At 35.8% G+C, this 272500-nt stretch overlaps 4 protein-coding genes across 4 annotated transcripts in view; 3 read left to right on the top strand and 1 right to left on the bottom strand.

The window, feature by feature from the left end:
* Window positions 1–32961, top strand: part of LOC148951196 (uncharacterized) — a 34194-nt gene extending 1233 nt beyond the window's left edge. Inside the window, exons 2-5 of the mRNA XM_089090178.1 lie at window positions 17745–17847; window positions 26790–26913; window positions 31119–31179; window positions 32782–32961. Coding sequence (XP_088946304.1) covers window positions 17745–17847; window positions 26790–26913; window positions 31119–31179; window positions 32782–32844 — 351 coding nt within the window. The 3' untranslated portion in view covers window positions 32845–32961. The remainder of the gene's footprint in view (window positions 1–17744; window positions 17848–26789; window positions 26914–31118; window positions 31180–32781) is intronic.
* Window positions 32962–55608: 22647 nt separating this feature from the next.
* On the bottom strand, window positions 55609–244587 carry LOC148951193 (uncharacterized). Its single transcript, XM_089090706.1, has 19 exons — window positions 244543–244587; window positions 164510–164743; window positions 142495–142698; window positions 140947–141099; window positions 139278–139481; window positions 133112–133277; window positions 124931–125059; window positions 119420–119552; window positions 112593–112802; window positions 110404–110587; window positions 102345–102453; window positions 98681–98843; window positions 94333–94450; window positions 87108–87327; window positions 85228–85312; window positions 71080–71312; window positions 64575–64746; window positions 62615–62850; window positions 55609–59829 (listed from the first exon to the last, which is right to left on the bottom strand). Exons 1-19 carry the CDS (start codon window positions 244567–244569, stop codon window positions 59738–59740), a joined length of 3072 nt encoding a protein of 1023 aa, XP_088946832.1. The 5' UTR covers window positions 244570–244587; the 3' UTR covers window positions 55609–59737.
* Window positions 176946–178998, top strand: LOC148951195 (von Willebrand factor A domain-containing protein 5A-like). The gene is made up of 2 exons (XM_089090347.1): window positions 176946–178913; window positions 178969–178998. The coding sequence occupies exons 1-2, from the start codon at window positions 177039–177041 to the stop codon at window positions 178996–178998; spliced, it is 1905 nt and encodes a 634-aa protein (XP_088946473.1). The 5' UTR covers window positions 176946–177038.
* On the top strand, window positions 179033–179528 carry LOC148951194 (uncharacterized). The gene has a single exon (XM_089090177.1). The coding sequence runs from the start codon at window positions 179046–179048 to the stop codon at window positions 179526–179528; it is 483 nt and encodes a 160-aa protein (XP_088946303.1). The 5' UTR covers window positions 179033–179045.
* Window positions 244588–272500: the final 27913 nt, after the last annotated feature.

Here is a 272500-nt window from a genome sequence, read left to right as displayed (position 1 = left end):
AAAAGAGGAAAGACTTGATGATAAAGGTTCTCCCCTTGGATGATATGTTACCTAGGATTGTTATATATAATTTAAAGTAAGAATTGTTTTCTTAACTTGTCTCCTTACCAGGGGCCACAATTCTAAATTTTTACCCCATTGACAAAATAACACTGAGTTTTGCAATTCAAAACTTTGCTGTCAACAATTCAGGGTACATTCCAATTTGGGGTATATATTTCCACATCACAGGGGTGGTGGTGTTAAATTTCATGGTAAATTTGCAGTGGGCCATATAGTTTAGCTAGGATGAAACTGAAAACATCATTTGATGTTTTTTATGCTCTTTTATAATTCATATAAAATACCTTTGGGGCCCCTTTAAGGACTCAAGATGCAATTTGAAACAGAAGCAATTATTGAATTATGAAATACCATAACAAAGGCATCCAATAATGTTTTCACTTTCATCCTAGCTAAATTATAGTGCCACCTTGAAATTTACCAGTATGTCATTGCAAGGTATTTGGAAGTATCTACATCCACTCCTTCTCCCTCTAGAGGGCACTGACATTTGATAATCTTTAAAACTCTTGTGTTTTATAAAAGTGAAACCTTGTAAAATAGATTTTCTGCTTAAATAAAGTACAAGAAAAGTATTTTCAGCTTCACAACATTTGTTTCCAATTATTTGTAATCCAAATTTATGAGGTTTCAAAGATTTGCCAATATATTTTCTAAATTTAGAAGAAACACAAAAATATGGCTTAAAATTCTGCTCAAATAACAGGAATTACATTTTTCAATCCAAAACTAGAAGAATATTAAGGTAAATCTTGTTTTGTCAGAATTCCAATAGGTAGGCTAGGTCTTTCAAATAGGCAAATTGGTACTTGTGCATTATAACTAAACCAGCATTATACACAAAAGAAGTCAAGTTTGGTTAATGCTAATGAAATAAAATAGTATGAATATATAATAGTTTAGAAAACAAATTGGGCTATATATTTGCACATTAGGGGGTGGGGATAAGCAAAGCATTTATTTGAAGAAGAATCCCTTATGGAAAATTCATGAATAATATATAATTTGGGCTAAGTATTTGATCTTTTTGTAGAGTAGATTGAAGCACTCTTAGTACTGATAAAATTACTATTTTAGATTTTAAAATATTTTTTTTTCAAGAAATCTATAGTGTTTCTTCCTGAGAGGGCAAACTATTCAAATAGAATCAAATTCTCAAAATTTCTTCCAAAATTCCAAAGTGCTTACTTACATTATTCCTGAAAGTAAGGTAAAGGCTCCAAGGATTTGATATTGTAATTTTGGAACCCATGTCAAAATTTTCCTTCAAAACAGGATAACTGCTTAGTTTTGACTTTGAACGCCATCTCTTGAAGCCATTGTTATATTTTGACAATGCAAAACATGGACACTATATCCAATACACCCAGATAAGAAAAGAATACTCAATTCTATCAGTTTCCTGTTTTTGACACAAAATGAGCTCCCAACAATTTTTTGTTGCCATGTTGGATTTTTCTTGATAAAATTCAATTAAAATGGCAGCAAGTATTATATTGACAAAACTATGTTCCAAGTGTCAAAAATTCTTGTCTGATGTAGTGGAATACCAGACCAACTAAAAATGTTCCTTCAGCCAAATTCAATTGTAGATGTTTGATTCTATCATGAGATTCATTTCTTGTTGATTCATGAGATTCATTTCATTTCATGTTGGATTTTTCTTGATGAAATTCAATTAAAATGGCAGCAAGTATTATATTGACAAAACTATGTTCCAAGTGTCAAAAATTCTTGTCTGATGTAGTGGAATACCAGACCAACTAATAATATTCCTTCAGCCAAATTCAAATTTAGATATTGGCTTCTATCATGAGATTCATTTCTTGTAGTAACCTTGTTGAAATTTTTGACAGACAGAAACAGGCTCTGTCAAAATATAAGTGACTCTGTCAAAACTTCATTCAACATGTAAAACCAATGAGAAATAATTGGTGTAAAAAATTCAAGGGTCTTCTGACAAAAAATAGCTGTTAGATTTATTAGTACTTCCTCAACAACAAGAGATGTTGATGATTATTGTTTCTTATACTATGTCACATGAAAAAACATTAAAAAAGTGTTTTTTTTAATTGCAGTTTTACTGATTTGATGCTAGATTTTTCCATCATCTGAGGAACTGCCACTTGGCCTCATACCATGTTCATATTTTTAAGTATTTGCCTTGGTTGATCAAAACGCCCTAATTCATGTATCACTGAATAACTTTGAAGTAGACCTTCTCTTAATGAATGAAGTATATGTTTTCTTTCAAATAGATCCCAAGTTGTAAAATACAAAAATATTCTCCCTGAAACCCTCCCTGCTTAGCATGGGATTCCTCAAGGAACCTTTTTAGGACCACTCTCTTATCTAGTATTGATTAATGAAATTAATAACAGATTCCCTAGAAAAGTTTTTAATATGTAGATGACCTGCTGATCCTTGAAGTATGTCATAGAAGCATCAAAAGTGAACCCCTCAAAATTCTATCAATGTTTTGGATGAAGCTAAGAATTTGCATATGAAAGTACATGTATCACATAATAACTTTAAAGTCAACCTTCTCTCAATAAATTTTGTCTATGTTTTCTTTCAAATAGATCCCAAATTGTAGGATACAAAGGTATTCTCCCTGAGCCCCTCCATACTTAACATAGAATTCTTCAAGGAACCTTTTTAGGACCACTCTTATATCTAGTATTGATTAGTGAAATTAGTAAGAGATTCCCTCAAAATTTTTAATATGTAGATGACTTGCTGATCCTTGAAGTATGGCATAGAAACATTAAAAGTAACCCCCCACAAAATTCTACCCATGTTTTGGATGAAGCTAAGAATTTACATATGAAAGTAAATTCTACAAAGTCAAATATAATGACAACAAACTTCTAAAAAATTTTGGAATCCACCCTGTTTTCATAGACCCTATCCCACCCAAAATGCTAGTGAAACATGTTAAACTCCTTGTTTTCAAAAATCTCTAATAATCTTAAATAGGACATACATATATCAGGGATTCTGGACTTTCCAGACAAAGGATAGTCAAAACTAAAATTTTTAAAGAGGATTAAAATGGCAGATTCACTTTGAAATGGCCAAATGTTGACAACATTTTCACTGTGAACAACAAAAAAATCTTTCTGAACCATTAAAGCTGAGACAAAGCAGGCTATTCCAGATAGCATATAGAGATGCTGTTCTTGTGGCATATATGCAACACTGTGAGAAAAAAAAATCATATGACCTAGGTCACATGATTACACTCCAAATGATTATCCAACTTTATTCCTATACTTGAGACAACTTTTTTGCTTGTGCTATCTGAATAGTGTTTTATATGTTTATACATTAAACAAAGTTGAAGAGAAATAAAGTAAAAACAATAGGCATGTTGAATGCATCACAATCTGCCCTCAAGAACTCCCCATGTATTTTGACACCTGTTGCATTGGGTTCTGACTTGTGTTGAAAACAGGTATTTTTTTTTCATTCTGTCAAATTTGTAGGTGAAAACACTCCAATTTCTGAAAATTGGAGTTTTGCACCCTTTTCTTATAAAATTCAAACTTCTAATCAAACAGTTAGATTCCAAGATGTTTTTCCTACATACTGAAATCCTTTTTAAACCAAAAGTCTTAGTTTTTTTTTTTTTTTTTTTTTTTTTTTTTTTTTTTACAAAAACTGTTGAATCATTAGTGCCTTGACCCTACACTACCTTACTTTACCACCATCCCATCCCCTAATATACTCTTTTTTCTGATGTTTGTTTAGTATTGATTTAATATATGAAAAAAAGTGTTGGAGTATAGAATTATTTTTGAATAGTTTATATATATAATTCATGCTGTATATTTGTTCATTTAGGGGTGGGGGTAAATTAAAGTGATGCCCTTTTAGGAATTATATAAGAAGAACCATTCAAGGGGGGGGGGAGTCAGCATAGCTGTCCTGGGCACCATGGTTTGGGGGGCACTGAGGCTGGGGGTTTGCCCACTTCAGTCAAATTTTTCGCTTTGATTTGGCTCTGTTTATTTGAGTCAGGTCGGGCACAGTAATTCATTTTTCCTAGGGTGCCACTAACCCAAGGAACAGGTCTGGGTATAAGTAAGTATTCTAGAATTTTGAAATAATTTCAGAATTTTACAGCTTTTCCTTCTAGAACAGCCCACCATTAAATCTATATCTTCCTTGGTACCATACAAGTTTAGTGGCTCCACAGAAGAAAAATCTGAATAAAATCAAAGTATTGCAACTATATTCCTTATTTTTTGTTCTCTCTAAAAAGTTGTATTAGAATTTCTGAGAATACACACCTCCCCACACCTTGTATCTTACAGTCTCTTATCTACTTCTAATGATACATTTTTTTGCTGTTTTTCATCTGATGACATTAATGGTAGTGTAGTGAACAGCTCCACAACCATCAGCTGTATTTGAATCATGTATGGACTAAATTATATAGTCTATATATAATTCATGCTGTATATTTGTCCATTTAGGGGTGGGGGTAAATTAAAGTGATGCCCTTTCTGGAATGATATAAGAAGAGCAATTCAAAGGGGAGGCAGCAGTCAGGATAGTCGCCCTGGGCACTGTAGCTGGGGGGCTGCCCACTTCAATTAAATTTTCACTTTGATTTGGCTCTGTTTATTTGAGTAAGGAGGTTGGGCACAGTAATTAATTTTTCCCTGGGTGCCACTAACCCTAGGAATAGCTCTGGGTATAAGTAAGCACCAGTATTTTACAATTTTTGAAATGATTTCAGAATTTTATAGCTTTTCCTTCTAGAATTCAAGATTAGTGGCTCCACTGAAGAAAACATCTGAATAAAATTATAGTATTACTACTAGATTCCTATTTTTTGTTCTCTCTAAAAGTTGTATTTGAATTTTTGACAATACACCAACCCCAAAAATTTCCTACCCCATCAGTGCAATTACAATAGACCTAGGCTGACCTAGGGCTAAATTCAAGACCTCTAGTTTTTGCTGCTTCTTTTGGCCCTTATAGTGACTTAAAAAAATACCCATCTTTGATTAGTTGTCATTTTAGACAATAAAGATCAGACATCTTGTTTTTAGAGTATTTCCTCACCAAAATAGAAACATTGGCAACAAAAGTCTTAATTATTTAGTTAATCTAACTCCTTTTAATGTTGCTATACAAGGGTACTGGCAGAAATTTTTTCGGGGGGGGGGGGGGGCTAGACACCAAAACGGCAGTGGTGGTTGGGTGACAGGGAATATATTGCAGGGTATTTTTTTTGTAGGAACAATTTTATTTTAAAATACTTTTAGGAAATGACTCAAATAAAAAGAACAATTCAATTGCATGCAAAATGAAACAAAATACAGTATATTTTAAAAAACAAGGATTCCTGGCAAACGGATCACTTTATTTAATCAATAATATTTTTAATTATTATGCATTAAATCTTAAAAGAAAATCAAACCGAAAATACAGAATTATTTATTGCTTATGTAGATTATACGAAAATTTAGACTTGACTATGCAATTTCCTACTCCGTAGAATAGTTTACAGAAAGGGTAGAGATACTTGAAATCATCCTACCTGCATAGATACCATGTCTTGATTTTACACCAGCCATGTAAAATGTACCTCTTTCATAGCAGGACAATTCTCCACCTCAAACTTAAGTTTGAGGTGGAGAATTGCTTTTTGGTCTGCTTTTCATCTGCTTTTTGGAGTGCCCATGCTTCAGAGCCATATTTGAGCACTGTCACCACTGTTGCTTCTAGTATTCTGATCTTGGTTTGCAGACTTATCTTTCTGTTCTTCCAAGCTTTTTATAACTGTGAAAAAAACACACTGAGCCTTGGCTATTCTATTTGTAACATCTTCACTGATCCCACTGTCTTTACTAATAATTCTACCAAGGTAAGTTAAGCAGCTGATCGATCTTTTTCTTACCCAAGGTCACTTTTTCATCTTCACTTATTTCTAGCCTTAGTGACTTAGTCTTCTTAGCATTAATTTTCATACCTATTCTAGCACCCTGAACTTGCAAAACCTCAAAAAGTTCATTCAATTTGCTCACACTTTCATCTAGGATGTTTAATTCATCAGCATAATTGAAGTCCAGGAGAATTTTTCCTTCCCATTTGATTCTGTGGTCTCCCATTGCCTTTCCTGCGCTCCTTAAGACAAAGTCCATGAAAATGATCCATATAAATTGGGATAGAACACAACCCTGCTTAAATCCTGATTTAATATGAAACCAGCTGCTAACCTCATTCCTACCTTTACCATAGCAGTGTTATTCTTGTACATATCACTAATCACTTTAATGTATTTGTCTGGTATAGCATACAAGGATAAGACTTGCTAAAGCTCTTCTATTAACATAATCAAATACTTGCTCATAATCTATAAAACTGAGACTAAAGGTATTTGACAACTCAGGCACTTCTCAATTATTGACCTAAGAGTGAAAGTTTTGTTGACACACCTTCTACCTTTTCTAAAACCAGACTGTTCTCTTAAAGCTTTGGTCTACAGCATCTCTCGGCCTAAAAAGTAGTATATTACTTAGTAATTTACTACATACAGAGACCAGACTAATGCCTCAATAATTACCACACTCACTCTTATCACCTTTTTTATACATTGGTTTAATTAAGGTTTTCCTAAAATCACTAGGTACTTCCTCTTTTTCAAAAATCAAATTTGTAATCTTCAGTAACCTATCTCTAACCTCAGAGCCCTCATATTTAAGAAACTCATTTACTGCATTATCAGCACCTGGAGCCTTATTATTTTTTAATCCTTTTAGTACTGTTGCTAAATTATCCTCACAAAACAATTCTTCCTTAACATCCAATGTATTACAAACTTTTTCATTTTCCTCTATATTATTTTCTGTAACTCTATCTCAGTTTAGCACATTCTCAAAATGTTCTGCCCATCTCTCTTTAACTCCTTCTTTATCACTAATTGTGGCCCCATTAGTATCTTTATTTGGGACAAGTCTGGATTGACTACTCCCTCTCAATTTATTAACATGCCAGTACAATATTTTACTACTATGCTGCAGCTTCCATATCCTTGGCAATTTTATCCATGGTCTCCATTTCACACCTCCATAGCTCATATTTTAATGCTTTCTTGACATTCTTTTTGTTTTCATATGATCTATCACTCAGATAATTCTTGTACAAGCCCCTTCTTCTCTCTATTAAACATAAGTTGTTTTCACTAATATTCCTAGCTGCAGTTCCTAACTTGCTTTCCTTAGACACCATCAACAACTTCACTAATTCTTTTTTTGAATATTATTCCATCCATCTTCCACATTGTCAAATTTCAAACTCTCCAGTTTAGCATTCAACTGTTCCTGAAATTTTTCTCTCAAATTCTCATCATGAAGTCTACCAACATCATAACTTCCTGGGAGAGTGACCCTTTCAAAATTTCCGCTTTAAATTAACCCCAGACACTACTAAATGGTGATCTGTACTTTTAACTTCAATAAAAGCACTCCTATGTATCTTAGTATCTTGTATTGATCCTGCCAGTCTTCAATTTACAATAACATAATCAATAAGGTTTACTGTCATACCATCACATGAATATTATGTTAACTTATGGGCCATTTTATGACCAAACACTGTATTGGTTATAACTAGATTTTTATACCTACAAAATTGCAAAAGTCTGTAGCCATTACTGTTTTCTTTTCCTACGCCAAGTTTACCTAGGCTGGGATATCATCTAACCCTATTTCTGCTGACCTGAGCATTAAAATCTCCTAGTAAAAATGCCATATTTCTACATGGGATCCTGTCTATTTGCTCCTGTAACTGTAAGTAAAATTCATCTGAGTCACTATTATCTCTGTCAGTTGGTTTTACAGAGGCATATACTACTTTAACTGATACCCTGAACCTTTTCAGTCATAAAATCAGCAATTAGTATCCTATTATTAATACAATCCCAGCCTAAATAAGACTTAGCAGCTTCCTTATTCATCGTGAGCCCTACTGCCTGTCTATGCACTTCATCCTTCCTGCCTGAGTAAACAAATATTATATCACGTAATTTTATGTCTCCTACCTCTGGCCCTGGGATATGAGTTTCTGAAACTGCTAATAAGTTTATTGCAAATCATCTGAATTTGTCAGTCAAAATGTTGATAAGATAGTTATTTTTTAACATCAAAACATTCCAAGTTCCAATTTTCATATTCTTTAAATTATTGAAATTATTTTCACCTCAGGAAAAGCAATGATCCCGGATACCAGTGTAGGACGGGGACCTACATATCTTCTCAAGTCTACACCAAAGTGCTTAAGACGACTTAGAACTGGACAGCAATAAGTCCCTGGGACCTCCAGTATGAATGGAGGCTTTGTGCAATACTGGGGCCATCTTATTCACAATATAGTTTTCAGCACTTGCCAATGCTATTCTATCAACAAGACTCAAAATCCTGCACAGACAGTCTCAAGCCTATTACCCCCAACTCATTATATATTCATGCCTACAAACATTATACTACTATGGGAGGCAACCGATAGTAGATAAATTAGCTAGGATGAAGTTTTTCAGCCCGAAAATGCCTGTGAAAAACAGAACAAGCCCAGAAGAATTATCCATTAATCAGAATCACATGTGCATGCTGTGTTGTTTGCTATGCTATAAATGCCTTGAGGGGTGCCACTCCTCAAGTTGGAATAGAGTTGACTGTAAGGTCCCCAGTCTTGCAGGTACCCCAAAAGGGTCAAGGCTTTGTAGAGGCCATTGTCCATAGATCTGGATCTTACGCCCTGCCGCAGTTGTCCTCCTGTAGAGGATCCTCCCATGATGATGTTTTGCTTCACCATGCAATTTAACCCATTACTGACAAAAATGAAGTAAGATTTTGTATTTTTACTGTAGTTGGTTCTAAACTGAATGCTTCAAAAAGATTTCTGCATCAACTTCCATTTTTACTGAAGTTTCATAATATGCATCTGTCTAATTTCCTTGAAGTTACATTGACTTTTACCATTTTAAGTCTGCTCTAGAAGTGAGGATGCTACTGATGTTCTAATCCTCTTGAACCCACTTTGACATCCAATGTCATCACTGGCTGGTCATATGTTAGATGGAGCCCGACATAGCTCAAGCATACAGGTGTAGCACTTGTAGACAAGTGCTCAACTCAAATATTGTTGTGGAAATTTAAACAATCTCCATTTAAGCAGTAGACTGCACATAGAACTTAATTGCTACTCAGAGGGTGATTCAGAAATAGGTATCTTCTCACAAGAGGTTTCCTTTATAGGCATTTTCTCAATAATATAGCTACTTCTATGATAACTGTAATGGGCAAGCTTTCAATTACTGCTTTTATATCCAAACTCAACATATTTAAACCTGTGATATGGCTGAACAACATGAAAGAAGAAATAATCGAATTTGAAAATAAAAATCCCTTGGTTTGGATTGTCTTGTTATAGTCAGTGATGATTTCAAATGAGTACTCATCAAACATGAAAAAGTAGTTTATGAAATGTTTCCAGAACAGATCATCTACATGTCTTGGGCCATCAGCAGCTTAACTTCTAAAATTTTACCCAAATGGGTTTTACTGTTCAATAATCTATTTATGCATGACTGAACAGACAACCACATCACATGGCCTGGTCCTAACAGTTTATGAATCTTTACATTATTGATTTCCAGGAACTCCTTAAAACCTTAGCTTTTCTTTGCAATTTTGGCACTATCTCTTTGGATTATAAATGGGTCTGCAAACAGATTAAGTGTCACTGTTTTTATCCTTAATCTCTTTGTGTCAATGACCAGTCACAATGCAGAGCAGCTACAAGTGTATGAAGACTAAACTGAATTTAACCATAGCATATGCTTTCCCACTCCCTCATAAAGGGATGCAATATTTGTTTTATAGATTGTACTAGACAAATATCTAAGGCTAAGGTAGGCTACTGTTCTAACTGTTGGCCAGCTAGAACCACAAAGTGAAAATTACAGGTTCTGTTAATTTTTCAAATGAAGGTTGAAACAAATTCTTGGAAAAACATCAGTGATTCCAAAAAATATGAGTCAAGTTTTTTCCTTAAGCAATTTGAAAAAAAGCATGTGATCTCATGGGAAAATATGATAAGTTGAAACCCTGGCTGGATTCCCATTTTATAAACAGTAAAGAAAATGAGCATTCCTTTAAAATAAGAAAACAATTCCTAAGGAATAAGAAAACTCAAACCAGAAAAGTACAATTACAGTTATTCACAAGATAAGTAAGTCAAAATAAAAAAGGTTCAATTTGAAATGAATTATAAATTTCGAAAAGGGACCTTTTTTAGACTATAAAGTACCCTGATATCACCAATGTGAAGATATGTTAACAAAAACACTAATAGGTACCTTTTGGCAACCACGCTCCTTCCCAACTATTATAGTTTAAAAGCACAAAATAGGTTCTAACTTTGAAATGAATCTTTGATTTCTGTAGAATCCCATCTCAAATCTGGAGAACTGCCATGCCAATACCAACAGTACAGGTATAGCAGACCAAGCCTGCCCAAATTAAAAAAAATCCAATAATTAAATAATTAGGGTATTGTCAGTACAATCTGCAATGGCCATCTTATTTTCATATTCTCTTTGGTGAATTTTGATCACCATATGATAGAAAAAGCCCTGGTTAGGTCCACGGAAGCCCATTTAGCTGGATGATTACTTTCATTGGACACTTTAGTAAAAATACAGAAATAGCCTGTTTTGAGTAATCACATGAGTGAGCCTAGTAAGGCTCACTTACTAGGCTTACTAGGCTCACTAACACATGAGCCTAGTAAGTATCAGAAGCCTAGATTTACACAAAGAAAATGGTACAATTTTCTCGGCAGTTCCTCTCCACACATTCTGAGACCACACTGGCTACAAATGACATAAGACCAAAAATGAAGAGTTAAACAAAATATAATTACCAAAAAGACAAAACCAACCAAGGATAATTTTAAGCCAGTGACTAAGCAAAAAAGCAAAGCAGATATTTCAGCAAAAACTTCTGCTAAGTTGGCCACAGTGCAAAATGAAAGTGACATTTTGAAGTGACCTGTATAGAAAGAAAATAAGTATTGAGGAAAACAAACCACAAATGAAAGGAAGTTCGAAAATTTGATTGGGCATAAATTCTTTCCCTAGCAATTACTAAAGCCTGATTACTGAATAGAAATATCCCTAGTATCTTTGTTCAAAGCAAGGTCTTCTTGCATGTACTGTTTTTTTTTTCAGTTCAATGGCTCCCCTAAAAAATCCTTCATCTTGACCAAAACCTACATAAGCCACAAATAATTTAGGACTGGAAAAATAGAGGAACAAATGCTATCTAGCATATTGGATAAGGAATAAGTGATTTTGGTACTTTATAACCAATGAACAAATTCATTAGAATGTAAACATTTTAAGTTAACATCTTGAGAAGCAATTGGGCTTGAAAGTGTCCTCTTCGAATCCCATCTTTGATGCAGATCATTATCTGAAAAAGTTATTTATTTGGTGTATCTTGAACTAACCACCAAATCTCTCCCATATCTCATATAGTGGAAACATGGTGAAATTTATTTTAGTCAAGTTTCTTTTCTGAAATGCAATAGCTAGGATACGGTAAGTATGGCATTTTGAAAATTGAAATCTTCATGTTAGAATACCTGTAACCTGAATGTTAGTCATTTATGGCAAATTTAATCTATGTTGGTATTGTATTGGATTAATGATGCTTCTTGACTACTAAGGTGCTTGTGTTGGCCCTGCACTGTGTTGTTACAGCTGGTTTTGGTCTCTGGGTCCAATATTACCAAGCTGAGGTCAAACCCAGTGCACCACCAGAGGACCTTAATCTTTGTTTTAAGTCTATTCTCCTCTTTTTGAAATTGTATGTCTTTGTGAGTTTTGCTTGCCTTGTTTGTGCATAAATCCGGTCAATTCTTGGAATGTACCTTTCCAACCAGACTGTAAACAATTTCCCCCAAAAAACAGGGTGCTAGTGTTATAAGATTATGTAATGTATTTTTAAGGTTTTGACCACTCAGTAGTGGATTGATACTCGTGTTATAACTGGTAAAATTGGTCACGGTGAAATTTGGTATTTTACCGTAATTTTACGGACCCCCGTAAAATTGGTATTTTACCTATTTTACCGGTATATTACATATTCTACTGGCATATTTTACGACGCCTTGCAATTTTCAGAGCACAAAAGCGCAAAGAGGCTGGTATGAAAAATTATTGAATATTATTTTGTTTTGTGTTCCCTGGTTTAAAAGGCCGTCTGTCTGACCTGGGTCATTTGTTATCAGAACGATAAACTGTATTATAGTAGAGGTAATTATAATTTTATAATAGTGAAATATTAGATGAAGTAAAATTATAATAGTTCTGTGAAATGTTGAAGACAGAAAGGGCTACAAGCAGGATTGAAAGATGACAAACTAGAAAAAATAATAAAATTAAATAGCCAAAAAAAATGAGGGTAATGTCAGTCAGCGGACAAAAAAAGAAGCAAAAACTATTGAGGCAGATATTTCGTCAGGGACTTCCGCGCAGCCATCTTAAGTGCTCCAAAAAAAGAAGCAAAAATAACCTTTTGAATTAACTCTAACTGAGGAGAAGAAAGACTGAATCAAACAAACCAAAAGAACAGGCCAGAATAAATTTTAAAGATATTCACCAATTAGATTAGACAAGGATTCTCTGCTTAGTGATTGACTTTGCTTGTCTAGTGACCTAATTTTTATTAAAAGTGTGGTCAGATGATCTTAATTTAGACTGAAGAAAAACATTATTTGAATCCTTTTATTGTAAGTTATTGCAGATTGGGTTTAGAGGAACATCTCCAGTATCTCTATTTAAAGGAAGGTCTCTATTTATGGATTTTTTTTTAAATTTCAATTGCCTTCCTAAAAGAATGTGGAAAGCCATTTGCTTCAAATATTAAAGTTGCCTCATTAAAACTACATGGTCTAGATTTTCAACAATATGGAGGGCCAAAGCAGAATCAATATTCTCATTTTTATTTTAAATTTCACTTCCAGAGAAATCTTGTATTCGTGCTGTCTTTTCCCCGGGAGTTGGAACCCCCCCCCTCCCTCCGCCAGGAAAATACCCACGGAATATTCCCCCGTGGAAAGTTTCCCACTATTTTCCCCTTGGATAATTCCAGATTTTCATAAGAAGGGAAATTTAAATTTCTACTCTCCTGTTTTAGTCACTAAAGACCCATTAGGGTTCAATGTATTAATATTTGTTCATATATTTTTTCCTGGGGGCACTTCATGTGGAAGGGGTGGTCGAATAAGCTTTGGAGGGGGCTCAGTCAATTGGAAATTTAAAGTTCCAGTGCCTTTTTCTAAGATTTAGCCTGCTTTTCAGCCAATTGCTTCCAAATGAGTTGTTACTGACTACCACAGTTTATATAATTATCCAGCAAGCTTATCGCAGATCATTTCTGGTCTTCGTTCTCGGTGCGAACAAAAAGCTCCTCCCACTTCTTCGTGCAGTTATGGATCAGTGTTTCCGATTGTTTGCGTCTATCAATGAGAAATGGTTACAAAGTGCATTATTCGTAATAGCGAGTTTCCGATTGTTTCGCGTCTGACTTGTCTACCCGTGAAAAGATCTGATGCCGCTTATGTTTCTACGTTCTCTGGAGCACTCGCACCCCGGTCCGGGTTTTTATAATGGGTGAGATAGGGATTGATCATACTGGATAATTATATAAACTGTGCTGACTACAGTCTATAAAAGAAATTCTTATTCTAGCTTAAAAAACCTTTTTTGTTTACTTGTTTTGGGTACTTTTATAAATAAATGAAAAATAACATGTATATGATATGAGAAATGTGGCTGAATACGGCTATTTAAATATAAAAAGCTATTAGGGTAGCATTTCTTAGGTTTAATTGTAGAAAAAAAAATTACTTATAATAATATGATTTTGCTCCCAAATAATGGTGAATTTGATATATTTATTTTTCTTTTTTTTTTAAACTAGATATCCGAAATCAGGCACTGTCCGATTGCTGAGGTATTACCCTAGGCACACGATTACCAAAGGGTTAAACTAGACAGTTAATTAAATTGATGAAGCTCTAGATAAAGGGGCATTACCTTTTTTAAGCCCAGGAATTTCAGAATAGTTAAGAAAAATGCATTAAAACTTGTAAGTGATGCTTTAAAATGTTATAACTTTTAATGTTGTAACTTGGAGTGAAATCGGGGAATTCTTAGTGAAAGTACTAAAAGATGTAGGCTTTAGAATATAGGCCTACCCTAACAACGAAGTACTATTTATGTTACTGTTGCACAAGGGTTGACCCTGAAAAGACCTGCCAAACTGGTGACGAATTTCCTAAACAAATTGCCACTATTGAATATGTACTAAAGTAGGGGCTAAAAGAATGAAGAAAAGCGCAGCGAAAAAAGTGGCAGATTACCAAAGCGGTGCAACAAAAAGTAAGAAGGTCCAAAATATTCTGACAGTTATAAGAGGCTTTTGCCTTTGGTAAGACAAAGAAAAATGATGGAAAAAGTGTTAGGTTGGAACCTATTAGCCCTAGTTGGCGCTGACATAGTGAAGACGTATGATTCCGTAATACGAGAGATTTTGTGGTTATTAATGTGACTAAAGATGAATTTCAGAAAGGAAGTCATAGATAAATTGGAAAGAACATATTCTGCACCGAAAGTGGTTATAAAAGGGAATGGAAGACTGACGACAATAATGAGCCTAGAAAGAGGTCTGCTGCAAGGGGACCCTTGTTCTGGAACGCTATTTGAAATATATCTCGACCCACTCTTTCGGTATGTAGAAGAAAGAATGTGCGGTGTTCAAGTTTCTGAAAAGTTTTTCTGAAAAGTGCAGCTTTCTTAGATGACGGAAATTTTATCACTGGAAGTGAAAATGATGTGAAAACTGTGTGTAAGGGTTTGCATTGGTACGAGCCAAGATTTCACGTGAAAATACACAGACAAAAGAGCAGTGTTCTACCCTTGGACAAATCGGCAAATTACGACGACATAGAAAGAAACTGTTGGCTCCCGTTTGCGGAAAAAGCGCGAGTATTGGGCCTGACTTTTGAGAATGTGCTGAACACAAAAAATTTGGGAGGAAACAGTAAATAAAATAGTCGGGATATTGAGTCAACGGAGAAAAAGCCTTTTCAAAACGATGTTCGAAAGAGATCTGTATGTCAATACATATTGCCTCGTGCTATTATTTTACACTGCTCCTGTTTTGGCATTACCTGAAAACCTTGCCAAACAAATTGAAAGAGCCATCTGGAGATTTGTTTGGACGGGGAAACTTGAAAAGCTACAAATAAAAATGCTATACTTTCCTGTGGAATCGGGTGGAACTGGGGTAGCAGATTTCAGGGTTATATGTAAGACGCTCTTCTCCAGAAATATTTGTGAACTTGTGGTTAAAGAGGAGCCATCAACTGCAATTTTGAGGCAGTGGTTTCTCCCTATAGTGAATGAGGATGCAGAGGAAAAGGTGAAAAAATTGAGCAAAAAAATTCCAACCCATCTGTGATGGATTGTCAGCCCACTGAAGAAAGCAAAGGAATTGGGAGCACTGAGATGCGACTTCGGAAAGGAGGAACTAAAGAAGATATCGCGGGATGTTCTTGGAATTGAGAAAAAATTAAATTGTAGAGCTAGGGAAAAGGAGTTATTCATTGATTATCAGTTATCTTTTTAAAATATAAGTTATTTGCCGTTTAATTATAAACAGAAAGAATTTTTGTACTGAATGAATAACAGAATATTAACCCTTTGTAATAGAGTTAGTCGCATATTGAAAACTCAAAGACCTACTTGTTTGATGTGTGGAGACTTAAAGGGTTAAAAAAAATATGCTAAACCAATGCGAGACTAAGGTAAACAAGGAAAGGAAATTTTAGATTTTTCAAGTTCATTTTGTTGCCAAGGCAGCCATCTGAGGATTATATCTGTCAAAACGGTTTGTTAAATATATTCAATTTAGTCTTAAATAAATACAGGTTCACCATTTGTTAAGGTTCAGTTTTGAACAGAATATATGTACTTCAAGTTACAGAAATATGCATATGGAATTTAAACTTTGAGCCTGGACTCAAGTAAATGCAGTTTTAGTCCGTTATTTGATACTGATAGCAATGATTCAGAAATGGGTTGTCTGAACTAACCGAATGCTTGACTTTGATGCAAGAGCAACAGGAATAGGTTTCTGCTATCAGATTGTTTCCAGCATTTGACCTCGCACTTTGCATCAAAATCTAGTCAAGCGTGGTGGCTGGTCCAGTTAAATCAACAATGAATCATTGCTATACAACCTTATTTCAATGTTGGTCACAATTATTTTTGTATGAAATTAGATTAAGCATTTCTATTTTGCATTTTTTGGGTTGGAGGTTTTGGGGTAAGGTTGGAAGTATGGTATGATGAAGAATATCAATGCCCTGAACTTGATAATAATTACACATGTAGTTATTGCAAACGCTAGGCTACTTAAACACTTTTTTTCATTTCAGTGGTTTGTTATCTTACAAATTTTATGTTCATAATATAGCTGTTGTTATTTGAATGAAAATTGATGCTATGAATCAGCTATAAAAATGTGCTGAAGTCAGAATAGCACCATAACAAGACATGTTAAAAGAAATGCCATCACTTGATGGCATTTGTATTAGGCAGCTGGAAAAGGTTAGGTACTTGAAACTGAAGTGCACCCTAACTAGACATAAAAAAGAAACAAAGACTTCATTTTTGGGTTCAATGCAGTGGGTTTATTTCAGCTTTTGGTGATAAGATGAAATTCAACCATGGGATGATGAGTTCTACAAATTAAGAAGAAAAAATATGATCAACCCACTCATTGGTGGCTGTTTCGGTGATTTTACACCGAAAACAGTGTATGTTCTTAGGCAGACGCATACATCGGCATTTATGTAAAGAGGTTCCTGAAGTTGCTGAACCTCAAGTTCAGTAAAAAAACAAAATACAGGTGATAATAATCCTAAATGAAAAATCATGACGTGTTGAAGGAAGCCAGACCCTAGTCCCGAACACCCTGCAAAAGCGTCAGTATGTTAGATATTCCTATAATCTGGAACTTTTTCTGTTGAGCATGGGTCTATGCAACAAGACTGTAAAAGGTGCGCTCAGAAGATATGCTTTTCTGATTTCATCAAGTAGCCTATATTTTCAGGTCAAAATTTCTTTGGGAGGGGTTTCCATTGGGAAAATTCAGGCTGAAGAAAGGCTATTGGCTAATGACCCAATCTTTAATGTACAGAATGCGTATTGAAATTTAGAAACAAAATGTAAGGTCTTGTTTGAAAAAAATCCCTGGTGCACAAGATGTGGATTGTTTTTCAATAATTGTTTGATGAAGTTTGATATAAATTCAATGGTGGAGTGCAAGTTTGATATAAATTCATCAAAAATCAGCTAATTATATAGAAAGCTTGGAAAATGTAGGATAAGTTATTACATTATTGAAATCTAGGGGATGGTGGTAGGTTCTAAAGCCTGCCTATGTTGGTACCTTGTAATTATAACAAACAATTGTCAATTTTGTTCTGTAAAGAATGTGAATCCAGGTTTTTATAAACACATTTTAAAAAATAGATACCAATTTTTGGAATAATTTTTGTAGGTCTTTAGGTTTATTTGTTTTATATTTTAGGATGTGATTGATATCTGGGATACTAACGAAAATCTTGAAGATCTTTCTCGAAAAAAGGAAGCTCAACTTGATGACCTGAAGAGAAACTTGCATGAGAATAAAGGTAATGAAAGCTTCAGTTAGAATGAATTTTTTTTTTTCAACTGAAATCATCAATAAATGAGCTGCATCAATAATAAATGAGCTGATACCGTCCCCTCATTTATTGATGCAGCTCAGATATGTAATATACAAAGACTCATTTCAGTAATAGTTTTTAATTTAAAATTTATCTTATTTATCAATAGAGATATTCAAACACCTTCATTCTTTTTTATTTTTTTATTTAACTCAATACAAAGAATAGACATTATAAGAGTCAGACGAAATTTTTTTTTATCACATCCTTAAGCGAACTAAAACATGTGGGCGATTACTTATATGCATTACCTGTAAGGAGAATTTAAATCTACCTAGATATGCTCAAGTGCATGATTTGTCTTAGCCAAATTCTTTCAAGACTAACCTGAGTAGATCAAATGAAAACCAAAGTTCTTTCATTATTACCCTTCTTTTATTTTGGCAAATGTAAGAGCAGTTTTTTTTCAAGGTCCCATTAATAAATCTTTTGGAACTCGAATAACATTTTTTTTTCGTCTAAGAGGAGCTTCCAAAACCAAAACAATTGCAGTTAACTTGAATAGGGGAGACCGGCCCACGATCGGCAGGTTTTGACTTTTTCAATTCTCCAGGCATTATGTTAACCGATATGAAGTTGCTGAGTATGCCAAAGCAAAGGTAACTCAGTGGGTATCATCCCAGAAAAAAACAATTAGGAACACTCCCCCACTTTTTTAGCTAGAAGCTACTCTTTTCTAGTGGTCAAAAGTGCCGAACCTAGGCCATCCCGGTACCGGTTCGGCCGTCTTAGGGCTCCGTTTGGCCACCTGACAAGACAAACAGAAAATTGTCCAGGAAAACGCTAAAACTTGTTTTACGGCTACAAAAGTATAAGAGGGTATGATCAGTATAAAAATCTAGAGAATGAGCTTGAGTAAGTTTAAAAAAAACTGACATAATATTCGTTTCAAATTGTAAATTGATAGATCAACATCAAAAGTGAGCCACTCCACTAATCTTGACGTTCCACCTGCTATTGTCGGCGGTGCCAGTTTCATTTCAACTTCCGTCTTTAAGACACTAGCTGTCTCGTCAGTTAGCAGAAAGTCACTTACTCCTGTCTTCTTTAGAAACTGGACCTCAAGTTCTTCAGTTGCTATGTCTTTGATAATGGCAATATAGTGAATGGATTCCCTTTCTTGCTTTTCAGCCCAACCAGAATGTAATCGTCAACCTTGACGTTCTCAGTGTCAAATTGGAAGCTGCTGGCAGGGGGCTCGTCTTCAATGTTCATATTGGAGTCTGAAGAGTCGTTGTATACAGGTTCACCTACTTCAGAATCGTCACTCTCATTGCGATTAATTTTGAGAGAAACAAGTTTTCGGTCTTTAAACTTTTGGCTTTTCTGACTTTTTCCCTTTTCAGTACTAAGGCTTTCTTTGCAGTTGCACCGTTCATTCCGGCAGTAGTACGTTCTTTCACAGGGATTTTGGTGATTACTCTTGACTTATTTTTCATATTTTTTTCCTGTTATAATTTTGCGATGAGTCTTTAGGGAAGGGGTTTGTATCTCCAATCTCTTTAAACGAACCATCTGCTGACATTTGATCCTCATTCGGAGCACGCGCCTGTGCTGCTTCAGAATCGGTATTTATGATAAAAAAAAAGTCTAAATGTCCCACAGAACTTGCGATGGGCATAGCCACTTTATTGATGGGTGCTTCACTAGATAATGTTGGTGGTTTATCTGAGGCATAGGAAGAAAGGAACCCTAAATTCTTGAAGAAACATCTGATTATTGGGTATATCCCACTTGCTCTGAATCCACTGAGGATTTTATCAAGAATTAAAACCTTCGAATATGCTTTCCCTAGCAGTTCAGCAATGTTATACATTGATATAGTTTTACATTTATGGGGAGTCATTAAACTTGCAGCTTCCCGGTTGTAGTAGGTCTTGAGTGGCCCCATAACTGTCCTGTTTAGAGGCTGTAGTTTGTGAGTAGCATGGGAAGGGACAGTTAAAAGTACAACGCCATTATTTTTAGCCAGATCAAGCGATTCTGGGGTGTATCGGCTGATGTGGTTATCTAGCACCAGAAGTACGGGGGACTGTTTGGAGGATTTGACATGATTGATAAAATGCTGCAAGTAATGCAGAAAAAGGGAGGCAGTCACCCAGCCAGAAGCATTTTTTTGTCGGTCATGATGGTACCCTTTGGAGCCCCCTTGAGTAAAATTTCCAGACACTGTTTCCTTGGGAAAATAAGCAGAGGAGGGATTCTGTTCCCAATGGCATTAACACCAGCACAGACCGTGGTCAACTTGCCTCTTTCCGCTGACGTGACATTCCCTACTTGCTTCTGCCCTCGCCGTGCAATGATTTTACCAGGCTTGTGGCCGGTTGTCAAACCCGACTCATCTACATTCCAGATGTCTTGTGGTCTGAACTTGTGTTTGTCTAGGACCCGCTCCAGGTTGTCCCCCAGTGTGACGGTTGAAAGCAGTCGCCCGTCCTAGGCTTGTACCTTCTGGCGTTTTTACTTATAGTCTTATGGCGAGCCATAAAACCACATCACACAATCCTCGCCTGCAATTCCTCCACCTCCGCTAGCTTCGCATTTCCAGTTGTTTGGAAGTTTTATACCCTTAGTAATGGCTTAGTTTTGTGCAAGTTCACGCGCTTCCAGCAGAGTAGAGCCAAAACGCGTATCAGCTATCGTTTTCAGGTAAGTTTCTAGTGCTTCTTCTTACTCCTCAGTAAATATTTGTTTTGTGTTATAACCGGGTGTAAAGAAACCTATGTCCAATCTTTTCGGATGAGTATTCAGCTGCTTAACTTTATTCAAGTAGTCTTGCATTGTTTCTCTAGGGACACCCATAGCACTTGCAGAGGATCTGACTGACTTCTTGTCGACTAAGACAGAAAAAACTGATATGATATTCTCAAAATATACTGTTTACTCAGCTTTTATAAGCATGGCCCACATTCGGACGCCTTGGTTCGGCATGCCGAGCCTGCCTCAGACATTGTGGCCGAACGTGGGAATTCGCCATTTTGCGAGATGAAAAAATGTTAGCAGCAGACCAGTGAAGATGGCGTGCGTACGAAGATGCCAAAAGACAGGGAGTTCAGAGAATACAGCGTGAGTTTATGTCCTATCAAGTATTTGTAGTTAGGCGTAGAGCTTCAGACAAAAATTGAACAGAATTCAGGATTTACTTACCGTAAAACACGACCCAATCTGATATTTTTGGTAAAATTGTTAATCAAGGGCAGCCATTTAAAAACATCCATTCTCATCTAGCGGAGCTTTTGCATTCTACCAGAAGTCTTCATCTGTTTTTAAATTGAGATTATTTGCTTTGGCCGAACGTGGGCCGTGCCGATCGTGGGCCGGTCTCCCCTACCTGCAAAGGCCATACTCCCTTTCCACTATACATACAAAAGATACGTTTTCTGGTTTAAATTTTAGATGAAAATCTGTTTGAGTATCAAGTTGAAGAATATGTGATTTTATATATTAAATTTTTTTTAAAGTAATCAAATTGAAAAAAAACGTCTTTGACAAAAGTTTTTAAAGAAAGGTAAAGAGTGATGTTAAAACCTAAAATAGGCAGAAATCTAGTTGTATAATAAGTTAAAATGTTCGGAAATTCCTGTTACCGAGTAAATAAAACCTAAAAGGACCAGAAATCAAAATGATAATCAACTTAAACTTTAAACCAAGAGAAACAGGAAGCTAATGCTGTATTAATTTGCCTCAAAACAAAACTTGACATAATCTATGTTATTTTTTTCTGAAACTGCAGCATATAGCTAAAAATATATTATTTTTCCTCAAAATATGACACCTATTTTGTTTCCTATTCCTAAATGTTTGATGGTACAACCTATTTGATTCTATGTCTGTTACTAAACGATTATCACATAAACAATAATAATATTTCTAAACTACGTCATTGCATTGCACTATTATTCATAACCGTTACATATCTAATGAAGCTCATCCCTGGGGATGACCAAGCTTTACAATTCTGGTTTACAAGTCTCTCTTTGTGATAGAGGAGAAATTCCCAAGCAATGATGGAACCGTCATAAAACCTGGGCTGTAAAAGTCAGCAGGTTAGATTAACTTTCTCTTGCCTGTAGTCAACCTCCTACCAAATTACTACTGAATGTTGTCACTTTTGTGTAGAAGGTTGGCTGGGCCCAGAAAGGGTAGATGGTGAAAATCTATCTTCTCTGTCCCCTTGGCCCAATATTACTTCCCTTTGGAGGTTAAAGAAAGAGACTATGTCTCTGAAACCTACCAATCTGTTGTTCCAGGGCACTTACTCAATTTACAGAAACAATTTATTCAATTATTTGTATCACTATTGAAAAATATACATATAATACTTGCAAATACATTGCTTATAAAATGCAGAAAGATAGAAAAACGCTTAAAAGATTGACAGAGATACCTCTTTTGCGCTCTTCAACAATTCTGGCAATGCAGAATAAAAAATTTATAAAGTAAATATTAGTCATTGCCAGGGTTATTAAAATAGGAAGAAGTTGTTTCGTGTTAGAAGTTTTCAAAAGAGACTTGCATAGGGTTTGGATAGGATAATTCATCTGTGAATATGGGAGAGAAATACGGGGTTGAAGGCTCTGGTGAAAGTCAACAATCCACACATTGTTGATTTTGGTTGTGTATTCCATAGTCTTGCCCTGCGCGTGTCTAGTAACTCTAGAGAGAGATCTCCAGATTTTGACGTGTTTGTCCGTGATGTGTAGCCAACAGCATTCATAAAAACACATCACAGCTTACACAAAGTTCCAGGGGGGGGGATAAACAAACTTGAAAAAGACTGCTTAAATTTGAGTTGAAAGGCTGGTGGTGGATATTTGTGGGGTTTATGGCCTACTTTAGGTCCCTAATCATATAACTTGAAAATCCTTGTGTGATGTTGGTTCAAACAAGCTACAACATGTCTATTCTTCTGCCAGACAATTTGCAGGGGGGAACAAATTGTTCTTCCAGTTTGTGCTTTTAGCGAATCAGTTTTTTTTTAATTTAGTCTTTCTCCATTTTTTATTTTCCTTAGTGTGTACCACAATAAAGCAGTTGTCAGCCCCTTGAAATTTTCGAACTGCTGTATCTCGTGAACGAACCGAGCTGTTTTTTCCGAGGTAGCACAGTGGATTGATCTCTGCTTGACAATGCAGTGCCCAAGGTTCGGTCTCTGCTGCCGTAGAACCGACACAAGGATTTTCGTAGTAAGGAAGAGTCGTAAATCCATAGACAAGAAACCAGCAGTTCAAGGAGCATTTCAGCGTCGTTAATCCATAGACTAAATATCTGCTGTTCAAGGAGCATTTCAGCGTCGTTAATCCTTAGACTAGATATCAACTATTCAAGGAGCATTTCAGCATCAGCGTTAAAGAGAACATTTTATCCATCTTAATTCAAAAGTAGATTTTCTTGTCATGGGACAACTTTCTAATACCGGTAAGAGAGTAGCAAAGGGAACCTCCAATTTCTTTAGCAATGAGAGAACTACATTAAAGCTTAGAATGCACATATGGTACCATTTCTCTACCTCAGTCTCAACCAGAGAAAATGATCTCACAAAACCTAACTGAAACCTTCAACAGAAATGCCTAGTTAAAGTAGCTTTCGGACCCGTAAGAAAATGATATTTTTTTGTATCTGTAAAATCTTTTGTTTCTTATTTTTAGAAGATATTTTGGCAATGATGCCGGGAAATCTTTGCACATCTTAAGCACTTTTAGATTTTAGCCTAACTTTAATTTTAAAATCCTGCTTCCTGCTTGTGTCCTTAGACAGAGTTTCCCACTCGAAACCAGTAACATGGTTTGAAAATTGAAAGTTATGGGAACTAGGTTCAGATAGTGAAAACCATCCTTTTTTGGCCCCAGATAAAAATTAAACATAGGTTTCAAAAATGTAATACCATTATCATTGATCTGGCTAGAGGTCCACACTTCCCTTTAAACTGCAGAGGTTATATCCTTATCCCTCTCCTAAACAAAACAACAAAAAGTTTTGCTGCTGCATCACAATATTTCAGAGAAATTAAGTTTTTCTTGTGGAGCTAAAGAGCGAAGTTGAAACCCAAAACGAACGGAACTGAGTCACAGATCACGCAAGATATATCTACAAAAGTAGCTCAAATAAACTGATTCCTGGTATTTTCCAATATATGTTGAACTCTAAAAACTAGTGCTTTACTGAAAACATCAAACCTGCCCCTAAAAGACAAGATTCTCTCAACAGAATAATTCTATATTCAACTAATATTCTTCAGACAATAGAAGACTAGTTTATGAAGCTCTTAGTGGTCTTTTACCGGCTGTGATATCCATAACTTTTTGCAGCTCAATTACAATCCTCTAAAAATAAGACTCATCCAAGCTCAGTTTTCTGTAAAACGCTAGTTTTTAGAAGCTAACTAATATTGGAAAATATCATTGTCAGTTTTTTTGTGCTAGTTTTGTAGATATATCTTGCATGATCTGCAAAGGAACAATTTCTGTTCATTTTAAGTTTCAACTTCGCTCTTTACTTCTGAAAAAAAATTAACTAATGTTTGCTCGTTTTTAATTTTGTTTTTTGAATATTCACAATAAACCTTACAAAAAGATCTTTGTTTAACTTAAATGAAGAAGATAAAGAATTCAACAATAATTTTTGTTAAAATAGGGCATTAAATATAGGTTTTGTTTCTCACATCCCTTAAACTTTCCCACAAGAGTTTGTAACTTTGTCAGGTAAATAAAAACTCCGAGGGGTATGTTGTCATTGGCATTCTTTAGAGTTTTAACATAGAAATATCAATTATTTTCTCGAAAATGAAAACAAATTAAAAGCTTTTTTCATTAGTTTTTCAAGTTTTTTTCATTTTTTGCCCCAAGAGTGTTTTAACTTACCGCTTTCTAAGAGGTGATGGGAGAGGAAATATACAATTGAGGAGTTTTGAACCTCCAGTCAAGTGTTTTCGACCGTTAAGTTTACAATGATACCCTCTTTATACCCCCTCAGTCTTTCCACAAAAGTGGCATTTTTGGGGTCGAGTGGCAATTAATAGAATTATTAGGACGAATTTATAAGATGCAGCATCTTTCAATAGAGCCTTTAAATATCTTTGTGCGATCTTGCAGTAGCCTGCTTGCCCTAGCTGAAAAAGTTAGAAATAAATAAGAAGATGTATGCTAACCTGTCTATACTTCTAACTATGGATACATGCTGTTCTTTACTTACAGTTCATTGCCACAAGCTGTTTCATACTTATCTAAATCAAGCTCAAAGCTTTCGCTCTTTAGTGATCTGTAATCTCAATTGATGGTAACAGGCGAGAGTAAACAAAAATAACCTCGTATATCAAGAGGAAGGGGCCTCCAAACCTCCAGTTGAGGGTTTTAGACAATGGCAAATTGAATGGCAATCTTAGAATTCTAATTCCCAGCACTTTAACCCTCTTTGGGCAAAATTGATGTTTTTCGGCATAAGATGGAGGAAAGCGCTACATTTTTGGAGCGAAAAAGAGAGGGAGAGATGAGGAAGCTGCAAAAAATTATAGAATGATAGAAAACATTCCTGGGTACTCTCTGCTATTGTTTCATGTATAGTTGAGACTTTGCATATAATGTAAAAATAAATCGCTATTACTTTTTGTTTACTTAAATGTATCTGTTTGTTTTTTGTGAAAGTCAGAGGGTTTTGTTTTCTATTTTCTTCTTTTTTTTTCTTGTATAAAGTATATACTTTATAATGGGTTTTGCAATGAATAATAAAAAGAGAGATTTAGCGAAAGAGTAAGCGAGGAGTTGATAGTATTCTAGCAGGAGAGTTAATGGTGTTCTATTTTGGAGGTTTTTTTTTTCAACTAGTTTTAGTGGGGGGAACGGACTAGGATCCTTATTTTGTAAATTGCTTAACTTTGCTAAAAATCAATTATACATTGAAAGTAATTGTTTTATTTGTTTTAAACTTGATTTTTTCTTGAGCATCGAAGAAACATTCTCGTCTAGAGAAGATTTATAAGTATAGTTTAAATAACTTTTTTTCAAGCGTTCATTAAAGCGTATTAAAATCTTAAAATGTAAGTTTGATATATACACGGAAACATTTATATTTGTTAAATACAAAAAAAGAAAAACACACAACATAAAGCATAATACAAAACATAATACAAAAACATAAACAAAATACAACATAATACAAAAACATAAAGCATAGACATAGTCACGAGGCACATTGTAATAATTGGAAGTCAAAACTTTTTAGAAACCCAACATGAAATTAGTTTTGGAGTTTATCGCCAATTTCAGAGAATTTATGTGTTGGCTTTAGTTTTTGTTCCGACCAAAATATTCGTTTCTTTCTCGTCTAGAGAAGATTTATAAGTACAGTTAAAAGAACGTTTTTTTTTTGAAATCTTAAAATGCAAGTTTCCTTTATAGACGATTAAAAGTCAATAGAAATCTATGAGTGTTTTGGGGAAATGACAAAATATGGCGGCTGTCAATGTGATTCGTTCTGCAGTGAATAGTTGTGATGGTAATAACTTAAAGTACATTAAATTTGCTAATAGGTTATATTATCTTTATTAAAATGTAAATGACTTGGTTATATATATTTTTTAGAATAAAGCAGGGCTAATAAACACCGGCCCAAGTCTTAAAGCAATTTTTTTATAATTATTCGTTTTCCCAGGGTGGTCATTCATCCCCATGGCCCACTTCTGGAGTTTATGCGCTTTTCCCTAGGTTTTAGACCCAGTTTTAGATGGGCCTTCCTAAAGGATCATCTTTGAAGTACAGACCAGGTTGTGCTACTGCAGAAGGGTACCGTATTTGATATTCAGTTGTTTCTTTAGAGATAAAGCTGTTGACTAGACTTATAGTAGACTGATGATTTGGATTTTTTTACTTTAGGTCGATTGAGTGAACTGAAAAATCAGAGACAGAAACTGGACGATGAAGTAGCTAAACTTAGAAAAGAAATGGAACGACTTGACCAGGAGCTGAATACGGGAAACAGTTTTCAGTTGCGAAAGATGTAAGTTTGTCTTTAGTATACATGGCTTTAAGGGTGGAGGCATTTAGTTGAACGACTGTATACTTATTGCATTTCGCTCAGCCACAGTTTTTTGAAAAATGTTCTCAATATTGGACTTGAACGTATTTTTAATTCAAGATTTTAGATCAGTTGTTTCTTTGAGCCATTGATTAACATTGATGACGGGAAGGAGGAAATTTACCTCTTCTTCTATCAGTTGATATCATACACCTGTGCACCATACCCTATAATTGTCGACTTCTTTTGGAATAATTGATTCAATTACTGGGATTTGTACCTAGAAATTGAATAAAGCGAATAATTCGTTGAATATACGGTAAATAATATTTTCTTCTATGAATAATAAGCTACGTCGAACATTATAATTTTCCTTCAGTTTTGACTCATTTAACGCCAAAAATGTTCTCTCCGTAACGTTCACACTGTAATCAAAGATATATGCTGCTATATAAGCAGCTATGTGTGATCGGGACATGTATGATGACACAGGGTAAAATTTATTTAATGCCATAATGAATGAATAAAGATAGATACGTCTCCCGTGAATTTCGGTTACTTAATATAAAAGGAATGACCATAGAAACTAGGAAAGAGGGTTCATTTGATAGAAAATTGAAAGTTACTGTACTTTTATTGAAAATTGATAATTGATGATAATTGAAAATTGAAAATTACTGTTACCTTTACAAGAGCTGAGAATGATTGGAGGGGACTGATCCTCCTTGCGCAACCACATATACCCTAGGTTACCCCGTAACTCGCCATGACATTGGATCAAGCGTCACGGATCAAAGGTCCAAAAAGTATGGCTCCAGTAGGGACATAATCGACGCAACCTCAAGAGCTAGGGCCCCACGTTGTGCAATTGTCCAGTTCTTCAAAGACACATTTCATGAGAAAATGTGGACGCTTCAAAACTGGCTAAAAATGGAATCTTGTGAGGAATTGGAATTGGGACTACAAGTCTCTAGTCTGAATCTACCTCCGGAACTCCACGTATGATATAATTGCATAATATGGAGGTGGCTCCTCCAACACCGCATTCTTTGCAAGTTTCTAGCAGTACGGTAAACAAAAGACTCCTTTTGAACTGGAATCTTGTAAATATTTTATTCTGTAGGGTCTGAGAACCAATGAATGCCAGAGACATGTCAAAAAAGGGCAAAAAAGTACCATAAGAAAAGGCTACGAATGAACTCGAATTTCAGACTCAATAAAATGAGTCTTAAAAAATGACAAAAAAAAAAATCATAAAAAAACGGTATTAAAAAAAAAAGCTGGCAAAGCATGCTCAAATTTAAAATTTCAGAATGAAAAATTACTCGTTGATCAAAAATGAACCTTTAACTGGGAATTGTCATAACAAGCTAAAAAGATAAAAACCGGTAAGACTAAAAAAAATATATATATCAAAAGAGAGAGGGGGAGACAAAACAAGCAGTCAAATACAAAACACTGGCAGCACCAGTGCCAAATTGTAAAAAAAAGGCAACTCGCGGGATGTTTAGCTTATTTTCTTTGCAAAGAAGATGAGAAAGATTTTTCAATATCTGGCTTTGTGAGAGGGTTTGTCATTGCATTCTTAAAGAAACGGAGGCAAAACATACCTCTTCTGAACTCAAGTATTTCTAACCTAGCTTTTTTTTTAGAACGAGTGAGTATATGACCTTATCTTCTTTGCAAACGATACACAGGGCTCTTTTTCGTACAAATTCAATTTTATCTTACTTCCATGGAGATGCTAGGGTGCTAAATTGGGCAAGCATATTTGAGATAGGGGTGGGGGGAGAAAGGAAGTATGAGCCCTTAAAGAATGAGGAGGAGGGGTGCCAATTTTTTTGGAAGTTTAAGAAGAGAAATATATGCATTAGCTTTATGGACAATATTTTATCCTGCTTGAAATTGGATGAAATTGTAGCGCCGAGCGATTTAAAGGAGAATGTGGAAATTTCAGAAGGAGCAGGATTAAGGAAATAGGGCGTCCATTTAAGAAAACAAATTGGCAGAATAATGGATTTAGAGAGGTTTAATCTAAAATTCGTAAAAGTCTCTAAATCTAGCTAAGGTCCCTAAAAGTCCCTAAATCAATCTCAAGTCCCTTTTTGCACAATTAAGCTATATCAATACTTAAGCCAAGAAGTCGTTAGTGGTTAGTGACCTTTAGTGTCCTGAAGACTGCGAGGTAATTTCAAGGTTACAACGTCCAAGTCTTCTTGATAATGATGAACGGAAAAATTTAATGTCATTTGCCGGGCATTTTTTGTTTTTGTTGTTTTAGATTTGTATTACGGGGGGGCGGGGGGGCTCAAAATTTTTCCTCGGCTTGCTCTTAATGCACTAATAGGTTTCCAGGCTATATAATTACAAATAAGTATAACAGCTAGAGACACTGGTTTAGTCCATCTTGGGTACATATCCAAGCGACCAAAGCCCCGCTCTTCTGTGATATACGTACTGAGAATCGAATCATTTCGTTGGCAAAGACTAGGCAAGGGCAGCTCATCATTAAGTTTCATGCGTAAAATTCATGAAAGCTATGAACAAACGTATAATAATACAACTGACGTAACTTCACAATAAGCTGTAAAAGTTTTATGTTGGACCTAAAGCAAATATTATGGAAAGCTGTTTGGTTATTACCAAAGAACTTATGTTACTAGAATCCAACTGTAGGCAAACGTGAGCTGAAAAATCCGAGATGATTTAGATTCCCTGAGGGCAGAATGTTTTCCAAAGTTTCAAGCATATTCTCCGTTGTCTATATTGGGTATTCTATTGTTCTCCCCCCTTTAAGTTCTACTTCTACAGAGTGTATTCTGCTGTCAACGGAAAGTCCGGCGGAGATACCTTAAAATAGCTTATTTGGGCTTTAAGATATTCTAAGGTCCTTGGCTATTACATAAAGTCTGGAACTCACAACAGTGTTTGGGGGTGGAATGAATTGAGCTGGTATTTCCTCGGGAAACTTATAGCTGTATATGTTATTTATTTTTATTTTTTACTTTACTCTCAACTACCATAATATTGATTGTGGCTCTAATCCTAAAGTAGTATTTTTTACTTCTCATTTTAATTCTACTGGTTAATGCTATGCTATCTTTGTTGCAAGCACTTGTAGCTCTGGACAGGAACTGCTTAAAGTTTCCAAGTTTGACTGTTCAGTTTCATGTTTCTTTGCTCTTATCCCTGGATAATTCTGCGAAAAATAAGTCTAGCAAAATTCTGAATAATTACGCTCTTTTATGTGTATAAGAAACTGTTGTTTTTTTTAAACACCACAAAACAGGTTACGAGAATGCGCTAAAAAAAGCATACAGTAACATAATAGTGGCTATGCAAGATTTTTTGGTCTTTTATTTAATGTAATTTCTATTTTAATTGTATGTTATTATTATTTATCGTAACACGGCTTCTTATAAACAAATTAAAACCCGAAAGAAAATTATATTTAAAACAATGGCGTCAATTCAAAATATTTTCTTCTTTTTATTTAGGGGGGGGGGGTGTTTTTCAAAATATAAGTGAGGGGGGGAAAAGTTCTGTTCAAAATCTAGGGGGAGGGGGGGCAAAAAGCTCTTTTTCCAAATATAGGGTAAATTTGTCAGTTTTTCAATTTTTTTAATGAGATAACAAACAAAGGAATTTTCGATGAAAACAGCCCCCCCCCCCAAAAAAAAGAGAAGAAAAAACGTATTTTTCAAAATCTATCATTATCAATGTTTAAGCTTTAATTAATGAGGTCGAGGCCGAAGGTCGAGACCGAGTCCGTTGATTTTGAATTCAAGTCAAGTTGCCATCAAGCCATGGCTAATTGGAGAAAAGGCTAAGACATGTAGTCTGAGTTAGAGGCAAAGCTGGCATAAGCCTTTTTCAGGATTGTATAAAAAGTTTTTCCCTAATCCATGCTCAGTGCCCAATGAGATTTTACTAATACCGAGGTTTCGCTGGCGTAAGTTTGGGCCAATCAGAATTTTCGTTGAAGCCTAGAAGACATGGAACACTGTTAAAATTCATCCAGTTCTGGACGCTAGCTAAATCTGTAATGTGAACGGGTTTGATTTCAACTGATTCCTGATATTGGTGCTAGCTAAATCTCGGTATTGGTAAAATCTCAATGTTAATGGGCCTTAATTTCTGCATCTATGTAAAAGTGTTCATTGTATTCGTTTTTGTATCTGTTTTAGTGTTCCTGCAAGTGTCTATAATACCAATTTCAAGCTTCGGAACAATGGTACTGATTTCGAGGTAAGCAGAATCTTTGCCTTCAAATTTGTCTTAATCCGAAAAGTAATCAAAATTCATAGTAGATTTAATGTTACTTATTATTACGGATATTTCAAATAAAACGCATTGATTATGCTGATTAGTGATAGGCCAAAAATGAAGATAGCAGTTCACCAGCTAAAAATTTAAATACCAAAGTCAAGCAAGATAGTTGATGCAGTGACTCCAGTGACGAGTACTCCTCATTTTTTCCAATTAATATGAGACATTGTTAGTGGATCAAATTCAGATTGCGCAAGTCAGGTTTAAAAGTCGACTGCAAGGTCTTTGAACAATACTGTAAATGGGGTTTTATAAGAGTATTGGGGTGGAGGACTAGTGTTAAAAGCCTTAGAACCATCAAGATACGTTTACTGCCTTATGCGTTAAGATAAGTTTACTGCGTTAAGATTCTGTATTCTTACATACGTAAAACTCTTAAATATTACCAAGTATAACTCGCTAGTATCGTTTTTGTGATTAAACCTACAAGCTAGCAGGGTGTCATTTCAAGTAAAAAAGATACGAACTATCAAATCCAAAAACTTCTGTTTTGGAAATTTACTAAATTCTTGTTTTCACCTGGCTTTTTTTGTTACAAAACATGAAAGTTTTTGAAAGAATTTCTCATAAAAGATTTAAATTTTTCTCTTAGACTAGGCTGGATTTGATTGTTAACTAGTGATTTCTCAACTAAAAGTCGTTTTAAAAAAAATGCAAGGCTGAGAAATGTTTGACTAAACAGTAACGAAAAAAATTGCGTGACTGAATGTCGAATCATTGTGCAAATTTTGGTATTAGCAGCTCTCATTGAGAAAATAAATATACCATTTCATGTGTGAATACTCCAAATGACTCTTGCAGTAAAGAAACTTTTTTTATTATCTTAAAGATATATTGATCTAAATTTAGTTTAAACGTAAATAAGCACATATAAGTGCTTAAAATAAGTGCAACCGTAAATAAGTGCTTGTTCGTAAGTTGCCAAGACTAAATGAAACGAAAAAATGTCTCTACTTTCTAGAAGTTTAGGATATTGCGTAACACCTAGCTACGGTGTTTTAATTGGAGTTGACATTAAAAAAAAATTCTGGTTGGGGGAAAGGGTGTCAAGAGAGGAAAAATGTCCTTCTTAGGCTACAAGTTGCTAATTTTTCAGGGCTATTCACTCCCGCTGTTTTACACAAGTATGCTTGTCACTGTTCACACCAGTCAAGTTTATGTCTTGATTTCACTCAGTATGATTATAAAACATAAAAGCTGCGCAAGAAAAAACACGAAATACAGTGTTTTGTTATCCTTCAGTCTTTTAATGAAATTAATTATATCTAGCTTTATCAATTAACTTTGTGAATAGAATTAGCTTGCCCTGTTGCTCCGTTTGAGCTGCGTAAATAAGCTAGGTTATTTCAACAGAAATATTCTTATGTTGCCGGCGTGTCAAAGACATGGGTCGTTTCCGACTGAAATAATTTCTTCTGTCTGACGCTGGAGTGGTACGTTGACCTGCTTATCCAGGTCTCTTTAGTACTAATAATGTTTGCCGTTGTTATTTTTTAATCTTATTTCGCGATTTATTTACAGGTGCTTATGGAGATCGAGAGAAAAATGAAGAATGTGCCTATTTTAAGGATTCCTCAAGTTTGATCCTGTTCTTTTCATCATCTCAAGAGTTACGAAGGGTTTTTTTAACAACTGATTTGTAGATCTTTATTAAATATGTGACAATTCATATTGTTTCAGTATTAAATTTTTCAAAATATGTCTCCGGAGTTATGAATACTGCCTGGTAAGTATCATATTTTTCCAGAGGTTTTAAAATATTCCACCTATGGTCCATTTTTCCTTTCTGAAGAGGAGAGGTAAATGCTTGTTTAGCCACAATTGAAATTCATTTTGAATAAAATTCGCCTATAGTTTATGTATTCTTCCAATGTGGCAGTATCCCCCTCCCTCTTATTTAGAATTATTTCCTGCTTAATAACCTGACTGTCTTGCTGTAACTAAACATTATAAACCTTTTTAGGATCAAGTTGATCCATCAAACTTCATGATTTATGAAGCTGGAGGGGATATGGGCGTTTTCAACCAACGTAAACACATATTATGCATAGTTAGGATTAGAATGAATTGAACCCAACATTGGCCACCTTTTTGTGGAAAGGATTGGGGCTCCGTTAAGAAAAACCATCACATGTGGAGAAATGAGATTTGGCGCGGGAGATTCGTTTCAACGAAATAATTTCGGCTCTTGCATCTTTCATTGTTGGTTTATCAAGGGTAGGATCCCCCGGAAAAGCTATAACCTCTTCATTTGTCTGCTGAACCAATCCTGAAAATCCTACAACTAGAGCCCGTTATCAATTGTAATGTCTGTAATTCTTTTCTTCAGTGAGAGGAGATTGGCTCTCATAAAAAATAAATACAAAGCACATGAGATTCTGAATAGTGAAATGGGTTTCGAAGTGAGGGGGCATGGATCGGGACTACATCAATTGGAGCAACGAAAGAAGGGGTATAAGGAGTGAGTAAAGTTTTTATTTGAAGAATAAGGTATTAGAAAAGCATCGATCACTAGAACACCTTGTGATCATACCAAAACTGCGAACACCTGCACAGAGATCAAAATGAAGAGGTTTTTTTTTTTAAGGTGAGTCTTAAATTTTTATTTAAATTCAGTTCTAAAGGAACCACCATGGACTTTGTAATTATTTGATCTGTTGGATTAACCGATATTTGTAGTTTTAGTTTGATTTGTTTTTTAAATGTACAATTTTACGTAATGTACGTTTGCCGTTTCGAACCCTTCATTGATAATGAATGGCAAGTCAAGAGCAACCTGTGTCAAATGTGATTCAAACGACCCCCTCCTCCACCAAAAAAGGGTTCAAAATCAGCTATGAAATGAATTTTTCTGCTGGCTCCAGTCATATAAAACATATTAATTTAAAGTTACTCTTAAAAAAGTTATTAGTATAAGGAATTTCGTGTAACTTTTCAAGTAGGAGACAACCCAGAAAAGAGGTGCAGTCTTCAAGGATATTAAACGCTCAAATTTAAAATATCTGAGAATCTCAGATTGGAGTTTTTAAGACCTGATCTAAAAACAAAAAAAAGGTTTAGTTTTTTTCAAACCGTTCGTGAATCATGACAAAAGCATGACCTTTGTCAGTATAAACCTAAACTCTAAGAAATAAAAGTTCTATAATGATGCAAAAGAAAATTGGATATGCTGATTCCCATCATTAAATTCATTAAGTACTAAGGGCATCAAAATGAAGACATTTTTGCCCGGTGGCTCAATCCCAGGTCCATCCATACCTGAAAACCAGGATTTCCTATGATTTTTCTTTTGACTTACTTGACTTGAGGCTCCTGCTGAGGGTTCGGTGTAGAGAACGATGAGACCAGGCGTCTCCAGGTTGACCTATCGCTTGCCAGGTTCGCAGCTCCTTCCACCGGGATGTGGGCTTGAGCGAGAAATTCCTCGGCTTTGTCTTTCCAACTAGTGGGGGGGGGGGGGCGTCCTCTGGGTCACTTTCTTCCGTGTAGGGTGGGGTCGAAGTCGAATGCGACTCGTGCTGGGGTGTTGCGTGACATGCAAAGGAGGTGGCCCTCCCACCGGACAGTACGCTGGGCGAGCTGCGTCGAGAAAGGAGTTTGTGCCGTACGTGACAGGAGGGTCTGGCTGCTAACGAAGTGTTTCCTAACCGAACCGTAAAATCAATATGCGGAAACTTGTTCGGCAAATATGATAATGCCTTTTCGCACTGAAAAATTCACAGATGTTGCAAAAATCTGCAAATAAATTATTTAAAGACATGTCTTGAGTTTTCCATTAAGCAATATTTCTTGTTTTCCTGCATGGGGTAGTCTAATTTCTTATCCATGTATATAGGCGCTAGCTAAACTATCTGAAGGGCGACTTCAATCTGTTTGTTACTCATGACTGAGTCTTTATTTCTTTCATTGGTTTCTGAAGTGAAACAATAAATATAATATTTGTACTTTATGTGACATAAGTCAAGCAATAAAAGTGAAACTTTTTTAATAAATGTTTGGAAGGGATAAATATGGCAAAATAGGATAATTAGTTTTTCCAAAAATATGGTCTTACAGAAAAGTCAACAACTAATAACTTCAAGCATTCAAATTCAATAATTTTAATAATAAAATAATTAATGCCTTTCTTAGGGTCTTAGCTGTTTAATGTTGCATACGCTTCTTTTCATTTCCTGTTTGATAATTAAATACAACGAAAACAAGTTTTTTCCACTGAAAGTAAGGAGCAACATTAAAACGAACAGAAATTATTACGTATATGAGGGGTGTGCGCCCTATTTAATACCTCGCTCTTTACGCTAAAGTTCGAATAATGTTCCTATTCTGTAAGAATGACCCTTGAATCACAAAGGCCGTTTAATTAGAATCAGAGCTTCCACTTTTCGATTTCAATTTTCCCTATTTTCATACCAATTTTCCCTAAAATTCCTCGTGTTTAGATCTAATTTCTCCCCATTTTTCTCCCTAGAAAAAAAAAGGATATTTTGCACTAGATTTCCAACGAATTTACACGAAACAGTGCAGCATCAAATTGCTATTTTATACTTCAGATAATGATAACATATAAAATCTTTTACACTTCAAATAGGTGTCATCTCCAGCACTTCATCGCACGTAGCGAACACTTTTCTGTTAGAATAGGAAATCTCACAAATAGTGGCCCTAGAGATTTTGGCTTCAAATTTCTTGCATTCCTTGGTTCAACTAAAGCCAAAATGTCATAAATTTCGTCTTCAAACTTGAACTGGTCTTTGATCTGCTTGATTAGGACGATATAGTATTTTCGACACGACTGGTAAAAGAGATCAATGTTATCACTTGGCTCTTGAGCATCTTCGAGTTCTTGCATGGAATCGGTTGCAGCTATTCCCACATATGTCTGGTTTAAAGGCAAGTACTCACTTGAAAGGTAAGGATTCAGTTCGGTAAACGAACCAACACTGCGAATATAGTCCATTTTCATGAAGTTAGACGCAACATCATTCACAAGTTTGCTGACACTTGCCTTTAGGGAGTGGAGAAGTGGGAGCTCGGATTGAAAAACGGTATTGAATTCGTTGGAGAGGCCAAGAGAGTTGTCCATGAATTCAAGGTATGGCTTAGTCAACTTGCTTTGTAAAGTCGACATGATAAGGTCATTTGTTGCAGTTGGGTCGTCAAACGTGGTTTCCTCGAAATACTGAATAAGAGCAACCCGTTGCTCAATAAGCCTCTTTACGCAGGCCTGAAGGGATAACCAAAGGGTCTGTCCCAGAGCAAGAATTTGATGTGCTTCGTATCAAAAAAATTCCTGAAATTCGGCATACTTATCTCGCCTGGAAGCGCTTCTGGAAAAGTGGGCAGGATTCTTTCAATCTGCTGGTGACCTCTTTTTCCCATGGTCATGTGCAAATCCGCAGGGGACCATCCAAATAGAGCAGCAGCTGCCTTTGTAAAAAAACCGCTCATCATGGAACATATTTACTGGTGACCCCACTCTGGTCCAGCTCAGGTCAATGCAAGACCCCACTCAGGGTTACCTACATATGACAGTATAGAAATTTTTTTCTTTATATCTGAGCAATAGAAAATTGTCATTTACTCTTATATAGAATGCAGTATAAAGTCATTCAGAAGACAATATCTTGCTTTCTCCTATTATGTAGAATGATAAAAAGTCATACAGATGACTTTATGCCTCATTCTTTTATAGAGCAACATAAATAAAGTCATACAAATGACTTTTTATACCTCATGCTATTATAGAGCCAGCAAAAATAAAGCCATACAAATGACTTTTTATATATCTCACTATTATTGAGAAAACATGAATAAAGCCATACAGATGACTTTTTATATATTACACTATTATAGATAGAGCAAACATGAATAAACGAATGCAGATGACATTTTATACCTTGTACTATTATATAGCAAACATGAACAAGTCCTACAGATAACTTGGTATTTTTATGTTAAATGCACTCTTTTATACATGTCAAACTGGAGATACAACAGAAAATCCATTTTGTATGGGTTAATTAAAGACACTGTTATGCAGTAATTAATGCTTAGTGTGGTTTCCAATGTGTTGACAATATTTAAACTGTTGTTTTGGGGGTTTAGGGGGAGAAAAAGGTACCGAGGTGAGGTAACATACGTAATATATGCTATGCTTTGCGAAGGATTTTTCATGCCTTGTTTGTTTGTAATTATACGTTTCAATTTCTAGAGAAATGATGGAGAATGATATAAAATCTTCTGTATGACTTTTTAAACATCAAATTATTGTTAAGAAGTACAAATAAAGTTATACAAAAGACATTTTGGTTTTCATATTTAATATATGATCCACTAAAGTTTCATACAGAAGAAATTATATTACCCCACTGATACATAAAGAAAACAACAAAAAGTCATTTGTAAGACTTTATTTCTGTTTGCTCTATAATAGCAGGAGGTGTAAAAAGTCATCTGTATGACTTTATTCATAATGCTTTATAGTAGAATGATATATTAAAAAGTCCACTCACTCAGGATTCTTTCAATTTGCTGGTGACCTCTTTTTCCCGTGGTCTAACTTTCCCTGAACATCCCTAACAACCCTTAATTTACCCCAGATTCCCCTGAATCCCTAGATTCAAAATAAGTGTCCCTAAAAGAAGTGATTTTCCCCTAAAATAGGGATTTTCCCCTAGAAGTGGAAGCCCTGATTAGAATAGATAGCTCTTTTGAAAGTACTAAAAAATATTTAGCGTAAAGAGTGAGGTATTGACTACAGGGGTGCCATTGGGGGGGGGGGTAGGGGTGGGCCATTGCCCACCCTAATTTTTCTGGGGGGCCCAAGCTTCCTCCCAGAAAGGCCTTTTTTCTTTTACAAAATATACAGGAACAAAATTACAATTAGCAATTGGTCAAAATTTTGAAACTGCTACATTTATATGTAGATTAACTTAGATAATAGTGAGATTAACAGTGCAACTGGGTAGTGCAAGGGTTGAAGTGACAGATCAGTTTCTGATTTTATGGATTCAACATCTTTCTTATGTGCTATCATGAGCAGTGTTTCCACTTCTACTTTTTTTGGTAGTAGAATACTTATTTTTGGACTATTCTATTTCCAAATATTAAATCTAGTTATCTACTTACTTTCTACTTATTTTTGGAGGCTTAAGTGTTAGTGCCGGCCAAGTATTTTGGTTTTGATTCCGTTGAATTGTAATCCTATAATGTCTTATAGAATGGAAGGGTGCAATTGTTTTTAGAAGCGGCGTCTTTGTCGGGAGCGGAATCTTTGTCGGGAGCGGCAAAAAGGAATTCGGGAAATTATAAAGATCAGTTTAAATGAATGAATTTGTTTAAAACCTTAAGACCATCCATATATAACAGTAGAACCCCCTTATTGAATACGGGGCGAACGCACATGCTACCATCTACAATTTAGTCTAACGCCAAGCTAACATAATTTATTCAAGGATTATCGATCCACGAAGGGGAGAGAATTTCCGAGAACTTGATTGCGTAATCGAGGGGAGAGAATTTCTGAGAAATTCATTTGCATAATCGAGGGGAATTATTGATTTACGAAAGGGGAATAAACAAACAAATATGGCTTTCTTTGATCTTTAGTCTGAGGGATAAACGGTCTTTAGGTCAGAGAGAATTTCCGAGAAATTAATTTGCATAATCGAGGGGAATTATTGATTTACGAAAGGGGAATAAAGAAACAACTATGGCTTCTTTGGTCTTTAGGTCTGAGGGATAAATGGTCTTTAGGTCACAGAGATAAATTAATATTCTATTTTTAAATATGACTTCATTTATCTATAGTGTCAGGAATTAGAAATAACAACACTTGTTATCATGGAATTATGCGGGAGTCGGAAATTCTATTCACAGACACTTTAGACATTCAAACTAATAAAGACAAATTCTTGGACTTGCAAACACCAACCCAGACATGCAAACAAATAGAGTCAGACACACAAGCAGAGAAAGACAGACACTTTAGACATTCAAACCACCAAAGACAAAATCTTGGACTTGCAAAAACCAACCCAGACATGCAAACAAATAGAATCAGACACCCAAACATAGAAAGACAGACACTTTAGACATTCAAACCAACAAAGACAAATTCTTGGACTTGCAAACACCAACCCAGACATGCAAACAAATAGAATCAGACACATAAACAGAGAAGGACAGACACTTTAGGCATTCAAACCAACAAAGAAAAATTCTTGGAATTGCAAACACCAACCCAGACATGCAAACAAATAGAATCAGACACACAAACAGAGAAAGACAGACACTTTAGAGATTCAAGCCAACAATGACAAATTCTTGGACTTGCAAACACCAACCCAGACATGCAAACAAATTGAATCAGACACAGAAACAGAGAAAGACAGTCACTTTAGGGATTCAAACCAACAAAGACAAATTCTTGGACTTGCAAACATCAACCCAGACATGCAAACAAATAGAATCAAACACCCAAACAGAGAAAGAGAGACACTTTTGACATTCAAACCAACAAAGAAAAATTCTTGGGATTGCAAACACCAACCCAGACATGCAAACAAATAGAATCAGACACAAAAACAGAGAAAGACAGACACTTTAGACATTCAAACCAACAGAGACAAATTTTTGGACTTGCAAACACCAACTCAGACATGCAAACAAATAGAATCAGACACACAAACAGAGAAAGACAGACACTTTAGACATTCAAACCGACAAAGACAAATTCTTGGACTTGCAAACATCAACCCAGACATGTAAACTAATAGAATCAGACACATAAACAGAGAAAGACAGACACTTTACGCATTCAAACCAACAAAGACAGATTCTTGGACTTGCAAACACCAACCCAGACATGCAAACAAATAGAATCAGACACACAAACAGAGAATCACAGACACTTTAGACATTCAAACCAACAAAGACAAATTCTTGGACTTGTAAACACCAACTCAGACATGCAAACAAATAGAATCAGACACACAAACAGAGAAAGACAGACACTTTAGACATTCAAACCAACAATGACAAATAGTTGGACTTGGAAACACCAACCCGGACATACAAACAAATAGAATCAGACACACAAACAGAGAAAGACAGACACTTTAGAAATTCAAACAAACAAAGACAAATACTTGGACTTGCAAACACCAACCCGGACATGCAAACATATAGAATCAGACACACAAACAGAGAAAGACAGACAGACACTTTAGACATTCAAATCAATAAAGACAAATACTTGAACTTGCAAACACCGCCCCAGACATACAAACAAATAGAATCAGATACACAAACAGAGAAAGACAGACACTTTAGACATTGAAACCAACAAAGACAAATAGTTGGACTTGCAAACATCAACCCAGACATGCGAACAAGTAGAATCAGACACACAAACAGAGAAAGACATGCACTTTAGGCATTCAAACCAACAAAGACAAATTCTTGGACTTGCAAACACCAACCCAGACATGCAAACAAATAGAATCAGACACACAAACAGAGAAAGACAGACACTTTAGACATTCAAACCAGCAAAGACAAATTCTTGGTCTTGCAAACACCAACCCAAACATGCAAACAAATAGAGTCAAACACCCAAACAGAGAAAGACAGACACATAAACATTAAAACCAACAAAGACAAATGCTTTGACTTACAAAAACCAACCCAGACATGCAAACAAATAGAATCAGACACACAAACAGAGAAAGACAGACACTTTAGAAATTCAAACCATCAAAGACAGATTCTTGGTCTTGCAAACACCAACCCAGACATGCAAACAAATAGAATCAAACACAAACAAAGAAAGACAGACTCTTTAGACTTTCAAACCAACAAAGACAAATTCTTGGACTTGCAAACATCAACCCAGACATGCAAACAAATAGAATAAAACACATAAACAGAGATAGACAGACACTTTAGACATTCAAACCAACAAAGACAAATAGTTTGACTTGCAAACACCAACCCAGACATTTAAAAAAATATAATCACAAAAACAAACAGAGAAATACAGACACTTTAGACATTCAAACCAACAAAGACAAGTTCTTGGATTTTCAAACACAAACCCAGACATGCAAACAAATAGAATCAGACACACAAACAGAGAAAGACAGACACCTTAGACATTCAAACCAACAATGACAAATTTTTGGACATGGAAACACCAACCCAGACATGCAAACAAATAGAATCAAACACACAAACAGCGAAAGACAGACACTTAGACAAGTAGAATCAGACACACAAACAGAGAAAGACATGCACTTTAGGCATTCAAACCAACAATGACAAATTCTTGGACTTGCAAACACCAACACAGACATGCAAACAACTAGAATCAGACACACAAACAGAGAAAGACAGACACATAAACATTAAAACCAACAAAGACAAATAGTTGGACTTGCAAACACCAACCCAGACATGCAAACAAATAGAATCAGACACACAAACAGAGAAAGACAGACACTTTAGGCATTCAAACCAACAAAGACAAATTCTTGGACTTGCAAACACCAACCCAGACATGCAAACAAATAGAATCAGACACACAAACAGAGAAAGACAGACACTTTAGACATTCAAACCAACAAAGACAAATTCATGGGCTTGCAAACACCAACTCAGACATGCAAACAAACAGAATCAGGCACACAAACAGAGAAGGACATACACTTTAGTCATTGAAACCAACAATAACAAATACTTGGACTTGCAAACACCAACCCAGACGTGCAAACAAATAGAATCAGACTCACAAACAGAGAAAGACAGACACTTTCGACATTCAAACTAACAAAGACAAACTCTTGGACTTGCAAACACCAACCCAGACATGCAAACAAATAGAATCAGACACACAAACAGAGAAAGACAGAAACTTTAGACATTCAAACCAACAAAGACAAATTCTTTTACTTGCAAACACCAACCCAGACATGCAAACAAATATAATCAAACACCCAAACAGAGAAAGACAGACACCTTAGACATTCAAACCAACAATGACAAATTCTTGGACATGGAAACACCAACCCAGAAATGCAAACAAATAGAATCAGAAACACAAACAGTGAAAGACAGACACTTTCGACATTCAAAACAACAATGACAAATTCTTGGACGTGGAAACACCAACCCAGACATGCAAACAAATAGAATCAGACACACAAACAGAGAAAGACAGACACTTTAGACATTCAAACCAACAATGACAAATTCTTGGACATGGAAACACCAACCCAGACGTGCAAACAAATAGAATCAGACACACAAACAGAGAAAGACAGACACTTTAGACATTCCAACCAACAAAGACAAATTCTGGGACTTGCAAACACCAACCCGGACATGCAAACAAATAGAATCATACACACAATCAGAGAAAGACAGACACTTTAGACATTCAAACCAACAAAGACAAATTCTTTGACTTGCAAACATCAACCCAGACATGCAAACAAATAGAATGAAACACCCAAACAGAGAAAGACAGACACTATAGACATTCAATCCAACAAAGACAAATTCTTGGACTTGCAAACACCAACCCAGACATGCAAACAAATGGAATCAAACACCCAAACAGAGAAAGACAGACACTTTAGACATTCAAACCAACAAAGACAAATTCTTGGACTGGCAAACACCAACCCAGACATGCCAACAAATATAATCAGACACACAAACAGAGAAAGACAGACACTTTAGACCTTCAAACCAACAAAGACAAATTCTTGAACTTGCAAACATCAACCCAGACATGCAAACAAATAGAATCAAAAGAATGGGGCTCGGGGGGCCTTTGGGGCCCGGGGGCCCTTTGGGGGTCGGGGGCCCTTTGGGGTTGGGGTCGGGGGGCCCTTTGGGGTAGGGGTAGGGGGTTGTTGGGGTAGGGGACCTCACAACACTGTTCAAATAGAACTTGTGTATTATAACGACCACAGAGTTTCACCCTCAAATCATCTTCTAAATCATCTTCTAAAATGCCTCAATCGGTTTCGCTTAAATAATTCCCTAAAATGTCTAAAACGGTTTCACCTAAATAATCCCCTAAACATAATTTCTGTGTGTTCCTTTTGTTTTGGCATCCCTGTGCTGTCACATTTGAAATTCCTAGGAAACCTTTTCCTGCGTTAATCTATTCATCTCATAAATGTTCCTAGCTACACTATTATGGTTTCGATAGAATATTAATTTATCTCTGTGACCTAAAGATCGAAGAAGCCGTATTTAAAAATAGAATTTCTATCTCTTTAGAATTTCCGGCGAGTATGGTTAGGTTTGGTTAGGCTAGATTAAGTTAGGTTAGATTAGGTTAGGTTAGCCTACGTACGCGCGCGTACATAGGCTAACCTAACTTAACCTAACCTAATCTAACCTAACTTAGTCTAGCCTAACCTAACCATACTCGCCGAAAAATCCCCTCAGGTCGAATTTGTATTTCTCTCTCACTATGCATGCTTTCGGCTGTAGCAAAACGTACGCGCGAGTATGTAGGCTTACCTAACCTAACAACAAAGACAAATACTTGGACTTGCAAACATCAACCCAGACATGCAAACAACTAAAATCTGACACATAAACAGAGAAAGACAGACACTTTAGACATTTAATCCAACAGAGACAAATTCTTGGACTTGCAAAAACCAACTCAGCCATGCAAACAAATAAAATCAGACAGACAAACAGAGAAAGACAGACACTTTAGACATTCAAACCAACAACGACGAATACTTGGACTTGCAAACATCAACCCAGACATGCAAACAAATAGAATCAGACGCACAAACAGAGAAAGACAGACACTTTAGACATTCAAACCAACAACGACAAATACTTGGACTTGCAAACACCAACCCAGACATGCAAACAAATAGAATCAGACACACAAACAGAGAAAGACAGACACTTTAAACATTCAAACCAACAAAGACAAACACTTGGACTTGCAAACTCCAACCCAGACATGCAAACAAATAGAAACAGACACACAAACAGAGAAAGGCAGACACTTTAGACATTCAAACCAACAAAGCCAAATACTTGAACTTGCAAACACCACCCCAGACATGCAAACAAATAGAATCAGACACAGAAACAGAGAAAGACAGACACTTCAGACATTCAAACCAACAAAGACAAATTCTTGGGCTTGCTAACATCAACCCAGACATGTAACCAAATAGAATCAGACACATAAACAGAGAAAGACAGACACTTTAGACATTCAAAACAACAAAGATAAATTATTGGACTTGCAAACATCAACCCAGACATGAAAACAAATAGAATCAGACACACAAACAGAGAATGACAGACACTTTAGACATGCAAACAAATAGAATCAGACACACAAACAGAGAAAGACAGACACTTTAAACATTAAAACCAACAATGACAAATAGTTGGACTTTCAAACACCAACCCGGACATGCATATAAATAGAATCAGACACACAAACAGAGAAAGACAGACACTTTAGACATTCAAACCAACAAAGACAAATACTTGGAGTTGTAAACACCAACCCGGACATGCAAACAAATAGTATCAGGACACAAAAACAGAGAAAGACAGACACTTTAGACATTCAAACCAACAAAGACAAATACTTGAACTTGCAAACACCACCCCAGACATGCAAAAACAAATAGAATCAGACACACAAACAGAGAAAGACAGACACTTTAGACATTCAAACCAACAAAGACAAATTCTTGGGCTTGCAAACATCAACCCAGACATGTAACAAAATAGAATCAGACACATAAACAGAGAAAGACAGACACTTTAGACATTCAAACCAACAAAGACAAATACTTGGACTCGCAAAAACCAACCCAGACATGCAAACAAATAGAATCAGACATACAAACAGAGAAAGACAGACACTTTAGACATTCAAACCAACAAAGACAAATTCTTGGACTTACAAACACCAACCCAGACATGCAAACAGATAGAATCAAACACATAAACAGAGAAAGACAGACACTTTAGACATTCAACCCAACAAAGACAAATTCTTGGACTTTCAAACACCAACCCAGACATGCAAACAGATAGAATCAGACACACAAACAGAGAAAGACATACACTTTAGACATTCAAACCAACAATGACAAATTCTTGGACGTGGAAACACCTACCCAGACGCATGTCAAACCAACGTGTAGACATTCAAACCAACAATGACAAATTCTTGGACGTGGAAACACCAACCCAGACGTGCAAACAAATAGAATCAGACACACAAACAGAGAAAGACAGACACTATAGACATTCAAACCAACAAAGACAAATTCTTTGACTTGCAAACATCAACCCAGACATGCAATCAAATAGAATCAAACACCCAAACAGAGAAAGACAGACACTATAGACATTTAAACCAACAAAGACAAATTCTTGGACTTGCAAACACCAACCCAGACATGCAAACAAATAAAATCAAATACAGACACAAAGAAAGACAGACACTTTAGAAATTCAAACCAACAAAAACAAATTCTTGGAATTGTAAGCACCAACCCAGACATGCCAGCAAATAGAATCAGACACACAAACAGAGAATGACAGACACTTTAGACATTCAAACCAACAAAAACAAATTCTTGAACTTGCAAACATCAACCCAGACATGCAAACAAATAGAATCAAAAGTATGGGGCTCGTTGGGCATTTGGGGGCTCGGGGGTTTTTGGGGGGCGGGGGTCCTTTGGGGTTGGGGTTGGGGGGACCTTTGGGGTTGGGGTAGGGGTTGTTGGGGTAGGGGACCTCACAACACTGTTCAACTAGAACTTTTGTATTATAACGACCATAGAGTTTGACCCTCAAATCATCTTCTAAATCATCTTCTAAAGTCATCTTCTAAAATGCCTCAATCGGTTTCACTTAAATAATTCCCTAAAATGTCCAAAACGGTTTCGCCCAAATAATCTCCTAAACGTAATTTCTGTGTGTTCCTTTTGTTTTGGCATCCCTGCGCTGTCACATTTGAAATTCCTAGGAAACCCTTTCCCGCGTTAATCTCGTCATCTCATGAATGTTCCTAGCTACACTATTATGGTTTCGATAGAATATTAATTTATCTCTGTGACCTAAAGGTCGAAGAAGCCGTATTTAAAAGTAGAATTTCTATCTCTTTAGACTCCCATATAATTCCGTGATAACAAGTGATGTTATTTCTAATTCCTGACACTAAAGATCAATGAAGCCATATTTAAAAATAGAATATTAATTTATCTCTGTGACCTAAAGACCATTTATCCCTCAGACCTAAAGACCAAAGAAGCCATAATTGTTTCTTTATTCCCCTTTCGTAAATCAATAATTCCCCTCGATTATGCACATTAATTTCTCGGAAATTCTCTCTGACCTAAAGACCGTTTATCCCTCAGACCTAAGATCAAAGAAGCCATATTTGTTTCTTTATTCCCCTTTCGTAAATCAATAATTCCCCTCGATTATGCAAATGAATGGAAATTCTCTCCCCTCGATTACGCAATCAATTTCTCGGAAATTCTCTCCCCTTCGTGGATCGATAATCCTTGAATAAATTATGTTAGCTTGGCGTTAGACTAAATTGTAGATGGCAGCATGTGTGTTCGCCCCGTATTCAATAAGGGGGTTCTACTTATAACCCATGTATTATTCGCCCAGTTCGCCAGTTTACTATCTAATATCAGCACCTGAAGAGCCATTGAGAATTCATGAGTTTGTCAGGAGCTCAAAAGCGTAAATTGGCAGCATTGAAGAAGGAGAAAGAAGCGGAAAAGCAAGTTTCTCTGAACAGGTGGATTAAGAAGCAAAAGCCAAGTGGACCGGCTCGGCAAGTAAGTAACCTACAGTATTTGTGTTTTTTTAAGTCTTTCTTTTTTTCGCGATCTGGTGGACCAAAGTTACTATTCTAAACCGCACTGGGTAGTTTATACGGTATTAAGGGGATGCGGTACCTTAAATGTTCACCCTATCTCGCCAATTATAGACTTTTTTTTAGGTTGTCTGGCCAAACTATTTAGAATTGATTGGGAAGTCTTGCCCTGGATTGTTGAGCTGGTATAAGAGATTCGAATACTAGACACAAAACTAACAGCCGACTCCTACTTTCCCGGAAATCTTAGAAAAACCATATAACTTCTCGCGGTTTGTCCCGGAGATGTTCAGATTTAATGAAACATATATTATCGGAAAGCCTATTTTTAATTTTTTTCTATTAATTGGAGTAAATTTTCTTCCTAAAGTTCAGGAAAGGACAGTCCCTCAAAATGTTCCAGCATACCTGCTAGGAAAACGCCGAAAATCACCTCAAAAGAATTATCAGTTGATCAGCTTGGTCCCTTAGGGAACTCCCTATGGCGTTAAAAAAAGCTAATTCTTTTTTACTGTTGTAAAAAAGCTAATTCAGAAGTTAAGGTAGCCTCTTTTACTTTCTAGTTTTCTTCTTAGATCTTTCCTTTTTTTCTGTCATTTAATTCTTCTTTATTAAAAGAAAAATTATAGCCCCTCAACCAATGCAGTATAGTTATCTTTAAAATTAACTAGCCTTTTACTGAAAAAAAATAAATACAAAATAATACTGGATATGCAGTAGACCTGGTTTCCAATAAATTAAATAAAAAACAAGTTTTTTAAACTAAAAGTAAGGAGCGACATTAAAACTTAAAAGGAACAGAAATTATTCTGTATATGAAAGGAGCTGTCCCATCCTCAACGCTTCGCTCTTTACGCTAAAGTTTTTTATTGTTTTAAAAAATAGAGTTGTGAGACAGAGTCAAACTTTCGTGTAAACCGCGAGGCGTTGAGGAGGGGACAGCCCCTTTCATATATGGAATAATTTCTGTTCGTTTTAAGTTTTAATGTCGCTCCTTACTTTCAGTTTAAAAAACTTATTTTTTTTATTTAATTTCTGATCATTTTTTAGTTAATGCAGCTTTTATTTTGGCTCACCGTCATTGAATAAGTAAACAAAATTTGCATAAAAATTTTACTTTTATTTTGCTAAATGGATGTCTCTAAATTTGGTTATGACGTAATTTACAAATTAACTTACGTAACTAACTTCTGTATTCGTATATTTTTCTTCTGGCAAAAAATACAAAGTTGCAGATTTTTGCAGATATGAGCTTGAAACCTATGTAATAGGTTTTTCTGATACGCTGAATCTGACGGTGTGATTTTCATTAAAATTCTTTAACTTGTAGGGGATATTTCCCCCTCTTTAAAAAATCAGGTAAATTTTCTCAGGCTCGTAGCTTTTGATGAGTAATACTAAACTTAATAAAATTTATATATTTAGAATCAGCATTATAAATCCATCTTTTGATACATTTATTGACATCAAAATTCCGTTTTTAAAAGTTTCGATTACTATTGAGCCGTATCGCTTGTTTTTTTATTGTTTTTTTTTATTACGAATATGTTATTATGCATATGAGGGGGTTCTCCCCTTAGTCTATACCACGCACTTTACGTTAAAAGTTAAAAAAAAATTAATTCACAAACCCCTGAATCACAAAGGTCGTTTAATTAGAATAGATAGCTCTTTTGAAAGCACTAAAAAACTGTAGCGTAAAGAACGAGGTATTGAATTGGGGGAGAACCCCCTCATATACGTTATAATTCCTGTTAGTTTTAAGTTCTAACGTTTCTTCTTACTTTCAGTTGAAAAAACTTGTTTTTTTTTATTTAATTTCTGATCGTTTTTTTAAATAATGCTTGGAAATCCGGCGCCCCCTTCAAATGTCCCTTACCCCAAAGAAACATCCTCCACGGAAAGATTCTCCTGAGTAACCCCCGCCTCCAGCCCCCCCCCCTCCAGAAAAACATCCTTCCTGAAAATGTATGTATACTTCCCAATAACCAATAAATAATGCTAGCAAGTCCGGCGCCCCCTTCATGGAAATTTTCTTTCCCCCATGAAAACTTCCTTCATGGACAGATCCTCCAACATAACCCCCGATCCACCCACCCACCTCCACTACCAGAAAAAAAACCCTCCTGAAAACTTCTGTATACTTCCCAATAACCAATACTATATGTTAAAATTGGGTAAAGTTCATAACTTTTAGCCATCCCCCCGGGGACTTCGGGGGATTAAGTCATCCTAAAAGATATAGCTATCATATTTTCGAACATCCCGAAAGAAATGGCTGTTTCAAAATTTTCATCGGGTGACTTTGGGAAAAATGAGCGTGGGAGGGGACCTAGTTGCCCTCCATTTTTGGTCACTTAAAAGGGGCACTGGAAATTTTAATTTCCGTTCGAGTAAGCCCTCCCACGATATTCTAGGACCACTGGGTCAATACGATCACCCTTGGGAAAAAAAACAAATTAACACGCATCCGTGATCTTTCTTCTGGCAAAAAATGGAAAATTCCACATTTTTGCAGATAGGAGCTTGAAACCTCTTCAGCAGGGTTCTCTGATACGCTGAATCTGTTGGAGTGATTTTCATCAAGATTCTTTTGCTTTTAGGGGGTCTTTCCCCCTTTTTTTTTTTAAATCAGCCAAATTTTCTCAGGCGCGTAACTTTTGACGAGTAGCACTAAACTTAATGAAAGTTATATATTTGAAATCAACATTGAAATCTGATTCTTTTGATGTATCTATTAGTATCAAAAACCGTTTTCTAGAGTTTCGATTACCATTGAGCCGGGTCGCTCCTTACTTACAATTCGCTACCACGAACTGTTTGATTAAGATTACCTCTATGTTGTTTTGTTTTGTTCTTTTTTCTTCTGCAAAGCACTATTAATTTTATAGATAAAAATGCTACATGGGTTGAGGGGCATAAGCCAAAGATCGTCGTTTTTTCTCTTTTCTTTCTTTTTTTTTATTGGTGGAAACAAACAGTTTTGCACTTCTGTTAATTTTATGGATAACAATGCTAAAAGGGTTTAGGGGCATAAGCCAAAGATTGTCGTTTTTTTTTTCTTTTCTTTCTTTTTTTTTATTGATGGAACCACACAGTTTGGCAGTGCTTAAAGCATTCGATTTGCTACAATGTCGACTGGTGATATGAAGTCGCATTCGATTTGCTGTAGTCACGCTTCACGTTTCGCCATTTGGTCCAAAATTATGAACCTGTTTGGCGGTCACATTATCAGTAGTTCTTCAGACTAAATTGGAGAACGCTGCAGAAAAATTGCAAATAAGCCCACAACGGAGAAGGACGTAACTGAAACTACAGCAAATCGAATGCGCCTTTAGCTTATTTGCGATCTGTCATGACACCCGAATCATTCATTTAAGGACTACTGCAAAGGCTTTTTGCGATTTGGGTTGCTATTGCATTAAGCCCAAACTTTCTATTATTGTCTGTACGGGTAGATAAGGATCAACGCATGTATAATCATCCGAAAACGCCCTCTTTGGCTTTGTTGAAATTTCCTGGGTTTTTTTACGAAGTTCGATATACTTTAGTAAACTGCCACACCATGGAGGAGTTATAGCACTATTTTTCCGAACTGCTGTGCCGAAAGCGGAAACTGCTACGCAGTTTGGACTTAACATACTAAAAAAATCAACTGTTTAAATGTTGAAAATGAGTTCAATAGTGCTTCAAAGTACAAGAGTGGCTTTTAACCTTTGGGTATATCTTTCAGGTGCCTGACTCAGCACCCGAACAATACATTGCCGTCGCTTTGGGTCCTTCGAAGGACGTGGTGGTCGGTCAGACCGAGCTAGTAGAAAACGAGACGACTCAAAGAGACACTGCGCCGTTCACTGTTCAGAGGCACAATCTGGACGAGATACGACTCGAGATGAAGAGCACCATCGTTCAAGTGGTCTTACTGATATTTCTTCATCCTCCCACGACCATTGTTGCTAACCACAGTTGCTACGGTACCCTGCACAGGTTTCAGCAAACGGCAAGCTAAGACGGTCACTTAATATTTCGTATTATGGAAAGCATCCTTGGCTTGAGTACTCAGTTAAGGAAAATTCGGTTTTCTGTTTCTGCTACAGACACTTTGGTGGCACGTCAACCCTTTGCGGACAGAGATACGGGGCGAGGCCTTTCATCGAGACCAGCGTTAGAAGATGGAAGGACATCTCAAACGGTCTAGAAGAGCATGCGAAAAGTGACCGCCACAGGGATAGTGCAGTTTCGTGGACGAAGTTCAAAGCTATAAAAGCCAAGGAGATGCAACCCATCGCATCTGTTTTGTCAACGGACAGGAATAAGGAGATGAATGAAAACAGGGAACACGTAAAGGCTTTACTGAAAGTAACGGCCCTACTGAGGTGACTGGGTACAGCCTTTCGTGGCCACGATGAGACTGAATCTCCGGCAAACAAAGGACATTTTGTCGAAACTTGCAATCTTCTCGCCGAGTATTCTCACACACTTTTCAACAAGCTACAAAGACGATACAGCCACTATACGTCCCACGAATACCAGAACGATCTAATTTCAGTTATCGGATCTAGGCTTCGGTCTACAATAGTGCAAGAAGTTAAGCGTGTCAAATACTTTTCTGTTCTTGTTGACGAGACAAAAGATAATTCGAAGAAAAAACAGCTCGCCATTCTTCTGAGGTACTTCGACGAGGGAAAAGTACGAGAAAAACCAATAGGATGCTACCATATGAAAAGCCTGGATGCTGAAAGTTTAGCCAGCTTCATTCACGACACAGTGGTGAAACTTGGTCTCAACTGGAACTATTGTGTTGCTCAGTGCTACGACGGAGCAAGCTTGATGAGCTGGCCCTTCTCTGGTGTTCAAGAGCGACAGAGAGTAAAAGTGTCAGAAGCAATATAAATTCATTGCCGTGCGCATAGACTAAATTTGGTCATTGCAAACTGTGTTCAAGGTGTTGGGACTGTTGGTTCATTTTTTTAGTTAGTCCAAAATTTCTAAAAGTTCATTTTCCGCAACAACACCAGACATCAGCTTTTTGTCGAGTCCCAAAAGGCTACTCAACTGCCAGTCCTGGAATTAGAAAGGAGTGCTGCGACAAGATGGTCATACTGGTATCGATCAATATCGAAGATAAGACTCCGATATGAATGTGTTCTGACTGTACTGTCTGCAGTCAGCGAGGTAGCTGATATTGAAGCTCGAGGAGAAGCAGCTGGGCTCCAGAGAAAAATGGAATCTTTCACAGTTATATTCCAATTTTTCTATGTGGAAGCAATTCTGAGGACGACAAACTCCCTTTCTGAGCAGCTTCAGGCAGTTGATCTGGTTATATCTAGGTCCCGCACCTTGATTCAAGCAACAAGGAAGGAAATAGCTGAACTGCGCTCTGACACTTCATTTGCATCGCTTTTGGAGAAGGCAAAAGAGTTTGCTGAAGGTCTTGAAATTGAAGTACCTGACGTGAATGGACCCGCGACCGGATTCTCTTCTGTGGGTCAGAAGAGAAGACGTAGAAGAACCCAAAAAATTATGAAATGATTGAAAGAATTCATGACCAAATCGACGTTAGGAAAAAACTTTGTTGAATCCAACAATAGAGCTCCAACTCTAGCGGAAGAACTGAAAAGAGAATACTGGGAGACTGTAGATCTTCTGATTGCGGAATTCGACTGACGGTTTACAGATAACCTTCCAGTGCTCAGTACACTCGAAGCTCTGGACCCCAGCTCTACCAAGTTCATGGATGCAAAGCTCTTCAAGCAATTCTCTGAACTTTATTCTAAAATGGGTACTGACAAGGTTCTTCTCGAGACCAAAGCTTGTAGTGCAAAGTAGCTTGTGATCTAGGAGGAGGTAAAACTAAAGAAGTCAATGGGTGTTTTTGACAATTTTGAGGTACTTCCAGCAGTCACTATAGACATTATCAAAGTTCATCATATTGCTGCCACACTTCCTGTCACGACAGCCAGCAATGAACGCTTGTTTTCTTGGCTGGAAATAGTGAAAAACTATCTGCGTTCGACCACAGGAAACGATCGTCTTAGTCACCTGCTTTTGATCTTTGCAGAGAAGGATTTAGTTAAAAACTTGGAATTCGACCAGCTTGTTGACGTCTTTGCGAAGATGAAACCACGACGGTTCCCATTGTTGCCTTTAGTGTCCACTGATCGGTTTCAAATTTTTTTTATATTTTTTGATTTTTTAAATATACTTCAGAAAGCAAAGTTTTGCATTGTCATAGCCGGAGCGTGACTCCAACTTGGACTAAAGTATTTACTGTATGCAGCGAGCTGAAGAATTCGACTACAGAATATACTTTAGTCAAAGCATGAGTTTCTACAGAGGTTCGGCTTTCGTCAAGTTTTAGGTTCGGAAAAGTGGAAGATTCCCAAACGGCTGTTTTTTAACATCGCACATACCGTTTCCGCTTTCTTCAGATATCTGGCCTTTTCCGAACCTATGGTATAAGAGCGAAAGAAGGAAAGGCAAAGCAATTAAGACCATTTCCTTAATTTTTACGGTAACTCCCACGGAAGGCATTTTTTTTTTTTCGGATAAAGCTAGAGACAATTTTTTTTTTATACAAGCCTGCTTCGGGGCCCATGTCGATTGCTTGCCCACCCTAAGGTTTGGATGAAATGGTGCCTCTGATAGACTAGGGGGCAAACCCCCTTATATGCGTAATAATGTATGTTCGTTTTAAGTTTTAATGTTGCTCCTTACTTTCAGTGGAAAAAACTGTTGTTTTTTTAAATTTAATTTCTGATCGTTTCTGAAATAATACTTTGAAATCCGGTGCCCCCTTCATGGAAATATCCCTTCCCCCATGAAAACATCCTCCCATGCAATCCCATCCCCCCCACTAGAAAAAATCAATCCTGAAAATGTCTATACTTCCCAATAACCAATACGAGATGCAAACGATAGGCAAAAGTTCATAACTTGCAACCCTTCCCCTGGGGGCTGTGGGGGAGTCATCTTCAAAGACATACTTAGTACATTTTCGACTATGCTGAACAAAATTGCTATCTCAAAATTTTGATCAGGTGACTTTGAGAAAAAAAGGAGCGTGGGAGGGGGCCTAGTTGTCTTTTATTTTTTTGGTCACTTAAAAAGGGCACTAAAACTTTTCATTTTTATTCGAATGAGCCCTCTCGTGATATTCTAGGACCACTGGATCGATACGATCACCTCTGAAAAAAAAAAATAAACATGCATCTGTGATCTTTCTTCTGGCAAAAAGTTATAAAATTCCGCATTTTTTCAGTTAGGAGCTTGAAACCTCTACAGTTGGGTTTTCTGGTACGCTGAATCTGATGGTATAATTTTCATTAAGAGTCTATCCCTTTTAGGTGGTGTTTTCCCCTCTTTTCTAAAATAAGGCAAGTGTTTTCAGGCTCCTAACTTTTGTTTGGTAGGACTAATCTTGACGAAACTTAGATATTTGAAATCAGCATAAAAACTCAATTCTTTTGATGTAACTATTGGTATCAAAATTCCATTTTTAGAGTTTCGGTTACTATTGAGCCGGGTCGCTCCTTACTTACAGTTCGTTACCACGAACTATTTGACAAGGTGTTAGGGTTAGCCTATATTCTACTCATCCAATTACCATGTGTTTTCTTTCAGCTACAAAAATCGGGAAAGACACGTGTTCTAGAGCTCCATTATGATACATATTTTTCGCTTATTTTCTCCTGTTTTCTATTTTAAAATTGGCGGGCGCTGGTGTAAAAACCTAAATTAAACATTGACGAACTTCTTTATTAAAAATTGAATTCCCCGTTTTTCCTAACTTTTCAAGACGTATATGGTGGTTTAAGTTTTTTTTTCCCCCCCCCCCCCCTCACGCCCTTTTCACCCAAATTCATCCGATCAAAATTTTGAAGTAGCCATTTTATTCAAAATAGTCCAAAGTTCAAATAACTAAACCTCTGGGGTTGACAATCCCCCTCCCTCTCCCGCAGTCATCGGTGCTAGGGCTATAAATTATACAAGTTGCTGATTGTTCGCATAAAGACTTTTTTTTATTAAGCAAAGAGGGCTGTATTTTGCAGCGGAATAAAAAGCCTCATACAACTGAGTTTATTGGTTTCGCAGCAATTCAGTTATTGATCAAGAAACATTTTCTCCGAAAAAGAACTAAACTTGTTCAAAAAATGGAAAAACCTCCTTATTATTGCATGTTTTTCATGCCTTTTTTTTACCATACTTTTGAATCTAAAAACAATTCAAAGCAAAGTTCAAACGTCTAATTCTGTAGATGGATAAAGCTTAATTTTAGCTATCCAATGATGACAATATTGTTACCTTACGTTGAAATATTAGAACCATAGGACTGAATTAATATGTCCGTAAGTTCCACAGAGAACATAAACCTTAAGACATTTCCTAAAAAAAAACAAAAAAAACGCGAGGTTGTTCATAAGCCATAATTTATTTGCATTTAAGCATGAATCAAGTAAAAAAGGCTCTAAATTAGGTAAGACAGGATTAATGCGAGAGAAAAAGAGGGAGAGAAACATAAAACTGGACGAAATAGAGGCCCTTTGTAGTAATTACACTCGAAGTATCAGACCAAGTCATCGATAGTTACAAATAAACATGTGTGCAGCAATTAGGAAATTGAAAAAAAAAATAACGAGAGACACGCACTTTGTACATGGTTAAGGGGATTCGTCTTTTCAGATATATTTAAAAAAAAAAAAAAAAAAGTTAAAAAAAAAAAAAAATTATCATTATCAAACTTTACTGGTATGTGCAAAAAAAAAAAAAAAAAAAACTTGCTACTATGAGAACTGGCCCTTAATAGTGCATATTGGGGATTCGGAGGTTGTAAATGTGTATTTGTAAGATTTTGTTTGATCGATATCTGAAAAAGATTCCAAACTTAACCATCTAGCACTAATCAACGAAATATCCCCTATGACCTTTCATATTTCGGCTTTTGTTTATAGAGGTGACAGCCGAACATATGACACCAGAAAATATTGGCCAGTGTGTTGGCATCTACAGGTTAATAACGGTTTTAATTGGAAGGCTGCAGTACTGGGCACTTAATGTGAAAGTTCAAACTGCTTTACTTTACGCTATATGGATGAACGCCATGACTTTAGCAATTAAATAAAAAAAACTTGTTGTTATAGCCATGCAGCATTTGTTGTTTATTGTCGAACTGCATAAAAAAACTCACAAAAACATGACAAGGAAGCTATTTCTGCGTTTCAGGAGTGTGTATTTCACGCCAAATCGCTATCATCTACAAAGGATTATATTTAATTTTTTGATCATCCGACTAACACTTTCGTTCTTAAGTAGTATCTATTTGTCATGATCTTAGCTAAGGCCTCTCCTTTTCCGGACCCTGAATCTACCTTCAGAAAAAATAATTGCAAAAAATGAAATGACAATGAAAGAAATAAGATTTCCCTATAAGTTCCCGTGTGCGACAATGTTGACAATTATTGTGTTACCGCCACAATTACTATATTATCTTCTTTTTATTAATGATGTTCATTTTCTTCCTTCTAATTGGCAAAACATTTTGCAGACTCTTTCATGATAATTTCTTCAAGGCTTAAACAATAAAGCTGATATTTCCATCAAATTCTTTTACATTGTTTTTTTGTGTCCTTAATAATTTATGTTGCATTTTCTTGCATTCATACATAACTTAAGTCGAAATACAGCGCCATACAATTACACACAATTGGGAATTAGTGAAGACGAATTGTAAATTGGAAACCGACGCATAAATTGTAAAATCTGCAGCAAAGAATAACCAAGCTACAGGGAATCTGGTAAACTTCAAAGAGAGGAAATTCAAGTTCATCACAAAGAAGTTAAACGAGAAGGAAACTAGATAAAAACATTTGCTACATTTTCCTAAATCTTTTATTTGCTTTTGTAGAAATTAAGATAGAACAAACAACAGAAAACATACTTTTGTCAACAGGTTTAATCCAAATAAACTTTCACCATTAATTGAAATCCTAAATGTGATAGCCCAAAATTAAATATGAATTTCTTAGCTCAGCGAGATAGCGCAACTTTTTTCAAATTTTCTAATTCCTGTTAAACATTTTGAAGATCTTGAGTCAACTGCCGTATCAGTTTCTCATTTTCTTTTGTATTGAGATCAACATTCACTAGAATAAGGCTGAATAGCCAAATTTTCTCAAATGATATCTGTCTTTGTTCATATCTATCCTCAAAAAGTGCTTCTAAAAAAAAGATATCACCCAAATAAAGAAAAAAGGGTCATGAGGAAATGTTATCATTTCACTTAAACTTTCCTTATCCAAAACGCGGTATAAGTTAAAGGAGTCTAAAATAAAGTAATAAAGTAATTAATTAGAGGTATGTAGCATAATTCCATTTTAGCATCAATGTGAGGAGAGGTTTGACTACTAGAATTCTTGCAGGTTTTTAAAGCTGTTATTTTAAGGTTCCAAGCATTTATTGAATTCGATAATGCTACTTAGTAGTGACGTATTATGAATGTAGCTTAGGCAACGAATGAAGAGAACTCTAGAGTTGTTACAGGTTTTAAGACCCCTTTTACGCGAGTATTTTGAGGGGAAGAAGCCGAGGCTAAGTGAAAAAATACTCTTTATTAATATGAAGTGAACAGGTAAAATGGAAAGAAGCAATAGCGATGAATATAATTTTGAAGACAGTCTTGAAGATTATGGGAAAACTCAGGTTGTAAAGAAAAAACAAAAAAGAAACATCACTATCTAGCGCTGCCTATAAAAATCATAAAGCTGTCAATACTTCCTAGTTTCAATTATATCCAAACCTCATTTCTACCAGCAGCAAAGCTGCTACTCAAGGGGCTTTGTTCATTGGAAGTGTGAATTTGCGATTGTGCTCTATATCAGTAGCAACCACCGAGTTCCCGTTCATTGCTCATGACATTCTTAATTTCCCTGTGCAAGGTTACTCAGTCTATGACATCAATTATTTTTTAATTGCTACTTGACCCACGCTAACACCCCAATGGCTACTTCTCCTTCGCTTTCAATTTTCTTTAGTATACACGGATCATACAGGAAAAAATAGCACTGAAGCAATATGCAAAAAGTTTCATATTAGAAATTAAATTCTTAGTATACCTAAAGTAAGAGGGGTATGGAATAGAGTGGCTAAACTATGCCTAAAGATAGTGACTTGTGGGAGTGTAATCATATTCACGTTGAAACCTACTAATTACGGGACATTTATTGTCTACATCAGCTTATTTCAAAATCTTCAAAATAAAAAACGATCAGCAGAGGTTTACTGGATTTAAGTAAAAATAAAAATCTTAAATTTTTCTTAATAAAAAGCTCTTAAACTTTAAAAATACTAAGAATTCTATTTTTCAGTCACTGTTCTAGTGGCCACTATTTTCAGATCCCAATTTATTCTTTCACAGTCTTGAAGCCACTTACTCATCAATCAAATATTATTTGGAGCTCAATAAAAAATGACATTAAGTTACAGGTGAAATTGTCAGAAAGTCTCGACAAAATGTTTTGCAAAGACTTTTTCATGAGAACTTCTCAAAGGCTCAAACTATAAAGCTCTTTTTCCTCTCTACTTCTCCCTTATTTCTCTCTACTTCTTTTGCATTTTTTTCCTGTTTTACCTTTTTTTGTAAGCATTTTTTCAATGAGCTTGAAAAAATGAGCTTTAATGCCAAACTTTCAATTAAATTTTTGCCTTTAAGCGCAATCGTTTCCTGGTCAGGTGGAAACCAAAACAAATTAGATAAATTATTAATAAATAAGAATAAAACAGATTTATTAAAACTGTAAGCCGGTTTACAGCCAACACTGATTATGATATAACAGATACGTTTCTGGACACGCATCAAAATTCATTGAAACCGCTTCAATAAGTAAAATATTTCTTTTCGCGTAAAATAATAATAAGGTTTAAATCCACTTGTTTTTGGAGATGAGTAGTTGGCAAAATTCTAGTACAAAGGTTCCCCTCAGGTCCACGGAAGATAGAAGTACAATGAAGTAAATTCAGTAACAACATACGCCAGTTTATAACTAAAATTAATTATGGTATAATGATCATTTGCATGCCAGTTTTCAATTAAAGAAAACGATTTCAATAAGAAAATTTTTCATTTCAAGTTAAATATTAAAGTCAAATTCCTGGTTATTGATGATGACCTGCAAAGAAGGGGTACTAATACTCAACACTGAGCGTGAAAGTAACACGCAGCTTCATTGTCAGAAAGGTGTACCAACAAGCTTTGTATATTGGAAAAGCCACAGACAAGGCCAAGCCTCCCATCAAACAATTTTTTGTCAATATTTAACTGAAATTCGGGAAAAGGAACATTTTCAAATAAAGTGAATATTTTCAAATAAAAGGGGCTACTGAAATTAAGTTGAAGTTGAACAGGGGAAGGAGGCAATTAGTTAGAAACCAGGAAATACCCATAAACTGAATTCATCACATCCCTTTTTTTCCTTCCATTAAACATACATACAAACTTAAAATGAAGGAAAATAGAAGCGTAAACAAAAGAGAAGGAATGATAATTCGGACTATCACAAGACAAACAATTTAAAGCTATTCAGCCTCCTCGCTGTGAACTTCCCCTCGTAATGATTCACGTATAGACTTCACAGTGAGAATTGAACTACGACTTATTGCTGATGAACCTACAACAAGAATACAAAAGTTAAATCATAACCAATATATTTTTTTTTAAATAAGTTTTTTTTTGTAGATTGAAATTAATTCTTAAAAATAACATTGGAAACTTGCCAGCCAAAAATACGTTTTATGTTTCTCGGTAGTACTTAATTACTCCACCCTCTTTACCTTGTTTTCACGTAACACTTTTTCAATCATAAGTTTCAGTTTCTTTTGATTCATCCCATCAAAGACAATAGGTTTCCATTTTCACACGGTCATTCATTTTATGATCATAAATAGAATAGCCTATGAGACATAGCTCAGAACTCAATCTATGTCATCGTTAAACGAGTTTGAAGACATATATGCATATAAATACCTTATGGTTTTCGTTATCATTCATTATCTCTTTCCCTTCCTCCCCCATTCTCAGTTCCTCCTTCCCTCCTCATCTGTACTGTGGTCTTACGTTGTGTTAAATACAATAATCATTTTTAGTATACTTTCGGGTAATTTACTCCCTATATTTAAAATTGTAGTGTTTTTATAGGACTTTTTTATGCAGGCACCATATTTCTGTTGTTATAGAGCAATCATAGAAGTGGAGACACTACTTTTATTGCAGGTATTACAACGCCATCAGTTACAATGTCGGAAACTCAATGCGATCAGCTGGGGATGAAACATGAATGTCATTACCATTTGTAAATACGACAGCACCATCTATTGCAATGATGAACATGAAGTTAATTACACTAAAAAAGGACATCGCCCTTTGTGTATTTTCTACCAAAATTTGACATCCACACTGAAATTTGATTTTTAGCTAAGGACAGGACTCTCCCAACCCTCAACATGCAAATTATAATGCTGCATTCAGAAATTTTCTACCTACTAGAGTTTTTAGTTTTGTAGTTTTCACATCCCATTTTTGAAAATATGCAATTTTGTATTTTTTCCAGAATAAAGATCACGTATGCGTGTTTACTTGTTTGTTGTTTTTTCTTTGTATTCCCAGGGGTGATCGTATAGGACCATTTGTCCTAGAAGATTGGGCTCATAAAACCTGAAATTTAAAGTTCTATTGCCCCTTTTAAGTGACAAGACGCTGGAGGGCAACTAGCCCGCCTCTCACGCCCTTTTTCCCCAAGGTCGTCCGATCCAATAACTATGTGTTCGGGGATGAAATGACCACCCACAGCCCCTGGAGGAAGGGCCACAACCTATGAAATTTGGCCATTGTTTACATATAGTATTTGCTATTATACACACTTTCCAGGAGAAAATTTCTACGGGGGAAATTACACAGGGGAAATTTTCTATGAGAAAATTTTCCATGGGAGAAAATTCCATTAGACGGTTTCCAGAAATAATTTTCCACACAGGGGGGGGGGGGGAGGATTCTACCATGAACTGAAAAATGACCAGAAATTAGATAAAAACACGTCTTTTCTCAAATGAAAATAGGCTACACTCAGGAGTATTTTTAGGCAGAATCGTCGGCAAAAAATTTTCTTGGGGAATTTTAAGCGATGAAGGAATTGTACGGGGGCATTTCCCAGGGGGGGGGGGGCTTTACGTCACTGCTCCTCCTGAATACACCCCTCTTTACATTGAAGTTCGACCATTTCTCTCAATTCTTTAAGACAATTCCTGAAACACAAGGGCCATTTAATTAGATCCAGAACCTTTTTAAAAGGTGCTAAAAAGCTTTTTTTGACATGCATTTTTGTTAAGAACAAAAATTTCGTGTGGAGGGCATTCAAAACCTGTAACTCCCTTCCCCGTCGAACTTAGGTACGGCCTTGAATATATTCTTTTAACGTCATTTCCTAACTTGAGTCAAGTCATCAGTTTTCTTGTCCGAAGCTGTTCTTACTGTGGAAAAAAAAATCGCGAATGATAACGGTCATGATTAAGAAATTTTTAGGTATTTTTTTCAATAAGTCTCTGAATAAAACAGAAAAAAATGTCGATTACACTTTTTTTTGTATTTCTGAAAATACGAATCAAGTTATTGAATTTGTTATACATGATAGATGTATAACGTATAAAATATACGTTAGAGGAAACGTATATTTTGTTTGTTTGTTCGAGCAGTAAAACACTGGAAGTCTTATACTTTTGTTTTTTAAGGAGTAAAATTTTCTTTTCAATTCCCAATATTTTCTTTTATGTTAGTTCTAAAATTTGCTGCAAAGGCTTAAATTTTGAAATAACTATTACTTTGTAATCTACAACTATTCAAGCAAGTTTCGTTGTCAGATATAAACTGATTGAAGCAAAAGAAAGATCAATCTAAAAGCAATTCAGAAAACTATGTGTTTATCAATTTATTTCTCCAATGTTTCTTCTTTAGTAGCATTATTTTGTTTACCAGCATGGGGCAAGAATTATTTGCGACCTTTTACTGATGCTCGTGAGAGTTGACAGTTCACATTTTTTTCTAGAGTTCTTTCTTTCCAAAATATTCCACGAATCCCAAAAATTAGATACCATTACTTTGCAATCAATATTAAGATTAAAATAATGTTTAGACCGAATTGGATAAATTTTGAATTATTTTTTGTGATTTGCCTTTCTCCTGATGGTAACGATAAGTGGCCTTATTCTAAAAAAAAGGCCTTCATATACCGGGGTGTTTAAGCTAGTTGATCAGACACGACCATTAGGACGTATCTTCAGTAGGCTTGTGCTATACCTACTCTTACACTAACGTTACTCGACTTACGTCAAATTTAGGTTAGACGACGGATGTGGAATAACAAGATTAGAACTATTTCCACAGAGACAAAATAAATTACTCACTGTATCTACTCTTTCTATCACAAATGGAGGAAGCTCTATTATTATTATTGATTCCCCTGACAGTGTCAATAAGAACATTCACTGTCATCAATAGGCACTCGGCAACTTCTGGCGTTGGGGCACAATATAAATAAGGCGTTAGTCCTTCAACATCAATTGCAAAAACATCAGCACCATGACACAACATCTCCTGACAGGTAAGTCCTAGTCCGTTCTTACACGCTATATGAAGGGGCCTGAAATAAACAACAACAACAACATAGAATAGTAGTACAAATACAGATTTTTTCCTGAAGGTCCCTTCACACAGGGTGTCTCAAGGTTCAATACGTCTAGGAGACAGACTATGAGTTGATTACGAATTGGATCATGTATTGCTTTATTTAACGTAAAAGACGTACGTCAATAAAAGTATTTTTCGTTAATCTGCTTTTTGATGAAGCCACCAGTCAAATCTAAAGAGATACACAATGTTTGCCTCTTTATATCGTTTTAAAGAGAAGCATGGCCCTTGTATTGAGCCGATCCCGTCGTCAACAACTTTCCTAGGTCTAAAGAGCGTAAACCAAAAAACAATAGTCCTGGATATTCTTGTTATTGTAATGAAACCATCATCCTCACCCACCAAATTTGGCTGATATGCAACTTGAATTATTTTTGAGTGAGCTATTATTTGGTTGTTTCATGATAAGTACTGATTCGTTAATATAAGAGATTAAGTTACAATTGCATCTGCACAGATCAATGCTATAGGCGAAACTTTGCTGTGAATATAACAACGTACTGACTGTAGCCTACTCCACGCTCAATAGAGCTTATTGCAATTGATTGCAATGAAGTGTAATAGCTTATCGAATAAGTGTAATCATGATGCTCTAATGAACGTGGTTTGGATATCAAAATGAATTTCATACAGAAAAATCTTACAAACCCACTGAACTTTTAAAATTAAACAAAAATGTAGTTAGCTTATACTTATAGATACAAATATCAAGAATTGTCTATCTCTAAGAGGACGAATCGCAGCTTATAGAGCTCTTAAGCAAAATCAGCAAATAATTAATTGTAATAGGTTTCAATAAGTGCTGTTAAATGCAACTCAATGACTGCAATTGGCTATTGAACGCCGAAATTTACAAAAATCAATTGCAAATAGCTTTTGAACGCGAGGCTGGGCGCTGTAGAGAAAAAATGTTTCATCCTTTAGAATACACTGTACAATTTCAATTGTATTTCCTACATTTTAAGCACCATCTACTTATGCTATGTGGGAAAAAAAAAGGAATCTTAAAAAGTACAAGAGCGTACACCCTAAGATAAAACTTAAGAACGTAAAGAAATTATAAGGAGTTACAAGAAACTACAACAAACTACTAAGAAACTTCCCTTTTTGAAGAATGTTTTGTTGAAGATTTTGTTTAAAGTTTAATCTTGGGTTGAAACCTTTTTTGCTCTCTAAGAGAACATTTTTTCATATTATTCCTATGATTTTTTTTTAACTTGATTCATCTCTTCTTTTTTTTTTCTCGAAAGCTTACTTTTCAACTTATTAGTATTGACTAGCAGTACAGTTTTTAATATAATTATAGAAAACTAGGGAGAAAAAGTGAATTGTGTGAAATGTGCAGTTAACGACTAGCCAAATCAATCAAACAAATTCGCAGAAAAAAGGGTTCTTTTTATGACCCCGGAAAATGACAGAATTATTTACCAGAGAGAGAAAGAGAAAAATGAAAGAGAGTGAGAGATAGAAAAAAAGACAGGGAGAGAGAGAGAAAGAGAGAGAGAGCAAGAGAGAGAGAGAGAGAGAGAGAGAGAGAGAGAGAGAGAGAGAGAGAGAGAGAGAGAGAGATAGATAGAGAGAGAGAGAGAGAGAGAGAGAGAGAGAGAGAGAGAGAGAGAGAGAGAGAGAGAGAAGGAGAGAGAGAGAGATGAATCCGGCTTAAAATATTTGACTTACGTTTGAAGAAGGCGATTCGTAGCATTGACAACACCGTCAGCGTCAGTTTCTGTCATAGAGCACAATAGTTTTAGAGCAGCATTTTCGTGTTTTTTAAGACAAGCATGGTGCAAAGCACTGTTGCCTGAGTTATCAGCTTCAAGGACGGATGCCCCATTTTTTAACAACAAATCTGAAAAAAGTACAAAATAAGCAGAAAAGTCAAGTCAGACATTCGATTTAATTCTTTGCATTCTTTAAATCAAAACAGAATCAAGGAGAATCAAAACAGGGATATTTCCTTTGAAGATAATGTAGAATTGTGCTTAAAATCTATAAACTGTAAGAATTTAAACAAAAATCATCGTTCTCATTCCTTACAATTTTCTTTTCCATTCCTTTCATACCAAGGAACCGTTCCTAAAAACTGAAAAAAAATCTAGCAATTAAAGGTCGACAAGTGAACAAAAGATTAAGTGCTATAGCAATAATTGCACAGAAAAAAAAGGTGCACTTGTGCAGAACACTGAATTTTCATTAATCTTGAAAGTAGAAGTGCAACGTTAAAGGAAATTTCAGAGATGGATTTGTAGCACAAATTAATGCATAGAATGGAGTTTTAAACTTTATATTCCCTCAACCCATTTTATCTAGAAAATAGGATTTACATGAGCTGGGAAAATATTAAAACATTAACTCATACTTCTCAACATATTTAGTTACGATTCAAAAACCCCTTCTTGTAAATATTATGACGATAAGAGTTCAGGGACTCTCTTTCCCCACATATATCAGGTTAGAACTCTCGCAGGCAGAATTAGGTTGTTTACTTTTACTTCCCACCAAAACTGGTTAAAATCAGACACCTGGTTCTCAGGTAAAACCTGCAATGGCAAGAATTTAAGAGCCCCCACCGCCCAAACAAAGCCCTAAATGGCTATATACTCCCAAAGGCAAAACTACGGCAGCTAACCTTACTAAAACCAAGCTTAGTTGAGATCTAATAACCCTTTCATCCAGATGCCCTAATGACAAGAGCTTAATTAGGGTTCCCTCCCTTTTCCCTCTTCTAGAGAAGTCAGAGTGGATCCTAATAACTTAGAAACATAACTAAGACTTCAGCTCTTGGTTTCCATTATGTTTCGTTGGGATCCAACAAACCCTTCTAGTAAATACCATGAAGGCAAAGAGTTAACACCCCCCCCCCTCCTCACATGTGTAAGATCGGGCACAATCTTCCAAAACACACAAATATCACAGTTACTCTGACTTCCCACCAAATTTCCTGACATCCCTCAACCCGTTCTGGTAGATTTTGTGATGATTAGAATTAAGACCCCCCCCCCCCCTACACATAGGTTAGAATTGGCATGGACCCCAAAAAGGCACAAACAAGTGAGGAAAAACAGGAGAGAAAGAGAGATCATAAAAGTGAGCTAAATTTTGATCCAGTGCAAAATCGAGCCAAGTTCTGTTTCGGAACAAAAATTCGAACAGTTTCTATTCATTTCAAAAACGATCTAATTTCATTCATTTGAGTCTTGAATTGATGTAAAAACGATCAAAGTCCAAGCTGAAGAATTTTATTAATGCTCTGTTCAAACAAGTTGAGCCCAGACTCATTGAGGAAGAGAGCGAAGTTCAAGGTAGAGACTGAAAACATACAGAGACAAACTGAGTCTCGACTACTTACAAAAACGATCGAAGTCCTAACTCTGTACAAAAATCAGACAAGTCCTGATTGGGGCAAAAATAAGTTAAGACCCAATTCAGTGGAACAACGAGCTAAGTGCACTTGGTACAAAATGAGCTAAGTCCTGGCTCGATGTAAAAACAATTCACGAGTGAAATCCTGACATGGTACAAAAACTTGCCAAGTCCGACCCTGGTGTAAAAACCAAGCAAGTTCAAGGAATACTGAGGCCTCCTCCATTGCCGGCTTTTTTACCATAAAGGTGCGCGAGCTGTAGCTTGACTAATAGGAAACATGAATTAATTTTCAATCTTCGTGATATCAAGGCAGAAATTTGTCTAGTAGTCACTTTTACCCCGCCCCCCTCATTTCCTCGTCATCTTTTTAAAGAGAAGGTAGTGATGTTACACCTTGCTTGAAACGAAACTACCCAACATTTTCAATCTGTATGATTTGAGAACCACAGTTTGCTAATGCCTGAATAAAGCGGGTGAAAAGGGGTTTTATTCCACTGCTTCTTTTCTACCGAGTCACTAGCAGACTTCAAAGTTTCAAAAGTCGGGGACTACCCGAAGTATATAGTATACTATTAGTATATAGTATACCAAAGAACGCACTATAGCATTCTAGTGCGTGGAGCGCAAAGGTATGTGGTCTAGTATTACTAGGGGATAGTCTCCTTGGCTGTAGGAGCCTATCATATCTCATCAATTTCCATTTTTTTTGTCACTTTCACAGAAGTTACCAATCTTAATAATATACTTTCGAGTCACAGATTTTGCCTGCAACACAAAAATTAACCATCCCTTTAAACCTACCAAAGGCTGAAGTGTTATTTTTGTTTATTAACACTAAAAACAAAGCACATTTTAACCCGTTCTTCTTTCTTTGGCCTTAACATTAAAGAATTAAAACCCAACAAAACTTACTTCCAGGAACTCTTTTTTAAATCAGTCTTTTTGAAACAGTAAATTTGGTTCAATTAATATTATACAAGCACGTATCAAATTTTCATTAATATTTTCTCGCTTTTAAACCCATTTCTTTCAAATGCATAGAAACATTCAATTAGTGAATCATTTATTAATACACAAATTTAAAAGAATAGTGCAGGAAACAAAATATTTGCTCCAAAAATTACCAACTGTCGCATTCAAATTTTTATTTAGGCATTAATTTTTTATGCTTTTTAATAAAGGGGAACTAAAAGCGGAATTAGCGACAAATTGAAAGCCAAAAATGTATCATTCATCGTATGGCATGGCCTCCCAGTCTTCTGCTAGATGAAAAGGTTCAAGAGGCAGGGAGGTGCCAAAGTTATCCTTCCACCTTTTTCAGGGACAACCATGAGGGTGAGAACCGTGAATTTAGCCTTTGAAGATGATTTGGGAAACGGCACTGACTCATCCGTTGAATGTGACCGAGTCATCGAAGTTGCTGCAGCTGGATCCTGGTGGGAATTGTTCGTTACATTTGAGACTCGACTGATTCCACACTTGAGATTCTATCAAGGTAGGTGAATCCAGCGATTCGGCTCAGACATTTAGCTTCAAACGCTGCAAATCAACACCGGTTATCCACCTTTGGCGTCTTTTTTCGCATGAGTAGATTACGATGAGGGTACTTAAGGTATCGAAAAGTAGTGTCTTCATCCACAGATATAAATCTTGCTGCGCCATATGGACTTTCGAGTTTCACATGAGTAGATTACGATGGGGTTAATCGAGGTATCAGAAAGTAGTGTCTTAATCCGTGGGGGTAGGTCCTTGTTGCATCATACGGGCATACGAGGTTTCAACCTAGAACTCGCAAGGGCGAGCTGCATTTGTATATCTTTTAAGTGATTGTTGTCACTGGTGATCAGACTACCAAGGTAGGGGAATTCGCCGACCTACTGAATACTCTCTCTCTTAAGTTTATGGTCGGGCTTAATTGCATCCTGCAGCTTTCATGATCAGCATATAACCTTTTTTATGTTATGTCGAATAAAAAACGCACGGTTCAAAGTATACTCGTATCTTGCTTTCGGTAAAGCTTGAATGACGCTTTGGCCTTTAGGGAGTTGAAGATGACGGTAGCCCCACATTTACTTATGGTAATTTCTGTTAGGCTTAATTTGTTTGTTTTAAGCTTGATTTATTATATCAATCTATTTCAGACTTTTATAGATTTTAATATCGTTCTTTCATTTTTCTTTGGAAAATTTTTGAGAAAGTCTTTTAATTAATTATGCAAAAAAACTAATTCTTTTAAAATTAGGTGATGGTTTGTTTTTTATTTTTAAATAACTAAATAACTAATAGATAATAAGCGCACGAGCTCAGTGAAGGGTTCTCACAAAATCTCTTAAAGTGAACTTTTAATAGGGCGTCTTGATGCTTCAAACAGAATGGATATGTTATAGTTTGCCAGATTAGCAGCAAAATGGCACAAAACAGCAGCTTATTAGATATTCTTTAGGGTCATTTCTTTAGATATTCAAAAGTGGCACAAGGACTAAGAATTTCCGTTTGAATGAGCCCTATTTCAATTTCGTGCAACGATTGCATTAATATAATCATCCCAAAAAAATAAATTAGGGGGGTAGTACAGTGGGAGAGAATAAAACAGAAATATCAAAAAGTGAAGTTTAAAGTGAAACTTTACTATTGCCTGAGGGTAGGAGTGGACTGGCACCACAAGGAAAAAACCAAGCTTGACTTTTAGAGGGTGCCTAAGAGAAGGGTTCAAACCCCATAAAAAAGTGGAATAAGGGGGTGCTCCCCCCAGAACTGAAAATTTACCACCCTTAAGTCGTTTTTCAGGATACTTCTACACTCACAAAGCTTAAATAAATATGTGCATTTTTACAACAGTTTTTGATAAAACATTGTTATGAATGAAGTTAGTTCTCACTTACAAGTCCACATTTGTATAGGTCTACTGTCTAGTGGTACAGTATTATGCTTTTTAAAATTCTCTATTACTATTTGGTATGAGTTTAATGACAAAAATATTTGAAAATCAGGACCAATGACCAGCCTAATCTGTATAAATACAATTTTAGATGCCAGCATATACTAAGAACTTGATACAGTACCCATTGAAATCACATTTTAACGTTTCAAAAAAGGAACAATTTGATTGAAGTAGCTTAAAAATTGGAAACTTTGAATTTTTTTCATCTTAAACAATAAGCAAATTACCTAGACTATATTTTTTTACTTTTATGGTAGTTCCGTTATAGCCTGCGAATCAGTTTGGACTGAAAATATAACAGCGAAATAATTTTTTGCTGAGACTACATCTTTTAGTACACACGCTATACGATACAGGGTGTTCTAAAAACCCTTTTAAAATCTTAGATATGATCCATTAGCTAAGGAATAAACGTACTTGCAACATGTTGAGTGCTCAAAAATTTTCGAAAAAACAAAACTCATTTGACTGTAAAGAAGACAAACACAAGGTGGTATATATCATAACCATTTACAAATCGGAACTAGCCATCAATGACATCTCAACTCATTCCAGAAAAATGAAATCACAATTTTTATCTAAACACATCTGAAGAAAGAAAGAGAGCGGGAGGATCGAGGGCAACATTTACTGAACTTCACCGAACATCACCCACTTTGCTGGACTCTGCGACGAAGCTTGCTTGTATTAATCATACAGAGCATGCGTCCTGGAAAAATTCCGTTATATGCAAGAGGCACCGTATTACCGCGTCTAGTCTGTAGTGTGCTGCATATTACAATTGCCCCATTTCAGAAAAATAATGAAGATCATTAAAGCGGGCTTACTGCAAGGATTCCGAGTAGGAAAACTTGTTGCTGACATTAAGAAAACGAGTTGAAACCTATTTTAATTGCAGACGAAGCAAGAAAAATTGCAAACAAGACGAAACAAGAAAATAAAATGGGCACCCTCAGGGCACCAAGTGGAAAATTTTAATTTTTTGGTTTTTATCCTGAGGGCATTAATTATCATTTTTCCCGAGGGCGCACCTTTCAGGTGGCAGGTAGATCGGCGACCCGGTCCGCCTCTGTACTTTTTGTTAGAACTCACAGTTCCTCCGAAGTTATTTCTTTATCGATTGAACTTCAGACGTTAAAACAGAAAAAGAAAAAGATAGACACTTGAAAAAACTCTGTCAAGTTTTAGAGTCTAGCCTAAGAAGTAAGTTTTTAGAGTCTAACATAAAAATTCACACCAGAAACTATTCCTATTAAAACTAAACTCTGGTCCTTCTTAGTAGTTCAAACTTTGAAATTTGTGAAATACAGAGATTTAAAGCAAAAACTATATATTTTGAAAAAATAGATACTTGTTTTTAGATTGAAGAGATAAAATTACTCAAAGATAAGCGGTTTTCCTACATTCCTCTAAATCATTATTGACCAATCAGTTGATGAATGTTTTTATATCACACTTTACTAATTAAAGCCGTTTCTTCCCAATGTCTAGAAATACCTAACAAACATCCACTGTGTTAAACTTTGTATGGAATTATTGGTTTTCGTCAAACGTCCCTAAGTTTTTGTTTTTAATTATAATTTAGATAATGGGAAACAAAATCTTGAAACATGTAAACGATCTGTTAAAAAGGAGGGTAATTGTGACTAGTCTTCCCTCAGGTGGCTTGTTCTTCCTTGACTGTGCTACTCCGACGATTTAAAAAAGAAGCAGAATTCTTTGTAGAAAAAAACCTACAGAAGGCAGCATTTAGCGTCTTTTTGAGGGGTGGCAGTATTTTCACTTCATAAACTCAAGATTTTCTATATATTCTCATAATAAATTTTTAAATTTCAGAGATGAAATGTGACTTTAGAGAAGTACTTTAGAACTTACCAATACTTCTGCTATTTCCCCTTGCACAGGCAACAACCAAAGGGGTCATCCCATTGTTATCCTTCACATTTAAAGATACTCCTTGCTCTAGTAGTAACTTCAAACAATCGTCCCTATCATAGCCAGCTGCAATGTGTAGGGGAGTTCGGCCTAGTCCATCCTTAATACTACTGACCTTTCTATTTAACTGACCTTCAAGAAGAATTCTGGTGCAACTTAAGCTACCATTTTTCCTGAAATACAAAAAAAAAATCATGTCAATCATTATTTGAATGTGTGCTAATACGTAAGAGTGGTCTTTAAGTTTTGGCACAACTGAAGAGGGGGAGGAGTACCAAGTCAGCTCAGGTACCTTTCATTCCGAGGGTCAAAATCATCTAGAACATTCAGGTTTAATATGACAAGTATGTAAGTTTGGAGAAACTAGACCTTCAGAGGGGATAAATCTTTCTTTAAGGTATTCTTCCAACTACATCAACATTTTAATTAACTATTTTCTCTTCTATTTTTAATAATTTAAGATATTGAATGAGAACAATATTTAGCATATATGAATGGAAGCTATATAGAATTGGTATTTTAAGGAGTATAATAAGAAATGTCTGTAAATAAGTATGTTTATATATTCGACCAAATTAAAACTCCTTTCTGCATAGACCTCGTAAATTAATTTCTAATCATAGGCAGCTCGATAGCGCTGCCTACGTAAAGAACGATGTGGGCACAATGTATTATTTATTTTTATTTATTATTATTACTTCTCCATACCCGGACAATTCGTAGCGAAGGAGTTGTCGAAGAAATTTCAAAAAGGGGTCATTCGATTGGAAATTGAAGTGGCTAGTGCCCTTTTTAATAGTCGAAAAGTGATTGGAGGGCAACTACTCCCCCACGCCCATCATTCCCCCAAACACGTCCAATCACAAGTTTGAGATAGCCATTATGTTCAATGTAGTTGATTTCCAGATAGAAAATATCTTTTTAAGGGGTAACTCCCCCACAACCCTCGGGGCAAGGGTTTTAAGTTATGCCCTGAGGTGATATACGGTTTTTATTGAAGACGTTGTGGTAGACACTTCAGAAAAAGCTATTTTTAACGTGAAGCCAAAGGGCTAGTACCCTTATTTTTGGTTTAAAGTTTTTGGAGGCCAACTAGCCCCCCCCCACACCCATCATTCTCCCACATACATCCAATATAAATATTGAGATAGCCATTTTGTTCAGCGTAGTTTATTTCCAGATAGACAATTTATTTTCGAGGGGGACACTTCCCCAAAACCCTCGGGGCAAGGGTTTTGAGTTATGTCCTGGGGGCATGTTAGGTTTTTATAGAAGGCGTTGCCGTAGAAATTTCAAAAAAGGCTCATTCGATTGGAAATTCAAAGGGCTAGTGCGCTTTTTAATAGTCGAAAGTGATTGGAGAGCAACTAACGCCCCTCTCACGCCCAACCTTTCCCCAAACACATCCAATCAATATTTTGAGATAGCCATTTTATTCAACGTAGTTTTAAGTTCTGTAAATTAGGTCTTTGAGGATGACAACCCCCTCACAGCCCTCAGGACAAGGGTTGTAAGTTATGTCCTGGGTGCATAGAAAGTTTTTATAGAACGCTTTGTCATAGAAACTTCAAAAAGGGCTCATTCGATTAGAAATTAAAATGGCTAAGGCCCCTTTTAATAGTCGAAAGTCATTGGAAGGCAACTAACCCCCCTCTCACGCCCACATTTCCCTAAACACATCCAATCAAAATTTTGAGATAGCCATTTTATTCAACGTAGTTTTAAGTTCTGTAAATTACGTCTTTGAGGATGACAACCCCCTCACAGCCCTCAGGACAAGGGTTGTAAGTTATGCCCTGGGTGCATAGAAAGTTTTTATAGAACGCGTTGTCGTAGAAACTTCAAAAAGGGCTCATTCGATTAGAAATTGAAATGGCTAGTGCCCTTTTTAATAGTCGGAAGTAATTGAAAGGGAACAAACACCCCTTCCACGCCCACCATTTCCCCAAACGCATCCAATCAAAATTTTTAGATAGCCATTTTGTTCCACGCAGTTAAAGTTTAGGAAATCATACCTTTGAGCAGGACACTCCCCCCACAGTCTTCAGGGCAAGGGTTGTAAGTTATGCCCTGGGGGCACATAAGTTTTTATTGAAATCCTTGCCGTAGAAACTTGAAAAAGGGCTCATTCGATAAAGATCTAGTGCCCTTTTTTAATAGTCGAATTTGAGGGCTAATAACACCCCTCTCTTCAGGGCACTTCGTATCGAAGAAGTTGTCGTAGAAACTTCGAAAACGGCTCATTCAATTGGAAATTGCAGTGGCTAGTGCCCATTTTAATAGTCGAAAGTGATTGGAAGATAACTAACACCCCTTCCACGCCCATCATTTCCCAAAACACATCCAATCAAAATTTTTGAGATAGCAATTTTGTTCAGCGTAGTTGATTTCCAGATAGAAATTATGTTTTTGAGGAGGACACTCCCCCACATCCTTTAGGGCAAGGGTTGTAAGTTATGCCCAGGGGCATATAAGGTTTTTATAGAAGGCGTTATCGTAGAAACTTAAAAAAAGACTCATTCAATTGGAAATTCAAAGGGCTAATGCCCTTTTTAATGGTCAAAAGTGATTGGAGGGCAACTAGCCTCCCCCCCCCACGCCCATCATTCCCACAACCACATCCAATCGAAAGAGATGCCCATTTTGTTCAGCGTAGTTAATTTCCAGATAGAAAATATATTTTTGAGGACACTCCCCCACAACCCTCGAGGCAAGCATTTTAAGTTATGCCCTGAGGTCATATAAGAACGACGTTGGCACAATGTATTATTTATTATTTTTTTCCTTCAGAGCAGGGCACTTCGTATCGAAGAAGTTGGGGGAAGAAGGGGGCATATAAGGTTTTTAAAGAAGGCGTTGTCGTAGAAACTTCAAAAAAGGCTCATTCGATTGGAAATTCAAAGGGCTAGTGCCCTTTTTAATCATCGAAAGTGATAGGAGGACAACTAGCCCCCCCCCACGCCCATTATTCCCCCAAACACATCCAATTAAAATTTTGAGACAGACATTTTGTTCAGCGTAGTTGATTTCCACATAGAAAATATTTTTTTGAGGAGGAAACTCCCCCACAGCCCTCGGGATATGGGTTTTAAGTTATGCCTTGAGGGCAGATAAGAACAATGTTGGCACAATGTATCATTTATTATTTTTTTCTTTAGACGACGACACTTCGTATCAAAGAAGTTGTTGTAATAACTTCAAAAAGAGCTGATTCAATTGGAAATTGTAGTGGCTTTTGCCCTTTTTGATAGTAGCTAGTGATTGAAAGATAACTAAGACCCCATCCAAGCCCACCATTTCCCACAACACATCCAATCAAAATTTTGAGATAGCCATTTTGTTCAGCGTAGTTGATTTCAAGACAGAAATTATCAATTTATAGGGACATTACCCCACAGCCTTCAGGGCAACGGTTGTAAGTTATGCCCTGGGGGCATATAAGGTTTTTATAGAAGGCGTTGTCGTAGAAACTTCAAATAAGGCTCATTCGATTGGAAATTCAAAGGACTAGTGCCCTTTTTAATCATCGAAAGTGATTGGAAGGCATTTAGCCCCCCCCCCCCACGCCCGTCATTCCCCCAAACACATCCAATCAAATTCTGAGATAACCATTTTGTTCAGCGTAGTTGATTTCCAGATAGAAAATATGTTTTTGAGGAGGACACTCCCCCACATTCCTCAGGGCAAGGATTTTAAGTTATGCCCCGAGGGCATATAAGAACGATGTTGGCACAATGTATTTTTTATTACTTTTTTCCTTTAGAGCAGGGCACGTCGTATCGAAGAAGTTGTCGTAGAAACTTCGAAAACGGCTCATTCAATTGGAAGTTAGAGTGGCTTGTGCCCTTTTTAATCGTCGAAAGTGATTGGAAGGCAACTAACAAACCTTCCATATATGGTTTTTATAGAATGCGTATTCGTAGAAACTTCAAAAAAGGATCAGTCGAATGGAAATTCTAAGGCCTAGTACCCTTTTCAATAGTCAAAAATGATTGGAGGGCAACTAGCCCCCCCCCCCTCCCACGCCCATCATTCCCCCAAACACATCCAATCAAAATTTTGAGATGGCCATTTTGTTCAACGTAGTCGAAAGTTCTGGAAATTAGGTCTTTTATGATGATAATCCCATCAGAGCCCTCAGTGCAAGGGCTGTAGTTGATTTCCAGACAGAAAATATATTTTTGAGGAGGACACTCTCCCACATTCCTCGGGGCAAGGATTTTAAGGTATGCCCTGCGGGCATATAAAAACGATGTTGGCACAATGTATTATTTATAATTTTTTTCCTTTACAGCAGAGCACTTCGTATCGAAGAAGTTGTCGTAAAAACTTCGAATACGGCTCATTCAATTGGAAATTGCAGCGGCTTGTGCCCTTTTTAATAGTCGAAAGTGATTGGAAGGCTACAAACACCCCTTCCACGCCCACCATTTCCCAAAACACATCCAATCAAAATTTTGAGATAACCATTTTGTTCAGCGTAGTTGATTTCCAAATAGAAATTATGTTTTTGAGGAGCACACTCCCCCTAAGCCTTAAGGGCAAGGGTTGTAAGTTATGCCCTGGGGGCAAATAAGGTTTTTATAGAAGCCGTTGTCGTAGAAACTTCAAAAAAGGCTCATTCGCTTGGAAGTTCAAAGGGCTAATGCCTTTTTTAATAGTCGAAAGTGATTGGAAGGCATTTAGCCCCCCCCCATCATTCCCCCAAACACATCAAATCAAAATTTTGAGATAGTCATTTTTTTCAGCATAGCTGATTTCCAGATAGAAAATATGTTTTTGAGGAGGACACTCCCCCTAAGCCTTCAGGGCAAGGGTTGTAAGTTATGCCCTGGGGGTATATAAGGCTTTTATAGAAGGCGTTGTCGTAGAAACTTTAAAAAGGGCTCATTCGCTTGGAAATTCAAAGGGCTAATGCCCCTTTTAATAGTTGAAAGTGATAGGAGGGCAACGAGCCCCACACCCCGCCTATCATTCCCTATCATATCGAAAAAGTTGTCGTAGAAACCACGAAAAGGGCTCATTCGATCGGGAATTGGAATTGCTAGTGCCCATTTGAATCGTCGAAAGTCATTGGAATATAACAAACACAATTTCTAAACCCACCATATACCAAAAATCATCCCAATAAGATTTTTAGACACCCATTTTGTTCAGCCGATTTGATTTCCAGATAAAAAACATGTTTTTGAGGAGGACACTCCCCAAAACCAACGGGGCAAGCGTTTTAAGTTATGCCCTAAGGGCATATAACAACGATGTTGGCACAATGTATTATTTATTATTTTTTTCCTTTAGAGCAGGGCACTTCGTATCGAAGAAGTTGTCGTAGAAACTTCAAAAAGGACTTATTTAATTGGAAATTGGAGTGATTTGCGGTGTTTTTGATATTTGAAAGTGATTGGGCGGTGAGTAGCACCCCTTCCACGCCCACCATTTCCCAAAACAGATCCAATCGAAATTTTGAGATAGCCATTTTGTTCAGCGTAGTTGATTTTAAGACATAAATTATGTTTTTAGGAGGACACTCCCCCACAGCCTTCAGGGCAACGGTTGTAAGTTATTCCCAGGGGGCATATAAGGTTTTTATAGAAGGCGTTGTCGTAGAAACTTAAATTAAGGTTCATTCGATTGGAAATTCAAAGGGCTAGTGCCCTTTTTAATCATCGAAAGTAATTGGAGGGCACCTAGCCCCCCCCCACGCCCATCCTTCCCCCAAACACATCTAATCAAACTTTTGAAATATCCATTTTTTTTAGAGTAGTTGATTTACAGATAGAAAATATCTTTTTGAGGAGGACACTCCCCCACATTCCTCGGGGCAAGGGGTGTAGGTTATGCCCTGCGGGCATATAAGAACAATGTTGGCACAATGTATTATTTATTATTTTTGTTCCTTTAGAGCAGGGCACTTCGTATCGAAGAAGTTGTCGTAGAAACTTCGAAAACGGCTCTTTCAATTGGAAATTAGAGTGGCTTGTGCCCTTTTTAATCGTCGAAAGTTATTGGAGGGCAACTAACACCCCTTCCATGCCCACTATTTCCTAAAACACATCCCATAAAAATTTTGAGGTAGCCATGTTGTTCAGCGTAGTTGATTTCCAGATAAAAATTATGTTTTTGAGGAGAACACTCCCCCAAAGCCTTCAGGGCAAGGGTTGTAATTTATGCCCTGGGGAAATATAAGGTTTTTATAGAAAGCGTTGTCGTAGAAACTTCAAAAAAGGCTCATTCGATTGGAAATTTAAAGGGCTAGTGCCCTTTTTAATAGTCAAAAGTGATTGGAGGGCAACTAGCCCCCCCCCCTCCCACGCCCATCATTCCCCAAAACACATCCAATCAAAATTTTGAGATAGACATTTCGTTCAACGTAGTCGAAAGTTCTGTAAATTAGGTCTTTTATGGTGATAACCCCATCAGAGCCCTCAGTGGAAGGGCTGTAGTTGATTTCCAGACAGAAAATATATTTTTGAGCCGGACACTCCCCCACATTCCTCGGGGCAAGGATTTTAAGTTATGCCCCGAGGGCATATAAGAACGATGTTGGCACAATGTATTATTTATTTTTTTTTTTTTCCTTTAGAGCAGAGCACTTCGTATCGACGAAGTTGTCGTAGAAACTTCTAAAACGACGCATTCAATTGGAAATTGGAGTGGCTTGTGTCCTTTTTAATATTCAAAAGTGATTGGAAGGCAAATAACACCCCTTCCACGCCCACCATTTCCCAAAACACACCCAATCAAAATTTTGAGATAGCCATTTTTTTCAGCGTAGTCGATTTCCAGATAGAAATTATGTTTTTTTTAGGAAGACACTCCCCCACAGCCTTCAGGGCAACGGTTGTAAGTTATGCCCTGGGGGCATATAAGGTTTTTATAGAAGGCGTTGTCGTAGAAACTTCAAATAAGGCTCATTCGATTGGAAATTCAAAGGGCTAGTGCCCTTTTTAATCATCGAAAGTGATTGGAAGGCATTTAGCCCCCCCCCCCCCCACGCCCATCATTCCCCCAAACACATCCAATCAAATTTTGAGATAACCATTTTGTTCAGCGTAGTTGATTTCCAGATAGAAAATATGTTTTTGAGGAGGACACTCCCCCACATTCCTCAGGGCAAGGATTTTAAGTTATGCCCCGAGGGCATATAAGAACGATGTTGGCACAATGTATTTTTTATTACTTTTTTCCTTTAGAGCAGGGCACGTCGTATCGAAGAAGTTGTCGTAGAAACTTCGAAAACGGCTCATTCAATTGGAAGTTAGAGTGGCTTGTGCCCTTTTTAATCGTCGAAAGTGATTGGAAGGCAACTAACAAACCTTCCATATATGGTTTTTATAGAACGCGTATTCGTAGAAACTTCAAAAAAGGATCAGTCGAATGGAAATTCTAAGGGCTAGTACCCTTTTCAATAGTCAAAAATGATTGGAGGGAGACTAGCCCCCCCCCCCCCTCCCACGCCCACCATTTCCCAAAACAGATCCAATCGAAATTTTGAGATAGCCATTTTGTTCAGCGTAGTTGATTTTAAGACATAAATTATGTTTTTAGGAGGACACTCCCCCACAGCCTTCAGGGCAACGGTTGTAAGTTATTCCCAGGGGGCATATAAGGTTTTTATAGAAGGCGTTGTCGTAGAAACTTAAATTAAGGTTCATTCGATTGGAAATTCAAAGGGCTAGTGCCCTTTTTCATCATCGAAAGTAATTAGAGGGCAACTAGCCCCCCCCCACCCCCCCCGCCCATCATTGCCCCAAACCCCTCCAACCAAAATTTTGAGATAGCCATTTCGTTCAGCGTAGTTGATTTTCAGATAGAAAATATGTTTTTGAGGAGGACACTCCCCCACATTCCTCGGGGCAAGGGTTTTAGGTTATGCCCTGCGGGCATATAAGAACAATGTTGGCACAATGTATTATTTATTATTTTTGCTCCTTTAGAGCAGGGCGCTTCGTATCGAAGAAGTTGTCGTAGAAACTTCAAAAACGGCTCTTTCAATTGGAAATTAGAGTGGCTTGTGCCCTTTTTAATCGTCGAAAGTTATTGGAGGGCAACTAACACCCCTTCCATGCCCACTATTTCCTAAAACACATCCCATGAAAATTTTGAGGTAGCCATGTTGTTCAGCGTAGTTGATTTCCAGATAAAAATTATGTTTTTGAGGAGGACACTCCCCCAAAGCCCTCTGGGCAAGGGTTTTTAGTTATGTCCTGGGGCAATATAAGGTTTTCATAGAACGCGTCGTCGTAGAAACTTCAAAAAGGGCTCATTCGATTGGAAATTCAAAGGGCTAGTGCCCTTTTTAATAGTCAAAAGTGATTGGAGGGCAACTAGCCCCCCCCATGCCCATCATTCCCCAAAACACATCCAATCAAAATTTTGAGATAGCCATTTCGTTCAACGTAGTCGAAAGTTCTGTAAATTAGGTCTTTTATGGTGATAACCCCATCAGAGCCCTCAGTGGAAGGGCTGTAGTTGATTTCCAGACAGAAAATATATTTTTGAGCCGGACACTCCCCCACATTCCTCGGGGCAAGGATTTTAAGTTATGCCCCGAGGGCATATAAGAACGATGTTGGCACAATGTATTATTTATTTTTTTTTTTTTCCTTTAGAGCAGAGCACTTCGTATCGACGAAGTTGTCGTAGAAACTTCTAAAACGACGCATTCAATTGGAAATTGAAGTGGCTTGTGCCCTTTTTAGTCGTCAAAAGGGATTGGAAGGCGAATAACACCCCGTTCCACACCCATTATTTTCCAAAACACATCCAATCAAAATTTGGAGATAGCCATTTTGTTCAGCGTAGTTGATTTCATGATAGAAACTTTTTTTTTAGGAAGACACTCCCCCACAGCCGTCAGGGCAAGGGTTGTAAGTTATGCCCTGGGGACATATAAGGTTTATAGAGAAGACGTTGTCACAAAAACTTCAAAAAAGGCTCATTCGATTGGAAATTCAAAGGACTAGTGCCCTTTTTAATCATCGAAAGTGATTGTAGGGGAACTAGCCGCCACCCCCCCCCCCCACCCCCCGCCCCCACGCCTATCAGTCCCCCAAACACATCCAATTAAAATTTTGAGATAGCCATTTTGTTCAGCGTAGTTGATTTCCGGATAGAAAATATGTTTTTGAGGAGGATACTCCCCCACATTCCTTAGGGCAAGGGTTTTAAGTTATGCCCTGAGGACATATAAGAACGATGTTTGCACGATGTATTATTTATTATTGTTTTTCTTTAGAGCAGGGCACTTCGTATCGAAGAAGTTGTCGTAGAAACTTCGAAAACGGCTCATTCAATTGGAAATTAGAGTGGCTTGTGCCCTTTTTAATCGTCGAAAGTGATTGGAAGGCAACTAACACCCCTTCCACGCCCACCATTTCCCCAAACACATCCAATCAAAATTTTGAGATATCCATTTTGTTTAGCGTAGTTGATTTCCAGATAGAAATTATGTTTTTGAGGAGGACACTCCCCCACAGCCCTCAGGGCAAGGGTGGTAAGTTATGCCCTGGGGGCATATACGGTTTTTATAGATGGCGTTGTTATAGAAACTTAAAAAAAAAGATCATTCGATTGGAATTTCGAAGGGCTAGTGCCCTTTTTAATAGTCAAAAGTGATTGGAGGGCAACTAGCCCCCCCCCCTCCCACGCCCATCATTACCCCACATCCAATCAAAATTTTGAGATAGCCATTTTGTTCAACGTAGTCCGAAGTTATGGAAATTAGGTCTTTTATGATGATAACCCAATCAGAGCCCTCAGTGCAAGAGCTGTAGTTGATTTCCAGACAGAAAATATGTTTTTCAGGAGGACACTCCCCCACAACCTTCGAGGCAAGCATTTTAAGTTATGATAGAAGAGCTGAGGGCATATAAGAACGATGTTGGCACAATGTATTATTTTTTTTTTCTTTAGCGCAGGGCACTTCGTATCGAAGAAGTTGCCATAGAAACTTCGAAAAGGGCTCATTCAATTGGAAATTGGAGTGGGTCGTGCCCTTTTTAATAGTCGAAAGCGATTTGAAGGCGACTAAGACCCAATCCACACCCTTCAAATCCCGAAATGCATCCAAACAAAATTTAGAGATCGACATTTTGTTCAGCATAGCCGATTTCCAGATAAAAATAATATTTTTAAGGAGGACACTCTACCACAGCCATCAGGACAAGAGTTGTAAGTTATGTCCTGGGGGCATATGAGGTTTTTTATAGAAGGTGCGTAGAAACTTCAAAAAAAGGCTAATTCTATTGGAAATTCAAAGGGCTAGTGCCCTTTTTAATAGTCGAAAGTGATAGGATGGGAACTAACCCCCCTCTCACTCCCACCTTTCCCCAAACACATCTAATCAAAATTTTGAGATAGCCATTTTATTCAACATAGTTTTAAGTTCTGAAAATCGGGTCTTTGAGGATGACAAACCCCTCAAAACCGTCAGGGCATGGGTTGTAAGTTGTACCCTGGGGGCATATCAGGTTTTTATAGAACGCTCTGGCATAGAAACTTCAAAAAGGGCTCATTCGATTAGAAACTGAAATGGGTGGTGCCATTTTTAATTGTCAAAAGTAATTCGAAGGCAACTAACACCCCTTCCAAGCCCACCATTTCCCCAAACATATCCAATCAAAATTTTGAGATAGCATTTTGTTCCATGCAGTTTAAACTTCAGGAAATTATACCTTTGAGCAGGACAGCCACTACAGTCTTCAGGGCAAGTGTTATAAGTTATGCCCTGGAGGCATATAAGTTTTTATTGAAATCTTTATCGTAGAAACTTGAAAAAGGGCTCAGATAGAATATGTTTTTTCAGATTATCAGATTATGTTTTTGAGCAGGACACTCCTCCATAGCCCTCAGGGCAAGGGTTGTAAGTTATGCCCTGGGGGCATATAAGGTTTTATAGAAAACTTTGTCGTAGAAACTTCAAAAAGGGTTCATTCGAAATGCTATTGGAAATTGAAATGGCTAGTGCCCTTTTTAATAGTGGAAGTGATTGAAAGGCAACTAACACCCTTTCCACGCCCACCATTTCCCCAAACATACCCAATCAAAATTTTGATAGCCATTTTGTTGAACGCAGTTTAAAGTTCCGAAAATTACACCTTTGAGCAGGAAACTCCTTCAGGGCAAGGGTTATAAGTTATGTCCTGGGGACATATAAGGTTTTTATTGAAATCTGTCGTAGAAACTTGAAAAAGGGCTCATTCAATTGGAAATTGAAAGGGCTAGTGCCCTTTTTAAAAGTCGAAAGTGATTTGAGGGCAACTAACCCCACTCTCACGCCCACCTTTTCTCAAAACACATCCAATCAAAATTTTTGGACACCCATTTTATTCAACGTAGTAGAAAGTTTTGGAAATTAGGTCTTGACAACCCATCCCCCCCCACAACCCTCAGGGCAATGGTTGTAAGTTATGCCCTGGGAGCAAGTAAGGTTTTTATAGAAAGCGATGTTGTAAAAACATCAAAAAGGGCTCATTCAATTGAAAATTGAAAGGGCTAGAGCCCTTGTAATAGTCGAAAGTGATTGAAGGGAAACTAACCCCCCTCTCATGCCCACCATTTCCCCAAAAACCTCCAATCAAAATTTGGAGATATCCATTTTGTTCAACGTAGTAGAAAGTTCTGGAAATAAGGTTTTTTAGGATGATAACCTCTCAGAGCCCTCAGTGCAAGGGTTGTTAGTAATGCCCTGGGGGCATATAAGGTTTATATACAAAGTTGTTGTATAGATTTCAAAAAGGCCTCATTTGTTTGGAAATTGAAATTGCCCTTTTTAATAGTCGAAAGTGAGTGTAGTGCAATTGACCTTCCTCTCAATCCCACCATTTCCCCAAACACATTCAATCAAAGTTGTCAGATGATAACCCCCTCAGAGCCCTCAGTGAAGGGCTTTAAGTTATGCCTTGGAGGCATATAAGGTTTACAAAGGAAATTGTTGTAGAAATTTCAAAAAGGGCTCATTTGTTTGGAAATTGAAAGTGCCCTTTTTAATAGTCGAAAGTGAGTGGAGAATAATTGACCCCCTCCCACACCTACTACTTCCCCAAACACATCAATCAAGGTTTAGAGATAGCCATTTTGTTCACCGTAATTGAATTTTCAGGAAATTATATACTTAAGGATGACAAACCTCCCAGAGCCCCCAGGGATAGGGTTGCAAGTTATGCCCTGGGTGCATATAAGGTTTTTATAGTTAAGAGTTGTAGTAAAAACTTCAAAAGGGACTCATTCAATTGGAAACTGATAATTGGCACTTTACTGAAAAAAAATACAAATGAATGTGCATTATCAGGTTAATATAAATATACTGATATTTATTAATCATAATGTTAATATTGTTTGATTTATTAAAGTTATAAAAGTAAAAACATTTATATTTTTTTCAGTAAAGTCTAAATTATGTTCTGGCCTTGGGAAGGCATAGGGGTTTTGAGCACAACTTATGTTAATTTCTGCTTGTTTTGAGTTTGACTCGGTTATTTATTGTAATTTCTGTTTGTTTTGGGTTTAATTTATTTATCGATGCTGATTTGCGGTAGTTTCACGCTTCGTAGATTATTTTATTTTATTTTTGTTCATTGTTTGTTTAATGGAGTTCTTTACTTTTCTTTGAAAAACTTACTTTGTGGAAAAAGTTTTTTTAATTAATTAACGTAAACAAGGAAGAGAGGACCCACACCTGAGTCATTGGGCATACCAACAGCATTTGACAGGCCCATATCAGTTGAAACAATATCACTGCCACCAAAATCTGAGCTCTGTTAAACTGAGCACATAACCTAGAGATTCACTAGTGATGAGTAAATTTCTCACTGAAACACGAATTCCACAGTTATCACGCTTAAACTATAAAATAGACCAGAAAATTGTGTCAAATGCCTTCTTTATATCAAGAAAGATGATTGCGTGCTAATTCGACTGGTTTTTAGGCGAGACAAAAATCGGGACGGAAAGAGAGAGAAAAAAAAAATCTTTTACCAACAGAAGACTATCTTGTTACACAGCTGCCTTCCTATCAACTTACCATCCTTATTATTTCCGAGACAAGAATGAATGAGATCCCTTGTTTTTTAGGACAGCACTGAACATTATCAAAGGCTTTGGAATAATATGCTTTCTTTGCAAAACGGAGGATTTTTGTTGAAAACTTTTTTGTAAGCTTTAAATATGTGATTTATTTTTTTCTTGAGGATATTGGTCTGTACAACCTAATTTTTTCCCCTTATTGACCGCAAAAACACCTTTAGTTACCCATGGTTTAAACAGGACTTAATAAATCCTGCATGTTGTCGGTTTTAGTGGGTAACTCCGAACTGCCCCAAAATTTTTACAGAAAATTTGCCCAAGAATACACCTCAGAAAAACTCCATTCAAGCGATGCTACTTTCAACTTCCAAACTTTTATAGTAAAGCTGCCAAATTGGAGCCGTTAAGTAAATCTTGAACAGGTTACCATGTATGAACACCATTCCACCAAAATTGAAGAACTGGAGACGTGAATCGTAGACAATCTAAGGGACAAAACTAATAGATCCGTCTAAGCCCCTGTACCAGAAATTCAACGCTATTCTACAGAATTCTTTCAATAAGAAGCAGATATAGTTTGAACCATTTCATGTATCCTTGGATGTTGACGACGTTCCCGATGAAGTGCACTACGAATTTTTAGACCTACGAAATGACTCATCTGAAAGTTATAAATTTCAAGAAAAACGGTCACGATTGATGTTGATATGCCATTCATATTGTAAAGTTTCCATAGTTTCTTTTCGAATACTGTTGCCATTTGCTTATACTTACCCCTTGCGACAGTGGATTTTCAACTCTTCTACAACACCAAAACCAAGGAATAAGCTGGAATTTCAAAATGAGGCGAGACTGCCATTGACAAGACTCGACCAAGAATCATAACACTTGCCGAGCACAATGGCCACACTAATAATTAATACAAAGTAAAAATACAACTACTTCTGCTTAGTCCAAAAAAGGGTGCATCAGACGCAACAACCCTGATAATTTGGCAACAACTTGTCCAGCAGCTATTTTTATGTTAGCATATCTAATAAAGCAAGAAAATATGATACTTACAGGGCACAGTGAATTGGAGAAAAACTATTACCGCCAAGGATTAGACCACGCTGCGAACAAAGAACCTGAAGACAATTACCTTGACCTAGAAAAAAAACTTTTTACAACTGATCAAGCGCCAACTCGTGGGTTGTTTGTTAATTACGAAGGAACTACATTGCTAGCGAGATGAAGAATAATGAGCGATGGTAAATAAAGGATTGAATATATTTTTAGGGAATGTAGAAATAGTATAGGATTTTTATGAATTTTTAGATTTTAGATTTGATGTAATTTTTTTAACGATTGTTTGGAATTTATTTTAAATTAGTGAAATGTTTTTTATATGTTGAGGGGCATACGATTCGCCAGGATTGGTAAATATTTGATCTTTGGGAATTTATTTGAGGATTGTTGTAGCTACCCAATAACGCAAAGCCCAGCGAGAGTAGATTGTGTTGAAGTGTGATGCATTAAAAAATAATAATGTTATATTTAAAAAAAAAAAATTATGTATGTAAATCTAGTAAAAAGTGTGTTAAAGTGTTCTAAGAAAAGTAATGTATTTTTAAGTACAAAAACGTATATCCATTGTAAACTTGTATTTTACTGTTATATGTTATAGGCCTAATGAAAGGGAGTAGCCCCTTGCCGCCGTGGTTAGCTAGAATGAGAATTTTGAAATTGTTGTACGGTTAATTAATGGATGGAGAATCGTATGAATAAAAAAAGGTTTTTAGGAAAAAGGTAGAATGTACTATGAAAAAATTATGTATGTGAGGTATTATAAAAATGGAAATCTATGGAATGTCGAGTAAGAGGTAAAATAGATAGGTAGTAAAATGAAGAAATAATAGAGAAATAGGGACAAATTAGATTACAAATAAGCAGGGAGTCTTAGATCAAAAAAAGAAAAGAAAGAATCAGGATTGATTTTTTTATTTTTTTTTTTAGAAGTACGAAAAGGAAACAATAATCGGTTGGATTCCATCCATTACACAAAGTATCAGCAGCCCATTATTAAGGAAACGAAAAAGAAGATGAAACGCGGAAAGGAGGACCCAATACTGCTGGATAAAAGAAAGAAAAGAAAAAGAATCTAAAATATGCATTAGATAAGGATTTTGTATATTTTCAATATTATATTGAATAAAAAAAAGCGCCAACTTGTGGGTTGTTTTTTAATTACGAAGGAACTACATTGCTAGCGAATGAAGAATAATGAGCGATGATAACAATAAAAATAAATAAAATATCACTGATATATAATCCTGACTTGCTATATTCAGCCACAGAGCAATTACTGGAGCATCTACAAAAAGTAGCTTGAATGAACCAGAACATGAATTCCAGCAAACCCAGTTTTTTGCTCTTTTCAAACTCTTTGACGAGTACAATCATGAACAAGCACACCAAAAATATAATTTAATAAAACACCGATTAATAACAAAGCAACTAATAAAAGCAACATAAACCAAAACAAAACTGAATTCATACAAAAATATCAGATACATACAAAGATAGAAAAAAAGCACATTTTACGTCTTATAAAAAAGAAACTAGAATGAGATTAGTACAAAAATTTGCCAGAAAAATATCTGGCAGAAAAGCTGCTAGGCAAATAACTCTACTTAGGAATGTTCTCAGGAATTGGTTTATGACAAATGTTTCAGATGCTTTTTACAAAGAAACATTTACACTTTTGTCAAGAAAGAAAAATTTCAATAGCAAAAATATTTAAGGGTACCCCCCCCCCCAAAAAAAAACAAAACAATGACACGCAATTTTTATTTTTGCAATTTTGTGATTGAAAACGAAGGAAAAAATTAAACAATAACGACCAGCTTTTATCATTTTTTTTTTTCAATACACAAAACGGAAATGAAAAAAAGAAAACAAACCTTTATAAGACGCCCAATGCATTGCTGTAAAACCTTCCTTGTCTTGGATGTTCGGTAATTCTAAGTACTCTTGACCATACTCAAGGAGAGTCTGAACAATATCGCTAAAGCCTAGTGCAGAAGCTAAAGTTAACGCTGTTTTTCCTTCTTTTTCTTTGTGCAAAATGTTGGCCGAATGAGACAATAAAATTCTAACACAGGCAAGGTCGCCACTTTGTACCTGAAAAAGGGAACAACTTATAAAGGTGGTATAAACACCATAATCAAAATAGTTGATAAACTATAGATAATATCAATAAAATAAAATACTTATTTTAAAATAAGTCCCTTTATAAGTGCCCAGGATAAACAGATAATTTCAGACAAACTGTTTTTAATGAATTTTAAAGAAAGTAGTTGGATTAGTTGAAACTTTTAGAAATGTTCAGGAATTAACACTTGGGCTAATTCCAGAAAATTCAGTGATTCTGGCTCTATCACTCCAAAATATACAACCAGGTTAGTCTGAAAATAAATTGTTTAAATAAGAGACAGATGCTATACATACAGGGACCATTTTTTCCTTTTCAATGTTCTTATTGAATATGTCTGTTATTTGCCACTTTGACAAATCGGCACCCCCCCCCCTTATTTGAATGAGCCTGATAATGGACTTGCCTCATGGTCCTAAAAGCTTTCTTTCTTTGTTTTAAGAATTACAGCTCGGGATATTAATGAAATTTTGTATCGAGCATTCAGGAGAACAAATATGAAGTAAGCGTTTTCCTTTGTCTTCGTTTTAAGTGTTGAGTTTGTTCTTCAGGAAAAGATTGCTTATTTTTGTTTAATTTCTATTCGTTTTAATTTCTCAATAGTAAGGCAATATTTGACTTAAAACATTGTAATAATAAACGCAACATAGTGTTAGAGCATGTCCTTGGAAGTTTGTTGGGCCTTATAAGGTTTTTAAATATCGCAAACTGAATTTCGGATTTGTAATATCATGTCATGAGTTCCAAATGTTGGATTTATGATATCATGACACGAGTTTAGCTGAACTTTCTACGGAACGAAATTGCGGGAAAACGGTAGCTTACTGAGGCAGATTTATTTTTACTGTATAAAAAAGGCACCAGCATATTTTTCTTTCGTCTGGGTGAGCCTTATAGGTTCTTTTTCTATGACAATTTCTTCGACAAAATCATTTAACAAAAAGAAGTAGCCCACCCCCCTACATAAATTTCAAAGTTAACGAGGAGTTAGAAATGCCAAAAAGAGCATTTTCGTTTTCAGTTTTTCAAGGTAGGTGAGGGTATTCCCGAACAATGATGATCTTCTTCCCTATTATTCTCTCTGCTGGAAAGCAAGGTGGTTTAATCCTCAACTCTCCCATAAAAGTGTTTCCGCAATAAGAGTGAATTTAACGCTAAATCTAAATATATCCATTCAAATAAAGAAAGACTATGGGGTTACTTGCCAACTCCAGATATTCTGAAGGACCACTAATGGAAAATTTATTAGTTGGGGAAAACAGCATTTTTTTTTCTTCTATCTTTTTTGTCTGTTTGAATCCTCTTGGGCCAATAACTTAAGGATACAAGTCTGAACTAATCATAAAAAAAAACCATGACCACAGACCAAATTTTTTCGGGGTCATACGCCCATCTGAAGCTTTTTTTCATGCAAGAGGGTTTTTTTTTTGGTCCAGAAGCTTAGGGGTACATGTTCAATTTTTTTTCTTTTGCATTGGAGTTTATGGGGTAAAACATATATCCTTAAGTCTTTTAATCAAGAGAACCTTAATTCACGAGAAAGAAAAGAACATCGTTTCCCCGAAAAAGGGTAAAAAATTACTTTTTTTTTTCTCTGAACCACTTTGAACAGCCCAAAAATTTGGGCCCTTTAGAATCCATTTTTGTGAGGACCTCGCTGCAAAGGTAATTTCTTATTACTTTTTCTTATCGTTTCCCTTATTCCAGGGACTTGCAGCTGTGAGTTTCAAATGGATTAGCCACAATAAGCTTATTGGCCAAAAAAGTTTCAAGCTAGTACAATGAAAGTTTTTTTGGATCATATTGGGGTCCATTATTAGGAGGCCCATGCACCAACTAAAAAGTGATTTTTGGCCCTTTCAGAAGCCCCCTTTGTAGGCGGAATCAAGTTTTCTTTTCAATTTTTTTCTTTTGCATTGGAGTTCTCATTGCTCAAAGACTTAAGGGTATAAGTTTTAAGCCAATAGAAAAAATGGTCCTCTTTGGGACACCATTAGGGCACGATCCATGATCCAGGGACTTAGGGTCTCAAGTTTTCAGCCGTTAAGAAGAATTTTTTTATGGTTCTTTGTCAGGCCCCGTCTTCGGGAGAACCATTGTTTTTTCTTTCTATTTAGCTTTCAGCACTGGAATTCTCTTAGCCCAATAACTTAAGGATATAAGTTTTGAGCCACTCAAAGAGGACCACTTGCGCCCTATTTTAGGGGTGACCCTGCCCACGAACAATTTTTTGTGCATTAGGTTACTCTTGGCCCGATGAATCACGAATTTAAGTTTAACACTGATTAGAGACTACTTTTTTTACGTTTTCTTGAGCGTTCTCTATCATTATTATTTTTAATCACCAAGTTTGGTTAAAAACAAAGACCAATGAGTCTTACTATCGTAATTAGTCTTGGGTAGAATTACCTTAAATACCTTAAACCTTAAATACTCTCAGAATTCTCTTAGAGTTATCAAGAAACTCTTCAGTATAATAACTCTTTTGTGCATTAAAATTAAAATTGGTTATTTCAAATTTTTAAATGATAATTTAATATTTTTATACATCCCTTATAAATCTAATAAATCTTTTTAGCCTTTCAACTTTTTGTTTGTTAGCATATGTAGAAAATGACCTATGATAAGTCATTTTCTTGAAAATAAGTCTTTGAAAATAAATCCATTTATAACGGCAGTGCATCAGGTTTTCTGTTTTATAATTCGATGTATAGGTTTTGGGCCTTGAAGTCTGGAGAGTAAACAACCCTAAATGCACTCTCACACGAATTGGTAGCCTAATTTTCTCAAAGGTTTACTGTCAATGTATTTAATATTTAATACCATAAACTCAGAGGTACTTAGAAGTGAGCTTTGGTAAACTTTAACTGTTTAGATAAGTTAAAGTCACAATTTTTTGGAAAGAGCGTTTTAAGCTTTTTAGTTGAATTTAAAAAAAAAAAACATCTTCCTTTTAATCATAACGCAAAACTGTAAGCAATAGACACCTTATGATTAAGTTTTGGAATTCAATGCAAAAAGTTATCTTAAGTTGTGTTTTAGCTTATCAGAAATTTTATTTTAATTCCCAGCATTTTTGGGTTTTGGATAAAAACAAAAATCATATGAGCACGGAGAAGTTGAAACTTAAAACGGACAAAGATTTTGAGAACGAGAAAGGCCACCACCTCCTCAATCCTTCCACTCTTATCGCTAAATTCTATTCGTTTATTACAACAAAACTTTCATTCAAGTTTGTTTGCAATACACAATAAAACTGTTAGTTTCAATGTTTTGGAAATCAACAGATAAACTAAAACCCATAATCCCAACCAGCTAAATTTGTTGAGTTCTTGCATGCTTTCACTAAAGCATGAATTAGATTTTAATGATTTACAAAGATCCATCCATAAAGAGCGGAGGGTTTAAGAGGGTATGGAAACGTCCCTCATATGCACGGTAATTTATGCCTTTTAAGTTTTGAGTTTACTTTCACAAGGAAAAGCTTGCTTATTTTATTAAACTTCCGTTCGTTTTTAATTTCTCAATAGAAGACAATTCTTGACATCAAAATAATGTTAGTACAAACACAACATAGCGTGGAAGCATTTCCTTTGAAATTAACTGGGCCTTATAAGGCCTTTCGATGCCGAAAACCAAAATTTTGGAACTATAACATATTGTCATGATTTCAACCGAACTTTCTACTGGACGAAATTGCCAGAAAACAGTAGCTTACTGAGGCGGAATCGGCTATACTGAGCAAAACAGGTACCAGCACATTTGTTTTCGTTCGGATAATCCTTTTAAGCGTCTTTTTTATGACAATTGCTTCGACAAAGTAACCTCACAAAAAGAAGTTCCCCACCCCCCTGGAAAAATTTCAGGGTTCCAGAGGCATTAGAAATACCAAAAAAGACATTTCCAGGAAACACCTTTCAAAATTTTTAAGGTAAGTGAGGGTTCCCCCGGGCAATGTTGATCTTTTTCCCAATTCCTCTCTCTGCAGGAGGGCGAGGTAATTTAAACCTCTACTTCCCATTAAAAATATTTCCGCAACAAGAGTGATGTTAACGCTTAATCTAAAATGATCCTTCAAATGAAGGATGATTAGGGGATTAATAGAAGGACCTCTCTAGAAGAGAGGTCGGAATAGAAGATTTCTTGAAAGACCTCTCATGAAAAACTGAGGAAGTTAAAATGTACTTTTCAGCCTCATCCCTTATGAACGATCAATTGAAAGAATGAATCAATTGTCCCTTTAAAGTTAATGTAAATGAATCAACTCCTTCAAGTGAAGCTTTTGCTTAAAATAATCCTTTGCTGCATATGATGTTCTCGGGCTCATATTCTCAGAGGTTGGAAGGTTTTTGAGACAATGAGATCGATTATCCAGCTCATAATTTTTATCGGAGTTACGGCCTATTTCGAGTCAACATTATTTGAGTTTTAATTATAAATTTAGGCTAGCTCAGAATAGATCCATATATTTTACTATTTTTTCGCTAAATGGATAACTTCAGTGAGCAGATTCGTGAGTATAAAGATGCCAGGACATGTCTTTAGGAAAACATTATTCCATTGTTTGGTGGCATATTTTAACCTGAGTTTCCCTTCAATTGCACGATCGGTTTAAAATAAGTTAAGAATTTTCTTCTTGAATAACAAGTTTGGCTATCCTATACTTTCGAGTTATTTTCACTGAAAACAAATATTGCGCGACAAGCCTATGGCTGTTATTTGCACCGTCAGGATAAGACGCTTATATCACCGATTTAAGCAGTTTTATGCCTATTAATTCACCAAGCCAGAATTGTAAGAGAAGGGAGAACTTGCTTATTAGTTGGAAAATTGATCTGTTCCTTGTCTGATCTGTTCTTGGTCTGTTCTCATCTTTCTAATCTGTTTTTGATCTGATCTGTTCTGTTCTCGGTCTGATCTGGTCTGTGCTGATTATTTTCAAATCTGTTCCCTGTATGATGTGATATGTTCTCGGTCTTATGTGATCTTTTCTCCGTCTGAGCTGATTTCTTTTAGGTTTGATCTGATCTGCTCTCGACAGATCTGATTTGTTTTTGATCTGATCCGATGTGTTCTCTGTCTGATCTGATCTGTTCTTTGTCTTATCTGATACGTTCTCGGTCTGATCCGATCTGTTCTTTTTCTGATATAATCTTTTCTCGGTCTGATCTGAACTGTTCTCCGACAGATCTTATCTCAATTATCTTATGTCTTATGGCTTATGCGAATTTTAAATTCTTGGTCAGCATACCTGAGACTCTAGGCAAGCATGCCTTTCCAAAAACTAGCAAGCAAGAATGCGTCCAATAAGAGAGTCATGCATACTCCTGCCATTTACCCGTGCCCCAGCCATTGAAACATTTGCCTCTCAATTGCTTGAACTATCTATCTTGGCTTTTCTCTGTCAAAAATTAGACATGTCTTGATGCAACCTATGCAAACTACTTGATACCTTGAATTCTCTCGGTTTGATCGAATCTGTTTTTGATCTGATCTGGTCTGTTCTTAGTCTGATCTGGTCTGTACTGGGTCTTATCTTAGCCGTTCACTGTCTGATTCGATATGTTCTCTGTCTGAGTAGATCTCTTCTCGTTCCTATCTGTTCTCAATAGATCTGTTCTCTTTTTGATCTGATCTGATGTGTTCTTGGTCTGACTTGATTTGTTTTTGTCTGATCTGATCTGTTCTCGGTCTGATCTTATCTGTTCTCGGTATGATCGAATCTGTTTTGATCTGATCTGCTCTGTTCTCGGTCTGATCTGGTCTTTACTCGGTCTTATCTTATCTGTTCTCTGGCTGATGTGATAGGCTGTCGTCATATTTGATCTGTTCTCGGTCTGAGGTGATCACTTCTCGTTATAATCTGATCTGTTCTCGATAGATTTGATCTGTTTTTCACCTGATCTGATGTGTTCTTGTCCTGATCTGATCTGTTTTTTGGTCCGATCTGATCTGTCCTCGGTCTGGCCTGATCTGTTCTGTGTCTGATCTGATATGTTCTCGGTCTGCTATGATCTATTCTTGGTCTGATATGATCTGTTCCTTGTCTGATGTGATTTTTTCTCGGTCTGATTTAATCTGTTCTAGGTCTAATCTGATCTGTTCTTGGTCTGATCTGTTTTCGATCTGATTAGTTTTCTGTCTGTTCTCATCTGATCTGTTCTTGGTCTGATCTGATCTGTTTTCAGTCTTATCTGATCGTTATTTTGTCTTATCTTTTTCCCGTTTTCACATGATTTCAACCCCCTTTTCAATCTTGAAAAAATAAAAAGATCAAATTTAAAAATGTGTTTCTATAAAGCTCAATCTCAGCAAAATAATGAAAGCGGAATTCCCGTTCTTATGTTAAAAAAACTAAAATCAATTGCAGAAAAATAAGAGACCAAAAACTTGAACAGGGAACATAAAAACCTTAATGTATCTTTTTTCGCTCTCTTTTATCCACTCGTTTGTTTTTTTTTGTTTTTTTTTTTTTTTGTTTTTTTTTAAAAGATTTTCATAGATTTTTATTTATAGATGACAGGATCACGTGTGAATATTTGTTTGTCTTTTCGTTAAAAGGGTTTAGAATATTTAGTCTATTGTTGCAGATAATTTGCTATTCTTTTCATTTAGTTGTTATTGTATTCTCAAGAGCAGAGAAGAGGTTCTGAGCCCTCTTTATTGCTTAGCCCCTTAGCCTACTACTCAGACCATTGAGCCACTCAATTCATATACTTAGTCTAGCATGACAGTTGCTTTTATTACGATTCTTATCATTTACTGAACCCTTTAGTCATTCTGAGAAGTAGAAAAGGGGCTCTGTGCTCTCTTTTCTGCTGACCATTGAACCACTGACAAATGATATTTTGTTATAGATCATGCTTGTACTTCAAAACTGAAAAATAAATTCGAACACACTGGAATCAAAATTCAAATATCTTCTATAAAATGTTTAGATAATGCAATAGGTAGAATATGGTTTCTGTACTTACTGCATAGAAAAGAGGTGTTCTGCCAAAATTGTCCGTTGCATTGACATTTGCTTTGAACCTGATAAGAATCTGACCACAAACTGAGTGCCCTTTCAGCATGCTTAGCATCAAAGGGGTCCTGAAACAAACATGATTCAGGCTTCCAATACGATAGTACATAGTTCATATACGCGTAATTTACCTGTATGCTTCTCAGGAATGTTTCAGGTAAGGTCTAAATGCCACAGTTATGATACTCGCGAGAGGAAAGATCTGCCAATTGCCATCACTGCATAGTCAAGTTCTCTTTTATTTATCGAGGAATAAAATTATGGAATAATAATGATAACACAATTAATAAAATAAAAAGGTTTGAAGAATTTAGAAATAAAATTAAGGAAAAAAAAGTATTCTAATAAAAAGAATGTAATAAAAAATGTAATAATAAAAACAAAATGACTTGTAGTAAAAATTACCTTTTTTAAAACGAAAAACTTACAAATCAAAAACACTGTCAACAGAATTAGGCTCTTTCTGATGCAGCTTGACCAGCATTTGTAACCCAGATCAGAATTTTTTTTATAATCGCTAGTGTATAATCAAAATCCATTAACAACACATTTTCCAAGTTTTGAAACATAAGTTTTTTTTTACAATTAAAGTTGAAGCACAGATATTGCAAAAAATATATTTTTTTTTTTTTTTTTATGGAGTTAAAATTTCTATGTGATATTCTTTTAATTATCCCTTTCGGCAACCAGTAAACTCTCAATTATCCACGTTATTAGGTGGACGGCGCATATTGATAAACGTTTTCCGTAGATAATCCGAAGTAATCAAACAATTAATAAAAAATGATTTTAAAATGTGTGTTTACATTAAAGTATTATATTCTTATAAGTACATTATTGTCATTTACATTTTTATTCATTTTCTCTATTTTCTTAGACAATTAAGTTACTTGTTTTTTTTTTCGCGTGGATCTCTTCTTTAGAGTGATTACTGAAACGAAAAATAATGAATAAAGGGTTTTCCAAAGAAAATTAAACAGCGATACTAAAACCTAAAACGAGTTAAAACAGAAGTCAAATAATATGTCAAACTTAAGAAAAACAACAGAAAATTCCATGGATGTATAAACGTTTGGACTGCAGTTTGACTGTAGCAATGTGTCCACCCAATTTCCAACAGATCTGGTTACTTTTTGCACGGAAGGTAGGAGGCTTGGAAGTAGCATACGCCACTAAAGATCCATTCCCCCGGCTCAAGGTACTTACCCCATAAGCTGAAAGAGGTTCTAAGCACTTACATGTAATGTTCACAGACGGGATCCATGTCTCTGAAAATCATAATAGGCCTAAATACTTTTAAATAAGTTGGCAGTGGCGGTGGAAGATGGGGGGGGGAGAAATTTTGAAGGGGCTTCGACTTTCTATCGCAATTTATCTATTCAACCATATTATCTTCATCCACTGTAAGGATCATTTTAGCGGATTATTATAGCATTTTTATGCCATTAAGCAAAAACAAGCTTCCCAGAAATACAGTTTTTCAAAGAGTGGTAGAGTAAGATTAAAGCCTAAAACAAGCAGAAGCATAATAAGCTAAAACTAAAGTGGTATTTGTGCTTTACTGAAACCCATGTGAATTTCGAAGAGTGTGTTTTTTGTGCGTAAAAACATCAATAAAAAAGAGGAAGTTCAGAATACGAATCGAATTTCCAGTGGAGAAGATTAGAATATCTTTCAGAATTTTCACATTTGTGACTTTCCAATTAATTGTGCTGTTTTAAAAGAGCCCTTATTTGCCAAAACTTTTCCTTTTGATGCTCTTTAGTTCAAAAACATAAGAAGTTGTTACCAAAATAAAACTTTATAAGCAGACATTGGTAACTTTTGAAGCGATTTGTTTATCTTGTTGAAGCCATAATTGACTTGGCAAACTAATAAATGATTCAGCAATTAATTTTCTGTAAATTTAAAGGAATGTACATGAAAAGAGAGAGGATTCAGGGAAGTTTGTCGCACATAATACTAATGAAGCTAGTAAATTGTAAGTAATGATTAATAATGATTGTTTAAAATGTAATCTACCTGCATAATTCAACTATAATTGCATAATTGAACTGGGATAAAACCCAGTTTATTTTAATCTACCACCAAAGGTGTGATCCATCTAACACGACTTGCTAAGTTACTCACTACAGCATATCCTTTATAACACTCTAAATCACAAGTTTGTGAATTCAGGCCCGAAGAAAAGGTTTTTTCCAACACTGCTTTTGATGGACTTTGTCTTGCGGAGAACAGGAAAGGCAATGGGAGAACATGGAATCATTTGGGGAGGAAAAAATCTCCTGGACTTAAATTATGATGATGATTTAAGCATCCTAAATGAAAGTGTGAGCAAAATGAATGAGCTTTTAGAGGTTTTGCGAGTTCAGGGTGCTAGAATAGGCTTGAAAATTAATGTTAAGCAGACTAAGTCGCAAAGGCTAGGAATAAGTGAAGATGAAAAGGTGACGTTGGGTAATGAAAAGATTTAACATTTGGACAGCTTCAATTACCTTGGTAGTATTATTATTAAAGAAGGTGGGAGCAGTGAAGATGTTAAAAGTAGAATAGCCAAGATAAAGTGTGTTTTTTCACAGTTAAAAAAGGTTTGAAAGAATAGGAAGATAAGTCTGCAAACCAAGATTAGAACATTGGAAGCTACAATGTTGACAGTTGTCAAACATGGTTCTGAAGCATGGGCACTCCAAAAAGCGGGTGAAGATTTGCAAGATGTTTTCCATAGGAATTGCCTACGGATTGTTCTGGGTATCCGGCTGACTGACCGTATTTCAAACAGCAGGCTGTCCGAAAAGTGTGGTTCAATCCCGCTTTCTAGGGCTATAATGAGAAAAAGGTTTAGATGGGTACGGCACGTTCTGCGGATGAAGGATGACAGATTGCCGAAGATTGTCCTTTCTGGCCAACCGTCTAGGGCAAAGCCGAGAGCAGGTCATCCACGGTTGGGGTGGGAGGATATCATAAAGAAAGATTTGAGAGAAATGGAAACTTCCTAGGAAGGTGAAAAGAGGAAGGTTTTGAATAGATTGGGATGGAGGAGGAGTATGCGTAGCGGCGATGGCCTCAGGTGGCTTGGTGCTGCAGTGAGTTGTTAGTTGTAGTAGTATCAGTATACCTTATAAAGAGAAATTCAAAAAAATTATTTTTGGAATGCTGACATACTGACGATGTAGTTTCCAAATAAACTGATCCATTTATTCATTACCAGCAGTAAACCCTGTAGAATTTTACGTCAAGGGGTAGGGGGATAATTTTTATCAAAGCATCACAAAAGAGTATACGTTACGGTTTTATATTTTTTATGCCAGTCTTCCTTAGACAAGTTCTTTGGCCAGTATATACAGAAACAAAGAATTACAGCAACTTGCAGCACTTTTTGATTTTTCACTGCTATACTGATGAAAAGAAAACTGACTAAATAAATTTTGTTTTAAGTAAAAGGTAAAGACACTCTAGCCTTTAGTGGGTATAAGAAATTGATGTCCACTTTTATTCGTTGCGACTTATGTTTAAGTTCTACTCGACTATTTGTTTTAGTTTCTATAGGTTTTTTATTTTATTTTCAGCTTTTATTCACAGTTAAAGTTTTTCATTTATAGTAATTACTGATCATTTCAAGTTTGACTATTATATGACTTTATTATATTCTATTTCTGGCTAGTGTAAACAAAAAGAAAGAATTACAGGGTCTTGCAGCACTTTTTTAATTTTTCACTGCTATAATGATAAAAGGAAAACTAAATAATTTTGTTTCAAATCCTGTCTAATTCTGTCTAAATAAATTTTGTTTCAAGTAAAAGATAAAGACACTCTAGCCTTTAGTGGGTATAAAGGATTGATGTCCACCTTTAGTCGTTGTAACTGGTGTTTGTGTTAAGTTCTACTCGACTATTTGTTTTATTTTCTATACGTTTTTTATTTGTATTTTCAACTTTTATTCACAGTTGATTTGTCAGTGCTATAATGATAAAAGGAAAACTGTCTAAATAAATTTTGTTTAAAGTAAAACGTTAAGACACTCTAGCCTTTAGTGGGTATAAAGGGTTGATGCCCACTTTTATTCGTTGTCACCTATGTCTGTGTTAAATTCGACTCGACTATTTCTTTTAATTTCTAAACGTTTTTTACTTGTATTTTCAGCTTTTATTTACAGTTTCAGTTTTTCCTTCATAGTAATTACTGTTCATTTTAAGTTTGACTACTATATGACTTTATTTCTGTTCCTTTTAGTATCATTTGTTACACAACACAAGGGCTAGGAAAGACAGGTGGCTGTTGCAACAAAACATCCAGTTTACCTTTCATTGTCATCACGGACGTCGGCATTCTCTCCAGAGGCCATGAGAATCATATTCAAAATATCAGCTCTTCCTAAAAAAGCCGTGATATGTAAGGCACTTCGTTTGCCATTTGTAACTAGAGCTGACCTTCGTAATAGTTCACTCACACATTCGCTATAGCCTGAAAAAAAAATGAATAAGTACCTTCTACTACACCCGATAAGGGTCTTTCGGGATAATAATTCAGTTAAATAGTGAAATCTGGAAGATGCAGCTAGACAGAATAGTAGTAAAATATTGTACTGGCATGTTAATAAATTGAGTGGCAGTAATCAATCTGGACTTGTTCCAGTTAAAGATGAGAACGGGGCCACAATTAGTGATAAGGAAAGAGTTAAAGAGAGATGGGCAGAACATTGTGTGAATATGCTAAATAGAGATAGAGGTGTAGGAAAAGATATAGAGGAAAATGAAAAAGTTTGTAATACCTTGGTTGTGAAGGAGAATTTGCTTTGTGGGGAAGAGTTAGTGATTGTACTAAAAGGATTAAAAATAATAAGGCTCCAGGTGCTGATAGTGTGGTAAATGAGTTTCTTAAATATGGTGGCTCTGAGGTTAGAAATAAGTTACTGAAGATTAAAAAAGGGGTGTACCTAGCGATTTTAGGAAAACCTTAATTAAGCCACTGTATATGAAAGGTGATAAGAGTGAGTGTGGTAATTATCGAGGCATTAGTCTGGTCTCTGTAGGTATCAAATTACTTAGTAATATGATACTTTCTAGACTGAGAGATGCTGTAGATAAAGTTTTAAGAGAACGACAGTGCGGTTTTAGAAAAGGTAAAAGATGTGTCGATCGAATTTTCACTCTTAGGTTAATAATTGAGAAGTGCCTGAGTTATCAAACACCTTTGATTCTCAGTTTTGTAGATTATGAGCAAGCGTTTGATTCTGTTGATAGAAGGGTTTTAGCAAAGGTCTTATCCTTGTATGGTATACCAGATAAACATATTGAAGTGACTAGTGCTATATAAGAGTATAACACTGCTGCGGCTAAGGTAGGAAATGAGGTTAGCAACTGGTTTCGTAATAAATAAATTTTGTCTTAAGAAGTACAGGAAAGGCAATGGGAGACCAAGGAATCAAATGGGAAAGAAAAACTCTCCTGGACTAAGATTATGCTCATGATTTAAGCATCCTAGATGAAAGTGTGAGCAAAATGAATGAACTTTAAGCGGTTTTGCTAGTTCAATGTGCTAGAATAGGCTTGAAAATAAATGTTAAGAGGACTAAGTCACTAAGGCTAGGAATAAGTGAAGATGAAAAGGTGACATTGGGTAACGAAAAGATTGATCAGGTGGACAGCTTCAATTACCTTGGTATTATTATTAGTAATTATAAGACGGTCGGATCAGTGAAGATGTTAAAAGCAGAATAGCCAAGGCTCAGGGGGATTTTTCACAGTTGAAAAAAAGTTTGGAAGAATAGGAAGATAAGTCTGCAAACCAATATTTGAATATTGGAAGCTATAGTGATGACAGTGGTCAAAAATGGCTCTGAAGCATGGGCACTCATTAAACCGGATGAAGATTTGCTAGATGTTTTCCAGAGAAATTATCTACGGATTGTTCTGGGTAACCAACTAACTGAATGTATATCAAACAGTAGGCTGTACGAAAAGGGCGGTTCAATCCCGCTCTCTTGGGCTATAATGAGAGAAAGGTTGAGATCGCTAGGGCACGTCCTGAGGATGAAGGACGACTAATTGTCAAGGATTGTCCTTTTTAACCAACCGTCTAGGGTAAAACAGAAAGCAGGTCGTCCACGGTTGGAGTGGGAAGATTTCATAAAGAAAGATTTAAAGGAAATGGGAACGTCCTGGGAGGGTGTATAAAGGGAGGCTTTGAATAGATTGGATGGAGGAGGAGCATGTGTAGCTGTATTGGCATTAGGCGGCTTGGTGCTGCGGTGAGTTGTTAGTAGCAGTAAAAGTAAATAGTGAAAATTCTGAAAAAGAAAATCAAGTTTAAACTGTTAAGGAATCTTTCTACAACTTTTGGTTTATTAGTTTATTAGCAAAATCATTTATAATAAAAACGGAATGACACTATTCATTATACAAGCCAAAACTTCTAAGAAGATTGAAACTACGAGACGACTTTATTCAAAATGTTCTCATAACTCCTTAATATACTTCAGGGAGAACAGGAAAAGGAAATACAAATGAACCAAACTCTCTACTCCTGTGTTTGATCGGGACAATTGCACTTAAGTACGCTTCAGCATTTACTTGGCCAAATTCGATCCTATGAATGCCCTGACACTACTAAAATCGACAGAAAAAAAAAGAAAAGAAGAAAAGATTGATCTAGTCTTTAAAATCCTAGTATGACAATGATTGGATACCATCTCTTCGCAAATCTGCCATCAAAGTCCGCACTTAAGAATGGCATTATCTTTTGTTACTTAAAAAGGCACTAGATATTGTAACTTCCTTTCAAATGAGCCTAAAACAGCTCTCTATGTGGTTTCAGTGTCGCGCTAGCAGTGACAATAAAAAAGCAGAAAAAAAAGACGAAGAATGAAAAAAACGGACACATCAGTGCTACCCATACAAAAAGTGATTTTCTTCGATGTCCAAGGTGAGGGGCTGTTTCCTGTATAAGGTTTTTGACAATGACGACTCCAATGCTGTACTTTTCGTTTCGATACGACGCCATTTTCAAGGGGTTTCAGGCTATTTTGCGAAATTTCTATAAATTTGTTTTTTGAATAACATCTTACTATTAAGAATAATAGAAATAATAGTTACTATTCTGAAATCAGCTAAAAATGACAATTTTTCAATTGAACATTTTTTTAAATGCGTTTTTATATTTTTGGTTAATATGGGCCACGGTTCATTCTTTACTAGACTGCCCCTACTGGGGAAACAATGATGATGATGCCTCAAACACAATTTACATAATTTTCTCAACCTCATGAATGGACACATGCTATAAAAAACCAAAAATAAAGACACAAACAGAAACCAAACCAAAAACCCGAACATGTGACGTCACGACTGCAAGTGTGCGAGGGTCAAAGATCCGAGCTGTCACTCATAGCGAGTAAAGCGAACGGTGGGAGACTACAAAACTTAGGCCAATGAGCCTTTGGGGGAATAATAACATGTATTATTGTATTTGTATTTAATGAAGAATAAATCTTATCTTATCTTAGGGATGTCGGCTCTTTTGCTCTTGTCAAGAAGACACTGCTGTTCTCAACAAAAGCCAGTTTATCATTTGTACGTTTACGTTCCGAAAACAAAAGAGCCAAGGTTATGTCCAGCCAATTGATAATACAGCAAAATATCAAACTGTCCATACTAACTTGTTTCAAACGCAATTGGCAAAAACATAGTCATCGGCTTGAATAAAAAAAAAGAAAGAAGTTTACACTTTAAAAGAATCAGGCTTTACTTTTTAGCATTACATAACAGGAGACATTCCCACAAACGAATCTTTTTAATGTTCACTTCCGTTTCGGCTTATAATGAATTTAATAACGCAACTGTGGCTTAGTAAAAATATTTAAACGCAAAAAAGTAGGGACAAAATATGACTTAATTTGGACCGATAACGTCCAAAGTTTGCGCGTAATCACATTTGTTAAATGTAGCGTAAGTTTGTACTTTTTACCTTCAGTACAAGCCAGTTCAAGCGGACTTCTTCCCAGAGGGTCTAAGACATCTATCTTCTGGAGGTATTTAACTACAGAGACTAAAGCATGATGATAACCTTTGACTGCCTAAAAGAAAAGGACAAAGAAAGAGAAGCTATAGCTCGTAGAAGAATGAGAAGACAGTTTAAATTCAATTTATAATCTGGATTTCGAATGAACATCGAAACATAAAGAAATTTAAGCGTCATGGATTTTTAGCTTATTATCAGCTTATAGCACCATACGTTATCCCCCCCTAGATTCTTTGAAAGAGGCAGGGGGAAGCTATCATTATAACCATTAAAAAACATGCAATCGACATATGTGCTACAAGTTTGTTTTTGCTTATTTCATTATATCAACTATAGTGATAACAAAAGACCCTTTTACGGTTAATAAGACAACTAATCAGAAGATACCCTTTTAATATATATATATATATATATATATATATATATATATATATATATATATATATATATATATATATATATATATATATATATATATATATATATATATATATATATATATATATATATATAGTATATATATATATATATATATATATATATATATATATATATATATATATATATATATATATATATATATATATATATATATATATATATATATATATATATATATATATATATATATATATGCAATCTATCAGTTTTTCTGCTTTGCGTATTGAGAGACGAATCTAAGCCAGAAAGTGAGAAATTTAATTTAGAAAGTAGAAATTTTGCAAAATCGGCAAAAATCTAGCAAAATTCTTGATTCCTGCAGAAAATTCAGCATAATTCAGGTAGCGATTCGGTAAAATTTACGAAGATCACCCCCCCCCCCCGCCCCCAATAAAATGAGCCTCGGGAAGCCCCTGGCTGCTAGTCTTCCAAATAATGATGATATAAAAAAAGAACAACTATTTTCCATTTGTTTCCCCTCTTGACTTAGCTGACTAATTTTATTCGTTAATTGAAAAGGGCTGAGGAATTGCTCCTAGTATAGCTACATTCCAGCCACCCCCTTCCCCTCAAGATCTATGCTCTTTACTGCATTTGTAGGTCTACCTTTTTTTTTAAGGCTATCTCCTCATGAACAGTTTATTCTAAATTCAACTGAAAGACAGTTTGAAAAAAAAGCAGAATTTTTTTTATAGCTTAGGGCTACATCTGGTCCCATTAGGGGGGGGGGGGGGGTGATATGGGATGCAAATACAAAGGCAGTGACTACTATTTTGAGTTTTTAAACAGCCATTGAAAACAGAAATAATCCTAAAAATATACAAATCCACAAATTCCCAGCTTGGGGAGCTGGGGTACAGTTCAAATGAAAGCAACTTGGAAAATCCACTAAAAAAATAGTATTCCCATTGTAAAGAATAAAAAGTGGTGTTAATACTGCGTTTAGTTCAGAAGAGAGGATATACTGGACTGGGTGAATTTATGGTTTGGAACAGAAATCAGATAAAAAAAGAAGACATACACCATATGATCACCAATTCAATTATCTTTCAAAAGATAATAATCACTGTTATTGTAGTTACATAGCACCCCCCTCCCCTAACAGAGTCAGATATAACCCTATGCCATATAAAAAAAAACACTCTGTTGAATTTCTTGTTTTTTTTTCAAATTATCTTTGTTTTGAATTTTGAACCCAATTTTCATGAGAAATAAGCCTGAGAAATAATGGTAATCCACAAAATAAGCGAAGTTTTTATATAGCTTGGGGAGCTGGGGCGCAGTCTGAAGTTCCACTGGAACCAACTCTGAAAGCACAAAAGAAAGAAATTATGTTTAGTTCATAAGAGGGGAGCTAGAAAGGGTCAATTTACGGTAAAGGGCAGAAATCAGATAGAGAAAAATGAACACAGTATTTGCTTCTCGTTACAATGCTCGTCCATGTATAATAATCACTGTTATTGAAGTGCCTCCCAGCCCCCCTCCGAAAAAAGGGATTAGATATAAACCTAGGCTATTTATAAAATATTCCATTTTTTTAATTGGCTCTAATTTGAATCTTGAAAAACTGTTGATGAGAATCAAGCACAAAAAAGACTCCAAGCCCACAATATCAGCAAACTTTTGTTTATAGCCTAGGGCTATATATGGCCCTATTAGGCAAGAGTGAGGGCTGAGACATAACTAAGACCATAAAATGGGGAATCAAATGGTACATTTCTATCCTATATATGTCCTATATCTATTTCTGTCCAGTTATCTATCTGATTTCTGTCCTATAAGCAAATTGACCAAGAGTGGCCTTACTTATTATCTACCTACACTATCTAACTACCTACTAATTTTCTGGATTAATTTACTCAGACAGACATGACTAACACCAATAGAAATATCACTTCCTTCTAGCTAGATATTTCATCTTCTGCTTACATATTCTTATGCCTGCTTATTAAAAGCATTCAAAATTACAAATGGCTAAACCTATAGCCACAGTTAATATATGTACAAAAAGCCCCGCTTCCATTCTGTTTGACAGTAAGGAACCACTACGAAATATAAAGGGCTTGCAGAGAAAAGTACAAAAACTGTGTTTATTTAAACCCAAAAATCAAAATTTCATGATGCTCGTGGTTCGAATTGAGACCTACGGTATAGGGTCTAATACTGGTCGTACCGGTGCCATTTTGTTGGTACCAATCACCCAAAATCGCGATACTAATGCGATACACGAATGAGACTGCTGGACCATATTCGCCACCTGGACTAATTAGGAAAAAAGTAGAAACTCAGGCATAACGAATGGATGCCGGTAGAATTACTCAAGAATTTATATTGAAGTAAATTAAGCATGGTTAAATACTTTTTCTATAAAGGAACCACAAGGAATATTTTCTTAAAGTTGATCAAGTAAGAAAGATATGAGACGGGTTATCTCATACGGGTTATATTGAAATTACTTGAAGAATTTTAAGGTGCTGATTGGCGCGTATTTTTTAAATAGCTCCTGAGACCGCACTGGCAAATCATGAACCAAAAAAAAGTAGAACAACGAAATAAAAATGAAGTGATTGAGCATCCAGTGAAAAAAGGAAAAAAAGGCATAAAATTCGGCACAGACCTCTACTCAGCCGTCCTGACTGAAAATAAAAAGACTAAAAAAAAAAAAAAGTATCCTTGCGGCAATATAAAAGACAAACTTCAAAAGCACAAAATAAATTATTTTTATTTTGCGTCTTTTAATGTTTGTCTTGTATATTATCCCACGGACGTTTATTAATGTTTACTCTTTTTACTTGCACTAACAGTACCGCAGAGGCCTCGGTCAAAATACTTCAATTTTTTCTTCTTTTCCAATCGCTGTTGAAATACCTCGTTTTTCTTCGCTGCTCTACGTTTTCTCGGTTCGTCCCGTATTTTTTTGTACAATACATGGAATACAGGCAGAGCTTTTATCATACAGCTTTGCAGGAGTTTTGGAGGGAGTTTTTGGGCTATAAAAACCGCACAAACCACTCCAGGGAACTCTTCTCCGCATAAATACCTACCCCGTCCGGTGGAATATTCCCCAGCGGACAAAATTACTATGAACGAAGTGCATATAGATAAGAGGCTGGGACCAAAAATTACTACTATTACTACTACTAACAACTCACCGCAGCACCAAGCCGCCAGAGACCAACACAGCTACGCACGCTCCTTCTCCATTGCAATCAATTCAAAGCCTCCCTTTTTACACCCTCCCACGAAGTTCCCCTTTCCTTTAAATCTTTCTTTATGACGTCCTCCCACCCCAGACAAGGACGACCTGCTTTACGTTTAGCCCTAGACGGTTTGCCGAAAAGAACAATCTTCGCCAATCTGTCATCCTTCATCCGCACAACGTGCCCTAGCCACCTCAACCTTTCTTTCATTATAGCCCTAGAGAGCGGACTAAAAATTACAAGTAATTAATTCCTGCGGACTCGGTCTGGTACCGACACCTATAGTACATGATATCAGTTCACCCCTTGCGACCGAGAACGCGCCCACTAAGCTTACCTCATAAGGTTTTGAAGCACCTTTAAGGGGAATTTCTTTTATTATTTAATTTAAATAATATGAAGACAAACTTTAAGTCAGAATCAAGCCAATTTAAAATAAAAAGAACTGCTTATTCCAAACAGCATGCAATAGTTTGAGTTAAAAACAAGTTTTGGGAAAGTTATCAAACCTTGTTAAAAAAATGTATTGGGTATCGTCAACTAGGCGTACATCGAAAGGTTTTTTCTTCTCAAGTACCTTCAACTTTTTTTTTAAATTAACTTCAATGCCATGGGGTCAAACTCCATGTCAGAATCAAGAAAAATATAAGATGACCAGAACTTCTTATTTCAAATAAGCATGCAAATTAATGTCTTTAACTTTTATCTTATTCTGCTATGACAACCCAACCCCCAACCCCCCATAAACACGAAAACAAGAATCAAAAGAAATACAATAAAAAATAAAAAATTCTGCAGGATAAAGCAAATAAAAGAAATTCCAAGTAAAAGTAAGGAGCAACATTAAAAAAGGAACAAAAATTATCCCATATATAAAGGGAGATGCCCCTTCCTCAACCCTTCGATCGTTACGCTAAAGTTTTTAAGTGCTTTAAAAAAAACTTGTTATTCCAATTCAGCGGTCTTTGTGTTTTGCCAGTCTTAGTTAAAAATTGGGACAAAATTTCAAACTTAAGCGTAAAGAGCGAAAGGTTGAAGGGGGGGTAGCCCCCTTCATATACAGAATAATTCGGGCATTAAAATGTAATTTTTGAGGAATCTGCCTTTCCCCCACCTACAAAATAGCTGATGGACACTTGCATATCATTGTATATGATTTTATAAAATACGAAGCAAATCAGTTTAGTCAAATGAAGTTTTAACTAAAGCTTTAACTTATATATATATATATATATATATATATATATATATATATATATATATATATATATATATATATATATATATATATATATATATATATATATATATATATATATATATATATATATATATATATATATATATATATATATATATATATATATATATATATATATATATATATATATATATATATATATATATATATATATATATATATATATATATATATATATATATATAATATATGTATATATAAAAATATATATATATATATATATATATATATATATATATATATATATATATATATATATATATATATATATATATACATATATATATATAAAGAAAGAAAAACGAGCAAAAATGGGGTTTTTATAGGCCAAATGACGATACTGAAAAAACAAAGCGAATATTTCGAGAGGACAAACGCCTCTCTTCTTCAGCGCGAAACGAAACGATGTATCAATAAAAGCCAAAAATTAAAAGAATTAAAACCAACTACCTAACAACCATTTCGCGCTGAAGAAGAGAGGCGTTTGTCCTCTCGAAATATTCGCTTTGTTTTTCAGTATCGTCATTTGGCCTATAAAAACCCCATTTTTGCTCGTTTTCTTTCTTTATGTGATGTCAGGCCAATGTGGTTTAAGAAATTATCTACATATATATATATATATATATATATATATATATATATATATATATATATATATATATATATATATATATATATATATATATATATATATATATATATATATATATATATATATATATATATATATATATATATATATATATATATATATATATATATATATATATATATATATATATATATATATACACGTATATATATATATATATATATATATATATATATATATATATATATATATATATATATATATATATATATATACTTGGTCCTCCATGGGGCAAAGTCGTAGTTTAGTGCCACAAAATGGCAGAAAATGCCAATTTACCGTGGCACAATCTTTTTGGTCACGTAAAAAGAGTACTGGAATTTTTATTTTCCATTAGAGAGGGCCCTCTCTCGATCTTCTAGGACCATCAGTTTGATATGACTAAACATAGAAAAAACAAAACAAAAACGAAAAAACAAACAAAAACAAATACGCATCAGTGATCTTTCTTCTGGAAAAAAGAAATTACTAAATTCCACATATTTATAGATAGAAGCTTAGAACCTCCACGGTATGGTTCGCTGACATGCTGAATCTAGCGGTGTGATTTTCATTAAGAGCCCCTTCGTTTTTGGAGTGATTCCCCACTTATCGAAGATTAAGCAAATTTGGTCAGGCTCGTGCGTTTGATGTGCAACATTAAACTTATCGAACTTTATATATTTCGAATCAGCATAAAAAGTTATTTTTTTTCATGTAATAATTCTTCTTTACAGTCGGTGTCTATTGCCCCGAGCTACTCCTTTTTTTTCATTTATTTACCAAGAACTATTTGATTCTACACTATATTTTCTACATGTATTTTAAAATTAAGAGGCAAACATCCCAGAATCTCGTCTTTTCTTCATTCTCTTCATTTGTCTTAATTTCCCTTTAACTGCACATTTTTACATGCTGGGATAATATTCCAGAAGATAGATTTCCAGTGGGAGGGGGCTTGGCGGGGGAAATTTATCAAGACGGGAAAAATTGTGTGTCATTATAAAAAAGAAAACGCTGCTTCAGCAGAGACCTTTCTTCTAAACCTGCTTCTTCTGCCCTTCCCAAATTTATTTAGGCACTCCCCTGCTTTTTTCTGCTTTCTTTTTGCCAACGTTATAATTGGGGTAAGGTTACTGAGGAATATCTTGAACTCTGTTTAAATAGAAGAGAAAAGAATAACTTTGAGCATTTGGGTTGATAGTTAAACTAGAAGTATTATCACGCAAAGCCTGTTAAACACTAAAAGGGAAAGAGGCAACACTTGCTATACGGAAATGGATAAGTCACTGTTTATTATGAAAGCCGTTACGATGATTAATAAAATCAAGATCCTGGGGTTATTACCTTAGTTAAGGGTGGGGTAGTGTTAAGTTATGAAAGCAGTTGCAATGATTAATCAAATCAGGATTTCGGGGTTATTACCTTAGTTAAGGGTGAGGGTAGTGTTAAGCTGGATTATCTTGAATATGTTGTTACATATATCAAATAAATTATATTTTAATAATAAGGGAGGTGGGACCGAGGGCATAGTTCTTTAAGGAGTTCACGCCTAGTTACTATGATTTTATTTTTAAAAATGTAGTTAGGATGCCAATGAATAGGGAGTATTTTGCTCCTAAAGAAAAAAACATCCACACAAAAGCAGATATAGACAAATCGTATAAAAGTATGTTTAAGAATCCTGCATAAATTCGAAGAGTAAGCTTTGGCCATGCCAAATAAAAGCAAATCTGAATGATTGCGAGCTATCTAAATTGTGCAAGGATATTTTAAAATGTACTGTGTTTATCCATTTGTATTGATTTTATCTGATGTATTAGGACAGTGTTTTGTGTTGTGTGCTAACTATTCAGAATTTTCTCCTCTTTTAAGCCTCCATTTTCTCCTTTTTTTATAAAAAACACTGCAGGGCTCTTGCCCTTTCACCAAAAATTTTTTATGGTCTATATATCTATTACGAACAAAACAAGCCCTTTTGAGTCGTTTAAAATCCACTCACTTGCTTTCAAAATTCACACTCATTATTCTGTAAGCCTTTATCTTAAACTTAGTATTAATAAAGCAAAAACAATCATAATACTTAGCCTGTGGAGTTGGGTTAAAAATTTCTTAGCTCTGAACTAAAGAATGTTGAGTCATATTCTTGAAAAGAAGTTTCATTACCTTATGTGGTGGCACTCAAAATTTTGCAATTATACTTATTTCAAGTTTATCAGCATAGTTTTGAACAAATATTTTCGTTTTTTTCTATACCGCCTCCATGAAGTCTTTACCTTTTTCTATTTTTTCTGCCTCTCTCATTTTTTGACCAATGGTATTTTGAGATCGGTACTTTAACAACTTTAAGAGGTTTAGTGCTGCTCCTAGACTTAATTTCTAAAAAGGTCAATAGAGAAGCGCACTGCAAAGGTAAATTTAAAAGATTTTTGAAAAAAAAATTAAATTATTCCTTAAAAATACACAACTTACCGCTATATGTAAAGGACTAATAGCACAGGCCTCGACTTGACCTTGATTTGCTCGACCTAAACATTGGAACAAAAAATCCAAGACATCCACTTTTCCAAGTAAAGCAGCAAAATGAGCAACAGAAAACCCATCTCTGTCCAATAAAGTTGGATCCGCTCTTCGAGGAATAAGGAATTTCACAATACTGAAATAAATAATTTTCATTGCTTATATCAAACCTTCAGGCAAATGGAAGCTAAATTACACTTGTTCCCTTTCACAACTTTCACAGTTGACCGATTTTAAGTCATTTTCTTCGTCTTTCTGTCAAACTACATCTCTTGCTCCCCCAATTTATTTCAGCCAAATTATGCATGTTTTCTATTCTACGTTAGCTATGAAAATCTTGTCTACGTATTAGACTACTGAATCTGCTTAAATGTAACTTAATACCGTAAAAAAAGCATTCGCTATCAACCAGGCCCCCCATTCCTCTATATAAAACAAACAGAGACAAACACCTGAGGACATATAGACATACGTCCTCAAAAGCCTTAAAATTGAAGGAAAATATATTTCTTTTAGACGTCAAATGTAAATATGTATCGTATAAGTGTTGTTGTATACGGGCGTGCATATATTTTCATACTTATGAATAGAAGAAAAATGCTAGGAAAAACTTACCGTCGGTGGGAGTCGACCATAAAAGCCTTCTGTGATAACATATAGAAATATACAACAAGAACTCAGAGCTGTAAACTCGAAGAAGTGACTTTGACTTATGACAGTGACTTCGTGCATATTTCTTTACAGTCAAAACGTCCTTTTTATTCACATATATTTTCAGTTTATTGGTCTGTTTTTCAAACATAAGATAAACTCAATCCCAACCCCTTACTTTGGTGATCCTATAGTGAAGGTCTTTTATATGTATTATTTTAGGTGCATTCATGGACAGTGCTTTACTTAACAATTCATAAAGACTATGTTTCTTATCTTAAAAAATTTCTCGTTAATTTTAAACAATCAAACTGAAGGTGTTTATAATCACTGATTAATTTTTACCGAATTTTAATGAGACTTATTGTTCTTACGATTCCTGCTTAAAATTTTACAGACTCTTAGCCAACAGACCCAAAAGAAGAAAACATTAAGATATACGCTGCAGTCTTGGAAGCTTTGTACCTACTGATAAACCATTTTCTTCAAAAGCTTTGAAAGTTAGATGACTTCTTGAGCCTTATGAAAGTGATTTTCCGAAAATCAAGTTGAGCTGTTTAACAGTGGGATTCGAACTTTGACAGTGTGCCATAAAAGTTTCCTGATTAGAGTCATATCAGTCTGAGCCGCCAGACTATCTTAATTTATTTTTTGCTTCTAAGATTCCACTCAAACGTGTGTATCAATTGGAAGCACTCTGGCTGGCGTGTTTTACTTCATTAAAAGTAAGGAACACCAGTCATGTAAAAGGTTTGTTAGACCACATGGCTTTTCGATTTATAACCAAAAAGCAGGAGGCAAAACTTTTAATTAATACATTTGAAAAATGGATATATATATATATATATATATATATATATATACATATATATATATATATATATATATATATATATATATATATATATATATATATATATATATATATATAAATATATATATATATATATATATATATATATATATATATATATATATATATATGTGTGTGTGTGTGTGTGTGTGTGTGTGTGTGTGTGTGTGTGTGTGTGTGTGTGTGTGTGTGTTTGTGTGTGTGTGTGTGTATGTATGTATGTATATATATATATATATATATATATATATATATATATATATATATATATATATATATATATATATATATATATATATATATATATATATATATATATGTATATATATATATATATATATATATATATATATATATATATATATATATATATATATATATATATATATATATATATATATATATATATATATATATATATATATATATATATATATATATATATATATATATATATATATAAACTAATAAAAGTTCAAATATTTATAAGCCCGGAATAAGCCCACATTTAACGAAAACTCATTTTTTGTTTTTAAACAAAATCAAACAATTTGAAATAAACACAACGCTAACCAAGACCAAATTGGGAAAAATAGAATGTAAGTTCGTAATATATCAGAAGACAACCATGAAATACCTGCAATCTAGATCATTTGCAGCAGCATAATGAAGTGGTGTACGTCCTAGAATATCTCTTGAATTGAGAGGTGATCCCAATGTTACTAAAGTCTTAACACAAGGCACATGTCCCTGTGATGCCGCATAATGCAATGGAAGACGACCATATTTATCACAGACGGAAATATCTGCACCTTTCGTGGCAAAAAAATCAATGCAGTGCACTGATCTAAAAAGAGAATTCGAATAGGCGTAAATGTCAAGAAAGCAACCAAAGTTAAAAATAAACCAGAAATGAAGGGAGTGAGACCAAGAAAGAAAGAGAGAGACAAAGAGAGAGAGAGAGAGACAGAGAGAGAGAGAGAGAGAGAGAGAGAGAGAGAGAGAGAGAGAGAGAGAGAGAGAGAGAGAGAGAGAGAGAGAGATATAGAGAGAGAGAGAGAGAGAGAGAGAGAGAGAGAAAGCGAGAGAGAGAGATATACTTAAGGATATTAGACCATGACAAATCGATTAGCTATCTTAGAATCTACATTACCCAGAATTTCGCCCTCTTTGGACAAAAATTCAAGTTCTGGGAAAAAAATTCAAAATGCGAATTTGTTTTGGCCCGATCTCTTTTTTAAATGAACCCCCTCCCGAACCCAGCAATGGGAAAGGCAATTATGACCATTTTCTATATTTAGATATTAATGTTACACCTAATAATACATTAGTTTTTAAAATGTATAATAAAACATATGATTTAAATTTTGAAATAGTCAATTTCTGAATTCTTAAAAGTAATATGCATTCAAATATAACATATTCATCGTATTTTTCCCAACGTATTGTGCCTGCTGCCGTTTCGATTATCAAAATCAGTGATTTTGTTGCTTATTTTACTCGTGTTTTTTCTACATTTAATCATTGTATCCAGTCCATATTTTCTATCTTATTGCATAATACTGTTCCTCGAGTTCTTCGGCAAGTCCATATATTGTCAATATCTAGTGGTGATATCTATCAGGCTTGTAAGAGTGTTAAGAAATCAAGGGGGCCTGATATGGATGGTCTGTGTTACAATCACTTCATCATTAAGTGTCCATTATTGTGAGCCCACTTTCAGCTCCTTTTACAGATTTGCTTAGCCCAGTCCTTAGTTCCAGAGATTTTTCTTTTGGGAACTGTAACGTCAGTTCGAAAGAAGGGCAAGGACGCAGATCAGTGTTCCAGTTATTAACCAATTACACTGTCCTGCTACATGAGCAAGCTGTTCGAGTATGCCGCATTGCCTGAAAATTTGATTAGGTGTGATTTTTCTTATTATCAAATTGGATTCAGAGCGGATTTTGGTTGTGCTCAAGCCCATCATATACTTGGTCAGTTGCTATGTTGCTAGTATCGGCAAAAATGCAAAAAAGCCCACTTTATTTTTGCTCGGTTGATATCTTGGGCGCTTTCTTATAACGTTGTACATTTGCAAGCACTTCACTGCTTAGTTAAAGCAGGAGTTAATTCTTCCTTAGTAAAAGTTCTTCAGTATTGGTATTCCAATTCGTTGGTTCGGTTAAAATGGATGTCTGATATATCCAAACCTATCCCAGAAAAGAAGGAAGTCAGGCAAGGGGGTGTGCTGTCTCCATATATTTTTAAAACTGTGCTTGCGGACTGTTTGCGAATGCTGTCTCCTACTGTGTTTTTAGAAAATGCTGCTGTTAGTCACATTGCCTATGCTGATGATGCTCTGCTAGTTAGTCATACTAGCTCAGGCCTCACAAAAAATCTAAATGTTCTGATTAATGATTCGAATATGATTGGGCTTTCTGTAAATGCTTCAAAATGCGAGTTTCTGTGTTTTAATGTTTCAAAACCAGCTTCTCCTTTACATGTGGGTACAATGCTACTCAACTGTGTCTCAAAATTGAAATGGCTTGGGATTACTTTTTCTGATACACTTTCGACTACATACTCGTCTCTGGTTGCTAGTGCTCAGCAATGTATTCGCTTCTCATATGGTAAAATCTCGCCTAATAGAGGGAGGTACAGCCGCCGAGGCTTATGTAAACTTTACCATAGTTTTGTTCTCCTACAATTCTTTTTCTTTCCTGTTTGCAGCCTTTAATGCGCGAAAAAAACCGTCTTCAGCTAAGGAGTGGCTATTTTAAATATTGTAAATTCCAGCTATATTTACCAAGGTAGTACAGAAATCACAAGACTATTTCTCATTTTTCACTTATCGACCCTCTAGTGCTACTTGACAACATCGCTAAGGACCTGAGGACCAATACTCCAAGGAAGATATGTGCCAGTGACCCCCTCACTTATTTTTTTTCCAGATTAGAGATTTATAAATTTTGTTATCTTATTTATGTTGTGTTTTTCTTATTATTTCCTTATGGATAATATTATTTTGTTTTTTTGGTATTGTATAATCAACTTTTGGATAAATATAATCAACTTTTAAATAAGTATAATAAAAATTATCAAGACATTTTGAACGATATTTTGAGGTAGCTAGTGGGGTGTATTTTTTATCTTCCCTTTATATTTTTTTAATTTAGATTGGTTTCGACACAAGCAGGTGCCTAGTTACAGAGGATAGGCTGAAATTAGTTCTTAGAAATAGGGCTTGAAAGTGATTGGGTTTTTGTTGACAGTTGTGGTTATGCAATTATGGGAGGTAAACTGGCTGAAGTGTTATTCTTTCAGAGTTGGGTAGTTTTTACTTTGAATCAGTTCTAGGTGAGCGGTGGTGAAGGAAACTTTAAAAATTTTTGGGGTGTATTTTTATATTTTGGGGTATTGTATTGTTCGTAGATATTCCACAGGTGACACTACATGGGGGTATGCCATATGGTTCTATGGCAGGCGCGCTCATTTGCCTGGGTAAGGAGGTTTAAGCGGCGAAACCTGTATAGGCAAGTGGGTTTTCCTTTGAGGAGTCCTGATATGTGGTGATTACCTAAGGAATATTAAATTTTGTAGATTTAAGGTGCTATGGCCTGGTTTTGGGACAATGATTTACACTTATTAATGCTGAATTTGCTCTATTTTGGACTTGACTTTTGGGCTATTGGGTTGTTTTGTCCTAAGTGATTGGATGAATGAGTAAGTTGTTCAGGTGCTCATTTATCTCAGTTACTAAATTAGGGAGACAGTGTTTTTTGTTGTTTTTTTACTATACTAGACCCTGCCCCGTCTATATCTATCAGCCTCTCTAACGCGAGAGCCTCGAGTCCAAACACTTTCTGAACTTTGACAAACAACTCGTCATATTTATAACGTCGGATAGTTAAAATACTTGAAATGACTGCATCACTATAAGAATTCAACAACTAGCTAGTTGCTTGTTACATTAGTTGTCCCCTGATTGTTTGGATCAGGACAAGATTCATCCCATGTGTGTGGCAATGAATGCAGATTGCTTGTGGAGACTTTTGCCATTGAGGGAGAAGATAGTGCACCCTGGAATTTTTATACAACTTCTAGAAAACTGAAGCACGTTAACAAATATGTTATGCATAATAAACATAATTTAAATGTAGGGCTCATGATGAATAAGGAAGCTGCTAAGTCTTGTTTAGGCTGGGAAGGTATTAATAATAGAATACTAATTGCCCATTTTATGACTAGTAAGTTCAAGGTATCAGTTATAGTAGTATACGCCCCTGTAGAACCGACTGATGGAAATACTAGTGACTCAGATGAATTTTACTTACAGTTACAGGAGCAAATAGACAAGGTCCCACGTAGAAATATGATGTTATTGCTGGGAGATTTTAACACCCAGGCTGGTAGAAATAAGGATAGATGGTATCCCAGCTTAGGTAAATTTGATGTAGGAAAAGAAAACAATAATGGATACAGACTTTTGCAATTTTGTAGGTAAAACAATCTAGTTATAACCAATACGGTGTTTGGTCATAAAATGGCTCATAAGCTAACATGGTATTCACGTGATGGTAAGACAGCAAACCTTATTGATTATGTTATAGTAAATCGAAGACTGGTTGGATCAATACAAGATACTAGGGTATACAGGAGTGCTGTTATTGATGTTAAAAGTAAAGATCACCATCTAGTAGTGTCAAGGGTTAATTTAAAGCTGAAATATCGGAAGGGTAATTACCTCCCAGGAAGTTATGATGTTAGTAGACTCCAGGATGAGAATTTGAGAGAAACTTTCCAGGAACAGTTGAATACTAAACTTGAGAGTTTAAAATTTGATAATGTGGAAGATGGTTGGAATAATTTTAGAAAAATAATTTGTGAAGTTGCTGAAGGTGTATTAGGGAAGAAAGCTAGAACTGCAGCTAAGAATATTAGTGAAAAAGCTTTAAGTTTAATAGAAAGGAGAAAGGACTTGTAGCCTACAAGAATTATCTGAGTGATAGATCACATGAAAACAAAAGAAATGTAAAGAAAGTGGAGAAAGCATTGCAATATGAACTAAGGAGGTGTGAAGTGGAGGCCATGGATAAAATTGCCGAGGATTTAGAAGATGCAGCTAGACGGCATAATAGTAAAATATTGTACTGGCACGTTAACAAATTGAGAGGTAGTAGTCAATCCGGACTTGTCCCAGTTAAAGATAGGAATGGGGTGGCAATTAGCGATAAGACAAAAGCTAAAGCAAGATGGGCCGAACATTTTGAGAATTTGCTTAACCGAGATAGAGTTGCAGGAAAAAATATAGAGGAAAATGAAAAAGTTTGTGATACCTTGGATGTGAAGGAAGATTTGTTTTGTGAGGAGGAATTAGAAACAGTACTAAAAGGATTAAAGAATAATAAGGCTCCAGGTGCTGATAGGGTAGTAAATGAGTTTCTTAAATATGGTGGCTCTGAGGTTAGAAATAAGTTATTGGAGATTATGAATATGATTTTTGAAAAAGGGAAGTACCTAATGATTTTAGGAAAACCTTAATTAAGCCACTTTATAAGAAAGGTAATAAAAGTGAGTGTGGTAATTATTGAGGCATTAATCTGGTCTCTGTAGGTAGTAAATTACTTAGTAATATGATACTTTTTAGACTGAGAGATGCCGTAGACAAAGTTTTAAGAGAAGAGCAGTGCGGTTTTAGAAAAGGTAGAGGATGTGTTGACCTAATTTTCACTCTTAGGTTAATAATTGAGAAGTGCCTAAGTTTTTAAACACCTTTGGTCCTCAGTGTTATAGATTATGAGCAAGCGTTCGAGTCTGTTGATAGAGGAGCTTAAGTAAAGGTTTTATCCTTTTATGGTATACCAGACAAACACATTAAAGTGATTAGTGCTATGTAGGAGAATAACACTGCAGCAGTTAAGGTAGGAAATGAGGTTAGCATCTGGTGTTGTATTCAATCAGTAGTTAAGCAGGGTTGTGTTCATCCCCCCTTTATATGGATTATTTTGATGGACTTTGTTTTAAGGAGCACAGGAAAGGCAATGGGAGACCACGGAATCAAATGGGGAGGAAAAAGTCTCCTGGACTTGGATTATACTGATGATTTAAGCATCCTAGATGAAAGTGTGAGCAAAATGAATGAAGTTTTAGAGGTTTTGCGAGTTCAGGGTGCTAGTATTGGTTTGAAAATTAATGTTAGGAAGACCAAGTCACTAAGGCTAGGAATAAGTGAAGATGAAAAGGTGACGTTTGGTAATGAAAAGATTGATCAGGTGGGCAGTTTCACTTACCTTGGTAGTATTATTAGTAAAGATGGTGGGAGTAGTGAAGATGTTAAAAATAGAATAGCCAAGGCTCAGGGTGTTTTTTCACAGTTAAAAAAAGTCTGGAAGAATAGGAAGATAAGTCTGCAAACCAAGATTAGAATCTTAGAAGCTACAGTAATGACAGTGGTCAAATATGGCTCTGAAGCATGGACGCTCCGAAAAGCGGATGAAGATTTGCTAGATGTTTTCCAGAGAAATTGCTTAAGGATTGTTCTGGGTACCCGGCTGACTGACCGTATTTCAAACAATAGGCTATACGAAAAATGTGGTTCAATACCGCTTTCTAGGTCTATAATGAAAGAAAGGTTGAGGTGGTTAGGGCATGTTGTTCGGATGAAGGATGACAGATTGCCGAAGATTGTTCTTTTCGGCCAACCATCTAGGGCTAAACGGAAAGCAGGTCGTCCCCGTCTGGGTTGGGAGGACGTCATAAAGAAAGATTTAAAGGAAATGGGAACTTCGTGGGCGGGTGTAAAAAGGGAGGCTTTGAATAGATTGGGGTGGAGGAGGAGCGTGCGTAGCTGTGTTGGCCCTCAGGCGGCTTGGTGCTGCGATGAGTTGTTAGTAGTAGTTAGTAGTAGTAGTTTTTGTTATTTCGGCCTTTAGGACTACAGATTTTATGAGATCGCGTGATTAAAATTATGTAATGAAGAACAATACAAAGTTGAAAATAAAATAATCGTAAAAAGTCGAGGGACTGTCCAAGGCTGATAATTTTAAACCTAAACGTCTTGATAAGAAAATAAAACTTACACAGCTTTTACTATACAAATTTGAACGTTCTGTTTAGGAAGTAGTTTGAGACACCAGAAAATATGCTCATATTTTATTTTTGTTACTCACGGTGTTCATAATTGCCACTTCAATTCAAGTTTGGTTTTGGATTTCGAATTCAGTAAAATGGGGGAAAATTTAGGCATCGGGTTAAAAAACTTATTTTTTTTTATTTTTTTTTAATTTTTTCTGGCTAGTTTTGAGACTTTTTGGCATTGATTTTTTTTTTTTTTTTTTTTTGAAGCGGACATCAGACAACATAGATAGTATTACTTAATACCTTGTCGATGATCAAAGAGCTTTATTGACATCAAATAATAATTCTTTAATTCATATGAAAAACTACAATTTCTTTTCGACTAAAAGAAAAAGAAATACTCACCCACGGAACGCACACATATGAAGAACATTTCTACCCGCATCATCTTGCGCTACCACATCATTTGCTACTAGTGACAACTTTCGACAACATTCGACAGACCCATTCAATGCAGCCAAATGAAGGGGCGTCATACCTTTAAAGAGAAATATCACAACCACTTAATAGTTTTAAACACCTAAGGAAACTATGTTAAAAATTCGCTAATGACATTCAAATCGTTTAAAAGCAAGTTTCGGATCAAAACGGGTTACTTTGCTGTAAGTAAAAGTTCTCAAGCAAAAGATCAGGTTCTAGGGAAAGGTTATACTAAAAGGTCAATAACACAACCATACATACGACAAGCCATAAAAGAGTGATAATTTGAAATATCGGAAGACATGTGACAAACTTGGTTTAAGCAAAGTGACTCAGAGTACTTTGCGGAAGCGAATTATTGTCGATGTCAGCCTATTCTTTCCTACTATTCTCGATCCAAGACACAGAACAAGGAAACAAATGTGCAACACATCTACTTCCAGCCAGATTTAGAATTCTTATAGCATGTTACCAAAATATAGTACACCTTAATCTCAACAGCAGTTTTGTTCAACTTCGCGTTCATTTATTCAATATATTCAACAGTAATTTTCTTCCAATTCATGTTCGGATCCTTGACTGAGCTCTGTTGCTACAACTACATTGGAAGCCAGTTTTTTGCTTCTCTAATTTAAAACTAGAAGAAGCTCAGATTAAAGAAAAGAACTGAACATCCTTCGGACGTAGGAATGAAAATCTTTTCTGCCACGTAGAAAATAAGGAACCGGAATAGCAGCTACTCTTTCGAGTGCCAGTGGGAACCAAAGTTCATGTTTCATTCGTGGCCTAAACCTGACCTAGCTATCTTACTCTTTCTTTCATTACAGTCCTAGAAAGGGGGATTAAACCCGTACACCGCAATCTATGACTGTAGCTATGGCTGGTCTTAAATGATGAGAAGAATATTGACTTTGTCTTTCAACTGTGAGGACATAAACTGGATTTAACTTAGAATCTAATTGGATTGCGCAACAAGTGAACTCGAGTACAGTAAGAGATTAAAAAATATTATTAATTTTGAGCATTCAAAGAGCATAGACGTAAAGTGGTTTAATATGACAATAACGTAACCATAATTGGCAAGTAGGAGAGGGGCAGTTCTCCTGTCGCAAGCACCGTTGTACCGGCCAAAAGAGCCTCCCTTAAACTGCAGAGATAAGATGAACGAGGGCTGACGCTTCCCTTGTTTATTGGGATGCTTAGATCGTGGCGAGGTCGTGAATAGCCCTCTGATAGTTGAATTATAAGTTGAACCTCTGGCTTTGGGCTGCGAATCTGACGTTAGGACAACCGAATATAAATATGTGTATGCGCATGTTCTGAACTTCGTTGAAACGGCCTTGCGTCACGATGATGGCGTATCGAAAGAGGCTACTGTGAGCACAAGTGAAATGTGATAACCTCCTTGTCACTGAAGGTCAATTAGTGTATAAATCATGTGAGCAGTCTTATAAGCCAGTGCCCGTCCTCTTTACCGCCATCTAAGGAATGGCCTCCACTTCCACCCCCCCCCCCCCTCGAAATCGTTACACCGGGTATTTATCTCAAATATCCCCCATGATATATGCTGTCGTGTACTAAGCAGAAAGACTTTTTAGATAAGCACTCCAATAGTGGCAGTATATTTCGGGTCGAACATACCATAACCGGATTAATAGCCTTCGTGGATAACCCTAAAGTTGCGCAAGCTTTAAGTGATTCGCTTAAGACAAAACCTGAAGTCAAAGTATCTTTCCAACAGGAGAAATATTTGGCAGTTGCTAAATTTGTCCCACTTGACACCTCGAAAGCACACATTATTAGTTCAAACCCACAGGTGTTTGAAGCAAGACGCTTTGGAAACTTAGGAAGTGTCAAACTGATTTTTGCGGATAAACTAAGCCCTGATCTTGCCTTGAAGTCCGGCTTGAAAGTAGATTATACAGTACAGCGAATCTTTGAATTTAAGGCTATCTCGGGGAGGTGCTTCAAATGTCTCTCTTTTGATCATCTGGCTAAGGAATGCACCAGTGCTCAGAAGTGCTCCAGGCATGCTGAACCTCACGACTCTACTAAAACAAACCCTTGTACTTCATTGCAAATTAGGTGTACTCTTTGTCCACCTGGAAAATGGAATCATTCCAGTTTTAGCCTTTCGTGTCCTGTAGTGAGAAAAGCCATCCCTAACGCTAATACCCCTTCCACCAGATGAAGAGAGAAATTTCTATCTTTTCTCGCAATGTTTTTGGACACAATACTGTGAAGCTCAATACTGTGAAGCTGGAATATCTACAGGACTTATGTAACAAGAATGACATAATATGTGTTCAGGATCATTTGCTTACTGCAGAAACTTTGGCCTTTATGAGTGTTTCCAAAGCAAATCTGTGCTATTTCACGAGGCCATTCGTCGGAGTGGTTCGGAAAGACCCAGTGGCGAAATTACTATTTTTTATGATAATAGCCTGCCTCTAAAGAAATTAGAATCGTGTGAATGCTACATAGCTTCCCAACTCGAAGGTCCCAGCATGCTCACCATTATTAATGTTTATTTCCCCACCAATTATTACTATATCCAAAGTGAAAAACGTTTTGCAGAGGCATGCAGTCGCCTTCGTAGATTTTTATTTCGTTTGGGTAATACCCGTTATGTAATCTGTGGAGATTTCCAATGCGACCTAACTAAGAATGGAAAACTTTCTGATATCGTGCACTCATGTATGAGGAATGATGCGGTGGTTTGTGGAAAAAGTGATGTTTTTACATATACATACATAACTCAGGTAGCACCTTCAATAAGATAAGATAAGGTAAGATAGATATTTATTTGCAAAAGAACTATCACAAACCCTAGTGGGCCGGATTCGCATTTCTTAGTAAAAAAAAAAATACAATAACAAAATCATACAATAAAAATACATAGTTACCATTGTAACGAAAACACGACAGGTAACAGTCAGAAAATACAAAATACAAACGTCATAAAAATAGGTGATAATTATAAATATTTTATGGGTCATAATATAAAAAGATAAAAAGGGTAACAAATAAAATAACCAAATATTCAAAAATGAAAAAAAATAATATATACAAAACGGTTTAAATTTTTGGCAAACTTACGGGTTGTGATTTTGATTGATTTTATTTGTAATAAAGGGAATAATTTTTTTTTTATAACGTAAGGGAGAAAAGGATATGGGAGAAATGATGGGGATGGGTTAGGGTACTATACGGGGCTGGCGATTTCTTATAGGTGAGTGGTGGCTAGGAAAGAGGTTTTCAGAACGGGGGTTTATTTGTGCTGACTTCCCAAAACGGAGGCATAATTTTTTTCTTCTGGACTCGAGGGTATCAAGTTTTGAAGTTTCAAGGAGGTAAGAATATGGGACCTTGCCTTCTTTATAATACTCATCAGGGCTCTTTTTTGAATATTTTCGATTTTTTGGTTTCTTCAATTGAGAGGCCCGGATGCCGGACAGGACAAGCGTACTCGACCAAGGGACGTACAAAAGAAGAATAGATCATGAGATAAAAGAAATATAGATCATGTTGTCTCTAAGTTTACTCTCGCTTCGAATGTTTCAGTGGATTCTGAGCACACATTCAGCGATCACCTCGGCTTGTCATTTAAAATTCGTTATTTGCCTAATACTAGGACAAATCCCCCGCAGTATTACTATAAGAAAGAGCAGGAAAACGTTGATAAGATTTTCTACCAAGATAGGCTAGGTGATATACTAACGAAAATTGAATGCCGTTCCAGCTTTTACTTCATGGTGTAGGCGATAGCATTAGTCTTGACATATATGCTGCTGAATTTGTTCATGCTATGAAGTAAGGGGAGGCAGCATCCGTCCCGGTAGCTTAAAGTGAAGAGAGGTACCCGTAAGTTCGGTTGGAGTCATGATCCCAGCTTAAGCGCAGCTAAAAGACATTCAAAAATGTCATACAATAATACACTGTGCTAGTCCCCCTAAAGCCTCCTTGGCCTGTAATTAGGGGAGTATATAAGGATCACAAACTCAGAGAGCATTAGCCAATTACTTACTGAGATAGAAAAAGAAGAAGCAAGAAAAAAAAAAACAGTACAAAAAAACAAAATGCATTTCTCTGCATATTATTCTCAAATCAAAAAGACCCTTCTACAATCTACTGGTCACATTACATTATCAGATTATACAGAAAAAAAGAAAAGAAAATCAGAAACGAAAAATAATTAAATGAAAAACTATTGCCAACCATTCAAAACACAAAAGTAAGCCACGATAAAAGATGTGCATAAAGCACAACAACAAAAAACAAAAAAAAAACACTTATATTCGCAGTCACAGAAAGAAGAGCAAAAAGGAGAAGAAAAGAAAATATAAATAAATAAAAATTATACAGTAAAGTTTATTCAAGAAAAATTTATTCAGGCAAAAGTAAGTAAAATTAATCACATGAAAACAAAACAAAAATTACTGGTCTTTTGAAGGTGTCAAACGAGTGGCATTCTCGAGCCGAATTGGGAGAGGTGTTCCATGTCAAATAAAACGCAACAAAAGAAATAAAATCAGATCTTATTGTCGGTGTATTCGGAATTTGGATATTTAGAGAACTACAGAGCTGATAATTTGACCGATCAGACACAAAAGAAGATGTAAATATAAGGGACTAAGGAATATCACCATGGAGCTGAAGAAAAGCGAAAGACACACAGGAAAGAATATAAAGTTTTTTAATATCCAGCAACGGTTTAGTTGCCGAACGATTTACATCCTGGATAAGATTTATAGCTTTATTGTAAGTATTCGAAAGCGGTTTGAGAAAAGAAGAAAAAGTAGACATCCATATGACTGGGCAATAGGAAACATAAGAATAAATTAAGCTATGACAGGATTCTTAGAATTGGTCCAGGAAAAATATGTTTGCGTTTTCTCAGAATACCGAGATTTCTGCATACCTTCACTTAATCAAATCAATATGGTGTTTAAAAGATAAATTTTCATCTAGGAGGATACCTAGGAAACGGACATGGCCATCCTTTGGTCTACTAATAAAGCCTTTGAATATATGAATTTCAGATAACTGAGGACAAGCCTGAGATATACGAGAAAAAACTTAGAAATTAGTTTTAGAAACATATAAGGCAAGAGAGTTAGCATCAAGATCTGGTCTTCTGTTCCAGCTTTTCAGAAAGACAAAAAAGGAATATACCGATGGTGTCTTAAAGCTAGGGAAGCTGAGCGTACCTCTGCTGAGGCTCTTACAAAACCAAACTTGATGTGGAAAAAAAAAATCTAAAAATTCAGAGCAGTCGTAGTAAAGCGAGTGTTGGTATTCCTGAAGAGCAATGGTTTCGCCATTATCCTGCTGTATTTGGCTCCCGTGATTCGAAGTTTTTCAGGGACAGCGAAAAACTCAACCATTCATTATCTGTAAATAAAGTATATTTTCAGGTTCGGGTATCCTACTCACCTTTGGCTCCTTTCCTTTCTGGGTTAGCGCCAATAGAGAGAAGAGTTCCAACAAGTAGATCATGACCATGCATAGCAGATAAATGAAGAGTCGTCCAGCCTTCTTTGTCTGGCACATCCACTTGAGCCCCTATGATAATGCATCATTTGAATAAGATAATAACTTTGGTCAAAAAAATGTTAGGATTAAGTTGTTAATCAAATGTGAAGAAAACTGTAAGACACAATCGGGCCTTGAAATCCGATCTTTCCTGTTTTCGGTCGCTCTTATCAGCCTATTTGGAAGGATCATCTGCCAAAATTTTTATTAGAATAAAAATTCAAAACTAACAAAGAACAGTTCTTAATAATTTTAAATTAAATCAAACATATCCAGAATCATATGTATTATTAACTATTTTTTTTTACTAGTTTTTTTTCCTCATAATGATAAAGAAATCCTTTTCTGCCGACAATTTATTGTAATCTATCTTATAGGAATTACTCGAACATATAATAATGATAGAGTGAACAACTCAGATACTTCTGCCATTCAACTTTCACTGCCTCAGATTTTTTCTCCTTGTCTTTATTCAACTATTGCAGTTCAGACAAAATAGCGTTATCCTAAAATGGCAATTAAAACCTTGTTCTTTCATTTTTTTAGCTTGAATTTTGCTTTCATAGAATAGAGCATATTTAGCCACTACAATATCTTTAAGCTAACATGAGCATGTCAAAGAAAAGAAGAAGAACAAAATAAAGAAACTCAAAAACACAAGGGATGACGTGCAGGTACCGATCTTCTGATTCTTTGCCTTCGGTCGGTAGTGCAATACAGGGTTGGGTGCAAATCATCCAACGCTTCCAGAGTTTTCCCCAGATTTCTCCAGGTACCTATTTGGAGCTGCGGCGACTCTTGGCTGAGCTTTAAGTCACACCCCTGACCCCCGTTCCAAACCAAATAACCAGTGATACCAGGGCCCAAACGACACCATTGACACGTATCTTCTCTATATTTATAAAGTTAGCCATGCTCACACACATATGAGGAATTCGCAAAAAACTAAAAGACCAATCGTAATGATTTCTGAAAAAGTTTCATACAGAAAACAGTGAGTAATATAGATGCATTACTATTTTAATTATTTTTATCATCCACGATCAAAACATTACGTGAAAAAAGAACACTTTACCTCCCCTAGAGCTGGGTCGATCGTCTTGAATCTTCGGCCTATGTTCCTTGGGTCAAGGGAAGTTAAAATTTCAATGGTGGGAAGGGGTTCAGTAGGAGGGGTTTTAAAAATTGGCACTTTCGTCTCTGATCGAGCTGAAATTCTGACAGAAGGCAACCCCTGCCTAGAAGATACGAATGCGAAAAAAATAAATAAATTTAAAAGCATTCTGGGGGGGGGGGGAATGGCTCCCAAGATATACTGGTGGGTTTGGTTTAAATTAAAATAAATTTTTTGCCTTTTTTTAAGAATAATATTTTAAAATTAATTTCAAGTATATTAATCAATTACAGCACACACTGGTGGGTTTTACCCTGAGATTAGCCGTTTTTCAAATTAAAATAGCTTCGGCTTACCCATGCTAAGTTTCTCACTTTTTTCGTTCTCTAGCACACTGAAATCTGTTGAAATGTTTTCATATTCGAGACGATTTTACAAAATTTCTTTTCGTGTACAAATATTTTCAGTTTTTTTTTTTTTATTCCCTTTAATGCAGAAACTGTAGGCTTATGCATCGCTATACACAAATATGTACTACTATATGCTGCTATATGTACCGCTTTACACACATTTTTGCTTAAAATTAAACAAAAAAAACAATTTTTTTTAACTGAAAGTTAAAAAAAAAGTCCCTCCTCAACTCCTCGCTCTTTACGCTAAAGTTTTTCTACTGTTTAAAAAAAAAAAGATTTGTGAGAAAGTCAAACTTTAGCGTAAAGAGCGAGGCGTTGAGGAGGGAACAGCCCCTTTCATATGCGGAATGATTGCTGTTCGTTTTAAGTTTTAATGTCACTCCTTACTTTCAGTTAAAAAAACTTGTTGTTTTTTTTTAATTTAATTTTTGAACGTTTTTAAATTAATACAGGTTTTGATTTTGGCTCACCGTACATGAATAATTAAAACAAAATTTTTATATTAATTTTACTTTTATTTGGTTAAATGGCTTTCTCAACACTTGTTTAATTTTATTTACGAACGTTTTAATTAGTAATAAATATACGCAACTTACGAATTAACTTACGTAACGAACTTCTATATTCGTATATTTTTAATACGTATATTAGGGGGTTCGCTCCCTAGTCCTAACCTTCCTCTTTACGCTAAATTTCGGATTTTGTTCCAATTCTTTAAAAATGACCCCTTAATCATAAAGGCCGTTAATTAGAATAAATAACTCTTATGAAAGCACTAAAAATCTTTAGCTTAAAGAGCAAGGTATTGACTAGGGAGGGGGAACCCAATCATATACGTAATATTTTCTGTTCGTTTTAAGTTTTGATGTTGCTCCTTACTTTCAGTTGAAAAACTTGTTTTTTATTTATTTAATTTCTGATCTTTTTTTAAATAATTCTGGGAAATCCGGCGCCCCCTTCAGAGCAATGTCCCTTCCCCCATAAAAACTTCCTCCATGGGAAGATCATCCCACATAACCCCCGACCCGCCCCCTACCAGACAAAACCCCCCCCGAAAACGTCTGTAGACTTCCCAATAACCAATACTGTATGTTAAGGTTGGGTAAAGTTTATAACTTCCAGCCCTCCCCCCGGGGCCTTCAGGGGGTTTAGTCACCCTATAAAACATAGTTATCATATTTTCAACCATGCTGAACACAATGGCTATCTCAAAATTTTGACCGGATGACTTTGGGAAAAAATGAGCGTGGGAGGGGGCCTAGTTGCCCTCCATTTTTTTTGTCACTTAAAAAAGGCACTAGAACTTTTAATTTCCGTTCCAATGAACACTCCCACGGTATTCTACGACCACTGGATCGATACGATCACCCCTGAAAAAAAAAATTAATAAACAACAAACACGCATCCGTGATCTTTCTTCTGGCAAAAAATGCAAAATTCCACATTTTTGTAGATAGGAGCTTGAAATCTCTACAGTAGGGTTCTCTGATAGCTGAATCTGATGGTATGATTTTCCTTAAGGTTCTATAGCTTTTAGGGGATCTTTCCCCCTTTTTTCGAAAATCAGCCAAATTTTCTCAGGCGCGTAACTTTTGATAGGTAGGACTAAACTTGATGGAACTTATACATTTTAAATCAGCATTAAAATCTGATTCTTTTCGTGTATCTATTGGGATCAAAATCCCGTTTCCTAGAGTTTTGTTTACTATTGAGCCGAGACTCTCCTTACTTACGGTTACCACCTACTGTTTGAGAAAGCCTGTTATCAATAACTTTGCCCAAGAATTCCCGAAGGTAACGTCTCAAGGGTAATGTATGGTAAAAGGTTAAAAAGTAAAGAACAAATGTAACATGTGGCAAGGACCATCAAGCGAACGCCAAACATAAAAACAATAAGTACTTATTAAACTAGTCATAACGGTTCTTAACCTTCCAAAATTTATTATCCTTAAAGCCTTTGTTTTTTTGTTTTTTTTTGAAAAGACGTGATGCGCTATATATATATATATATATATATATATATATATATATATATATATATATATATATATATATATATATATATATATATATATATATATATATATATATATATATATATATATATATATATATATATATATATATATATATATATATATATATATATATATATATATATATATATATATATATATATATATATATATATATATATATATATATATATATATATATATATAAATGATTTGTTTTCAAATGATTTGATTTTGAAAACATCTCTTTATTTCCACCAAATTACAGCAAAATTACAGTGCGTGCAGATGACAGTTTTTCAACGTATGCTTTGTGTCAATTTTTTATCAAATGAAAGGGAGAGACAAGGGTAATAAACAAATATACAATTATGATAAATTAATACACATCTCTTAAATTTGAAGAGCCCAACAAAATCTATAAAATTCAAGATATATATGTTCAAGTTAACCATATTATAACGTAAAATCTCTGAGATACAGTAGTCGATGTGGCTAAACTAAAACGAAACATTCTATATCTGAAAACAAAACGAGAATCAAACAGTTCGTGGTAACGAACTGTAAGTAAGGAGCGACCCGGCTCAATGGTAACCGAAACTCCAAAAAACGGAATTTTGGTACTAATAGATACATCAAAAGAATCAGATTTCAATGCTGATTTCAAATATATAAGTTTCATCAAGTTTACCCATCAAAAGTTACGCGCCTGAGAAAATTTGGCTGATTTTCGAAAAAAGGGGGAAAGACCCCTTAAAAACTGTAGAACCTTAATGAAAATCACACCATTATATTCAGCGTGTCAGAGAACCCTACTGTAGAGGTTTCAAGTTCCTATCTACAAAAATGTGGAATTTTGCATTTTTTGCCAGAAGAAAGATCACGGGTGCGTGTTTATTTGTTTGTTTTTTTCCCCCAGTGGTAATCGTATTGACCCAGTGGTCCTAGAATATCGTAGGAGGGCTCATTGGAACGGAAATTAAAAGTTCTAGTGCCCTTTTTAAGTGATCAAGAAAATGGAGGGTAACTAGGCCCCCTCCCATGCTCATTTTTTCTCAAAGTCACCCAATTAAAATTTTGAGATCAGATCAGCCATTTTGTTCAGCATAGTCGAAAATCTAATAAATATGTCTTTTACGATGACTTAATCCCCCACAGTTCCCTGGGGAAGGGCTGCAAGTTTTTAAGTTTGCCCATTGCTTACTTTTTGTATTGATTATTGGGAATTATCCCGACATTTTCAGTAAGATTTTTTTGCTGGTGGGGGGGGGGCTGGAGGTGGGGGTTACTCTGGAGAATCTTTCCGTGGAGGATGTTTCTTTGGGGTAAGGGACATTTCTATGAAGGGGGCGCCGGATTTCCAACCATTACTTAATAAACGATCAGAAATTAAATTTAAAAAAACAAGTTTTTTCAACTGAAAGTAAGAAGCAACATTAGAACTTAAAATGAACAGAAATTATTACGTATATGAGGAGGTTCTCCCCCATGTCAATACCTCGCTCTTTACGCTACAGGTTTTTTTAGTGCTTTCAAAAGAGCTATCTATTCTAATTAAAAGGCCTTTGTGATTCAGGGGTTTGTGAATTAAAATTTTTTTAACTTTTAACGTAAAGAGCGTGGTATTGACTAAGGGGAAAACCCCATCATATACGTAATAACATATACGTAATAAAAAAAAACAATAAAAAAAACAAGCGATACGGCTCAATAGTAATCGAACCTTGTAAAAACGGAACTTTGATGTCAATAAATGTATCAAAAGAATGGGCTTATAATGCTGATTCTAAATATATGAATTTTATTAAGTTTAGTATTACTTATCAAAGGCTACGAGCCTGAGAAAATTTACCTGATTTTTTAAAGAGGGGGAAACATCCCCTAAAAGTGAAAGAATTTTAATGAAAATCACACCGTCAGATTCAACGTATTAGAAAACCCTATAACATAGGTTTCAAGCTCATATCTGCAAAAATCTGCAACTTTGTATTTTTTTCCAGAAGAAAAATATACGAATATAGAAGTGTGTTACGTAAGTTAATTTGTAAATTACGTCAGAACCAAATTTAGAGACAGCCATTTAGCAAAAGAAAAGTAAAATTTTTTTGCAAATTTTGTTTACTTATTCAATGACGGTGAGCCAAAATAAAAGCTGCATTGACTAAAAAACGATCAGAAACTGTAAGTAAGGAGCGACATTAAAACTTAAAACGAACAGAAATTATTCCGAATATGAAAAGGCTGTCCCCTCCTCAACGCCTCGCTCTTTGCGCTAAAGTTTGACTCTGTCTCACAACTTTATTTTTTAAAAAAATAAAAAACTTTCGCGTAAAGATCGAGGCGTTGAGGAGGGGACAGTCCCTTTCATATACGAAATAATTTCTGTTCTTTTTAAGTTTTAATGTCTCTCCTTACTTTCAGTTTAAAAAACTGTTTCTAAAGAGGGTTTCCCCTGTCTCAATATGAATTATGAGCCACAAATTTAACCAACGAAAATTCTCGATTTTTTTTTTTTTTTTTTTTTTTTTTTTTTTTTTTTTGCCTGAGCTACCGACCAAACACTTGCGTATCATTAGGCCATGGTTTTTGCAATCCCATAAATACAAACAACTCAAATCCCTTGACACCAAGTACGCAAGTTATTCCAAATGTCATTTCTATTGTTTCTGATATTTGCCACCCATGGGAACCCTTAGCTGTCTCAGTTTCTCTTATGTAATCTCATGAACATGGAGTTCAGCAAAACAATATCTGGATAAGTATCATCCGTATTTATAGTCAGCAAAACTTAGCAGACAAAAATTTTTCAGAAACTGGACCACTTTTATTTTTAATTTACATTAATGATCTCGTTGATGGTCTTCATCCCCTTGTGCACCCTATTCTTTTTGCTGATGACAGTAACTTTTTCATTGCTGCAGTGGACTTGCCATCTGCCACTTCCCTAGCTCGAGGTCTTCTTGATAAAGTAAAAGATTGGTGCTGGTCAAATGGTATGACTCTCAACAGCCAAAAAAGTGCCATTGTACACTTCAGGACCCCTTATCGTATGAGAGACGTTAGGGAGCCAGTCATACTGACTTATGGGAATGATTTTATACCGCAAGCTGCTATGGTGAAATTGCTTGGTGTGTATCTTGACTGTTTTCTCTCTTTTAAGCCTCATATAACTCACACCCGTTCCCTCATCTTCCGCCAGTCGTCAATGTTGCACTGGGTTAAATCATTTCTTCCCTCAGATATTATACTTTCTGTTTATGAAGATTTTATTTTTCCTTACCTTTGTTATTGGTGCTCTGTCTGGGGTAGTACTAATAAATCTCTTCTCTGCTCACTTCAAACAGCCCAAAATAGGCCAGTGAAGGCTACTTTTCTTCTCCCTCAGCTTTACCCTTCCTCTGATCTTTATAATGATACTGGAACAGCTCCGCTGGATCGTATTGTGGGTAAAAGTAAGCTTTATTTAGCGCATTCTGCTTTTCTAGGTACACTTCCACCACCTCTGCAGCAATTTTTTCATGGACAGGCTCAGGTAGGTACTCTACTTTTTTACGTAGTTCTTCTCGTAGACTTATTTTGTCCAAACGTTCATCTACAGCAGCCCAGAGGTCTCCTGTTTATAAATCAATTCAATTATGGAATTCAATCCCACCTGATGTCCCGTTATTTCTGTCTGCAAAGGCAGTTTTTCGTCGTGTCTTTCCGGTTTAGTAATTTCTCTCTCCTTCGTTTATTTCTGTTTTCTTTTTTCCTAGTGTTTGTCCTTTTTGTGTTTTTCCCTTATATATCGTTATTATTATATATATTTTTTTTCTTTTTTTCTTTACTGTATGGTAGTGTTTATTCTCTTTAATCTTTATTTCATATATATTGTTTGATTTAGAGTAATATTTATGGTTGTTTTAGAGCTTTATTATTGTGTTGTAAGGCCCACAACAAGCCAAGCTTCTTGGGCCAATTTACGTTTGTAATAGAGTTTAGTATTAATAAAATGATTGATGATTGATTGATTGATTGTAAAATAAGGGACGGCCAATGAATTTACCCTCAGCAAATATCGTGGCAATCCTCAAAAGAGTTTGAAGCCGGTACCTTGAGAGACCTACAACAATGTAGCTCTAAAGGGCAGGATACACAACACTTTTGTAACTAACCAGAGCCAACCATAACAGTAACTACGTCCAAAGATTACGAGTAAGCTTGGGCTAGGTAGGTCAGCAAGGTAACGACTCCAAATTCTTTAGAGGGCCCAAATGTCTCATATTTTGATGTATTTCTCCAGCATCATTGGATATAATTAGATTCGTATCCCCCCCCCCCCTCAAGACATAAGGAAGATTCAATTGGCGTATTTTTGCTTCTTTTATTACTTGCAACACCTCGTGAACATGGGTTGGGTTGCAAAAACTACCGCAACATGGCAGTTGTTTTTTCCTAATAACTATAGTAAGTTGCTGAAACTAAAGTTACGTCCAGTTTCCCAATATCTTTGACGGGACCATCCAAACTGATTTTAGAAGCAATGCACATAAAATACTACCATTGTTTAGTAGTGTCTGTGCCCCTCCAAATCTTCCATAGACCGCAGACAAGTGAAGGGGCGTTCTTCCATTATCTGCTTGAACATTAATATTAGCTCCAAGATTTATCAGCAAATCCAGACATTTCTCTGCATTCTGTATCATCGCAGCAATATGAATTGGACTCTAAAAAAAATGTACATAACCACCAACAATATAAGGATCATTGGACTTATCCCCGTTTGGATTGCCATAATCAAGTGACAATTTTGCGAAGCATATTTAAATAGTCCACTGGCAAGAAAAATTGATCAATGTGTTGTTTGCACTTCATAGACTTCGCAAGGTTGGCTATAAGAAAATTACAATTATTTAACTGGTGAGCTATGTTTCTTATTATATGTTGCATAATTTTTTTTTTTTTTTTTTTTATACGGAGATTTGGAGTACAAACAATAGCGAAGATGTGCAGCAATTTCGAATTATTAAACTCCCTCATGGGAAGTATAAAATATATCCACCAAGGAATTACTTATGCAGAAAGCTTATTCCAGGTGTCAACTGATCGCCAAAACAGACTTTTTGGCAGCTATTTCTGACTGGTACTTTTCTCATGAATATAATCAGTACTAGTAATGTTAGAAAGAGTAAATCTTGCAGCTTCAACCTTGATAGAGATTTTTTATCAAAACATTCTCTTATACTTGTACGTTTTTATCGGCACCAACTGTGCCTAGAAGAGCTTGATACAGAAGACTCTGCCTAGAAGAGTCTTAGCTATGCAGATTCACTGCCTAAGTCTGTCTAGATTAGTGCCTAAGCCTGGGTACGTTGTACGAGCAATTCAAAATACTTCTGAAGCTGCTAAGGGGCAAGGGGGAGGGAAGTTCACAAGAACACTGCTATAAAAGTTGATATCCTTACAGCTTCATTTTAAAAGAACTCGAGCTGAGCTTTACCAATTAATACTCCTATAGGGCTGAAGTCATTCTGGCAACCATCATTTTAAAATACTGAATACAGATAAATATTAATCAACTATCCCCCTCAACATGCCCTGAAAGTTTCAACTGAATTCCCTTAATCCGATCCTGAGATATCACAGAAACACCCTTTTGACACCTTGAAGGCTTAGAGTGTCTTTTAATTTACTTCCACATTCTACTCAACATGCCCTGGTAGATTTAACATGTTAATTTCAGCTGTTCTTGAGATAAAACAGATACGTTCTTTGATCATCTGGATGCACATACTGTCATTTGATTTATTATAAAATCTTTCTCAACATGCATTGAAAGCTTCAACTTAACACCCTAGGCCATTCCCAGGATATTACACAACCGTCCTTTCGACAACCTGGATGAACATAGCTTCTTTTGATTATGCCCAACGTCCCTCTCAACACTCCCTGAAAGTTCCAACTCAAGAAACTTAGCCGTGCCATACATATCGCAGACACACTCTTTTTGACAACCTTGGATGCATATAGTTTGATTCAGTTCAGCATCCCCAGTAACATGCTCTGAAAGTTCCAACGTAATAAACCTTGACTGTTACTGGGATATTGCAAAGACGTTCTTTTGACAACATGGATACACACAGTGTCTTTTGATTTAGTTTTAGACCCCGTTCAACTTTTCATGATAAGTTTCAACTTTATACCCTATTCAGTTCCTAAGATATTGCATCTATGAGATTTTGACAGCCTGGATGCACTTGAATCTTTTGGCTTGGATTAATAGTCCTAGTAGAAGTTGTAATAGTAGTCGTGGTAGTAGTAGTCGTTGTAGCTGTAGTAGGCGTAGTAATAATAGTCGAAGCAGTAGTAGTCGTAGTAGTAGCAGCCGCAGCTGTCGTAGCAATAGTAGTCAAAGCACTAGTAGTAATAGTAGTAGTCGTGTTAATAAGTAGTAGCAGTCGTAATAGTCGTAGGGGTAGTATTAGCAGTACCAGCAGTAGTCGTAGTAGTTTTAGTGGTAATAGTAGTGGTCGTAGTAGTAGCAGTGGTAGTAGTAGTAATCGTAGTAATATCAGTTGTAGTCATTGTCGTAGTAGTCACCGTAGTGGTAGTTGTAGCAGTAGTAATCGTAATAATAGTAGTCAAAGCAGTATTAGTAACAGTAGTAGTAGTCGTAGCAGTAGTATTAGTAGTAGTAGTCATCCTAGAAATAATAGTAGTAGTAGTAACAGTCGTAGTAGTAGTAACAGTCGTAGTAGTAGTAACAATATTTATAGTAATAGTAGTCGTAACAGCAGTAGTCGTAGTAATAGTACCAGTTGTGGTAGCAGTCCAATTAGTAGTAGGGGTCATAGTAGTAGTGGCAGCAATCACAGCAGTAATAGTTTTAGTAGTAGTAAAGGTAGAAGTCATAGTAGTACCAGTTGTAGGAGTAGCAGTAGTAGTCGTAGTAGTACTAGCAGAAGTAGTAGTAGCAGTTGTAGTAATAGTGCTAGTCGTAGCAGTAGTAGTAGCAGTCGAAGTAGCATTAGAAGCCGTAAAAGCATTCGTAGAAATAATCGTAGTAATTGTAGTCTTAGTCGTCGTAATAATAGTAGTCGTAGTAGCGGTAGTATTAGCAGTAACCATAGTAGTAGTAATCGTAGCAGTAGTTGTAGTCAAAGGCGTCATTGCTCAAAGTATTTGGTGAAGGGGGGGGGGGCAATCGATTTTATCGACTGGCCGGTCATTTTTACCGATTGATTTGGAGATTGCGTAAAGATCGTTATTAAGATTAAGGTTTTTATTAAGATTGCTATTAAGGTGTGTACTCTTTTTTTTCACCACACGTAAAGAACATATTTCATGAATGGGTTTAATTTCCCCCGGATGAGCCATTTACGAACTTCTAAGCTTGTTGATTTCAAAGGCTAATATTGCAATATAAAAGTCCAAATGCAGATCCCATTAATCAAATACTTCACAAACGCTGGAGATTTTGCACTTGCTAAAAACCAAATTCATACTAGGGATTTTAATCTGTGTGATTAAACGGCTCAAGGTTGAGCTCCTGGGCCAGTAACCTTCCAACAACATCCCTTCTGATACCCAGCTTCAATCATAACAAAGTATTGCATCTCTTTTGACACATGGTTGTTAAGATATTATTTAGGGAAAGGTCCTAAGTGAAAATACATTTAGTACATGATTCGTGTTTTATTGCTACAATGAGGATAATATTATAATATAGAAGTGCAAAATCAAACGCTTTTCAGTTCTTATTTTACAAAATAGTGTTTCATTATCACTAAAGTTTGTATTTCAAGACATCTATCACCAGAGGTTAATATTACAAAACAACAGTCCAGTGTTAAAACACATCAAGTACACACTTAAGTGTCTAATTCTCACCAAAAATGATATTTAAGGAATTTGGCTCTTGATTACAAATCCGTGTTAATTTTGTATATAAATTCCACAACCATTGTGCGGCTATTCCTACCACTACTGCTACTAACATGTTTTTTAAATTTATTACAAGTTTCTGAAGTTAACTGCTGCAGTGAATAAATTTGATTAGCCAACATTACAACTATGAATATATCCATACTATCTCAAATAACAAACAAACAGAAATTAAATTAGAAATAAAGTTTTTAGATGAAAGTAGGCGCACATATAAAACTTGAAATTAGGGGCTTATATAAGGCTAAACTGAGCCTAAATTGCAATGAACCAAGAATCCAAACTTAAAACAATTATTTATTACCACAAATAACGATGGTGTTCAACGCTGTAATCAACGCTGTACTGAAAACGAAAGGAATTTTTCCACTGTTTCTTGTTTTTCATTAAAAGATTAAGAAATAAACTACTGCTGAAACTCCCAGGAATTCCTTTTTTTTATTTGAGTATAATTGGAATATCAAACTAGTTTTATGGGTTGAACATGCGTTAAATTTTTAGCAATGGTTTCTTCCTTCTAAATTTACTCCTTTCAAATGTATAGAAAATCTACTAACTAATTTATACATAAATTTGAGCTGTTAGCTAATTTTCAGTAGAGCGCAAATGCCACTCAACCTATCCGGGGATTCGTGGACCGGTAGCATTACATTTGTACGCGGAAAATTTTCTCAATACGAAACATTTGCGATACTTAATTTATTTTTACAAAACCTTACTTTTGTTAGTATTTTTTTCCTTTCAAAACCATTTCTTTCAAATGTACCGAAAGAAACAACTGACTAAACAAACTTCGGATTTAAGAAATCGATTTAGTTTTCAGCAAAAGGCAAATAGCCCACTGGTCCAATCGGGGGCTTGAAGAGTGGCAACATTCCCTTATTTTGTGATAAATTACGGTCGATTTAAGTTTGGCTTTATTGTTCCTTATAACATGTCTTCGTTATAGGTTTCATTCTTCATTCATAGTAACTTTTGTATTTTTCAGGTTGGGCACCTTAAGTAAGCTAATTTATGCTCTTTAGTGGTGTAAAAAAAAAAAGAAAAAAAAAATTCTCAAAATAAATATTGAACAACAGTTTTTACCAACAAAAACCTTTCCAACATCTTGGGAAAACCGTAGTCATACCGCCAACAGAAGCTTCAATTGTATTTTAAATGAAGTTCTTCATTGATGATAAAACTAGCCAAAGAGTATCAGGAGAAAGACGTAAACTCTCTTGTGAACATCCGAAATCAGGTGACTCTGATTCTACGATGGAGGAATGATCGCTTCAGGTACTCGCTGCATTATGTTGCATAATTTTTTTTAGATCTGTGACTGGCTGGCACTTGCCAGTTGTGTAAAGCAAAATGATAGATTTTTTTGTCTTTTACAGTTTTATATTTTACTTTTCAGTTTTTTTTTAACTTTGAATGGTGTTTCAAATCTTTGATTTTCACGATCAATCTTATATTCCTGCAAATTGTTCGTCAACATCTAAGATGTGGTATAATTTTTTTTTAAATCTGTGACTGGCTGGGATCATACACTTGCCAGTTTATATTTTACTTTTCAGTATTTTTTTTTAACATTGAATGGTGCTTCAAATCTTTGATTTTCACGATCAATCGTATATTCCTGCAAATTGTTCGTCAACATCTAAGATGTGGTGCATCTACAGAAAATTGTTCTTAACAAATGCTGGAAATCCATCTTTTTTTTCTTTTCTTTCTTTTAGCTCAGCACCAACGCTTATTTTCTCCGAACATCAGGCAAAATTTCTCGTAAACAAGCAAATTTCTAAGAAAATTTCTTAGAAAAAAGAATTTCTTGGCAACATCTCGCCAAAGCAATAATGAAAGCTCTTTTTGTCGTTGCTCAAAATCATTTTTCCTAACAACAATAACTAGAAAAAGTCTATACTAAACAAAAAATTCAAATTCTACTGTCCAAAAAGAAGCTCGCAAAGCCAAAAAAAAAACTGTCAAATGGGAGTCAGTTTTATAATTCTTTTTTTTTCATTTTTGATCAAATGGCCTTATTCCTATCTTTATATGATTGTTATTACAAAATCACACGGCAAATAACGGTTTAACTCATTTTGAAAAGAATATATGAAGACTCATGGATGCTCAGACTTTTAATAACATTTTTACTTTAGTTTTTTTTATGTAAATAATTAAATCATTCAACAGATGCAGACGAGTCGCCCTCTTAACTGTATGAGGACGCAAGAGGTACACCTGTTAAAAGATAATCGTTAACATTCAGAAATCTAATAGCTACTGAAATAAAGAGGTACAGTCATTTTAACACTTAGGGGAGGGGGCATTAAAACCAAAACAGTATTGATACTGCCTTCTTCTATTTTTAAGGAGAATCTAGAAGTCAGTTAGAAAAAATTAATTTTAATTCCGACAATATGGGTTAATTGTCCTATAAAAGGCATCAGGCTGTCATAAATCTTCAAAATTAGAAAAGCTAAACTCAACCAACATTACATTGAAAGTATAAAGAAAAAAAACTTTTGATTAATTTTTTCTGAGGACAACCAAAACGTATGGGGTTTTTGCCTTCTAGAATGTAAACGTTCTGAAAGGTAAATAAAAAGAAAAATAAGTCCAGATTAAAACAAATACGTTTCAAATAGCAAATATTTCCAGTAAGTGGATGCACTTTTGGCTCTCCTTTTTTTTTATGAAACGAATCAAATATTAAAAACTGAATTTGGCTAAAGGTCTACTTTGAATAATACAGCTTAGACGTTAAACATTAAAATCAGATAATTTTAAAAACTTACGAATCCCTCTTTATTTCTAAGATTTAAGTTGCACTTTCTAGCAATGAGCTTGGGCACGACGCCAAGTGCTCCGTAAAGACAAGCCAAATGAAGAGGAGTTTGTCCTTGCTTGTCACGTAGATTAACTTCAGCATCACAAGCAATCAGCATATCAACAGCGTCAGTCATACTACTAGCAGCAGCTAAATGAAGAGGAGTGCGCAGCTGCAAAGAGAAAGAGACAAGGTGAAGGGCAGATCACGACTTCACACCAAAACTACCTCACTCCGTGAAAAATTAAGTCTGTAGGGGCATTCTTCAAATTGCAGCAAAGAAAGTTGCTACAGACCGCAAAAAAAGTGACAGCTCAGAAACACAAAAACGTGTAGAAAAAAAGCAACACTCGTTTAAGATCAATAAATTCCATTGTATCTTCATGACACCCAATTCATGAATAAAACGAAAGTAAATATCAACGTGATGCGTTTGTTACATTATAAAAAGCTGTCAAAAAAGCACACGTCGGATTCTGGCTTGAAGATTAGGGTGTTGAGGGTCATGTTTAGGGTTATTTTGGTCCTTTTAAGTTGGAAAACTACTCTTTCCTTCCATGCAAAAGAATGGCCTTTTCATTTTAACAAAACTATCCGTCTTTTCCTTGTTTACAACGAGCAGATTAACGAGAATGTTCTTAAGAACAAAAAACAGGTCTGTACGGGATTTTACCCTTTGAGGCTAGTTTCTGGTACGATATAAAGGTATTTCAGAATACCTTAAACAGAATTTCCATTTCATCCTTTTTTGGTGTTGTGATTTTTCGGTACAAATTTGTGCTCTGCGGCTCAAAATGGCGTTAATTAGTAATTTATTGAGGCGCAATATATTTATTTATTAAAAACGACACTAGTATTCTTAATAATTCGTTTTAATGAGCCTTGTGCCTGTTTTAAACAACCACTGGCTTGATATCATCAACCCAGAAAAATTATATTCAAATCGTACCATACCTGAAAAGACTATGATACAGCCAAGGGATGCAGCGTTTGCAACTACTTAGCTTGTAGTTTCGAAGGGATGGATCAGACTTAGGACATGCTTGCCGAAGAGTTCCACAGATAGATAATTTTAACCTAATTAGATTTACAGATTTTCAAGCTACACGATGACCAAGCCGTATCTATATAGAATTTATCCCCCAAAATTTCGGAATAAAATAGCCAAGTACCGATGCCTAAGGCGAGTGGCAGAAAATTGTAACTGATTAACTGACAAAATTGGAATCCACAACATCTGAGAAAGGTTTAAAAGGAATTTAATAAGTAGTACTTTTTCTGACTTTGTTTCGAGGGTAGTTTTGTTTCAATCAGCACGAACAGAGTATTGTGTCTTCATTGATGTAAGTGATAAGCGAAAGCTTATCACTTACAAAAAGAAGGGGAGTTTAAGTCCCTCCCAGACGCCGGTGGAATTTTTACTAAGATCAAATATAGCCAATCAGATGTTAAGAACATGAATGATATGTTACCTTGATTACATCTTATAAATACTTTTTGAGACCTTGAGTTTATAGGGCAGTAGTAGGTTATTTTTCCCTCCAAGACATGAGCTATACCGTTTGGGTCAGTATGGACTATCTGATGTTTATTACGCCATTTTATGAATAGATTTACTTTACTTAAGTTTTACTCACCTCTTTATCCGTTGAATTAGGATCAGATCCATGCGCTATTAGCAATCTGATAATGTCAGCATTCCCTTTTATAGCTGCCCAATGCAGAGGAAGTCTACCAAGTTTATCCGCAAAATCCATTGCAGCTCCCTTATTTAACAGCAGCTCTATCATCTAGGAAAAACAATTTTAAATGACGGGCAAAATAATTGAGGATTCCACCACGTTCCACCCTCCTTGACTTACTTATATCCCAAAACAGAGTAATTCAGTGTCAAAGTCACACAAAAATTATGCGATTGATTTCATGAGTTAGTAAGATGGAACACCGAGAACTAGTGCATTACGTGCTCTCGGCAGGATTAAAGGAGCTTGACGACCTTAGAAAATGCAAGATAATCGGATATACCTGACGTCATTTGGTTTTTTATTGGCTACTGTTTTAGCTAAAGTTTAGATTACAGCGCACGTGGTCATGTATGTTTGCAGAAGAAATCCCCCCCCCCTGCTCTGAACTCTCAATATACTTATAGTTTTTCATGCAACTTAAAAATATACCTATTTTTTGCACTTTTCGCATCTAAGATTCCTTCGTAGAATTCTTTCAAAGGGAAACAGTCGATGCTTAAGTCGTGAATCATTACATGATGGAAAAAAAGAGTATTAAAAGTCTGAAACATTGCTTCCCGCCCAAAATGTTTAAAATATTTATAACTAAACTAGGACTTGGAAAATAACATTTGCTAAAAATTTTGAGAGGATACGTCCCAAATAAAAATACTTAGTCAATAATAAAATCAGTTTAGGCTATACTGACTACTTTAACAGTCAAACAATTTTCCGATCAACCTGGTTTTATGATATGTTATCCTTTTCCATTGACAGGTTCAGTCAAATGGCGAAAAAAGGTAGACCTACAAGTTATACTGAAAAACACAATACAATGCAATGTTTAATAAGCACAATTTTACAAGCATATCATTAACAAGGGTACAAACTTAAAAGCCAAAATGATTTTAATGAAAAAACTCATAGCCTAAGATATTCAAAGACTGCTACTTATTTTTTCAGATTAAAATAAATTGAACCAAAACTGTTATTGATTTGCGCTTCCGATAAACCATCTCCTAGAAATAAAGGAATTTGTTTGTATTTATTTTGTTAATATCCTTTATTAATGTTTCTCTCGTTACTCTCCACTACCATATTATCTCTCCAGTTTACATGTCTTTATCATTCTTTTTCATCATTATTTGTGCCTACTTTCATATTTCAATGGATTAGAGCCAAGCTTTTTTTTTTAGGGAAGGTGCTCCTTTGTCTTTGCCATTGTGGAGATAAGATTTTCAATAATTTTTAGTTGAATGGTTTCAGAGGACGACAAGGAATATACCGTCCGTTTACCTATTTCAATAAAGAAAAATTGATCTATAAAAAAATGCAACTATGTCGAATAAAAAACTTATATTCCTGGAAAATTTTGGAATACGCTTTGTTCGGGTATTCACAGTCTTGGCTTAGATATATTTCTTATTTTGAGCATATGAAGATATTGGTAACTGACTTCACCTTAGAATCTCCACAGTTCACGGCATGATGTAAAGGGGATCGACCATCTTTATCCACTATATCCGCTAGTTCCTGGCATGTCTCCAGTAGACGTTCAGCAACTGCGGCAGAATTTGAAGAAACTGCCACATGAAGAGGAGTTACTCCAATCTGATCACGTACCATCACCTGTGCACCGTTGTCAAGCAAAACATTAGTTGTTACCTTGAACAAAAAATGTAACGAAGTAGAAACTTTTAAAAGAGAGATGCTTGAGGAGTTAAGGGGGAACTCAGGCATTGAACAATAGGACACCTTAAATTACTAGACCCCGATTTTCTATCAAAATCAACCAAAAAACATAAGACTGAAACTCGGATGTTGGTGGTTAGAAGCAATAGACAGATTGTAGCTATAGCTAATAATAAACAATATACAAACTAGAATAAGTTCTTATTGGGCATGTTCTCAGGGGTAATTTTTCATATAAGGAAGATAGGTTCAAAGAAAAGATACTTCTCAAGGTATTTTAATTATGTCTTATCAGTCTACAAAGAAATCATAACTATCCTAAATAGTATTAAAAAACGAAAACGTCACAGTTTACTCATTTTTTTTTTATTTGTATGTTTGAAAACATGCAGTATAGACCAATATTAGCACATATTATTCTAGATATAATGTATTCTATGAACAGGGTATTAAAATTTCAAAGTTTACAGTTTCAGTTATTGGCTCGAATTGTTAATAGATGGCAGTGGGATTTTTTGTTATAGCAGTGGTTTCAAATTATCGTTCTACAATGTATAAAGAGGGTGCCTTTGTAGTGCGAAAAATCCTGTAAAGTGATATCTCTGAGATTTTTCCTAGGCAAAACCTATATTTCTATCAATAAGTAAATTTCTCACAGAGAGTTAACTTTGTCAGAGCAAGTCATTTAGGGTGTCAATAAAAATCGTTTAAGAACAATTTTTACTTAGAAACGTTAAGACCTAACATGCATTTAGAAGGGCAAGACTTGGCTGATAAATATCCCTTTTCAATTGTGTTGCGGTTGCATAATTTTTGTTTGTTTATTGTTTTTTCGATGCACCCCATTTCAGTTTACAACAAAGTAGCAAGGTTATAACCTCTACGGTTCTGTGGAAAGTTTGAATACGAAAGCAATTCCTAAATACACCTATTCCTAGGAAACCATAGCACAAAATTCTGTGGTTTTGGGCAATACTACGATACCTACCAAAACATGTATCTTCAATTATCTTTGGCGTAGTCTACCACCCGCCAAGAGCATCGTTTCGAAAGGAATTTGCATTTTACTTATAGTATTCGGTTGACTATATGAGATCCTGATTCCCTTACACTATCATTCAGATCGTGGGCAATTTTAAAGAAGTGAAGGCTAGCTGGCTATCAAGTTCACTTTCACTTAAGTAAGTTGTCAAAGTCTGAACAAGCGGGGAGATAGTACTAGACCTTATCTTTACCAACATTTGGAGTTCTATAATCCCGCTCTAAACTCTCCCCGCTATTGATATGAGTGACCACATTATCGTAATGTGAAAGCCCAGCAGAAAACCCCCTTACAGATCCCAGTCAATTGTTAAGTATCACCCACACACTCAGAAGCCACTCCAGATTTACCGCAAGTGGCTCGCTAGGAAAAATAGGTCGACAACCCTTGCCACAAAAAACGGCAACAATATGATGCAAGATGTCACTGCTCAGTTTTTCCTTGGATATAAGTAATTTTTCTTAAAAAAAAAACAATCCTTGTCAAGTAAAAAAGAAGTCATAGACCACAAACAAGATTAAGGATCTCACTAAATCGACAAATGGGCTCTATAAATAGGTTATAAGGACGAGGCTAAAAAATGCACAATGTCATGCCTTAAAATAAAGAAATCTTAAGAGGAATACGGTGCTGAAGTCGATAATAAGCTCTAGAATTCTAACCCCTCTAAATTCCATCAAAGGTTCCAGGAGATTTTGGAATAAACATGAAAACAGCTGGTAATTCATGAAATTCATGGTATACTTCTGCGCCTGATCAGATCAACCCACATTTTCAAATATGTGTCACACACACCCACCTCTAGGTGAGAAACCAAAAATAGGACCCATTGAACAAATTCCGATCATTTGCCCAGCAGAAGTATACGAGAAGCTCAAACGCCTAAAACCAGGATGAGTCATTACGTCCTAGAAATTGCTATTGAGTTGATAGTAATTACTCTGAGGATCTTGGTCCTAATTTGACTGGCTGTTTCAATCAACACCTAATATACGGCACATGTCCGGACTGCTTCAAGACAACTTCTATGACTCCTGTTTCTCAGGTAAAAAAAAAAAAAAAAAAAAACTGTCGCCCAATGATTTGCGTCCAATTTCAAAAACCCATGCCTCTCCGAAGTATTCGAGGGCTTTATTTTCAAGAATCTATTTGAAGATATCGAAGCTAATTTCGATCCTCGTTAATTTGGTTTAAAGCCTGGACATAATTGGACAGTTTTGAAATTAGGCCTGGACAGTCTTGATTCAGAGCGTGCGCTTTAAGCACCTCATTTTCGGATAAAACATTGATAAAAATTCGGACAAAAACTTTGAACTTTCTGAGTGATTTCCCTATGAACATTTAGTTGAGGATTTTAATTTTTAATCGGATTATTTTGTTTGCTTCTTTCAACAGTTACGAATTTCCTTGGGAACGTTCGTTTTAGCTTATTGTTGCTGATGCGTATTCGTGAACTGAAGATTTATTATCTTTTTCGGTGAATAAAAAAAAAATCATAAAAATAGTCAAAATTGAGCAAAATTCAACCTTTGTTTCTGCTTAAATCGCACTAACACTGCCGTGCGGATTTCTTGGGCAGCAAGCAGAAGAGGGGAGGGAACTTGGCGGAAGCGCTGTAGGTACCCGACTGTTTTAATTAGCCTAAAATTGCTGGAAACAGGTGAGCAGGTCTCAACGGTTCCCTTGCTCCTGGTTATCTGTACGGCTAATTTTAAACATCAGTATTCATATACCCCATTTATCTTGATTCCTGGATTCTGAGCCATTTCTTTCTAATACGTGAGTAGAGGGGGAGGTGCTACTCCCGCGATTCACCCCTGCTGCCACCTATAACTTTTTTGCACTCCAAATAAGGGCATAGCCTCCCTAGGGAGAACACGTGGTTAATGGGGTCAATGACCTCTTTTTCCAAGGTCGATTTATTTGATGTTTCTATGTGTAATAACTCCGGAACGAAGGTTGGACATGCGCATTGAATTCTAACGGGAACAAGGTTATTGATCTAGCACTCGAGGGGGAAGTGAATTTCCGAGAACTCGATTGCGTAATTGATCGTGAATGCCTTGGTGTCCAGAAATGGTATTTGTTGATGTTGTTGCTCTAAGCAATGTTATGAGTGTTCTGGAAACAGTTAGATCACGTGTTTCCTTCTCAGCCAATTAGTGAGTCGGTTACATCCGCCTTCTCAGCCAATCAGAGGCCAGCTTACAAATAATTTTACCCATTAAATAACAAATCGCCCTTGAGATTTAATATATAATGGGCATGCAAAGTGATTAAATTATCAGAAAGTATTTTGACACCGTGTAAACAACTAAAATGGATAATATTGATGAATTAGAAGCCTTGGCAACTACAATTTACCATGTAAGTTCCGTTTTAGTACATTTTCAAATAAAATTATTTTCCTTGGACATCCTCCAGTATATTCAGCTAAAACATAAATATATTCCTTTACCCCAAACCCCCCCCCAAACCATACGAACATCATTATAATCAATGGAAAACATAAAATATATTCTTTTTACCCTCCCCCATTGTTTTAAAACCAAAATTATAGCAAAAAGAAATAATTTTCTTTCGTTAAATTTATGCAATTTTAAGTGTATATATCCTAGCTAAAAGCGACCATTGACTTCCGTCACTGTTGTTATTAACCTAACCTGGTTTTGACATAATGCTGTACGCGAGGTTAAAATTAGCTATCACCCCTTTTCCTATGTGTTTACGAACGCGGCCGTAAGCCGTAAAACTTACCTTGTTCTACTTAAAAATAACAGAACTACAAGATTTAATTTGAATAAAAAACCATAACCCCCCCCCCGCACTTGAGTACAAAAAAATACTCGCACACATAAATAACTAACATTTAGGTAAATCTATTAAATTTTATTTTTTATATATCCAAGCTAAAAGAGACCATTGACTTCCGTCACTGTTGTTATTAACCCAGCTCTGGTTTTGACACAAGGCTCTCCGGCGCGAGGCCTATAATTAGCTCTGACCCTTTTTCCTATGTGTTTACGAACGCAGCAGCCAAAGTCAAAAGGAACTGTTTCTCCGTCAAAATTAAAACACTTTGAGGCAATTGTAATAATTAGGCGCAGACGCAATGTGCTATTTTGGAGAAGAGAAACAGATTATTTTCAAGCTTTCTTTCGATAAAGTTTGTTTTTTATTCCCGGGAGGGGAGCGTGAATCCAGGTTTTTTTGCTGGGGAGGGGGTTAGCACTTTTAATAGTGGCAAAATAGAAAAGATAATTGTTTCTTACCTTAATTGCTTCTTCATCATTTAGTGATTTTAGCTATAACATTTGAATAAAAGGTAGTAAGATATGGCTTTCACTTGAATAAAGCACCTGATTAACTCGATGAGAGGGTAGACATAGGTTGGGTTAATTTTCCTAAATTTAGGGGGAGAGAATATTAGTTTTTTGCTTGACTAAAATTCAATAATTTTCTAAACAAAATTGTAGTTAATAACTTTCTTTCTGTAAAAAAGGGGCAAATTATTTAGATACTAATTTTTTCTCTTCTTTTTAAGGCCAATTATGAAGAATGCGTGCCCCCTCCTTCCAAGAAAGCCAGAGATGACGAGGCAGCCACCATACAGTCCGGTCAAAAACCGAAAAGAGAATGGGTGGCTTCTTATAATATGGTGAACCCTGCCGGCTCATCTATGCAAGATCGTGAAATAGCCGGCACAGTCGCGCAAGAACATAGCGACGCCGCCCCGTCCACCCTCAAGCACGCACTACCTGGTCCTTCGGGTGCACAAGTCCAGAGGGATTATGCAAATGTAAGCATTTTTTCCTACCATTCTATTTCTTCCAATTTTTAGTCCTTTTCAATCCCAATATAAACATATCTCTGTGAGATATTAACATCATATTAAATATATAAATGTAATTTTTTTTTTGCAAAGAAACCACTCTTTTCTAATATTTGATATAGCTTCGATATCTCATAAATGAATATTTTTAGGTAATTTCTATTAATAATCACTGCCTTTGAAACTCAAAATGCAATTTTTTCTAATCTTTGTTATTTTCTATGCATTCTCCCTCTCTCTTCGCCGATATCTCATAAGCAACTATTTTTCATGGGTAATTTCTAGTCAATTAATGATCACCATTTGAAACTCTAAATCCCCTATTTTTCACAATTGATTATCACAAAGTTTTAAGAGAAGGAACTGAGTGAGATTATTCACATTTATCTATCTGTCACATATGGATCCCGTAATTTACGCAAGGATATTTTAAAATAACTTTCAATCTTACAAACCCTTGCCAATATTTTAGTGATGGGGAAACATTGTTGGCAATATACTGAGTTAACGGTTTACAGCATTCATGTGTACTGTTTTTTCGTCAGAATTTCAGTCTTAGAAGTAGGAACACTGTTTTGGTGGCTTACAATAATTGTGAGCTAATGAAGAGTTCACCGAACCTGCAGAAGGAACTTAAAGAGAACCTTGGACTTCTGCAGTCTAAGCGAATATTTCAACTTTTTGGCGGGCATTACGTAAATGGCTGGGGGCCGCGGTGGGGACCGGGAACTGCTGTGGGGCGAGGTGAGAGAAGCGCCGGGGGATGCGCCCCGGATCAGGGACGTGCCACCGGGATGCGACACGAGTTGGGCAAGCGGCGGGTGAAGCGCCGCGGGCCCGAGAAGCACCACAGGCATGAGACGCATCGTAGGGCGCGTTGCGGGGCCCGAGACGTGCCATGGGGATGCGCGGTGGCTCCAAAAAGCGCCGAAAAAAAAAATTTTAGGAGGGGGAGAGTTAGCACTTTTAATAGTGAAAAAATAGAAATCAAATGAGCAGTGTTTCTTACTCCAGTCTATAACCAGTTCTCTTAGAACTTTAGCGATTTGAGATATAACCATTGTCCTAAATTTAGGGGCGGGGGCGAGACTCGCTGATTGTGGTGGGGGACCGGGTTAGCACCTTTAATAGTGACAAAATAGAAATGAAATTTAATTTAAACACTTTTTTTTTCAGATATAATATTGTTTGGTGTGATTGACACATAATATATTGGTCTGAGATATTCCGCAACTGGCATTATATTCGAAGCAGCTTTCTTACTCCTAGACAATCAACAACGTGAAATTCATTGCTATAAATTGAACATCAGATACAATATATATAATTACGAGAAAAACAGATGGAGTCGAACACTAAATTTTATAAATCGAAAAGGCTTTTACGCTAAAACCATACGACCACATAATGAAAATAGCTATGAAATAAAACATGTACAAGAGGAAATGCAGGAAATATACAGTTATTTCGGTGTGCAAGCTGTTTATGTTAAGGGAAACGTGCAAACTGAGAAACTCTTACTAGAAAAATGTTATAGAAACATATCACTATTCAATTTATACCACTTCAAGAGAAATAAATATTGGCTTTCATTCCCGTGCATGGAAGATGAATCGATACATATTACTCACGGGGTAATAGATACTATTCTTGGCTTGTGCCCAAACATCAGATATCAAAAGCTAAAATGATTCTGCTCATCATATAAAAGGTAGTCAGCTTCTTTTTTTTTAAATATGTCAATATTTTTTTAAAATGTTTTAAATATGTTTAAGCAATAAATATATTAAGACTCAAACGTTTTTATTCTTTATAATAGTCAATCACCAAGAAAATTATAATTTCATATTAAAACTAACATGAAACACACTTTCAAGTTAATCATGTTGGAGAACCCATAAATAGTAAACAATAAAAAAGTAAGTTAACACTAAAATTTTAAAGAATTTTTCTTAAACTATGTTAAGCCTGAGACGTTTTTATTATTTATAATAGTCCTTCGACACGAAAATTATACTTTAAAATTCAAAATGCCAGGGAAAACACATTAAAGTTAAGCATGTTTGAGAACCATAAATAGTAAACCATAAAAAGGTAAGTTAACTTTAAAAGGTTAAAGAATTTTTCTGAAATTATCTTAAGCATGAGACGTTTTAATTCTTGAGTATAGTACATCGCCACGAAAATTAGACTTTCAGATTCAACATGCCAGGGAACACACTTTCAAGTTCATCATGTTGGAGAACCCTAAATAGTCACCACTAAAAAGGTAAGTTAACACTAAAAGGTTAAAGAATTTGTCTGGAATTATACTAAAACTGAGAGATGTTTATTATTTATAATATTCCATAGCCACGAAAAAGAGACTTTCATATTAAAAATTCCAGGGAGCAAACGTTCTAGTTCAACATGTCGGATAACCCTAAATATTTATCCATAAAAAGGCAAATTAACTCTAAAAGGTCAAAGAATTTGTCTGAAATTACACTTTCTGCTCCAGTATGTCAGGAAACACACTTTCAGGTTCAGCATGTAGGATAACCCTAAATGCTCATCCCTAAAAAGGTAAGTTAACCCTACATGGTTAAAGAATTTCTATATTTATATAGAGTTTCAACTAGTTATGGCTAAGTTTGTTAAAGACAAACTTTTTTCTTGAGAAAACACGCAAACTCAGAAAAAAAATGTTCATTGTACATTTAGTAACTACGCTATTAGACTTAAATTAATATATTTTTGAAGATTTTCAACTATATATGGTTAATTTTGATAAAGACAATCTATTTTAATGCAAAAACATACAAACTCAGAAAAAAATTTTCAATTTTACCTTATTACCTACTAAATTATGATTAAATGTAAATATTTATGCAGAGTTTCACCTAGCTATGACTAATTTTGCTAAAGACAAGCTATTTTCTGGCGAAAACACACAAAATCAGACAAAAATTTACAATGTTCATTTAGTACCTACGCACGTAGGCTGAAATGAAGTTATTTGTGCAGAGTTTCAACTAGCTATGGCTAAGTTTGATAAAGACAAGCTATTTTCTTGTGAAAACACACAAAATCAGAACAAATTTTCAATGTTCCTTAAGTACCCATTAAATTAGTCTAAAAATTAAGTTATCTCTGCAGAGTTTCATCTATCTCAGGCTAAGTTTGATAAAGACAATCTATTTTCTTGTGAAAACCCACCAAATCAGAAAAAATTTAATATGGTCCCTTAGTAACTCATCAATTAGACTAAAAATGAATATATATATATAGAGTTTCAAATATATATGGCTTAGTTTAATAAAGATAAGCTATTTTATTATGAAAACACAAAAACTAGGAAAAAATTATCAATGTTTCTTTAGTACCTAAACAAATAGACTAAAAATTAATATATATATGAAGAGTTTCAACTAGCTATGGCTAAGTTTGATAAAGACAAGCTATTTTCTTAAGAAAACACACAAAATCAGAAAAAAATGTTCAATGTTCCTTTAGTACCTACGCAATTACACTAATAATGAATATATTTATGCAGAGTTTCAACTAGCTATGGCTAAGTTATCTAAAGACAAGCTATTTTCTTGTGAAAACACACAAAATCAGAAAAAATGATAAATGTTCCTTTAGTACCAACGCAATTATACTAAAAATGAATATATCTATGCAGAGTGTCAACGAGCTACGGCTAAGATTGCTAAAGACAAGCTATATTCTTGATAAAACCCACAAAATCAGAAAAAATTTACATTATACCTATTTTACATAAGAAATAAGACTAAAAAGTAAGATATTTATACAGAGTTTGAACTATATTTGGCTAAGTCTGTTAAAGACTAGCTGTTCTAGTGATAAAACACAAAACATCAGAAAAATGCTCAATGTTAATTTAGTACCTACGCACATAGAATTAAAAGGAAGATATTTATTTATAACTTAAAATAGCTATGTATAAGTATTATAAAGACAAGATATGATTTGGTTAAAATCCACAAAATCAAAAACATTTCAAATAGAGATTTCTCAAATACTAAAGTATGATTAAAATTATTTATGTATAAAAAGTTTCAACTATCTTTTACTAAGTTTGCTAATGACAATATATTTTATTTAAAAAACACCCAAAATCAGAAAAAATTTTAATTTTTACTCGAGTACAAAATAATTTAGACTATATCTGATGTTATTTATGCAGATTTAAAACTTTCTAAGTATAATTGTAATTAGTACATGCTATTTTCTTGAGAAAAAACAATAACTCAGAAAATATGTTCAAAGTTACTTTAGTAAAATCAAAATTATACTAAAAATTAAGATATCTATTCAGAGTTTCAACTAGCTATGGCTAAGTTTGCTAAAGACAAGCTATTTTCTTTCCAAAACACACAAAATCACGAAATATGTTAAATTTTCCTTTAGTACCTTCACAATTAGTCTAAAAATGAAGTTGTTTATGCGGAGTTTCAACGATCTATGTCTCTGTTTGCTACAGACAAGCTATTTTCGTGCGAAACCCCACATAATCAGAAAAAATAGTAAATGTTCCTCTAGTACCTACACAATTAGGCTAAAAATGAGGGTATTTATTCAGAGTTTTAAATATTTAGGGCTACGTGTGCTAATTAAAAGATCTTTTCTCGCAAAAACACACAAACACAGAAAAATTTTAAACGATACATTGATCACATACGAATTAAGTATCAATTTAAGATGTGTATGTAGAGCTACAACTATATAGGACTAAGTTTGATAAAGACTAGTTATTTTTTTGTAAAAACGCAAACACTCAGATAAAGTGTTAAATATTCCCTTAGTCACTACGCACTTAGGCTTAAATGAATTTATTTTTTAACAGTTTCAACTAGCTATGGCTAATTTTGCGAAATACAATCTATTTTATAGCTGTAACACAAAAACTCAGAAAAAAAAATGTTCAATGGTCCTCTAGTACCTATGCACTTAGGCTGAAAGGAAAATATTAATTAACTGTTTCAACTATGTATGACTGAGTTTGCTAAAGCCAAGCTATTTTCTTGCGAAAACACACAAAATCAGAAAAATATTGTTAGGTTCGGTTAAGTTAGATTAGGTTAGGTTAGCCAATGTACGCGCACATATAGGTTGGGTTAGGTTGGATTAAGTTAGGTTAGGTTAGGTTAGGTTAGGTTAGTTTATGTTAGGTTAGGTTAGGATAGGTTAGATTAAGTTAGGTTAGGATAAGTTAGGTTAGGCTAGGTTAACCTACGTACGCGCGCGTGCGTAGGCTAACCTAGCCTAACCTAACTTAGCCTAACCTAACTTAATCTAACCTATCCTAACCTAACTTAACCTAACATAACATAATCTAACCTAACCTAACTTAACCTAACCTAACTTAATCCAACCTAACCTAACCTATCTGTGTACGGACGGAGGCTAACCTAGCCTAATCTAACTTAACATAACCTAATAATACTTTTTCTGAGTTTGTGTGTTTTCGCAAGAAAATAGCTTGTCTTTAGCAAACTTAGCCATAGCTAGTTGAAACTCTGAATAAATATCTTCATTTCAGCCTAATTGCATAGGTACTATAGTAACATTTAACATTTTTTTTCTGATTTCGTGTGTTTTTTCGAGAAAATAGCTTGTCTTTATCAAAATTATTAATGTCTAGGTGAAACTATGCATAAATATATTCATTTCATAATAAGTGATTGGTTAATCAATGAGAATTGAAAATTTTTTATTGGAGTATATTTTTTCGCACGAAAATTACTTGTCTTTAGCGAACTTAGCAATAGATATTTGAAACCCTTCAAAAATATCTTCTATTTAGCCTAATTTCTTAGGTAATCAAGTAAAAATGAACATTTTTTCTGAGTTTGCGTGGTTTCACAAGAAATTAGCTTTTCATTAGAAAACTTAATCATAGATAGTTGAAAGTCTGAATAAATATCCTCATTTTTATCCTAAGTTCGAAGGTACTCAATGAACATTGTACATTTTTTTTATTATGTGTGTGTTTACTCGAAAATAGCTATTCTTTATCAAACTTAGCCATAGCTAGTTGAAACTCTACATAAATAGAGAAATTCTTTAACCATTTAGGGTTAACTTACCTTTTTAGGGATGAGCATTTAGGGTTCTCCTACATGCTGAACCTGAAAGTGTGTTCCCTGACATACTGGATCTAATACTGGCCATACTGGCCTAATTGTGTAGGTACTAAAGGAACATTGAACATTTTTTCTGATTTTGTGTGTTTTCGCAAGAAAATAGCTTGTCTTTAGCAAACTTAGCCATAGCTAGTTGAAACTCTACATAAATAGAGAAATTCTTTAACCATTTAGGGTTAACTTACCTTTTTAGGGATGAGCATTTAGGGTTCTCCTACATGCTGAACCTGAAAGTGTGTTCCCTGACATACTGGATCTGAAAGTGTAATTTCAGAAAAATTCTTTAACCTTTTTGGTTTAACTTGCCTTTTTATGGATGACTATTTAGGGTTCTCCAACATGATGAAATTTAATGTGTGGTCTCGGGCTTTTTTTATATTACAGTATATTTTTCGTGTCTTTGTAATATTCTAAATAATAAAAACTTCTCAGGTTTAAGATACTTTCTGACAAATTCTTTAACCTTTTAGTTTTAACTTACCTTTGTAGTGTTTACTTTTTCTGGTTCTCCAACATGCTAATCTTGAATGTGTGGTCCCGGAATTGTTTAATCTGACAGTCTAATTTTCATGGATAAGGATTTCTAAAGACTTAACACGTATGAGGCTTAAGAAAGTGTAAAAAAAAGTATTTAAACTTTTAGTGTTAGCTTCCTTGTTTAGGGGTGACTCTTTATGGTTCTCCAACATGCTTAACTTGAAAGTGTGGTTCATGTCAGTTTTAATATGAAACTCTAATTTTCATGGTGATGGAATATTATAAAGAATAAAAACGGTTGAGTATTAATATATTTATTTCTTAAACATATTTAAAACATTTGAAAAAAAATAATGACATATTTAAAAAAAAGAAGATTAAACAATTTGATATGAGGAGGAGCATGTTTTGTAATTTGGATATCTTATGCATTTTTCAATGTCAGGTATCTTTTCCGGTATCCATTGAGCGAAATATCTAACTTTATCTTCTGGGTCATGGACTGAATGCAGGTATTTCTCACATTTGAAGTCTTCTAAATTGAATAATGCTATGTTTTTATCACATTTTTCTAGTAAGAGTTTATCAGTTGGCACGTTTCCCTTAACATAAACAGCTTGCACACCGAAAAAACTGCATATTTCCTGAATTTCCTCCTGTACATGTTTTATTTCATAACTATTTTAATTATTTGGTATTGAGATATGGTCGTAGCATTCATTTAGATTTATACAATTTAGTTTTGGACTCAATATATTTTTCTTGTAATCTTATATATTGCATATGATGTTCAATTTAGATATATTTATTTACCTTCATTTTTTTTCAATGATTAAGAAGTATGATTCAAACATAATGCCAGTTGCGGAATATTTCAGTCCAATATATTCTGTGTCAATCACACTAAACATTATTATATCTGAAAAAAAAGTGTTTAAATTAAATTTCATTTCTATTTTGTCACTATTAAAAGTGCTTCCCCCGTCCCCAACAAAAATCAGGTATTCACGGACACTACCAAAAATTTAGTAAATTTTTTAAACAAAAACTCGATAATTTTCGAAGATATTTTTTTATTCAATTAATTCATAAAACCTTTTATTTTCATTTCTATTTTTTCACTATTAAAATTGCTAACTCCCCCCCTAAAATTTTTTTTTTTCGACGGTGTTAGGAGCCACCGCTCAAACCTAGGGCACTTCTCGGGGCCCGTAATGCGCCCTGCACAGCTTCGCAGGGCTCGGACGCATCTCGGGCCCGTGGCGCGTCCCCCGACGCGTTCTCGACTCGTGTCGCATCCCTGTGGCACTTCCCTGATCCATGGCGCATCCCCCGGTGCTTCTCTAACCTCTCACCCCAGCCGTTCCCGGTCCCCCCCGTGGCTCCCGGCCATTTACATACTGTCCCAAAAAAGTTGAAATATTCGCTTAGACTGCATAAGTCCAAGTTTCTCTCTAATTCCGTTCTACAGGTTCGGTGAACTCTTCATTAGCTCACAATTATTGTAAGCCACCGCGCGAGTGTTCCGATTTCCAAGACCGAACTTCAGACGAGGAAACAGTACAATTAAATGCTGTAAATCGTTAACTCAGTATATTGTCAACAATGTTTCCCCATCACTAAAATATTGGCAAGGGTTTGTAAGATTGAAAGTTATTTTAAAATATCCTTGCGCAAATTACGGGATCCATATGTGACAAATAGATAAATGTGAATAATCTCTCAGTCCCCTTCTCTTGAAACTTTGTGATAATCAATTGTGAAAAATAGGGGATTTTGAGTTTCAAATGGTGAGCATTAATTGAAATTACCCATGAAAAATAGTCGCTTATGAGATAGCAACGAAGAGATAGGGGGAATGCATAGAAAATAGCAAAAATTAGAAAAAATAGCATTTTGAGTTTCAAAGGCAGTGATTATTAATAGAAATTACATAAAAATATTCACTTATTAAATATCGAAGATATAGGAAATATTAGACAAGTTCGTTTACACTGCAAAAAAAAAAAATTACATTTAGATATTTAATATGGTGTTAATATATAAAAGAGATAAGGTTATATTGTGATTGAAAAGTACTAAAAATTTGAAGAAATAGAAAGGTAGGAAAAAATGCTTACATTTGCATAATACCGTCTGGGCTTGGGTGCCCGAAGGACCAGGTAGTGCGTGTTGGAGGGCGGGCGGGGCGGCGTCGCTATGTTCTTGCGCGACTGGGCCGGCTATTTCACGATCTTGCATAGATGAGCCGGCAGGGTTCACCATATTATAAGAAGCCGCCCATTCTCTTTTCGGTTTTTGACCGGACTGTATGGTGGCTGCCTCGTCATCTCTGGCTTTCTTGGAAGGAGGGGGCACGCATTCTTCATAATTTGCCTTAAAAAGAAGAGAAAAAATTAGTATCTAAATAATTTGCCCCTTTTTTACAGAAAGAAAGTTATTAACTACAATTTTGTTTAGAAAAGTATTGCATTTTAGTAAAGCAAAAAACCCATATTCTCTCCCCCTAAATTTAGGAAAATTAACCCACCCTAAGTCTACCCTCTCATTGAGCTAATCAGGTGTTTTATTCAAGCGAAAGCCATATCTTACTACCTTTTATTCAAATGTTATAGCTAAAATCACAAAATGACGAAGAAGCAATTAAGGTAAGAAACAATTATCTTTTCTATTTTGTCACTATTAAAAGTGCTAACGCCCTCCCCAGAAAAAAATCCTGGAGTCACGCTCCCCTCCAGGGACTATAAAAAAACTATATCGTAAGAAAGCTTGAAAATAATCTGTTTCTCTTCTACAAAATAGCACATTGCGTCTGCGCCTAATTATTACAATTGCCTCAAAGTGTTTTAATTTTGACGGAGAAACAGTTCCTTTTGACTTTGGCTGCTGCGTTCGTAAACACATAGGAAAAGGGTGACAGCTAATTTTAACCTCGCGTAGAGCATTATGTCAAAATCAGGTTAGGTTAATAACAACAGTGACGGAAGTCAATGGTCGCTATTTGCTTGGATATATAACACATAAATTTGCAAAAATTTAACGAAATGATAATTATTTCTTTTTGCGAGTTTTGTTTTAAAACAGTGAGGGGGGGGGGGGTTCGGGTTGGCGGGTTAAATAAAAAATTGTATGTATTTAATTTTGAAGGAGAAACAGTTCCTTTTGAATTTGGCTGCCGCGTTCGTAAACACATAGGAAAAGGGGTGATAGCTAATTTTAACCTCGCGTACAGCATTATGTCAAAACCAGGTTAGGTTAATAACAACAGTGACGGAAGTCAATTGTCGCTTTTAGATAGGATATAGACACTTAAAATTGAATAAATTTAACGAAAGAAAATTATTTCTTTTTGCTAGAATTTTGGTTGTAAAACAATGGGGGAGGGTAAAAAGAATATATTTTATGTTTTCCATTGATTATAATGATGTTTGTATGGTTTGGGGGGGGGGCAAAGGAATATATTTATGTTTTAGCTGAATATAGTGGAGGAGGTCCAAGGAAAATAATTTTATTTGAAAATGTACTAAAACAGAACTTACTTGGTAAATTGTAGTTGCCAAGGATTCTAATTCATCAATATTATCCATTTTAGTTGTTTACACGGTGTCAAAATACTTTCTGATAATTTAATCACATTGCATGCCCGTTATATATGAAATCTCAAGGGCGAATTGTTATTTAATGGGTACAATTATTTGTAAGCAGGCCTCGGTTTGGATGAGAAGGAGTATGTAACGGACTCACTAATTGGCTGAGAAGGAAACACGTGATCCAACTGTTTCCAGAACACTCATAACATTGCTTAGAGCAACAACAACAACAAATACCATTTCTGGGCACCAAGGCATTCACGATCAATAACGCAATCGAGTTCTCGGACATTCACTTCCCCCTCGAGTGCTCGATCAATAACCTTGTTCCCGTTAGAATTCAATGCGCATGTGCAACCTTCGTTCCGGAGTTATTACACATAGAAACATCAAATAAATCGACCTTGGAAAAAGAGGTCATTGACCCCATTAACCACGTGTTCTCCCTAGGGAGGCTATGCCCTTATTTGGAGTGCAAAAAAGTTATAGGTGGCAGCAGGGGTGAATCGTGGGAGTAGCACCTCCCCCTCTACTTACGTGACAGCATGGGCTCTACAGAGAAAAGCGAGGCACTTTTTTTACACTCCAATCCTGAACTTTGTGACTCGCACACACTAAGTGTGTAATAAAAGAGATGATGTTGTGGCCAGAGCAGTTCAGTATTATAAGCAGGATACTCCAGTGAATGCCAAAGAAGTAATTTGAACTCTTGCTGGAATGTCGATGCGTGCGACGGCTCACTTGAAGCCCTAGGATATTTTATCAGACTTGATAAAAGCTGTTCGCATTTGTGATAAGAAGAAGGCTTTTCTCTTCAAATTTGTTATCTATGAGTCTGATGAGGCTCCAATTATTTATGGAGAGATAACAGTAACTCATAACAGAATTATTTGAAAAAAACTACGTTTTCTAAAGAGTTAAAGAGGCTGAGTTACAAGGTCGAACCTTAAAACGTACAGGGATTAGGAGGCACAGTTGGGGGCTGCCGCCCCCAAACCCCCGCTTTCGCAGTCTTTAAATAAAAAAAAAAGGTGTTTTAAACTGAAAGTAAGGAGCGACATTAAATCTTAAAACGAACAGAAATTATTCCGTATATGAAAGGGGCTGTGCCCTCCTCAACGCCTCGCAATTTACGCTAAAGTTTTTATTGTTTAAAAAATAGAGTTGTGACAAAGTCAAAATTTAGCGTAAAGAGCGAGGCGTTGAGGAGGGCAAAGCCCCTTTCATATACGGAATAATTTCTGTTCGTTTTAAGATTTAATGTCGCTCCTTACTTTCAGTTTAAAACACTTTTTTTTAAAGGCTGCGAAAGCGGAGGGTTTGGGGGGCGGCAGCCCCCCAACTGTGCCTCCTAATCCCTGTACGTTTTAAGGTTCGACCTTGTAACTCAGCCTCTTTAGCTCTTTAGAAAACGTAGTTTTTTTCAAATAATTTCTGCACGTTTTTGTACAGTTTATTACTTATTATTGCTTGAATAACTGTTAGCTGCTTTGACAGCTTGCGGGCTTGCGGGCTCTTATAGGAAAACGATAAGAGCCCGCTTATAGCGGGTTCTTATAGGAAAACGAGGTTTTTCGTAAATGTAAATTCGGGGGATAATTTTTTCGGTCTGAAAATATCAAAAGGCCCTAACAGGTCGATTTCTGCTTCGAATGAGTCCTCTTTGACCCGGATCAGTTGCCAACTGTGGCCTGTAGGCGTGGCTAAGAAAATTTTTTTTTTTTGAACTTTAAGTGGCTATATTTGGTTTTTGGAAAACAGGGAAGGAGGGATCGGATTGAGCTGAAATTTCGAGGATAAGCTCCCGGGCCCGAGCAAAGCCTAAACTCTAAATTTCAGCCCAATCGGACAACGTTAAAGGGGGGCTGTGGTCGGAGGGTCAAAACTTCTGGCCCACTTTTACCCAAGAAGATAAAGTCGAAGGGGGGTGAAATTTTGCACGGGTCTTAGTTTGAGCTTGGGCTCCAAAATGCGATTACCGCTGTCTCTCTGCAACCGCTAGGACCGGATATCGCTTAACATTGTGGTGGGTCGCCTCTTTATAGAGGCACAAGTGTGTCTCCTTGAAAAATGAACTAAGTTTACAGTATTGTTGAATAACTTGAAGCGTATGTGAAATCACTTGCATCACAGGATCTATCAGAAGGGCAGGGTTCAAGTCCCTTCGGACTCCAGTCGTGAAGCCAACCTACTTTGTCATCTTCAAGCATGCCCCAAAAGGACTTGAAAGACTGGCGGAGCGTAGTTAGAGTACTTGTGAGTTCTCGGCGGTCCACTGGGTTAATTGAAAAAACGAACATTTTGTTGCTGTGAAAGTGGGCCAGACCTGTATATTTTCTGTTTATCTACAGAGAGATTATCGTGAGCTGGCGTCTGAGGAGCGATTTAGCAGCACCAGAGCTAAACTCGTGAAAGTCATTCACGATTCCTGTGACAAATATGGCAATGTCATAATAGCCGGTGACTTTAATTGAAGCATGGCCGAAAGTTCTAACACTAGGTCCCAGTTGTTCCCACCTGCTTTACCAGGGTTCCAAACCGTTGAAAGTAAACGCGATTTTATTTATATTTATAGCTTGAGTTTTTTCCTAGACTTTTTTCTCTGATTTAATGGAGCCAGACCAATGACCCAGATTCTACATGATTGATCCATGTCAACACTGGTGTATGCTCTCCCGACCCCTTCCCACTTACCTGTACATTTGAAGTGGACCCAACCCGTAATAGAACGGTCAAAACAAATTGGTTTTACAGTTCTGAATTATGTAATATCGACATTACTGTTTGCATCAGGCTGAGATTAGTAGCGAGGCTTTTAGTTGTGACTTTAGTGTCTTCGATTCCAATTTAATAGCTTATAGAGTAATTGTTCTTAGTAGCAAGTGACATAAAAACTGTTAGGTCTTGTTTATATTTTTGGTTAAGATGTGCCTTTGCCAAAGGCAGGAAATTTTCGAGGACTATATCATAGGTAATTAGAATAATAACTTCAAAGAAACAAAGGTCCGTAAAAATCTTCATCTTATCTGTTTTATTGTTCTTATTTCCACACTAGACAATATTCAATCTAAAATAAAAGTGTCGTTTCAGCTACTTCCAGTTAACTTGGATACTCTTCAAAGTTAAAAACTAATCCGGTTGAATATTTACTGCTTAGAAACCCACGACCTGCGCAGTGCGGAAGCCGTACCTCTCCAGAGGGTTCCTGTCTCTTCAGAAGTACATAGGTGGTCTATGAAACCTGATCTTGCGGTTGCACGTCTCTCATCTAAGTTCTGGTTCGGCTTTTGGAGTGAATGTGGGAAGCCAAGCTCCGGTCATGTATATGATATCATGGTGTTTACAAAGCTCGGGTTTAAGCAAAAGACCAAAGCATAGTTTTTCTGAGAGAAATAGTAATTCTGATGAAATCTGGAAATTTTTAAACAAAAGAAAGCGGGAAGTGATCCCTCGACGCCTATACTCTCAAGTAAAATTCAGTGAAAGGAATATTTTATTACTCTATTTTCACTACCTGTTACTCAGCTAGAGAATTGTTTGCATAATCGAGACCAATATCTTTCACTCACCCAGAATACAGTATCTGAATTCCAAGAATTGGGGTGCGGAGCTCCTCAAGAGACAAAATTACGACCCCTGATCTTTTTATTTTTTTCAGCCCTATTACAGCGCAAATACAAAGTCACTACAAGTTTGCTGATGGCCTGTCAAGAATATCATTCACACTTCAGTGAGCCAATCAAAGGAAATCCCCGTTTCATCAGCATTTTCGCCGCTAAAACATGACTTTGAAGATGTAATCCTTTCGGTTAGAGAAACAAAAAGCCATATGTTACACGTAAGCTATTTGAAAACGTTAATTACGTTCCAAGAAGACATCGGACTTGCAACTAAAGATAACATTTTTAAAAGTGACCTGAAATGAATTCCGATAAATAATTGATCTTCCAAAAAATATGTTCACGTTATACGGCTGAAGTGCAAAATACTATCCCTAGATTAACATTAAAAAAATGATTCAAAAAGTGGCTATTGAATTGAATTTATTTATGACCCGTTGTAAATCAAATGACAAACGGAGAACAATATAGACAAAAGAAAGACAGAAAATGACTAATAAAACAAAACCAAATTTCATAACATAATATAAGCAGAATGATTACACAAATAAAAATGATATACATTTACTGTTTTAAAACTGAACACCACAGGCGTCCATTTGCCTAGAACATCCGCCAAAAAGGCACGAGATACAGAAAATTTGGAAGCTTGGATGCGTTATACAGTTTAGCTAGTAGTCGGTGACTAACACGAAGTTTATTAGATATTATGCTACCGTCGGTACTGGACGTCCGGCACAGCAAATGACGAATGAGGAGATTTCTAGTTGCTTTAAGAGAATCACCGATTGTGAGGTCTAGATATTTCATTTCCAGTCCAGTAGCAACCGGCAATCCATTAAGATCAACTTTGAATCTTTCGGACGTTAAACTTTATGTTAATTTTTGAATATTCACGACACAAAATGGTAAGAAAATTGCCAAATACCAGTACTGTGCGGTTGGAGTTGAAGATATAATCCGCGTGCTTAATACGAGATACACCTATAATTCCTTCTAAAATACCAGAGGAAACCGCATGGGACTGTGCGTCCAGGATACAGTTATTAAATGCGATTGGGGCTATAAGAGCAAGTTGACTTACACCACGGTAGACAAGTATGGCTACCTCTGTATTCGTTAGGTAATTTGATTATGACGATTATATATATATATATATATATATATATATATATATATACATATATATATATATATATATATATATATATATATATATATATATATATATATATATATATATATATATATATATATATATATATATATATATATATATATATATATATATATATATATATATATATATATATATATATATACGATTTTACCTCTTTCAAAATTATATATGCAAGTGTGACTTTGAAAGGTCTTTTTATTAATGAGTCAGTGCAACATGTAAAATAGACAAACGTTGCCGAGTCTCTTGGTGCCATAGCAAATGAATGCATAGGTTTGAAATATCGTATTGCATTCTCAACAAGTAAATGGCCAAAAATGTTTTAATTTTATGGAAATTCAATATTTTTCCCAAACAAGTTTTCAAGATGTTGGACTTTTCTCTTATTCAATTCCTACTTGATGTATTGTGTCATGGTTTGGTTGTCAACATTCTCAAGCCATATACACCCACTCTGTGCGTTAAAAAATAAAGCTGCAAGAGTTTTTAAAAATGATCAGTCCCTGAATTCCGTGAGACCTAGGTACCATCAAATTAATTTTTTTTTTTTTTTTTGTTTGCTTAAATTTTACGTTCATTTACTTGCGTATGATTTTGATTCGAATTTTTTGCTCGTATCTATATGAAGAAAAGGAACATTATAATGAATATACAGATACTGATTCGGTTAGAATAATGGTCCCAATTACGGTTACATGAAAGTTTTCAATCAGGTATACAGGCCCTGAATTCCAGAATAGGCTTCTGGTGAAAGCTGAAGATAAGAGGGTCCTTGAGGAATTCTGTGATTCCGTGCACTTTAATTGCTTTAACCAGTTTTCTAGAGATACAGTGAGTGATTGATTTTGAAACGATCATATATTTGTAGCTGTTAGATTCATTCATTTGTGTGCATGATTGAGTCAGTGTCGGGATGTGTCAGAAATTATAATGACTTGTAGAGCATGAGTGTGAGTATAATTTAAAGTCCAATTTTAATTTCATTAAGTTCTGAATAGCTGATTTTTTGTTTAGAAAGGACAGAAGAGAGGAGAGAATTCACGGTCTTTTTTTTTATTCTGAGGAGGCGTATAAGAAATTGAGGTTCTTTTTTCTTTTCTTATCATCCCGAACACGGTGATATGCGCCTGGACTCACTTTGAAAATAGTCTGTAATCTTTCTTTTTCATTTGATACCATTGTATGGATATCTAATTGTTGTTTATGACCCATTTAATTAAATAATTTAAATGAAAAAGAAAATACTAAAAGCTATGGTTTGGCTGTCGTGGTTTAGCAGACCTGTGTGAAAGAAGGGATATTTTGTTGTCATCTGTATCCATCAGATCTCATTTGAATAGGCTGGGATTAGTAGCGAGGCTTTTAGTTGTAACTTTAGGGTGTTCGATTCTAATTTGATAACTTATAGAGTATTTGCTCTTAGTAGCAAGTGACATAAAAACGGTTAGATCTTGTTTATATTTTTGGTTAAGATGTGTCTTTGCCAAAGGCAGGAAATTGTCGGGGACTATACCATAGGTAATTAAAATAATAAATTCAAAGAAACAAAGGTCCGTAAAAGTAATCTTCATCCTATCTGTTTTATTGTTCTTATTTCACCAAAAATTATTTTTCAGAATCATGGAATTCCGCGGCGAACAACGAATCTGAAACAAAACAAACAAGTGTTTACCCAAGAGCCATACTCACCAGTGTCGCTTTCAACTGTAACCCAAGGGTAACAGTGGCTGCGACGCAACACGAAGCCTTGACACCAAACGTCTAGTTTATTTTAAGGTTTATCCTAAAGAATACTTTAAAGTTAAACAGGTTGACAGGGATCACTTTAAAGACATTATTATGGTATAAGAAATAGGATTTTCTCAATGCAACATTTTAATTTAAAACTTACAATGCAGCCCCGAAAACAGGCACGATGCAAGGCTGTATGACCATAGGCATCAGTTTGATTGACATTCGCTCCATGTTCTAAAAGCAGTTTCACTATGTTAGAATTTCCTTTGAAAGCAGCAGCATGCAGCGGGCTTCTATTTGCATAGTCTAACTCATTCACATCGACTCTTCTTTCTAAAGATGCTTTTACTTCACTTACACTTCCTTTAAAGATGGACTTCACAAGCTGCGGCTAGAAGAAAAATGACGTTCTCTTTTAATGGCTATTGTTTTGAAATGATTTTTTTTTCTAATATTACTTACACTTTTAATAAGGATGTGTGCCTGCAAGGCAATCTGAGCAGGTGTTTGCTTCCTACTAGAAGACCAAAACATAAAATAGTGCACAATTTCCCCATATTCAGAAAAATGAAAACTCTATTTCGAACTAGAAAAAAAATTGAGAAATGACGCTTACAGATATTGATGACCCAATTAATGCTTTAATACTTTGTCCCAAACGTGAAATTGACGCAATTTACAGCGTTATTTCTGAATGTACTAGCTAATCCTATATCCTTTGCCTCAAAACTCAACACCTATTAATTGTTTTTTTTTTGTGCATTAACGGTTCAATATATATGGTAATATGTTTATCACCAAGTTACATAAACGCATTACTAATAATTACCAACTGTCATTGTGTTGCATTATTATTTATAATGGTTTTGTTACTTGTACAGGAATTATCTGAGTGATAAATGATATGAAACAAAAGAAAGGTAAAGAAAATGGAGAAAGCTTTAAAATAAGAACTATGGAGGTGTGAAGTGAAGGCCATGGATAAAATTGCCAAGGATCTAGAAGATGCTAGACGGCATAATAGTAAAATATCGTACTGGCATGTTCATATATTGAGAGGGAGTAGTCAATCCGGACTTGTCCCACTTAAACATAGGAACGGGGCCACAATTAGTGACAAGGAAAGAGTTAAGAGAGATGGGCAGAACATTTTGAGAATTTGCTAAACCAAGACAGAGTTGCAGGAAAAGATATAGAGGAAAATTAAAAAGTTTGTGATACCTTGAAAATGAAGGAACATTTGTTTTGTGAGGAAGAATCAGCGACAGTGCTAAAAGGATTAAAAAATAATAAGGCTCCAGGAGCTGATAGTGTGGAAAATGAGTTTCTTCAATATGGTGGCTCTGAGGTTAGAAATAAATTACTGAAGATTATTAACATGATTTTTGAAAAAGAGGAAGTACCTAACGATTTTAGGAAAACCTTAGTTTAGCCACTTTATAAGAAATGTGATATGACTGAGTGTGGTAATTATCGAGGCATTAGTCTGCTTTCGGTAGGTAGCAAATTATTTAGTAATATTATACTGTTTAGACTGACAGAAGCTGTAAACAATGTTTTAAGAGAAGAAAAGTGCGGTTTAAAAGAAAAAGAGGATGTGTCGAAAAAAATTTCACTCTTAGGTTAATAATTGAGAGGTGCCTCAGTTTTCAAACACTTGGTCCTCAGTTTTAGAGATTATGAGCAAGCGTTCGATTCTGTTGATAAAATAACTTTAGCAAAGGAAAGGTTAGCAGCTGGTTTTGTATTAAATCAGTAGTTAACCAGGGTTGTGTTCTATCCCCCTTTGTATGGACTATTTTGATGGACTTCGTTTTACGGAGCACAAAAATGCAATGGGAAACCACAGAATGAAATGAGGAGGAAAAACTCTCCTGGACTTAGATTATGCTGATGATTTAAGCATCCTAGATGAAAGTGTGAGTAACATGAATGAACTTTTAGAGGTTTTGCGAGTTCAGGGTGCTAAAAAAGGTTTGAAAATTAATGTTAAGGTAACGAAAAGGTGATGTTTGGTAACGAAAAGATTGATCAAGTGGGCAGGTTTACTTATCTTGGTAGTATTATTAGTAAAGACGGTGGGAGCAGTGAAGATGTTAAAAGTAGAATAGCCAAGGCTCAGGGTGTTTTTCCACAGTAAAAAAAAGTTTGGAAGAACTTTTCTTGATTTTCAAGCCAATATATTTCCCTTGTTGTCAGACAGTTCGTGGTAACGAACTGTATAGTAATTCAAGCCAAGGGACGGTAAGTTTCCTGTATAGGGGTTTCGAACAAGGCGGTTTTAATAGTGCACTTCTTGTTTGGATCTGACCACTGGTCGATACAATCACCCATGGGGAAAAGAAACAAACAAATTAACATGCATCCATGATCTTTCTACTGGCAAAAAATACAAGCTTCCACATTTTTGCAGATAGGAGCTTGAAACCTCTACAGTAAGGTTCTCTCATACGCTGAATCTGATGGTGTGATTTTCATTAAAAGTCTATGGCTTTTAGGAGGTGTTTTCCCCTTTTTTTCAAAAATAGGGCAATTTTCTAAGGTCCGTAAATTTTGATGGGTAAAACTAAACTTGATGAAACTTGTATATTTAAAATCACCATAAAAATCCAATTCTTTTGATATATCAATTAGTATCAAAATTCTGTTTTTTAGAGTTTCGGTTACTATTGAGACGAGTCGCTCTTACTATACAGTTCGTTACCACGAAGTGTTTGATTTAAAATATACTTCATTAATAAAATATTTTAAAATTATAGGCAGTGCAGTCGCGCTGCCTAAGTAAAAAACGATGTTGGTACAACGTATTATTATTATTATTATTTTTTTCTTTAGACCAGGGCACTTCGCATCGAAGGTGTTGTCGTAGAAACTTCGAAAAGGGCTCATTCGATTGGAAATTGGAGTGGCCTGTGCCCTTTTTAAAAGTCAAAAGTGATTGGAAGGCAACTAACACCCCTTCCGCGCCCACCATTTCCCCAAACAAAACCAATCAAAATCTTGAGAAAGCCATTTCGGGCAGCGTGGTTGATTTCCAGATAGAAATTATGTTTTTGAGGAGGACACTCCCCCACAGCCCTCAAAGCAAGGGTTGTAAGCTATGCCCCGGGGGCATATGAGGCTTTTTATAGAAAGAGTTGTCGTAGAAACTTCAAAAAGGCTCATTCGATTGCAAATTCAAAGGGCTAGTGCCCTTTTTAATAGTCAAAAGTGACTGGAGGGCAACTAACCCCCTTCTCACGCCCACTTTTTCAAAACCATCAAATCCAGCCATTTTGTTCAACGTAGTAAAGTTCTGGAAATTAGGTCTTTGAGCATGACACCGCCCCCCCCCCCCAGCACTCCGGGCCAGGGTGGTAAGTCATGCCCTGGGGGCATAGAAGGTTTTTATAGAAAGCGTTGCCGTAGAAACTCCAAAAAGGGCTCATTTGATTGGAAATTGAAATGGCTAGTGCCTTTTTCAATAGTCGAAAGTAATTGGAAGGCAACTAACACCCATTCCACATCCACCATTTATCCAAACACATCCAATCAAAATTTTCGGATATTCATTTTGTTCAAAGTAGTTGAAAGGTCCGGAAATTATATCTTTGAGGATTACAGTCCCCGACAGCCCTCAGAGTACGGGTTGTAAGTTATTCCCTGGGGGCATATAAGGTTTTTATTGAAATCTTTGTCGTAGAAACTTAAAAAAGGATTCATTCGATTGGAAATTCAAAGGGCTAATGCCATCTTAATAGTCGAAAGGTATTTGAGGGCAACTAACCCCCCTCTCACGCCAACATTTTTTCCAAGCACATCCAATCAAAATTTTTAGATAGACATTTTGTTCAACGGAGTTAAAAACTTCAGAAATTAGGTCGTTGAGAATGATAACCCCCTCAGACCTCTCGGGGCAAGGGTTGTAAGTTATGCCCTGGGGGCACATAAGGTTTTTAGAGAAAGTGATGTTGTAGAAACTTCAAAAAGGGCTCATTCGATTGGAAATTAGAAGGGCTTGTGGCCTTTTTAATAGTCGAAAGTGATTGGAGGATAACTAACACCTCTCTCGCACTCACCAATTCCCCAAACACATCCAATCAAAATTTTGAGACAGCCATTTTCTTTGACGTAGTTAAAAAGCCTGGAAGTTATGTTTATAAGGATGACCCCCCCCCCCCAGAGCCCTCAGGGCAAGGGTTGTAAGTTATGCCCTGGGGGCACATAAGATTGTTGTAGAAGTGATATTGTAGAAACTTCAAAAAGGGCTCATTTGATTGGAAATTAGAAGAGCTTATGATCTTTTTAATAGTTGAAAGGGATTGGAGGATAACTAACACACCTCTCACACCCACCATTTCCCCAAACACATTCAATCAAAATTTTGAGATAGCCATTTTGTTTGACGCAGTTAAAAAGCCTGGGAATTATGTTTATAAGGATGACACCCCCTCCCCCCACAGCCCTCAGGGCAAGGGTTTGTAAGTTATGCCCTGGGGGCATGTAAGGTTTTTTTTTTTTAAGCGTTGTCGTATAAAATTTAAAAAGGTATTATTCAATTGGAGATAGAAACGGCTATTGCCCTTTTCAATAGTTAAAACCATTTCCCCAAACACATCCAATAAAAATTTTGAGATAACCATATTGTTCAACTTAGTTGAAAGCCCTCACAGCCCTCAGGGCAAGGGTTGTAAGTAATACCCTGGGGCATATAAGGTTTTTTATAGAAAGCGTTGCCGTAGAAACTTCAATAAGAGCTCATTCGATTGCAAATTGAAAGGCCTAGTGCGCTTTTTAATAGTCAGAAATAATTGAAGGGCAACTAGTCCCCTTCCCCAGCCCACCCTCCCAATTACCCATTATGTTTGAAAACTAAATGTTGCCGTAAGATTAAATCAAAATGCACTAAGTTCATGCTAATTTTTAATAAGGCATCTCAGCAGTATCCCAAGAACGACTAAGGGTATTATGTTCAAACTTTCGGGGCTACTTCTGCTCTTAAAATTTAACCTTAAAAGACAATGTCAATACAAAACGAACAGAAATTAATTTTAAAAAAACTTTTACCACAAAATAAGTTTTTCAAAGAAAGTAAAGAACTCTATTAAACCAAAAATGAGCAAAAATAAAATCAAATAATCTACCAAGCGTGAAACTACCACAAATCAGCATCGATAAATAAATGAAACCCAAAATCGAACTAGGGGTATTGGACAAGGTGGTTCTAATAGTGTACTTCTTGTTTTAATCTGACTCTAGTTTTAGGAGTTATGGGCTATTATATTTCTTAGTATTGGACTGGATCTCCTCTTACTAGGTTGCCAGCTACCGCTACGACCCAGATTATTTTAGTTTTTACTATGGGGCCGGGTCGTCTCTTACTAGGTTGCTAGCTACCGCTGCAATCTGGATTGTTTTCAAAATGTGCTTTTCAACTTTATGTTGTTATAAGCTGAGATTCGTCTTTTAATAGACTGCAGTTACAGCTATATCCATGATTCCATTACTATGGGCTCGAATTCGATCTTGACTGTTAAACTTGAATAAATTACAGCCATAGCTCCAGGGGCTCTTCATTCTCAGAGAGATAGTTTGTTTTTACCTATAAACTATTTTGAATAAGATGGTTATTTTAAAAGTTTGATCAGACTTCTTTAGGAAGAAAGCAGCAACAAAGTAATACGAGGGTCCTGGTTTCCCTCCGACTATTTTTCAGCATCCCTCTCAATATACACTGTCAGCTTCATTACTTCGGAAGCTCGTAAGGTATTGCAAACACGCCTATTTGATAAACTGGTTGCAAATATTGTCTTTTGATTTAGTTTGCTCAGCACGTTTATTATAACACTTACCTCACCATTTCATTTGATAACACTTCCATTATTGCCCCCGCTAAAATTCTCATTCAAGTTTTCAGAGAGGCAGTTGAAATTAAGAAAGATATAGGCTACACCAAAAAGTCGCTCTTAATAGAAACGATTAAAATGGACAATCAGTTAAACCATGATACCGATGATACTTACAAAATTCCTATTTACAGTATCGATCCTTTATGTAACTGTGGGGGGAATATCCTCCACAAAAACATAATTTGTATCTGGAAATCAGCTACGTAGAATAGAATGGCTATCTTAAAATTTTGATTAATGTCTTATTGATTAAATTGTTTGAAATAGTGGGCGTGGAAGGCGTGTTAGTTACCTTAAAATCACTTTTGACCCTTAAAAAGGGCACTAGAACTCTCGATTTCCAATCGAATGAGCCTCCTCTGAATTTTATACGACGACCCCTTTAGTGCCTCTGGGGAAAAAATAATAAATAATAATAATAAAACATTGGAGCCGTATGGCCGTTGCTATAGGCAAAACTATAGCATTGCCTCTGATAAATACTGCAATCTTAACTATAGTTAAGTTACCTATGCAAGTTAGTATAGGCAAGAATTGGTTCTGTATTACTATAATTAACATAAACCATTTTAAAACTATATTTTTAGGGCTATCTAAGTAGTAAAGCCATATAAGATACAAAACTAAATGGTATAAAGCGACCAAATCATCCATATTATGAGCCCATAAAGCGATCAAGCAAGTTATATTTGGAACCATGGACGAGATTGTGTAATGCAACCAGACATGTTTCTGGGCCAACACCCACATCCTGGGCTAGTCAGAGATGTATAGGGGATTACAAAAATCTGTGTGTAGTTTCACGAGCTCATTAATAGAACAACTAATGTTTTTGAAAAGGGTAATTACTTCTAGGTTCAATAACCAAATTAAACTTCGTCACATTACGTATTCAAAGGTTTATTTAGCCTTCTGTAAAAAATAGTCGTTTCAGTCATAGGGTTAGATAATCATTTTTTTTACTAAAGATACAGCCAAGCCGTGCATGTTTCTGAGTCAAAAATTGTCAAACACTAATAACCTCTAGGCTGAAGGTACCTTGCATCTTGTATAGAATTGATGTCATATAGTGTTAAATCATTTTGTCAAAAAATAACTCTATTTGCGAAAAGGTATTCCATTTGTGTAACTCTGCATTGAACGATCTTAATTAATGATTGAATAATAGGGACGAAACAGAGTTAGATAACATTTGCAAATTAGACTGTATGAAGATGCTAAAAAAGGTCGAAGGGGTTGTTAACTCAGGCAATTTATTATATATTTGGAATAGTATCAATCTATGGAAATGGTTAACGATAATAAAATGACCTTGTGAGTTGGCCTAGCTTTCATTATTTTTAGAGTAAGCTAGCATATCAAACGTTTAGAATGTCTATTAAAACATCGGAGATGTAAGAAAAGGAATTTGCATACATCATATGTCGAATAGATAGCTTAACATAGAGAAAATCTAAGTATAAGAATGAATAAATTCTCTATAAGATCAGATAAGATAAGATTTATTCTTCATTAGATACACATACAATATTACATGTTATTATTCCCCCAAAGGCTCATTGGCCTGTACAAAGGGGGAAGACACATGAATTGCTTACTCAGAGATGAAAAACAAAAGAAAATTTAAAATGATCACTTACTCACATACGAAGGAGAAGAAAAGAAAATATAGATAAAATGAAAACTATACAAAAAATAGAATAAATAAACTAAAGTAATTAATTCGATTAAATAGACAAAAAAATAAAAAAAAATAAAATAAAAAAATAAATTAAAATATAAAAAAAAACATCTATAAAGCCACAGAATTTTTAACAATTTGTTTTAAGCGAACCAAATGAGTGGCATCCTCGAGCTGCTTCAGGCAACTTAAGCCAAACAATATGACGCGCCAGTAGAGGATTAAAATCTGACCTTACGCAAGGAGTAAATGGAACTTGAACATGATTTGTGATATTACGAAGATTATAGTTATTTTGGTCAGAGGTAAAAGATAGCGGAACACTTAGGGGCCGTGGGAGGTCACCATGAAGCTGAGCAAAAGTAAAACATACACATGAAAGAATGTATAGTGACTCAAGATCAAGTAATGGCATAACTAATGAACGATTAGTTTCCTGTGTGAGGTTTCTAGCTTTATTATAAACTTTAGAAAGTGGCTTCAACAGTGAAGGAAAATTTCACACACACACAATTGAACAGTAAAAAACGTAAAATTAGATCAAGTAGTAAAAAAGGCTTTTCGAAATTGATCCTGGAAAAATATGTCTAAGTTCCCTTAAAAATTCCAAAACACCTGCTTATCCTCATTTTAATAAAAGCAATGTGACGTTTAAAAGATAGGTTTCATCAACAAGAATGCCCAAAAAACGAACATACCGGTCTTTAGATCTATGAATTATTCCATTTGGCTGGCGAATTTCTGATAACTGGGAATAAACCTGAGAAACACGCGAAAAAATCAAAAAGCTGGACTTAGAAAAATTTAGAGTAAGATAATTAGCATCAAGCCATAAAATCACCCTCTCAAACAACTTTTACAAATTCAATCGAAGCTCGCATTCGCAGTTTCCCATAGTGCCAAGTGTGCTGTCATCAGCAAAACAAACAAGGACATCAGAAGAAGGCGAACTATAGTTGCTACTATGGGCAAGGGAAGGCTTAGGATGACAAAGTCTACAGCAATTAATAAGTTTCTGCTTTTTTACAACTTAATAAAGATCATTTACATAGATCAAAAATAGCACAGGCCCTAAAACTGATCCCTGGGGGTCACCAAAATTGACTTGTGAGACCGGAAAAGTGGATCAACAGAAATTAAGCTATCCTTCAAATAAGACTGGAACCAAAAAATACACTTCCCCTTATGCCAAAATGAGACATCTTTGATAGAAAAATTTCATGGGTTAAGGAATCGAAAGCCTTACGAATATTCAGGAATACAGCAGCCGGAATCAATCCCGAATCGAACGCAGAATGAATAAAATTCAAAAGGGTCATACAGGCATGATCAGTGGAATGCTTCATTCGGAAACCAAATTGAAAATCAAGAAGAAATTTTTTGAATTTAAGAAAGTAAGAAGACGAGAAAGCATAGCCTTATCAAATATTTTACTAAATACTGATGAAATTGAAATTGGTCGATAATTGGCCGGATCATTTCTTGGTCCATGAAAGATAGCAAGTTTTGTTAGAGGCAATACTATTGAAGGAAGAATCGATTTAACTACCTTAGTAGGGATAGAATCTGGCCCAGATGAAGACGGATTTTTTAAGCCATAAACAATTTTAGTAATTTCATTTACTGTTACTGGCTCTTGAAACATAGAATTAACACAAGATGGCCCGAGGTATGATCTAATGTCCAGCTTAGGCCGAGACAAAGTAACTGTAGAAGTAATATTCTTACCAATATTAGCGAAGAATGAAGTGAATGCCTCTTGGACATTAAGCTCACCCTCCACAGCTTTATCACCAATGACCAGACTCATAGGTAAAGAACTAGATTGAAAGCCGGGATCAAGTACATAATTTATTACCTTTCAGATTTTGCGAATACCATTACCACACGCAGCAAAATTATTTAGATAATAGAGAGATTTGGCTTTCCTACACAAGAAATTATATATATTCCGGTAGATCTTGAATTGACAAAGACCAATAACACCTGCTGAAAGTGTAGCGCATTTAAAAGCTCTCCAGAGATTATTCTTCCTTCTCCAGCTTTTGAGAAGTCCGGATGTCATCCATGGGTTTAGAGGAACAATCCTTTTAGACCCATGATTAGAAGGTGATACTTTACAAATGCTAAGAATAGCCTCTTTTATGGTTCCATAAAAGGGCTCAAATAAACAAGAAAAATCCTTATCATTATCAAGCTACCTCCACGAATTTTCCGCTAATTTGGACCCAAAAAGAGATAACTCTTTCTCACCAAACATAACAGAATAGGAATTAAACACCTGAGCCTGGTTACTCTCCCCTGTTTAAAGCTGAATCGAGAATATATTGGAAAATAATCGGAGATATCACTAACTAAAATTGAGTTTTCCTTCAAACTAAGCGTAGAGAAGATATTGTCAATCAAAAAAGCTGTAACATTAGTTACTCGTGTGGGGATGGATGCACATGGTGGACTCCCTGCGGCAAGCATGGTCGAAAGAAAATCAACTGAAGCCGAAGACTTTGAATCCATCAAATTTCTTTTGAAGTCACCCATTATGATTAACTGACACGGACGTTTCAGTATTATGTCAAGTATTTCCTCAAGATTCCGAAGAAACAACGGAATAGCACCAATAGGAGAACGATAAATATTGCCTATGATTAGATCAATATCATTAAATCTAATTTCTATAAATTGTGACTCGAAAATACCTTCAAAATTCCTTGATAAGTCATCACGCAAGCAATAATGCAAATTGCATGATATATACATGGCAAGAGCTCCTTTAGCCATCTTGCATCGGTTTATACGTTCCATTTTATAACCATGGATATCCAATAGCATTTCATTGCCAGACTCCAAAAACGTCTCACATAAACCCACAACATGAGGCTGTCCATCCAAAACAATTTGTCTAAAATTATCTTTTGACGAGGAGAGACCCTGGATGTTAAGCTGAAGTGCCGTCAGATAATTAATTCCTTTGGTAACATCCTCCCCCCCCCAAAAAAAAAAAAATCGGAAACATATTTACTATTACAAATAGGGTTTATATTAAACGGATTTTGATTAGCCTGGAATAACATTTACAAAATCTAAGTATCAGAGCGAATAAATTTTTTCTATCAGCATCATTAACAGATACAACGGATAAAATTGAGAAAATCTAAGCATCAGAATAAATGAATTCTTTATCAATATCATTTGACGGATACGTTTGATCGTATCAGAGTGAATAAATTCTTTATCATTGTCTTTTGTCAGATATGATTGATAAAATTGAGAAAATCTAAGCATCAGAGCGAATAAATTGTGTATCAATGTCTTTTGACAGATACGTTTGATAACACTGCTTCAAATATCTTGGAAAAGACTGTAGTATGAAAAGACATAAAAAATGCAGTTTTTGGTAAAAACTCGTATATTTATATTTTTTGTTTTTTGATTAATTGCAAACAGGAACAAGTCTACGGCTTTTTCTTCTTTGGATTAGTAGGAGACGTTCGTCAAAGAATCAGGCTGGTAACTAAGTCCAAAATATGCAATGTTTAGCTCTTGTAATGATCGTCTTTTAATACAAACATAATGATATTATGGATTCTGTACTGATAACATTGGACGTGATCGTCTATTACTAGGTTGTTAGCTACCACTGCAACCCGGAAAAATAAAATCTATTTTAAAATTTCAGTCACTATTAACTATAGTTCGTCCTTTAATGTATTTTTGTTTTGATTTGACCTTTTTTTAGGGGTTATGGGTTTTTATATTTCTCAGCATTTGACGTTATCGTCTCTAACTACGTTGCTAGCTACCGCTGCAACCCAGATTATGATGAACTCTATCGGACCTTTATGTAAACTTTACTAACCTATACTATGGTTCAGTGGCCTATAAAATTTAGTATAGGTAAGAGGTCATTCTTTATTATAAAAAAAACAATTTTTAGAATAAAATCATTTTTTTTGACACAAAAAAGCATTTTCGTGCACAAGATGATATACTTTAATGGATGTTTTGGGTAACAGCGATGACGACAAAGTTCGTTTTTTACTATTTCCTGCTATATTCCGTCTTAATATATATTATTTTTCATAAACTGTGATATATTATTTAAGATCTGTTTTATAACGAGTATTGTTAAATTCTTCGACATGGTAACAAGATAAGAGAATTATGAAACTATCTATGGTGAATTACATTCTCGATTAAGGGATATTAATTTTTTTTTCACCAGCCTGTTGAAACTCGATTTCATTATGCTTAGTCAAACGTCATTGACAACATCGACTGAAAAATTACGCCATTATTTTTTCTTGGCACAGGTTTTTCTAAAATTATCTTTTTACTTTTTTTTAAGACAGAGTTAAATGTAGCAAAATACTTTGAGTATTTGGGGCTTCATATTTTGGAGTCAAATGTTTTGATTAGTAGAATATTTAAAAAATATCTTTAAAATTCTTTATTGTTTGTCCGTCACTTAACAATTGCTATTTATAAGACTCAAAGCTTATCTTTTAGAGGGTTTAAATATGGAATTTGAAGCAACTAGTTTTTTGAAGGAGAACAAAAGCGATGCCACTGTTCTTTGTAAAGAAACAGTAGATAGGGAAGGAGCACAAAGTGTCACTGGACAGGATATAAATACTCTAGACGAACCATTAGCAGTAACTAAAATGGAAAATTCTGAGAATGTTGACAAACAATTCAATGACGTAAACCAGTTTGCAGCAAAAGATGGCGAAAATACAGAAAGAACTACTGATCTTTGTAAAGAAACCGTAGATACGGAAGGAGCAAAAAGTGTCACCGAACAGGATATAAACGCTCTTGGCGAACAAATAGCAGTAACTAATATGCAAAATTCTGAGAATGTTGATGAACAACGCAACGACGTAAGCCAGTTTGCTGCAAAAGATGGTGAAAATAGTAAAAGAAGAATGAGAGACTCTCCTGAAAATGCCAGTGCCCTATTCAGAGACAAAAGGGGCCCCTTTGGAGCACCTTTGGGCCTTCTATCAACTGAAAATGAAAACCAATATCCCGTCCTATTGACTGGGATCAAGGTACATGTTAAAATCGTTGATGTGCTTGCAGAAGTCGAAGTTGTTCAAACTTATAAAAACCTTGAGATGCAACCAATAGAAGCCATATACAAATTTCCTGTTGATGAAGGCTCGGCAGTGTATTATTTTAGCGCTTCGTTTGAAAATAGAGAAATCCTTGGGATTGTTAAAGAGATAGAAGAAGCGAAAAAGAACTATGAAGAAGCTCTTGAGAGCAAGCAAAGCGCATTCCTTCTTGAAGAAAAGCTTCCTGATGCTTTCAAGGCGAGGATTGGTAATATACCTCCAAATAGTGCAGTGGATATAACAATAAAGTATGCTTTCGAGTTACCGGTTGTTGAAGATGGTCTGATTAGGTTTTCACTACCAACCACAATTGCACCAAGATATATACCCAGACAAGATACATCAGATGTTGCCACAGACTTGGCCAGTATACAATACAGACTAGATGCTGGATATGGACTTCTATTCACTGCAGATGTTACGATGATGTCAAAAATAATTGAAATCCGTTCACCTTCACATAATCTTCATACAAATCTCGAGGGTAAGCGAGCAAATATAAACGCAATCGAGGAGAAAGTGAAAATGAATGAAGATTTGGTTTTCCTTATCCAAGTTGAAGATTCTCATAAACCAAGACTAATCACTGAAAAGTCAGAAGATGGAACATATGCTGCAATGATAACCTTAGTACCATCCATTGATGTGAAGACACAGAAGACAGAACTTGTTTTCCTTATTGACCGCAGTGGGTCAATGCAAGGGGAATCTATATCACAGGCGAAGGAGGCGCTTTTGATCTTTCTTCAGTCACTTCCTATGGATTGTTATTTCAATATTATTGGCTTCGGTTCAACATATACATCGCTATTTCCCAAATCTGTTCAATATACAGAAGATTCACTGAGAGCTGCCAAGGAACATGTCAAAGGTCTGGGTGCCAATTTAGGTGGAACTGAAATATATGTTCCACTTGATTTTGTGTTTAAGCAGCCAACTGTTGAAGGTTATTTACGACAGATTTTTGTCCTCACGGATGGAGAGGTATCAAATACAGAACGGGTGCTTTCTCTCGTTCGGTCTTTCTCAAGTAAGAGTCGCGTTTTTGCTCTTGGCTTAGGGCGGAGTGCCTCACACCATCTCGTTGGTGGTATTGCACGTCTTGGTGGTGGTACAGCAGCCTTTGCAACTGTATCAGAAGAGCTCCGAAAGAAGGTCATGAATCAACTAAAAAATGCTCTTCAACCATCTTTTACTGATGTCTCTATCACTCTGCAATATGATGGAACAGAGCTAAACACTAATGCCAACCAGAAAATTCGCCAGTGCCCTTCAAAGATACCACCCATTTTTGATGGAACTCGGTTTGTTGTTTACATTATAATGAATGACGAATGCTTACTTTCAAGTGCTTCCATCACCTGCTCCTCTCCAGATGGCCCTTTGAAATTTGATGTCGACGTTTCTCAAAGCTTGTCGCTGTCTGGCATAATCCATAGGCTTGCGGCAAAGAAGCTCATCCAAGAGCTAACTTACGAAAATCTGGGTGACGGAGAAGAGATAAAGAAGGAAGTCGTCGCCTTGGGCATTAAATATGATTTAGTTTCAAAGTATACAGCTTTTGTTGCTGTAGATAGAGAAAGTAGAACTATGCTGGACAACTGTTGGGCCGCTCTCAAAACTCGTGAGGTTCCACTGGACCTAGCTAGAGGCTGGCATGGCAGGTCTTCAGGTGGTATGAAATCCTTTGCAGTAGGAAACACAGTTATGGGCTGTGCCCCAAGAGTTGCTATGAATTCTATGCCTATGGCGTTTGCATGTTCTGCTCCAAGAAACACAGTTATGGGCTGTGCCCCAAGAGTTGCTATGAATTCTATGCCTATGGCGTTTGCATGTTCTGCTCCAAGAAACACAGTTATGGACTGGGCCCCAAGAGTTGCTATGAATTCTATGCCTATGGCGTTTGCATGTTCTGTTCCAAGAAACACAGTTATGGGCTGTGCCCCAAGAGTTGCTATGAATTCTATGCCTATGGCGTTTGCATGTTCTGCTCCAAGAAACACAGTTATGGGCTGTGCCCCAAGAGTTGCTATGAATTCTATGCCTATGGCGTTTGCATGTTCTACTCCAAGAACTGCAAGAATGGAGAAGAGGAGCAAAGGAATTCAAAGTGAGGAAGATGGAGGATACATGTTTTCAATAAGAGGGAGTCGACCCGCAGAAGTGGAGAGTTCTTTGATTCAACCTACAGAAAGCACCTTTGTCCAAATAGTCGGATTCCAAAATTTCAACGGTGCTTTTCCTTTAGAAGACAAGCTGTGCGCTTTACTAGGTGTAGACCTTAAAACAGTGAGAAGCGAAGCACAGAGGCTAGATCTACCAGAGGAGTGCGTGATGGCGCTTTTGGTTATTAAATACATTGAAGAGCATTTCCCTAATGAAAAAGATACTTGGGATCTGGTTGTGATGAAGACGAAGAATTTTCTAGAAAGTGAGTCGAAAATGAAGTCGAAAGATGTGGCTTTTTTGTGCAAAAATATAATTATTTGAAACACCAAACGCAAAACTTTTTGTGCGGGTCTGTAATGTTTGAACCTGTAAATGTCTTCGTAACCGTGTAAACTGTTTTGTCAACAAGCTTTTTTTTATGTGTTGTGAATATGTGTATACTTGTATATACGAACCCCCCCCCATATACAACGAGAAGATGGGTCCCCTGATTGGTTCAAAGGACCCCAACAAGGATATTTAGAAGAATAATTATTTGTGGTTTTAAGGTCCTCCCCGCCCCCTCTATGGAAATTTTTCCTTATCCGTCTTAAGCGCAACTTAATATCAGGTTAAATATTTTTTTCGAGTTGGGGGGGGGGAGGTCAAAGGAAGATTTACCTTAGTAATCTTCTAGGATATTAGCTACTCACAATATCCGCTAGCACTGTACCGAAAGGTGAGGTTGTTCATAAGTATATCTACTTTCTTTTTAATTACAACAAAATTTTCCTACAACAAAATCCTTGTCTGTAATTTGCGATGCTTTTTAAGGGTTCCCTTCTTTAAAAACAGTGTTTTCACATACCATCTCAGTTTCTTAGTGTCAGCAGCAATCTTTGTCTTAATATTGTACGCTTATAAATGATTTGGACTATAATATGAATGGCTTAAAAAAGAAACCTGTATTTTTAATGAGTCCTTGTGTGAGTTTTGTATTTAAAATTATTTGTTTCTAATACAAATATATTATCTGAAAAAAAGCTTATCTTTTAGAGGGTTTAAATATGGAATTTGAAGCAACTAGTTTTTTGAAGGAGAACAAAAGCGATGCCACTGTTCTTTGTAAAGAAACAGTAGATAGGGCAGGAGCACAAAGTGTCACTGGACAGGATATAAATACTCTTGACGAACCATTAGCAGTAACTAAAATGGAAAATTCTGAGAATGTTGACAAACAATTCAATGACGTAAACCAGTTTGCAGCAAAAGATGGCGAAAATACAGAAAGAACTACTGATCTTTGTAAAGATTAAATAAAAAAAACAAGTTTTTTTAACTGAAAGTAAGGAACGACGTTAAAACTTAAAACGAACAGAAATTATTCCGTATATGAAGGGGACTGTCCCCTCCTCAACGCCTCGCTCTTTACGCTAAAGTTTTTTTATTGTTAAAAAAAATAGAGTTGTGAGAAAGTCAAACTTTAGCGTAAAGAGCGAGGCGTTGAGGAGGGGACAGCCCCTTCATATACGGAATAATTTCTGTTCGTTTTAAGTTTTAACGTCGTTCCTTACTTTCAGTTAAAAAAACTTGTTTTTTTTATTTAATTTTTGAACGTTTTTGAATTAATGCAGGTTTTGATTTTGGCTCACCGTACATGAATAATTAAAACAAAATTTGCATATTATATTTGGCTAAATGGCTTTCTCGAAACTTGTTTAATTTTATTTACGAACGTTTTTATTAGTAATAAATATACGTAACTTAGAATTAACTTACGTAACGAACTTCTATATTCATAAATTTTTAACATGTATTTTAGGGGGTCCGCCCCCTAGTCAATACCCTGATCTTTAAACTATAGTTAAAATTTTTTTTTTACAGTTCTTTAAAAATGACCTCTTAATCACAATCAGTTGATCCGTTGAAAAACTTGTTTTTTTTTATTTAATTCCTGATATTTTTCTTTAATAATGCTGGGAAATCCGGCGCCCCCTTCATAGCAATGTCCCTTCCCCCATGAAAACTTCCTTCATGGAAAGATCCTTCCATATAGCCCCCGACCCACTCCTTCCCCCAACTACCAGAAAAAATCTCCTCTGAAAAAGTCTGTATACTTCCCAATAACCAATACTATATGTTAACATTGAGTAAAGTTCATAACTTTCAGCCCTCCCCCTGGGGACTTTGGGGGATCAAGTCATCCAAAAGACATTTTTATCATATTTTCGACCATGCTGAACAAAATGGCTATCTCAAAATTTTGATCAGGTGACTTTGGGAAAAAAAGAGCGTGGGAGGGGGCCGAGTTGCCCTCCAATTTTTTTTGGTAAATTAAAATGGGAACTATAACTTTTATTTTCCGTTCAAATGAGCCCGCTACCTATTTTCTAGTACCACGGGGTCTATAATAAAACCCCTGGGTAAAAAAAAAAAAAAAAAAAAACAAAAAAACAAAAAAATAACCACGCACCCGTGATCTTTCTTATGGGAAAAAACGGAAAATTCAACATTTTTGTAGATAGGAGCTTGAAACCACTACAGTAGGGTTATCGGATACGCTGAATATAATGATGTAATTTTCATTAGGGCTCTATAACTTTTAGGGGGTATTTCCCCCTCTTTTCGAAAATCAGCCAAATTTTCTCAGGCGCGTAACTTTTGATGGGTAAGCTTAAACTTAATGAAACTTGTATATTTGAAATCAGAATTTAAATCTGATTCTTTTGATGCATCTATTGGTATCAAAATTCCGTTTTTTAGAGTTTCGGTTACCATTGAGCCGGGTCGCTCCTTACTTACAGTTCGTTACCACGAACTGTTTGAAACCGTAGATACGGAAGGAGCAAAAAGTGTCACTGAACAGGATATAAACGCTCTTGGCGAACAAATAGCAGTAACTAATATGCAAAATTCTGAGAATGTTGATGAACAACGCAACGACGTAAGCCAGTTTGCAGCAAAAGATGGTGAAAATAGAAAAAGAAGAATGAGAGACTCTCCTGAAAATGCCAGTGCCCTATTCAGAGACAAAAGGGGTATAAATAATAACCACCATGGGAGGGGTTACACGAGTATGTGTGGCATAAGTAGAGGTAGAGGACAAGCATTTAATAACAGAAATAGTCAGTACGGATGATCGGGGTAGAGGCAGAGGAGGTGGGAACTTTAAAGGAGGTAGAGAAATATATGACTCTAACAGAGGTAGAGGAAGGTTTTGTAACAGAAGTAGAGAAGGTACAGGTTTTAAAAGAGGCCGAGGAGGGTTAGATTTTGAAAGTGGCCGGGATGGGTCAAATAATAACAGAGGAGAGGGAAGGTCAGATTTTAATAGAGATCAAGAAAGCTCAAATGTTAAGAGAGGCCGAGGAGGAACAAATTTTCAAAGAGGCCTAAGAGGGTCTGGTAATAACAGAGGAAGAGAAAGGCTAGATTATAATAGAGGTGGAGGAAGGTCAGATTTTCAAAGACGACGAGGACGGTCAAATTTTCAAAGAGATCCAGGATGCTCAGATTTTCAAAGAGGTCAAGAAGGGTCAGATAATAACAGAGGAGGAAGAAGGTTAGACTTTAAAAAAGGCCAAGGAAGGTCAGATTTTCGAAGCGACCGAGGAGAGTCAGATTTTCAAAATGACCGAGAAGGGTCAAATTTCCAAAACAGCCGAGAAGGGTCAGATAATAACAGAGGAAGAGGATGGTTAGATTTTAACAGAGGTCGAGGAAGGTCAAATGTTAACAGAAGCCAAGGAAGGTCAGATTTTCGGAGAGGCCGAGGTGGCTCGGATTTTCAAAGAGGCCGAGAAGGGTCAGATAATAACAGAGGAAGAGGAAGGTTAGAATTTAACAAAGGCCAAGGAAGGTCATATTTTCGAAGCGACCGAGGAAAGTCAGATTTTCAAAATGACCGAGATGGGTCAAATTTCAAAAACGGCGAAGAAGGGTCAGATAATCACAGAGAAAGAGGACGGTTAGATTTTAACATAGGCCAAAACAGTTCAGATTTTCAAAGAGGCAGAGGAGAATCAGATGTTCAAAGAGGCTGACGAGGTTCATATTTTCAATTTGGCCGAGAAGGGTCAGATTTTCAAAATAACGGAGAAGGGTCAGATAATAACAGAGGAAGAGAAAGGTTAGATTTTAACAGAGATCGAGAAGGGTCAGATTTTCAAAATGGCCGAAAAAGGTCGGATAATAACAGAGGAAAAGGACGGTTAGATTTCAACAAAGGCCGAGGAATATCAGATTTTTGAAGAAGCCGAGGAGGATCAAATTTTCAAAGAGGCCGAGGAGGTTCAGATTTTCAAAATGGCCGAGAAGATTTTCAAAATCAGAACCAACTGGAGAAGACAGATGGTGCTTTGCACAGTTATATTACAATAGAGGACCTGTTACCGAGGCAGGGAGGAACTGCCTACAATCTGTCAGGAAGGAAACTGTCTTGTGATAGTTGTGATTGGTGTGATAGATGTGATTACGAGTACGGTGCCGATAATGATAGTTGTATTGAGTATGGCTGTGGATATCGTGATAGGTGTGATAGTTGTGATTATGAGTATGACGATTATGATAGTTGTGATGAGTATGGTTGTGGATATTTGAGAATAGACGAGTAGCTTGCTAACCTGGAAGGTTTACCAGTATGTGACCATGATCTGACCAGATGCGGTTTTAGGGGAGATACAGATAGGACACTTGCCTCGGGCACAAAAAACTTTAGGGGTTAAAAAAAATTTCAAATGAATAATCTAACAGTGATAATCATTTTGTAATTTTGAAATTTATTTTTATTGAAATAAAGTAAAGGGCGTAGAAAATAACTGAAAAATCCACCCCACAATAAGAGAATAGAAAACTTTCCCTAGTAGAATGGTGTTGATTTTGAGATAAGAAGTCTCTTCGTACTTTTCTCAGCTTTGTTCAAGTTATTTTTATGTTTTTACAAAGGCACTAATCCTAATTAATGTCCATTTGCTTAGACCGAGCACAAACAACATGACATGATTTACCTTCCAACGTTGGAAAAGATACATCATTCGAAAAACAAGAAGAAATTTTTGTTCCGCAGCCCGGGCCATCAATGTGACAAGACGTATCGAAAAAGCTAAATCAAAGGGCATGGAAAAAATGTTCGGAGGCTACTTAAAAATGAAGCACAAATAAATGTGATAAGAAAACAAGCGCAAGTGAGACAAGCAATAGCTAAAGCAAAAGCCATGGAACAAACGACAGCGAGTAACAAAAAATTCCAACAGTGATCTTTGGTTAGAAACTGGAAAGTGGCTGAAACCACCAAATTTTGCATCAAATTTTTTCTACGCAGCAAGCAGGGCACTGGGACATCATTTAGAGCTGTTTAATGTCTCATTTTAAAGGAAATTGCTTTGTCTAGTGCCTTTTGTAACTAACAAAAACATTTTTTTTAATAAAAAAAAAATTATATGTAGATTTTCATTTTTGTAGACAATACTGCAACTTAGTAGAAGACGAACAAGGCCAATGGCAACCAAACAAATATGCAAAAATCACTAAAAATTGTGTCGGGTCAAAAGACAAAGTACATTATATGTCATGCAATAATAATTTTAGGATTACAACAATAATTCTACCTTCTTAATTGAAACTATAAAAAAAAAACACCTGAAAATTCTGAAATTCATTTTATTTTAGTTCACAGTTCAAAATTGCTAAAATTATTATATAATAACAATACAAATCACATAAGGGATTGGTGCAGTTCATTATAAATGGGGAATATATAAGTTCTATCGCTGTCAAGGTTTGTAGTTATAACTAAAAACTAGTAAAGAACAAACCACGGCATACATTAATTAAAAGTCAAGAACATGCAAGCATCTTTTGAAAAGTGGCTTTTCTGGGGTACGGGGCCATATTTGAATTATTTAACTGCATGATTCCCTGAGGTTTGTTTCTTGCTGTTCCAACTAAGAAAAAGCCATGTTTTTTTTCTGTTTGTAATTACCTTTGAAAAAAACTCATGCTTGCAGCTGCAGCTGCAAGCTAGCAAGAGGCGAACACGTCCCGTAGTAAAAAAAAAAAAAAAAAAAATAGCCAAAAACACCTTAAAATGGTGTCAGATAAAAACACAAAGTACAGCATTAGAACCGCTTTATCCGACAAGTTTATAAAGGAAACTTACAGTCTCTTGGCATCAACAATCGTGGTTGCAGCGGTAGCTGCAATCTAAAAAAGGCGAACACGTCTTATAGTAACAAAAACAATAGCCAAAAACTCCTAAAAAATGGTGTCAGATCGAAACACAAGAAACACCACTAGAGCCGCCTTGTACAAAAACCTTATAAAGGAAACATGCAGTCCCTTTGGTTGAACAACAAGGAAAATCCATGGGCTTGGGAGTAGTGTAGGATTTTAAGGTGCAAGCGGCTTAGCCCCTTCGAATCCCGGTGCCAGCACATTTTTTAAGCTATTGGATATTTCGCATAGTTTCTTCAAGACGCAGATGTTATTGATTATTCATCTATTATATACACATGAGGATCCCGGTATTTTTTTATTATGCTACTGGATATTTGGCAGCTTCTTCAAGACGCAGGTGTTATTGATTATTGATCTATTATGTACACAAAAGATTCAAATTATTTCTCGAATACCATAAATACTTTTGAAGTTTACATAATAACTTTAGTAACCCTGAACTGAGAACAAACCACATTTTTGTGTCGTCCCTTTTTTCAAAAATAAGGCAAATTTTCTCAGGCTCGTAACTTTTGATGGTCAAAACTAAATTTGTTGAACCTTACATATTTAAAATCATCATACAATCCAATTCTTTTGTTGTATCTATTGGTATCAAAATTCTGTTTTTTAGAGTTTTGGATACTATTGAGACGAGTGGCTCTTACTATACAGTTCGTTACCACAAACTGTTGGACTGCTTAAAAAATCAAATATCTTTGACAACACTTGAGCATTAAAAGACGTAAAATAAATTCAGTTTTCTTGTAAAAAGGGATTCTATTTTTTTTTTTTTTGGTTTTTTGATTAATAAAAGCATTAGTACTTTTAATTTCCGTTTGAATGAGCCCTCTTGCGACATTCTAGGACCACTGGTTCAATACGATCAACCTTGGTGTAAAAAATAATAAATAAACACACATCCGTGATCTTTCTTCTGGCAAAAACCTCTACAGTAATGTTCTCTAATACGTTGAATCTGATGGTTTCATTTTCATTAAGATTCTATTACCTTTAGGGGGTGTTTTAAAGGCACGAAACTTTTGATAGGTAATACTAAACTTGATGAAACTTACATATTTAAAATTAGCATAAAAACCCGATTCGTTTGATATATCTATTTATATTAAAATTCATTTTTTGGAGTTTCAGTTACTTTTGAGACGAGTCGCTCTTGCTATAGGCCTACACTTCGTTACCACGAACTGTTTCAAAACTTACATAGTCTCCATTTATAACGAACTATACCGATCCTTTATGTGATGTTCTTAGTGTACAGTTTGTTACAGATCGTTACCATGAACTGTTTGAAAAGTCTAAACAAAACCTCAATTAATGAATGCTTGACTGAAACCATTTATGATGAACTATATTGATCCTTTATATAATTAAATAAAAAAAAAGTTTTTTTTAACTGAAAGTAAGGAGCGACATTAAAACTTAGAACGAACAGAAATTATTCCGTATATGAGAGGGGCTGTCCCCTCCAGCACGCCTCGCTCTTTACGCTAAAGTTAGACTCTTTATCAAAACTCTATTTTTCAAAACAATAAAAAAATTTAGCCTAAAGAGCAAGGCGTTGAGGAGGGGACAGACCCATTCATATACGGAATAATTTCTATTCTTTTTAAGCTTTAATGTTGCTCCTTACTTTCAGTTAAAAAAACTTGTTTTTTATTTAATTTTTGATCGTTTTTTTAACAATGCTGGAAAATCCGACGCCCCCTTCACAGCAATATCCCTTCCCCCGTGGAAAGGTCCTCCCACATAACCCCCGACCCATTGAATTGGGTATTGGTATTGATTTGGGGGCGAACCCCCTCATATACGTAATAATTTCTGTTCGTTTTAAGTTTTAATGTTGTTTCTTACTTTTTTTTATTCAATTTCTGATCGTTTTTTAAATAATGCTGGGAAATCCGGCACCCTCTTCGTAGAAATGTCCCTTACCCCAAGGAAACATCCTCCATGCAAAGATTCTCCCAAATAACCCCCTTCTCCACCCCCCCCCCCCCAGAAAAAATTCTTCCTGAAAACGTATGTTTACTTCCCAATAACCAATACCATATGTAAACAATGGGCAAAGTTCAAAACTTACAGCCCATACTCCCGGGAACTGTGGGGGATTAAGTCATCCTCAGACATATTTATCAAATTTTCAACTATGCTGAACAAAATGGCTATCTAAAAATTTTAATTGGGTGACTTCAGGAAACAATGAGCGCGGGAGGTGGGCAAGTTGCCCCAGAATTTTTGGTCACTTATAAAGGGCACTAGAACTTTTAATTTCCGTTCAAATGAGCCCAGTCACGACATTCTAGGACTACTGGATCGATGCAATCACCCCTGGTAAAAAAAAAGAAAAAAAACGCATCTGTGATATGAACACGCATCTGAGTCATGAAACAGCTCTCTAAGATGTTCCAGTGCAAAGCTATCCGAGGAGGAAAAGAAAAAGCAGTTCCTGTGATTAACTTGACAGATCCTTTGTACAACATTCTCTGGAAAACATCTAGCAAATCTTCATCCGCTTTTCTGAGCGCCCATACTTCACAGCCCTGTTTGACCAATGTCATCACTTTAGTTTCTAATATTTTAATCTTAGTTTGCAGACTTATCTTCCTATTCTTCCAAACTTTTTTTTTACTGTGAAAAAAACTCCCTGGCTATTCTACTTTTAACATCTTCACTGCTCCCACCATCTTTACTAATAATACTACCCAAGGTAAGTGAAGCTGCCCACCTGATCAGTCTTTTCATTACCCAACGTCACTTTTTCATCTTCACTTATTCCTAGCCTTAGTGACTTAGTCTTATTAACATTAATTTTCAATCCTATTCTATTACCCTCAACTCGCAAAACCTCTGAAACTTCATTCATTTTACTCACACTTTTATTTAGGATGCTTACACCATCAGCATAATTTAAGTCCAGGAAGCTTTTGCCTCCCCATTTGGTCTCCCATTGTCGAGAAGGGTCAGACAATCACAGAGAAAGAGGACGGTTAGATTTTAACAGAGGCCAAGGAATCTTAACCGCAGCAGTTTTATTCTCGTACATAGCACTAATCACTTTAATGTATTTGTCTGGTATACCATATAGGGATAAAACATTTGCTAAAGCTCTTCTATCAACAGAATCGAACGCTTGCTCATAATCTATAAAACTGAGGACCAAAGGTGTTTGACAACTCAGGCACTTCTCAATAATTAGCCTAAGAGTGAAAACCTTTTCTAAAACCGCACCGTTTTTCTCTTAAAACTTTGTCTACGGCATCTCTCAGTCTAAAAAGTATCATATTACTAAGTAATTTACTATCTACAGAAACCAGACTAATGCCTCGATAATTACCAGAGTCACTTTTATCACAAAAGTGGCTTAATTAAGGTTTTTCTAAAATTGTTAGGTACTTTCCCTTTTTCAAAAATCATATTCATAATCTTCAGTAACTTATTTATAACTTCAGAGGCACCATATTTAAGAAACTCATTTACCACCCTATCAGCGCATGGCGCCTTATTATTTTTTAATCCTTTAAGTACTGTCGCTAATTCTTCCTCACAAAACAAATCTTCCTTCACGTCCAAGGTATCACAAACTTTTTCATTTCCCTCTATATCTTTTCCTGTAACTCTATCTCCGTTAAGCAAATTCTCAAAATGTTCGGCCCATCTCTATTTACTTCTTTCCCTATTGCTAATTGTGGCCCCATTCCTATGTTTAACTGGGCCAAGTCCAGATTGATTACTCGTTATCAATTTGTTAACATGCCAGTACAATATTTTACTATTTTACTAATCTAGCTGCATCTTAAAAAATCCGAAAAAAACAAGCCCTTTTTCAATAACAATACCACAAAAAAAGTTCTTGATTTTTAGAGGGAGAATGCAGAAAAAAGGTCTTGTAAGAGATTACCCCCCCCCCCCCCCAGTTTTAAGCTACTGGTATTCATTGATGCAAGAAGTTTAGTTTTTCAAAGCGCGCATTTCAACTTTTGGTTAATATGGATTATGGTTCGCCTCAGAAGTTGAGCAATGTACTTTTATGTGCTTTTCATCCCCAACAAAGAATTGAGATTTTTTGCACTAAATTCAAAAAACCTGCCGATGTGACTGCGTGAAGAATGTCTAGACACATCATTAAACCTATAATTTACTTTTGTGCTACTATTTGCTGTAGCGCATCGGCTAGTGAGCACCTGTGGTGCCAAACGTGGTACAATTATACCATTTTGGTACATTTGACCTCTACTGGTACAATTTAGTACAATCCCATAGAATATGGTACATTTTACAAAATTATGGTACAATGTTGTACAATTCAGTTTTTTTGTATCTATGCTTGTAATCCTTCATCTACAAATATTTTATTTCACCCTGATCTGTTCAGCATAGTCAAGATAAGAGGATAAGTCATAATTCATAAGTCAAACAGTCACCGATTTTCCTTTTTTCGTAAACAGACACTTCACTTCCGGCATCCAAAGGTCGACAAAAACATCTTTCTTAGTATCAAGTCTTACCGATTGAAAATGAAAGACTAAAAATGAAGCTATAATGAAACTTGGATTCGTGATGGTTGGGAATCTGGATGGATGGTTGGAACAAAAACAAAAACCAACCACCCAAGGTGAATCTCCTCAAATTCACCCATTGTACAACGGTACAATAGATTATTTTTATTATTTAAATATCTTTTTTTTTTAAACCAGTGCACTTCGTATCGAAGGAGTTGTCGTAGAAACTTGAAAAAGGGCTCATTCCATTGGAAATTGGAATGGCTAATGCCCTTTTTAATAGTGGAAAATGATTGGAGAGCAACTAGTCCTCCTTCCACGCCCACCCTCCCATTCTGTTTAAAAACTAAATTCTGCCCTAAGATTAAATCAAAATGAACTGTGTTAATGCTAATTCCAAATAAGGCATCTCATCACTATCCCAAAAAAAAATAGTAAACAGATTTTTTTGCGAAAGGTATCAAGTTTTCTATTTCAGGTCAACTAGAGGAAGTGTGAAACTAAATTAAACAGTAGTATTCGTGTTGTTGTTAAAATTAAAAATTACTGAAAATTTTCCTCTGGCATACAAATAGCAAGCCAAACTATAAAGTCTTAAAAAACGAAAAGATTTAAAGTATTGTTTTCTTTTTCCCTAAAAAGTCTATATCAATATTAAAAGAACAGAAATTAATTTTAAAAAACTTTTTCCACAAAATAAGATTTTCAAAGAAAAGTAAAGAACTCCATTAAACCAAAAATGAGCAAAAATAAAATCAAATAATCTACCAAGCGTGAAACTACCACAAATCAGCATCGATAAATAAATGAAACCCAAAACGAACAGAAATTACAATAAATAACCGAGTTAAACTCAAAACGAGCATAAATTAACATGAGTAGGGCTCAAAACCCATATGCCTTCCCAACGCCAGAACATAATTTACACTTTAATGAAAAAAAATACAAATGAATGTGCATTGTCAGTTTAATATACATATACTGATATTTAGTAATCAAAATGTTAATATTATTTGATTTATTGAAGTTATTAAAGTAAAAAAAAAATTATATTTTTTAAGTAAAGTGCAAGTTATGTTCTGGCCTTGGAAAGGTATAGGAGTTTTGAGCCCTACTCATGTTAATTTCTGCTCGTTTTGAGTTTGACTCGGTTATTTATTGTAATTTCTGTTCGTTTGCTAAAGTTTACCAAGTTTATAAATGGTCGTAAATGGCCAAAAAACAACGACATTCGTTGGCCTGTAGTAAATTGTTTCTGTTGTAGTATATGTTACTCCAAACAATTTCTTCAAGTACTGTCGGGAATAATGTACTGTATTAAAAGAGAAAGAAAAACAAAGTAATGGAGAAAGAAAATGAATGAAAATATCTTATGCAGAATTATCATAGATAGTACTTTACGTTACCGACGATCCGCATGTTACGCGAAGCGTAACACGCGGAAAAAATTTTGGGGTATGGTACATTTTTTTTGTCTTCGGTACATTTTTCATGCAATTTGTGGTACATTCTGTTTTGAGGTGGTGGTAACACTGGTGAGCACTCCTCCTGACAAGGAAGAGAGAAGTTCGAGTCGCTCAGCAGTAACAATTGAATCCTGATTATAATCACCAAAATGGCTAACATTGGTAGAACCCCCTTATCCAATACGGAACGGATAAGGAACCAATACGGATACGGAACCCCCTTAACCGAGTCTAACGGTACCAAACCAGAAAGACAATGTTATTGATCCGCAAATGGGACAGGATCAAGTGTCTCTTTCAATGTCAATCAGGGGATGTTTCTAAGTGTATTGACTCCCAGACGAGGTTTAATATCCTTGGTAAAAAGTCTGAACGTAATTTAATGTCCTTGATAAAAAAAAAGTCAGGAAGAGATTTAATGTCCTTGGTAAAAGTCTGAACGAGATTTAATGTCCTTGGTAAAAGTGTTCTTTCTAGACCAGTCAGGGAACTTGGAAATACCATGGGGACAATGCGCATGAGTACTGAATTCTAACGGTACAATGCTATTGAATACTGACAGTACACAATTTATGTATGGTGTATTGATCCGCTAACGGTACCTAACCGCACAGATAATGTTATTGATCCACTAACAGGACAGGATCACGTGTCTCTTTCTAGGTCAATTCGTTTGTTGTTTCTAAGTGTATAGATGTGCTAACGGTACGAAATCAAGTGTCTCTTTCTAAGCAAATCAGCGAGTTACATAAGGTTTCCAAAACATCACAATTCGCCCTTGAGATTTTATATATAACGGACATGCGTTGAGGTTAAATTATCATACAGTCTCAAGCCACCATGGAGATAACACTAAATATTGATGAGTTGGATGCTTGAGCTACAAAGATTTATAATGTGAGTTCTGTTGAGTAAATTTTCTTATGTTATTTCCAAATAAAATCATTTTTGTAGTCCCCTTCCAGTATATTCATATTCAGGGTATACCCCCCTCCCCCATGGGCGCCCATAAGCTGAATCCCCGGGGGGAGGGCAAACCGCATCTAATTGGCATTTTTAATACTATATAGTAGAAATCTCACAACAAAAATATAAAAATAAGGCAGTATTATTCAGCCAGGGGGGGCGGGAGCCCCTCCCCCTGACCCCCCCCCATATGGGCACCCATGCCCTCCCCCCAATACAAACTCCATTATGTAATGTTTATAGTCGTTAGAAAGCGTCAAATACGTTCTTTTTTACCATGTAACCCCCCCCCGTTAACGATATAATTCATTCATTGGAAATAACTCTCTTTTTCGATAAATTCATGCTTTCTATATTCTAGCAAAAGTGACAGGCGACTTCCGTCAACTCTTGGGTATATTGATCCCCATACGACGCTACTAGCTCGATTCAACCTGACTTTATCAGTTCCGTAACATGTATATATGGGGGTAATTGTCACATCCTGTCAAATGCGCATCCTGTGCTAGTCAATTATGTCGAAAGCCTGCTTCTATTGTCTGATTAATCGTGCAAATGATTACAAAAAAAGACGCTTTTTTCAGTCAATTTAGCGGCGTATCTTTCTACAGTTAATCTTATGAATTGCTAGGGGGCTGGTGACAGTTATGATAAATATTTTAATATGGAAAATTGTCTTTCATTTTGAGTACTCAGTGTTTATAGGGGGGAGGGGAGGCGGGGGCTGTGCCTGAGTTATGGGGTTCGCTTCTAACAACTTCGTTGTAAGGTGAAACAAACTGGCCCCCCCCCCCCCGTGAAAAGTAAGGGGATGGATTCATTAAGCAGACATGTACACCCTTTGACAAGAAAACTAATGAAGCCATTCCTATATATATATATATAACCCTAAAGCTTAGTGTTTGGTTAGCTTTTAATTATACCATATTTATGGCTGGCTATTTTGAGATCTAGATTTTAAATCATTGGCCTGGATTTGATGCAACTTTTGGCCCTAAAGAATAATGATATTTTTTTTAATTTATTTTCTAAATGGTAAAAATAGGATTTCTATGCTTTTCGGGTTTATTTCTCGCAAGTTGTGTATTTAATTTTTTCTCTAAGTGGTAAAAAAGGAGCTACTGACTGTTGCAAATTTTTCCTTTTGCTTTGCTGAAAAGGGGGAGAGGGGCTTCTTTGAGACAATGGCAAATGCTTTCTATACAAAATTATGCCTTACAATTAATTCAGTTTTTCTTCTCTAACAGGGAGTCATTATTTTATACTAATTTTTTCTTTTTTTAAGGACAATTATGAAAAATGCGCGCCTCCTCCTGAAAAGAGAGCTAGGGGTAACGACGCTACTCATATGCAACCACTGGAGATGGCTGGCCCATCGAGAGCAACCCATATCCATTCTAAACCAGCGCTGCATGCCGAAGTCCCATCTGAACATGTACCAATACAGCCTGGCAGAAAACTGAAAAGAGAGTGGATGGCCAATCACATGATGGTGAACCCCACTGCTCCAACCCTCCAAGCCAGTGACATCGCTGCCGCCGCATCTGTATATCCCACTAATACTGCGGGCCCTGTTGCACAAGAGCGTGACGTCACCGCCCCGTCCATCCCCCATCATGCTTTGCCAGGACCATCCGGCACTCAAGTTTAAATTTTATTTATCGCTAAAGATTTTTCTCCCAAAGGAAATATATCGATAATACTTCAGAGCTATTTAATCTACTTGAATCATGTCAAGTGTATGCATTCAGCCAGCTGAATTCTCTTGAAATAGGTTAGTGAAGCCAAAAAAATAAAACACTTTATATTCCGGTCATAATTTCCAATAGTAAGTAGCAAAATCCTTTGCAATATTGTTTCTCAAGTAAAAAACTGCTTTATTAATGAATGGTTCACCTTGCCACTACAGATATCATAAAAACAACTTTCTATCAGAATGAGTTGTGTATCGTGACAGGAGATGACCTGAAAGGGAGAGGCTATCCATTTCAAACCATGTTTTTTTCAAATCAGATCAAGAGCATTAATATGAAATTTTTGGAGGTTGTTTGAACAAAATCAAAACTTACTATGCAATGTTTTAGATTGTAAATATCTAATATTACATTGGAACTTTCAGGATATATAGAGTAGGGAACAGTGAATTAACCAAATGCTACTATGTGCATACTCCTTCTGCTACTACTACTAAGCGTGTTTTAAAGCACATACGTAAATAATAATCCAATTTTAAAAATAGGGTGTTTTCGACACTTTGACAATAAGTTATTTTCTTTTATAGATTGCATTGGTTCCATGTTCGTTGTCTCCCTCCTCATCAGTTGAAGAAGAAGAAGAAGAAACAAGACAAGAAGGGGTAATGGGGTTTCGCGACAATCAGGAAGTATCACCTATCAGTGAATGGCATGATAATTCTCTAGAAATAGCCTTTAATATTGATGTTTTTTAACTAATTATTTTAATGTAGAACCTAGCACAGTTGAACAAGGTAAAAGAGCTAATTCAGATTCGGACTTAGCATTGCTAAGTCCAAATACACAGCAACTTTTGGATAATTTTGTCGGGGAATTAACTGAGAACCCTCCCCCTCAGATTACATGAACATAGTTCCAGTTCAATCGAATGGAGTGACTTCGATAAATTCCCATAGCCCTATTATTGAACAAAGTGGGGGTGGTGATGATAATATACAAGAGGGGGAGGAGGAAAACAATACCCAATTTACAACAATACCTGAATTCAACCAAAGAAATTCAATATTAAATACAATAGTCGTCTTCACTGCAACTTTTGGGGATTCCTTTAATTCGCTTATGGGGGGGGGGGAATTTTATATTTGACCCTATAGATATTGTTCATGTATATGTAGATAAAATTTGTGCACTCTTAGAAAACCAGATTCAGTTGTGGGGGGGGATATGGAGTCAATTAAGGTTTCAATTGTTTAAAAGGTATTTTATTTAAATGAGGACAAAAGTGAAGTGTACGACTATTATGTACATACCGAGATGCTAGTGGTCTATCTGCATTTGGAAAATTATGAAACAGTTTTTATGCAGTGGATAAACCAAATTATTACGCATCTCGAAAATTGTAATGAGAATGGGAGTGGGTCTATGGTTTTATTTATTGAAGATTTAAGCGTAAATATTTGTAAATTTAAAAAAGAATTTATTTTAAGAGGTGGGGCTGGTGGGCCAGGGTCTATAGTTTTAAAATATAATCCAGATTTAGAGGGTTGTCAGGAGGTTCAACGAATCTGTTTTGAAACAGGTCAAAAATGACTCAGGTAAGCTTTCCTCATATCAGCTTTCAAGCCTCTAGCACGTGACGCTTCAAAAAAATTTTTAGAATACTGGACTGTACATGGGAAGGAGGGCTCTGATTTTCCCCCTGTAGATTTCACTTGTTTAGAGGGAAAATTCCCAGTAACACTAAGATCCATTGATATTTTTGAAAGGGCCAATGCCCATTTAAATATCGTCGTTACTGTGATCCAGTATGACACTGAATTTCAAGATAGTATTCGTTCTAATAAAAAGGGGGTGTTGTTCCCAGTAAGGGGCCGGTCAATTGAATTGGTGAAGCACTGGGTTCGGTTGTTGTATACACCACCTAGTGAACTCAATCCAATTGGCCATTTTAACCAAATTACAGATATCCGTAGAGTTCTGGGGGAGGGTAAAACACATGGGACACGTTTCTACTGTCCAACATGCCTGTCCCGATTTCATAGTGATTTAAAACTACAGAATCACATACAACATTGTAGCCGGCATGGCTATCAGTCAGTGGAAACAGTTTCGGGTGATAGGGCCATTTTAAAATTAAAAAAATTCCAAAATACCCTCCTCCAAAGCAATAAAATATCTTTGGATTGTGAAGCTAGGCTAGTGGATGTGAATAATCCTCGATTTCCGAATCAAATCAAAGAACATCAAGACATAGCGGTTTCCTATGCCCACGTGCAAAGAGACAACTCTAACACAATGCAGTTGTTAGAAATAGTCGAGACATTGGATGAGAATGAGTGCATGATCAAGGCATTGACTAAATTAATTGTCAATGCAAATGAAGCTATTTCTCGTTTGAGAAATACCCATTACCCAATGTTGTTGTCCGCAGAGGATCGTCTAGCGCTTAAAAATCAAAAAATATGTTGGGTTTGTAAGAGGGAATTTAAAGAGGCGACTAAGGGGAAAGGGACTAGGGGGTAAAGAGGGGGGGAAGGGGAATGTCAGAGAAAACGACCCCTTGTGGCAGGAAATATCATCAGGGGGTAGTAATTTTCGAGGTGTAGCACATCAATCTTGCAATGTGATTGTAAGCCAGCAGTTTTTTATACCGGTTTTCATTCACAATTAAAATTATGATTTAAAATTTATTTTGCCGGCTTTGACACGTATGCACAGGGAGGGATGGGGAGTAGATAGTCCATGGGTAAACAATTTATTTACCTATAATATTATCCCTAAATCAGCCGAGAAGCTGGTGCTTCTCGAGTTTAAATGGCAGGCGGAGGATAACGGGCATACGTGGTGGGATAAAATCAGGTTTTTAGACTCTTTTAGTTTCTTCCCCAAGGCATTGAGTCAATTGATTCAAGTGCAAAAAAGCGACAATTTTGATAGTTTTCCTTTGCTTAAACAGCGCTTTCCAGACAGTGAAATGTCTGATCTACTGACCTGTAAAGGCATATATGCAAAAGACTATTACTGTTCTGGCGCACTGTTGAGTGAGGTGAAAGTGTCCCCAATTGAAGCTTTCTATAAGTCACTAGCTAACAGTCAATGCCCTGCCGAGGAATACGAATTTTTCAAAGGGTCCTGGGATAAGGGTAATTGTAAAAATGGGTGGGATTATTGTAGACTGTACTTAGCCAGTGACGTTTTAACTCTCTTTGATATTCTCTGTAAAAACACAGACCAAATTTATTCAGAGTGGGACTAGATTTAGGTTGTTATTTTTCCACACGACATTTGGTGATGGACTTGATTTTAAAAATTAGTAGGGAAGAAATAGGGTTGATCGCTGATGTGGATCAACTCCTTTTTGTAGAAATATCAATGAGGGGGGTATGTTTTTCATGGAGAACGCGTTTTAAAAACAGATCCAAGTGGACAAGACACTGGTTGAGGTCCAATGCAGTTTTCCTTGACATGAACTCTCTTTACCCCTCTGCAATGTCTCACTACTCTTTGACGTGTGGAAACTATTGGCTTGAGAATCCTTGTGAGATCCCCGGCATTCACACCGTCGAGGACAATGAGCCACAAGGATGGTTCTTTGAAATTGACAGGCACATTCCATTGGCGCTTAATGATTATGTGAAAGATTTTGTATTCTCCAGTATCAAACGACCAGTGACAAAGGACTCACTGAGCCCATACAATCGATCATCGGTTGATGATATGGGGATGCACTGGACTCCCTCCAAGCAGAAACTGATTGCAGATTTCGACCCTAAACAGAATATCGTTGATCTCCATTTAATTTTCTGCTGAATGATGAACAATGGTTTCAAGATAACAAAAATACATAGGATCCTGCGATTAAGTCAAAAACCTTCTTTGAAAACGTTTACCAACACTCTTGTTAGTGTACGCTCTCGGGCAAAAAGTAAAGAATAAAAGGAAATGTACATGCTCATTTTAAATTCTGCGTTTCGAAAAATGAGTGAAAGCGTACGGAACAGATCCCGTTGTGACGTCGTGACTGACCCCCAAGAATGTGCACGAATTATTGCAGACCCTAATTTTACATCGTTCACAAGCATAGAGTTAAACATGGTTCTTCTACACAGAAAGAAAAGAAATATGGTACTGAACAAGAATATAGTGGGAGGTTGTTCAGTACTTGAAATTTCCAAAAAGCTCATGTTGTCGTTTTTTTACAATGTGTGCAAGGTACAATGGCCAAGGGAGGGGGAGCTTCAAGTTTATTATGGGGATACAGATTCTTTGCTATTAAAAGTTAAAACCGGGGATTTATTAAATGATTTAGAAAATGGGGAACACATCCGCTCGTGGATGGACTTTACTTACTGTAATGCATCCCCCTACCCCGAGTTTGTGAAATGTCGAGCTTCCAATCAGCTACTCATGTTAACATCAGAGACGGGGAGCGATTTAACATCCAATGGAGTGTTCTCCGGTCCTAAAGTTTATTATGTAGAAACCTACAACAAAGATTTAAAACAGGCGTATTAAGGGGTGCCTACAAATTTTTAAAAAATAATTTCAACATCAGTGTCTACAGAAACTGTGTAGAAAGTTGTCTAGTGCAGAGAGCACAAGTACTTGCAATTCGCTCTCTGCAGTATCAGTATCAAAGAATGCCATGTCTTGTATATCTGACAAAGTCTTTGTGCTCGATAATAGTGTAAAAGTACTCCCCCGCGGCCAGTGTCGAATTTAAGACCGGGTTGAATGTGTAGACTATCGCAACCAACTCGGTCTGGATAATTTAAATTAGCCTAACCCAACATAACCTAACCTGATAAATTAACTTAAATGCTTAAACCTAACCCAACTAACCTAGCCTGATAAATTAACTTAAATGCTCAAACCTAGTCTAACCTGACCAAACTTAACCTGCAGCAGCGGCGGCGACTATTTTATACTGTTTCGACCCGCAATCCCTGGGGGGTGGGGGGTCCCGCCCACGGCCTCGGTCCGTGGCTCCCACCCGCGGCCGGACTTCGGCTTGCGGCTCGCCGGAGGAGTGGAGGGTATTCTCATCTTTTAAATTCATAGTGTTCAACTGTGGTGTTTTGAGTTGTTCGTGTTGTAAGTTGTTTTTTTTATGTCAATTAAGATTATTGTTGTACAAATAGTGCTATTTTAAGTTGTACAAAAATGTGTGTGTGTACTATTACTGTTGTATTTTAAGTTATTGGTGTTCTTGCTGTACAAAGTGTTTTTGTCAATAAGTGAAAAAATGTTGTTGTACAAATAGTGTGTGTTGTTCTTGTTGAACAAAAAAAGTGTTTTTGATAATAAATATTGTTGTTGTTCTTGTTAATAAATATTGTTCTTGTTAATAAATATTGTTGTTCTTGGTGTACAAAAAGTGTTTTTATCAATAAATGAAAAAAGATTGTTGTACAAATAGTGCTGTTGTTCTTGCTGAACAAAAAAAGTGTTTATGATAATAAATGTTCTTCTTGGACAAATAGTGTTTGTGTGCTATTCATGCTGTACAAGTGTTGATGTTAATAAATGAAAGAAATATTGTTTTTGTTGTTCTTTTACTAGATAGATCTATGGAAAAATTATTATTACTTATTCATTGGACAAGTATAGTTTGCAGTTAGTTGTAGTCCAACAGTTGTCAACAGCAGCAGTATGTACCAATTTAAAACACCATTCAGGTTGTTTCTGTGTGGCACATCAATGTCTGGGAAAACGACACTTTTAGCTAAAATAATTAAAAATTGCAATAAAATGTTTTTGGAAAAACCAAAGAAAATTTATTACTGCTATAGTATTTGGCAGGAATCCTAAGATCAAATAAGAGCTATTACCACATCCATATCAATACAATTCATACGGGAACTTGATGTTTTCAATAGTATTGAACCAAACTCATGGTTGATTATTGATGATTTGGCTGAATCAATTGAACAGTTCCCACAGGAAATTCTACAGCTGTTTACCGTTCGCTCTCATCATGAACACACTTCCATATCCCTAGTTCTACACAATCTGTTTCATCAGAGCAAATGTATGAGAACCCTCGCTTTGAATTGCACCATCTATATTATTTACCAAATTGTTCGTGATCCTAGTTCTCTAATAACTCTCAATAAGAAAATATATCCAGGCACTCACAAATTTCTGCTGTCAGCGTACAGTCAGGCGACAAATAAGCCCTACAGATACATTTTGCTAGATCTTAATCAGAGAAAAAACCAACAAAGATAAAAATCTCAAAAAAAAAAAAAAAAAAACGAGACTGTGGCCAGTGGAGAGAAAAGGAAAACAACAGAAACAAAACAACGCGGATATTTCGCCTGTATACAAACAAGGCGTCTTCAGCACGAAAGACAAAAACGCCTTGTTGAAGACGCCTTGTTTGTATACAGGCGAAATATCCGCGTTGTTTTGTTTCTGTTGTTTTCCTTTTCTCTCCACTGGCCACAGTCTCGTTTGTTTGTTTTTTTTTTAGAGATTTTTCTCTTTGTTGGTTTTTTGTCATGGCTGGCCGGTTCGGCTTAAGATCTTTCATTCCTTAATCAGAGAACACCCGAGGATCTACGTGTAGTCATAGATATTTTCGACAAAGAAATTACTGTATATCTTCCTGTGAACAATAGAAAAGGTTATTAGTTGCCATCATGACACTGAAGAAACTACACGAACAACGGCATTTATTTTCTGTTTTAAGCACTTCAAAACCTCCACTCAGGAAGGCCATACTCAAACATGGTGTTGACAATGATTTCATTAATCTAATATCTGAAATTTGTTTAAATTTAACTGAGGGCAATGCACACTTGTCAGAAGGTGTTAGACAAGAGACAAAGCAACATCGTTCCACTGTATTTGCCTTGGCTCGCCAAAACATAGGAAATTTTTTTAAAAGAAAACGTCTCCTTTAAGCGGGCGGTAGCTTTTTTAAACTTTTACTACCAATAATTGCAGGACTTGTAAACAGTTTTCTATAGATAGCTAAACCCTATAAATTGACGCCATTTGAACTTGTCCTCTCCCGTGGAACATTTTGAAGACAATCTAAGCGAATTCATTAAAGATGAAACTATTGCCGATGATAAAAAGCTAGTTTTACTTCAAGATGCATTACGACGTGTGGACAAACATAGACCTTTTCGTGAGGAACCCGCCGTCACGTTCACAGATCCCCCTAAACAGGAAACATCTCAAGATTCTGCACAATCAAAGGAGAAAGAATTGAATTCTACAGTGACATAAATTGGAAACCTATTGCCAGTGACCTATCGAGAACAGTGTAAAAGAGTAATAACATATCTCATGTTGGAAACTGGAGGTCGTGATCAAGTTCAAGTCGATAGCATAGGGAAACGAATTATAATTCAGGGAAAGTTATAATCTAGTTGATTTAATTTGTGATATGGTGACGAATCGTAAAGGACTTTTATCATTTGACAATAATCTATACACCGTTCTAAATGCATCAACTTCCCCGAAAGTCTTATTGGCAATAAGCAAATTCTAAAGAAATTAAGAGAATATAGTCCTCCAACAACGCCAACACCATTTAAAAAAGAAGAAGATTCAATATTAGAAAATACTAGCAGCAGCAGCAGCAGCAATGATTTTATAACACCAGTGGATGCTGAAAAAGCGAAGACGGATTGATTCACCCTCCAGTGTGGAAAAGGGGAGTGGAAATTACACTACGTGTTTGCGTTCAAAATGGATGAAGTTTAAAAAAATGTTTATGAAAATATTGGCGAAGAGGGAAGTCTAAGTTCCCCCACAACGCTTTCTAACGTTGCCTCTAACATAGATGGTAGCACAATAAAAAAAGCAAAAGAGTATCTAGAAAATGAACCGAGTTACACACTGCATCGGAATCGCAGGCTTCGTGGCAAACAATATCGACAAACTAAAGCCTTCTTCCCTCTGCATATAATGCAAACTGAGCTTTCAACTTTAGATGCGATTCAACGACGTCACAATACACCCGACAAATATATTCTAGTGGCAATCAGTGTCTTTAGTCACTATGCCAATGCCATTCCATTGGAATCAAAGAGAGGTGTTGAAATTGCTTATGCTATAGAAAGTATTTTTGAACAGTATTGCCATGGAAACTTTCAATCAGATCACACCAGCATATTTAGTTATTCACATGTGCGAAAGGTTCTATTGAAATATAACACATGACTCTATTATAGCCACAGCTTGATAAAGTCAGCTCTGGCTAAACGATTGATAATAACGATTCGTCTAATAATTTCAAGATGTTGTACACTGAAAAATGCTGCTGCTTTTATTCATGATTTAGATAAAATCATGGAAATATACAACCATCGACCCCATCGATCATTGTCTAACTCAACCCCAACGGAAGTTCATTGCAGTGAAAATACATTTGAGGCTTTTCTAAAGCAATATTCCAGTGAAAAAAAAATTGTGAAGAAGAAATTCAATGCTGGTGATACTGTTCGAATTAATCGAACCACCAATATTTTTGAAAAGGGGAATTATTTATGGAGCACTGAACTTTTTAAAGTGTCCAAAATCCTAGAGACTACACCCATGACATATCGGGTGCGAGACACCAAAGATGATGAGATTCTCGGCAGTTTTTATGAATATGAACTACAAAAAGTTAGAAACACTAGTGAAATTTATCAAATTGAAAAGATATTAAAGAGTCGTACTCGCGTGGGCAAGAGACAGTTGCTTGTTCGCTGGCTAGGATACAACTCTGATCTTGATTCTTGGGTCAGTGTTGAAGATATTAACAATACCCAATGATTTCTATGTGACTTTAATGTCCAATGTTTCCGAACCTCTCTACAATGATTTGAATAGAACAAGTGATTTTTCGACGAAACTCTCCCACCATCAAATTCGACGGCGCGTATGAAGTGGCTCTTATCGACTGTATTCTCAAAAATACATATGATATCCTGAGAAAAAGACCGCAAATATGATATAAAAATTAGACCCTATGATTGGCCGCCACCCTAAGGTGATCAAGAACAAATTCAAAAGATCAATTAGATGAATTATCCATATATTGAATTACCCTACGAAGAACTCACCTGTATGAATGATTTATGTCGTTCTATCAATAAAAGAATTTACGCTCGTAAAAAAGGAGCTTTTCATTTCAACTATTCAAAGGAGGAGGGCAATATCTACATTAGTTCACCCATTGCTGATGAAAAGGTTATTCTCAATGATATTCAAAAGGATGTTCTTGGCTTTAAGCTCAATATATTCAATGGCAAAAGTGCCGGAAACACTAATTTTATTTTTGCTGACTACCCGCCTGCCTTCTCCACGGACACTTGTATATTTCTCTACTCTTCATTTGTGGAAACATCCAGAGTTGGCAATAGCAATGTTCTCCTCCTACGAGTTCTTGAACGAAAAACCAATCAAGAACATATTCACCATTACAATATAAAGCATCGTCAGTATATCCCCGTAAACACTTTCTATTTGGAACTCTGTCAGTTAACACTAAGAACTGAATTAGGCGATCAACTAGCAATATCAAAAGCTTTTGCAGTGATTACATGCCATTATCGACCCATCGTTCAACAACAACAAGATGTCTAATAGAAAAGTGGCATTCATTTGTCCTGATATTGACTGCTATGTTAATACTCTTGGCCCAAGACAATTGGGCAATGGAATGGAATAATACAAAGGTCGCTCGTCAATGTCTGCCTATGGTCTTGGCAGTTGGTTTGCTAAGCTTTTTCGCTCTGCACTACCTCTGGCTAGAAAATATATTGTACCGGCTGCGACAGATTTTGCATCCTCTACACTATACGATTGGGGCTCTGGCAAGGATTTTAAAAAAAAGTGCTTCGGATAATCTTAGGTCCAGTGCTCGAACCCTTGACAAACAATTGAAGTCTCATTAGAATGGAAAAGGTTTAAAAAGGTCGAGAAACAGTGCATCACTCATCAGTCTCTACTCAGGTCAGAAACGAAAGACATCACCCCTGTCAAAATAAGAAGGAAAAAGACGACACTTACAGTAAACAGTAGAAGAAGAAGAAGCCCCAGGAAGAGATTTGTTAGATCGAAACTAGATTTCTTTTCCTAAGATGTCATATCTACCACATAAGGATTCCCAACCTTCAATCACCTCCTCATTGAATCTATTCAATGCAAATTTTGATCTGAGTGTAAAACATGGATACTATGAACAATTTTATCCAAAACAACCCCTCTCCAATAATATCCACTTTCAAATTTATTCCAATGAAAACTAATTTATGGACATGTCTTCAACATTTATAGATTTACGAATGAAAGTCCGGAAATTCAACAATACAATGCCAATTTTTGCCGATGGAATATTCTATTAAAATTGTATATTGCACCATTTATTTCGACAAATCAGTGTCTACATAAATGGAACATTGGCGAGCACTAGCAAAATCTCTCAAATTATACGAGCTATATGCAATTCATGCAGATGGCATCCAAGTCATACAAGAAATTGAGAGGCACCTCCAATGGATATGAATATATTACTAATAATGATAGTACAGATGCACTTAAAAATGCTACAACTAGTGAATTACATCTAGTTGGAAAAATGTATAATGAAATATTTAATATACCCCAATGGCTACTGCCAAATATTGAAGTGGATATAAATTTGACGCTTGCTCCATCTGATTTCATTTTACGAAAAGAACTTCCTGCTAATCCTGATGTAACTCTCTCTCTCACCTCGGCAATACTACATGTACGCAAACAGCAGGCCATGAGTTCTGTTGCTTTGGCAGTGGAAAAACTGAGAGCCAGTGCAAATAATATTAAACTACTGGTTCCTCATATAATCACCAATCAGCGTCATACTGCCACAGGCTTACGCACCTTCAACGACTCATCCTTTATCAATGGCGAAATTCCATCAAAATTGGCATTGGCATTTGTAAAAAGCGCTAGTGCAATAGGATCATGGACTGGATACCCACATAAATTTGAAATGTTGGGTTTTCATCTCTTGTCTGCAAAGTAAATGAAATCCCACTCTACTATCTATCTTTTGATGAATCCTATAGGACATTGTATGAGTTGACCATACAAAACCTAGATCATGATTAACAACTGTTTGAAAATGGTATAACCGAAAAAATGTCTTCTAGAGCACATGGTATCATTGTGTTGGATTTGTCTGGCACCCAGGATATGCGTATAGCACGAATGGGGAGTGCACGTTTAGAGTGTAAATTTGCTAACCCGTTAGCTGAGACTATCGCAGTAATATCACTAAATCAATCTGAAACCTATTGGGAAATCACTCCCGAAGGCAGTGTTCTGTTAGACTTGGCACCATGAACACCAGTCAAATAATCAATGTATTTAATATGGACCCCTACATGTCCGAATATAGATCCTATTGTCTGCCCTCGGACTTTCTTGGAAAAATTCAAAGTGCCAACAATAACCTAATCATTGTTAATAGCAGTCCAACGACTGTGCAGACGGGTCATTGGTTGTTCATCTTTCAAACAAAGAAGAAGATTGAATTTTTTGATCCTCTTGGCCTACCCCATACCTTCTACGCACCACACATCAGCAAGTATATTGAGAGCAGTGGGAAAACTATTATTCAAAATCGGAAGAGAGTGCAGGATCTGACGACTAAAAACTGTGGTTTCCATGCACTACTATATTTTGTGTTGCGATGTCGCGGCTATACTTACAAGCAGTTTCTCAACATTAATGTAAACAAACCACGTCTGAACGACTTTTTGGTGGAAAATATCCTCTCTGACCTGTATAATATTGATTTTAGTGGCCTACGAGTAAAGTGCTTAAAAATGTATGTGAATTTGTTTATTAATAAAATGTATATACACAATAACAATGTCTTTATTCTTCACTTAGATTTCTTCTTCGGTGTATAGGCAACTGTCGTGAACCACTAATGCCGGTAATTCATTTGAATTCACTGTATATTGATCTTGATTGGCTGCAAAGTCAGGGTCACATTTTCTACAGTATAATGTAACTTCACTCTTGTCATATCTCTTTGTATAGTCAATGATACTATTTGCATTCATATTGTGAAATTCATGTGTTTCAATCTGTCTATTTGAAGCAATATCACATACAGTGTTTTCAAGTGGTGAATCACATTCGGTAACTGCCAAATAAAAATCACTAGATTTATAGTCATAATAGGCAGTGTCGTCACAACGATGACGTAGAAACCAAATTGTTTTGTTACCCCAATAGTTGAATCGCAGACCTGATTCTTCCTCCCAAAATAATCTAAATCCACGGCGATACCAATCTCTTAGAAATAAACTAAAATCACGTTTGGGATTCTTTCCAATCATACCGGGGTAAGTATTCTCCCACTGATCACATTTGTCATAATGGCAATTGGAGCATAGATGCCCTCTAGGGCGAGAGTTACAAATATCTTCCAGATATGAATCACACCCTTGAATATTTAGTGCATATCCTCCTTGTAATTTACACGTGTTTCATAATTTGAACTTTCATTATAGTCATCAATAATTGTACAATTCTCACATGATGACCAATTGCCAAGAGTGTACATGCATAGTAGACTTGAATAGAAAATTTTTTGGTTTCCGTTGTCAACTCTCTAACAGCTAAAACGAAACTGATCCTCGTTCGATAAATTCAGAGAGAGAAATGGGAGAGGAGTAACTCTGTGACGCTACCTCTTTCGAATGGGGGAGCCATATACACAGAATCAATGGCAATGTTTTCAAAAGTATATCCACGATATAATTCTGCTTTGTTCCAATTAATATATCAATAAATTGGGTATAAGCATTTGAGTCACATTGTAAAAGTTTCATACAATAGTCCAATGGGGGGGGGTCAGTTTTCATTATATTGTCAAGTGTTCCCTGTGAGAATGTCTTTCGTTGAAGGGATAACTCGAGAAAATCATCATCCAAAATCAACTGTTTTTCTATAGTCACAAGATTCGATCCAATTCTCTGTTTCTCAAATTTATTCATTTTTTAATCCTATTACTCTCACTGCTGAGTCTAGACTGACCATGATTCGTTCTATTTCCAGAATATTCTAACAAAAAGGGAGGGAACATTTTCGATTTCGAGTCAATTTTATTGTATAATTACAACAATACTGCTACACATGTGCAATTAGCGACATAGCTAATTATCATTGATATGCTTCACTATTGCCCTTAATGCACATTGTAGTACATGCACATGTGTTATTTCAACTTTTGAAGCGAAGTATAACTATTCTTTATTTTTAAGTCTGCTCAAAGATATCGGATATATTACATATCCTTTATCCTAGTCCGATAGTAGTCGCGGCCGACTTGTTATTTCCACTACAATGTTTGGGGCTCTTGTATCATTGCAACTACCTCAATTATCAACTTCTAATAGTGTAAGCATTCCACTCATTGTTACAAATATATCCTAATGAGTAAAGTCAAACTGTTCTCACTCCTCGAATTCTATTCACACCACTAATAACAACTATAGCATAAATCTTTCCTTATATTCACTGCGATCCTGTCCCATTAGCAGATCAATAACATTGTCTATGCGGTTAGGTACCGTTAGACCCGATTATAGATGGCAGCAGTTGTAATCGTTCTGTATTGGATAAGGGGGTTCTACTAACATTGGCATCTATAAGATAGTGAAGCATGGGTAAACATCTTCCTATAGTGAAGGGCTTTTACTTTTTAACCCTTCTTCAATTGTAGTTAACAGTATTATTGTCTTTTCCCTTGAATCGCGTATCTCCGCTGCTATTTGCTGCATCTCACTATTTATAAAAGGCAATTCATTGTTACTTGTATTGTTTAGCACCAAAATTTTTAATTTTGTTCGCTTTTTAATTCTGTTCATAAAGTTTCGTTGAAATTCTTTTGCTTTGTCGCTAGCACTGGATTTATTGTATTTTTTCAACCCATTTGTAACAAGCGTTGCAGCCGTTGTTAATCCGGTAAGTACCGCAATTCCGAACGCATAACTCATGTTGTTGATCACTTTGTAAAATCAAGTCGGTCACATATCGAGGAGCGAAAAACCTAACCAAAAACCAAACTAATATTAATTTTCAGGTATTTCTCTAGTTTGGATTAAAAAATTAAAGCTCGATCTAGTTCATTAAAACTGGGGATTATATAAATTTCATCGGTATCATGGTTGTAGAAATAGCTGAAGAACAAGCCTAGTAAAAAACAAGCCATGGCATAGTTAATAGAAAATGTGCTAAGGGGCGTGGCTTGTCCTTTACTAGGTTCCAGTTAACCCTGCAACCATGATTGTTTTAACATCTGGTTATGACGTCAAACAGTGTTTTTTATCAAGTTGGGTAACAAGTAGCTAACCAAGTCCAATGTATGCAATGGTTTGTTATTCCAATGATCGTCTTTTAATGCAAAACTTTATCAAAAGAGTATACACAGTTTGTAGAAAAATCAAACTGTAATATACTCTGTCCCAGTACGGTGGATGAAAGCGTGCCTCTTGATTAGAGGATTATGGGTTCAATCCCAGCTGGAGCAAGGGATAAATGCCCAGTTAAGGAGTGGTTCTATAATAAAACAAATATTTATCTAGTAGGGTTCCAGACAAGGTGGTTCTAATGATGTACTTTTATTTTGATCTGACTCTATTTTTAGGAGTTCGGGGTTTTTATATTTCTTAGCATTGGGCGTGATCGTCTCTTACTAGGTTGCTAGCTACTGCTGCAACCTGGATTAACATATATAGTTATGAGAGGCAGCGTGGCCAAGTGGTGCAAAGCGCTGGTGTTAGCAACCAGTATCTTCGGAGGCGCGGATTCAAATCCTACCGATGGTATACGATTATGACGTCATTGATCAATCATTAATATGAAATATGCAGTTTTTCGTAAAAAACTGATTCTATTTTAAAATTCGTTTTAGTTACAAAAGGTTTTTAACCCCTTTAATTTCCTTTAACATGAGCCATTGAACAACTATCCACGATGTTCCAGTGCCAAGCTATTTATGGAATTACTAACCTATACTATAATTAAGTGTTAATGCTACTCCGAAGGCTGCAGGTTCAAATCCTGCCAGAGGCATTTTTTACACATTTATCTATTTAAAGTCTAAATAGAATTTCTGTTAATTAGTGCTACATTAGATCCTTTTGACTCACATTGATCTTTTATGTTAAAAAAAGGAAAAAAGATACCGTTTAGGCAGAATGCTGTATTAGTTGCCACTTTTCTGATTTTCAAGCCAATATATTTCCCTTGCTGTTCAAACCAAGGGACAGAAAGTTTCCTATACAGGGGTTTCGGACAAGGCGGTTCTAATTACGTATTTTTTGTTTTGATCTGACCTTTTTTTTAGGAGTTATGGGTTTTTATATTTCTTAACATTGGACACGATCGTCGCTTACTAAGTTGCTAGCTACCGCTGCAACCCGGATCTAATAATCATCTTTTAACATAACTTTACCATGAAGTGTTTGATTGCTTCAAAAATCAAATATCTTTGAAAAGACTACATCACCAAAAGACGTCAAAAATGCAGTTTTTAGTGGAAAAATTTACTCTGTTTTAAAAATAATTTGTTTTAATTACAAAAGGTTTCAACCCAATTAATTTCCTTCAAAATGAGCCATTGAACAACTTTCTACGGTGTTCCAGTGCCAAGCTATCAGTGGAAAAGAAAGAAAAAAAAACGATGCCGTTTAGGCAGAATGCTGTAGTAGCTGCCACTTTTCTGAATTTTCAAGTCAATATATTCCCCTTCCTGTTCCAGCCAAGGGACAGAAAGTTTCTTATACAGGGGTGTGGGATAAGACGGTTGTAATGGTGAACTTTTTGTTTTGACCTGAATTTTTTTAGGAATTGTGCGTTTTTATATTTCTTAACATTGGACGTAATCGTCTCTTACTAGGTTACTAGCTATCGCTGCAACCCAGAAAACCATCAAGTAGCTAACTAAGTCCAATGTATGCAATAATTTTTTATTTCAATGATAGTTTTTTAATGTAATAATTGACAAACACCGTTTATGAAGAGCTATATCGGTCCTTTATGTAACTACCCCTGGAACCACCATACATCAGTTGCTATGGGCGAGAGATCGTTCTTTACTGTAAGCATTACCCGTTGCCAAATCAACTACCATTATTTCTGATAGTCTTATGTGAATGTAGGTTAAAAGAAGAGACGAAATCATACTCATTTCATCAATAATAAAAATTCACGTCTCCTTAAGTGTCTTTCGCAAAGTAAGAAGTTTTTCAGTGGAGAGAGGTGTGTTTTTTTGTGGTGTTTTCCTAATAAATAGCTAAACTTAAACAACTATGTATTGTTAAACCATTTATGCTATGTGCAGCAATACCAGTAGGTGCCATAACTATAACGGGACAATCTTCATTCTTGAACTTGTTGCAAAGTAGTCTTCTCACGACATTGATAACCATTTTAAATCTGATTGTTTGCGTCTAGCGAATGCTCCATAGCATTTGCTGCTCTGTCAATGACTGCTCCCTGAATTGCATTTTCTGGGTCATCTTCAATGCTTTCATCAATAGTTTCTGCCTTCATAATTTCTTTTACACGTTCTCGGACCCTTTCTTCAAATTCAATATAGCTTTCATCTTAACAACAAATTTTTGTGGTAAGCTACCATGTCGGGATAGTTTACACTTTCAACACAGTAGGTTTCGTAGCTGCTATTTCCACTGACTACTAGTTCATTTTCATTTCGCCAAGGATTAAACAATTTTAAAAGATAGTAAGCATCCTTCTTCTGGTCAGATTCTAATGGACTTACCAATCTGTGCTGCATGATATACGGTTTAAAGAGGCTTTTTCTGAGGTAGAAGGACCCGTCACTTGACATTATATTATCATCAGAATCATTACGTTCCCGTTCGTACCAAGACAATAACTGATAAAGACTGATGTTTTCCATATGTTCCAGTCTATTAGGGTAGAAATCAATAACCCAGTGGGAAATGTACAAATCACTACTCTGTGGATCGTTTTTAGCAAGCTTTTCAAGCTCCTCATTTCTTCTCAGTGTCCTCTTCACCTCATTCTTTTTCGCGAGGTCAATATATCTAAATTGCCTAGAAATACTACACAATTTAGTACCAAGAAGCCAATCAGCAGCTTCAACTGCTCCAACTTGACGGGTTTCTATGGAATTCAACAAGTAGGACATAGTTCGTTGACCAAAACTTTTGCATGCATTATTCACTTCCTTCCACATTGCTTCTATTTCGACACTCTCTGCTTTAGTCATGTCATCGGTAATGTAATACGGCAATTTACAGCCCAAATGGTCAATATATTGAACATTAATGTTTGCTTGATTAGCAATTAGTAACGCAAAAAATAGTCATTTATATAACGCACGTCATCTCTTCGAAGCAGATAATACATTCTTTTTCTTGGCTTTTTACGGTCTGTACCATGAGCCAAGCAGTCAAGGATGTCATATAATTCTGTACGTTCCTTTGTAGGACGAGTAAAGCCAAACTTACAATACGTAACCCATCTTCCTCTTTTTCTCTTATATTTTCTTTGACAGTATTTATTACAGTGGTGCACTTGATGGTCTTTGACTATTTTGTGACGAGTTGGACTTGTCAATCTATTAGGTATTTCACAAGTTATAATACAATAAATATACTGAATCACTTCAGATGCTGTTGATTTCCCAATAATAGGAGCATCTTCAATCCACAACACACAGTGTACATGAGGCGTACCTCGTTTCTTATACTCGATACGCCAGAAATGATCCTTAATTTTACGAAACAAAGGATTTGTCTTTGAACTAATTAGCTCATTAAATATAGGTGTCCGTTTTTTATCAAACTGCATGGAAAAAGCAGCTGGATCTAGACACGTCCACTCTGCTGAGGTCATTTTTGCCACACCAAGTACGTTTTTATGGACAGTCCGTAAATATTCAATAAATTCAGGAGAGTACCACCCAGCACATGAAACTGTCAGACACATAAAGATAAAGATGGACCTTACATAATCAAAATTTATAACAAACTATATAGATCCTTTATGTAACAAATTTTGCTGCCACGAACTGTTTGATAACTACAAACAGAATAATCCTATGGCTTTTACCTAATTAGAATAGTAAGAGACGACCTGGCTACAACCTACGATTATGACGTATTTGGTCAAAATTGACCATAAAAATCAGTTTTTAGCAGAAAAATTGGTTATTTCTTTTAAATAATTTGTTTTAATTACAAAAGGTTTTTAACTCAACCTATTTCCTTTGAAATGAGCCATTGAACAGCTCTCTACGATGTTCCAGTACCATGCTATTTGTGAAAAAGAAAACAAGCCGTTTATACAAAATATCATCAAATAAAGATGCCGTTTATCAGGCAGCTAAGTCAGTCCAATATATGCAATGGTACCGCAGCATAATTGTCTTTTACTAAGTTTCAGCTTTATCCGATGATCAAGGCTTTAAGTACTATAACCTACGATTATGACGTCATTGATCAATATTGAACATGAAAAATGAAGTTTTTCGTAAAGAATTGATTTTATTAAAAAAAAAAATTTTTAATAAGCCAATTTCCTTTAAAATGAGCCATTGAACAGCTCTCTACGATGTTCCAGCGCCAAGCTATCTGTGGAAAAGAAAAAGAGAAAACAGGATGCTGTTTAGGCAGAATGCTATAGTAGCTACCACTTTTCTTCATTTTCAAGCCAATTTATTTCCCTTGTTGTTCAGGTCGAGGGACAGAAAGTTTCCTATATAAGGGTTTAGGACAAGGCGGTTCTGTTGGTGTACTGTTTGTTTTGATTTTACTCTATTTTTAGGAGTTATGGTTTATTATATTTCTCAACATTGGACGTGATCCTCTCTAACTAGGTTACTGTCTACTGCTATAACCCGGAATTTTACAAACCCTGATTTTTAGAAAAAGGCCTATGGCTTTTTCTTAGTTGAGAGTAAGAAACGATCCTCAGTATGGCACCATACCCCTGATATGCAACATTTCAAAAGATGCTTGCATTATCTTATTTTCAGTCACTCTTCGCTACAGTTTTTTTTTTTGCTAGGTTTCAGCTATATCCATTGAAACTTACATAGGGCAATATTTATAATGAACTATATCGACTCATTATATATGTCTTATATTATCTTGTCAATAGATAAGCGTGTATAGATATAGCATTCCCTTATTACTTCATATATGGTTATTACCTATGATTATAACGTAATTGATCAAGATTAGCCATAAGAATGCAGTGTTTAGTGGAAAAATTGATTCTATTTAAAATTAAAAAAACTTTAAAAATAGCACTAGATCTAGTAATTTCCTTTAAAATGGTCCATTGAACAACTCTCTAAGATCTTACAGTGCCAAGCTATCTGTGAAAAAAAAATGCCGTTTGGGCAGAGTGCTGTAGCAGCTGCCACTTTTCTTTATTTTCAATCCAATGTATTTCCCTTCTTGTTAAAGCCAAGGGAAAGTAAGTTTCCAATAAAATGGTTTCGAACAAGGCGGTTCTAATGGTGTACTTTTGTTTTGATCTGAGTCTATTTTGAAGAGTTATGGGTTATTATATTTCTTGAAGTTGGACGTGATCGTCTCTTACTAGGTTGCGAGCTACCACTGCAACCCGGATATGATTTTTTACATTTATTAATATTTTACCATATTGCATAAATAAAATTTTGGCATAGAAAAAAATATACGAACTTTAAACCCAACTAGTAAAACAGCTATACTTGTTGCTTATGATGCAACAGTCATTAGCAGAGCAACCAGAAAAGTTTATGAAGGAATCAGTTCATAGCTTAAAATAACTAGGTTTAACTTTATTATTTCCTTTGCGAAATTTGCATTCATGGATTAAGGAATTGCACACATTTAATGAAGTTATTATACTGATTGCGTGTGAGAATTGACATTGGGATAGTGATTAATGACACTTTTATTTTTTAAGCAGCACGTTACTTTAATTAGTAGAATCCTGGTAAGAAATATAGGTAGAATTAAGAAAATTCATCATTTTTTCCCCAGACCTATCCTCTACCTTTTTCATCTTCCTCTTTTTTTATTCCTATAGAATTTACTGTTTAAACATTTGGTTACCTACTTTTCCATCTATACTTAAGCCAACAAGAGTTAAAAAAAACATTTACTAGTGATTTAGCAGAAATTTCACCTCGTCATTCACAGAATTTTTATTCATGTTTCAAAATTATGCCACCTTTGGGTCTTCGTGAATTTTATATACCATGGCTTATTTTGGATTGCAGCAGGGTATTCAGCCTTGTTGTTTCGGCAATTTATTGTGTGTTGGGTCTCCTCTCCATTCTAATCTTATGGGGGTGGTGCTGATTTCCATGTTCCAAACCAATCTCTTCCCGTTTATGTTTTTCTATATTACGTACAGGCACCCCAAAAATAATTGTTTAAAAAGAATTACAGCAATTACATGACCAAACTATAAGGCCACCAGGTTTCAGTGAATTAGCACAGAGTCCTTGTGGTAAAATGCATTGATAGAAGAACGAATATTATTCTATGGAGCGTTAAAGGTGAATCTAAATCAAGGGCTAAAGACTATGTAGACACCCTACTTTACCATCTAAGAATTATTATCCAATTTGAGTTGCTTGAGTGCACAAATCAACTCATCAAACCACAGCTCCAGGATGATGAGGACAAATTCTGTGTCCTTCAGAGAAAAGAACAAATTACGTGAAAACCCGTTCAGAAGAGTAGCCGGACGTGAATCCCCTATGTCTATATAACAGACTATATGACAAAAGTGTACTTAAGTGGTATACTGTCTTGTATGTGAGATGCATAAAAAAGGCGTTGAAACTCTTGGAAGTAAATTGAAATGGACGGTTAGCATGTTTGAGCGGATTTATGATTTATTACGACTGTTTGTTATTTTGCTATGGTTTTTAATTACTGATTAATTAAAATAACTTTTTTCACAAATTACAGTTTTTCAAAGAAAAATAAAGAGCTCCATTAAACAAAAAAGAGCAAAAATGAAATCAAATAATCTACCAAGCGTGAAAAAACCACAAACCCGCATCCAGAAATAAATGAAACCCAAAACGAACAGAAATTACAATAATTAACCGAGTCAAACTCAAAACGAGCAGAAATTAACATAAGTTGGGTAAAAAAAAACCTATGCCTTCCCAAGGCCAGAACAAAATTTACACTTTACTAAAAAAATATAAATGTTTTTACTTTAATAAATCAAATAATATTAACATTTTGATTGCTAAATATCAGATGTATGTATATTTAACTGACAATGCACGTTCATTTGTATTTTTTCAGTAAAGTGCAAATTTAAAGTGAAAACTTATTTTGTGGAAAGTTTTTTATTTAATTTCTGTTTGTTTTATATTGACATAGTTTTTTCAGGGAAAAAGGAAATAGCACTTTAAATCTTTTCGTTTTTTAAGACTTTATAGTTTGGCCTGCTATTTTTATGCTGGAGAAAAATTTTCAGCAATTTTTAACAACATACACCCTTTTAAAAATCTAGACACAAATACTACTGGTTAATTGAGTTTCAAACCACCTCTAGTTGACCTGAAATAGAAAACTTGATACCATTCGCAAAAAAAATCTGTTTACTTTCTTTGATAGCTTGGATACTCTTACACTATTTGGATTTGGTTAAATTTCAAGAGCAGAAGTAGCCCTGAAAGTTTGAACATAATACCTTCAGTCGTTCTTGGGATACTGCTGAGATGCCTTATTGGGAATTAGCATTATAGTAGTATCTTATATGCTGGTCGAGAGCTAGATGGTATAAAACAACCAAACCCTCTATATTATGAACCTATAAAGCGAACAAACATGTTATATTTGGAACCAGGGACGAGATTGTGTAATGCAACTAGACAGGTTTCTGAGGCAACACCTATTTTCTGGACCATGGCCTTTAGTCAAGACTGGTTTGCATAGGAATGAGTCAAGGGTAATTAAAGAATAAGGAATGGGATGTTTGTTTTACGTTGAAAGTTATAACATTTGTGTAAACTAACTCGATTTGTAAAAAAGGTATAGCATTTGCATAACTATGCAATTAATGATCTTAATTGGATATTGAATAATAGAGGCGAAACAGAGGTAGATAACAATTTGCAAATTAAATTGTATGAAGGTGGTAAAAAAGGGATAAACTGCTCAGACCAGGTAAGGTAACCCCAAAGGGGTTGCTAACTCATAAGCGATTTATTATATATTTGGAATAACATCCAAGGCACCAATCTACGGAAACGATTAACGATGACAGGAAGACATTGTGACTAGACCTAGCTCTAATTCTCGGATGTGTTCTGTTCAATACACAAGTACCATTTGAACCGTGTTGTCAATATAAAATATGCTCTAACATTATAGCATACTAAAAAGTTGATACAAATAGAGATGTAGATGCCAAGAAAAGAATTTTAATAAAGAAATTCAGAACAATTCTTATAAATCCTTAGAAACCGAGTAGTGAGGTGATTGTAGGTTTTAAACATCAAGGATCGCAATCATCAATTACCCTAACACCAAGAACCGCAACCTCCAAAGGTCCTCTATCCCCAAACTCCATGGGGCCCTCTCCAGCTTTTTGAGCCCCCTCTCTCCAGTTTTTTAAACTTTTTTTAAATTTTTTTTAAATTTTTTTTTTTTTAACATGGTATATTTTTGTCAACTTTTTTACATGTCTTAGAATGAGTTGAAACATACGTAAAACATTAAAAATTTACATATAAAATTTTCCAAACTCAAAATGAGAATGGCATAGATATGTTGGTCATGACTTTTACTATTAGAAAAATAATATTTGTAGTAGCACTTTTTTTTTCTTTGGACTAAATTTTTTTGGACCTGGAAATTATTTAACTATTTTTTACGTATCTTAAAACGACATGAAATATGCTTGCGGCTCTAGCAATCGTACTCTATGCTTGCTCAGCGACACGACGCGGCTTTCCCACAGGTACTCTATGGCGGCTTATCGACACTACCTAGTTTACTGCATGTATTAAATCAGTATTTGTTACGCAGTGGAAGGATAAACACATAACTCATATCCTTAAAAAAGTGAAGATGAAGCTTTTTAAGAAAGTGTGTTCACATGATAGTGTTATTGTACCATTGAATGCTGACATGGAGAAGTATTTGAACTATAAAGCAAGTACAAGTGGTAGAACTATCGGAAACGTATGCATGCATTTTCATGTCAGTAAGGAATTAAATTCCTTAGTACCCAAAAAATTCAACTCTTATCTTGGTGGATATGCGAGATTGAGAGCGCCAGAAATGATTGCACTCAAAGAGAATGCCAACATAAAAATAATCGTTGATGATACAGGACAACTCCTTGCTACTAATGCAGGTAACACATTACCTACCAATACATCCTATCGTCAGCTTTCGGGTATTAGCATTCAATGGAAGGTTAGAAGAAGACAGGCGTACTCTTCTGCTAATATCATAAACCATATCTTGTCTACGTGCCAGAACTTTTACCTAAGGAATGTATCGCTAAGGAATATATCACTAAGGATTATAAAGATGAATCGATGAAAAACAAAGTGCCAGCAAACGTTACTACCATCATTGATCAAACACTCAATGAACCAAATAATAGCAAAGATAAAATCCATATTGAACATGTGGATGACCCCCCTGTAGAAATTGTGTATGACTCAAAATGGATTAATGATTATTCTACTGATTACGAACTAAGAGAAGACAATAGCTACAATATCAAGAGAGAACATAGTGTACTATTTTATGGAACAGATTCAAAATGCCCATTTCTGTTCATTGATATTAATAAGGAATAATAATATATTTTTTGTATTAATATCCTACATGACATTATTTCATTAAAAATATTATGCATTACATTGTTATATGTTCATTATTTTTATAGTATGCTACCATATCAAACGTTGAGAATGTCCATTGAAACATCGGGGATATTGGAAAAGGATTTTGCATGCATCTTATGTCGGATAGATAAGCTAACATGGGGAAAATCTAAGTATCAGAATGATTAAGTTCTTTATCAACACCTTTTCTCGGATACATAGGGTAACATTGACAAAATCTAAGTGTCAGAGTGAATAAATTTTTTCTATCAATATCTACGTCAGATACATCGGATAACACTGACTAAATCTAAGTATCAGATTGAATATATACTTTCTCAATCTTCTTTTTCGGATACTTCGGGTACCATTGGCAAAATCTCTAGATTAGAGTGAATAAATTCTTTATCAACTTCCTTTGTCAGTTACATCAGAGAACATTCACAAAACCTACGTATCAGAGTGAATAAATTCTTTATCCGTCGTTTGTCAGATATGCTTGATAAAATTGAGAAAATCTAAGTATCAGAGTGAATAAATTCTTTATCAATGTCTTTTGACAAATACGTTTGATAGCACTACCTAAATCTAATTATCATAGTGAATAAATTCTTTATCAACTTGTTTTGTCAGATACATCAGATAACATTCACGAAATCTAAGTATCACAGTGAATAAATTCTTTATCATCGTACTTTGTCAGATATGTCTGAAAAAATTGAGAAAATGTAAGCATCAGAAAGAATAAATTCTTTATCAATGTCTTTTGACAGATATTTTTGATAAAGCTGATAAAATTTAAGTATCCGAGTGAACAAATTCTTTATTAACATTCTTTATCGATATCGTTTGTCGGATACGTCGGATAACCTTGACAAAATCTATTTAATAGAATGAATAAATTCTTTATCAACATCTTTAGTCAGATACATCAGCATCGTCTTTTGTCAGATATACTTGATAAAATTGAGAAAATCTAAGTATCTGAGTGAAAAAATTCTTTATCAATGTCATTTGACAAATACGTTTGATAAAACTAGCCAAATCTAAGCCTAATAGTGAATAAATTCTTTAACAACTTATGTTGTCGGATACATCAGATAACATTCACGAAATCTAAGTATCAGAGTGAATAAATTCTTTATCATCGAATTTTGTCAGATATGTCTGATAAAATTGAAAAAATATAAGCATCGGAGTGAATAAATTCTTTATCAATGTCTTTTGACAGATACTTTTGATAAAACATAAAATTTAAGTATCAGAGTGAAGAAATTCTTTATTAACATTCTTCATCAATATCATTTGTCGTATACGTCGGATAACATTGACAGAATCCATGTATTACAATGATTTCTTTATCAACATCTTTTGTCGGATACATCAGATAACATTCACTAAATCTGAGTATCAGAGTGATTAAATTCTTTAACATCGTCCTTTGTCAGAAATGCCTGATAGAATTGAGAAAATCTAACTAAAAGAGTGAGTAAATTCTTTATCAATGTCTTTTGACAGATACTTTTAGTAACACTGATAAAATTCGAGCATCAGAGTGAAAAAATTCTTTATTAACATACTTTATCAATATCATTTGTCGGATAAGTCGGATAACATTGACAGAATCTATGTATTAGAATGAATAATTTTTTTATCAACATCTTTTTTTGGATAGGTCGGGGTAAAATTGATAAAATCTAAGCATCAGAGCGAATAGATTCTTTATGACTATCCTTTGCCGAAAATGTCAGTTAACATTATCAAAACCTAAGTACCAGAGTGATTAAATTCTTTATCAGCTTATTTTGTAAGATACATGGGATAACATTGAAAAAATCTAGGTATCAGAGGGAATAAATTTTTCTATCAGCATCATTGTCGGATAAATCGGAGTGGCGCACCACTCTAAGTGAACCTAAATTAACCCAACTTTTTGCCTGTCTCTCTAACTATGACTGTGTGTCTAAGCGGGTTTTCTGCCATCTAGAACCGGTCAAACCTAAATTCAACGTAACAATTCATAAAGTCAAAATAAATAGAACTTGGATTCTATGAATAAAATCTGATGTATCCGATAAAGATGTTGAAAACGAATTTATTCACTCTGATACTTAGATTTTGTCAATATTATCCGATGTATCTGAAAAAAGATGATGATAAAAAAGATTATTCACTCTGCAACTTACATTTTGTCAATTGTATCCTATGTATCCGAGAAAAGGGAGGTGATATAGAATTTAATCACTCCGATTCTTAGATTTTGATAATGTTATTCAACGTATTCAGAAAAGAATGTTGATAAAAAATTTATTCACTCTGACACTTAGATTTTGTCAATGTTATCCTATGTATCCGACAAATGATGTTGATATAGAATTTAATCATTCTGATACTTAGATTTTGTCAATTTTATCTGACGTGTTCTACAAATGATGTTGATGAAGACTTTATTCATTCTAATATATAGATTTTGTCAATGTTATCCGACGTATCCGACAAATGATGTCGATAAAAAAAGAAAAAAAATGTCAATAAAGAATTTATTCACGCTGATACATATATTTTTTCAATGTTATTAAACGTATCTGTCAAAAGACATTTATAACGAATTTATTCACTCTGATACTTGGATTTTCTCAATTTTATCAAGCGTAACTCAGAAATGAGGATGATAATCAATTTATTGGTTCTGACACTTAAATTCTGTGAATGTTATCCGATGTATCCAACAAAAGAAGTTGCTAAAGAATTTATTCACTCTGATACTTAGATTTTGACAATGTTATCCGACATATCTGACAAAAGATGCTGATAAAGAATTTATTCAATCTGATACTTAGATTTTGTCAATTTTATCCAGATATATCCAGAATATATCCTGATGTATCCAGCATAGGATGTTGATAAAGAATTTATTCGCGCTAATACTTAGATTTTGTCAATTTTATCCGACATATCCGACAAAGGATGTTTATAAAGCATTTATTCATTCTGATGGTTATATTTTGTAAATTTTATACGTTATATCTGACAAAGATGTTGATAAAAAATTTATTCTCTCTGATACTTAAACTTTATGAATGTTATTCGATGTATCCAACAAAATAAGTTGATAAAACATTTATTCACTCTGATACCTAGATTTTGTCAATGTTATCTGCCATGTCTGACAAAAGATGTCGATAAAGAATTTATTCAATCTGATGCTTAGATTTTATCAATTTTATCCAATGTATCCTGCATATGATGATAATAATCAATTTATTCGCTCTGATACTTAGATTTTGTCAATTTTATCCGACATATCCGACAAAGTACGTTTATGAAGCATTCATTCTTTCTGAGAATAAGATTTTCTCAATTTTATCCAATTTGTCTGTCAATAGATCTTACTAAAAAATTTAATCATTCTGATACACTCTGATACTTAGATTTTATCAATGTTATCCAACGTATCCTTAAAAGGATGTCGATAAAGAATTTATTGAATCTGAGGCTTATATTTTATCAATTTTATCCGATGTATTTGACAAATAAGATGATGATAAAAATTATTCACTCTGATACTTAGATTTTGTTAATGTTATCCAATGCATCCGAGACAGGATGTTGATAAAGAATTTATTCAATCTGATACTTCGATTTTGTCAATTTTCTCCTATGTATCTGACAAAAGATGTTAATAAAGAATTTATTCCCTCTGACACTTGGGTTTTGATAATGTTAACTGACATTTCCGGCAAAAGATATTGATAAAGAATTTATTTATTCTAATACATAGATTTTGTCAATGTTATCCGATCTATCCGACAAATGATAGCAATAAAGAATGTTAATAAATAATTTTTTCACTCTGATACCTAGATTTTCTCAATTTTATCAGGCATATCTGACAAAGAACGATGATAAAGAATTTCTTCAGACTGATACTTAGATTTGGTCAGTGTTATACAATTTATCTGTCAAGATAATTCAACATACGGATAATCAAACCAATTGATCTTTTGCATTTGATGTTGAGCACTTGCGGGTGGCGGCAAATCATAGGGTCAAATTTTTATATTATATTTGTGATCCTTTCTCATGATATCACATGTGTTTTTTAGAATACAGTCGACAAGAGCCACTTCATATGCTCCGTCAAATTTGATGGCGGGGGAGAGTTTTATCAAAAATCACTTGTTCTATTCAAATCATTGTAGAAAGGATCGGAGACATTGGACATGAATGTCACATAAAAATCATTATGTATCTGAAAAAAGATGATGATAAAAAAAAATTATTAACTCTGACACAGGTTTTGTCAATTGTTTCCTATGTATCCAAGAAAAGGATGTTGATATAGAATTTAATCACTCCGATTCTTATATTTTGATAATGTTATCCAACTTATTCAGAAAAGAATGTTGATAAGGAATTTATTCACTCTGACACTTAGATTTTGTCAATGTTATCCTATGTATCCGACAAATGATGTTGATATAGAATCTAATAATTCTGATACTTAGATTTTGTCAACGTGATCTGACGTATCCGACACAAGATGTTGATAAAGAATTTATTAATTCAAATACATAGATTTGTCAATGTTTCCGACGCATCCGACAAATGATGTCGAAAAAAATGTTAATTAAGAATTTATTCACTCTGGTACTTAGATTTTGTCAACGTTAATAAACGTATCTGTTAAAAGACACTGATAACAAATTTATTCACTGGGATACTTGGATTTTCTCTATTTTATCAAGCGTAACTGACAAATGAGGATGATAATAAATTTATTGGCTCTGATAATTAGATTTTGACAATGTTATATGATATATCTGATGAAAGATGTTGATAAAGAATTTATTCCATCTGATACTTAGATTTTGTCAATTTTAATCAGATAACCAATGTATCCGGGATAGAATGTTGATAAAGAATTTATTCGCTCTGGTAATTAGATTTTGTCAATTTTATCCGATATATCCGACAAAGGATGTTAATAAAGCATTTATTCATTCTGACAGTTAGATTTTGTAATTTTATACGTTGTATCTGACAAAGATGTTGATGAAAAAGTCATTCTCTCTGGTACTTAGATTTTGTGAATTTTATTCCATGTATCCAACAAAAGAAGTTGATAAAGAATTTAATTCACTCTGATACTTAGATTTTGTCGATGTTATCCAAAATATCTGACAAAAGATGTCGATAAAGAATTTATTCAATCTGCTGCTTAGATTTTATCAATTTTGTCCAATGTATCTGACATATGATTATAATAAGAAATTTATTCGCTTTGACACTTATATTTTGTCGATTTTATCCAATCTATCTCATATAGAATTTAGTTAAAGGATTTACTCATTCGAAAGCATAGATTTTCTCAATGTTATCCTATGTGTCTGTCAATAGATGTCTATAAAGAAGTTAATCAGTCTGATACACTCTGATACTTTGATTTTGTCTCTGTTATCCAACGTATCCAACAAAAAGATGTCGATAAAGAATGTATTCAATCTGATGCTTTTATTTTATCAATTTCATCCGATGTGTTTGACAAATAAGATGATGATAAAAATTATTCACACTAATACTTAGATTTTGTTAAGGTTGTCCAATGCAACCGAGAAAGGATGTTGATAAAGTATTTATTCAATCTGATGCTTCGATTTTGTCAATTTTATCCGATGTATCTGACAAAAGATGTTGATAACGAATTTATTCACTGTGACACTTAGGTTTTGATAATGTTAACTGAAATTTCAGGCAAAGGATGTTGATGAAGAATCTATTCGCTCAGATACTTAGAGTTTATCAATTTTATCCCGACCTATCCGACAAAAGATGTTGATAAAGAATTTATTTTTTCTAATACATAGATTTTGTCAATATTATCCAGCGTATCAACCAAATGATATCGATAAAGAATTTTAATAAAAAATTTGTTCATTCTGATTCCTTGATTTTCTGTATTCTATCAAACATAGCTGACAAAGAACGATGATAAAGAATTGATTCACTCTGATACTTAGATTTCGTTAATACTATCTGTTGTATCCGACAAAAGAAGTTGATAAAGAATTTATTCACTATGATACTTAGATTTGGTCAGTGTTATCAAAGTTATCTGTCAAGGGTATTCAACATACGGATAATCCAACCAATTGATATTTTGAATTTGATGTTGATCACCTGCGGGTGGCGGGCAATCATAGGGTCTAATTTTTATATCATATTTGCAATCCTTTCTCGGGATATCATATGTATTTTTGAGAATACAGTCGACAAGAGCCACTTCATAGGTACCGCCGAATTTGATGGCGGGGAAGAGTTCTGTCCAAAAATCACTTGTTTTATTCAAGTCATTGTAGAGAGGATCGGAGACGTTGGACATAAATGTTACATAAAAATCATTATGTATCTGAGAAAAGATGATGATAAAAAAAAATTTATTCACTCTGACACTTATATTCTGTTAATTGTAACCTATGTATCCGAGAAAAGGATGTTAATATAGAATTTAATCACTCAGATTCTTAGATCTTAATAATGTTATTCACCGTATTCAGAAAAAAGTCGATAAACAATTTTTTCACTCTGATACTTAGATTTTATCAATGTTATTAAACGTATCTGTCAAAAGAAATTGATAAGAATTTTATTAACTCTGATACTTGGATTTTCTCAATTTTATCAAGCGTATCTGACAAATGAGACTGATAATGTATTTATTGGCTCTGATACTTACATTTTGTGAATGTTATCTGATGTATCCAACAAATGAGGATGATAATGAATTTATTGGCTCTGATGCTTAGATTTTGCGAATGTTATCGATGTATCCAACAAAAGAGGTTGATAAAGAACCTATTCACTCTCATACTTAGATTTTGACAATGTTATCAGACATATCTGACAAAAGTAACTGATAAATAATTTATTCAATCTGATACTTAGATTTTGTCAATTTTATCCAGATAACCGGCATAGGATGTTGATAAAGAATTCATTCGCTCTGATACTTATATTTTGTCAATTTCATCCGACATATCTGACAAAGGGTGTTGATAAAGAATTTATTCATTCTGATACTTAGATTTTGTGAATGTTATGTGATGTAACAAACAAAAGAAGTTGATAAAGAATTCATTCACTCTGATACTTAGATTTTGACGATGTTATCCGAAGTATCCGACAAAAGATATTGATAAAGAATTTATTCAATCTGATACTTAGATTTTGGCAATTTTATCCGATTTATCCGACAATGATGCAAATAGAAAAAATTTATTCCCCCTGATATTTAGATTTTGTCAATGTTTTCGCATGTATCTGACAAAATGAGTAGATAAAGAATTTAATTACCCTGATACTTAGGTTTTGATAATGTTAACCGACGTTGATAAGATGTTGATAAAGAATTTATTAATGCTAATACATTGATTTTTTCAATGTTATTCGACGTATCCGACAAATGATATGAATAAAGAATGTTTATAAAGAATTTGTTAACGCTGATACTTAAATTTTATCACTGTTACTAACAGCATCTGTCAAAAGACATTGATACAGAATTTATTCACTCTGATACTTAGATTTTCTCAATTCTATCAGGCATATCTGACAAATGACGATGATAAAGAATTTATCCACTCTGATGCTTAGATTTAGTCAATTTTATCCGATGTATCCGACAAAAGATGTCGATAAAGAATTTATTCAATCTAATACATAGTTTCTGTCAATGTTATCCGATGTATCCGACAAAGGATATCGATAAAGAATATTAACAAAGAATTTTTTCAATCTGCTAATTAAATTTTATCAGCGTTATCTATCAAGCATATCTGACAAATGACGATGATACAGAATTTATTTACTCTAATACCTACATTTCGTGAATGTTATCTGACGTATCCGATAAAAGATATCGATAAAGAATTTAATCAATCTAATACATAGTTTCTGTCAATGTTATCCGACAAACTATATCGATAAAAAATGCTAATAAAGACTCTGATACTTAAATTTTATCAGCGTTATCAAAAGTATCGGTCAAAAGACGTTGATAAAGAATTTATTCCCTCCGAGGATCATATATTCTCATTTTTATCAGACATACTTGAAAAAGTACGATGATAAACAATTTATTCACTCTGATACTTAGACTTCGTGAATGGTATCTGATGTATCAGACAAAATAAGTTGTAAAAGAATTTATCAAACGTATCAGTTGTAAAGAGTGTTATCAAACGTATCGGTCAAATGACCTTGATAAAGAATTAATTCACTCTGATACTTAGATTTTGTGAATATTATCTGTTGTATCCGACAAAATTATTCACACTAATACTTAGATTTTGTTAAGGTTATCCAATGCAACCGAGAAAGGATGTACCAGATACAAACTATATCGATAAAAAATGCTAATAAAGACTCTGATACTTAAATTTTATCAGCGTTATCAAAAGTATCGGTCAAAAGACGTTTATAAAGAATTTATTCCCTCCGAGGATCATATATTCTCATTTTTATCAGACATACTTGAAAAAGTACGATGATAAACAATTTATTCACTCTGATACTTAGATTTCGTGAATGTGATACTTAGATTTCGTGAATGGTATCTGATGTATCAGACAAAATAAGTTGTAAAAGAATTTATCAAACGTATCAGTTGTAAAAAGTGTTTTCAAACGTATCGGTCAAATGACCTTGATAAAGAATTCATTCACGCTGATACTTAGATTTTCTCAATTTTATCAAGCATATCTGACAAAAGACGATGCTGATGTATCTATCGAAAGCTGTTGATAAAGAATATATTCATCCTAGTACATAGATTTTTTCGATGTTATCTAACGTATCTGAGAAATGATATCGATAAAGAGTCTTACTGAAGAACCTGTTCACGCTGATGCCTATGTTGTATTAATGTTACCAAAAGTATATTTCAAATGACATTGATAAAGTTTATTCACTCTCATGCTTCAATTTTTCAATTTTATCAGACATATCTGACAAAGTACGATGATAAAGAATTTATTCACTGTGATACTTAGATTTCGTGAATGTTATCTGATGTATCTGACAAAACAAGTTGATAAAGAATTTATTCACTATGATAATTAGATTTAGGTAGTGCTATCAAACGTATCTGTCAAAAGACATTGATAAGGAATTTATTCATTCTGATACTTAGATTTTCTCAATTTTATCAAGCATATCTGAAAAACGACGATGCTAAAGAATTTATTCACTCTGATACTTATATTTTGTGAATGTTATCTGATGTAACAGACAAAGGAAGTTGATAAAGAATTTATTCATTCTAATACATAGATTTTGACAATGTTATCCAACGTATCCAAAAAAGGAGGTTGATAAAGACTTTTCAATCTGATACTTGGATTTAGTGAATTTTATCCGATGTATATGACAAAGTTATTGATAGAAAAAATTTATTCACTCTGACACTTAGATTTTGTAAATATTACCCCATCTATATAACAATAGATGTTGATAATTTCATCACTCTGACACTTAGGTTTTGATAATGTTAACCGACATATCAGGCAAAGGATGTTGATAAACAATCTATTTGCTTTGATGCTTAGATTCTATCAATTTAATCCTGACCTATCCGACAAAAGGTGTTGATTAAGAATTTATTCATTCTGATACTTAGTTTTCTCCTTGTTAACCTATCTATCCGACATATGATGTATGCAAATTCCTTTTTATACATCCCTGATGTTTCAATAGACATTCTCAACGTTTGATATAGTAGCATATTCTAAAAATATTGAACACATAACAATGTAATGCATAATATATTTTTAATGAAATAATGTCAAGTAGGATATTAATACAAAAAATATTATTATACATTATTAATATCGATGAACAACTTTGGACAGTTTGAATCTATTCCATAAAATAATTCACCATGTTCTCGCTTGATATTGTAGCTATTGTCTTCTCTTAGTTCGTGATCAGTAGAATAATGATTAATCCATTTTGAGTCATTCACAATTTTTACAGGGAAGTCATCCACATGTTCAATATGCATTTCATCTTTGCTATTATTAGGTTCATTGACTGTTTGATCAATGATGGTAGCAACGTTTGCTAGCACTTTGTTTGTCATCGATTAATCTTTATATTCCTTAGCGATATTTTCTACCAAGGCCCTTTTTATTTTTCCGGCAATTTCACTGTCCATTATCACATTATTTTTTGACAGGTAACAGTTCCGGTACGTAGACAAGATATGGTTTATGATATTAGTAGAAGAGTACGCCTGTCTTCTTTTGACCTTCCGTTGAATGCTAATACCCGAAAGCTGACGATAGGATGCACCAGTCGTTAATGTGTTACCTGAAACCGTAGTAAGGAGTTGTCCTCTATCATCGACGATTATTTTTATGTTGGCATTCTCTTTGAGTGCAATCATCTCAGGAGATCTCAATCTCGCATATCCACCTACATAAGAGTTGAAATTTTTGGGTACTCCAAAGGGATTTAATTCCTTACTGACATGACAATGCACGCATACGTTTACGATAGTGCTATCACTTATACTTGTTTCATAATTCAAATACATCTCCTTGTCAGCATTCAATGCTACAATAACACTATCATGTGAACACACTTTCATAAAATGCTGCATATTCACTTTTTTTAAAGATATGAGTTACGTGTTTATTCTTCCACTGCAAAAAATACTGATTTAATACATGCAATAAACTCAGTAGTGTCGATAAGCCGCCATAGAGTACCAAAGGGGAAAGCCGCATCGTGTCTCTGAGGAAGCATAGAGTATGATTGGTAGAGCCGCAAGCATATTTCATGTCATTTTAACATACATAAAAAAAAGTTGAATAATTTCCAAATCCAAAAAAAATTCAGTGCAAAGAAAAATAAGTGCTATTACAAACATTATTTTTCTAATAATAGAAGTCATGACTAACATATCTATACCATTCTCATTTTCAGTTTGGAAAATATTCAATGTAAATTTTTAATGTTTTCAGTATGTTTCATCTCATTCTAAGACAAAAAAAAATGAAAAAATATACGATGTTAAAAAAATAAAAAATAAAGTTAAAAAAAATCTTTGTTCAAAGGACAGGGGACCTTTGGAGGTTGAGGTCCTTGGTGGTTAGGGTCATTGATGATTGCGATCCTTGAAGCTTCAAACCTATAATCACCTTACTACTAGATTTTAAAGGATTTCTAAGGATTGTTCTGAATTTCTGTATTAAAATTCTTTTCTTGGCATCTACATCTCTATCAGTATATACTTCAAAGAAATGGAACAGTGGATAATGCATGGGTGATAGACAGCTTTTCCTACAAAATCATTCCTAAATACGCAATTTGACAATTTTTAGTTTTCGATTAAAAAAAACAATTATACTCTCAAAACGTGTTTGACCACTTTATAGGTTTGGTCGCTTTTTACAATGTGCACTTGAAACTGTACTGCATATTCTTTTACATGATAGAGATAAGACAAACTACGCAATAACTGCTCGGACTGAGCATTGCCTTACTACTTTAGTTGCCTTTCATTAAAAACTTTATATGCCCCTAGGGCATAAATTACAACCCTTGCACTGAGGGCTGTAGGGGAGGGGTTGTCATCCTTAAAGATCTAATTTCCAAAACTTTCAACTACGTTGAATAATTTTGATTGGATATGTTTGGGGATAAGGTTGGCGTGAAAGGGAGGTTATTCGCCTCCAAATCACTTTCGACTATTGACAAGGGTACTAGCAATTTGAATTTCAAATCGAATGAGTCCTTTTTCAAGTTTCTACGACAAAAATTTCAATAGAAAATCATATATGCCCCCAGGGCATAACTTATAATCCTTGGCCTGAGGGTTGTGGAGGAGTGTCCTCTGCAAAAATATATTTTCTATTTGGAAATCAATTACGCTGAACAAAATGGCCATCTCAAAATTTTTATTGGATGTGTTTGGGGATATGATGGGCGTGGGGGAGGGCTAGTTGCCCTCCAATCACTTTCGACCATTAAAAAGGGCACTAGCCCTTTGATTTTCCAATCGAATGAGCCTTTTTAGAAACTTCTACGACAAAGTCTTCTATAAAAACCTTATATGCCCCCACGGCATAACTTAAAACCCTTGCCCTGAGGGTAGTGGGGGAGTGTCCTCCTCAAAAAAAATTTTCAATCTGAAAATCAATAACGCTGAACAAATTGGCTATCTCGAAATTTTGATTGAATGTTTTTTGGGGAATAATGGGCGTGTGGGGAGCTTGCTGCCCTCCAATCACTTATGACTATTAAAAAGGATACTATCCCGTCAAATTTCCAATCGAATGAGCCTGTTTTTAAGTTTCTACAACAACGCCTTCTATAAAAACCTTATATGCCCCCAGGGTAAAGCTTAAAACCCTTGCTCTGAGGGTTTAAGGGGGAGTGTCCTACTCAAAAACATATTTTCTATGTGGAAATCAACTACGCTGAACAAAATGGCTATCTAAAAATTTTGATTGGATGGGTTTGGGGAAATGATGGGCGAGGGGGGGGGATGCTAGCTGCCCTCCAATCATTTTCTACTATTAAAAAGACCACTAGCCCTTTGAATTTTCCGTCAAATCAGCCCCTTTTGAAGTTTCTACCACAACCCCTTCCATATGAAGTGCCCTGCTCTAAAGGAAAAAATAATAAATAGTACATCGTTCTTATATGCCCTCAGGGCATAACTTAAAACCCTTGCCCCGAGGGTTGTGGGGGAGTGTCCTCCTCAAAAACATATTTTCTATCTGGAACTCAACTACGCTGAACAAAATGGCTATCTCAAAATTTTGATTGGACATGTTTAGGAGAATGATGGGCCGGAGTGGGAGGTTAGTTGTCCTCCAATTATGTTCGACTATTAAAAAGGGCACTAGCCACTCCAATTTCCAACCGAATGAGCCATTATCGAAGTTTCTACGACAACTCCTTCGATACGAAGTGCCCGGGTATGGAGAAAAAAAAAAAAAAAAAAAACATTGTGCCCACATCGTTCTTTACTTAGGCAGCGTTAGCTTATTGCCTATGATTATTTTAGAAATAAACTTGCCCCTTAAAGTTACTTCATATGGGAAAACTTTGGCTCTGGGAAACTAAGCGGAAGATACTCAATACTTTTTCAAATTGTATATATATATATATATTAGATTTGAGTAAATATAATTAATAAAAATCAAAGAGAGGACTAGTGGCTATAGTAGACAACTAGTAAGTTGGCTACTAGTTTCTCAATTGCTTGCACTGTTTACAAGTAATATTTGACTAATCTTAACGAGTAAAAGAAACAGCCGAAAACTCTAAAAAGAAACGTACCTAGATCTCTACTTCTTGGATGGTATGGAAAGGAGGTTTTTTTTAAATATAATACACAATACAGGTGAATTTTACAAATGTAAACCACGGGCTCTAAAGGAGGCTTAGTGGACCATGCTAAATATTTTTTTAAATATATACATTCATTAAATTTGGCTTAGTAAGAACTTGTTTTATTTAATTTTCGTTAAAAACAGTTTTTGAGATTTTCAATAATTGTTTTTAATGAAAATTAATCAGAGGATTATTGGCTAATGACACTACCTCTAAAAAAAACCGCGTCTTGACCTCTACCTCCTGGGTGGTGTGGAAAAGGTCGTGTGAAAAAATGATTTTCTTTTATATTTTGTTTAGTTTGAAGAAACATTGCCAAAAGAAAAGATGGCTGAAAAAGAGAACAAGGAGGCTGTCTAAAAAAGAGTAGGGAGTTGGGTAATTTTGATACTAAATAGAAACCAATACTTACTATGCTTTATCTCTTCAAAGTCATAGGAAGGAACTAAAAACAGCAGTGACAACAACGTTCTTCTGTACCGAAGACACTATCACCATGATGTATGGTACGTTGCCCCACTTTCCAGCAAGTTATTGTCTATTCCTGCGACTAGTGTGACCGCAGAAAGACTATTTTTGGTGGTAGGTCTGATAGAGACTATGATAGTGACTTAGAAAAGAAATTGCCTCAGTCCAAACAGAGTGGATAAGTTGATTTTCATTCACGACAACTATAGCCACATCCAGCAGTTCTAATATACTTCTGAAGTTTGCCTGAAGTATTTTTTTTTTCGGCGCACTAATATTCAGAGATAAATTATTAATTTTGTGATACGGTATTCGAAGTTTTGTATACAGTAATTTTCGAGGAATAATGATAATACTAATTTTGATTATTAATTCTCTTAGAAAAACATATCTCTTAGATATTCCAACTATTCTGCAAAGATTCTGAAATGCCAGAGCTATTTCGGTTCTACCAAATTTCTACTTCTCTTGATGAATAATGAAGAAGACCTAATTTCCTCCTCAAAAACATATTTTCTATCAGGAAAGCAACTACCCTGAACAAAATGAATATCTCAAAATTTGATTGGACGTGTTTGGTTAAATGAGGGACGTGGGGGGGCTAGTTGCCCTCAAATCACTTTCGACTATTAAAAAGGGCACTAGCTCTTTAAATTTCCAATCGAATGAGAATTTTTTGAAGTTTCTACAACAGCGCCTTCTATAAAAACCTAATGTGCCCAAAGGGCATAACTTAAAACCCTTGCCCCGAGGGTTGTGGGGGGGGGGGAGTGTCCTCCTCAAAAACCCATTTTCTATCTGGAAATCAGCTAGTGCCCTTTTTAATAGTTGAAAGAGATTGGAAGGCAACTAACCCCCCTCTCACACCCACCACTTCCCCAAACACATGCAATCAAAATTTGAGATATTAATATTGTTCAACCTTATATGCCCCCAGGGTATAACTTACAACCCTTGCCCTGAGGGGTGTGGTGGGGGGGATATATATCTAGAACTTTCAACTATGTTAAAAAAAATGGCTTTTTCAAAACTTCGATTGGATGTGTTAGGGGAAATCGTGGAATTGAAAGGGGGTTAGTTGCCCTCCAATCAGTTTCGACTAGCCTCTTAAAAAGGCACTAGCCCTTTCAATTTTAATTGAATGAGCCATTTTTTAAGTTTCTATGACAATATTTTCTATAAAAAGCCTTATATGCCCCCCGGCATACCTTACAACCATTCATGGGCACCCATAAGGGGGGGGGGGCAGGGTGGCCGACCACCCTGGCTGAATGATGTTGCCTTATTTTTATATTTTTGTTCTGAGATTTCTATCATATAGCATTAAAAGTGCCAATTAGACGAGGTTTACCCCCTCCCCCCTGGAATTCTGGTTATGGGCGGCCATGAAACCATTGCCTTGAAGGCTGTGGAGGGGAGGGGGTTGTCATCCATAAGAATCTAATTTCCAGAACTTTCATCTACGTTGAAAAAATGGCTATCTCAAAATTTTGATTGGATGTGTTTGGGAAAATGGTGGGCGTGAGAGGAGGGCTTGTTGCCCTCCAATCACTTTCTACTATTAAAAGGACACTAGCCCTTTCAATTTCCAATCAAATGAGCCCTTTTTGAAGGTTCTACGAAAACACTTTCTGTAAAAACCTTTTATGCCCCCAGGGCATAACCTACAACCCTTGCCCTGAGGGTTGTGGGGGGTTATCATCCTAAAAGACCTAATTTCCAGAACTTTTAACTACGTTGAACAATATTAATATCTCAAATTTTGATTGCATGTGTTTGGGGAAGTGGTGGGTGTGAGAGGGGGGTTAGTTGCCTTCCAATCTCTTTCAACTATTAAAAAAGGCACTAGCTGATTTCCAGATAGAAAATATATTTTTGAGGAGGACACTCCCCCCCCCCCCACAACACTCGGGGCAAGGGTTTTAAGTTACGCCATGTGGGCATATAAGGTTTTTATAGAAGGCGCTGTTGTAGAAACTTCAAAAAATTCTCATTTGATTGGAAATTCAAAGAGCTAGTGCCCTTTTTAATATTCGAAAGTGATTGGAGGGCAACTAGCCACCCCCCCCCCCCCACGTCCCTCATTTCCCCAAACACGTCCAATCAAATTTTGAGATATTCATTTTGTTCAGCGTAGTTGATTTCCAGATAGAAAATATGTTTTTGAGGAGGAAATTAGGTCTTCTTCATTATTCATCAAGAGAAGTAGAAATCTGGTAAAACCGAAATGGCTCTGGCATTTCAAAATCTTTGCAGAATAGTTGGAATATCTAAGAGATATGTTTTTCTAAGAGAATTAATAATCAAAATTAGTATTATTATTATTCCTCGAAAATTATTGTATACAAAACTTCGAATACTGCATCACAAAATTCATCATATATCTTTGAATATTAGTGCGTCGAAAAAAAAACTCCTTCAGGCAAACTTCAGAAGTATATTAGAACTGCTGGATGTGGCTATAGTTGTCGTGAATGACACGACACCTCAACAACTGATACTGAAAAAGATGAAGAAGGCTTTAAGATAGTAAACTCGGCTAAGCGTAGAAGACAGAGAACAAAAAGTCCACCAGACCCAGCAATAATACATCAAACCGATACCACGAACAACTCTTCAAGAAATCCAGCCGATTCCCCAGTAATTATTCAACTAGTTCCCCAATCTGATAATTGCTTGTTTACACACCGTGACCTACCAAAGTTGCGAGTTTCCCTCTTCAAGACCATTCGTTGCAACTTTAATATGAATATAAACAGATCAGGATCCTTAGATATCCTTTTGAACGATCCCACATCAATGAAAAGGTAATGGAGGTAAAAAGTGTTAAAAATGTTGTTGTCGCACCCCACATGTGGTCCCCAAGCCCGATACAAACAAAGATTGTGCTCTACAATGTCCCTAAATCGTTCTAAACTCGGACCTGATGGAAGCATTGATGAACGAAAAAGGTGAATGCATTCCGGTCTCTACTGTTCATACCCTTGGTCGCTAAAATACTGAAACCTCAAACTTTAAAACTGTGTTGTTTGAGCTTCAAGGACAATTCAATATTGACAGTGTTCCTCTTTGGCCAACAAAAATCTTTCAAGCCTTTCGAAGAAAAGCCATTACAATGTACAAAATGTCTAAGGCTTGGGCATTCAGATAAATACTGTAGAGAGGATTCTAACATTTGTAAGATTTGCCTAGGCAAAAACAATAATAATTCAAAGTGTCAATTTTATCCAACATGTACTAAATGTAAGGGCAAACACCAGTCCATAGATAAAGGAAACTGTCCCAAATATAAACAAAGGGCAGAGATACTAAGAATAGCAAAAGAGCAACAACTTCCAATCCCTTTTGTAGCCATGCAAGTCGCAAAGACACCAAGAGTCCCCCGTCCCCCAACAGGCCCCAGGCAACCAACAGCCCCTGAACCACCAACAGGTCCCAGATAACAAACTGCCTCCAAGACGCCAAATGTTCTCGATGCTTCGCCTAGTATTAAAAATTTTCAGAATAATCTCATACGAGATAAAACTAATCCATGGTTCCCCGTGATATCAAGTGTCCCTCCAAAAAAACCTAAAGAACCCCCTTTCGGAAAATCCTGCGCAAGGAAAGACATCAAGACCGACAAAGCTACCTGGAATTACTCCCCACAGATTTCACACAGTTTCTCCAAATGCTTTGGAAGATGAATCAAACGTGTACTTTAAATTAGCCAGCTTTACAGTTACCTCTACGCTTATCTCCCAATTAGAGTTACCCAATCAGTTGAAATGCATTATTCTGAAGAATTTGGCAAAAACCCACTTCGGCAAGACCATAGTTTCCGAAACAGAAATTCAAAGTGAGAGTGTTTTAAGCCAACATAGGCTGATTGAGTCACAATCAGAATGCCTAACGAAAAATTAATGTGTGACTTTTCGTTTTTAACTAATTTATCCCTTTCTAATAACATTGCTTTTAATTATCCCGATATAGATGATAATCAGCATGCCAACCCTATAAGCAGCCCCCCTGGTACCTTAACAAATTCTAGCTGTAAATACCTTGATATTTTCAATTTTGCTACCAATGTGAAGCAAAAACTAGTAAATAATAATTCCCTTAATGTTCTTTGTTTCAACATCAGAAGCATCCGGGATAAGTGACTCAAGTTTAAAGATTTAATTTCATTTAATGGTGTCTGCCCTTTTGATGTAATAGGATTAACAGAGACATGGCTTTCCGATAATGATGACACTAGTGATTTTTTACTCCCTGGTTACCAAATAATCCATATGCCCAGGAGATTGACAAAGTGATCTGGTGGTATCTCACTTTACATCCGTTCGAATGTAAATTTTACCAGGCTATCAGAGTGAGAATCTATTTTCTCTACACAAATAAATCTCAGATGTATTTATTCAATAGTTGTTAACATAGTTATCGGCCAAAATTCCTATATACTCTCCTTATTTTATAAACCTCCTCCATTTCCGACCTCATGTTTTTGTAATATGTTTGATGAGTTTTCTAATTTTATTAACCTACCCCATAAAAAGGCAATAGTTCTTGGGGACTTTAATTGAAACCTACTTAATGTTGGTAAAAATATTGAATCTGACACTTTTTTTGAATCGGTAACCGCGAGTGGTCTTCTACCCCCTGGATGTCACATAGCCTCATTGTCTCCTCATATCGTAAAAACAAATTATATAAGTTAGCCTGTAAGACCAGTAGATTGCCTAAGAACCACTGACTGGTCCGATGTCTTAAATTGTCAAGAAGTAAATTCTTCCACAAATGGTTTTGCACATAGGCTAAGTGAAATTATCCATTCAACTTTTCCTATTCGTAAACCTAACCGGAAAAATATCCCTATTTGCCCCTGGATGTCACATAGCCTCATTGTCTCCTCATATCGTAAAAACAAATTATATAAGTTAGCCTGTAAGACCAGTAGTGATATTGACCTATCTAATTATAAACATTATAAAAACTTATACACAAAACACATCCGTGAAGCGAAGAAAAATAATTATTATACAAAAATTCTCAATTGCAAAGGAAACCTGAAAAAGATTTGGTCCACCATTAATGATATACTTTCAAAAAATAGAAAAATAGAAAAAATAGAAAGACACAAATGGTAGATTAATTGACCCCTTACATGCACCTGATGCATTTAATAATTACTTTTCTAATGTTCTTCATACTGACTCCCGCTCCTTTTCACAGGCTTTATTCCCTTGCTTCAGTTTTAGATCAATGTTTTATTGCCCGACTGATAGCAATGAGGTGCTTCAAATCATCGGTTCTCTCCCTAATAGTTTTACTCCTGACTGTCTTGGATTAAGTAATAAGCTCCTGAAGACCATTTCTCCTTTTGTTTACGAGCCCATCAAGCATATTGCCAACCTATCTTTAACCCACGGAGTTTTTCCTGATTTACTAAAGTCAGCCATTGTTATTCCAGTTCTTACAAAGGACCATCCAGCTGAGATAGGTAATTATCGTCCAATCTCAATTCTTCCTGTTATATCCAAATTGCTCGAGAGAATCATCTTCAGACGTCTGTCTCCCTTTCTGTTTGACAGTCAGCACTCCGTATCCTTGATTTCTCCTCACCAATAAGGCTTTAGGCCGAAATTCTCAACTTCTCATGCTCTAATTGACGCCACACAGTTCATACGCTCACAACTCGACCTTAAAAAAACTGTATTGGGCTTATTTTTGGATTTTTCTATGGCCTTTGGCATAGTTCATTATAATATTTTAAAAAGTAAATTAAATAGCTATGGTATTCGGGGTGTCCCACTCTCTTGGTTTGAATCATATCTATCTGGAAGGGTACAGATTGTGAGCTTGGGTGAAGTATACTCTCAGCCCTTACCTGTTCGGAGGGGTGTCCCTCAAGGCTCCATTCTAGGCCCTATTTTATTTCTCCTATATATCAATGATCTTGTTATAGACCTGGGCCCTTCAGTGTATCCTGTATTATTTGCTGATGACAGCAACTTCTTCATCACTGGCACCAATCTACCATTGGCAATAACGTCTGCCCAAGTCCTTCTGAACAGAGTCCAGGCGTGGTGCCTCGTGAATAACATGACCATTAATAGCAAAAAAAAGTCAAATAGTATTATTCAGAATCTACCACAACAAAGACGTAATTCAACCTCCTCTTGGTCTCAAGTACTCCTCCGACATCCTCCCACAAGTGGAGGTTGCCAAGTTTCTTGGTGTATTTATTGACTCATGCTTGTCATTCTCTAATCATATTTCTTACATAACAGCAATAATTTTGAGACAAGTAGCTATGATTAACCATGTGAATTATTTTCTTCCTCCTGACCCTCTATTATTCCTTTATTTTTACTTACCTTTCTTATTGTGGATCTGTTTGGGGAAATATATACGTCTGCCCAAGTCCTTCTGAACAGAGTCCAGGCGTGGTGCCTTGTGAATAACATGACCATTAATAGCAAAAAAAGTCAAATAGCATTATTCAGAACCCCCTACAACAAAAACGTTATTCAACCTGCTCTTGGTCTCAGGTACTCCTCCGACATCCTCCCACAAGTGGAGGTTGTCAAGTTTCTTGGTGTATTTATTGACTCATGCTTGTCATTCTCTAATCATATTTCTTACATAACAGCAATAATTTTGAGACAAGTTGCTGTGATTAACCGTGTGAATTATTTTCTTCCTCCTGACCCTCTATTATTCCTTTATTTTTCCTTACCTTTCTTATTGCGGATCTGTTTGGGGAAATGCAAAACGGTCCTTCCCTAAAAAACTCAAATTTGCCCAAAACCGTGCCATTAAAGCGGTTTTTCGGCTTCCCCGTCTATATCCAACTCGTGATTTGTATTCAGATTTTGGAATAGCTCCACTTGATCAAATCATACAAAAACTAAACTTATTGCTTGCTTATTCTGCTTTCCACAATAATCTTCCACCTCAACTACTAACCTATTATAATATTAATAATTCGGAAGCCCACTATCTCCGTTCATCCAATAGAGCCTTTAAAATTCCTAAATGCGTTTCAAGTGCTGCCCAGCAATCTCCCATTTACAAATCTATTATTCAATGGAACAAAATCCCCTCCAGTGTTGAACTTGCCACAAGTTTTTTCATGTTGTATAAAAATGTAACAAAGCTTTATATTATAATTTAATTTTTCCATTTTTACCAGATTTGGTCTAATTACCAATGTTTTATTCTTCTATTATTTTTTTTTTCTCAGTGTTACTTTACTTTTTTTTTATTTTTTTGGTCCTTAACAAGTTATCTTCTAGGATCTTTATTGTTATTGATGTTTGTGTTATGTTTTTATTCAAATAAAATTGAATGTAATTGAATTGATTGTTGTGTTCAGCATGATCCTGGAAAGCAACCATTCCCACTTAAAGAGCATCAGAAACGCTATTTACTTACAATGGGTCCTAAGCAGCCGTATCTAGCAGCTTTTCCGGGGCAGAAAAACGCAACGATAGGCAGCAGACATCAGAAGAGAATGAACGTTGGTTGGTACAAAAAGTACAGGTACCTTCAGTATAGCGTCAGCAAGGACCGAATCTATTGTTTTGCATGCATGTTGTTTCCTTCTGGACCAAAACGCGAAAAGGCAGAAGATATGCAGGTTAAAAGTAGACTGTGTTCTTGGAACAACATGATGAGTAGAGGGGCTGAGAACCCTGGCAAGCTGAAGGAACATTTTGAAAGCACCACTCATCAGTCAGCAGTCATTGACATGGCAGTTTATAGCAAACTCGAATTTGGCATTGAAAAAAGGTTTGATGAACAGACTAAGGCCTTGAAAAGGCAACAAGAAAAGGAAGCAATTGAAAACAAATGAGGGTTGAAGGTCCTAATGGACATAGTAAAGACACTGAGAAAACAACAGATAGCCCTTCGTGGTGTGGCTGATGACAGTGATGGAAACTTTTGTCAAATTGTAAACCTAGTTGCTTGCTGTGATCCACATTTCAGTAATTGGTTGCATGAAAGAACAATGAAGAACATGGTAAACTACCTTAGCAGTGTCTTGCAAAACCAATCCCTTGAGGTACTGGGTAACGAAATTAAGTGCATGATTGTAACCGCTGCGAATGCTAGTGGTGCATATTCAATTATCGCAGATACCATGCTGGAATGTGCACACAAAGAAAGAATTGTGATTTTTGTCAGGTTTGTTGGTTCTGATGGCACCATCCAAGAGAGACTTTTAGCCATAGTACCAGTTGAATCAAAAAAAGGGAAAGAAACTGCCAATAAAATCCAAGAAGTCTTAGAAAAGGGAGGAGTAAGCAAAGAGGCACTCATGTACAAAAGTTATGATTATGCGAGCAACATGTCTGGTGTTCGTCAGGGGGTCCAGGCACATATATCAGCCGAAGTGGGAAAGGAAGTACGCTATATTTGCTGCATGGCTCATAGAGAAAATCTTATTGTGGAACACACCTGCAGTAGCAGTTCCATAGTTCGAAAAATGTTTGAAACCTTGCAGGAGCTCTATGTCTTCTTTGCTGGTGGAAAAAAGTGAGTCATAGCTTACAAATGAGCACTTGAGAGAGCTGAGTTGATGCTCAAGCTAAGAAATCTGTCAATGACAAGATAGACGTCCAGGTCCAAGAGCTTGACAGGGTTGTGGGCCAGCTTTGATACCATTGTTGAAGTCCTTGAAGAGCTAATAGAACAAGATGAGGACAAAATAATAAAAGAAAAAGCTTGAGCTCTGCATCGCCACATTACCTGCTTTGATTTTATTGTTACACTTATGTTTATGCACCAAGTCATATTCAGGACAAAGGTTCTTGCAGAAAAGCTGCAGGATGAACCAGCTCAATCTAATGACTGCAAATACAAAACTCTGGTCAACACGTGACATCTTATATGCTCTCCTCCAAGATACAGCTCAGATAGAGAAGCAAATTGAGGCATCAAAAGCAGCAGCAGAAAAATTTGGTTCAATAGCCAAAGACAAGTTCCAACTTAAGCACCTTAAGCACCTTGACATCCATCTTGCACCATCTTGTTATTCAGAGGTGCTTCCTAATTCTGGAGCTGACATGTTGGATGACTGGAAGTTGTTTTATGTTAAGGAGCTCTGCAGCATCTTCAGAATTCTTGTGAACAGTTTGGATGATGCAATCCATGACAACTCCTCTTTTCTAGAGCCAGCATACCAGTTTCTATTGGGCAAAATGGACAACAGCTATGAAAGCTTTTCAGAAGTAGCAAAGCTGTTTCTGGGAAGAGGCCTAGATCCCATGGAACTTGTGTTAGAGCTTAAGGCCTTAAAATGCTTTTTGACCAGGACTGAGGTCAAAAGCAGTAAAGCCATTGATCAGACCATTTTTGAGGCTCTATTTAAAGAAATTTATGCTGTCAAGACAATATTCCCAACTCTCTGGTCAGTTTACCAGTGGTTCGCAACAGTGCCACTAACTGCAGCAATGGCAGAAAGAAGTTTCAGCAAACTGGAATTGGTTATAACATGTTTATGGGCAACAATGGATCACAACCATTTGGATCATCTCCTCATGATGTGCTGCAAGACTGACATTACTGACAAGCTGAAACTTGACAAATTGCTAGAAGTCTCGTTGTCTACCAAGCCAAGACGGTTGGCCTTTTAATTCAAGTTAGTTTTTTTTCATTCTGACTCTTTTTATATATACTAATTGAAATTCTAAATTTCTTACTTTAGCTTATATAAATCATAATATCATCATAACTCTCCTCGTCAATTGCTTTATTCCACAAGAAAAGAGCAAAATTGTTTGTTATATCAGAGGAGAGTATAGCCTATTAAAGATGTGCCTCTTGGGGCGGATTGGGCTCAGTTAATTCAGGAAACTGTTGGAGTTCCTATGATAGCAATTTGGTATTAACACAAAGCACAAGAAGTTAAACTCAAGTTTTTTTTTCTAATTATTAACCAAATTAAAAATGTCAGTAAAAATAACCAGCCAGTCAGTAAAATCTAATCCCCCCCCCCAAACATTTTGGCTAGTAATGCCCCTGATCATCAATGTTCTAAGACTGCTAATCAGAGCAGAATGATGAAAGATGTTTGCAAAAGAATGCCATAAGATGTAAGATCCTAGTGCTAAGATTTCACTTTTAAGTATTCTTTGTCAAAAGATGTAAGATCTTAGCACATAGCAGAGTAAAAGAATAGCCCTGTACTTACAATTATGTTGCTCTAGCTTGACCAAAACTAAGTTTAATCCTGTCAAAACTGTAGAAACTTGTTTTATCAAAGTACCAACAATGTATCTCAAGATAAATTAAAGGAAAGATATGTTCTTAGGGCTATATCAGTATGGGGAGGGTGCATTGTAAGCATAGCCACCATGATACACATTAAATAACAAATCTAACAATACTACTTTTTGTAGGCCTACAGTATATTTCAGAAAATTAATTGGAAATAAAGATAAATATGTAGAGTAGTTAAGAAAATAATTCTTAGTTCATAATACACAAAATATATAATGATGAAGTTTGAACTGGATGTACTTGAGTCTGCACAGGATAACTAGCTTTCAACCAGTTTTAGACATAATAATGGGGGTAAAGCAAATTGCTGTACTTTAGGAAATGATATAAGCTAGGACCAAGAAAGTGTTTTAATTTTTTTTAAAGTAGTTTTCAGAAAATTTATATTGTTTCCTTCAGGAGGAGCCCATTAGCCATATTCATACAAAATGTATCATATGCATACTCTCTTCTGAATATTACTTTAACAGCAAACAAGCAACATCAATGGGAACAAGCAGCAGGAGCAGAAGAGCCAACCTTTAAAAAGTCAAAAGTAATAGGCCTATCACCTAAGCTATGATTTGATTCATTTTTCCATTAGTTTGGGGGCAAAAGAAAAGTGATGTACTTATGGGAATGATATAAGTAGGTTACTCTAGGATATTTTAAAGTAGCCTAGTTCTTGGGATTTTACAGTTTTACCTTCATGAGGGGTTTACAATTAAACAAGATTGCTTTTTACTTTCCAATAAAAAAAAGTCAAACCTTGAAAATATTCTGTTTTTAATGTCTGTTCTCAACTTTAGACAAAGCTGGTCACTAGGCCTATGTCTTAACAAAGCAATATGTGTTCCCAGCAACAACAAGTGAGAATATTTAACACAAGCACCAATATTTTTGCTAATTAAAACTTGGATCTAAAATCAACAATTTAAAAAAAATTCATGGTAAAATTCTACTTTAGCTGCTTTTGACTATCATGGAAAGGGGTTAGGTTAGGAAAATTAAACTTTCAGGGATGGGTCTACAGGCTAAAGTATGGGTAAATATATACAAAATCATATTATTGAGTTAGGAATAAAGTGAATACACCATTTGATGCCTTTTTTATACCAATTACAAATATAATAATCATTTCTATCAGAAATGAATTTCAGCCCCCCCCCCCTAACCTAACCCCAACCCCCAAATGTGCAAATATATATCCTGAATTGACAAATATAGGGGGGGGGGGTAAAATTCATTTCCAAAAGAAATAGTTGTTATAAGCTATTAATAATCAGCATAAAAAAAGGCATTGAATGGTATATTCACTTTATTTGAAACTCAATAATATGATTAGGTAAATATTTACCAAAGTATGTCCTGGGAAAGTATTTTGAAGTACCTACCTCCACTCCTTCTCCCTCTAGAGGGTCCTGATCTTTGATGACCTTTAAAAATCTTTGAGTTATAGAAGTGAAACCTTGCAAAATAGATTGGTCAATATATACAAAATCATATTATTGAGTTAGGACTAAAGTGAATACACCATTCAATGCCTTTTTTAATGCTGATTACGAATATAATAAGCATTTCTACCGGAAATGAATTTCAGCCCCCCCCCCCCTATATAGGCTATACCTAACCCAACCTAACCTAACCAGTCAATATATACCAAATCACATTATTGAGTTAGGACTAAAGTGAATACACCATTTGATGCCTTTTTTTTATGCTTATTACTAATATAATAAGCATTTCTTCCGGAAATGAATTTCCGCCCCCCCCCCCCTATATATGCCAATTCAGGGTTAGGTTAGGTATAGCCTATATAGGGGGAGGGCTGAAATTCATTTCTGATAGAAATGGTTATTATATTTGTAATCAGCATAAAAAAGGCATCGAATGGTGTATTCACTTTATTTGAAACTCAACAATATGATTTGGTATATATTGACCACCTAACTTAACCCTGAATTGGCATATATAGGGGGGGCTGAAATTCATTTCTGATAGAAATGCTTATTATATTCATAATCAGCATAAAAAAAAGGCATCAAATGGTGTATTCACTTTAGTCCTAACTCAATAATATGATTTGGTATATATTGACCAATAGATCTTCTGCTCAAATGAAGTGCAACAAAAAAATTTTCAGCTTCACAATTTTGCTCAATCCTAAATTATAAGGTTTTAAAGATATGCAAATACATTTCCTAAATTTTGGAAATAAAACATGGATAGCCTATGACTTTAAATTTTGCTCAAATAACGGAAATTGCATTTTCAGATCTAAGGCCAGAGAAAAAGAAACTGATAACTGAAAATTAAGGTAAAATACTGTTTTGTCAAAATTTCAATGGGTATAGATCTGTCATGTAGACAAATTTCAGGACCCTCTAGAGGGAGAAGGAGAGGAAGTATCTTCACGGGACATACTTTAGCCTGTGGACCCATTCTTGAAAGTTTCATCTTCCTAACCCCATTTCAAGATAGCCAAAAGTAGCTAAAGTAGAACTTTACAACATTCATTACTTGATCTGAGAAGCTGTTTGCCCCCATGTTTCACGTGGAGCTTCCTGTTCAAATATTTCCTGTTTACTTGCCTACTAAAAATGTTTTTTCGCCAAACCGTGTACCGAAAGCTGAAAAGATGTGACAGAAGGAATATTAATGAATCTCAAATAACACAATTTTAACAACACAGGAGGTACTAGCCAATGCCATTTTTAAATGCTACTAGAATTGAAAATTGTATGGGAAACTACATGGAAGCATTAAGTTACTGTACATAATCGTTCCAGTAGAGTTCATAAATGTTGGAATGGTGCAATCGGGAATTGGCGTCCGCCCCGGAAAATTGCCCCCACAGAGAATTCCCCCGAAAAATTTGTGGTACTTGTATGATATACCACCTAAAGCTTAAGTTTTTCATGCATTGAAACACTGCAAACTGGTTTATTTCTTTAGTTTCTTTCAACTTAGCGTCAGAAAAGACCAAAGGAAGGTACAGAATAGATGGGAAATACATCATTTGGGCTGTATATTTGCATATAAAGGGGTGTGGAAGTAGAGTATTTGGACAGTGTAATGCAAGAAAACAATTCTTATTTCATAATATCATATGCTCTTGTTCAGCTACCGTACTGTGAACATCTAACCAAATAAATAGCATTCGTAATCGGATTATATTTGAAGTGACAAAAAGGATAATTTATTGCGCAACCCAAGTATATTTCATAAGGAATGTAAGTGATTGTAATTCCTGACCTAGATTCAGTGTGAGATTATCTTTTTAGATTTTGAAATCTCATTAATTCAGTGACTTTGAAAACAATTTCTCGGATTAAAAAGCTATAACTCCACTGTGACGTCACCACCTGCTCAATTGGATTGAGTTTATATTGGCGACCGTTTTTGGCATTGATTTGGAGTGGATTTTTATCTATTGAATATTTTTACCGTAAGTGCAATTATGAAATAATGGACGACTCGGATATTATTTTAAATCCAATATTGAATTTTATTTCTCCATCGATGATCGATGGTATCAAACTAGAGACAATAATTGCTAAGTCGACAAGTTTTTTTCAGTCATGAAACCATTCTAAAGGCAAAGGAGGTTTTACATCAGGTGCTAGAAATTAGAACACGTTTAATTAGATGCCAAAAAGACGATGAAAATGTCTTTGACATTTGTAAGTGGTTATCTACGGCATGGAAAGAAAAACGGAAGATCCCGAAATTCGTGATATATTCACCGCGTGAAATTCCAAAAATTGGTGATGTGATCGTTGCAACCTTAACCTGTCGCATGAATAAACTTTTCCATAAAATTGACAGTTTGTTTGAGCTAAATAAGCAACATCTCGCAGTACAGGCAACTTCTGCCTGGCCATCTTCCGCTCAGTCGTCTTGCACCAAGGACCAATCCAATCCTCCTACCTATGCTGTTGTGTTGAAAAATTGCCCGTCCAATCTCCACTATTAAAGGAAAGATTTTATTGATAAAATATGTCCTGAAGCTTCAAATGATATATCAGAGGTGAAACGTTCTTCATCAGAATGGAAAATTGTCGTAAAAAGTAAACCTGCTGCCTCCTCAATTGCTGACCAGATGAAAAAGTTCCAACTTGGCCTTCTAGCCTCTGTTATATCTCCCGCCTTCATCGGTGTAATAAAAGGCGTACCGACAGAAATCAATGAAAAAGATTTAGAGAAAATTATTCCAAAGTGTGTCAAAGCTTTGCAGTGTGGCAAGTCACGTGTCTACAAGATTTATTTTGAACAACGGAGTGATCTCGATTCCTTTTTGAAAAACTCTTTGAAGGTGGGTTATGAAAAGCTATCTGTTCAGAATTTCATATTCATTCCTAGACAGTGTTTTAGATGCCATCAACAGGGACATCTTGCTGCTGATTGTAAGAACGCAGAACTGTGCTCTCGCTTTAGTTCCACGGAGCACTCTTCAACCAGGGATAGTCCATGTGTTCGGAACATGTTTTGCATTACATGTAAAGAGTCTAATCACACCTGTTACAGTATCAAATGTCCTGGCAATGCTCAAACTGATAAACGGGCAGATAGATAGATAAATGGATATTCATTTTCTCTCTTGGAACATTAATGGTGGTCTTATAAAAAAAGACCTATTCTTGAAAATATACTTCATAATCATGATATTCTGTGTTTGCAGGAACATTTCCTGGCCAACAACAGTCTTAGTTTATTTGATATTAGTGCCACCTTCAAAACTTTTTCGGTTCCAGCTAAACGTAGTGCTTCTAAAGGCAGAGCTTCCGCTGGTATTGCTACTTATGTAGCATCGAATCTTAATTCTAGTGTTTTTTTTCTAGTGATAGTTTTTTAGCTGTTCGAGTAGGTGAGTGCGTAATAATAAATGTGTATTTACCCACAGATTCCAAAGATGAAAACTCGGAGAGAGATTTTGCATTAGCAGTTAGTAAACTTAGCTCTTGTTTTCGTGATGTCCTTAAACTGAAAATCCCGTGTTTGATCGTAGGTGATTTTAATTGTGATTTAAATTGCACGTTGTCTTCAGCTTCTATCCATGCTTCTTTACTTTTAGGAATATTTGGTGATGTTTTTAAAGTTCAACAGAAATCTGCTCAGTTTACTTACATTCATTCTTCCTCTTGCACATTTTACCTTGACCATGTTGTGTCATATAACCTTGATATACCTTGTGTTGAGGTGGTTTCCAAATTTCTAGTTTCAGACCACCTTTCTATTGCTTCTAGTTTTAAACGAGAAGCGTCTCAAATTCCAGTGTTACAGGCTCATAGTGTTCACCGGCATAAGTGGTATACTTCTTGCGATTGGAATAAAATTGACACATCTCAGTTCATCGAAAGTTCAGATAGCATCATAAACAAGATCCGGGTTCCATTTCATCTTCTGCAAAAGTCTTCTAATAAAGACATTAATGAGGTTAGATTAACTGTTGATATCTACTCCGCAGAAATCTGCCATGCACTTTTGTGTGCTGAAAAAAGGGCAGTTCCTCTTAAAAAAATACGTGTTGGTACCCAAGTTGCCGGGTGGTCAGGAAATCCAGCGCTGTCTGTAGCTTGTGACCGTGCTAAATTTTGGTATAAATTATGGAGAGATTGCCTATGCCCCCGTCAAGGAATAGTCAATGAACTGATAAAAGTGTCAAAAAAATGTTTTGCTAAGGAACTTGCCCTTCATCGATCTTAAATGCAGACACTTTATTCCGAGAAGGTCAGGAATTCACCTGATCAACTGTGGAAGCTACTACCTCGTACTATCTCCTCCAATTTGCCAGATCTGAATGACATTCCTTTTTCCGAATGCATATCCTATTTTTCAAATGAATTTTCTGAGCCTGATCCTGTTTTAGAGTCACAATTTTGTGAAGAGCTCTGCAACTTCATTGATGAATCTTCTGACCTTGATTTTGTTGTTACTTGTGACGCTGTTATAAGAGCCATATCCCCACTTAAAAAGAAAGCGTCTTGCGGGATAGATAAGGTGAGCACTCTACACATCATTAATGGAAGTTATCTATTGGTGCGTCACCTCAGCCTTCTCATGCAAATGATATTTGTTACAGGTATTGTTCCATCCTCGTTCTGCATTGGTGATCTGATTCCGATTCCCAAAAAAGGGAAATCTGAGCTGCAATGTTCCTCTTTCTGTCCCATCACCGTCTCTACTACGTTATGCAAACTTTTCGAGCTTCTTTTTCTTGATGAGTTAAGACAAAAATGTTACGTTCCCCAATATCAGTTCGGTTTTCAGGCTAATCTTGGCTGCTCTCATGCTCTTACAGCAGTTTTTACTGCCCTCGCCGACGCTGAGTCTTCGGGAGAAAGTATGATCCTCGCCGGAAATGACGTTAAACGTGCGTTCGATTCCTTAATTCATTCGTACATGCTTCTTCATATGGCTGTACTAGGCGTAAACCCATCAGTTGTCCGTGTTCTCAGGAATTTATAAAGGAATCTAAGAGTGCGTTTAAAACTCCCATCCCGTTTTCCCCTGCAATCGGCTCTTCATCAATCCCAATATAATTGCATTAATTCTCGTGTGAGGCCAAACTCTTTGAATGCCTCGAATATGCTTGTAATTCCTCTGTACCCCATCATCTTTAATAAAGAGATTGGACAGGGAACTATCACTTCACCAACCCTGTTCAATAATAGTGTCCTGGACGCTCAGGCAAAGTGTTTTCCTTCATGCATTCTTGGGAGAATCGATGTGTCTCTTATTTGTTAGGCTGATGACATCTTGAATCTTAGCCGTACGATCCAGCGCATTGGGCAGAATTTCAAAATCCTCAAAGATGAATATTCAAAAGTCGGTCTGTCTTTTAATCCTGAGAAATCCAAAGTTATCCTTTTCAATTGGCGAAATCCCTCTACTTCTCTTCTAAATCTGGACGGCTCTCTTGTTAAACCCGCAGACCATATTACATACCTGGGCCTTCTAATTGGCACATCTATAGGCCGCGCACTTCGTTTTCTGATTTATCACGTTGAGCGTAAAATTAGCATTTCTTACGCTGTAATCGTAAAAAGCAAACTACGTTTCAACTGTTACCTTCTAGCATCCATTTACAATACCACAGCCCTTCCACATCTGCTTTATATTACTCCTTTCTGGAAATTCTTTACAGTTACAGATAAAAAAACACCAACGATCAATCTTCTTCAGATTTGCTAAATATCTTTTACATTTGCCCCCTTGGACAAGAAACCGTAAAATTATTCATTTGTATAAGATAGCTGACCCTAATATTAGAATTAATAAATCTTTATCCCGTTTTCAACGCAAGTTTAATCGTCCATGGTCACCAATTTGTTCACAATAGTTTTTTTTTTGTATTAATTTAATGTATGTAATGAATTTTTTTTTTCTCTCTCTATTTTTGTTTTTTTGTCATTTTAGTGATTATTCCGTATATGTACCCTTTTTCTCGCGGGTAATGAATGAATATTCTTCGTATTAATATAATGAAGAGTTTTTTTTGTCATTTATTTGAATTTTCAATGTGTGTTTGTGTCCTTCTTTTTCTCCTTTTTTTTCTTTTTGTTTTCTTTATTGATTACTCCGTCTACTGTACCTTTTGGACCTTTTTTGACGGGCAATAAATGAATAATAATAATACAAGAATAATTGTAGCTAACGCTTTTTGCTGGCAGACCCACTATACTTTATACCTCCCCCTAATGTGCAGATATATAGACCAAATTTGTTTCCTATGTATTATATTTCGGTATTTGCAGCTCAAGAAGTAAAGTTAGGATAATCATAATAAAATAGACCTAAGTATTAAAAAAACACATTACTTTGGAAATAAATTTAGTTATATATTTGTCCTTCAGGGGGGGGGGGGGGGTAAAGTACAGCAGGTCTATATGCAAAATGTGTTAGCTATTATTATTCTGATATTATGAAGTAAGAATTTGATTTCTGACTTCACACTGTCCAAATGCTTAACCCCTCCGTGATATGCAAATATACAGCCAAAATTATACATTTCCCATCTATTCTGTCTATTCTCTTTGTCTTTTCTTACTATAAGTTGAAAGAAACAAACACACACATACGCACACGTACGAACACATACGTACATACATACGCACGCACACACATACATACACACCAACACAGAACGCAAATACACATACACGGACACACATAATATATATAGTACCAGGAGCCCGGCGGCTTCGCCTCCAGGACCGGCACGCGACAGGCTTTCTTTATATGGATTCTCATTGTCACTTGTCTTCTAACCACAGCAAATTTGAGACAATTTTCTGTCTTTTCATATTATGATATTTTCAAAGATATTTTATTATTAAAGCAAATTTGATTTCTAACAGTATCTACTAATCTTCAAGTTTTTGCTCTTTTTTTTTAAGTTTTGAATTGTTGTAGTCTCTTGTTAAAATATATAAAACAGTTTTTGCCATTGCCAGCCACCGGGCTCCAGAACTAGGCACATGGCAGGCTTCTAACCGCAGACAATTTGCTGTTTTTTCACACTGCAGTCTTTTCAAAAATTAAATAAAAAAACAAGTTTTTTTAACTGAAAGTAAGGAGTGACATTAAAACTTAAAACGAAAAGAAATTATTCCGTATATGAAAGGGGCTGTCCCCTCCTCACCGCCTTTCTCTTTACGCTAAAGTTTTTTTTTGTTTAAAAAAATAGAGTTGTAAGAAAGTCAAACTTTAGCGTAAAGAGCAAGGCGTTGAGGAGGGGACAGCCCCTTTCATATACTGAATAATTTCTGTTCGTTTTAAGTTTTAATGTCGCTCCTTACTTTCAGTTAAAAAAACTTGTTTTTTTTTATTTAGTTTTTGAACATTTTGAATAAATGCAGGTTTTGATCTTGGCTCACAGAACATGAATAATTAAAACAAAATTTTCGTATTAATTTACTTTTATTTGGTTAAATGGCTTTCTCGAAACTTGTTTCATTTTATTTACGAACATTTTTATTAGTAATAAATATACGTAACGTACGAATTAACTTACGTAACGAACTTCTATATTCATATATTTTTAATACGGATATTAGGGGGTTCGCCCCCTAGTCAATACCTTGCTGTTTAAGCGAAAGGTCGAATTTTGTTCCAATTCTTTAAAAATGATCGCTTAATCACAAAGGCCGTTAATTAGAATAAATAACTCTTATGAAAATACTAAAAAATCTCTGGCTTAAAGAGTGAGGTATTGACTAGGGGGTTAACCCAATCATATATGTAATATCTTCTGTTCGTTTAAAGTTTTGATGTTGCTGTTGTTGCAGTTGAAGAACTTGTTTTTTTATATTTAATTTCTGATCTTTTTTTAAATAATGCTGGGAAGTCCGGTGTCCCCTTCATAGCAATGTCCCTTCCCCCATGAAAACTTCCTTCATGGAAAGATCCTCCTGCATAACCCCCGGCCCCAGGCACGTACGCAGGAATTTTTTTCGGGGGGGGGGGAGGCCAAATCCTTCAAACCCATTATTCTGTGAGAAAAATCAGAAAATTATGGGAAAATGAAAAAATCGTGTGATTTCGGGGGGGCTCGGGCCCGGAGGCCCCCCCCCTACTTAGGTCTCTGCCCCCCCCCCCCCGACCCCTGTACTGTATACTTCCCAATAACCAATACTATAAGTTCATTGGGCAAAGTTCATAACTTTCAGCCCTCCTCCCGGGAACTTAGGGGGATAAAGTCATCCTAAAAGACATACTTATAATATTTTCGAACATTTTGAACAAAATGACTATCTCAAAATTTTGATCAGGTGACTTTGGGAAAACAATGAGCTTGGGAAGGGGCCTAGTTGCCCTCCATTTTTTTTGGTCACTTAAAAAGGGAACTAGAACTTTTAATTTCCATTCCAATGAGCCTTCCCATGATATTCTAGGACCACTGGGTCGATACGATCACCCCTGGGGAAAAAAAAACACGCACCCGTGATCTTTCTTCTGGCAAAAAATGCAAAATTCCACATTTTTGTAGATAGGGGTTTGAAACCTCTACAGTAGGGTTCTCTGATACGCGGAATATGATGGTGCGATTTTCATTAAGGTTCTATAACTTTTAGGGGGTCTTTCCCCATTTTTTTGAAAATCAGCCAAATTTTCTCAGGCGCGTAACTTTTAATGAGTAGGATTAAAGTTGATGAAACTTATATATTTGAAATCAGCATTAAAATCCAATTCTTTTGATGTATCTATTTGTATCAACATCCCGTTTTTTAGAGTTTCGGTTACCATTGAGCCGGGTCCTAATAACCAATGCCATATGTTAACATAGGGTAAAGTTCATAACTTTCAGCCCTCCTCCTGGGGACTTAGAGGGATTACGTCATCCTAAAAGACATAGTTATAATATTTTCGACAATGCTGAACAAAATGGTTATCTCAGAATTTTGATCGGGTGACTTTGGGAAAAAAAATGAGCGTGGGAGGGGGCCTAGTTGCCCTCCATTTTTTTTGGTCACTTAAAAAGGGCGCTAGAACTTTTAATTTCCGTTAAAATGAGCCCTCCCATGATATTCTAGGACCACTGGGTCGATACGATCACCCCTGGGAAAAAAAAACAAAAAAAAAAAAAACAAATAAACGCGCAAATAAATAATCAGTGATTTTTCTTCTGGCAAAAAATGGAAATTTCCACATTTTTGTAGATAGGAGCTTGAAACCTCTACAGTAGGGTTCTCTGATTCGCTGAATTTGATGGTGTGATTTTTCATTAATGTTCTATAGCTTTTAGGGGGTCTTTTCCCCTTTTTTCCAAAAATCAGCCAAATTTTCTCAGGCACGTAACTTTTGATTGGTAAGATTAATCTTGATGAAACTGATATATTTGAAATCAGAAATAAAATCTGATTCTTTGATGTATCTATTGGTATCAAAATTCTGTTTTTAGAGTTTCGGTGACCATTGAGCCGGGTCGCTCCTTACTTACAGTTCGTTACCACGATCTGTTTGATATTTGATTATTAAAGCAAATCAGATTTCTAACAACTATATTTACTAAGCTTCAAACTTTTAGTTTTTTTAAGGTGTTTGAATTGTTGTAATGCCTTGTTGAAATAGATACAATATTTTTGCAATTACCAGTTCTTCGCTCTTTACGCAATTTAATTTTTTTTTCATAACGATGTCTGATAAAAAAATATTTGATTATTGAAGCTAGTCTGATTTCTAACAACGATATGTGCTAAGCTTCAAACTTTTGGTTTTCTTTTTCAAGGTTTTTGAATTATTGTATTCTTTTGTTAAAATATATAGGCTAAGAATATTTTAGCAATTACCAGCCGCCGGGCCCCGGCACTAGGCACGCGGCAAGCTTCTAACCGCTGACAACTTGCTGTTATTTCATACTGCAGTCTTTTCAAAGATTTTCCATTGTTATTAAAGAGGGTCCGAGTTCTAACAGCGATATCAACTAAGCTTCAAACATTTGCTTTTTTTAAGGTTTTTGAATTGTTGCAATCCCTTGTTGAAATAAATACAAATATTTTTGCAATTACTGATTTTTGGCTCTTTACGAAATTTAATGTCTTTTCATAATGATGTCTGATCAAAGATGTTTTATTATTGAAACTAGTCCGATTTACAACAACGATATGTACTAATCTTCAAACTTTTGGTTTTCTGTTTTAAGATTTTTGAATTGTTGTAATCCTATGTTAAAATATATACGAATATTAGCTTTTCTGAACTGAACTTATAAATTTGTTCAGCCTTTTTTCATGTCTTAAAAATACATTGCTTAAACTTATAAGAAAAGAAATTTGGTAATGATATTTTTCTAACAACGATTTCTACTAAGGTTCAAACTTTTGGTATTCTTTTTTAAGGTTTTTGAATTGTTGTAGTCCCTTGTTAAAATATTTCCAAATGTTTTTGCAATGACCAGTTTTTTTCTCTTTACACAATTTATTGTCTTTTTATACGAAGGCTATTCAAATACATTTGATTATTATCGACCATCAATTTCTTGCAACGATTTCTTTTTCTTTTTTGTTTTCTTTTTTAAGGTTTTTGAACTGTTGTAGTCCCTTGTCAAAATACATGCACAGAATTTTGCAATTACCAGTTTTTGCTCTTTCAGCAATTTAATATAAGCTTCTCCATACATGTAAATTTTCAATTTTTCCAAATAAGTATGACAAGTATCATGATAACATAGCACTTTACTACATGACGTCATTTACAAAAAAATGTGTCATTTGCGTCATTCGTTTTTTAAGGCCGGAATATATCAGGATGCCAATTAAAAAAAAAAAAATGTGGAACCGTTTTTGAGAAAAAATACACAACTATTGCTCGTTTACAAAAAGATATATGCTGCCATAGGCAGCGCGCTATCGCTGCCTAAGTAAAGAACGATGTGGGCACAATGTGTTTTTTTTTCTCCATACCCTTGCACTTCGTATCGGAGGAGTTGTCACAGAAACTTCAAAAAAGGGCTCATTCGATTGGAAATTAGAGTGGCTAGTGCCCTTTTTAATAGTAGAAAGTGATTGGAGGGCAACTAACTTCCCCCTATCCCCACGCCCATAATTCCCCCAAACACATCCAATAAAAATTTTGATATAGCCATTTTGTTCAGCGTAGTTGATTTACAGATATAAAATATCTTTTAGAGGCGGACACTCCCCCACAACCCTCGGGGCAAGGGTTTTAAGTTATGTCTACTTGATTTCCAGATAGAAAATATTCTTTTTGGAGGACTATCCCCCACAACCCTCAATGCCAGGGTTTTAAGTTATGCCCTGCGGGCATATAAGGTTTTTATAAGAAGGTGTTGTCGTAGAAACTTGAAAACAGGTTCATTCGATAGGAAATTCAAAGGGCTAGTTCCCTTCTTAATAGTCGAAAGTGATTGGAGGTGAACTAGCCCCTCCCCAAAGCCCATCATTCCCCCAAACACATCCAGTCAAAATTTTGAGATAGCCATTTTGTTCAGCGTAGTTGGTTTCTAGAAATAAAATATGTTTTTGAGGAGGACACTCCCCAACAACCCTCGGGGCAAGGGTTTTAGGTTATTTCCTGGGGTATATAAGGTTTTTATAGAAGGTTTTGTCATAGAAACTTCAAAAGGGGCTCATTTGATTGGAAATTTAAAGGGCTAGTGCCCTTTTTAATTGTCGAAAGTGATTGGAGGGCAACTAGCCCCCCCCCCCACGTCCCTCATTCACCCAAACACATCAAATTAAAATTTTGAGATAGCATTTTTGTTAAGGCTAGGCATATAAGATCAATGTTGACAAAATGTACAGTTTATTATTTTTTTCTTTAAAGGAGGGTACTTAATACAGAAAGGGTCGTCGCAGAGACTTCAAAAGGGGCTCATTCAATTGGAAATAGAGAGTTCTAGTGCCCTTTTGAATAGTCGAAAGTGATTGGAGGGCAGCTAGCCCCCCCTCACGTCAATCATTCCCCCAAACACATCCAATCAATATTTTGAGATAGTCATTTTGTTCAGCGTAGTTTATTTCCAAACAGAAAATATGTTTTTGAGGAGGACACTCCCCCACAACCCTCGGGACAAGGGATTTAAGTTAAGCCCTGGGGGCATATAAAGTTTTTACAGAAGGGGTTGTCGTAGAAACTTCAAAACAGGCTCATTCGATTGGAAAATAAAGGGCTGGTGCCCTTTTTAATAGTCGAAATTGATTGGAGGGCAACTAGCCCCCCCCCAAGCCCATCATTCCCTCAAACATATCCAATCAAAATTGTGAGATAGCCATTTTGTTCAGCGTAGTTGATTTCCACACAGAAAATATATTTTTGAGAAAGACACTCCCCAACAACCCTCGGGGCAAGGGTTTTAGGTTATGTCCTGGGGTATATCTGGTTTTTATAGAAGGTGTTGTCATAGAAACTTCAAAAGGGGCTCATTTGATTGGAAATTTAAAGGACTAGTGCCCTTTTTAATTGTCGAAAGTGATTGGAGGGCAACTGGCCTCCCCGCCCCCCACCCCTTGTCCATCATTCACCCAAACACATCCAATCAAAATTTTGAGATAGCATTTTGTTAAGGCTAGTTGATTCCCAGATAGAAAATATATTTTCGAGAAGGACACTCCCCCACAACCCTCAGGGCAAGGTTTCTAAGTTATGCCCTGGGGGCATATAAGGTTCTTGTGGAAGGCGTTGTCGTAGAAACTTCAAAAAAGGCTAATTCGATTGGATATTCAAAGGGCTATAAGATATAAGATATAAGATATTTATTTCGAGAAATTACTATCACAAGCCCTGAAGGGCCGAATTCGAATTTCGAAGTTCATAAAAAAACAAACAAGCAAGAAAATCATAACAAAAGCACAACAACCTAAAGATTGGCAACCAATTAAAAAAAAAATTAAAATAAATAAATAATCAAATATCAGAATGCTGTATGATTCCTTTGTCACTTATATTAAAAAACTTCAAAATGGCAACTAGTTAATAAGATAAAAACTAATAAAACTGAAAAAAAAATAAATAATATACACATTAACAAATGTTTAAAAAACAACATAAAAATGGGATAGGGAACAAAAAAAAGAGTATAGAGAAAACCGAGCTGTTTCTTTTATTATATAAGAGAAACGACAAAATTTATGCACAAATTAACCACTATTTATTAAATAAGTAAAAAAAGGGATAAAAGATTTATTATACCGCAAGATAGTACAAAGAATGGGAGATAAGGTGGGGATAGGCTGGGACACAGGTCGTGGAGGATGATTTCTATCAGGTACATGGTATTCAGGGGAAAGGTTCGCAGTACGGGGGTTCAAAAGTTCCAACTTACCAAAACGGAGGCACAAATTATTTCTTCTTCTCTCGAGGGTCTCTAGGTTTGAAATATTTAACAAATACAAATAGGGTATCTTGCCCTCTTTAAAAATAATTCTTAGAGCTCTCTTTTGGACATTTTCCATTTTTTGTGTTGCTTCATTAGAGAGGCCAGGGTGCCACACAGGACAAGCGTACTCTAATATGGGACGCACAAAAGAAATGTATACCTGCAGTGAATGTGATTGGGGGCAAATAAATTTATTTAAAAGTTTAAGGAAGGAAAGTGAGGAGTTTGCTTGTCGTAGGATATTCTTTATATGGGCATCCCATTTCAAATTAGAAGAAATTGTAAACCCAAGGAGTTTAAGAGATGTGACAGAGGTTTGAGGAGGAATAGGAGGAAGAAAAAGGGGAGGGGATTTAAGGAAACTTACTGAGACTATTGCGGATTTAGAAGGGTTAACTGTCATGTCAAGGGAAGAGGCCTCACAGGCAATATCTTGGAGTATGCCCATTGGGTTGCTAAACATGTTTTTATGACATATCTCTAAAACTGTCAAGTCATCAACAAATTTCCATCTATTGTCTTAAAGGGTTGAAAGGCTGTTAACCATAAGAGAAAAAAGGAGAGGGCCTAGAATAGTCCCCCGAGGAATGCCATTAAATATGGAGAGGTGATCTGAGAAACAATTTAGATATTTAACTGCTTGAGATCTATTAGAAAGAAAAGAGGCAACGAGCTTAACAAGGAAAGTTTCAATGTGGAATTCATTTATAAGTTTATCTATGAGTAAATTGTGGTTAATCAAATCAAAGGGATTTTGAAGATCAGCATAAATCAGATTAAGCCATGTGTTTGGTTTTTCAATTAATTTACCCATGGTATCAACAAGATAGATCAGGTAATTAGAGGTTGACATGGATTTAAGACTACCAAACTGTCTAAGATCAATGAGGGGGAGGACTTTAATATTATGCCAGTCTAGGAGAAAACTTTCATACAATTTTGAAAAAATTGAGGTGAGGGTAATAGGACGAATGCCATCGAAGCCAGTCTTCCCATTTTTCTTTTTGATTGGGGTAATAAAACCTTGTTTCCAATATTGAGGGAACTGTCCAGATTCGGTAATTTCATTAAACAGGGTGGATAGGGGTTTTGAGAGGTAATCACTGAAAGCTTCAATCAGAGGAACAGGAATATCTAAAGGGCAAATGCTTGATCGTTTTAGTTTTTCAATTTTTTTTACAACATCAAATGGAGAAATATGTGGGAGTGAAAAAGGATCAGGAACATCTGGAAATTCGTAAGATAGTGGTGGGAGACTCTGGACAATAGAAGCCAGAAACTTATTGAGGTTATTAGCTGTGGTCTTTGGAGGTTCATTTATATTAAAATTTAGTTGTTCTTGACTCTTGCCGGTAAGTTTTTTAATTTCAGAGTACCAGTTCTTTGGTTTATCATCGCACAAGTATTTTATTTTATTTTTATAATAGGCTTGGGCAGATTTTCTAATTTGACTTTTTAATTCCCTTCTTAACTTATTTGCTTCAGCTAAATTACACCTCTTAAATAAGCTTATGTTTGTGCGGAGCAAAATTTTTATGTGATTTTGTATGTAAGGTTTATCACTGGAGCATTATCTGATTTTTTTTTCCGGGAAGCATAATGAATAGGAATCAATTAGTTTTTTGTGAAAAATAAAAATTTTGTCATCAAGGCTATTAGAATTATATAGGTCTGACCAACTTTCACTGGTCAGCCATGATCCAAAAGAAAAAAGTCCTGTTTCACTGAGGGGACGGCAAACCCCAATGGAGATAGTAAAGGAATGTTCAATGGCTGAGGAAGGAGAAGAAAGAAGACAATAGTGGTAACTGCCTCCTAGTGGTGGCAGTGCTTGCGGGGAGTTGTAATACTTACTCATGTTTGAACAAATAACATCCAGAGAGGTGTTACCTTTTGTTATAGATATTTTAACCAGTTGTTTAATGTTAAGAGAGTTACAGATAGAGTCTATCCTCAGGTCATTCGCATCGCCAAGTAAGCAAATACCAGCGTTCGGATACTTTGATAACACAAAGTCAGCACTTATAGGAAAGTGTTTGATAAATTTGCGTTTCTGGTCAATACTTTGGTTAGGGGAATGATAAAAGACGGCGGTTACAATTAAATTGAAAGGGCGGGGAAGTACTTTCGGTCGAAGGCTCAGCCATAGAATTTCATCATAATCTGATAAGTTGGGGGTGGGGATGAGTTTAGGTTATAGGTTATCCTGGACAAAAAATAATATACCACCCCCTTTTTTCCCGAGAAGGTGGTCGTGAGGGCGAAGTTTCATAAACTGAGTATAATTGCTGATTTTTAGAAAATCTTGGTTCTGGGACTGAACCTATGTCTAAGCAATAATATTAATTTTATGAATTTCGGAGATACCCTCGAGTTCAGTAAGTTTATCAAAATTCTGGCTGTCAGCATTGGTAAGTAGGAAAGTTGAAAATTTATACCGATTTGGGTATTGGGATTTTTTTTCAACTCGGGATGGAGTTATTTAGGGTTGAAGTTTATGAGAAGGATGCTGTGGATAAGGGTGTGGTTTTGAGGCATTATTAAAAGACGGGACTGGACCGGGCTTGAGAGAAAAGGAGGACAGCGAAATAATTTGGGATGGAACTACGGTCGAATTCGTCTTACTATTTGAAGTTTTAGAAACTCTGCATGGATGTGTTACCTGTGGATCGTTCTGCCTGCTTACTCTTAAACAAGAGTCATACTGGTAGGGTAGCCAGGGGGGATAAAGTGCAAGGGAAGGGAGAAAGGTTTCCTGGTGATCTGGGAATAAGTCAAATTGGGAGTGATCTTTATCTGGGGGTTGGGGGGGGGGCAAGATGATGCTGAGGGAGAGAAGTAGGGTGGGGGGAGTCTGAGAGGGGAGGGGGTGGGTTTGTTTTGGCAAATAACGGGTGGAGTCCAGAACCGGTCGGTAACTTCTTGGACGCACGGAGAAGACCGGAGACGAAAGAAGTTGATTTTTGGGAAGAAAATGCGTGAGGGGGGGTTTGGAGATGGTCCGAATTGAGTAAAGTGAGTGTGGGGGTTGGACTGACTGGGCAGGCGTAAGTACATGGGGCGGAGGATTATTTCGAGGGATGGGTTCCTGAGGTATACTGCGCTGTATCGGGTATGCAGGGGATAAGACTGAAGTTCGAATGTACCACGAACTAGGGGAGGGGGGGGGGTCGTGAAGACGGTTGGCGTCACCCCTAAAAACATTAGGGTACATTACTGCCTTGACTGGTAAAAGCTGGGACTACCAAAGTTTGTGCCCTTGTTTTTTGTTTTCAGCTTGATTTATTTAGTAAAAAGGACGGGGGGACATAAATATGCAGGTTATCACACCCAAAACAACGGCCACTTGATGCTAACTTACATAAAGGAACGTGGTCAAAATTACACTTTGTTTTCGTACACTTGCCAGTGAGGTAAAAACGACATAAATGCAATAACGAGCACTTCTTTTGGTCGCACTTGTTATATAAAAATTGATAACAAACTCTTGAACTAGCTTCATTTTGTTTTTTGAAGTTACGGGTAATATATCCATGATTATAGGGGCACTTTGAACCTAATTTACAATTTCCTTGCTTACAAAGCTTGCAATTTTTTATAGCACTATTATCAGGAATACGTTTTTCCTGCAGCTTGCTTGGAGCACGATCATGTTCAAAATGACATTTATCACCTAATTTGCAAATACCTGCTAAAATTATATTAGCACATTTGCGATTATTAGCAGAGAAGTCCTTATTATTAGTCAGAATCACTTCAGTACTTTCAAAACAAATTCGGGCATCTCTGATTGAGTTCTCAAGGACAGGATTATAATTAGGTTGAATAGAGGGGATATTGGGGTCAGGTACAATTTCTGAACTCAGGTTAATGTCACTCGTAGTGGCTAAAGCTGATGAACTTAATCCTCTGCTTCCTTCATTAATATGAATTGAGCTTGGGGACAATGCACTGTTTTGATGATGAAAATCTAAGGTGTTATTGGAAGGCAACTAGCCTCTCCCCCTCCCCCCACGCTCATCAATCCACCGAACACATCCAATCAAAATTTTGAGATAACATTTTTGTTCAGTGTAGTTGATTTCCAGATAGAAAATATGTTTTTGAGGAGAACACTCCCCCACAACCCTCAGGGCAAGGGTTTTAAGTTATGTCCCGGGGGCATATAATGTTTTTATAGAAGACGTTGTCATGGAAACTTCAGAAAAGGGCTCATTCGATTTGAAATTCAAAGGGCTAGTGCCCTTTTTGATAGTCGAAAGTGATTAGTAATATTTTTTGCTGTTGTTGTTGTTTAGACCAGGGCACTTCGTATCGAAGGAGTATGTATGTTTGTATGTATAAATTTATTGCCCATCATAAATGTAAAATACAACACTGATGGAGTACAAAGAAAGAAAATTGAAAAAAAAAAAACAAACAAATAAATTCTGACAAAAACAAAGAGAACCAAAACAGAGAAGAACAGACAAGAAAAAAAAAATACAAATATGGGCAATTATATGTAAGAACAAACCTATTATCAAAGACGGACAATTTCAGAGGTGCTTTCACCAATAATCTGCCTCCGATATCTCTCATTTCTTTTCTGTTCCGCAGACACTGGACATGCAACTCCATACCGCCAGGATAGTGAGGCAGCCTTAGCAAATATTTCGTATACTTGTAGAAACACTTCCGTATATCCTTTATATCTGAAGCAGTAAGAAGAGACCAAAATGGTGCAAGGGCAAGTAGATGCGGAACAGCAAATGCATTATAAACACTAGCTAAAATACGGTGGTTAAATTTAAAATTTAACGTAACTAGTAAACCATACGCATTCCTAGCTTTTCTGGCAAAAAAATATTTCAAAAGTTGACGCGTGGCGTTAAGATTTGACCCAATCGGCACACCAAGGTACGTCAGTGCATCTTGTGCTTTAAAAACATTTTCACCTAACTGAACATTTGTCGGGCAATCTGAACGGTGATTGAACACCAGGAACTCAGTCTTACTCTCATTAAATCGAAGACCTATACGTTTATACTCCCTATCGAGAATTCCAAAATTTTCCTCAATTCCAAAGGCTGTTCTACTAATATCAAGGATGTCATCAGCATAGTTAGCTAGCGAAACATCAATACCATTAAACATACATGGGGTGAGAATTTTCTGTTGTGGCACAATGACAGTATTATCAAACAGGGGGGGGCGAGAAGGAACAGCGCCCTGTCTAATGCCCTTTTTTACTGGAATTGAAGGAGTGAGTTCCACCGTACCGGGTGAGATGGTAACCTTAACTTTGGTATTTAGCTTTTCATACATATCACGTATTGATTTGATGACAGAAATATTGACTCTACGCTTATAAGCAGTCAAGAAGATATGTGGATGTATACCCGCGTCGAAAGCTATAGATACGTCTAACCCTCAAAAATTTACTACCTCATTATTTTCATGAGCATGTAGAAGTAAATTAAAAATCAGATGGTGAGTATGGTCACAGCCTACTCCTTTCTTGAAGCCGAATTGGTTATCCAGTGTTTAACACTTAACAGATATCTCGTCAAGAATTAGTAACTCAAAAACTTTGAAAAAAATCGGTGACACCGTAATTGGTCTAAAAGAAGAACATTGGTCCTTGGCCTTTCCCCTTTTTAATACCGGGGTTATTACTCCATTACTAAACAAATCAGGAACCATACCACAACAGTTCAGCTACTGATTTACCCTGGTGTTGCCTAAGTACTTTCGTAAAATATCCCTTTGTTTTCAGACGAATTTCATTTATAAAACCTTGCCGCGGCATACCACACTCCTTCCAGACATGAAACCAGAATTTTGATTTAGCACAAGAATCAACGAGGTCAGGGTTACCTGACCAACCATGCTTCTCAGTTCCAAGACGTACTCTTCGTATGAATAAACTAGCACGCTCGGCAGAGCGTAGAGCGTGAAAGATCTCTGAACAGTAAATATTCAGCAATATTCGCTTCTCTGCAAAGGTTAATAGTTTTTTTTGGGAAAGTGGATGAAACGGCACTTTGATCTTTTTCAAAAAAGAATCACTAACAGCCTGGAATATAAACATATCTGCATGATCCCAGTCAGTGGTTTCATGCTATTTACTATCACTGTCTGAACTTGGACTACTTGGTGCAATAAGTTGAACAGGGAATATATAACTGAAAGGCATATGGTGCGAGACTTGGAAAGTGGAGATAAGTGAGGATCCTGAGTCTGGTTTTACATTCGGGGAACAAATGAAGAAGTTCAGAGAAGAGGTACTGCCAGAGTTATGGATATATGTGAAACATTGGGTATTCTCGACCGCCAAGAGCTGAGGGAACATACTCTTCAGAATATTAGCATGACTGCTACTGTCGTCAAAAAGATTACAGTTCATATCACCAGCAAGGATTACTGCTAGGTTTTTCAGTTCACAATCAGACACCAGGGAACTGACTTGGCGGCATGCTTGATTAAATTGTCTGTCTGATGTAGCATTACGGTAATCGGTGGGTAAATACACTGAGACCACCACATAATTCTGAGTTTTGACTACTGTAAAATAGTCACTGTCGCGAAAGTGTTCGGGCATGAGGACGTTTCTAGCAAGAATAGCAGTACCTCCACTCGGCCGACCAGCCCCGGAGTGTCTAGCAGCACGAATTTTTACGACAGTAGAAGAAGTCTTGCTCAACAAACATAAACTGTCAGCAGTGAGAAGGTGCTCTTGCAGGCAGAGAACGTCATTCGTGTCACATAGAGTTTGGATTATGGGTAATTTCAGTGAGACACCTCCATTAATATTCCATGATGTAACGCGTAGATCAGTGCTCATTTTGGGAGATTCATAAGTGTCTGTGCGACAGGACATTTGTAGCTGTAACAGGAATTGTCAGCTTGGTTGCACAGTGCACACTTCATTTTATTTTGACAGGGGGTTTCCAGCTTGTTCGAATGTCCTGTCTGTGCACAACGCGAACAGCGAGCAAGAGCTTTACAGTGCTGGGCAATATGTTCTTAAGCTTGGCAGTTGTAGCAGCGATGAGGGAGAGGGAGACACTTATCAATGCGGATTCACTAGTACTCGATTATCACTGACGAGGAAATGGCAGCTAATAAGTCTTCCTGGTGAGAGAAACGAAGCTTGCAGGACCTAGTTTTGCCGATACGGGAGACTTCAATACAGTTATTTATCAAGTTCTGCAGCTGACCGTCAGTAGCACTGTCAGGAACGAAACGGGCATTTCCGTAATACACTGGAACTTTTAGCTGTAAGCTTAGAGATTGGTCCTTAGATTTAATAGCATCAGCTACAGCAGTAGCTTCATGTTTATCACTTACGACGAGGTGCCAAGTATCTCTTTCTAGTCTAAGCTCAGTTATCGCCGAGTTCGAGTCACCACACAAGTTATCAATAAAAATTTTGCGGTCCTTGGGGTCATTCAGCGTTTTAGGTGGATACTTTAATATAAGGGCAAAAGAGGATTTGGATGATTGTGTGGGGGCTTGAGACAAAGAAGGCAGCGGGTTGCGCTTCGAAAGGACGTAATTATCGAATTTGACACATAATTCGTTAACTTTACGAGTAAGTGTAGCACTTGATTCCCCTGCGATAACTGGTAATTCGTTAGGCTCGTACAGCACGAAACGGGGTAGGGATAACTGCTTTTCATCACACTTTTCAAAAAATTTTTAGCATGTCCAGACATTTATTTGCAGCTTTCTGTCGGTCACTTGGGCGATTCGTGCAGTTTGCAAAATTCCACAATATTTTCTTTGCTTCCATTAACGAATCAGTGCTAAAAAAGTCCGAAGCAGTTTTCGCAATAACGGCGTGAGCATTCCCCACAGCCCGGGCACGGTATAAAAAGTTCAAGACTGGAGACCATACAAGCTGCTGGCTCCGCATTGTATGCAGCAAACAAACATACCGCAGGTATCTCACTTAGTCAGAAACAAGGTTGAATAGCCGCACAGAGATCGCCGGGAGCAAGGGAAGGGTCAAGACCTGCTCACCTGTCCCCTGTAATTTCAAGCTAATTAAAACCGGCAGGTACCAATACGGCACGCCCGGCAGGTTCTCTCCCCTCTTCTGCTTGGTCGCCAGCGATCCACGCGGTACTGTTGACGCACCTTAAGATAAGGTTGAAATTTGGTTTAAATTGACTGAATTCTAGAAATTTGCCTAATTTTCTTTATACAAGATTCGGAGGAAACAAGTAGTAAGTATATATGGAATTCTGATGCCCGTATAGCAATTCCCATGGCACCTTTCCAAGTTAGATTACCAGACTGGTTATTTGGCAAGGTATAATGTAGACAAACATGTTTTGAGAGTATGCTAGTACTTATATAACTCATCCGAACCGGTTTTTGAGACAGCATCCGTTTCTTAGGAGCCAATCAGAGAGCGGAGGTTACTCCATATACGATAACTCAATTTGTGGCTGGAATTTGAATGAAAAGAACAGTTTTCTTTACAATATATTAAGAAGAGAATTAAATTCCGAGAGAGTAGTTTATTTGATAAGATATAACTAGAGAAAAAGGGGGTGGTGCATTTACATTATTGGAGATAAATGATGGAGCCTAAAGCAGCAGCAACGATATACGAGTACCCAATGTGGCTGTGGAAATAATCACTGGGATTAGACTATACATTGAATGGGGTACCAAGCACTCAAGATACATGATATCATTAAGCACATTAAAGCCAGTGGGGCAAACTCCTTTTACTGAACAGGTCAATATTGACCACATCAGTAAACTCAGATTAGTATTAGATATGCGATCGAAATATATTAATGAAGATAAACTGTATCAGTGAATACTATTATTGTAATAAATATATTCAATAAAATTGTTTCCAAATCACAGGTATTTTCCTTTCTTTAGTTGACTAGCGTATATTTTCTAGAGTACAGTAGCAAATTCTGGTTATCCTGTAGTTGGCAGTGAGAGTGTTAAGACTCTAAAAAATGGATAGATTTGAGAAAGAGCGACTCATGAGGAATATAGTGCTTATGGAAAAACGTTTGATTCTAGATGACAATTTTCTAGAGCTGTCTATTCAAAGAAAGATATTTTCTCGGGGAATGCTTTTCGATATAATGAAAACTGATTCTCCATCATTAGACTATTGTATGAAGCTTTTATTCCCTGACTCAAATGCATTTACACAATTTATTATTATATTGATCACGAGATAGCAAAATGACACTTTAGATATACTTTTAAACATAAGTTCTGAAGTCTTGGACTTTTTTTTCGTGAGAAAGATGATATTCAAGGATAATTTACTCCTCTCTCTCTCTATCTCAGACAATTTTTGTTGTTGCTGGCTCAGTTTCATTGTGGCAGTGAGAGTGTCAACACATGAAAAAATGTTCCATACATGTCCGCTATGTATGTACAAACTGGGCAGTTGGTCATTATGTGAGAATTGCACAATGATTGATGAGTATGATGAAGAGTGTAGATTATGCAACCCGTGTAAATTGCATAAAGGATATGCTGTACAAACTAAATGTTGTACTTCCTGTCTTGAAGAAGTGTGTGACTCTCATCCTAGAGGGCACTTATGCTCCAATTGCCACTATGATAAATATAATCAGTTGGAGAATACATATCCCGGTATGATTGGAAAGAATCCTAATCGTAATTTTAGTTCATTGCTACAAGATTGGTATCAGCACGGTTTTAGATTGTTTTGGGAGGAGGAGCCGATTCACCGATTAAAAAGCTCGATCAAAAAAAAAATAGGCTTTCTAAGTCATTACTGTGTATGCATTAGGTATTATGATTATAAGCCCACTGATATTTAATTGGCTGTGACGGAATGTGATTCGACACTTGAGGATAATGTTTGTGGAATTGCTTCATAAAGGAAAATTGAAAAATGTGAAGTCTATAGAATGAACGCGAATAGTATCATTGACTATACAAAGAGATATTAAAAGAGTGAATTTACAGTCTACTGTAGAAAATATGAGCCTGAAATTGCAGTACATAAGGTTCAGTATACTGTTAATTCAGATAATCTACCTGCGCTATTTGTTGTCGACAAATACCTATACCTAGTAGAAGATGAAATCTAAAGAGTAGAAAAGTCGTTTTATCATGTATATAAATTTTTATTAATAAACAATTTCACATACATTTTTAGAACATTTTATTCATAGGGCACTAAAATCAATATTAAATACGCTTGTAAGTATATTTTCCACTAGAAAGTCGTTCAATCGAGGTAAGTCAACGTAGATGTCGAGAAACTACTTTTAGGTGTAGCCACGACATCTGAACATGAAAAAGAGTAGTGCATGAAAGCTACATGTCTTAGTCGTTAAATCCTGTACTCTTCGTTGATTTTGAATAATGGTTTTCCCACCGGTTTCAATAAAGTTTCTGATGTATGGAGTGTAGAATTTATGCGATAGGCCAAGAGGATCAAAAAATTCGATATTCTTTACTCTTTGAAAGATGCATAGCCAATGGCTGGTCTTCAAAGTCGATGTACTGGTATTAACAATGATTAGGGTATTGTTAAGACATGGAATGTTTTTAATGAAGTCCGATGGTATGCAATAGGACTTGTACTGGGACATGTATGGATCCATACTAAATACGTTGATTATTTGGTTTGTGTTCATGGTGCTAAGTCTAGTAGAACACTGCCGTCGGGTGTGATTTCCCAATATGTTTCAAATTGACTCAGTGATTTTAGCGTGATACTCTCAGCCAATGGGTTGGCAAATGTACACTCTAAACGCGCACTCCCCGTACGTACTATGCTCATATCCTGAGTCCCTGACAAGTCCAAAACAATTACCACATGATTGCTTGAAAACATTGAATCGGTCGTTCCATTTTCAAATAATTTAGAGGCAGGATCTAGGGATTGCGCGGTCAACTTGCGCAGAGATGAATGGGATTTTTTGTCAAACGATAGAGCTTAGAGCGGAATACCATTCACTTTGCACACGAGGCTAGATACACCGAAAAAATTAAAATCATGGGGGGATTCAGTCCAGGATCCAACAGCACTGCCACTCTTCACAAAGGACAATGTCAATTTTGATGGGATTTCTCCATTGATAAATGATGAATCTCTATAGCTACGAGAGCCGGTGGCAATGTGACGTTGATTGGTGATCGTTTGGGGGACAAGAAGTTTAATGTTGTTGCCATTGGCTCTTAGCTTTTCCACTGCCGGTGCAACAGAGCTCATAACTTGTTGTTTTCGGACGTGGAGAATTGCCGATGTGATAATGAAATTCGCATCGGGTGCTGCAAGAACTGTGTGTCTCAAAATGAAATTCGAAGGGGCCAGTTGTAACTTTATGTCAATCTTGACATTGGGGGGTAGCCATTGGGATATATTGAATATCTCATGATTTAATTTTCCAACCAGATGATACTCTTGGGTCACTGCAGAAGTCAACTCACCGTCAGTATCAACACCTGATCGATATTCATAGCCCAATGATTGTCCTCTCAACTCCTTGTATGCCTTTGGTGTCATCATCATAAATTGCATATAACTTGCATATTTTGATAAATTGTTGCTACTGCTCACTAATATTCCATTAATGAATGCTTTAATTTGTTTAAATAGGTTTTTTAAAATACAGTTCTCGTGGGAGAGAATATCGGCAGAATTTGGAGATTTATTATTTGGCTTTTTTTTCACCAAAAAAGTAAAATCAATAAATTTTGATGAAAAGTCGATGAAATATTCTTCGTTTAACGATATTTCAAAGAATGTATTTTCCAAGAGGGGTTGTTGGGGATGAAATTGTTCATAGTAGCTATACTTGACACTGACATCAACATTTTCAGCATTGAATAGATTCAATGAGGAACTAATTGATGGATATGCTTCCTTGTGGGGGATAAGTCATCTTAAGAGAAGAAATCCTTCTTTGATCTAACAATATTTTTCTTTTTTTCTTCTGCTTATTGGTCTTCCTTGTTTTGTTCCTCAAAGTCCTTGTTGATGTCCTTCGCTTCCTGCTTGGGTGGAGACTGATGAGTCAATGACGTGCACACATCCTTTTCAATCCCTCCCCATTTTGCCAAGATTTTAATTGCTCACAAACGGCTCTTGCTGAAGATCTAATATTTTCCTTAACACTCTCCTTGAAATTCTTGCCCAACCCCCAGTCCTGTAGTGTTGAGGCAGCAAAATTTGATGCAGCAGGCACAATATATTTTCTGGCAAGGGGTAGTGCAAAACGAAATAGCCTAGCAAACCAGCTACCAAGACCATAGCCAGACATTGTAGTACGACCCTTGTAGTAGTCCAATCCATTGCCTATTTGACGTGGACTCAAAGCACCAACAAAGCAATCGATATCGGGGCAGACAAATGGAATTCTTCTATTGTTCATTTTAGGTGATTGTGCTGTCGCCGACAATGGGTCGAAAATGACATGTAATCACTGCTAAGCCTTTTGAAATTGCTAGAGGATCACCTAATTCAGTTCTTAGTGTTAAATGACAGAGTTCCAAATAGGAAGTGTTTACGGGAATATACTGAAGATGTTTTATATTGTAGTGGTGAATATGTTCTTGATTGGTTTTTCGTTCAAGAACTCGTAGGAGGGAAACATTTGAATTACCAACCCGAGATGTTTCTACAAATAAAGCGTAGAGAAATATACAAGTGTCCGTGGAGAAGGCAGGTGGGTAGTCAGCAAAAATGAAATTAGTGTTTCCGGCACTTTTACCGTTTATTATATTGAGCTTAAAGCCAAGAACATCATTTAGGGTTATCATTGAGAATAATCTTTTCATTGGCAATAGCTGAACTAATGTAGATCTTGCCCTCCTACGTGGAATGGATGAAATAAAAAGCTCCTTTTTTACGAGCGGAAATTTTTTTTTTGATAGTACGACATAAATCATTCATGCAGGTGAGTTCATCGTATGGTAATACGACATATGGATATTCAAACGAATTGATTTTTTGAATTTTATCTCGACCGCTAACGAGTGGCCGATCATCATGTTGATCGCTAAGGAGTGGCCAATCATGGGGTCTAATTTTTATATTATATTCACGATCCTTTCTCAGGATATCGTTGGTATTTTTGAGGATACAGTCGACAAGAGCCACTTCATACGCACCATCAAATTTGATGGCGGGGGAGAGTTTCGTCCAAAAATCACTTGTTATATTCATGTTGTTGTAGAGAGGATTGGAAACGCTGGACATAAAACGTCACATTAAAATCAATGAGCATTATTAGTGTCTTCAATAGCTATCAAAGAATAAAAATCAGATTAGTATCCTTGACACCAAACAAGTAGCTGTTTCCTGCATGTGCGATCGCGTGTCTAATATTTTTTCAATTTCGTATATTTCACTTAAGTTTTTAACCTTTTGTAGTTCATAGTCATAAAAGCCGCCGAGAATCTCTTCATCTTTGGTATCGCGCAAACGATAAGTTATGGGTTTAGTGTCTAGGATTTCTGCCACTTTAAAAAGTTCGGTGGAACACAAGTAATTCCCCTTTTCAAAAACATTAGTTGTCCTATTAATTCGAACAGTATCACCAGCATTGAATTTATTTTTCTTCTTGAAAATCGTTTCATTGGAATACTGTTTAAGAAAGATGTCAATTGTATCATGATTAGAATGATGAACTTCCGTTGGGGTTGAGTGGGACAATGATCGATGAGGTCGTTGATTATAAATCAACATGATTTTATCTAAATCATGAATAAACGCCGGTGTATTTTTCAATGTACAATATCTTGAAATTAAAAGTCGAATAGTTCTTATCAATCGTTCGGCCAATGCAGCCTTTATAGGACTATGACTATGATAGAGCAGTGTACTATATTTCTCTAGTACTTTTGCAGCATGGGGATTAACAAATTCACTACCACGATCTGTTTCAATTTTTTGATATGAGTCCTTTTCGAGAAAACTTCCAACGGCCCGAGCAACTTCGACGCCACTCTATGACCGCAACGAACTGGCATATACTTAATAACTAAAAACCCTGATTGCAAGAAGAATGTACTTGTACGGTGTATTGTGACGTCTTTGAATCTCATCTAAAATAAGAAGATCTACTTGCATAATTTGCAATGGGTAAAGGGCTTTACTTTTTCGATATTAATTAGGATAAATTCTATGATATCTATGCGGAGTGTAACTTGATATTTTGTAGATAGTATTGTACACTTTTAGTGTGAACACCAGTGACCTTGGAAAGAGTGGTGGGTGAACTTAAACTCTCCGCCTCACCAATATTTTCATAAACACCTTTCAGAACTTCAACCATTTTGAACGTAAACACGTTGTGTAACGTCCGCTACCCTTTTGTATACTGGCGGTTGGTGGTGGTGGTGACGTTGACTTGATACGTCTTCGCTTTTGTCTAGCTATTAGTGGTGTGCTAGTATTTTCCAAAATTGACTTAAAATCTTGTCCTTCTTTATCATATTTTAATGATGTTGTTGTTGTTGTTGATGATGATGGTGCAAGTTCATTTAATTTTTTTAGAATTTGTCCATTGCTAATAAGACTTTTGGGAAAGTTTAATGTATTTAGAAAGTTGTATATATGAGCGTCAAATGATAATAGTCCTTTAAGATTTGTAACCATATCATAGATTAAATCAAGTAGATTATAGCTCTTGCCCTGAATTATAATCCCTTTTCCATTGTTCTCAACTTGAATATGATCTTGACCACTTTCCATGAGATAGGTTAGGAGTCGTTTAAATTGTTAATGATAATATTTGGGGCGTATATTTGAAAATTTGAAAACAAATTAATACAAATATTCCTTCTTTAATTTTTTTCCAGCAGCAGCAGCAGAATCCTGAGGAGATGATTCTTTTTTTGTGATCAATAGCAGCAGCAGCAGTGGCCTTCACACGATAGGACTCATGTTTGTCCACTCGTGCGAAGTGCATCTTGAAGTAAAAGCAGTTTTTATCATCCTCAATATTCTCATTGTCAAGGAATTTAGTCAGATTGTTCTCAAAGTGTTCCACGGGTGAGAGAACGAGTTCTATTGGAGTCAATTTATAGGGTTTTGCCATTCTCTCACTAAAGAAAACTGTTTGCAGCTCCTGCACTTATTGGCAGTAAAAGTGTGAAAAAGCTACCGCCCGCCTGAATAAGTAGTGTCTTTTTAAAAATATTTCCTTTCTTTTTATATGCCCATGTAAGCAAAAAGAAACAATGTTTATTTTACAGCTGATTAAATTATTATTATAGTGGAACAATAACCACGGTCAAAATCAAAAAAATTTCAGATAGTATGTGATCCACATAATTTTCCACTACAGCTGTGAGTACGGCATTCCTAAGCGAGAGTTATGAAGTACCGTAAACTAAAAATAGATGTCTATTTTAATTTTTTTTTTTCTGTGTCATGATACCTATTAATCGGTCTTTTTAGTGTTCACGGGGAGATATACTGTAATTTCATTGTCAAAAATATCTGTGATTACACGCAGATCCTCGGGTGTATTTTGATTAAGATCCAATAGGATATAACCGTGGGGTTTATTAGTTGCCTGATTGTGTGCTGAGAGCAGAAATTTGGGGGCACCTGGATAGATTTGTTTATTGAGAGTTATTAGCGAGCTAGAATCACGAACAACTCTGTAGATGATACAGTAGGTG

Source organism: Artemia sp. Qi Xiang Cuo, chromosome 6, assembly GCF_049724085.1.
Source record: "Artemia sp. Qi Xiang Cuo chromosome 6, ASM4972408v1, whole genome shotgun sequence".
NCBI lineage: Eukaryota > Metazoa > Arthropoda > Branchiopoda > Anostraca > Artemiidae > Artemia > Artemia sp. Qi Xiang Cuo.
The sequence above is the reverse complement of the archived record's forward strand: the minus strand, read 5'-3'. Positions and strand labels throughout refer to the sequence as shown.

Excerpts from the sequence above, each read along its gene's own strand:
- LOC148951195 (XM_089090347.1), top strand. The coding sequence starts at position 177,039 with ATGCAACCAATAGAAGCCATATACAAATTTCCTGTTGATGAAGGCTCG. Across the intron at positions 178,914-178,968 it reads TTATGGACTGGGCCCCAAGA|TTATGGGCTGTGCCCCAAGA; the intron begins GTTGCTATGAAT and ends CAAGAAACACAG.
- LOC148951194 (XM_089090177.1), top strand. The coding sequence starts at position 179,046 with ATGGGCTGTGCCCCAAGAGTTGCTATGAATTCTATGCCTATGGCGTTT.
- LOC148951193 (XM_089090706.1), bottom strand. The coding sequence starts at position 244,569 with ATGGGGGCAAACAGCTTCTCAGATCAA. Across the intron at positions 119,553-124,930 it reads AGAAAGGAAAGGAGCCAAAG|GTATGACGCCCCTTCATTTG; the intron begins GTGAGTAGGATA and ends TTCTCTTTAAAG. Across the intron at positions 102,454-110,403 it reads TTAGTCCTTTACATATAGCG|GCAGTCAAAGGTTATCATCA; the intron begins GTAAGTTGTGTA and ends CTTTTCTTTTAG.